Source organism: Pituophis catenifer, unplaced genomic scaffold (assembly GCF_029215685.1).
Source record: "Pituophis catenifer annectens isolate HBS135680 unplaced genomic scaffold, rPitCat1.0.hap2 SCAF_7, whole genome shotgun sequence".
Lineage (NCBI taxonomy): Eukaryota > Metazoa > Chordata > Lepidosauria > Squamata > Colubridae > Pituophis > Pituophis catenifer.
The window spans coordinates 64524590-64812947 of NW_027256887.1; the positions used below are offsets into that span (position 1 = coordinate 64524590).

The 288358-nt window shown below is 40.0% G+C and overlaps 3 protein-coding genes across 8 annotated transcripts; 2 read left to right on the forward strand and 1 right to left on the reverse strand.

The window, feature by feature from the left end:
* The first annotated feature begins 3572 nt into the window (after window positions 1-3572).
* On the forward strand, window positions 3573-225108 carry RBFOX2 (RNA binding fox-1 homolog 2). 6 transcript variants are annotated; one of them, XM_070947652.1, is made up of 14 exons: window positions 3573-3776; window positions 73783-73833; window positions 147037-147261; window positions 171175-171321; window positions 187641-187694; window positions 195492-195584; window positions 198183-198243; window positions 201599-201652; window positions 201776-201868; window positions 202982-203114; window positions 206586-206625; window positions 217478-217566; window positions 219176-219248; window positions 220588-225108. In XM_070947652.1, exons 1-14 carry the CDS (start codon window positions 3603-3605, stop codon window positions 220630-220632), a joined length of 1332 nt encoding a protein of 443 aa, XP_070803753.1. In that variant the 5' UTR covers window positions 3573-3602; the 3' UTR covers window positions 220633-225108. The 6 variants fall into 6 exon arrangements, with proteins under 6 accessions (XP_070803753.1, XP_070803752.1, XP_070803754.1 ...); XM_070947651.1 differs by lacking the exon at window positions 206586-206625 and adding an exon at window positions 208962-209004; XM_070947653.1 differs by having other exon boundaries at window positions 171178-171321.
* Window positions 225109-254676: 29568 nt separating this feature from the next.
* Window positions 254677-255534, reverse strand: LOC139319240 (apolipoprotein L3-like). The gene has a single exon (XM_070947009.1). It carries the CDS (start codon window positions 255532-255534, stop codon window positions 254677-254679), a length of 858 nt encoding a protein of 285 aa, XP_070803110.1.
* A 16525-nt stretch (window positions 255535-272059) lies between these two features.
* MB (myoglobin) lies at window positions 272060-281003 on the forward strand. The gene is made up of 3 exons (XM_070947253.1): window positions 272060-272264; window positions 274594-274816; window positions 280174-281003. The coding sequence occupies exons 1-3, from the start codon at window positions 272170-272172 to the stop codon at window positions 280318-280320; spliced, it is 465 nt and encodes a 154-aa protein (XP_070803354.1). The 5' UTR covers window positions 272060-272169; the 3' UTR covers window positions 280321-281003.
* The last annotated feature ends 7355 nt before the right edge of the window (window positions 281004-288358 follow it).

The window sequence follows — 288358 nt, forward strand, 5'->3', positions numbered from 1 at the left end:
TGCACAAAACAAATGACTTTAAACAAAAGCGCAATAAAAACAGCTCCTAAATTATGTTCTGCAATCAAGTTAATTTCCAACATTATTTTAAAAAGAAAAAGCAACATGCTAAGTAGATCACATATATTAAGTAATGATTCTCTTCCAAAGGGTACGTTTATAATAATTTTTATGACCTGAAGAAACATAACATAGTGATATTCGGGGCAGGAGATGGTAGTAAGGCTCAAAACCAAAACTGAAAGGACTGATTGATGTTAGATGCAAGGGATAAAATTCAAGGATTATGCTCAGGCCCTCCAAAGGGAAATTTAGTCACCCAGAGATCCCTTCTAGAGCTCAATTGGCTGAACAGTTTTTCAAGATTGCTTTTCTTCAATTCTATGAAGACACAACTGAGATTATGCACTGCATCTTGTGGTGAGACATGAAGTTTGATTAAGAGTTGCATGATATAATTGCAACATAAACTTATACTGGCTGATACATACATGTCAGGCTAAAACATAGTTGGTAGTTTGTGATACAGCTTGAAACAGAATGGGAATGGGGAGGAAAAGAATTTAAGTGCTGAGAAAAAGGATGTCTTACTCAGTTTTTGAGAACCCCTGCCTACATAAACTTGGGAAACAAGCTGTAAGGAAAGGACTTTGCTGCACTTATTTATTGTTAATTATTTGATAGTAGTAGCCGTTAGGCAATATACATTAAAAACAAAAAACAAAGTCACTACTTTAAAAAAATACAAATACCATAAATATAAATGTAATTTGAATTCAGAACCAAAAATTGGATAATTTTATTCACCAATCATTGTTTTAGGTTGAACAGTGAAGTGTCTGAAAAATGAAGCTAAGAGTAAGTTGTCTTTGGCATCACTGTCAGTAAAACAGTCTGTCAACTTTTATAAAACAGCTCAGTTTCCTTTCAAAATCTAAAATAAAAATAAATTTACAAAAATTTCCATCTTCTTCAACCATCACACATTGGTTGGGGCTTTAAATTTTATATCAAGAAGTCCACTGAGAATTAAGGAGATGGAAACCGGCAACTCAGTTATCAACAGGCAGACAGCTATCAGATGTCCTCCTTTTGACCACACAGAAACAAAATCCGAACATTATGAGGAAAAGTGAACAGTTTACCAGCAAAACTAAATATGACTGCCAAAGTTTCAAAATTGGAAGCAAAACTATATATTGGGTTGCATTATTTATTCATGCATCAAATAAGTTTCAAAACTGACTTCCAACTACACAGGAATGTTTTTCAACTACACAAAAAATGATAGAAAAGAGACAAATTTTCATGGCTGACGGGAATTCTAGGAGTTGAAATCTCTACATCTTCAAGTGGCCAGCAGTGAGAAACACTTCTAAATATACAAGCTGAGATTGGATTTTACTTTTTTCCGCCAGTTACATGTTTCTTTATCATTCTGCAACCTTTCTATTTATCAGACCTCTAGATCTGAAAAAATTGATTGGGATTGAGTTATGTCATGAAATCTTCCTTAAGACTAAGAACTTCTCTTCTACTGTCTGATTTGTGACATAGGAAGGTTACACAACATTAAATACTCATTACACACACCTACTTCCTGGACATCTCAACTCACTGGGCCGTGTTTTTCAATTTTGGCAACTTAAGATATGCACTTTTAAAGTCCTAGAATTCCCCAGCCACCATGCCAGATATGGAATTCTGGGAATTGAAGTCCATATCTTAAAAGCTGCCAAAGTTGAGAAACACTGCACAACAGTGATAGCTGAAAAGCAAAATCTTTTACCTAACATTGTCAAATATGCTTTTATACAATCTTTTCAATCAAGTTTAACAATGGTTGAAAATGCAGAATTTTTAGCACACCAATAGTATCTACCATATTGTTCCAACACCTAATCTCTGCTATGTTCAAATGGTAAAGCATTAGTAATTAATGATCTCCCTAAAAGTCTTTCTTCTCAAACTTAGAAAGATTTTGGTTCCCGTTGATCACCGGATTTCCTTTTTGACCCTTCTGTATCTAATACAAAGACTTCAGGAGGGCTTGACCAGAGAGAAAGACAAAGTGTATGTAAGTGTGTATACAGAAATACATAATTAAAAGAATAGAATAGAATAGATTTTTTTAATTGGCCAAATGTGGTTGGACACACAAGGAATTTGTCTTGGTGCATATGTTCTCAGTGTACATAAAGGAAAAGATACGTTCATCAAGAATCATAAGGTACAACACTTAACGATAGTCATAGGGTACAAATAAGCAATCAGAAAACAATATCAATATAAATCGTAAGGATACAAGCAACAAAGTTACAGTCATACAATCATAAGTGGAAGGAGATGGGTGATGGGAACGATGAGAAGATTAATAGTAATGCAGACTTAGTAAATAGTTTGACAGTGTTGAGGGAGTTATTTGTTTAGCAGAGTGATGGCGTTCGGGAAAAACCTGTTCTTGTGTCTAGTTCTGGTGTGCAGTGCTCTATAGCGTAGTTTTGAGGGTAGGAGTTGAAACAGTTTATGCCCAGGATGTGAGGGGTCTGTAGATATTTTCACAGCCCTCTTCTTGACTCGTGCAGTATACAGGTCCTCAATGGAAGGCATGAAAGTGCCTTCCAATACGCGGAAAATAACAATCCTAAACCATACTATCTCCAAATTAAATTCCATAAGCTTCGCGGTAAGCTTGCGGGTTTAGTGTTTGAAGTATTTACGGTCGCAAATTGGAATCCCGGGAATGCTCCCCCTTTTAGAAAAAGGGGAGCGATTATAAACGTTTACCGTTTGGCGCTGGCAGCGAAGGAACCGAACTAAGGAATGTGACTGTCTAGCGCGGTTTCTTCGCGTGGGGAGAGAGACAGACAGACAGACATGAGAGGACACTGATTGTTTTATCTATAAAATAGAGACCCAACGATCTTGCACTTCATCTTGCATCGCCTTAGCTGGGGGGGGGAAAAAAAAACGCCGCCCCGAGCGCCTGGCTTCCTCTGCCGCCGCCCGACAAAATCAGCCACCTCCGGCCTTCCCTCCTCTCAACGCGCCCGCCGAACCGCCCTTCCCGGGCGAAGTATCAAGTACCGCCAGTAGCTCCGCCCTTCGCCTCCCCTCCTCCCCCCACCAGCCCTCTTCGCCATTTACGAAGATTGCCGAACGGGAAGGAAGGAGGGGATCGTAGGGCGCCGTAACTCCTTTCCGGCTTTTCCGAAGACAATCGAAGGGCTTCGGCCTCTCTTCCTCCCTCCTCCCTCCCCCCTCCCTCCCTCCACGTCTCTGGCGGCGATTGCTCTTGCTGGGGCCGCCGCGATCTCCTCCGGGGCTTTCAGCGCTGCTCGGCGGGCCCTTGTCCGAGGTGTCTCGCGGCGGGGGCTTCCGCTGGGGCCGTCTGCTCGCAGGGCTCCCCTCGGCGGGGGCAGAGACGTCTTCCAGCCGTGCTCCCGGGGGTCCTGGCTGGACCCGGCGGGCTGGGCCTGAGAACCGCGGCGGAGAAAGAGCGATCGGTGGTCGGCTTGTGGGGACTGTGAAGCGGCGGCGGCGGCGGCGGCGGCTGCAGCGGCTCCCCCTAGGGGAAGCGGGGCGGCCGGGGTCCGGCTCGGATGGCGGAGGGCATCCAGCACCAGCAGCTCGTGCCCGGCGTCGGCGTCCCAGCCCCTCGAGGGCTCAAGCGGGAATCCGAACTGGAGCAGCCCATGTCCGGCGGGGACGGAGCCGAGAGCGGCCAGAGCAAGAGGCTGCGGACGGAGGCGGAGGCGGACGGAGGCGGCATGCAGGTTAGCAGCATTGGCGGCGGTGCCGCCACCCTCGACGGTCCCCCGGTGGCCGTAAAAGGCGCGCTTCCCTCGCCCACGTTCACGCGCAGCGCGGGTGGGCTCAGCGGAGCTCGGGCAGCAGGATGCTAGTCCCGTGGAGGAGCCCGTTCTTGGGGTGTCGAGGGTGGGGGGGTGCAGCCAGGCGAGCAGGCAGGCATTCGCAAATAGGAGAGGCCCAGGAGCCCCCACCGGGCTCGGTCTTGGAGGAGGAGAGCGAAATGCCTCACGGCCTCCCTCCCTGAGGGCTCCCTACAGAGCAGCGCCCTGGCTGGGACACGAGTGGTAGTGGACGTAGAGGTTGCACCTACGTAGACCGGTGTTTTGTTGCACGGCCGCGTGCTGGGAAGCCTCAATCCATTAGGGCATTTTCGAAGGGACTGATGATCAGAATGAGGAAGCCTGGAGTGGAATGAGCACCCGATGGTTTAGGTGGTTGCTCTTTTCATCTGGATTAGATTTCCTCAGTGTGGGTAACCTGAAGGTGTGTTGATTTGCAGCTTTCACCACCTCCAATAAAGGTAGATTGTAGTCCAGGACATAATAAGGATTCGTCTTTGAAGGTAGCTCATCTAGAGTAATAACCCAAACTTTAAGAAAGTTTCTTAGGGCTCCCAATGCCTTCGTTATTTAATTTTGGAAGAACTGTAGCCAGTGTTTTAGGAAGCCACTTTGATCTTGTTTCTTTCTTTTTTTTTTTTTTTGCTTTAATTTATATGCCGCCCTTCTCCAGAGACTCAGGGTGGCTTACAATTTGCTCAGCAATAGCCTTCATCCTTTTGTATATTTTATACAAAGTCAGTTTATTGCCCCCACAACTGGGTCCTCAATTTATGTACCTTGGAAAGGATGGAAGGCTGAGTCAACCTTGAGCCTTGGCGAGATTCGAACCTGCAGTAATTGCAGGCAGCTGGTCTTAATAACTAGCTTAATAACAGGGTGCCTTAGACCACTGCACTACCAAGGCTCTTACTTTCTGTCTTAAGACTGCAGCTAGATAATACTCACCTGGGTGCAAGGATGTAATCTTATCCATACCTTTCTGGAAGTAAGCCTCACGCTGAAGAACTTATTTCTGTAACAGACATTTGTAGCAGTGAACTGTTACTCCTATTGAACCTTGAATAACTTTTTTATGAATGGACATTCCTAGGATTGTATTTCAAATGGAATTACTTTGAATTTATAAAGCTTTATGTGAGTCATAAAGCAGGTGAATCTGTGGGTTCTTTGAAAAAAATAAACATTTGTTCATAATAAAGATAGCAAATAGAGTTCATTCACATTATATGTTGGCCAACTCATCTGGCCAAAGAGCAACTGACATTTCCTACAAAAAGTAAGTACAGATGTGAACCGATTAAAACAAAAAAATAAATAAAGAGCAACTGAAATTCTTTTGGGGGCATGAGCTGTATAGCATTTACCACCTCCCTTTTTCTAAAGGTTTATTTTATCCTCATGTTATGTGAAAAGTTCCAGAAGTTTCAAAAGGGTATATGCTATTTTGCAATCTGGAGTTGACCTGATAGGGCTGTTGCCTCAATATGGATTTTGGATTCAGTATCTCTGTTCAGATATCACCCAGCTTGCCATAAGAATGGCAACCTCAAGCAGAGCAAAGATTTTCTGTGCAAAAGAATCCTGATATATTTTAATACACAATTATATTTTGAATTACGTGTGGCCTTTGTTGCTTTTTGACATACAGGTCTGGATCCATATTTATTTGTTCAACTTTTATGGCACAGATCTCATTGATACAGCAACTCTGGGCAGCTTACAACATGATTAAAAACTAAAAAAGTACCACAAACAATTAAATTAGAAGAATTAAACAGTGCTCTGAATAAATATTCCTGTTAGCTTTAGAAATTTTTATGTCTGCTTACTACAGTTGCTAGCTTGAAACATGTGGCTTGGGTGAAAACGATAGGCAAAGCTACTTAGTTACGATGACCATAGTAGAGGGATTTGTAGAATAGGACATGAGGTTTTATAAGGAAACTGATTCTAGGATAAGTGTTCTTTGACAAGCCTTATTTAAGATTCTACGCTTGGTTTTTTTTAAAAAATTGAAATAAAATTAATAATAGTCAACTGTATATAGCTGTATACTTCAAACAGATTTTCCCATTTCTTCTTATGGAAACAGCGTTAAAGGTTGATAGCATTCTTTGGCTACTACCATCTACAGATGTTACAACAGTGTGAAAGAGCCTAGAGGGTATGGTTCACATCTACCATATTACAAATTGCAAGTAATAAAAATGGCAGAGAGGAACCAGAAAGTTTACCAGAAATTACAGAAAGGATATTGTTTTGGGATAAACTCTAAGCTACATACTGCATCACTTTCATGCAGAAGTTCTTCGTTTAGGGAACCAGTATGATGTAGAGGTAATGCTATTGGAATGGCACTGAGAAAACCTAGATTGTAGTCAGTCCTCATGAATCAGATTCATTCTCTCTCAGCCCAACCTGCCTCAAAAGGTTATTGTAGGGAAAAATAGAAAGAAGGAATGCTATCTATGCTGCCTTGAGCTCCTGAATAAAATACTGCATGTAAATTACAAATAAATTTTGTTTTCCATTAGTTTTTCATTTGAAAGATTCTGATTTAATTAGGAAACAAAGGATTTTGAGGTGAGGATGAAAGAAGAATCTTGAAATGGTCGTATAGAAAGAATGCATTCAAGTTGTAGAACAATATATGAAGGAAGAGTGAATAAGTTGAAAAGAAAAGGAAGAGCGAGAATATTATAGTTAAATGTCATTGATGAGATCTTTAAAAAAGTGAGAAGTTTAAATAATAGACGATCGATCTATGAATTGGTGTATGAGCATGATGGAAGCAAGGATGGTTAGCCCGGTTCCAATAATATGGGGAAATACACTTACATGAAAAACTTTAGATCAAATTGTAAGTTTCACTGAATTCCAAAATGAACAGGTTCTGTTTCAAACTAAAGCTTGAAAAGAGTTTGGATGTTTTGGTAGACAGTAATCTGAATCATGCTATCAAATTAACATTAAATTAACATTAAATTATTTACAACAGCGGCCCCAATCTTTTGGGGTACCAGGGACCGGTACCATGGAGAGAGCTTTCGTGTGCTACAGTGTCTGCATCCTGCGGATGGGGCTTTGCTTGTTTGTGGGGCCCGGTGCCATGAACTGGAGGTTGGGGACCCCTGACCTACAGGAAAGAGGAAAAATGTTTTGGAATGGCCTGTTCAGATCCTGGTGGAATACTGTTGAAAATCTGTGGGGAGATCTCAAACATGCAGTGCCTGCAAGAATCCTGATTATTTCTGAGCTAGAAATTTTTATAAGGAATAGTGAGGAACAATTCTCAAAACAGAAACAAAAAGATTTATCAGTCTAAAGGAAAAAAGCTATTACTTCTGCCAAAGGAAATATTTCAAAACACCTACTATATTCACTCTTTTCTAATTTTGAATCTCCATATAATTTCACATATAATAAGTAGGTGTTTCATGCAGAAGTTGTATCAGTTTTTATTCACTCTAGAGATTTATTGAAACATACAATTTGACTTGGGGATATATGAATTTTTGCACTTCGACTTGATCTAGTTAAATTTTCTTTCCTTTTGTTTTATCTCCTGTCTATTTTCTTTTGTTTACTACTGTTTACTTTTTTGTGCATTCTGCATAACATATCCTGAAGGGAATAGTATGATGGCTGTTATGTTGTATTTGAAAATGTCAGAATTTTTGTATGTTTAGTAACACCTGAACTTATGAAACTGGAGGCTGTACCATCTTTGATAGTTTTAACTGTTTGAAGAGCAGATGAGTTGTTGTGAAACTTCATTATGAACTACAAAGCTAATATGCTCTATACTCAGAAAAATTGCCTAAAACAAAACTATATTTAACAGAAATATAATATGTTGCTAGCTTTCCTTGGGCAAGTAAGTAGGTGGCGTTGGTAGTCATTCTGTTGTTGACACCGACAATACAGTAGTACTACTTTTTAATATTCGCATAATTCTGCATACTTTAAAAAAATTTTTTAGATATTAAGGCTTGCTTACCTTGTAGATTTAGAATTTTTTATTGGCCAAGTGTGATTGGACACACAAGGAATTTGTCTTGGTGCATATGCTCTCAGTGTACATAAAAGAAAAGAAAATTTATGTGTATATTATTAAAACTCTGATGTCTGTTTGCTCATAATTGGTGAAATGAATGATACATCATAGGGCAACAATTTTTGAATCAACATATCTCACATAGGATAACTTACATCCAAAATCCAGGATTCATTACTTCTGTGAAATGAAATTTTGAAAAGTTGGTGTTACGGTGCTGCCACAATCAGCCACAGTCATGTGATCATCATTTCCAACACTCCTGACAACTTCCTGCATGTTCTTCTTGTTGCACATGGCAACTCTTACATACCCCCTGTGCACCTTTCCTGGTCTGCACCCCTATGTGCCTTCCCCAGCTTTCACCGCACCTCTCATGCCTACTATGCACCCATCCCAAGCCTCCACCATATCGCCACGAACCATCCCTAATTCCTGTGACACCCATTATTATTTATTAAATCCACCCATTATTATCTATTAAACTTAAGTCATTAAGCTTCCTTGTGGGAAAAGCCAGTAGGAAGTCTAAACTCAATGTTGCTGGAAGGAAGTCAGAGGAAAGAAAGGGAAGAGAAGGAGGGAGGGAGGAAGGAAGAGTTTGGAGGGAGGGAAGGAAGAAAGAAACTAACAAACAGATGGGAGAGAGGAAAGGAAGGAAGGAACAAGGAGGAAGAAAACAAGGGGAAAAGAATTAAGGAAGGGAGGAACACATGGATGGATGGATGGATGGATGGATGGATGGATGGGAGGAAGGAAGGAAGGAAGGAAGGAAGGAAGGAAGGAAGGAAGGCTTCCAGTGCTTCTTGCCAGCTTTCCACAAGGAAACTGAGTGGGGAAGACATCAGGAGGTTAGAAGTTTTCACTGACTCCCACTGGTCTGTTTCACTGGTTAGGTAAGGAAGTATCTCTGAAACCATGACCCAACTAGGCACGGTCGTCTAGTCTAGAAAATAATAATAATTGGAAGGGGACAAATGGCTGGTTTTTGGGCAGGGTGGATTTGATTTAAATCAAGTTGATTTAAATCAAGCCTCTTTACTAGTGATTTAAATCGTGATTTAAATCACTAGTAAAAAGGCTTGATTTAAATCAACTTGATTTAAATCATAACTTTTAAAGAGCAACTGTCATCTCTGTCCTGCAGCGGCTCCTCCTCTGACCCGCTGTTGACTCACTGACAGTCCCATTCACTTTAAAGGGATGGCTGGTGGTGTGGCAGTGACACAACAAGGTGAGGGACATGGCAGGCAGCAGGTGAATGGATGCCCACTAAAGAAGCACTGCCGTGATGAATCTGAAATGACAGGTGCTCTTTAAATGTAAGGATTCATTCTTCCTGGTAGTTAGAATCTTTAATATTATTATTTGCAAATAAAACTACAGGCTTCAGATGAATGTTGGCAAAACTGAATGGCTTTAGCTTTGGGGGCCTGCTGGTTCTAGAACTACCGTATTTTCCGGCGTATAAGACGACTGGGCGTATAAGACGACCCCCGACTTTTCCTGTTAAAATATAGGGTTTGGGTTATACTCGCCGTATAAGACTACCCCTCTTCCAACGCACACCAAATAAAAATTAAAAAACATCAACTGGCTCACCCACAATGTAAAAGCAGCTGTGCTAGACCCAAAATGGCCCCTGCAACAAGCAGGAACCTCACACAGCCCCAAAAAGCCCCCAAAAACAACTTTCACACTTTACACACACAAAATTCCACATACAGCTTTGTGAGATTTTGTGTGTTTGTGTAGTTAGGGTGAAACACTACAGAAACACACTAAATCTCAGAAAGCTGCACAAATATTATTTTATTTTATTTTTATTTTTATATGAAAACTAAATTTAAAACTTCCTAAACTTTAAATGGCTAGGTCTAAAAAAGAACAACTAAAAAAAACCCCAATTAACTATTTTTTTTAAAGCTCCCAAAGGGGGAAAAAACTTACCCAATAGAACAGGGGTCTCCAACCTTGGGAACTTTAAGACTTGTAGACTTCAACTCCCAGAATTCCTCAGCCAGCTTTGGCTGAGGAATTCTGGGATTTGAAGTCCACAACTCCCTGCCTGTTTGATTGCAGGCAGGGAGTGGCTTGCTGATGGAATGGATTCAGGCAAGCGAAGCAAGGCAAGTGTTGCGACTAGCAGCTAAGGTAAGCAAGCTGGAGGGGAAAACTTTTTTTCTTTTACGTGGCTCTGGCGATCCAAGCTGAGTTGCCTGATTAACAGGCAACGCAGCTGGGATCGTCAGAGCTTGGATCGCTAGAGCCATTTAAGGCTCGTCAGAGCCTTTCGGGCTGGTCTGCTTGGTTACAGGAGAATGACACCCGGCATATAAAACGACCCCTGACTTTTGAGAAGATTTTCATGTGTTAAAAAGTCGTCTTATACGCCGGAAAATACGGTATGCCATCTTTTGTGCTGGAGAGGGTTGCACTGCCCCCTGGCAAACCTGGGGCACAATTTGGGGGTCCTCTTAGATCCATAATTCCTGCTTGAGCAGCAATTGCAATTATGGTTAGGAGGGCCTTTGCACAGCTTCATTTTGTATTTCAGTTGCACTGTTCCTGGATCAGGAGCTCTGTTCACATTTACTTCCTAGCCACCTCCAGATTGAACTACTGCAATGTTCTCTATATGGGACTGTCCTTGAGTATCCACAAGCTTCAACTGCTGCGGAAGGCAATAGGACAGACAGTTATATGTGTTTGTGGAATAGCAATTGTCACACTTCTGCTCCATGAGCTGCATTATTGCCAGCTTGTTTCTGGCTTCAATAGAAGGTGCTGGTTTAACCTTTAAAGACCTTCATGGTATGGGACAGGGATATCTGAGATACCATCTCTTCTCAAATATTTCTGCACATTCCATTAGATTGGGCAGAGAAGGCAAACTTTGGGTCCTGTCTACCAGGAATTTACCACTTGGTGGGTTCTAGAATGCCAGATTCTTGGCTGTGATGCCCACCTTATGGGACATCCTCCCCCCCCTTCTGAAGTGAAGTTAGCTCCATCCCTGTTAATGTTCCATAAATCCTTCAAGACCTGGCTAAATCATCAGATTGGGGGTCCCAGGGTACCAGTGATACTAAATGGCTCCATCTTTGTGCATAATTTACTCTCTCTAGTGGTTTGTATTTGAATAAAGACTGTTTTATATTTTTAAAAAACAATGATTACTTTTATATACTTATTTAATTGTATGCCACCAAAGTTACTTCTTGTGAGATGGTTGGCCATAAAAAGTTGATAGTTAGATAATAGATGGTCCTATTTTCATCCCGTTTGAGATGGGGTACTGGAAGCCACATGTGGCTGTGTAAACAACCTGTGTAAAGTTCTTGGTTTGTCCAAGAAACCATGTTGGGGAAAAAAAATCCATGCTGCTCTAACAGCCTTCCATTTTATGGTTTGGATCCATTTAATTTTTGGTGTATATAGTGGCATGTAACAGATCTTGACTTTTCCAGCAATCTGTTCCTTTCTCAAAGGATCCTTTGGGCATTGGAGAATCTTCTGAATCCCAAGGGTAATGGCATAGAAGCATCAAGAGGGAAGAATTGGATGAAGGCCAGAAATGATTTTTCCCCTACCATGCACTTCTGTCCTATATTCCATATCATTCAGCAAGGTCATCCGGTCCTCATAATCAGTTTCACAAGGGAAGTTTCAGATGTGTTGATCCAAGCCAATATTGCATTGTCCTTTTTGTTTATTATTTTGTCCTTTTTGTTTATTGGAAGAATTTTAACATATTAGTTTTACAAGCATATTTCTTTATTCTTAATAGTAAACATTTCAGTTAGTTATACTACAAATATATAGTTTCTTTACTACTGTTCAGTCCAAATGGAGATAGAACTCTACTGTCAACTTAGGGTTTATTGGTTGTTGTTGTTTTTTGCAGGGTTTTCAGTACAGTAAGCAAAATAATGAACCTATCACACCACAATACAATGAATATTGGTGATAGACCCTTTCTTCCTGATTAATTAGATTTCTTATATGAATTAATACTATCATAAAAAAGTTGAATCTCCTTTAGTGCTTACAGCTGATCACCTTTTAATCAGGGAATTGTATTATAAAAATAGATATGATGACAAATATTATCTTCAGCTATTGGTAATTAATTACCATGATTATATATCACCTATTAGACATGTGAAAATACTGCATTTTTTTTCTTTTTAAGTTACACTTCATTCCTCAGCCTTGTGCTTTATAGATGGATTATACTAAGATTCCCAAAGTTGCTAGCTGGAATTACTAAAATTACAAAAAAATATCTGCTTCAGTGGATTTTGTTGCTGATATTTTTCACATTTCACAATTAAATTGCCATGATATTTCTTCTACATTTCCATTTTTACCTAACTATTAGAAAGTCAGTGGTTTGCATATGCTGCACAAGAATGAATTGAGTTCATAAATCACACCCATAAATAGAAATAGCACTCAGACTTATATATTGCTTTACAGTGCTTTACAGCCCTCTCTAAGCAGTTTACAGAGTCAGCATATTGCCCCCCCCAACAATCTGGGTCCTCATTTGTGTTTTTAAATTGGCTGTACACTGCCCTGAGTCCTTCGGGAGAAGGGCGGTATAGAAATAAAATTATTATTATTATTATTACTATTATTATTATTTTACCCACATCGGAAGGATGGAAGGCTGAGTCAACCTTGAGCCTGGTGAGATTTGAACTGCCAAATTGCAGGCAGCTAGCAGTCAGCAGAAGTAGCCTGTAGTAATGCACTCTAACCACTGCTCCACCATGGCTCATTAAATGATGGGTTACAAGTATAGCCGGATTCTCATAATCAGTTACATAAAAAACAAGCACCTTAATATGATTTAGCAAGATGTGCGAACTTAACCTAGGTTAATACAAGCTATTATTTGTAGTATACAGTTACCAGTTCTGGAGTGCAAAAAACTATAGATCCATAAACTTGGTATTAGTAGATGCAAAAAAACTAGTATAAATTTTTGCACCCCAGATTTGGCAGTTTTCTATTATTGCTACAAACAGATTTAGATTGCAGAGGAGCAAGTAATGGTACAGTAATTCAGTACCTAAGCAGACTTAAACGTCTAGATATAAGCATGCTTCATGTATGATATTTTAAATTCCAGGCCAAAGAGCAGAGCTGGAAACAATATCTTGATACAATATATGGTATCAAGAAGTATGGACACTGTGCCATGCATTTCTTTGTGCCATTCGTGATCCCCTTCAGGAGCAGATAGCTTTATGTAGTTGGGTTTCATTATCTAATCCATCTCTGATCAGCCTGGATAAATCCTGTTTAACCTGCCTTGATCTTGTTAGCAGAGTGGCATAAAGCTGCCTGAGCTGGGATTGGGATAAATCGGATCATGATTGCTGTATGAATCTAGGATTTATTTCCTGTAGAGATGAAATAGCTGCAGCAAAATGTTTGACCTAAGTGGTTTCCTTAAATGGCAGATGTGCTATGTTTATACTAAAAGATTTGGGTGCTTTTATAGAATCTCAGTAATCCTCCTGCTGTATCTCTGTCTCTGATACTAGCAGTGCTTATGTAGTATCTTAATACATTATCTACTTTTCTGCTGATGTACTGCACTTTTGCTAAGCATTACTGTAGATACAAATATACTTGAACTGTATAATAGATAGCATTTAGGGCATTACAAATTGCAAACCAGTTTTGGTCTACAAGTACATAGGAATGAATTTGCAGTGCAATCTGTAGGATTCCTACATGATAGCAGGAGATAAATGCAGAAGTATTAAAATGTTTACGTGTTTAGTTACTGATATCCTATGGCTGCTGGAGAACTTAAAATCCTTGTAGTGTAAGAAATTGCTTAATAGTATTGCTATTAAGGAAAGGAAGCATTTTCCCCAAGATACTTAACATTCTTTACATACCACATACCTTACATCCTCTGTTCATACTGACCCTTATAAGAATTTGCTAGTTGTACCTGATTATATCCTACTTGCAATGCAATCTTGGATTTATTACTTATCTCTTACACTATCTAGCTGCTGAGTCATCTTTACAGCCATAGGAAAATTGATCACCAGAAGTACTTATTTTGTCATGGAATACTCTCCCAATAGCTATTTTGTGTTGAAGGGCTCTCCTAGCATTCAAAATCTTTTTTTTTTTTTTTAAAGTTAAATTGCTTTTTAGTACAGCAGGTCTCTTAATTCAAATGGAAGGGAGAGAAAGAATGAATTTGAATTCTTTCTTGAATTTTACAGGTAGCCCTCGACTTACGATCCCAATTGAACCCAACATTTCTATGGCTATGCAAGGCAGTTAAGTGAGTTTTGTCTCATTTTACAACCTTTCTTGCCACAGTTATTAAATGAATCACTGTAATTGTTAAGTTAGTCGTATAGTTATTAAGTAAATTGGGCTTCCCCATTGATTTTCTTATCAAAAGGTCTCAAAAAGTAATCACATAACCCAGTGATGAAATCTGGCCAGCTCTATCCGGCTTGCGTGAACTGGTAGCGCCGGTGGCAGGAGGCTCCACCCATGCGAGTGCGCAAGCTCACATTCCCGAACCAGTAGTGAAGGTAAGTGCATTTCACCACTGACATAACCCCAGAACACTGCAACTGTCATAAATACGTATCAACAATTCATCCAGTAAGATCAGTTTTAATTTTCTACTTCCATTGCTTTTTTTACATTAAACCTATTTCTGAAAAAGCCACAATCGTATACATAGGAAGTTTATTATTTATTTTACAAATTCATATGCTGCCTCTTTCCAGATGGGTCTAGGCAATTTACAGTATAAAAAGATAAACATTAAAAATCACACATAGTCCTTTAGAAGTCAGCAACATATAAAACATTTAAAAAGCCTGCATGAAAAGGTTGGTTTGGGGCCCCCGAGTAAACTATAAAGAGGAGAGGATATCCCTTATCTCTGACAGCCATTTGTTTCACATTGAACAAATACCAAAACACTTGGAAATATTATTTGCTTGCCAGAATCCATATGGATTGAGGCATCTTATAAAGATTCCGAATAAATGAATGAATATCCTAGTTTTTGTTATAAGACTTTTTACAGTTAAATAGAATAGATAGAATATCTATTTTAATTTTAATTAAAATCAATATAATAAAGATGGTGACATTTCAAAATTATGCAGCAGTTTTTTTTTTTTTTTTTTAATTTGATTTATATGCCGCCCTTCTCCAGAGACTCAGGGCGGCTTACAATGCGTTAAGCAATAGCCTTCATTCTTTTGTATATATTTATACAAAGTCAGCTTATTGCCCCCACAAACTGGGTCCTCAATTTACCCACCTTAGAAAGGATGGAAGGCTGAGTCAACCTTGAGCCTGGTGAGATTCGAACCAGCAGTAATTGTAGGCAGCTGGATGTTAAATGCTGCCTTAGGAGGCATTAGCCTCCTACGCCACTCAGGCTCTTTTTTATTTTATAGTTTTGTTGGCCATTTTCTTTAATTTCTACCTAATGTGGCTATATGGTGCAAAGTTATCCATAATCTGTAAGCAAACCATTAGAAGCCAGATGATTGGTATTTTTTGTTACAGAATAAAACTTTGTGTATAGATTGTGCTGCCTGGCATTTTATGTTTTCCTTTGTAGTCTAAAAGACTGTGACTTGGTAGGGCTTCATTATAACCATGAGTTTATCAATTATAATACAATGAGCAGTAGTTTTTTTAAAATTCTTGTAATGGTGATGACGATGAAATGACAAAAGAATGATGATAGCAATGGAAGAAAAATATAAAAACAACTCCAAAAATTGTAATAGAATTAATTGCTGTCATTTATGCAGAGATATGCCAAAGTTACTATTTCTAATGAATTGTAAAAGTTGATAGGGTTATTGAATGATTATGCAAATTTTCATGAAAGAAATATTTTGAGAGAGTTGGTGCTTGAATTTTTAATACAGGTAGTCCTCAGGTGCCTATTATGATTGCAATGGTCGTAAATGTGACCAACATAATTATACCACACTTTCTGTAACTGTTCTTTGCAAAAGTGACAGTTATTATTGTGAATGCCACAGTTGTTAAGCGAATGTCACGATTGTTAAGTGAGCCCATTGTTCACTATGGTGCGGTTTCCCCAAAACCCGGGAATGCTGGGTTTTGATAAAATCATTGTAAAATGTGGTCACATGACTGGGATGCTGCAAATGGCTGTAAATTTGGTCATACTGCAGAGCACCTAAAATATGCTTACATGATCGCAGTGGGATAACATCAAACTTTGGGTTGTAAGTCCCTCTTTTCAGGTACCGTATTTTTCAGAGTATAAGATGCTCTGGACTATAAAACACACCTACCTTTTTTTGGGAGAAAAACAAGAAAAAAAATCTACCTTGCCTCCCAGCAATTTGCCTCCTTGCAGCAAACAGCCTGTTTCAGTTTCAGTTTCAGCACAGTCTAATTAGCACAAGAAAAAAAATCTGCCTCTGCCTCCCAGCAATTTGCCTCCTTGCGGCAAACAGCCTGCTTCAGTTTCAGCACAGACTGATTAGCACAAGCAGCTGATTGTCGGTTGGATCGGACTCCTGAGGATCAGGTGTTTCAGGCTGCAGGAATTGCTATAGTCCCGTGATGGCGAACCTATGGCATGCGTGCCACAGTTGGCACGCGAAGCCATATTGGTGGGCACGCGAGCATTGCCCTAGCTCAGCTCCAGTACGCATGTTCACGCTGGCCAGCTGATTTTCAGGCCTTCTGGGCCCACCAGAAGTCGGCAAATGGGCTGTTTCCGGCCTCCGGAGGGCCTCTGGGGGGGTGGGGAAAGATTTTTTTTCCTAGAAAGCCTCTGGAGCCTGGGGAGGGCAAAAAACGGGCCTACCAGGCCCACCATGCCATCACATGCCAAAATCGGGGGGACCATGGGAGAGGGAGTCATGCGTGCTTGCGCGGGGGGGGGCAGGGTACATAGAATTATGGGTGTGGGCACGCACGCGCGTGACCACCCCACACTCTCCCTGCTTTTGGCACGTGATGGCAAAAAGGTTAGCCATCACTACTATAGTCTATTGCTGCCTACATGTGTCCCATTTTCGGCCTCCGGATCCCGTTTTCAGCCTCCGTGGGCCTCATTTGCCACTCGTTTTGGGCAGCGGGGATTGGAATGGGTGGAAAATGGGGCACGCAGAGGCTGAAAATGGGATGCGGAGGCCGAAAATGGGGCACACGGAAAGCAACAATAGGTAATGAGAATCCCTGCAGCCTGAAACAGCTGATCCTTGGGAGGCTGATCCAACCGACAATCAGCTGCTTGTGCTAATCAGATTGTGCTGAAACTAAAACAGGCTGTTTGCTGTTTGCTGCAAGGAGGCAAATTACTGGGAGGCAGAAGCCAAAGGATGGGGGCCGGCGGATGAGCTGGGCTACATTTGGTGTATAAGACGCACCCAAATTTTCAGCCTCTTTTTTTTGGGGGGGGGGAAGTGGGTCTTATACTTGAAAAATATGGTAAGTCATAACTTTGAACAGTTATTAAGCATCAGAAGACATCCAAACAACAACACCAGCACTAATTCACATCACACAGTACTTAACAGTACTTAAAACCAAGGACTATGACTCAGCAACTTCAGCCAGCCAATCATACAGTCTGAAATCAAACCAGGACTCAGAAAGATATTTAAAGGCCAGTGCTCCCCCAGACAAGCACAATCCAAAGCACACTGAAGATGTCTCCTCAAATGGGGATGAAATGTTTGCAACCAAATTGCCAAGCAACCAATAATTACTAAGCAATTAGTCATAAGTCAAGGACCACTTGTAAATATTAGCTATGTGTCTGTTTAATCATCTGGTTTGAGTAATTTTATTCAAAATACAGCAGAAGCATCTAGTAGTGAACTGATAGTGAACAACTTAACAATCGTTTGCTTACGGCAGTCACAATAACAACTGTCACTTTTGCTAACAACAGTCAGAAAAAGTGTGGTAAAATCATGTTGGTCACGTTTATGACCATTATAACTTATAACCATAATAGGCAGGCTCTAATATGGTCAGAACCTGAGGGCTACCTGTATTAAAAATTCAAACACTAATTCTCTCAAAATTTTTCTTTCATGCAAATTTGTATAATAATTTAATAACCCTATCAATTTTTTAATTTATTAGAAATTAATAAACTTTGGCAAACCTCTGAAAAACAACATTGCTTAATAAATACATATTTTTGTAAGCAATTTTCCCTGAGGCAATTGTTTGTTTTTTTTAGTAAAGTGTGTATAGTTTTTGTTTGCAGGTTACCATAAACCCCATATACAAGTAGTCCTAGACTTTCAACAGTTCATTTAATGACCACTCAAAGTTACAAAAAGTGACTGATGACCGTTTTTCATACTTATATCCATTGCAGCAGCCCCATGGTCACATGATCAAAATTTGGATACTTGGCAACTGGTTCATATTTATGATAGTTGCAGTGCCCCAAGGTCATGTGATCATTTTTTGCACCCTTCTGACAAGTAAAGTCAATGGGGAAGCGAGATTCACTGAACAATCGTGTTACTAGCTGAACAACTGCAGGGATTCACTTAAGAACTGTGGCAAGAAAAGTCGCAAAATGGGGCAAATGTCTCACTTAGCAACAGAAATTTGGGCTCAAATGTGGTTGTAAGTCAAGGACTACCTGTATATCTCCACTCTCAGCAATAGAAACTCACTAACACTGATCTGATTACCGTCTCTCAGCCCAGCCTGCCTCGCTGGATTCAATCTGTGGGGGACAACAAGGAGGAAAGATTTTTTTTCCTGTAGGAAAGGATGATGGAAGTCTAATGAAAAATAAATAGTGTAGACATCTTTCTTATAATTTAATTGGATACAGTAATTGCTCTTCTAAGTTTGGACAAGAGCAGATTTTTTTTCAAAAAAAAAAGCATATGAATTTTTTATTTTGAAAATGCAAAATTAGATAAATTCACAGTAATGTGTGAACCAGACGTGATGTTACCCTCCATCTGGAAGTAAGATAATTCTAGCAGTGTAGCACATTTGCAATTTTGATAATTATGGCAGAAATGTATTAGAATTTTATATGACAGAAACTGATTTTCTATCCATTCTGACTGGGATAGATTAACATGTGCACATACGTTTTTACTTGGATTTATATGCAGAATGCCTGTGATTCTGATTACTTCAATCAAGTTTGATAGTTGGCTTTCATTGGAAGAAATTCCTGTAAGTTTCTCATACATTAAAAGTGTAGAGAAATTTTCTTTAAAAAAGGAAGTTTCTTCTTATACTGATATCAGTTTCTTCCAGGGGGGCTTGGCTGCAGCAAAGCAAAACTTGCTATGTGATTCTCTGCTATAAAAAGCATAAAAATAGCTGGACTCCATTTCTGTGTCTCTGTAGATGCTCAGATTCCTTTCCACTGCTAACAGCATGAACTAAAAATAAGAAGTCTTATGTAATGTTTGGCTGTAGCATCAACACATTCCCTGTCTCTAGTGGGTCTTGAGGTCCTGAGATCTGGGCTCAGCTCAAGCTCCTCTTTCAAGGCAAAGATGTACAGTAGCCTTCTGGGATGTTTTTGTGGTGTGTGTGTGTTTATGTGTATCTGCTTTTTTATGTAGACTTTGCAGCTAAAATAGTGCCTTTACAAGAAACTAACTATGGTGGAAGGCATATCATTAAATATCAGTGATTGCAGTTTTCTTTTAGTAGAGGGTGGGGTGGAGTTTTGTTATTGTCCATTGCAAATATAGAAACAGAATTGTAGCTTGCATTAGATCATTTAAGTCCTTATTCCCTGACTTCAGTTAGATCAAATGGCTACGTGCAGAATATTTAGTTTATTATTTAGGAGTGTGAGAGAGTGACTGGCCCAAAGTCACCCAGTTGGTTTTTATGGCTAAGGCAGGACTTGAACTCACAATCTCCTGTTTTCTAGCCTGGTCCCTTAATTATTATGTTTGGTTTTTTCCCAAGAATGTCTGTTACCTTTTTAAAAAAATCATACAAAGAAGGAAGAACATTGACTAACAAATTCTGTAGCATCGTTATGTAGAACTGCATACATAGTCATGAAACGCCTTTAGCTTGTTTTAATTTGTTTTTCCATGAAAGTAAAGAAGCCCTGACTTGGCATAATATTACGGTTTTTGAGACTACCAAAGTAGGAAGTGGGTTTGTGTCAACTTGTATGTCTGAAGGGATTGTGCAAAGCATATTAATGTAGTATTTCCTGTGGTTTTCTCTTCCCCTACGGAAATGATTATTATGTCAAGTTGTTTCAGGAAGATGAATGTCTATAAATGAAACATTGAAGTGATCCAGGTTGAGTTATACAATGTACCGTATTTTTCGGAGTATAAGACGCACTGGAGTATAAGACGCACCTACCTTTTTTGGGGAGGAAAAGAAGAAAAAGAAATCTCCTTCTACCTCTGAGCAATTTTGCCTCTTTGCAGCAAACAGCAAACAGTCTGCTTTACTTTCATTTTTGTTTTCAGCATAGCTTGATTAGCACAAGGAAAAAAAAAATCTGCTCCAGCAATTTACCTCTTTGCAGCAGAGGCAAAGCAGCAGAGCCCTGCTCAAAACAGCTGGGAGTAAATCAGCTGAGAGTCGGGAGGCCTATCCAATCAACTTGTGCTAATTAGGCTGTGCTGAAGCTGAAAGGAGCTGTTTTTTCTTGCTCTTTGCTTGAAAGAAGGTAACTGCTGCGAGGCAGAGGCCAAAGGGTGGGGGCCAGTGGGTGGGTGGGGCTACATTCGGTGTATAAGATGCACCTAAATTTTCACCCCCTTTTAGGGGGGAAAAAGGTGCGTCTTATACTCCAAAAAATACGGTAATCCTGGGTGTAAAGTCCTAATGAATTTTGGTATTGGATTAATAATATTTCTCTCTCCCCCTCTTCTTCTCTTCCTCCCTCTTCCTCTCCCTCTCCTTCTCTCTCTCACCATCATCATCATCAATTACCAGCCTTTATTACTTCTATAAATAACGTAAGGCAATAAACATACCTAATGTTGTTTCCTCCTATTTTCTCCACAACAACCGCCTTGTGAAGTGAGTTGGGCTGAGAGAGAGACTGGCCCCAAATCACGCAGACTGCTTTTATACCTAAGGTAGCTCTAGAATTGATGGTCTGGTTTTTAGTTGAGGACATTATCCACTAGACTCGTGTTGGCGAACCTATGGAACACGTGTTGGAAACGACACACAGAACCATCCCGCGAGGAATACGTGGCCTCGCTGGCTCCTCTTCCGCGTTCCTTTGCACACGTGCGCACCGGTCAGCTGGCCGTTGTGCGTGTGGGACCGGCGAAACCTGGAAGAGCGGCGTTCTGTCACACATGCGCAGGCCGGCACCTGAAATTCCGGGTTTACGTCGCACACATGCGCGATGGCCAGCTGTTCGTCAGACGCGCGTCCATGCTGAAAACCGGAAGTTCAGGTGCTGGCTCGTGCATGCACGACAGACCGTTGCTCTTCCAGGTATCGGCGCTCCCGCATGCGCAAAAGCCAGCGGGGCCATAGGGTCCAGGTGAGATGGTTGCACTTGCCATTTCCAGCACGCAGGCCGGCACACGCTGATGTAAAAGGTTAGCCATTATTGCACTAGACCAAACTACCCAATTGTAGACATACTGTACAGGTCTTTGTAGTTTGGATCTAAGAATACAGGTGCTCTTGGTATGTCTACGGTGCAGTATCAGTTGCATCTTTAAGACAGTCTGAAGTTGTAGGGCTGTGTGTGAAAGAAATAAAAGTGCTTCCATTGCCTTGTTCCCACTTTGTGCATATGACAATATTATATGTGTGCAGGCAGCACTTATCTCAAGGTTTGTTTGCATTCAGAGTCGTGTGCTCTTTGCCCTGGATTATGCTCAGCTTCTTTTCAGACTCATAGGTATCATGTATCCTGGAGAACATGGATTATTTATTTGAGTTCTTTATAACTAAAAGAGAAGAACTACAGGCTTTTTTAAAATACTTATTCATACTTCTGAATATGAAAAGAATTACTTGGGGATGAGAATCTAAGATTATATTGGCAGCATCCAAATTTTTAACTATGGCTATAAAAACAAGGTTTTTAGTAATAAATCAATGAGCTAGGGTTTTGAATCTATTGTGTAATATTTATTAAATATTTTATAATGTTTTATATTTAACTCTTTTATCCAATGCCAAGTTAGATTATGTTTGTAACTTGCTGTTTGGTCTTTTGGCCATAAATAAAAATGACTGGTTGATTATTCTTGCATAAGCCTTACTCTGGTTTGTAATATCCTTGTCTAGGGGAGAGATGGTCTTTGTTGAAACGGATTGGACAAGCATTTTTGATGTTTTGATTTGAATTATTAACAGATTAACATCTGCTGCTTGCAATTACTGCAAGTTCAAATCTCACCAGGCTCAAAGTTGACTCAGCCTTCCATCCTTTCAAAGGTAGGTGAAATGAGGACCCAGATTGTGGGAGCAATAAGCTGACTTTGTATATAAATATACAAAAGTATGAAGGCTATTGCTTAACGCATTGTAAGTCGCCCTGAGTCTCCGGAGAAGGGTGGCATATAAATTAAAGCAAAAAAAAAAAAAGAATTCTTGCACTGAATAAGGGCTAGATGGTAGAAATGGCTCATTCCAATTCTATGATTCTGTTCTATTCTTTAGGGATATGCATGGGACAGGAAATGCGTTTATTTTGAGCTTGGGACAAAATAGACCCATTTGAAATGTTCTGTTAGACTGAATATCCGATGAAAGAAAGCTTGGAATGCTTCAGAACAAAACCTGAAGCTACTTGGAATCCTGCAAAGGAACAAACATCTATAGTATAGAAGTTCATGTTGATTTCTATTAATTTGAAAAAGAAAAATTTAAAAATCCCCCTGGCAAACAACAAGAGTAGTGTATTCATTTGGTTGCAAATATTGAGTGGGGGAGAAGGGAGGACAACCAAAACTTCTGAAACAACATGCTCATCAAAACATCAACTGGGCTTTGTTGTGTGTTTGTCTCCATCTTGGAATAAAACCTACAGAACCTACAGTAAATATTTTCTGATTGGAATATTATAAACACCCCTGCTAGTTGCTATAAGAATGCTGCCAAGTATTTTATAAGCCTTTTTTTAATAAATTGAATTATTCCATTGCCTAGTTTCTGTTTATTTTGTAATTACTGTAATGAACAGAATTGCATACATTTGTTGCATTTGTTTGCTCAAGTATCACTTTATTTCCTCCTCTGTTAAAACCATTGGGCTTTAAATGATAGAAAAAGCAATTCTAACTAATTAAACTATTCTTACAGTACATTTATAGTAATCCACCTTCTGCAATAAATTGCGGCATTATCTTCCCTGCATGTTACTAATATATACTTAGTGTTAGTGTAACACATTTTCAAGAGTTATACAGGTAGTCCTTGACTTATGACTGTAATTGGAATTGGAATTTCCAATGTAGGTTCGTGTGATTGTAAAGTGAATCATCATGGGGCTGGACCCAATTTTATAAACATTTTTACCATCATTGTTAAGGGAATCGTATGGCCATTAAATGAATCCAGCTTTTCTAATTGACTTTGCTTGTCAGAAAATGGTTGAGAAGATTGCCAATTATAATCATGTAACCACCAGTCTTCAGCCATTGCAAATGCAAGTTGGTTGCCAAGGGCCCAAAAAGAATGGGTTGTAAGTTACTTTTTCCGAGACCATCATAATTTTGCTGTAGCAGCGAGATAGGTGGCATAGAAAGTTAATAAATAAATAAATAAATTTTGAACTGTTGTTAAATGAATGGTGCTAAGTCAAGGACCACCTTTATATGACCTCGCTTTTAGGGAGAAAGGCTATCCAATTCTTTAGTTTTAAATTGTTTATTATTATTATTTATTAAATTTGTTTGCTGTCCACCTCACCACAAGGTGATTCTGAGTAGCTTACAAGGTTAAAAAGAATAAAACAATACAAAAACATGTATATAATAAAAATAAAACACTATAAAATACAAATCATTAAGTAACTAAAAAATGGGGAGGGAGGGAGGGAGGGAGTAGGATGAGCAGGGCAGGGAGGTGGGATCTGTTATTAATCTATCATCCACCTCCAGTGTGATAGTCCCCCTTTGGAGTCCCAATGGTCTTTAAGCCCTTGTGGAAGATCAGGAGGGTAGGAGCCAACCTGGAGTGGAGGGAGGGGAGATGTTCCAAAGGGCAGGAGTTAGATAGAGAAGGTTCTTCTCTTGGAAAAATTCAGATTTAATGGAGTATAAGAGTAGAAGTCTTGTCTTCAGATGTTTTCAATGAACTGAAGTTCACTTAATATCTTAATCTTCTGGCAGATGTCTGATGTCCAATAAAATAGGCACTCTACATGCCACATGCTGCCAATTCAGTTAGGCAGATAAGGGTAGACTTTGTAGATTCCTGTCAAGATGACCTTTTAAATATATTTTGGGCATGTTGTTATGTGGCATCATTAGAATTTATCACTTGTTTCTAGAATTAATTGATCTGCAAATTTCTTTCTATTCCAAATTGTCTTTTTGCTATTTAATGTTTATTTTTTAATTTATATTTTTTAATAAATTAAAAAATATGTTTATTTTATAATTTATAAACTTTACAGTACAGGTAGTTCTCGATTTATGACCACAATTGTGCCCAAAATTTTTGCTGCTAAGTGAAACATTTATTAAGTGAATTTGCCCCATTTTACGACTTTTTTTGCCAGAATTGTTAAGTGAATCATTGCTTTTGTTAAATTAGTAACATGGTTGTTAAGCGAATCTGGATTCCCACTTGACTTTGCTGATCAGAAGGTCGCAAAAGGGGATCACATGACTTTGAGACACAGCAACCGTCATAAATAGGAACCAGTTGCCAAGCACCTGAATTTTGATCATGTGTTCTGCCCCAGCTACGGACCCCAAAGAATGCAGCACACACAAAGTCCTTTCAAACCTTAGTTTACTGAATAAACCAGTCTTTTACAACAACGGCTGTTAATTAACTTCATTAACAGCCACCAAGAATTCAAAGAATAATAACTGAAAGCTTACTATGGTTGGCAGAATGCCCAGAAGCAATTTGCAGGAAGCTGATAAGATAAGCAAGACAAGACACGGAGGTATGTATGTATGTATGTATTTATTTATTTATTTATTTATTTACTTATTTGATTTATATGCCGCCGTTTTCTGGAGACTCAGGGCGGCTTACAATGCGTTAAGCAATAGCCTTCATACTTTTGTATATATCTGTTAGTAGGGCTATCGGTCCCCCCTAAGCGGTGTTCTTTTTTATAAAGGGAGAGCCTTCTCTGTGGGGGCACCCGCCCTCTGGAATGAGCTACCTCCAGGAATACGACTAATCCCGGACCTCCGGACTTTCCGTCGAGCTTTGAAGACCTTCCTATTTCAGCAAGCTGGGCTGGCTTAAAATTGTAATGGGTTATTCTAAGGGTAATGGGTTTTAATTTTTGGGAAGCAAATTTGATTTAATTCTGCTTTTAAATTATTTTAAATTTTATATTGTATGTATTTTAATTTTGGCTGTTCACCGCCCTGAGTCCTTTGGGAGAAGGGCGGTATACAAATTTAAGTAATAAATAAATAATAAATAATACAAAGTCAGCTTATTGCTCCCACAAACCGGGTCCTCATTTTACCTACCTTGAAAGGATGGAAGGCTGAGTCAACCTTGAGCCTGGTGAGATTTGAACTTGCAGTAATTGCAGGCAGCTGGTGTTACTTAACAGTGCTTTAGTCTGCTGCGCCACCAAGACTCTAGGTATGTGAACTAAGTTGTTCCCTGCAAATTGCTTCAGTCGGCGTTCCTCCTTAAATAGGCTAAGGGAGTGGCCAATTAGCCCTTAAATAGGCTAAGGGAATGGCCAATTAGCCCCAAGCCTTACTCTTGAGGAGACCTCCTCCTGAGGAGCGACTCCTGCCTTTTGGCAGCTCTGCGCACCCGTGCATCGAGAAGAGGCTCCTCCTCTTCACCTCTTCACTTAAGGGAGTTTCTGGAGGTTCTGAAGGCCCTGGCTGAATCCCCGTCTCTGGCACCACATCTTCTCCAGCCTCCTCATTGTCTGACTCGAGTGCCATCTGCACAGGTTGCTGGCGCAGCACTACACCAGCCCCCTCGCTGTCTGAATCAGCTATTAGCTACACAGGCCGCGTACGGGCCACATCATGTGACCATGGGGATGCTACAGCGGTTGTAAGTGTGAAAAACAAAAAACACTCTTTTTTCAGTGCCATTGTAACTTTGAATAGTCACTAAAGGAACTGTTGTAAGTCGAGGACTACCTGTATTCTGAGTGCTTAGTATCAATAAAAATCCATTAAGTTTTTAATGTTACAATCTGGAGATTATAGGAAAGATCCAGTCTTGGATTTAAGTGTGAACTTTAACATATTTCTTTGGGGGAGGAAAACGCCAATTCATTCCAATAAATTTTGAGGTAGAACAGGAACTCCCTCCTCTCCCCCCCCCATATATGTAGGTATGTATGTATATGGCAGTCAGCCAGAAGCTGACTATCCCTCAGCTCAGGTTTCTGTCTTGAACGTTTTAGGACTGTACTAGACAATATAGGAAACTGAAAGATGAGAACATTTAAAAGAAAGTAAAGATTCCCGCGTTCTTTGTGACTGCTTCATATTTAAAAAAAACATTCTGTTCCCATTTTGAATGGCCAGATAGCTTTGTAGTTATTTGTAAAGTAACTTATTGAAGTAACTTTTCAATTTATCTCTGCATTAGTGTAGAATTTCTTTCTGCATTACTATAGAAGATTGTTTGCATGTAATTTCAATTAAAGAGTGCATAAAACTTTAATTTCTGAATTTTGAATAGCAATGTTATTTTGTTTTTATGTGTGTGTGTTGATTTACTGTGACTTGATAGAATCGAATGTTTGTTGTTCTGTTGTCTTTCATATTATTTTTCATTCCTTGTGGAAACATTTTCAGACCTATCTTTTCAGTTTGAGCTGAAAGTGTGTGACTGGCCTAAAGTTATTCAACTGGCTTCTGTGCCTAAGGGAGGATTAGAAGTTGTGTCTCCCTGCTTCTGTTCCTGCCTCTTAAACCACCAGACAGGTAAAAGGTTTATGAAGTGCTGTTTGTGGCCCTAATATTGGCTTCATAGCAGGGGTAAAATCCAGCAGGTATCTGACAGGTTCTGGAGAACCGGTAGCGGAAATTTTGAGCAGTTCGGAGAACTGGCAAATGCCACCTCTGGCTGGCCCCAGAGTGGGGTGGGAATGGAGATTTTGCAATATCCTTCCCCTGCCACACCACGCCTACCAAGCCACGCCCACAGAACCGGTAGTAAAAAAAAATGGATTTCACCACTGCTTCATAGCATTCCATTTCTCCTTCAGAGGTGCTTTTGTGGTTCAGACTTTTTGCTTGCTTTAAAATTTTATCTGGTGAGGATATATATATTTATTTTTTTAAAGTTATAAAATTGGATTAATAGAAAAACTAAATGTATCTAATTTAAACTTTCCCCCTCCAGGGTAGAAAATGTTTGTTATTTTCATGCCCGCCTTGTTGGCCTTTGAATAATAAACCTCTGACCTTGCAGGTTGATGATAGTTTCCCTTCCCCCCTCATGCTATCTAGAATGTTGTCACTGCCAGCATCCATGTGCTGTCCTTGAAAAAGCAGGCTGGATTTATTAAAATCATTGCTAGTTGCTATGGCAGCTGTTTTCACAGTGTACTAATGGGAAAAGGCAATTACTGCCACACATCCAAAAAGCTTTCTGAAAGCGGAGAGATGGAGTATCCTGTGGTGATTAGTGTATGACTGACAGACTGCCTGACTCAGAAAACGCATGTGCAAGAAAGTTGAATATGCCATCTGCTAATAGATTTTGGTTCATAGTATTGTATGTTGATTCTTAGATAAATCCAAATTAGAAAATTCCTTTCTTTCAAGATACTTGCTATTAATTCTAGGTTGGGTTTTCATTATATTCTTCACTTGCTTACTTGATGTGCCCTAGATGGGTTTGATATCCTGTCTCAAAAGATTCATAATCTAAGGTCAATGTTTTAAAGAATCATGCCTGATGGAATAGTTGAGCTGCATCAGTTTGTAGTTTGTGACATACACACACATATTGCCACAAGAATATGCCATAAGCATTCAAGAGCAAAGGGTTAGTTTTCAGTTTTCCCCATAAGCTTGTCATATTGGAATAGAAAATCACAATTTAACAGAATAACAGAGTTGGAGGGGACCTCGGAGGTCTTCTAGTTCAACGCTTGCTTAAGCAGGAGACCATATACCAGTGATGGCTAACCTTTTTGCTGTTGCGTGCCAAAAATGGGGGGAGCGTGGGGGGGTCATGCCACGCCCATAATTCAATGCCCCCCACGCCCTACCCCCCACGCATGTGCACGCAACCCCCCCACGCTTCTCCCACTTTTGGCACGCGACGGCAAAAAGGTTACCAGTGGGCCTGGTAGGCCCGTTTTTTCGCCCTCCCCAGGCTCCAGAGGCTTTCTTGGAGACTGGGGAAGGCGAAAATGACCTTCCCCCCCTCCCCCGGAGGCCCTTCAGAGCCCAGAAACAGCCCATTTCCTGACTTCTGCTGGGCCTGGAAGGCCCGAAAATCAGCTGGCTGGCACATGCATGCACGCTGGAGCTGAGCTAGGGCAACACTTACTTGCCCATAGATATGGCTCCGTGTGCCACCTGTGGCACGTGTGCCATAGGTTCGCCATCATGGCCATATACTATTCCAGACAAGTGGCTGTCCAGCCTCTTCTTAAAAACATAAAAGAAGTTATGAGTGATGAAGCACTCATAACTTCTGACAGCAAACTGTTCCTTTGTTAATGGTTCACGCAGTTAGGAAATTTTTCCTTACTTCTCTTTCCTTACTTCTACATAAATGAACCATTTTCTTATCAGATATGAGTTGCATGTTTTTGGGCCAATAGTGAGGTAGGAGGGGACTTTTGGGTTTTAAGAGCTTTTAAGAGTAAAAAACAAGAAAACCCCACTCCAGAAATAGATCTTACCTTTTCCAGTGACATCACCACTGCTCTGGACTCTGGAAGTTAACAGTTGTATTTAAATATTACTATAACTCCCCCCCCCCCCCCATCCCTCCCTGAATACAGCAGGGATCAAAATTAGTTATAGAAACTGGCTATCCTCGATTAGACTGTCACCAGGCATTTCTTTGATTTTCTGGTTTTTGGGATTCTGCAGTAGCACTGCCGTTCTTAGAGGCTGCTGGGAAAGAAAAGGAACCTGATGTACCATCTCCTGTTATCAGAACAAAGGACAGGTATAAGCTGGGCCTTCCACTCAAGAGAGAAGACCAGGCAGACTGTTATGCCATACAGGCAAGAGAACAAGAACTAAAAGGGTTTGAAGATTTATTCTATAAATAGGTGTTCCTCTGAAACACTGCAGTCATTGGAATTCCTTTGTTATCTCTTTCCTGCTAAAACTCTGGTGTCTGTAGCCTTTAATTGAGAGAAATAATGCATCATATGGCAAACATTTTCAACTAAGGTACCTCAAATAGACTAACTTACTGACTGCCTGGCCCGTTCATTCCATGGGATTGAAATTTTGGAAAGTTCTTGCCATTTCAGCATCATTACCATGCTGCTGTGGTCACATGATCCTTATTTATAACATTCTTTTGACTTTTCTGAGAAGAAAGTCAGTGACAATCGCATGACTGCGGCTGACAGCATGTTTGGGCTTGCTCCTTCCTTCCTTCCTTCCTTCCTTCCTTCCTTCCTTCCTTCCTTCCTTCCTTCCTTCCAATCCTTCCTTCCTTCCTTCCTTCCTTCCTTCCTTCCTTCCTTCCTTCCGTCCTTCCTTCCTTCCTTCCTTCCTTCCTTCCTTCCAATCCTTCCTTCCTTCCTTCCTTCCTTCCTTCCTTCCTTCCTTCCTTCCATCCATCCATCCATCCATCCATCCATCCATGTGTTCCTCCCTTCCTTCCTTCCTTCCTTCCTTCCTTCCTTCCTTCCTTTCAATCCTTCCTTCCTTCCATCCATCCATCCATGTGTTCCTCCCTCCCTTAATTCCTTCCTTCCTTCCTTCCTTCCTTCCTTCCTTCCTTCCTTCCTTCCTTCCTTCCTTCCTTCCTTGTTTGTAGGGAGAAAGTCAGAGGGGAATCTTGCAAGGAAGATCACAAGTTGCTTGGATAAGTCTTATACACACACACACACACACACACACACACACACACACACACACACACATACACACAAACACATTCCACCTATGATCATTCTATTTCTTTTTTTAGGTGAGGAAATATATCTGAAACAATGACCCAATGGGTAATAGGAGGTCTAGTGTTTTTCTAAATTGCCATCCATAAAAATTATTTCAGAAGTTCTGGATATTTGTGCACTTGCTTTCTTGGTTCCTGTTCTACCTACACATAGTCCTCGAGTTATGACCAGAATTGAGACCAAAATGTCTATTGTTAAGCAAGAAAGTTGTTAAACGAATCACTGCAGTTGTTAAGTTAGTAACAGGATCGTTATGTGAATCGGCTTCTGTATTCACTTTGCTTGTCAGAAGATTGCAAAAGGTGATCACATGAACCCAGGATATTGCAACCATCATAAATTCAGTTGCCAAGTGTCTGAATTTGATCTTGTGACTACAGGGATGCTGCAATGATCCAAAGTGTGAAAAACTATCATAAGTCACTTTTTTCAGTGCTGTTGTAACTTTGAATGGTCACTAAATGGTTGTAAATTGAGGACTACCTGCACTATATATGTGGTCTAAAATTTGGGTGGAGGACTCTCTGTGTGTATGTCGGAATTTATTGCCATGACTAGGAGCGGACTCCTCAAAACCAGGCTTGGGTGCAGCTTTTTTCAGTTTCTGTTCTTTCTGTTTTTCTTTCTCTTCTTCATATGATGACCCATTTGTAACATTTAGACATTTGTTTTTGAAAACAGAACATTTCTGTGTCAAATTAATTATTTTGATGTTCTTCCAACTTTTGTGTCTTCTAGCTCCTCTTTGGTTTCTTTTCTGTTTGGCTTCTGTAATGTAGTTGTTAATGAACATTTTTCCTCACTTGTAATGGAATAATAGGTTATGAGAATGAAAACAGAAAAAATATGTTACAGGCCGTTGAGCATATTCCTAGTGCTAATTTTCCTCCTCTGGTAAGCATGGGTACTTTCAACATGAAAGTTGTTGAATGATACCCTCTCCGACTGTATTCATTTGTATAAAAAAGGAAGTTTATAATTTCCTACCTCTCCAGAAAGACACATATTTTCAGTCTGGACAGTAGATAAGTTCCACTGTAACAGATTCATGGATGAAAGGGAATAAGCTAAACATTTTCTGGGGAAAGTTATCTAGGTGTGCTTCATGTTGGTTTTGTGATCCTTATTCAGCGTATTGACATATTAAAACATGATTTACCCATTCTTTCAATTGTAGGTTTAAAGGAGTGTTTGGTAGCAACTCCAGCACCTGTTAGGAGAAGGCAGGCCAGGCCAAGTTGGAGCTATATAGGAAGGGCCAACTACTAATGCTACTGTTGATATATTTAGGCCACGTTTGAGTCAGAATCTATTATATAACTGGACAGATTCATGAGATTGAGAAGGGTCAACAGGAGTTGGTTGGGTTTTTTTTATTTTTTTATTTTTTTGCTTTTTCTCCCTCAGGAGAGTTTGGATAAGGGATTGTTCAAAAAGAGGAGCTGTTCAGAGCTGTACAATATAAAAGAGAGTATAGTCATGAACAAAGCAATTTACAACTAAGGAGAAATTTCATGACGATTAGAACAATTACTCAGTGGAACAACTTGCCTCCAGAGGCATGTTTTTAAGAAGAGATTGGATAACCATTTGTCTGAAGTGGTGTAGGGTTTCCTGCCTAAGCAGGGGGTTGGACTAGAAGACCTCCAAGGTCCCTTCCAATTCTGTTATTTTCCTGTGCGCTGCTACCACTATCCAGGAATGGGTTAATGCTTCAGCCTTTGGCAAACAACTGAGTGTTAAAATACTAAAAATCAAAGGACTTCCCCTTTCCCCTCTGCCTAGCCACACCCCCACTCCCATGATACCCCAGTCTTCGCTCAGTTGCTTGGCAAACGCTGACGTGTTTCTCAGGAGCTCCTGGATTTTTAAGGTATTTGTCTCCTGCTTTCCTCTTTCTTTCCCTGCCATTCAGGGACGCATAGGACTTTTAATTTATTTTTGATTATTCCCTTTCCCCGGGTGTTTCCTTAGCTCTCTAGCCTCTCTTCTGATTTTTTCCTGATTTTTACTTTATCGCCGCTCACAGCGGCAGCGCTGATCAGCTGGGCGTCGGGCTCAGAAAGCCGAGCCGCCCACACAGCGCGCCTCCCTCGCTCGCCGCTGCTGGCGCCAAATTCAAAAGTGCTGCAAGCCCCGGGATCGGACTGCAGCTACCGTGTGGGGCGAAGAGCAGAGCGATCGGCTGGGATTAGAGCCGATCACCTCAGGAAGCAGCGTGCAGCCGCGGTTCGCCCGGCTAGCCCTACAAACCGCCGCTGCGCTATAGAAGCCGCCACGGAGCAACGAGGGACCTAAACTAAGCGGCATTAAGGCACGGCAGCTGGCTGGACCCTCGGGCCTCCAGCATAAGTCCGTCGCTCTCAAAGCTAGGCACCAGCTCAGCACCACGTGGCGCCCGCCATCTTGAAGTCACGCGGGCCGCCATCTTGGGCCTAATTTCGCCATCGCCTATTAGAGGCTCAGCCCAGCCATCCCCAAGTGCGGTGCCTGTTGCAATAAGGGTTAGCTGGTGAGACCTTCGGGCTCTCAGCTGCTCTTATCTCGCCTGGCGGGGCGAAGTGAACAGCCCTCCTCAGAGGCACACAAGAAGAGAGGGGGGGCCTTGATCCCTACAGTCACTATGGCTGATTCCCCCTTCTCATCAGACCCGGACCTGGAACTGAGCCCACCCCGCAAGGGGGGCAAGTCCTCCAAAAAGAGTGCCCGGAAACGATCTGATGCGTCCAGCCACAAGTCCAAATCGGGGACGGGGTTGTCCTTCCAAGACAAAGACGCCCAAAGACGCCACCAGGCGCTCGAGAGGCAGTGCGCCAAAGCCCAAAAGGCACTGGCCATGTCACCCAACAGGGGGCTAAGACCGGAAAGCACAGCTTCGCCCACGCCTAGGGAGTCAGACTCAGCGATGGCCACCTGGACTGACTTAATACAGACCCCGGCGACCCCAGTATTGTCAGAGAAGGGGCCCCAGAGGGACGGGACTCCCGCCCCGACCCGGAGTGAGGCAACACCCGTCTCACCTGCAGCTTCATCACGCAGCCCAGCACCGGGCGCTGGAACACAAGGGGCCCCGCCACCACAAATGGATTTTCAAGCCATGTTCTCCACAGCCCTCTCATCCTTTCTAGCCGCCAGCTGGCAGCAGGCGATGCCTCCAGCACAGGCCCAGGGGTCTCATCATCATCGAGTTCAAAACAAGCCATCTGCCCACCTAGCACGCGAGTCCTCTTCCGAGGAATCAGATCAAGCAGATGACGCTCCAGAGGATATCGAGTTCTCTGAGGACGAAGGGCTAAACCCAGACACCCCCGCTTTCACCGGGCTATTCCGACCGGCACTGTTTCGGTCACTCCTGCACAAGGCACGACTTACAACTAACCTGGGGGTGCCAGGGGACGTGAACCCAGCCCCACCTCCTGCTGCGGGGCCCCACGATGCCCTCTTCAAGTCATCCAAACAGGAAAAGGACAGCATCCCCTGTCCACAACTGTTTTCTGAAGTCTTCCAAAACGCCTGGGGGCAACCGGCTTCTCAGACAACACCGAGCAGCCTGGACAAGAAACTCTACTGCTCAGCCCCGGAGCTAGAGGATCTGTTACTTCTCCCGACGGTAGACCAGCCGGTCGCAGCGCTCTCTTCCCCATCACCAGTTTCCACAGAGGCACTGGACGGGCTCAAAGCGGAGGAGAAGAGGACGGAGTGGGCCTTTCGTAAAACACACCAGGCAGTGGCCTGGGCGATCAGAACAGCCACAGCCACCTCCTTCTTCAATAGAGCGGCCCTCATCTGGTTACGCCAGATGCAAGAAAGACTTCCTCCGGAAGACACAAGGCTGCAACAGGATATCAACAAGATCATTGCGGCCACCGAGTACGCCTCTGATGCCTCCCTGAATTCGGCGAAGTTCGCGTCAAGGGCCTTAGCCTCCACCGTCATGACTAGGAGGCTGTTTTGGCTCAGGCCCTGGAAAGCGGACCTTAAAGCTAAATGGAAGCTGGCCGCAGCTCCCTACAAGGCACCGAATCTGTTTGGAGCAGCCCTGGATCCTGTCCTCGTGGAGGACAAGGACAAGAGGAAGGTACTGCCGTCGGCCTACCGCCGTCAAGAGAGGAGATACTCCCCATATCCAGTTCAACAGCCCTTTCGGCCCGGCCCAGGGCCCAGGGGGGCCTTCTCACACCGCTCCAATTACATGGGAGGCGACAGATCACATGACAGACAGCAGTTCCGAGACCGGGGCAGGAACCAGCATTCCAGAAGACCCTTCCGGGGGGCAGGCTTCAAACCCGCCAGAAGGGGGAAGTGACTCCAAGACCGAGGGGCCCATAGGGGGAAGACTACACTTCTTTCACCAGCAATGGGCCCAGTCGACGTCGGACTCATGGGTAAAGCGCACCATCTCATTGGGATTATCAATAGAATTTGCAGGGCTGCCACCTCAGCGCTTCGTGCGGTGCCCGGTCCCACAGTCTTCCGAGCTACAAGCCCTAATGACCCAAGAACTGAAGCACCTGCAAACGATCAGAGCCATAGAGACAGTACCACCAGCCCACCAAGGCTCGGGGTTCTACTCAAGCCTGTTCTTAGTCCCCAAGAACTCGGGGGGATGGAGGGCCATTCTGAACCTAAAGAAGCTGAACCTGTCTGTATGCTATCACAGGTTCAAAATGCACTCGCTCCAGTCTATCCTAACGGGGGTGAGACGGGGGGACCTTCTCCAGTCAGTCGACCTTCGAGAAGCCTACCTGCATGTCCCTATTCACCCGGACCACAGACAGTACCTGAGGTTCGAATACGGAGGCCAGCACTTTCAGTACCGGGCCATGCCCTTTGGACTATCGTCGGCTCCCCGAACCTTCACCAAACTGGTGGCGGTGGTGGCAGCCAGGCTTCGAACCATCCCAGTCCGAATTCTCTGTTATTTAGACGACATCTTGATACTCTCATCGAACCACGACCAAGCGGCCAGGGACTCACGCCTAGTACTCGAAGCCTTTCGAAACCACGGCTTCACAATCAACCTCGAGAAGAGTCACCTGCAACCGTCCACGAGGATCCTCCACCTAGGCGCAGTAATAGACTCTTCCAAGGGCCAGGTCTTCCTATCCCCGGACAGGGTCCAGAGTCTCCAGCATCTGGCCCTTCAGATTCTGTCAGGAAGGAAGGCCTCCCTCCTGCAACTATCGTGCCTACTGGGGAAGATGGTCTCCTGCTTCGGCATCGTTCCGTGGGCACGCAAACACTCGAGGGCCCTCCAGTGGTTTCTCCTCCCTTTCCAACGCTCAGGGAGGTCCAACTCCAAACGCAAGGTTCACCTCCCCCCCAAGGTGCGTTTTTCCCTCAGATGGTGGACATCCACCTCAATCCTCAAGGGCTCAGAGTTCCTGGAACCAGACAGACTGGTCCTCACCACGGACGCAAGTCTTTGGGGGTGGGGAGCTCACCTGCTCAACGGGGTGGCGCAAGGTCAGTGGTCCACGAGCGAACAACACAACAGCATCAACCTGCTGGAGCTCCGGGCGATCAGATTAGCCCTGCGCCACTTCCAGGCCACGGTTCAGGACAGGCACGTACTGGTCCTGACAGACAACATCTCGGCCAAAGCGCACGTGAACAGAGAGGGAGGCACGAGATCTCGCAGCCTGATGCTAGAATCCGAGGCCCTATTCCAGTGGGCGGAGAGGCATCTACGCTCGATCAAGGCAGACCACATTTCAGGGTCAGCCAATGCGAGAGCAGATTGGCTAAGCCGAACAACGATAGACCAGGCGGAATGGCAGCTCCACCCCCGCCTCTTCAGGAAGCTCGCCTCCAAGTTCGGAAGACCAGTGGTGGACCTGTTCGCGTCGCCAATCAACGCACAACTCCCTCGGTTTGTGACTCGTTACCCGACACCACAAGCAGAGGACCACGACGCCCTCCTCTGCAAGTGGCCGACAGGCCTTCTGTATGCCTTCCCTCCGGTCCCCTTGATCCCTCGCCTGGTTCGAAAGTTACTAGCGGAGAAGGCCGACCTGCTCCTGGTGGCTCCAAACTGGCCCCGAAGACCGTGGTTCGCCGACCTGGTGGCTCTGTCGGTAGAGCAACCGTGGGTGATCCCACCTCATCAGCTCGTACTATGCCAGGGCGAGGTCAACCACCCAGAGCCTCAGTGGCTCCAATTAGCCGTCTGGCACTTGAGCGGGTCATCTTAAAGAAGGACAATCTGCCTGATAGCGTCGTCAGCACTATTCAGGCGGCCAGACGCCCGTCAACAACTCGTATCTACGAGGCTTCCTGGAGGGCCTTCTGCAGCTGGAGTGCCGGACACCACGTGGATCCCACCACGGCGACAATTCAAGACATTCTATTGTTCCTGCAGTCAGGGCTAGACAAGGGGCTGGCCCCAGCGACCCTAAGGCGTCAGACCGCAGCCCTATCGACGGTCGTCTCCTGCGCACCATATCGGACTCTATCACATCATCCACGTATCAGGGAGTTCCTCCACGGGGCAACTAACTTACACCCGCCAACGGTACACCATTACCCATCTTGGGATCTGTCCCTTGTCTTACAGGCCCTGACAGGTCCTCCCTTCGAACCACTAAACTTAGCCACTCTAAAACACCTGACTCTCAAGGTGACTTTCCTCCTAGCGATCACCTCAGCAAGGCGAGTTTCAGAACTAGCAGCACTGTCCGTGCGTAAAGACCTCTGCATTTTCAAAGCTTCCTCGGTGGTCCTCAGGCTGGACCCGACCTTCATCCCAAAAGTGAACTCCTGGTTCCACCGAGCCCAGGAACTCATTCTGCTGGACTTCTGCCCGTCACCAAAGGACCACAGGGAGAAACGCTGGCACACCCTTGATGTCCGTCGGGCGATTCAGTCTTACATACACAGAACGGCGTCCTTCCGTCGCACAGAAGCCCTCCTGGTCTCCTTCAACCCGGCTTCCATGGGCCAGAAGATCTCGGCCCCCACGGTCAGCAGATGGATCAGGGCCTGCATCGAGCTAGCTTACAACTTGAATTCCAGGCCGCTACCGGGCAACATTCTCCCCCACTCAACTAGGAGTGCGGCCACGTCGGCAGCCTGGGCTACCCAGGCCTCTGTTGCTGATATCTGCAGAGCAGCAACCTGGTCCTCCGTGTCACCTTTCGTCCGGCACTACAAGATCGACACTTATGATTCAGCCGAGGCGGCGTTCAGTCGCCGGGTGCTCCAACGGGTCGCGACTGGAGCAGACTCTACGGGCAGTCAGCCCCCCGCCCAGGGGATTTAAGCTTGGGTATATCCCATTCCTGGATAGTGGTAGCAGCGCACAGGAAAATGGACGTTGTCTTACCTGAACGTCCCTTTTCTGGGCGCTGCGTACACTATCCAGTCCCGCCCGTATAGTTGGGCTTCCTGCCCGGTGAAGTTTTTCCCGTTTTACAGTTTGAACATGTTGAATTTTATTGTTAATAAAGTTATGGTTATTACTTCATCATGGTCTTGTCACTGGTTGTTTTTCGCCACACCTTCGCTCAGACTGGGGTATCATGGGAGTGGGGGTGTGGCTAGGCAGAGGAGAAAGGGGAAGTCCTTTGTTTTTTAGTATTTTAACACTCAGTTGTTTGCCAAAGGCTGAAGCATTAACCCATTCCTGGATAGTGTACGCAGCGCCCAGAAAAGGGACGTTCAGGTAAGACAACGTCCATTCTATTCTATTCTATTCTATTCTATTCTATTCTATTCTATTCTATTCTATTCTATTCTATTCTATTCTATTCTACTCTACTCTACTCTACTCTACTCTACTCTACTGTACTGTACTGTACTGTACTGTACTGTACTGTGCAAAGAAGAATCATGAAGATAGGATAAGTTTGGGAGCTAAATCCCAACTTCCCGGAATAATGAATGCTCTATCACTGGTTGGATAACCATTTGTCTGTGATGGTCTGAGGATTATTGCCTTGGGCAAGGGATTGGACTAGAAGACCTCCAAGATTCCTTCCAGATCTATGATTTGATCTATAATGCATTTCTTTTTTGCTTTACACATTTGTTGACTCTAATAATTTAACTCACACTTAAAAACTAACTATCCTACAGTAGCTGAAATTTCTACCTGCTTTGATTTTATTTATTGTTACTGTTATATTAGTTTTCTGTTTTCAACTATGATTTTTTTTTTTTTGGCTTTAATTTATATGCCGCCCTTCTCTGGAGACTCAGGGCGGCTTACAATGCGTTAAGCAATAGCCTTCATACTTTTGTATATTATAAAAAGTCAGCTTATTGCCCCCACAATCTGGGTCCTCATTTCACCTACCCTTGAAAGGATGGAAGGCTGAGTCAACCTTGAGCCTGGTGAGATTTGAACTTGCAGTAATTGCAAGCAGCAGTTGTTAATAACAGTGCTTTAGTCCACTGTACTACAGGCTCTGTAGTACAGTGGACTAAAGACAACAAGACAAAAACGACTTGTTCGTTTTTGTCTTAGAATTACATTTTTTACATACATGGTCCTTAAAATGCATATTGATGGTATAAATGATATATTAAATTAATATTTATCTAAATTTTTAAATTATGTTTTCCTTTGTCTAAACAATCTATTATACATTTAAGGTACGCGGTACAAAAGAGCAGAACTACTTGAAGCAGGTAGGGAAGTTTTCATTTAGTTTTATAAAGATTTATTTGTGGCTGGAGGATAAAATTTTTTACTCCTGTTCCAGTGACCTTTAAATTGGATCAGTTTCAGCCTGTAAATGAATCTTTTTACGTGGTATTATTATGAAGACTGAAAAGATGGGGGAAGGAATTTTTCACTTAGATTTTTTGTTTCTTCTCTCTCTGTCCCCTTTTTATGTCTCATTTCAACAGTGAATCTCTCACCTTACATACTTTAGGAATAAATTATTTTTTTAATGGACCAGCATATTAGACCTTAATAGAAAAATAAATAAGATAGCATATTTCACTGTCTTAAGTTATATGCATTCATCAATGGGTAATTAATTTGAATAATCCACAGTATATGTAATGTCTATGAAGAATTTTCAGCCCAGATATTATAGGGGCTTTCTTATTGGCATTGTGTGAGCATAAGAGGTATTATATTTTATATTTTCTTACACGTGTTTACCTGGGCATATTTTTGTCTTGGCTTGAAAAGCCGTGGTTTTGACATGTTTAAGTGGTGTGCTAGGCATATTAAATAAGATTGCTAGACTGAGAAAATGAAGATGTTTTATTTTTGAATACTTTAGCTATTTTTATCATTACTGAGTGGAGAGAAAAACGTGGAAAGAATGGTGTACTAAAATAGTGTTTTGCATCAGCATATTTCAGTTTGGCGTCATGGATTTTAAAAAATAGTCTATGAAGAGCCACTGAAGATTTGGGTGAGTCATTAAAGCAACCAGAGGACAAGTCTCACATAGAACTGACATTTGCTGTAAAATTAGCTGAATAAGAAATTTGAAGGTAAAAACTTGAATGTGGGAATTCAAGTCGAGACAGTTTATGTAAAAGGTTCATTAGTGAGGGAATCAATTTTAAAGATACCCTGTTTCCCCCAAAATAAGACATCCCCTGATAATAAGCCCAATCGGACTTTTGAGTGCATGGCAATAAGGCCAAGCACTTATTTGAGGGTTCAAAAAAATAAAATAAAAATAAGACAGGGTTTTATTTTCAGGGAAACATGGTAATACACGTTACCTTTATTTTTGAAATGCAACTAAGTAATTTTCATGTCGTGTAGTTAAATGTCTAATTTGTATTGATCAAATACTGGAATATTTGATTCATAGAGACATAAGATTAGGGTCAGTTTATAACTAAAGATGGACATATCACCTTGTTGAATGTTACCCTTTGTAATATATGAACATATAGCTTATACATGTATACAAACACTGTAAATATGTAATCATGTAGTTTTCATTTCTCCTAGTCTCAAATTCTCAAGTCTGAAGTATTCAGGTTACTGGAACTGTTCATTCTTCCAATGTGAAAGTAGTCAATGACTCTTTGAAGAACTTTCTTTTAGGCTAATTTCTATTATATTTTATCATGCTATGAAAGTATGATAAATCAAGTATTAGAACTACAAAAATAATGATAATAATTGCAGGAAGCAAAAGTTTAAACATTTAGGTTTATAGACCTGAATCACTAAGCACATTTTATGGTTTAAAAATAGACATATAATTACACATAAGCTCTCCCTCTTCAGATGGCAAAGTATTCACTATAATCAATTCAATTTTGTTGGCTTACATTTTTTCCATTCTTCCAATCTATTATTGATCAATTACAGATTTCACATTGCAGTGAAAAGCAGAAATACAGATGGATTTTCTTGGAGAAGTGGCATCTTACAGACTCTAAAGACTTCTCCCTGTTATTTCATGTAGATCTTTGATGATTTCCATATGAACAATGTTATTTTCTCAATTCTCTGTCAACCCTGTTTTATTATTTCTAGCCCACTGAAATGCTGGAAAGAAATTATATAAAGTGGGTCTGGATTTTGTCTATCATCAGGATAAATCCCACAAATAGAACAGAGTGGACCAGGCTTTGTGTGCAGGGAAAAATGGACAAAAGAAAGATTGTATTTGAAAATGGACCACATCTGACTGGGGTTTGTAGAGGGGGAAAAAACGTCAGAAAAATTGTCAATACATCCTTATGGAAGAGGTAGTAGGGCAATGGCTTGGAATTTAAACAACTGTTCAATTTTTAAGTCCCTCCCTTCAAATCACATAACTCAGTGGAACTACTATTAAAAACTCCTTTTTTACAACTCTGTAATCTCTTAATTTGGGGTTGAGTTGGGATGACTGGATGTATCTGAGCATTTACTGGCCAGATGCCCTTCCTGACTCCACATGGTGTTCGCAGCAGATATTTTTTTTCTGAGCCTAGGAGAGAAACATCTGCCACTACCTAGGATTGAACTCTCAACCTTCTGAGCGGTGTCTTCACCACTAGGCCACCACGCCGCTCAGAGTGGAGCTGCTATTAAGGGTTTGGAAAGAATTTCAGAAGACACAATCTGCATGCTTTCTACTTTGTTTTACTTTTCAGTATCTAGATAAAAATTTTGTGTCATTTGCTTCCTGTCATATTACTTTGTCATCTCTCTACAATGCAGATGGAGAAAGAATCTTGGGATGCTTTCCCAAAGGATCTTGGGATGTTTGCTCAAAGGAGAAGACAAGTTCTTGCCTCACATTGAAACCCATATTCTAGTTACACACATTAGATTTTTCAAGCAGATATCAATGAGTTGTTTGAAGAAAAAGATTTAGCTGATATGCTCATATGGTAATACATTTTCCTTAATTGGAAAAATTAGGAATGTGTATATGCATATACATACATACATACATACATACATACATACATACATACATACATACATATCATCCAGGTTACGGACTTTTTTCTGACTAAACCATATTTTCCCCAAATATAGTTTCATTATGACTGAAGTAACTGTATATGAAACAAAATATTTTCTTGGGACACTTTTTTCTGCTTTCTAAAACAAGAAACAGGTATTTTGAGGCTGTAATGGGGAGCATCACACTGGAGGTAATTGGAAGATAATAACAGAACCCACCTACCCCAACCCCCCTGCTCATCGTATTCCCTTCCTACCCCCATCTTTTCGTTATAGCTGATAATTTGTATTTTTATAGTGTTTTATTCTTAATATAAATGCATGTTTTTGTATTGTTTTATTCTTTTTACCATTGTAAAATACCCACAGTCACCTTGTAGTAAGATAGGTGGTAAACATATTTTATACATAAACAAACAAATATTCATGGTGTTGGAAATGGTGTTTCACTATTCATGGTGTTCAGTCTTCAGCCATTTATTGACATGGAGTAAATCAATTCTTGATTTTTATTTGACTTAACAATAGCCATATGTGAATTGGAACATTTGAATTATTCAGCTTACTGTTAATATCCAGTTTCAGTTGTGTTGAAGGCGTTTTGCCAGGCTTTGGCATTATCGATTTCATTTGTTCTTTGGGGACAGTGTTTGCTGAACTCTGAGAATGGGGGAAGGTAAAAAGCAAGCTGATCAATTTAACTGCTCCTTTTCTATCCATTAGTTGTTTTAAGCTTTCATATTTTACAAGGGAACATAAAGCAAGCTCTTCAGCACTTTCATGCCAAACTTTGTGTATTTTTACAAAAAGATGAGGCTGAATGTGGGGGGAAAATTCAATAAAACTTGACTCAAAAAAAAAAAAGAAAGAAAGAAAGAAAAAGAAAAGTAATGCTTTGTAAAACACAGGACTAAGAAATAGTAAGCCAAAGAAATTAAAAGCAGGAGCTAAGAAAAAAGAAAAAGGAATTAACTAGATCTAGTGTACGCTGATGTATCACTTGATATATTTTTTGCAGACTTTTCTATTTCGCAAACAGTCCTTGCTTCCAGTGTCTCCATGCTCTGATTCCTACTAGTCCGCCTTTTGTTCTATTGACATTTTACCTGTGCCCTTTTCAGGATCTATCAACTGCAGCCAGCCACGACTTTCTAGCTTTTTCTTTGGTTTTCTAGGAAAAGCTAGAAAGTCGTAGCTGGCTGAAGTTGATATATCGCCTTCTGTCATATATTTCTTCTTTCAAATATTTGTGTCTGTGATTTGATCCTCCTTCATTCTCTTTCTATGATCACGTAATGCACTTCATTTATACTGGTTGTCACCACTGTAGTGCATTCATGTTCATTCAGCCTATGTTCATTGTTGAATCTATTTTTTCTTTCTTTTGTTATGTTCCCCCTCACCTCAATGCTCAATATTTAATTTTACCTACATGTAACTGGGTAAAATAACATTTTGATACACAACTATTTTATTGCTTCTTTTGATGAACATTTATTATTCAGAACAATCACATATTCACTGTTTTAGTGGAAATAATAATACTATTAATAAGAAATAGGTAGAAATTTTACAATCCATTTTCCTGTCTTGACTAAATGTTTTACCAAGTATACATGTTCTTCAATTTGCACTATTATTACCCTTTATTCATAATTGCATAATTGCAGCTGTTCACTGCATGTTCTCCTAATAAAACAAAGCTAATCTGATTTTTGATATATTAATTATGGTTGATGGATTGATTCCTCGCAGTTCTATTATGCTTAGCTCCCAAGATTTTGGGTCGTTTGCAGCCTCCTTTACAGCTCATTGAGTAATCTATCCATGAGATAATAAGTTACTGTGGCCAGGGTATTTTGATTTTGGGGGCCTGTAAGAGGGATGCCAGTTTAAGTTGGGCAAGAAATCTCCTGGCCCCAACCTCTGCCTGCTCTCTGAAAGGAACCATGAGTCCATGAGAATCCCCCAGTTGTGGACTAGCACTTCAGAAGAATGGTACCACATCCAGAGTAATAATCAAATTAAAATTAGAGCACTGGTGTATCTGGATGAACAGCAAAGTCATCTTGATGGAATTTGGTCTGAACTTAACTTGACCAATCCAATCCCTAACAGTATTCAGTCACTGTTTCACTACTTCTGTAGCATCTCCAACAAGTCCTGTGGTGACAATGTTGTAAGAGTTTATGCTCATACAGAGTTACTACAAAGCAACATAATTTATTTTACAGTACTTACACCTTGTCCCAATCCAAATGGACTTTGGGTGTGTACAATAAAATCATAAGAAAAATTACAAATCACATACAGGTACATCATCAGTTGTCATCAGTTAAAATAACCTGAGGGGCAGAATCCGACTGGAACGATACCGTTGTAACTAGCTGTGAAAAAGCTTATAGAAGGAAGGAAACCCCTCACTGACAAAGCCTTTTTTCTGGCCTAGACATCATTAACCTTGTGAGCAGAAGGAACCTGCCATAGGCTATCTCTAGATCAGTGGTTCTCAACCTTCCTAATGCCGCGACCCTTTAATACAGTTCTTCATGTTGTGATGACCCCCAACCATAAAATTATTCCTAAAACCATTGAAAATGTGTTTTCCAATGGTCTTAGGCAACCCCTGTGAAAGGGTCATTCGACCCCCAAAGGGGTCGCGACCCACAGGTTGAGAACCACCGCTCTAGATGAACATACCTGATAAACATTTTCACCAGGCATTGTCTAATATGGCTTAGTTCTGCACGATGAAAGTCTTTGAGGAAATAAGTAATATTTTGAATTGGACCTGGAAACATATTGTCAACAATGCAGTGACTTCCAAAATAGAAGGTATTCTTCTTGCCTGATGGGTTTTATCTATCAGGACTCCAGTGACTGCATTTTCTATCAACTGTATTTTTGAGTGGTTATCATGGCAAGATTTGCTGTTGCCAAGGCATCTTGCTGCAGGTAAAGTTCTACATGGCCAGTCCACCATCATAAATATGAGTCAATTTCCAAAAGTCTGAATTTTGATCAAATTCAGGGAGCCTTGATAGTACAGTGGTTTAATGCACCCTGTTATTAACACAGCTGCCTGCAATTTCTGCTGGTTCGAATCTCTCCAAGGCTCAAGGTTGACTCAGCCTTCCATCCTTTCTAAGGTAGGTGAAATGAGGACCCAGTTTGTGGGGGCAATAAGCTGACTTTGTATAAAATATACAAAAGAATGAAGGCTATTGCTTAATGCATTGTAAGCCGCCCTGAGTCTCCGGAGAAGGGTGGCATATAAATCAAATTAAAAAAAAAAAAAATGACCATGGTGATGCTCCAGTGGTCATAAGTCATTTTTTTCAATGCCATTGTAACTGAACGGTTACTAAATGAATTATTGTAAGATGAGGACTACCTGTAGATGTTAAAAAGAAGCCCACAAAGCAGGGGCTGTGAGCTGGACTTCTTGTTCCCCATCAAGACCATGTGGGAGCAGCTCCAGAGGAAGGAGTGGACCCAACAAAACTACCACCCACCCACAACTTCCTGTGTCGGCTGAAAAGGATATCATGGTTGATGGCATGGAAAGCCACTGATTGATTAAAAAGAGCAAGGATAGATGCGCCATTTCCATCCCGCTCCTGCCAGAGGTCATCCAGTGCTCTTTTGGTCCCATATCTGGGCCTGAAACATGACATGAAAGGGTTCAAATAATCTGCTTCTTCCAGGATCCTCTGGAGGGGCAATGCCACCCTTTTCTCAACCACCTTCCCTGGAAATTGTCCAGAATGGTTGGGTCCAGCGATGGCTTCTTGAAGAGAGGGCATAGTAGCACTTTTTGAAAGAAGTTGGGAACACCTCTTTCCAACAAGGATGAATTGACCATTGCTTGGGCCCACCCACATGACACCTCCTTGGTGGCCTTAACCAGGCAGGGGTGTGGATCCCATGCATAGGTGGTGGAGTTTATATTCCAGAGAACCCTGTCCACTTCCTCAGGTCCAACAGAATCAAACCAGGCCCAGATAACTTAGTAAGTCCAAACACAATACAATGTATCCTGAAGTCTGGTCTAGTTCACTGCAAAAATACAAGACAAATGAGGGCATCTTGTGCATTCCTTGGTATTGCAGCCATACATACACATTTAAAAAATGTAATTATAACCAATGCAATCGGGCCTGAGGTTTATGGAGGTATTAGAGAAATATGGAGAAGTAGCTGGATTAAAAGTAAATAAGGAAAAAACTAAAATGATAGCCAAGAACATGACAAACGAACAAACAAAAAAGATGATTTGACTAAAGGAATAAGTATTCAGTTAGTGAAGAGAGTGAAATATCTAAGAGTCTATTTAACTGCAAGGTGCATAATAACGATTAAGGAGGATAACTATACCAAACTAACAAACCAAATAAAGGCAGACCTGGAGCGATGGAAGAACCTGCAACTTTCCTTTATGGGCAGAATAGTGGCAATAAAAATGAACATCCTGCCAAAGATACTTTTTTTAATTTCAAAACATGCCTATAAAATTAGAGAAAGAATATTTTGGAAACCTGAATAAGATAATGTCGAAATTTATACGGCAAGGAAAGAAACCAAGAATCAAAATGAAATTACTGCAAGAATCAAAAGAAAGAGGAGGGTTTGGTTTGCCCGATTGGGAACTGTACTATCAAGCTGCAACAATTACTTGGGTTAAAGAATGGATAACATTACAGAATAAGAGATTATTAACACTATTTACACATGATATTCAATTAGGGTGACATGCTTTATATGGTATGGAAGACACATGGCACATCAATATTTCCAAAGGCACTATATATGACATGCTTTACTGGTGATATGGAACAAAATTAAACAACAGAATTACATGAAAATACCAGTCTGGCTCTCCACCTTAGAAGTGCTGGTACACCCAAATCTCATCAATTTGGGAAAAATTGTCTCATACAAGGATATACTAAATGAAAAAGGGGAACTGAAAACTAGACTAGAATTAAAAGCACAAAGGATGGAATTGGAGTGGTGGTCATACCTATAAATTCAATCTTGTTATACAAAGGATGAGAAAACATGGGGTATTAATAGAGAACTAGTGACTCTAGATAAATTATTATTGGGGACGGATGAGAAATTGATAATGGTAATTTACAAATATTTACTAGAGTATAAAATGGAAGAAGAACAAGTCAAAGAGACAATGGTGGTATGGGCTAAAAATTTAGGGTATAATATTGAGTTGGAAAAGTGGCAAAAGTTGTGGGAAAGAAATAGGAAATTAATACTGGCCACATAGTACAAGGAGAATTTATATAAAATGTTTTATAGGTGGCACCTTCCACCAGCAAGATTGGCTGAAATGTTTAGTAAAATGCTGTAAAAGCCCCAAAATGCTGGAAATGCAATCAAGTACCAGGCACATACTGCCACATGTGGTGGACATGCAAAAAAGTGAAAGAATTTTGGCGACAGATTCAGATGTGGTTAGAAAAAACAGTTGAACAAAGATTAAAATTTAAACAGAATTGTTTTTATTAGGAATCATAACAGAAGACTATAGTAAAGGGTCAACATATTTAATATTACACATCATAACAGCAGCGAGAATGGTATACACCCAACAATGGAAAAATGAAAATATACCTTTAGAAAGGGAGATAATAAAGAAAATACTGGATTGCGCAAAAATGGATAAATTGATGCTAGAATTAAAAAATAAAGGAGAGACAGAATATCATGATATATGGAATAGATTTTACCAATGGTTGGAAATGAGAAGCAGGAGTTGGAACAGGAATAACTAGGATTTGTAGACCCCGAATGCAGGGGTGAAATCTAAAACTTTTTGCTACCGGTTCTGTGGGCGTGGCTTAATTAGTGGGCGGGGCTTGGTGGTAAGGTGACTGGATGGGTGTGGCCAAGTCAATGTCACTTCTTTGCCCTTTTTTAACCTACAAAACACAACACAACACAACACAACTGGCTCACCCACAATGTAAAAGCAGCTGTGATAGACCCAAAATAGGAGCTCTGGTGGCTCAGCAGACTAAAGCACTGTTATTAACATCCACTTACATCTGCTGCCTGCAATTACTGCAAGTTCAAATCTCACCAGGCTCAAGCTTGACTCAACCTTCCATCCTTTCTAAGGTAGGTAAAATGAGGACCCAGATTATGGGGGCAATAAGATGACGTTATATAAATATACAAAAGTATGAAGGCTATTGCTTAACACATTGTAAGCCGCCCTGAGTCTCCAGAGAAGGGCGGCATATAAATCAATTTTTTTAAAAAAATGGCCCCTGCAACAAGCAGGAACCTCACACAGCCACAAAAAGCCCCCAAAAAACCAACTTTCACACTTTACACACACACAACACAACACAACACAACTGGCTCACCCACAATGTAAAAGCAGCTGTTCTAGACCCAAAATGGACCCTGCAACAAGCAGGAACCTCACACAGCCACAAAAAGCCCCCCAAAAAAATCAACTTTCACACTTCACACACAAAATTCCACATACAGCTTTGTGATATTTTGTGTGTTTGTGTAGTTAAAGTGAAACACTACAGAAACATACTAAATCTCAGAAAGCTGCACAAATATTATTTTATTTTATTTTATTTTATTTTTATATAAAAGCAGCTAAATTTAAAACTTCCTAAACTTTAAATGGCTAGGTCTAAAAAAAGAACAACTAAAAAACCCCCAATTAACTATTTTTTTTAAAGCTCCCAAAGGGGAAAAAAACTTACCCAATAGAACAGGGGTCTCCAACCTTGGCAACTTTAAGACTTGTGGACTTCAACTCCCAGAATTCCTCAGCCAGCTTTGCTGGGAGTTGAAGTCCACAAGTCTGAAAGTTGCCAAGGTTGGAGACCCCTGCAAGGCAGGCAGGAAGGCAGATAGAGCTGCTCACCGATAAGCTTGATTGCAGGCAGGGAGATTCAGTTGCTTGCTGATGCAATGGATTGCAGGTATTGCAGCAAGCGAAGCAAGGCAGACGTTGCGACCAGCAGCTAAGGTAAGCAAGTTGGAGGCTGGGGGTGGGGGGGAGGAGGGATTTTTGCTACCGGTTAGCAGGCAACTCAGCTGGAATCATCAGAGCTTGGCTCGTCAGAGCCATTTAAAAGAAAAAAAAGGCTCTGATGATCGCACGGTTCAGCTGGGCATAGGGGGTGCGGGCAGGGATTTTTGCTACCAGTTCTCTGAACTGCCCGCCGCCATCTCTACCTATTCGCTCGAGCGGTCCGAACTGGGAGCATTTCACCCCTGCCTGAATGTGATGTAATATATGTAAATATAAGTATATTAGGTAGAATAATTATATATAATTAGTAATGTATGAAGAGTACATATATTATTTGTTTCATATTTTAGTGTGTATGGCGGAGATAACGCCAGGATGGTCCCACTGTGTCCAATACTTTAATAAGAAATGAATAAATATTTTTTTAAAAAAATGTAATTATATTATATTATAATTAGAAAATATTATAATTAGAAAATATAATTATAATATATTCCTTATAGTTTATAGGGCTTTTAATGTAGTTCTCCCTATTTTTGTAAAGTGGTATTATTGTCTGACCTGAACTGGTTCTGGAATGCTTTTAGTTATAGTTGTACCAAACTTTTCGTCGGGCCCTGAAAACTCATTTATTTCACCTAGCCGAGCTGGCTTGATCCCATCCGTTTCGGTTTTAATTTGAAATTGATTTTAATTGGGTTGTTTTAAATTGTGGGCCGAAATTATTTAATTACCTTTTAAACTGTTTTTAAATTTTGTATGCTCTGTTTTATCTCGGCTGTTCACCGCCCTGAGTCCTGCTGGAGAAGGGCGGTATACAAATCAAATAATAAATAAATAAATAAATAAATAAATAAATAAAAAACCCAGAATTAACCTATTTTTTGAGTCCCAGAAATACCAGTAAAAGGAAAACCTCTCCCATTTTATAGACAAATAAGAGTAAAGTATTATGGGCTGCATTTTTAACCCTTTGGCTCCAGTAAATCTTGTGATTATTTATTAAAATCACTTAGTAAGAAATTGATTTTTATGTTCATAATAACCGCACACACCAAAGCATTTTTATTGATTGCATGCCATCAAGTTGGTGGTTTTTCTCAAGTTAAATAAAATGCCCGCTTCATGGAGAAAGCTGCAAAATAAGCTTAAGGACAGTGAAGGACTAGTTTGTAATTTTCAAGAGCCCCGTGGTAGAAACTTTTCTGTTAGTTTTTATGGCAAAATCCAAGCAGTGAGATACTTGTTCTTTAAATCATCCTAAGTAATTGTTCAGAGAGCAATTTTAACTCCCACTTTGTTAAAGGCTAGAGGCAGTTAGGATGTCTTGAACAGAATTTACATCAGTGAGCAGTGCTGCTCAAAGGATAGAATGATTTCATTCTCCTGGAAGATATCTCATTTTGCCACAGGAAAATCCCTTGCCATTGAGAGCCTCAGGAAGGAAAAAAATTAACTGCCTCACTCTAGGAGAGGAAAAGTAATGGCCTAGACATAGATAAGATGGTAGATCTGTCTAGTTGTTACTTTTTCTTGCCCCTGTTGTGGGGAGAAAATCATTCCCTAGATAAGGAATTTCCCTAAACCTCTGTAGGATTCAGTTGAAGCCATTTGTTCTGATTCCTGTAACACTTCAGAGCTCCAACTGGGAAGTGTTTTTCAAATATTTTCTATGCACACAGGTAGAAATGAAAGAAAATAACAGTTTGTCTCTGCAAACCCATGCAGAATTGGCAACATCAATACATTCTGAATAGTGGTGACTTGGCAACAAACTCCTGAATGTCAATGTCTCTAATTGATGAAAATGGCTTTTTTTTCTTAGCGCACCTGGTTCCATCACTAATTAACTATGTGAGGTTAATGGAGAGCGAGTTTGACATGATTTAGCTGAGAGCCTGGCTATTGTTGATAAGTCTGGCTTCCTATTTCCTATGTTGTTCATTTTACTTCTGCTTAGGAGATCATGCATATTTCCAACATAAAGAAAACTATGAACAGCATTGTAAACAGACATGGTGTATACAACCCCTTATTTAGAGTGGAGTGAGGTACTACAAGATGAAACAAGGAATTGCATATATAGTTCAAAATGTTCTGTGAAAGCAAATGACTTAAAACATTTTGATACACACAGTATTGGAACAAGAAGTATTTCATGAGGCAGTGTAACAAAAATGAAGAAATTTTAATGCTAACTACCAGGTTCAGCCTGTTTGGGCGAACTGGTAGTTAAATTTCTGCCCCCTCCCATTCCACCCCTTTCAGGAGTCCCCACGCGCCCCATTTTGGCTCCCAGGTAAGTGCAGGGAGGCCTCCTAGGCCCAAAACGGAGCATGTGGAGGGGCCGCACGCACCCTGTGGCCCATTTTGGCTCCCAGGCTTCAGGGAAGCCTCCTAGGCCCAAAATGGGGCATGGGGGGCACATTCCCCCCATGGCTCGGTTTTGCTCCCAGGGGGGTGCAGGAGGCTGAATGCTGCCTGTCACATACCCTGGCCACGCCCACCATGGCTACTCCCACTCAGCCAGTCATTAGAGCAGAGAACCGGTTGCTAAATTATTTGAATCCCACCACTGGCTAATCTGTACATGAAAGTCTGAAATTCTAATACATTGTCACAAAAGCAAACAATACTCAGTTATTTCTTAGTATTTTATTAATTTATTTATGAAATTTATATGGCCATTGCCACTTTAGATTATATTTATATATTTAGCCACTTTATATTGTATTTAAAATGCAAAAGATTACTTTTCTGTGTCCTTAGCTGATTCTGGTAGCTTACTTTCCTCAAAAGGAGAGAACTCTTGTAATTTGTTGCTTTCCTAGCTATGCTAGTTGTTGGAAGATTTTTTTTAAAAAAAATTCTCTCTCTGAAGTCTCTCTGATTTACACTCTTAAGTGTAAAACCACAAATTTTTCCACAGCCTCTTTTCCAAGACTTCATTAAAAAGGATTTGTGAATCTTTGTCATTCTAGAATACATAGAGGGAATTTACTAAGTATATGTAATTGTGTTTAATAAATTAACCCTATCTCCATTAAATATAATATACAATTACAGAGATAAAATATAACTGTAACCTCCCTGGAGTCAAGCAGAACTACTGGTAATTATATGGACATTTCCATACAATGTCTTTGCATCAATGTGTAGGAAACTTGCCACTGTTTTCTAGGATTTGTTTTTACTTCCCATTTTAGCCTACAAATTTAGGGTTTGTTGGTAGTCTTACCATTTGAAGCATGACATTATTAACAGAATTATTGATAGATTTGCTTCCTGGAAATTACACAAGGCTCTTTGTGAATCCATGAAAAACCTGCCTTCTGGATTCTCTGTAACAATCACTCTTGCTATAAATATATGTTATGTTTAAGCAACTTCCTGAATTATACACTGAAAATGTTTGCTGTCTATGAACAGTGGAAGAAACAAACAGTCAAAGTAAAGTTTGGTGCCTTACAGCTTTGAATCAAGCTCTGGGGTATTCCTAAAAATGCAGAATAAATGATTTAAAAGATAATAATGCTGAATATTTGTTCATCATCATCAAGGTGTTGGTTATTACCTTTAAAGTCCTATATGGCTCAAGGCCAGGTTATCTTCGAGACTGCCTTCTACCGCATAGCTCCCAGCAACCGGTAAGATCCCACAGAGTTGGTCTCCTCCGGGTCCCATCAGCTAAACAATGCCGGCTGGCGGGCCTGCGGGGGAGGGCCTTCTCTGTGGCTGCCCCAGCTCTCTGGAATCAGTTACCTCCTGAGGTCCGGACCACCCTCACCCTCTTGGCCTTCCGAAAAGCGGTGAAGACCTGGCTTTTCCAGCAGGCCTGAGGCCGTTGATCTCGCTGTTGCTCTTGTGAATGGGTTTTAATGTTTTAATTTTTAAATGTTTTTATAATGGTTTTTTTAAAATGCATTATAAGCTGCCTTGAGTCTCTGGAGAAAGGCGGCATATAAATTGAACTAATAAATAAATAAATAAATCATATTGGCTCACCACCTCAATTGAGTGTAGTCTGCTACAAAATTCACCAAGGTTGAACACTATGTATTTAGTTACCAACACATGGCAACTAGCCTTGCCCCGAAATCCTCAGAATTTGTTTATTATTTGTGTGACTTTATACTTCTTCAGTTGGTTTCATGTAGTCTCTCTTGTGTTTCTGCCATTATACTATGATCTGCTTTAGAACTGGCCAGTATTCTCTGAGAAAAAAAAAATTGCTATCCCTCACCCTTTCATGATATTTTCATTTGTTTTTGTGTAAAGGCAAAATATCTACATCCCCAAATTGCTTATTGTGTGTGAGTTTATGGCAACTTGAAGCAACTGGGATGATAAGGGAATGGTGGCAAGGTATGATAAAGTTGTTGGGTGCAGGAAAGAATGGGGAAATGATAACAGGACATGTGAGGAAGCAGGAATTTCCACCAGTGGGAAATTCTCTCTTCTGCACTTCAGAGGAAAAATTGCAGACATTTTTGGTAGCACATCCTGGACTAGGAGCTAATTATCCCAAGTTCCATGGCATCATAGAGACACAAGATTCTGGTGCTTTTTGTGCTAGGGAAAAAAGCCTGATCTAATTTATGGAAAAACAGGTGTTTACAATCCTATAAGAAATTTGTAAGTATCTATATATAAAATACAACAAGTTTCCTTTTTCATTGTAGTTGAACAATTCCATAGTAACAGTTCCATAGTAACACATGTTATTTTGAGTTTGGGCAGCTTGTAAATTTGACGCAGGAAACAATACCCTGCACTATAAATACATATTTAGTAGTGCGTCATTATTTTTGTAGAAAACAAGAAAAGAGAAAATGCAAATCAGGTGATACAGTTTACCTATTCTACTGACTGCTTTTGTGATGAGAGGAGAGGAAAGGAAAGCTCTCGTGACAATCCTTGGGAACCGAAGACCATTGAACTACTCCAAAGCAGCGCAGGGTGTGGTTCTCTTATAAAACTCTTTGTTTGAGCTGCAAGGAAAAGCTGCTTTCCAGGAGGGATGGAAAGGGTCAGACACTGTGCTCTTAAAAGAATTAGTGGTTTGGGGGAAGAGCCCAAAAAGCTGTTTGGTTTTTAACTGATTCCAGATGTTGTTGCTAGAGCACAAAGATTGCCAGTGTGTGTCTGGTGGTGCTGACTGAGTGGGCCTCTGGAGTGTTTCCTGTGCAGCCCACAATCAGAGACATTTAATCAAAGCCAGCCGTTGCTGCTGCAGCTCTCATGGAGCTTTCCTTCTTCCTGTTTGGAGGAATACAGTGCTAATTTCTCTACAGTGTTTTAGCTTTTCACCCTTTGTGTGTATGTGTGTTTTAACTCTTAAAATCTAAAAGCCCTTTATTAAAAATGTTAAAAGGACTATTATATATGAAGTAAAGTTGCATGCACATAAGCTATTTGGTCAGTGAGATGAGTCATTAAAATAAATCTAAAATCCCATATACCCTAGAAGCTGCTTATCTGTGACCAGCTGCCACGTAATTTTTAGAGGATTTTAAAGTGAAAGTCGTACAGGCAGGCCAGCCCCAATCGTATGGATCTTTTCTCATGAAATTTGCATTGTACCTTGACGGAGACATTTCTTGCAAGTGATTTGGGCACTTCTGTGTGATTTGTTTAGGTAAGCATTCTATAATGGATGGTAGCTGGTCATATGGCTCCTAGAAGATAGAAAAAAAAACCCCCTAAATTAATATTTTAAGTTAACCCAAGTCAGAAAATCTGTTAGTTGATAAGTGGAAAATATTCCTAATGGATTGTGAACATGATGGGGATCAGAAAAAACTTGGGTAATAGCATTGTTTGACTCCCATGCTTTAATGAAAGTTATCTTGCAAATATAGATTTACACTGTAATAATATTAAAATAAGCCCCCAAACTATGCTTGTTTATTTGCCTCATTTCCTAATATTTTTTTAATCTTACATCATCTTTCATCCTGCAGTTAACTTCTAATTTTGTGAATTTCGGCTTGTAGTTAATCTCCAGTCACAATAATCATTGCAGAGAATTCTGGGAGCTGAGTTCCAAAGATTGATATCTAGTTCATAAAGGCTGCCCACAATCAAAGGCCCCAAACCCTTGAAAGGTTTGGATGGGACCCCACTTTTTCTAGGAAAAGATTTCTCTTTGTATTCCATTCTTGCCAAAAGGAATAGCTTCAGGGTGGATTTGATTTAAATCGAGTTGATTTAAATCAACTCGATTTAAATCATAATTTTTAAAGAGCAACTGTCATCTCTGTCCCGCAGCGGCTCCTCCTCTGACCCAGTATTGATTCACAGACAGTCCCAATATTGCAGAATATACAGCCTCATGCTACATAACTAAGCTCCATTTCATGCTGAATAAACTAAATTATTAATGTATCTTAAACAAAAAACTATCTTTAGATTTTTACTCCAAAAGCATTTTATTAAAATAAATTTGATAAAAAATAAAAAAAAATCTGATTTAAATAAAAAAAATCCAATTATTTGATTTTTTTAAAATGATTTTTATCCACCCTGAATAGCTTGCTTTTTAGTATTAGTAATGTGCCAAACCTCTGTTTACTTAATTGGATGAGAAAGTGCCATATTCTGGCAAATAGGTTGAATTGGTGGGGATGCCAAAGATGACTTCAGGGTTACGTTCAGGAAAGTTACAATTAGTAATTGGTTTGGGGAAATTAACTCCCCATTTTCTTTTAAATTTAAGAAAGTGTAGGATGTGAGATTTTCATATATGCTTGATTAAATATTTTCTCCTCCTTTCTTTCCATTTTTTTTAAAAAAAACTAAAGTACAAACATACATACAAGTGTTGTGTATAGGCTCAAAAGAAAAAATATGATCTTGGGAATCTGTGAGCACATACGTAGCATCATCTGGAATATGTTAGTATAACTCTATGCTACTGGGCTCGTGGTGATGTGCAATAGCAGAAAGCATACTTTGAAGAATTATTTTACATTTGCTGCAAATTATTCACATTCCCAGTCAACATAGGATTGTCTATGTACAAAATTTTATGTACATTCATATCCCCACATAAATGCATCTGTAATATCATACAGGCATTTTCTATACATTTATTCATAGAATATGTTCATTAAACAACTGAAGGGATTCTACATACTTTACCTACCTGTCTTATTCCCCGCTCAGTGCTGAACCATTTGCTAAGCACTATGTTTATTCTGTCATGTGTTCTCCATTGTGGGTGGAGACAGCAGCCAGGATGGGTGTGGTCATCTGTTAGGCCGATAGACTGAGCCCATCAAATTTGCCAAGTCCCGCCCTTGTTACCGGGCAAACCCAGCTTTTGGCTCAGTCTGTCAGCCTAGACAGGCATGTGGGACTGATCCTCTTGATCATTTCTTTCCTTCCTGGCTGTTTTCTTGCCTTTCTGAAGGAGATTTTCGATTGCGTTTATTGGTTTGACTCGGATTGTGACTTGGACTTCTTTGGACTACGATTTCAACACTTCTGTAAGCTAAGGGACAGGTCGTTTCTCCCATTCCCCGGTTGCTGGCCTTGCTGGTGGCTTGGGGGGGGGGAAATTTTTCCCTTCCTTTTCGTTTAAATTTGGGGAATCCCTGGGACCTCCATGGAGTGTCCGCGCTCCCTTTACGCCCACGCCTGGCCGTTTCGGGTCTCCAGAGCCTTTCTAGACGTTTGTGGAGCTTCACGCCCCCTCCCGATTCTCCCGACGGCCATTTTGAATTTCAAAGTGCCCCGTTTTTTTCTCTTTGCCGTTTGGATTGGGCCGGCAGCCTCGGTTGCTTTCTGGCGGAGTTGAACGCTCCCTACGGCATCGAGGGAAGCGGCAAGACCCTTCCCTTTGACCACTGGCCGCCCTTATTACTGGAGCTTGTTTTGGGGCTTTATTTCGCAGCGCAAGACAGCTGGTGGGGTCCATCGGCTTTGGCGCCATTCCCTCCTGAGTCGCTGGTGCGGCGGAGGCCCTTTCTGGCGCGAAAAACCTACTCACCAATTTAAAGAGGCGGCACGCTTTTTCTTGTTACACTGTGCATTTATTCTTAATTAAATTTAATTCGCCTGGCCTTACTTTGGGAGTTGCATTCTGGTGGAGCTTCACGCCCCCCCCTCACCTCCTCCCCCTGGCTGGCCAATTATTGTCTGGGCTAAGGTGCGCTCTGAAGTGGGGCTTTCGCGCCCCCCCTCCCGCCCCTTGTCTCCTTTTACGACCAATTATTGGGGCTTCCTGCGCGTCCCTAGTGCAATCAGGGCTTGCTGGTTCATTGCAGGTGGAGTTCTTTCTACGCTCCCAAGAGTTATATTCTGGAGTTAATCCAAACATTCCTTATCTGCGGTCTCCTTATTAAAACATAAGACCAGGCGTGGGTCAGTTTCTTCCTGTGCACAGCCCTTGGCACTATCTAGTTGTATATAACATTGACTTTCTGTCACCATGCCTAAAGCTTCCCACAAATCCAAGCATGGTCGCAAAGCGGGGAGTTCTGACTCTCACCATCATCGTGGGGACTCCCCTACAGCTAGAGGCACCACCTCGGGATCTTCTTCCAGGCGGGATCCTCCTGACCCTCCTCGCCCTCGCAGCAAGGCGGCTACTTATCTTCTACCTTCTCGGGCGGAAGCTCGCAGGGACAAGGTCCTTCAAAAGATTTGCGCCAAGGCCAGTGGTGTTCAGTTGGCAGACAAGGAGGTTTCATCCGTTTCGCCTCGCACTTCTGTCGGACGTGATTCTGGTGCACAAGGGGACCATCTCTCCCTTCAGGACTGCCCTGCGGTCATTGAGACAACCAATCTGTGGGGCGCTTCTGCGGCTCCTACTGCAGCCCCCTCAACGGAATCACACCCAGTTCCACCTCCTGGGGAAGCTGTGCCTTCTGGGATGCAACATCATTCCTTTCCGTCCCCAGAACAGATACAGCAAATGATTGCTGCAGCGGTTCAAAAGTCGTTGGCATCGCATTTTCAGCCCTCTAGTAGGGCCGGTTCGGTACATTCAATCATCTCTCCTCCTAGGGAGGATAGGGATCAAGATGATGCGTTGTCTATCGATGCTCCGGACTCTCCTGTTTCTTCTATGGCAAGCAGGTCTCCTTCCCATGTGACTGAAGAACATCACGACCTAGAGCTTTCAGAGGATGATGACCTTCCTCCCGAGCAGCCCGCCTTTACGGGCCTCTTTCCCCAGGCTTTGTTTAAATCCCTATTGCATAAGGCCATTGCTACGGCCCAGCTTGGCTCTCCTTCACCGTTGCCAGTCTCTTCTACGGCTCCCAAGAGCACCTTGAGTCCTCTCTTCGCCGAACCATCCAGGACTGTGGATACCATCCCTACTCCCCCCTTGTTTCTTGATGTTATTAAGAAACAGTGGTCTACGCCGGCTGCTGCTCCGTCGCCTACAACAGCGGATCGTCGGAACTTCAGTATTGCTCCGGACCTGGATTCGCTTCTTCAGCTTCCGTCTGTGGACGCACCCGTAGCTGCCCTCCTTCCTCACTCGGCGGTTCCTGGGGACCCTGAGGAAGGGCTTCGTCCGGAGGAGCGTCGCGCTGAACACGTGTTACAACGAGCACACCAAAGCGCCTCATGGGCCATTCGAGCAGCTTCTACGGCCTCCTTTTTTAATCGGACAACTCTTTTATGGCTTCATCAATTGCAAGAGTCGTTGTCTACAGAGGACGTCCGGGTGCGACAAGATCTAAGCAAGATTATTGCCGCCACACAGTTTTCAGCGGACGCGACCTTGAACGCTGCTCGTTTTTCAGCCAAGTCTCTAGCTTCGGCAGTTACCGCACGTCGTTTGGTCTGGCTACGCTACTGGCAGGCCGACGCCAGGCATAAATGGTGCCTGGCGTCTGTCCCTTTCGCGGGTTCCAAATTGTTTGGAGACTCTCTCGATCCTTTCCTCTCTGAGACAAAGGACAAGAAGAAATTCCTTCCGGTTGTTTTCCGTAGGGGGGATTCCAGGTTTCGCCCATATCCGTCTCGCCCCCTATCTCGCCCGTATGAGGGTCCGTCCCTTTCCTCTTCCTTCCCTAGGTCGCAGGGGAACTTTCAGCCTAGACAACGGGGCGGCCAGGACAGACCTTCCAGAGGTAGGACTTTTGCGCCCAAACGGCCCTTTCGAGGGGGAGGAGGTCGTTTCTCCGGTCGCTGTCGTTAAGTGCATCCCGGATCCTCCCATAGGGGGCAGATTGGCTTGTTTTGTCCCCGCTTGGGAAGGTTCCACATCGGATAAATGGGTTTTGGCCACCTTACGATCCGGGTTGGCCATTGAGTTTCTCTCCTCTCCCCCGAGGACCTTTGTCTGCTGTCCGCTTTCTACTGATATACGGAAACGGTCCCTTATGGATTTGGCGGTTCAGCACCTCCTTTCAATTAGGGCTATTCAACCAGTGCCCGTTTTGGAGCGGGGCACTGGGTTCTACTCTCGTGTTTTCCTTGTTCCCAAGTCCTCGGGGGGGTGGAGACCCATTCTGGACCTCAAACGGCTCAACCGGTACGTCCTGTACCGGAAGTTTAAGATGCACTCTCTTAGATCTATTTTGGACGGCGTCAGGAGGGGCGATCTCCTCTCTTCCATAGACCTCACCGAGGCCTATCTCCACATCCCCATTCTCCCTTCCCATAGGAAGTTCCTTAGATTCTGTTACGGGGGCCACCATTATCAGTATCGGGCCATGCCCTTTGGCCTGTCCTCGGCCCCCCGTACTTTCACCAAGGTGCTGGCTGCCCTAGCAGCTTCCCTTAGGGCTCGGTCTATTCGTCTACAATGTTATCTTGACAACATCCTGATTTTGTCCCATACTCCTCAACAAGCTGTTTCTGACTTACAATTCACTCTCCATTCCCTTGCCTCCCACGGTTTTTTTAATTAACAGGGAAAAGAGCCAGTTAGTCCCTTCCACTAGTTTGGTTCACTTAGGGGCCCTGATAGATTCTGTAACAGGAAGAGTCTTCCTCTCGAACGAAAGGCAGGAGAGTTTGAGATCCCTTGTCTCCACGGTTGTACGGACTCCTTCTACCTCTCCCCTAATCCTGTCCCAACTCCTGGGCAAGATGATTTCCGCCATTTCCATAGTCCCTTGGGCCCAATTGCACTCTAGGGAACTTCAATTGTTCCTGCTACCTCTGCAGAAGGCGGGTAGGGGTACTTCTCCCGTGAAGGTTTCTGTCCCTAGGAAGGTGATTAGGTCTCTAAGGTGGTGGCGGTCTCCAGCACTTTCCCGAGGTTGTTTTTTCTTTGATCCACAGAGAGTGGTGGTGACAACGGACGCCAGTCTCCAGGGTTGGGGGGCTCATTGTCGGGGTCACCTGACCCAGGGCGTCTGGACATCCGCCTAGTCCCGTCATTCCATCAACTGGCTGGAACTGCGGGCGATCTTCCTGGCACTTCGGGCCTTTCATCGTCTCGTCTCCAACTCACACGTCTTGGTCCTCACGGACAACATCACAGCGAAGGCCCATGTCAACCGCCAGGGAGGCACGCGGTCTCTCTCTCTGATGTCGGAGGCGTTACGGTTGGGACTCTGGTCGGAGATCCATCTGGCCTCGTTACGGGCAGAACACATCTCCGGTGTCACCAATCTGCAAGCCGACTGGCTCAGCCGTCGTCATCTAGATCATGCAGAGTGGCGTCTCAACCCTCGTCTCTTCCGACAGATCACGACTCGTTTCGGGGTGCCGGTGCTCGACCTATTTGCCACGTCGGACAATGCTCAGCTGCCACGTTTCATCTCACGATTCCCGTCGCCTCAGGCAGAGGCCGTCGATGCTCTCCGCTCCCCGTGGCCACCCGGGCTCCTATATGCCTTTCCGCCGATCTCCCTGATTCCCCGGGTGATTCGCAAGTTGCTGGTGGAACAGGCGGAGATCATTCTTGTGGCCCCACATTGGCCGCGCAGACCTTGGTTTGCGGACCTAGTGTCTTTGTCGATAACCCAGCCGTGGCAGTTACCTCAGCCACAGGACGCTCTAACCCAAGGAACCTTGACTCATCCAGACTTACCGTGGCTCCGTCTGACCGCTTGGCGCTTGAGCGGTATACACTTGGGGAGGTCAACATCCCTCCTGACGTGATCTCCGTCATTCAGGCTTCGAGAAGGCCGTCTACGGACCGGATTTATTCGGCCACTTGGAAGTCCTTTTGTGCCTGGTGTGATAAAGCGGGGGTTCCTCCCCTACAGGCCTCAATAGTCAATATTTTAGTTTTCTTACGGGAAGGCCTTCGCAAAGGATTGTCTCCCAACACGTTACGAAGACAGGTGGCGGCGATCTCATCGGTCCTTACCTTTGGTTCCTTGTCCTCTTTGACACAGCACCCTTTAATCCATCGATTTCTACGAGGGGCTACAAATCTCTGCCCTCCGGTGTTGCACAGGTACCCCACTTGGGATCTCTCCGTCGTCCTTAATTCCCTTACTTCAGCCCCATACGAGCCTTTGCGCACGACTAGCCTTCGTCTTTTGACCTGCAAGGTTTCATTTTTGGTTGCTATCACCTCGGCCCGACGCATTTCCGAACTGGCTGCCCTCTCAATCCGGGAGGACCTCTGTGTGTTCCATACCGACCGTGTGGTTCTCCGTCTGGACCCAACCTTTGTACCTAAAGTTAATACCACCTTTCATCGCATGCAGGAACTTATCCTGCCCAACTTTTGTCCTCGTCCAGCCCACAGGTTGGAACGACGGTGGCACCTTTTGGATGTTCGTCGGGCTCTGCGGATCTACATTAAGCGGACAGCGGATTTCCGCAAGACGGAGTCCCTCTTTGTCTCCTTTCTACTGGTATCCTTGGGCGGCAAGGTCTCTTCATCGACTATTGGTCGTTGGATTCGCCAGACGATAGCCAAGGCATACGAATTACGCTCTCTACCGAGGCCTCCTCGACTGACGGCGCATTCTACCCGAAGCGCCGCTACTTCGGCTGCCTGGGCAACTCAGGCTTCATTGCTTGAAATATGCAGGGCGGCCACGTGGACTTCGCCTTCTCCGTTCATTCAACACTACAAACTTGACAAATTTGCCTCGGCAGATGCCTCCTTTGGTCGCAGAGTGTTGCAGAGAGTTTTTTCCGGGGAGGGTAATGCGGACCAGACTGGTCCCACCCGTTTGTAGGGACGTGAATCTTTGGTATGTCCCATCCTGGCTGCTGTCTCCACCCACAATGGAGAAGGGGCGTTGGTCTTACCTGAGACGCACCTTCTCGTTGGGTGGAGACAGCAGCCAGACCCTCCCTCTCTTTCGCCAGTCTGGCCCTTTTTGATTTCTTACCTGTCTCTCCTCTTTAACTTGTTCTTGGTGTCCCACACGCCGAGCCTGTCTTCTTGCCCTCGCCAAAAGCTGGGTTTGCCCGGTAACAAGGGCGGGACTTGGCAAATTTGATGGGCTCAGTCTATCGGCCTAACAGATGACCACACCCATCCTGGCTGCTGTCTCCACCCAACGAGAAGGTGCGTCTCAGGTAAGACCAACGCCCCTTTTACTTTCATCATAAAACTGTTATTTTCCAGAACGCTGCTACTACACTCCAGCATTGGGAAAATCCTCTTATCTGACAGCAACTGAGAGAACTTTTTTTCACTTATCTTCCACTCTGTGCTCTCTCCACGCCCCCTTTTGCACCCGAATCCCCAGTCTTTCTCTCAGTTGCTGACACACTGGGAGGATTTTCTCTGTGCTCTGAGTGTTGCGTTAGGCCTTTTTGGTTATTTTTGATTAGCCCCCTTTTTTTATTTTTACTTCTCCTTTTTTCGGTTGAGTTAGTTTCTTTGATTCCTGGAGTCAGTCAGCTGATTGCCGGTTTCGTGCCCAGGGAACTGGGTCGTGCCGGCTTTAGCGCATCTGCGCTTGCTGCTGCCGGCTTCTGTCCCTGCGGGGTGGATCCGGTAAGGTATTTCTATCGCCGGGGAGATCGGGGCTGAGCGGATCGATCCCCGACTCCCGTGTGGAACAGCGAGCCGGAACGGAGGTATTTCAAGGGTGGCTACCGGCTCGCTGTGTTTCGTGGCGTAATTCTCCAGCGGCCGTCCCGTCAGGCTTCTGCGGGCGGCGCTGTGACTGGCGGCGGTTCTCTAAGGCCTCGAGGATACAGCCGTAAGTGATCGCTGGGGGGGGGTGTGGCGTGGCTGTCGGGGCTCGCTACCCTCCCGTCATACCTCAGCCGCCCGGTTTCCAGCCCTGATTGGCGTCCGCATGTGAGCGGCGCCAAGGGGAAAGCGCTCCGCCATCCTCCAAAGCTCGGGCGGGCCGTCATTTTACAACTACGCCACCAACTTGCGGCCGCCATTTTGAAGCATTAGGGCGGCCGCCATTTTGAAATCTCCTCGTGGCAGCGCGGACCCTAATTAGAGGGCCGCAGCCTTACTCCGAGGGCTGGCTGGCTGAGCCTCTGTCCCGTGCTGGGCATTGACTCGGAGAAGGAAAGGGGGGGGAGCGTTGCCAGTTTATCGCTCACCCCTTTGTTTGCAGCCTCTAGTGGACGGCTTTCCCTCTACCTGGGCAGAGACAGGGGTGCCCTTGTGATTAGCGTGGCAGGAGTGCCAGCTCTGCTTGTTGGGGCATAGTGCATTGCCCAGGGCAGTAACCAGAATATTAATTCATCTGTCTTTAATCAATTAAGCAATCACTCAATTAATTATTCTCAAGCGGATATCTATTAATTACGCAATCAAAGCAGCCAGTCATTCATTCAACCAATTAATTAATCAAACAAGCATTCATCCAATCAATTAATCAATTAATCAAGTAAAGTGATTTCTGTCAATCAATCAATCATTTATTATTACAACTTCATCTGTCAATCAACTGTTTAATAATTCTATTCTGCTTGGGGCATTCTCACCATGGCGGACTGCTCGTTCTCCTCAGACAGTGATCAGGAGGTCAGTCCTGTCAGATCTAAGTCCCGCAAGAGACAATCGGGCAAACGCTCTGCGTCTGGCGGTCACAAGTCCCGCCACTCTAAGACCTCCTCTGCCGCTGATAAGGATGCTCTCAGGCGTCATAAGGCTTTGGAGAAACGATGCGAGAAGGCCAAGCAGGCGTCAGCTTCTTTAGTCCGTGATGATGCGGGATCCGCCCAACAGTCTGTTCCTGTTCCTGACCTTTCGGAGCAGAGAGTGGTCCAATCCGGTTCCTTGGCTTGGCAGAAGGGCGTGTCCCAGTCGATGCCTGATGTTTCCTCAGCGGGGTTGGAGGCCTTTCCGCCCCCTCGGCGCCAACCTTCGGCCACTTTCACACCTACAGCAGCGGGACTCCGTGAGGTGGACAATCCTCCGCCTCCGTCTCAGTTCGACTTCCAGACGATGTTATCAACAGCGTTGGCCTCTATTATGGCGGCCGGAGCGCAGACTGCGGCCCGGACATCGGCGGCGGGGACTTCAAGCACGTTGGCCTCTTCAAGTTCTCGCAGGGCTCGATCCCCCTCGCCTCGTGAGTCTGTTTCGTCTGAGGACTCGTGCCATGACGAGGAGGGCCCCGACGACCTCGAATTCTCTGAGGATGAAGGTCTGGTGCCTGACACTCCAGCCTTCACGGGCTTGTTTCGTCCCTCACTATTTAAGTCCCTCCTTCACAAGGCTCGCTTGACTACTAATTTGGGTTCGGTGGGAGCACAACCACCGACAACCCCGTCTGAGACCGGGCCTCATGATGCCCTGTTTAAGCAAGTCAAGCAGGAGAAGGACTTTATTCCGTGCCCCCAACTGTTCGCGGATGTTCTACAAGCGCCTTGGGCCCAACCAGGGTCGTCCACTGCGCCAAGCAATTTAGATAAGAAACTGTTCTGTGCGGCGCCCGAACTTGAAGCCATGTTGGATGTGCCCACAGTGGATGCACCGGTGGCGTCTCTCACTTCGCATTCGATGGTCTCATCTGATCCGCTGGAGGGGCTCAAGTCGGAGGACAGGCGCACTGAATTGGCCTTTCGTAGGTCTCATCAAGCCGTGGCCTGGACTGTTAGAACTGCCACGGCTACTTCATTCTTCAATAGGGCCTCTTTGATCTGGTTGCGCCAACTTCAGGAACGGCTCCCTCCAGAGGATACCCGCTTACGCCACGATATTAACAAGATTATTGCAGCCACAGAGTATTCGGCAGATGCTTCGTTGAACTCTGTCAAGTTTGCATCGCGGGCGTTAGCGACTTCTGTCACATCGCGACGCCTTTTCTGGCTACGGCCGTGGAAAGCTGATGTGAAAACCAAATGGAAGTTGGCGGCGGCCCCGAATAAAGCCCCGAACCTGTTTGGCACGGCATTGGAGCCGATTCTCGTGGAGGACAAAGACAAATGCAAAATTATGCCCTCGTCCTTTCGCAGACAAGACAGGCGTTACACTCCTTACACGCAACGTCAGCCATTTCGTTCCTACTCGGGGCAGGGAGGCCCCTCGACTTACCGGCAGTCGTTCCAGACTCCAGAACGCTTCTCTGACAGACAGCGTTTCAGAGAGCGTGGCAGGTCACAGTCCTCCTCCAAGCGCCCCTATCGTGGGTCCACTTCTAGGCCCTTCAGACGGGGCAAATGACTCACCGACTCCGGGGCCAGTGGGAGGACGTCTCCGGGCATTTCGTCATCGGTGGGCCCGGTCCACTCCGGACGAGTGGGTGCGTCGCACTATTTCGGAGGGCCTCGCAATCGAATTCACGGATCGGCCCCCACGACGGTTCATCCAGTGCCCAGTTCCACTGTCCACAGACTCTCGCAGCCTGATGGTGAAAGAGATAGCACACCTGCTGGAGATCCGCGCGATAGAACCAGTTCCGTTGGACCAGCAGGGGACCGGCTTCTATTTGATACTGTTTTTGGTTCCCAAAAGTTCGGGAGGGGTCAGAGGCATTCTCAACCTCAAGGAGTTGAACCGGGCGGTACGTTACCGTCGTTTCAAGATGCATTCTCTTCGGTCCATTTTGGCTTCTATTCGCCAAGGGGACCTGATGCAGTCGGTGGATTTGCGAGAGGCTTACCTGCATGTTCCAGTGCTTCCTTCGCATCGGCAGTTTCTGCGATTCGAGTATGCGGGCAGGCATTACCAGTACTGTGCGATGCCGTTCGGTCTTTCCTCGGCTCCCAGGACTTTCACCAAGCTGGTGGCGGTAGTGGCCGCGTCTCTCAGTACCGTTCCGGTGAGGGTGTTATTTATTTATTTATTTATTTATTTATTTAATTTGTATACCGCCCTTCTCCCAGAAGGGACTCAGGGCGGTGAACAGCCAAAATTAAAAAACATACAAATGCAAAAGTTAAGATAATTAAAAGAATTAAATCATTGGCTACCCAAATTTAAAACCCCAAATCCATAAAATTTAAAATCCCAATTAAAAACCATTTAGGCTAGGCCGGCTTGATGAAATAAAAACGTCTTCAGGGCTTTACGGAAGGTCCGGAGGTCCGGGATCAATCATATTCCAGGAGGCAGCTCATTCCACAGGGCGGGTGCCCCCACAGAGAAGGCTCGCCCCCTGGGGGCCGCCAGCCGACATTGCCTGACCGACGGCACCCCGAGGAGGCCCTCTCTATGAGAGCATATTGGCCGGTGGGAGGTTATCGGTAGCAGCAGGCGGTCTCGCAAATACCCTGGCCCTAAGCCATGGAGCGCTTTAAAGATGAGAACCAACACCTTAAAGCGCACCCGGAAGACCACCGGGAGCCAATGCAGCTCGCGCAGGAGAGGTGTTACGTGGGAGCGCCACGTCGCTCCCATAATCACCCGCGCGGCCGCATTCTGCACCAGCTGGAGCCTCCGGGTGCTCCTCAGGGGGAGCCCCATGTAGAGAGCGTTACAGTAGTCCAGGCGTGACGTAACCAAGGCATGAGTGACTGTGCACAAGGAGTCCCGATCCAGAAAGGGGCGCAACTGGCGTATCAGGCGAACCTGATAAAAAGCCCCCCTGGCCACGGCCGTCATATGCTCTTCTAAAGACAGCCGTGTGTCCAGGAGGACGCCCAAGTTGCGAGCCCCCTCTGTGGGGGTCAGTGACTCGCCCCCAATAGCCAGAGATGGCACCAGCTGGCTATACCGGGACGCCGGCATCCACAGCCACTCGGTCTTGGAAGGGTTAAGCCGAAGCCTGTTCCTGTTATGTTACCTGGACGACATTCTAATCCTGTCCTCGTCCAGGGCACAAGCGGCGCAAGACAGGGTCAGGGTGCTTTCGGCCTTCCGAGAGCACGGATTCTCCATCAACTTGGACAAGAGCCAGCTCGTCCCCACGACCGCGATTCTACACCTCGGGACCCTGATAGACTCCGAGAAGGGTCAGGTTTTCCTGTCTTCAGAGCGGGCGAAAAACATCAAATCGCTTGTGGGCCAAGTACTGACCCGGAGGAAGGCTCCTCTATTGACCCTGTCACGTTTGTTGGGGAAGATGGTCTCGTGCTTCCGCATTGTTCCGTGGGCACGCAGACATTCTCGTCCACTGCAATGGCTTCTTCTTCCGTTCCAGAGAACAGGCAGTTCCAACTCCACAAGGACAGTGTTCGTGCCTCCGCGAGTCAGACTGTCACTGAGTTGGTGGAAGTCGTCGGCCATCCTGCAAGGTTGCAGTTTCCTGGAACTAGACCGGGTCGTGATCACCACCGATGCCAGTCTCCATGGCTGGGGAGCTCACCTGGGGGCCCAGGTGGGCCAAGGACAATGGTCTCCAGAGGAACGTGCACAGAGCATCAACCTATTGGAACTTCGAGCCATTCGCCTCGCCCTTCTGCATTTCCGGACGCTGGTTTGGGGTCGTCATGTCCTGATTCTCACGGACAATACATCTGCCAAAGCGCACATAAACCGGGAAGGGGGGACGAAGTCACAGACGTTGATGCTCGAGTCGACACGTCTGTTCAACTGGGCGGAGAGGAATCTGGAGTCCATCCTCGCAGACCACATTTCCGGGAAAGCCAACACACGAGCGGATTGGCTCTGCAGGGAAGTGATAGACCAGGCCGAATGGCAGCTGCTTCCCAGTCTATTTCAGGAGATTTGTCTTCGCTTCGGACGGCCTCTAGTGGACTTGTTCGCCAGTCCGACCAACGCCCAGCTTTCCCGGTTCATCACTCGGTATCCGACTCCAGCGGCAGAGGACACAAACGCTCTGCGGTGTCGTTGGCCAGCGGGTCTACTGTATGCCTTCCCGCCCGTCACACTGATTCAGCAGGTGGTTCGCAAGATGATAGCGGAGAAGGCGGAGATGTTACTGGTAGCTCCACATTGGCCCCGCAGGCCGTGGTTCGCGGATCTGGTGGAGTTTTCGGTGACGGACCCGTGGGTGATTCCTCCACATCGGATCATGCTGTGTCAGGGGGCCATTCGTCATCCCGAGCCCCAGTGGCTGCAGTTGGCCGTCTGGCATTTGAGCGCGTCATCTTGAAGAAAGGCCGTTTGCCGGATACGGTGATTGGTACGATTCAGTCGGCCCGTCGACCATCCACGATGAGGATCTACGAAGCCTCGTGGAGAGCCTTTTGCCGTTGGTGTGCGACTGCTCATGTGGATCCTACATCTGCAACGGTTCAGGATGTACTCATTTTTCTACAGGCGGGTTTGGAACGGGGTTTGTCTCCCGCCACTCTCAGGCGCCAGGTCGCGGCCCTGGCCACTGTGTTATCCTGTCCACCGTATACTTCCTTGGCTCATCACCCGTGGGTGAAGGGATTCCTTCATGGAGCTACGAACCTGAGACCGCCTACGGTTCATCGTTATCCCTCTTGGGATTTGTCTTTAGTTTTGCAGGCTCTCACCTTGTCTCCGTTTGAGCCGCTGGGTTCCACTTCACTTAAGTTTCTGTCATTTAAAGTTGCTTTTCTCCTGGCGATCACATCGGCTAGACGCATTTCTGAGCTTGCTGCTTTATCTGTCAGGAAGGACTTGTGCATTTTTCATGCTAATACTGTGGTCCTGCGGATGGATCCTGCGTTTTTGCCCAAAGTTAATTCGTGGTTTCACCGGGCGCAGGAATTAGTGCTTCCGGATTTCTGTCCGTCGCCAAGACATCATCGAGAGGTTCTTTGGCACACTCTGGATGTGCGCAGGGCGTTGAGACGTTACATGCGTAGGACGGCCGAGTTTCGGAAGACGGAAGCCCTGTTTGTTTCGTTCCATCCTGCATCCATGGGTCAGAAAGTGTCGTCGACCACAATTGGTCGTTGGGTTAAGGCCTGTATTGCTGCTGCTTATGAGAATCAGCGTCGTCCTGTTCCTGGGAACATTTTGCCTCATTCTACGCGGAGTGCGGCTACTTCAGCAGCCTGGGCTACCCAGGCTTCTGTGTTGGACATCTGTAGGGCGGCTACTTGGACTTCTTTGTCGCCTTTCATAAGACATTACCGGATTGATGCCTATGCTTCGGCTGAGGCGTCTTTTGGGCGACGAGTTTTGCAGGCAGTGGTGTCTGGGTCTTCTGAGTTGGATAGTGTTTTGCCCGGCCCTGAAAGTTAGGCTTGGGTATGTCCCAATGCTGGAGTGTAGTAGCAGCGTTCTGGAAAATGGACATTGACTTACCTGAATGTCCTTTTTCGGAACGCTGCGTATACACTCCATTTCCCTCCCTTTCTTTGGTTGTTTGCTTGTGGTGGTTTTGTGTTAATAAAATTTGTTGTAGTTCACCTGTGGTGTCTTCGTTCAAGACTGGGGATTCGGGTGCAAAAGGGGGCGTGGAGAGAGCACAGAGTGGAAGATAAGTGAAAAAAAGTTCTCTCAGTTGCTGTCAGATAAGAGGATTTTCCCAATGCTGGAGTGTATACGCAGCGTTCCGAAAAAGGACATTCAGGTAAGTCAATGTCCATTACAGCATTCAGTAACCAACCTCCAACTTCATTTTTGTGCAGACCATTCCATGGTTGAATCCATTCATGTTGTAATGCACTTTTATTAAATCAACCATCATATAATAAACTTTTTCACATTCGTGCTTTTCTCGGTGATCTGCTGAAGAGCAAAAATTAGCTTCTTAGTTCTCAACATTTTCAGCAGGGGTGTCAAACTCAAGGCCCACAGGCTGGATGCGGGCCACGGGGTGCTTAAATCCAACCCGCGGGGCCGGCCTGAAAATATCAAAGGACCGGCCTGTGGTGCCTCTGCCGGCCGAAAGCAGGCCGCATGGGGACCCCACATGGTCTGTTTTCAGCCTGTTTTCAGCCTGTTTTGGCCAGCAGGGTTCTGCAGGAGACATCCGTCTCATCTCTCTCCCCCCCCCCCGCCAACCTGCGGAGGAGAAATCCAGTTTGACACCCCTGATTTACAGTATCTCTATATTGCCAGTTCCGTAAGACTTCCCAGGGCATATCTGGACATGTTTAATCAATTTTCTGTGGGAGACATTTGTAGATGAACAAGCCAGATATCATTCTATCTGAAGCAGGCAAGCTTATAGATATCTAGATACCAAGATACTTTATAAGTTAAAACCAGCAGTTTGAACTGAATTCAGAAACCCATTGAAAACTATCTCCCAAACTGATTTTATATGTTGCTGCTGGTTCTTACACAAGAGTGGGCAACTGAGCCAACTGCTGTTTCTGGCAGTTTTCAAATATAGATTAATGTAAAAGTCACTGCAGTAATCAGGCTGAGAAATGGTGAGATATGGGTACCTATTGCCAGGCCTTCATGCTCCAGGAACTGCTGTAACTGATGCACCAGATGAAGCTGAGCAAAGGCCCCTTGGCACAACTTTCAGTTGCTTATCTAGAAATAGATATGAGTCTATGAGGAACCCCAAATTACACTAAAACTCTAAATTTAGTTCTTGTAACTGCTAGAATAATAACTTTCAGATCTTACTTCCTGCTCCCCTCCCCACCCCCAAAAAGGAGGAGCTCAGGTTGCCATAGAAATTAGAGTTGTGTGCCATAGGGAGAGATTAGAATACCAGGAAGGAAGAGTGAGAGATGTCACTAGTTCCCTCTATAGTACTGGGGTATTAGTCAACAGTAGAGCCAATTCATATAATCACAGAGGAAATTGCAAAAATTTCTGAAAAGGTGTTATGGTATATCAGAACAACTGTATGAATATTTTATTTTGTTGTTTTTTTTCCTCTTCTGGAGGCTTATCTTTGGGATTTTAAGTATTGCATCATATAGATCCACACATTTTCAGAACTTAATTTCAGTAGTAGTTTTCCAACTTCTGGAATAGATCCTAAAGCAGCATCACAAGTGTTATCTCCTAGTTCTAGTTTAAGTATGAATTGTTGACCAGTTTTCATCTACTAGTTACATCCATCAGATGTTATGCTGTAGTAAATTTGTAGCCTGGAACATTAACTGAGAGTGATAAAAATGAATAAAAGAAAGTGAATACAAATATAACAATTCTTAAATAGTGTATATGGCTTTGCTTATATTGGGGTATGCATTTCATATGGAAAGTTAGACTATTGGATTTTAATGTTTGGAATGGCTGCTGACAAACTCCTTTGCATGATTAAGGTTTCTGGGGCATGTTGCATAGGGCACCTCTGCCCTATGCAATCACAGTGTTTCTCCATGATACCTCCTTGGTGTTCCTTAAAAAGACCTAGGAACCAATTAAATTGGTTCCTTGGTGGTGTTCCTAGTTCTTATGTATTTAAGGGGAAGTCAGTAAAGCTAGACAAACTGCCTGAGGAACATCTGTGCCCGATTGCAGATTTTCAGAAAACTAAAAATGAAGTTTGAAAACTAATTAACTACTTTTTCTATTTATTAATCAACTTTAGGTGCATGCTGTGCATCAAAATCAGGAATAATTGCATAGCAAATAAGATGTGTAGCTTACTTATCTGTGGGATAAGTTGAATACAGTTTATTGTCCCTATTTTGTTTTCAGGAAATATTTGTTTTCACAGCTAGTCCATCCAGATTGAAAAATACATTCATATATACATTCTTTTAAAATTAGTGTAAGGCAGAAAGATTGCATCCACACCCACATGCAGATTTGGATTATGATTCTAGAAAAATACTCCAAATATTTTCTTTTTTTAAAAAAATATATATATTTCTGCATAAGCAAACACACTTCTGGCTAACCGAGAAGTGTTTGACTATGTAAAAGTACTTTTTAAATACTGTATAATATATAAATCTCATATAAAAAAGTTTTTTGTACAGTATAACATTATGTGTACATGGCAAATTGGAAATACCCTTTTTTCTTACTGTACAGGGAGATTTATATATTCTATATATACATGCATATATACAAGGGGACAACATATATTCATATATATTCAATATACAGGGATACTGTTTAATAGTAAATCTGGTTTTGTTATATTGGTAAGGACTTTCTGAATTAATTGATCTGTCAATGGCTATTTGTCTGCTTTTAATAATCAGGAATTGATTGTAATGAGACAAAGGAATATTAAAATTAGATGTAGTGTCACAAGCTAGAACAATTAAGGTTGGAGATCCATCTGTTCTGGGAAGAAGAAAAAATTGGTGAATGTTACTTTTTTATGTACTGTAAATGCAGTACATAAAACTAAATTATGTCTTGCATAAATTCTTCCACTTTTTATTTGGATCTCTTATTTCCTAACCTCAGTTGTCTCTGTATTTCATATAAAAGATATTAGGCTGTTGTCCTAACTCTTAGTAACAGTTTTTCAGCTTGTGTCCTTGAGTTTTCCATAATAGCAACTCCTGCAGAGAATAATTATTCAATAAGAGACACCAGCAAGATATTGACCTGTAAAATTAGTAGCACCAGTTACCTCCTGGGGAAATGCCAGGGCTGCCCGCAAATTCTCACTCTCTCCATAGAAAGTGAGATTTAATTATTGTTATAGTACAAAGATTGGGAACTATGGGAAAGACATCCATTTATGGAAAACAATGTGGTTTTTACATTATAGTGATACCTTCTTTCTGCTTTTAATTCTTCCTATAAAGATGCACAATGTTTTGTCTTACTTCTAGTCATTTCCTCATCAAGCAAATGTTTGAGCACTTCAGCTCTCTCAAATGGACCATGAAGAAGTATTTTCTTTGCTGCTTCAATATCCAGTGATTACTTGATATTGTCAGTAAACGCAATGTAGATGTCACTGAACATCACATTGTAGTTTACCAAATGGGAATGTACTCGATAATAGAAATTTCCTTTGTATGCATACCCTGTTCCCCCCAAAATAAGACATCCCCTGATAATAAGCCCAATCGGGCTTTTGAGCACATGGCAATAAGGCCAAGTGCTTATTTCAGGGTTCAAAAAAGTATAAGTCAGCATCTTATTTTTGGGGAAACATGGTAGTCTTAAAATAAGTGGTGCCTCTTTGCTATTTTTGCTATTATTATTTTGTGTTAAGAAGTGATTTAGAGATAAATATGGGTATTTGAAAGATTAATAGAGACAACTTCTATAATACTGAGTAATTTATAATTATACTTATTTGTGTTTGTATACTGCTATTTCTTCTAGCAGACCCAGAGCAGTGTAGTTTTATTTCTTGTTCTGCTATTAATGGAGCTACTGTGATAAAATCGTTACATTACAAAAAGAAGAAGAAATAAACCTCTTATGTAAAAAATCAATCTGACGTCTGATTCTATATTTAGCAATATGTGCGCTTATCCCTGCTCACTTCCTGAAATAATTAGACAGCACAAGTTGCCAAAATAAAAACCTTTCATTTTTAAAGAAGAGATTAGAAAAGCACAGTATAAAAAACCCTGTTTTCTCTGTATGACTTTATACATGAAATGTTACTTGAGAGAGCTGACAAGAATGCAGCACGCTTACAGAATCCTCCAGCTCAGATTAAATATTTAAACCTTCACATGACATGTTAATTTTTGTAAAATAATGTTTCAAATTATGAAATTCTTGAATTAAGTAAGGTAATGTATTATGTCTGATAATTTCCTACTTATATTTTATAATTAATTTTTGATGCTTTACCTTGGCAAAATGCCTTATTATTTAAAATTATTCTCTCCAACCCTGCAAGAATCCAGGTAGGGAATAACCATTCTTGCAGAATATTGTGTCACAGATATGAATGTGGAAAAGATATTATCTAGAACCTTTGTAACTAAACCAGGTGTCCTATAAATCAACTATATAATCATTTATTCCTAGGAAAAGATTTACCTCTTTTCACTTCATATTAGAATATTTTTAGGTATTCTGGATAGATAGACTTCTATGGTTTCACAAGTATAATATTTGCTTTATTTCAGAATGAGCCTCTGACATCCAGTTATCATGGATACCCAGGAAGAGATAGTCAGGTAAGAATCATTTTATTAAGTGGATTATTATTAATATCATGATTATGTGATGGCTTCTGTTGTAATAATGTTTTATTGGGATTTGTGATTATCCCACTGTATAGGTTTTAGAACAACTATCTCCCATATGGTGGAAAAAAGAGAAAAGCCGTCCATCTTCCTCTTGGTGGGTTTTTGAATTGCTATAACTAGAAGAGCTATTGGAAGTAGACCATGGCAGGCAGTGCCTCTGCAGAGCTTTCTTTGAGTGAGGGCAAAAAAAGGAAGTCACATGCCAACATGATTGTGGTGATCACAGTGATATAGACTTAGAAAACCCAAGGCATGAATGAGGAAGTGAGTAATTACTCTGTTGCTATGGCAAAGAGGATGTCATCTGTTCCACTTTACAGCCTATTTTGCAGAAAGGTAAAATAAATCAAGAGGCACAAAAAACTGCTAAAGAATATAGTAGGCAGGTGGCCAGCAAGTATTTCTGAGGGAGAAGAATGAGTTCTGTTACTTTTTTGGCCAATGACTGGATGAATATCAGAGGAAGAAAGGTAGACTTAATTTTGGGTGTTATGCACAATACTGAAAACATAGCCCCTCTTACCAGATTTATGTTCAGAATTTTATGTTTCCCAAATGTTTACATTTTAAAACTAAATAGAAGGAAATAAAGGAAATGAATAAAATATAAAGTATAAATTTGTAACCTAAAGTATAATACTAATTGAATAAAATCATTTGCAATTGAGTTTTCTTAGAATAATCTAGGAAGCAAGTTAATAACAGTTTTATTGGCCAAGCGATTGTTAAATGTTTTGCCAATATAATCCATACTTTTTGATGTGAATTTATGAAAAGTAAGCAATCATCATATAATTTATGTTTGTTAAAACATAACAAACATAGTTATAGCTCAAGAATGAACTCTAGTGTGAAAAAGCTTTTGAATGATAATGTACGGTTCTGTTGTCCTTGATTCATCCATATAATCCAGTGAGCTGGATATTAATTAAAAATAAATGGTAAATATTAGCAGAAAAGCTGGGTCGGGATGACAGCAGTAATGCCCCGTTCAGAGATTGAAGAGAATAAGCTGTTTGCCAAGCACACCCACGGTTCCCATCACTAGGCTGCAGCACAACTGTATTGCTTTTGATGTATAAAAAATAGTCAGCAATCACTTGAGCATTCTAAAGGATGAGAAAGTGGTTAGGAAGCAAACTAAAGCTGAATTTATGAAACTGAGTAGTCTTGTCTCTCTCCAGCTGTGATTTCCAACTTAGTGACCTCTTTACTTAGAAGAGACTTGCTAGTTCCAGTTAGCCTATTAAGCAAGAACTATCTGTAGATTTTTTTAAAAAAATCTAATAATCATATGTATTGCAAATTACTGAAACAAGTCGCAAGTTTTGAATTATTGTATAATTTAATTATTGTATAAGCTTTCTGTTTAAGTAACAAGGCTCATATTTGTTGATAGGATGGGCATTCTGAATCTGTTCCAGATTGTTTTTTTTAAAAGGAAAATAAATGTGAAATTTAATCATAAATAAGATTTTACGAATTGTATGGGCACATGTAGAAGATAATTGTATTATTCAATAAATATGAATATTAAGAAATAGCCTTTAAATTCCAATTACCAGGTTGATCTGTTTGATACAGAAATAGTTGTTATGCTTTCTCTCAATCTGATTTTTTATTTTCATTAATAAGATTTCAAAACTTTTAATTAATTTCATTGGGAACTCCTAATATGACTAAGTTCTCTGTAACTATAAAAGAGATCTGATGGGACACAGGCGATTGTGTGTGTGGATGGAGCGTTCTAATGTTGAACATAAATGTGAGTCAAGACAATTATACTTTTGAAAACACCCACTCTTTTCTGTTGCAGATGAATTTACTTTAACAATAATTATATCTTATCATCTAGATTTTCCCATGCCTTATTGAACAAATAATAACATTGAATCTAGCCTTATCTGATTCAGCGTAAGCTGATTTGAATACTTTATAGGCAATGTGAATCAGTATTTGAAGGCTATTTAATCCATATTGAAATGATTTAGACGAGTTTCTGCCTGTATAGATGGCTATGATTAATTAATAGTCTATTCACAATCTGTTGTATTTAAGTGTAAAAAATGTTTTACAGAATATGACTTTTTCAGATTTAATATGTCAACTTGCCATATCCCAGCAATATGCTTCCTTCAGCCTAGTTTTTAATCCTTTTTAATCCATACCATTGAGAAAGTAGATATTTTCACATTATTTAAAAATTGCAACCTAGTATGACTTAGCTTACTTCAATCAATTTTACTGCATTCTCATCAAAAATGCATTGAGGTAGGCAAGATCAGGAAACAGCAAGGATGTCAGGAATTAATTCATTTGTGTTATAGAATATAGTAAAAGAATGTTGAAAACTTTCCAAAATATCCCTCTGCCCTCTCTTGTACCAATCAGAATCAAGGCAGAGTTATTTTGATTTACTTTCTGATTCCTTTTCATTTACCAGGACTGAACTGTTGTTATACTTTCCCAAAAACGGTTGGTGCATTCCTTCCTTCCTTAAGGTTATCTCCATGCTCCTCTACACTTTCCTTAAATTTACTACTATTACAGAATTGCAATGCTGTTCAGATATGCATGACCTGAAGAACATTCTTTTCTATGTTCCATTCTACACAAAAAGATGCAGCACAATAAAAATTTATTTGCAACGGGTATTGTAGAAAAGGTATTATAACATGAGAAATAGCAGTTCAAATTTCAACCAGTTCTCCTTGATTTATATGAATTAAGTGATTGTTTATGATATATTTATGGTAGAAATTGGTCTTAAAGACATTTTTCTAAGTGAATGCACATTATGCCTAAAGTCAATAAAACGGTATTATCTTTGATTATAATCATCGATGTAATTAACTTAAGAAATCTAATAAGGTCTTCAAGTCCTCAGAATTCCCAGCTAGTATGGCCATCTCGACATTCTAGTCCACAGCTTCTAACATCGGGTTAGAGAAGGCTGTCTTCAGATTTCTAAATTAGAAACAAGAGGATTGCTATACTAAAGGTTTGAAATTTCTGCTCTTCCTGCCAGCCCGCCTGCCCACCTGACTGCATTTTAAAAGAAAAGGTGTTTTAGGTTTGCCTTTGAATATATGACCAATAGAACAGAGATAGATGCTTCCTTGGCACCTTTCCTGAAGCACTTTATGAGTGTTGTTTGTTTATGTGCTGCTCCTTCCCATGTAAGCTCTTCTGGGTGACATTGCTTAAACTTTTGCTAACTAAGCACCCTCTAGTGGAGGAATGTCATGTTTCATTACAAAATAAACATTTTTTTCTCTTTCTGCTTGTATATAGGTAGTCCTTGATTTACGACCACAATTGAGTCCAAAAATTCTCTTGCTTGCAAAGTGAGACATTTCTTAAGTGAGTTTTGTCCCATGTTACGATCTTCCTTGCCACAGTTATGAATTCCTGCAGTTCTTAAGTTATTAATGGCCAAACAATGCCGACTGGCGGCCCCCAGGGGGAGAGCCTTCTCTGTGGGGGCACCTACTATCTGGAACGAGCTCCCCCCAGAGATACGGAGGATCCCGGATCTGCGCACCTTCCGCCGCGCCTTAAAGACCTTACTATTTCACCAGGCCGGCCTGGCCTAATTTTCCCCCTCTTTTATAAAAGATTTTTAAAATTTTAAATATCTTTTAGTATTTATATATTCAATTTTAAATTGGTTTTAAAAGTTTGGGGTTTTAAATTTGTCGGGGCCAAAATTATTTAATTTGATTTTATTCTATTTTTTAAATTTTGTATTGTATGTGTTTTTATTGTCTGGCTGTGCACCGCCCTGAGTCCTTCGGGAGTAGGGCGGTATAGAAATCTAATAAATAATAATAATAATAATAATAATAATAATAATTAATAAAGGAGAATATTTGTAGCTCAGGATTGATATGACAATGAAGTTACCTCATTTGGGTAATGAAACATCTGCATGAAAACAAGCAAACTCAGAGAGCACCAAGGAGCCCTCAATTGTTAAGTTGGTAACACGGTTGTTAAGTGAACCTGGCTTCCCCATTGACTTTGCTTGTCAGAAAGTTACAAAAGGTGCCCAGGACACTGCAACGTCGTAAGTATGAGTCAGTTTGCCAAGTGTCCAAATTTTTATCACATGACCATGGAGATGCTGCAATGGTTGTAAGTGTGAAAAACAATCATGTCACTTTTTTCAGTGCTTTTGTAACTTTGAACAGTCACTAAATGATCTTTTGTAAATCAAGGATTACCTGTATTTTTTAATTGTAGCTCTTCTATAGGGCAGAAAGAGAGGTAACCATTATTAACAAAATATCTACAGTTTTTGTCAATATTTGTGATTGTAAAGTGTGTGTGTGTGTATGTGTGTGTGTGTGTGTATGTATATATGCGAAAACCACTCACACCATAATCACGAAATCACCAGAACCATAAAGTCTACAAACTTGAAATTTGCCATGTATGTTCCACTTGGCTTCTAGGTGCTCACTAAAAAAGAATTTTTCGAAATGACCATCAGAGCATTAGTATTTCCTATATTATGGTTAATACACTCTGATGCTAAGGAGTTCTACTCCCACTCCCCACCTGAAAAGAAATCTGTTCAAAATGCAAAACACAAACAGAGGAGAGGAGTCTCACTTTCAGTTTTACTTTCACAGCAGCAAGGCCGAGGGAGAGAAAGGGATAGGATAGGGGAGGCTTCTGTGGGCAAGGCTGAGGGAGAGAAGGGGATAGGATAGGGGAGGCCTGTGGGGCAAGGCTGAGGGGGAGAAGGGGATAGGATAGGGGAGGCTTCTGTGGGGCAAGGCTGAGGGAGAGAAGGGGAGAGGAGAGGCCGATCATAACTACTCATTAATTTTCAAGTTTCGTAGCGAAGCATGGGTATCCAGCTAGTATATATATATATATATACACACATACGTTACATACTTTACATACTTTTCATAAATATAATTTTTCACAGAAACTTTATAAATGAAATATCTGTAACATTTCTCCTATTTGGCCCTCAGAATTTTGTCCTAATAAATCTGCACAATATCAATTGAGCTTTTCTACAAATTAGATATTTATTCAGTGTTTCATATGACAAACTTGACACACATTCATGTATAATATAATCTGCATGGGATCTAACAGAAATCAGAGGAGTATTTCGTTTGCTGTGATAAATGTCCTACTTAAAAATTATTTAGTACAGAGTGTTGTGGGCTGTTGGCTGCCAGCAGAACTAGCAGCAGAGTCAGACAAGGGGGAGGGGAAACCTGGGACAGCTTTGCAGCCTTTGGAAGGCTCCGATGAGGAAACAGATGCAGAGCTGGGGCCTTCTGTCTGCCCCCAGATGGAGAGGTAGCTGTCTTCGGGGCCTGAGCTGAGTGAGGGGGAGGAACAGAAGGGGCCCATCCCAGATGCGTGTATATGTAGGGAGGAAAGGAGAGGAGAGCAACGGAAAGCAATAAGCTGGCTGTCAGAGAAAAGAGGACAAATTTATTTATTGTATTTATTTATTGGTTCAATTTATATGCCGCCCTTCTCCGGAGACTCACGGCGGCTTACAATGCGTTAAGCAATAGCCTTCATACTTTTGTATATACCTGCTTAGTAGGGCTTTCGGACCCCCCTAAGCAAGGGACCCCCCTTGTTCTTTTTTATACAAAGTCAGCTTATTGCCCCCACAATCCGGGTCCTCATTTTACCTACCTCGAAAGGCTGGAAGGCTGAGTCAACCTTGAGCCTGGTGAGATTCGAACTTGCAGTAATTGCAGGCAGCTGGTGTTACTTAATAGCACTTTAGTCTGCTGCGCCACCAAGGCTCTTGCCAGACGCTAGCCAGCCCCTCCCTGGCTGGGAAATAAATAGCAGGGGTTTAGGAGTGGCCGATTGTCACAGACAACCATCCGTTTTCCAGTGGCCATTATTCAAGTTGGATTCCTTTGCCAGAACAAGGTTTGTCGGGCTAATGGCTCTGTATTGAAGGTGCCAAGGGAGTCTCCTTGCTGGGAACTAATAGGCTGGGTCAGAACACAGAGCAAAATAAATATTCCACAGATTATTATCAAAACTACAATTTTATGTTATTATAATGAAATCCTAAAATAAAAATATTTTAATTATAGGTTTCAGTTTTCAAGGTGTATATAATTTTGAAGCTTTGTGGAGGAAATAAATTAAATGAAGAAATCTGCAATGGATAATTTAGAAGGCGAATGTGAAAAGAAAGAATTGAACCCCTTATATACCTTATCCCTTCCATGGCCCATAGTCTTTCCTTCAGATGCATTGTTAAGGGGGAAAAGTAGCCAGTTGAAGATTAATATTTATTAATTTGCACTGTAATTTAATTTAGGCCCTAATTAGGCAAGAATACATGCCAGGATCCCACAGGTTGTCAGTTGCAGGTCCATAGTATGTTCTGCCACTATGTAAATTGCTAGTAAATGCAACTGCTAATATCTATATATGTGTCTTATACGTGTATTGATTCTTTTGTACAGAAATATCATATTTTTCGGACTATAAGATGCTCTCGACTATAAGATGCACCTAGCTTTTGGGGAGGAAAACAAGAAAAAAAATCTGCCTCTGCCGCCCAACAATTTGCCTCCTTGCAAACAGCTTGGTCAACTTCAGCAGAGCCTGATTTAGCACGAGCTGCTGATGTTTACGGGACCGCCTACTACCACAAACAGCCTCCCACCGGCCGGTACGCTCTCATAGAGAGGGGCTCCTCTGGGTGCTGTCAGCCAAACAAATGTCGACTGGCGGCCCCCAGGGGGAGGGCCTTCTCTGTGGGGGCACCCACTATCTGGAACAAGCTCCCCCCAGAGATACGGAGGATCCCGGATCTGCGCACTTTCCGCCGTGCTCTTAAGACCCTCCTATTCCAGCAAGCTGGCCAGGCCTAATTTTCTCCCCTGTTTTATAATTCTTTTAAATCGAAATTTTAATCTGTTTTAAATTATTGGGATTTTTAATTGTCTCGGGCTAAATTATTTAATCTGGTTTTAATTATGTTTCTAACTTTTGTATCTATGTATTTTATTTTGTGCCTGTTCACTGCCCTGAGTCCTTCGGGAGTAGGGCGGTATATAAATTTAATAAAAACAAAACAAAACAAAACAATTGGTGGTTGGATCTGCCTCCCGGAATACCACTATCAGCTGTTCCAGGCTGCGGGGATCGCACCTTCCCATTGCCACTGTCGCCGCCCATCACCACTGCTACCTATCGCCTCCTTTGCGCGCCCCATTTTAGGCCTCCGCATGCCCTATTTTAGACCTATTCCAAGCGGCAGGGATAGGTGGTGGTGGCGATGGGCGGTGGCGATCCCTGCAGCCTGGAACAGCTGATAGGAGGTATTCCGGAAGGCAGGTCCAACCGCCTATCAGCTGTTCGTGCTAAATCAGGCTGTGTTGAAGCTGACCAGGCTGTTTGCTGTTTGCTGCAAGGAGGCAAATTGCTGGGAGGCAGAGGCCAAAGGGTGGGTGGGACTTTGGCAACATTCGCTGTATAAGATGTACAGACATTTCCACCCGCTTTTGGGGAGGGGAAGTGCATCTTATACACCGAAAAATACGGTACTTGTTTTCAGGAAAAAATAAAATGTGTATGTTGATTAAATATATAAAAATACATGGAATATAAAAATAACAAGAACCAGCTGTTGGATAAAAATTTTAATTGATTTAAAGTTTTAGAGTTCTTTAATCATAAAGTCTCAAAGCTCCTATAAATGATACAATGCTGGAGAAAAGACGTGGCTCTTAAAAAGTTGACTGTGCCTTGTAAAGCCAAAAAAAAAAAAGCTCTATTTTTATAGAGAATAAGTTTCAACGTGGCACTTTTGGGGAACAGTTCTTGCGGCTTAGGTTGCTCTTTGCCATAAGAGGGCACTCATTACCCAGAAATTACTGAGTATTATTGGGAACAAATTGAACTCTAGAGCAGTTGTCTATATTGACTAATGTGAAAGAAAAACCAAGCAACCCAAAACCCATGCCACCGTAGTAAAAGCATTCTTCCTGCAGAAGCTATTTCGAAAGCTTATTTTCTGGCTGTTTCCAGGAAGCCTTGAAATATACTAATAAAGTTAGGGGGTTGCTTTTGACTTTCCAGAAGGATGTGGAAAAACCGAGGGTTGGAGAAGGAAGATTCTATTTAGTTCAACTGTTGAATGAGTCTGTCAGAAAAAATGAAGGAAAAAAAGGCTATATGTAGTCAACAAGTCGATGGTAACTAGAACATAGCTGTGTGAAATTTCATTTGTCCTTAATCAGATTGCTTTATCAAACACTATCTGAGAAAAAGCAAAAGGCTTCCAGCAACAACTTTGCTGCTGTTGTAGAATAAATACATGTAGAATAAATATATGTCACTGGTGTCACCGTATCCCTCGACACCCGAAGTGGTAAAAGAGGAAGCAAATAGTGTTGCCATAGTTAATTTCTTCTTCCAGCTGCTCCTGACCAGAACACTCTATATATTTTGTTGAAAACTTTAGCAGGGTATTCTTAAAGCAGTGATGATAGAAACTAACAGTAGTAAAACCTTTCCAGTTTGTATTAGATGGAGGAGAAAATATTGTATATAAGGCTTGTAAAAAAATAGACTCTATAAGTATCTTCAAGACACATTTGAACCAAGGAAACTTGTCTTCAGCAACAGCATAAATTAAAAAAAAAAGGTGAACAGGAAGAACAAAATAATAAACCTAAAAGTTAGCATAAGTACATTGTCATCAAGAAAGTGATTCAGATTTTGGGTTCCACCCAGAGGTTCTGCAACCTTGTGGTAGAACATTCAATAGAAAATTCAACACATTAAAAATTCTCAGTGCTAGATAATTAAATTCTGTCTTACCTGTCATAATAAAACAATATGTTACTTAGATGTTTAATTTTCTGTAGTAGAAGGTCAAGTAAGTACAGAGACTTATAAGAAAAAGGAAATTAATCTTTTATATAATGGTTATCTTCATGCCACTTTAATATAATCTTCCATTTTCTCAAATATTGAAGAGGCTTTTTTTAAAAATAGAATGAACAGGATTGAATTTCGGAAACTTCAAACTGTCAAACATTATTTAAATAAGATGCTTGCATCTTCAATATTTGATCTCATTGAGAATCCAACAGAAGATATTGTATGTGTGTGTGTGTGTAGTCATCAAACTTATTGTCCGACTTCACTTGATGTAACATTGAATCTCTATTCTACAAAACCTGAAACTCAAATTAAAAAATTAGCTAGCAGCAGAAGCTTCAGAGTCCTGATATGGTTAGCTGAATTGCTTTATTACAGACAAGTGTGCTATTCAAAATATATGTAAAGACACTTTTCTGGCTTTGTACTTATCTAAATCTCTAAAAGTAATATTTACTTCTTTCTTTAACAATAATGGCATTCAAGGTAAATAACAGTAATAAAAGACATTATTAAGCATGATTACATCAGAACTAAAATTTACAAATACAATATAATTCTTATTTTTAAAAGAACCCTGAGAAATGGAATTGACTACATTTAATGTGCTATGTTTATTTATGTGTCAATTTTATCCCCCTCTAAAATAGATAGATTTTATTTTTGGTACTCTGTCCCATACCTGGTTTTTCATGTCTTCCAACAGTGCACTTATGATCACCATAACTGAGTCCATTCCTCTTGCTACTGATCATCCTCATTTTTTCTTTATTTCTGCTTTCACCAGCATTAGTTTATTTTGGGTGTGTGTTAAATTTATATCTCAATTTTCCCCCAAGAATTCAAGGTGACTTAAAAGGAGATTTCAATTTTATTCCCACAACAACAATCCTGTGTGGTGGATTGAGCTGAGAGAAAGTGACTGACCTACTGTCATGAAGCAAATTTCCATGGCTAAGTTTGAATTTAGGTGTCTCAAGTTTGCTTTTGGTTTTGTAATAGCAAGAGCACTTAAACTTGTATACCGCTTCACAGTTCTTTACATCCCTTTAAGCCCCCAACAATCTGGGTCCTCATTTTACTGACCTCGGAAGGATGGAAGGCAGAATCAACCTTGAGCTGGTGAGAATTGAATTGCTGGCAGACAACAGAATTAGTCTGCAATACTGCATTCTAACCACTGTGCCACCACCGCTTCTAACCCCTACTGACTGTCAGTAAAACCCACTGAGATCTTTTTGATTGTTCTGTAGACTTAAATGGACATAACCGTAGTTCCAAAAAAAACCAACAACCTACTTACCAAACAACTACAGGATTAAATCTTTGAATATCAAACCAAATGTGAATCTGTATCTATGAATTTAAAAAAATTTTAACCCTCAAAATTTAGAGGGTTTTTTTGGGGGGAGGAGGGGAAGATAACAAGTCGTTGTTATCATGTCTATACATGGTTTGCTTTTAAAACTCAGAGTATGGCTTCAGCACCTACCCTGGTACATGAATCTTCAAACTCTCTTTATTTTCTGCCTAGCCAAATTAATGAAAAAAGGCTGTTTACACAACGTACATTAACTTACACAAAAGGAAATTATAGTTGGCCCCCTGAAGTAGCTTATAGTGGAGTTCCCACTGTTGATAAAAATTCTTATCTGTAGAAATATCTGAAGCAATTAAAAACCAAAGCCAGAATCCTGTAATAAGCTAAAGCATTACCGTATTTTCCGGCGTATAAGATGACTTTTTAACACATGAAAATCTTCTCAAAAGTCGGGGGTCGTCTTATACGCCGGGTGTCGTTCTCCTGTAACCAGGCAGACCAGCCCGAAAGGCTCTGATGAGCCTTAAATGGCTCTGGCGATCCCAGCTCTGACGATCCCAGCTCTGACGATCCCAGCTGAGTTCCCTGCAACTCAGCTGGGATCGCCAGAAACCATGTAAAAGGAAAAAAGTTTTCCCCCTCCAGCTTGCTTACCTCAGCTGCTAGTCGCAACGCTTGCCTTGCTTCCTTGCCTGAATCTATTCCATCAGCAAGCAACTCCCTGCCTGCAATCAAGCAAGCAGGGAGTTGTGGACTTCAACTCCCAGAATTCCTCAGCCAGCAAAGTAAAGCTGGCTGAGGAATTCTGGGAGTTGAAGTCTACAAGTCTTAAAGTTGCCAAGTTTGAAGATCTCTGTTCTATTGGGTAAGTTTTTTTCCCCTTTGGGAGCTTTAAAAAAAATAGTCAATTGGGGTTATACTTGGGGGGTTTTTTAGTTGTTCTTTTTTAGACCTAGCCATTTAAAGTTTAGGAAGTTTTAAACTTAGCTTTCATATAAAAATTAAAATAAAATAAAATAATATTTGTGCAGCTTTCTGAGATTTAGTGTGTTTTTGTAGTGTTTCACTCTAACTACACAAACACACAAAATCTCACAAAGCTGTATGTGGAATTTTGTGTGTGTAAAGTGTGAAAGTTGTTTTTTTGGGCTTTTTGTGGCTGTGTGAGGTTCCTGCTTGTTGCAGGGGCCATTTTGGGTCTAACACAGCTGCTTTTACGTTGTGGGTGAGCCAGTTGTGTTGTGTTGTGTGTGTTTAGAGTGTGAAAGTTTTTTTGGGGGGGCTTTTTGTGGCTGTGTGAGGTTCCTGCTTGTTGCAGGGGCCATTTTGGGTCTAGCATAGCTGCTTTTACATTGTGGGTAAGCCAGTTGTGTTGTGTATGTGTAGAGTGTGAAAGTTTTTTGGGGGGCTTTTTGTGGCTGTGTGAGGTTCCTGCTTGTTGCAGAGGCCATTTTGGGACTAGCACAGCTGCTTTTACATTGTAGGTGAGCCAGTTGATGTTTTTCAATTTTTATTTGGTGTGCATTGGAAGAGGGGTAGTCTTATATGGCGAGTATAGCCCAAACCCTATATTTTAACAGGAAAAGTTGGGGGTCGTCTTATACGCCCAGTTGTCTTATACGCCGGAAAATACGGTATTTATCAATTTACAAGTAAAATAACTAGTACATGAAATCAGAGTGGCTTATATCAAGTAAATTTTAAAATAAAATAATACCTAAATCTAACAAAGTAGACCTACCAAGTCAGTCCAGGTCCAATGTCTGCATTAAAAGCCTGTTGGAATAATACAGTTTTTAAAGCCCTATGACAAGTGAGTGAAATTGGGGGCACCAGAATCTGAGAGCCATGGTTTTCCATGACACAAGGATTGCAACCAAGAAGGTGTAACTCCTGGCTCCATTTTTTTTCTCTTCAGAAGAGTGAGAACTCATATGGTAGCATAGCACTTGGGATATATGCACTGGCCAAGCCAAATCTGAATGGAAGAGATGATCCTGTAACTTTCAGGTTGCCATTTAGAGCTTTACAGGTAATGAGCATTGGCTACTAGTGCAATAGCTGAAGAATAACTTTTCTAAATGTTCTCCTCCATGCTAGGTCATTGCATTTTTGACCAGTTGCAGCAACTAAATCATTTCCAAGGACAAACACTCTATAGATACATTGCAGTGGTCCATATCTGAGATGAGGACATGAGTCACAGTGTTTCTGAACTAGATTTCTCTAACTAAAATACCCATGAGATTCTAACGTGGTTTTCCATACGAAGGATGGGGAATAAAACCTCCATGGACTTATTGTTTGGCAATATCTGCTTATCTCTTGGAATAAGAGATGAACAATATTTCATCTATTCATATGAGCAATGAAGTCAGTCCTGGAAGTCTTCCTCCTAAGAGTCTGACAATTGTGGAATGGATCTGACCCTTTCTTGCAAATGTTTGAGTTGTAAGACAGAAAGGATTTAGTAGTTGACATGTATTTGTCTAGGTGCCTGGCAGCTGGAAGGGCACAGAGATGTCTTCATGACAGCTGTCTTGTTCCATACTGTTCAATGCTTGTTTAATATGAAGCAACATTCACCCTTTCTATGTCTTTTGTGTCTGAAATAAAATTTAACTCCCAACATTTCTTCTTCCATTGTGTGAGTTTCTTTTGTAGCTTTTATTTCCATAAATGTATCTCTCTCTTAATATAGAGAAGTTAGGTTCAGACAATTCTTAAGCTATACTTTGGGGGATGTTAAGAAAAGGGGAAGAATCCATAATGTTACTTGTCGCAACTTTAGCCATTGGAATGCTAAATTAAAATGAAATGGTTTTAAATTCTAAAGTCTTAGAAGCTACAAAATAAATAGAAATGACAATTCTGATCATTTGTATCATGATAGCAGGATTTCAGGCGGTGGCAGCTAAACAATAAAAATGTTCAGAGCAATTGAGAAGATAAATTCAAGATATGAAACTGTTCATCATTCAATATATATTTTTAAAAGTGCCTAGCCTAGCAAAACAGAATTTGGTGGCATTTTGCTGCCAACCTGCTTTAAAATTATACAGATATAAATAATACTGTAGAATTAATATTTCCTCGAATGCTGTAAAGTTATAGAGGAATAACCTGGGGGAGGGAAAGGAAGAGATGCTGCCCTAGGGAACAGTCAGATAAGAGAAGTCAGAGCCTACAGCTACATACTGGGTTGAGGAAGAGGCCTGGAAGGGACTTCCCCTATGGTTTCTGGCTGTAAAGGAGATGTGTACTTTCAGACTTGTAAGATTTTGTTGATATAGCCTTACAATAAAATAGAATTATCTCGTCTACGGGTGTTACCTGTCTGGTCTATCTGGACAAGTAATCTCTAAAAATTATATTATTGAGTTATTTTTAAAGATACATTTACATTTTAAAGATACATTTTATTCCTATTGTACAGATCTCTTAACTTACGTCATGCCAAGCAACCAATATTCATGGTACTATACATTTATAAGACTTTACAGTATGACACAGAGACTCCTGCTTCCTTTATTTGTAAAATAAAATAGCAACAAAACCATTGGTGATGGGGGGGAAAGCTGGATAAATATTACATTTTTAAACATTAAAGATGGGAAACAGGACTAAAAAAATTCTCCAAAGGTTGCACAGAAAATACCATTTGGAGAAGATTAGCTTACTTAAACATGTTCTCATGGCAGCAACACTTGCTACATGGATGTAAATGGCTTGAACAAAATAAAGTAATAAGAAAGAAAAAAGCAATCCAGTAAGAAAGGAGTAAAGGTAAGTTGGAATTTAGAAGAAGGGCTAACATCTGTACGGTTTTGTTGTATTCATGCCAACCAATTGTACACCAGACTCTGAATGTCTTGGCTTCTTCCTCAGGACTCAGAGGTACAGGTTGCAAGAGAGTGAATTTTGGTTAAACATTACAAGAGATTTGGTAGTAAAACCTATTCAGCAGTAGAGCTAATTACCTACAGGAGCTCTCAGTTTCTTGATGATTTTTACAAGAAGCTGGGCCATTAGATATCCTTGACGGAGCAAGGGATTGGACTAGATGGCTTCCTGCCTTTTAGGATTGCACCTTGGTAGTTTTTGCTACTACTAACTTCCCTGAAGTCCTTCCTCTAATCCCAGTGTGTGTATAATGGGAAAAAGGAATAACTTTGAGAAATCAAAATAAGTCAGTTAGAAGAAATTTGAATCTGGGCCAGATTTATAACTCAAGTAAGCATCTCAGACAATACTAGGGGGAATTATATTATTTTCACAAGATTCTGTTACTATAATTTTATAATAAAGATAACATTAGCTTGTGTGACTTTGATTTCCTAGACCAGCCCACCTTGGAGTGCTGATGGTGTGTGAGAGAGACCACAATTAATGCTAACTTACTAGCAATTAAAATTGGAATTAAAAATTACATGAAACAATTTCTATTGTTTCATAGATACATCATTAGAGGATTTGGGTGGATGGGTGGGATGGGGATAGATCAATCTCATAAGAAGTAAACAAAACTTTATTTTTTTTAGAAAATGAAAACACTTAAGAAAAAAGTCTAAATATTTTTTTTAGTGAGACGAAAATTGTCTCTTTCTGGAAGGTCCAGTTTAGTAGAGCGAGATGGATGAGATTGCTTCTAGATTACTTTTTGCATTCTTAGATTTCTGAGTTCATCCTAAAGGACTAACACGTTTTTCTGTCCAAGATTGGAAGAGTTCCTTAGTGACTATAGTAGAAGGAACAGTTATCACTCATGAAGATACTGATTTAGACTCAGATGAAGGCTGGATGGCTGTGAATGTGGGAGTTTGCAAGCTTCATATTCCCTTCAGTGTTAAAATGCTGCAGCTTCTTTTAATGTTGCCTCCTACTGGAGCCCACCATCCATCAATGCTGTATCAATGATGTTTTTTTTAATGTCATTGTACTTGATTTTCACCCATTGAGGTTGTCCAATGAAAATGTATAATGCCTTCCATATTGCTAGTATATTGCCATATGTATTTCATCCACACAATTATATATTCCTCAAAGTTCTAGATTAAACTTTCCACCTGATGTTACTGCTGCTAAAGCAGCTGTTGTCCATCAGTTCTTAACCTCCTGGCAACATTAGTTATTAGGTCATAACACTGTTTTGGAATATATGTAGCACTTAGTCAAGTCAGTAACATTTCCAACATATTACTGTTGTTAAATACTGTTAGTATTGCCATTAATTATTCATGACTGATTATTTAACAAAACTAATATTTTGGCTTAGTATTAAAAAGACCATTATCTAATCCACAACATGATGGATGTGTCTAACATAATGCTTTTCAACCTTAGCAACTTTAAGATGAGTGGACTTCAACTCCCAGAATTCTCCAGCTATGTAAACATTGCTAAGGTTGAGAAACACTGGACAAGTAACTGAGAAACAAAATTATCTATATAATTAAGTATCCCATACTATATTTTCTTATTTTTTTCCAACTCAAAACATCCATATTTATTCAAATCTTTTTTCCTTCTTAGGGAAATAATTTTTCACTAAGTATTATGAATGGGTTGATGATCAGTTGTATTGCTCTAACAGTAATTTATCAAACTTTTCTCTGCTTATCAAGAAGATCAGTTAACAGTTTTCTGGATTTGGATTTGAGAACTCCCCATTTGTATCCCAGCAGAACCAGTCTACTATTTAATCCAAACTATTCCAGCTGTCACCGTATCCTGTCTGGCAGCTTCTTGGCTAATATCTTGGACTCCTCTTAATTAGCTGGACTTGCAGCTAATAATTCTTTTTTTTAAACATGCAGCCTAGCAGATCATTATGTAAAAGTCAAGTTGTAGTTTCTTTTATTGTCACAGCCTCTACTATATTTCAGGGATATAGGGCAGTTTTTGATGTACAGAAAGAATGGGGTTTTTTTTTAATTTCTAGAACCACCTAGTTAGATCAGACTAACTGGAGCTGAATTATGGCAAATGGGAAAGTCCTATACAATAATTGAGTGATTTCTTTTATTATTCCCATTTTGATATCTTTCTGATTGAAGCCGGTGCCCTATCGTACATACCACCCAAGCTCTTTTTCACAGATGAGAAGCCACATTTCTGCTCATAAAGAGTATTTCCTTAAATGTTTTGGTTCTGTTTCACAAGTGTTTGCTTCAAAGAGATACTCTTTTCTTGAAGAAGAAAAATGTAGAGACTCTCTGCTGGCACATGGATAAACATAGAATGAGGCAATACACCAACTCCCCATACCTATTTTGGTGACTCACCTATAGAACATTAATAATGATTTGGTTGTTCTTGGATGAAACAAGCTAGAATTTTTCTCTGCTCATAAAAGAGATCTTATTCTTCGTACAGATCACATCTTTTTGAAAACTTGTATTTGTTTAAAATATAACCTGTTCCTTTTTAGTTGGAAAGTGTTTCTGATTCCACAAATCATTTTGTTATGCTGCTGTAGGGTGAAATGAGTGGGTTTTTATTTCATAGAGGGTGGCCTATAATACTAATGTTATGGGCATCAGAACAGTTTTTCCTTTGTGGCTAATATTAATTGCATGCTGGATTGTGTGATTCAAAAAAGATATAATTAGAGGATAACAGTTCTTTCTAACCAAGGTCAAAGGCTCTTTTCTCTGAGTGCCTGTGATAAAAGAACAGAATCATCTGACAGTCTGAATCAAACCTGAGCAGATGCCATATTGCTATTTACCAAAAAGAGTCTTATGACCTGTATCTTCTCCCTTCCTTTTCAACAGTACATCCAATCATAAGTAAATGACTTTATAGTTTCTGCCACCACCCACACAGAAGATAGCTGTTTTGTTCTTGGTTCAGTTTTATCTGATTTTAACTCTTTGAGACCTGTGCTAGAACTAACTGCTTTTTGTTGTCAGAAGCCCTGTTTCTGATATTTGACAGAATTATTCAAAAGGATGGTGGTTGCTTTCAGGAGCATTATAATAGCAAACTCAAATGTGACAGCCAGGTTATATTGTCTAGCCATCTTTTGTTTCTTTTCCTTAGTAGCATATAAGTTTGAGACACTTCACTTATTTACAGATAACGAGTGGGATAATGAGTGCTTTGTTGCATCCCACATTTAAACATTTTAATGTCCTAAATGTTCAGTTGCTTATTCTGAACAGATATTTCTTCAGAACTGCACTTCAGTTACATTTTCCTATCAGCCGTGTTTTTTGATGAAAAGAAAATAATCTTCGCTGCCCACCCCCTTACACTTTTTCCTCAAACAATGTGGAATTTGGTTGTGCAAGTGTTACAGTTACATGGTGGATTTCTGGGATACAGTTGGTTAAAAGTAGCACAACTCCTCTCTTTCATATCTTGCTGCATTTATATATTTGAAAAGTGAACATATTATTAGTATTGCATTTAAATGATTGAGAGCTTATGCTTTTCTTTTCCAATAGCAAACTATTTATATTTTTTTAATAGTAAATTAAAAATTGTAGTTGATAGGCAGAATTATATTCACATATGTATAAAAAGGGAATGAAAGTAGATACTTTATGTAAGTAGAAAGCCAGAAGAATTGGAATACAGTTAAAAATTACACATATTAGGAACAGAAATAATTGTTTTAAAAAGTGCTTTCAAACTTTTTTCTCAAAATGAAAACACATATTTCTGGCTTAGAGTCCAAAACCTTGCACGGGCCTTAGTGGAGAGACAAACTTGGAGCTAGTGTTTAACTTTAAGTCATACCCCACATTAGCCAAAAATTGCTGATGTCAAAAAGCTAAATAGGATTATGACTGGTTTATACTTGGACGAGAGACCGCTAGAAAATAACAGGGCTGCAGATTACACTACCAAGTTGAAAAAAATGTCTAAGGAGAAAGCTATAGTAAAACGCTTCTATATTGTCATGGTGAAAACTACATGGACATGTCTGGAACTCAACTTGAAGGAGAGTTTATCTTTGAATTGAACTTTATCAAAGACAGAAATGGTGTTAGATAGCTCTAAATATTCTCCTTAATGTAAACATGTAGGCTTGCTGGAAGAAAGAATCCAATAATCATCAATTTTCTATATAAAACCAGTTGTCAAAAATCAAATCTTCCTTCCTTCCTTCCTTCCTTCCTTCCTTCCTTCCTTCCTTCCTTCCTTCCTTCCCTTTCCTTTTCCTTTTCCTTTTCCTTTTCCTTTTCCTTTTCCTTGATAGGAAGTAGAGAAGATAGATAGTCTTTATAGAGGCAAAATTGGAGATTAATATATGCTACCGGTATTAGAAGAAAAACATTGGTAGAATTCAATCATGATAAGATTATTTAGTAGTAAGAAGACAAGCATCCTTCCTCGTCCGAAAAATATGTAACTCCAAAATAGGAAAATAATAATAATAATAAGAAGAAAATAATAATTTCTTATTGCCACATAGATTTTGCTATAAAATGCATAAATTCAAATTTTTCCAAGTCATATAAAAAAAGCAGTAGTTTTGTTTGCTATGAGAAAAATCCCACATGATATATTTTACTTCTTAACTGAAGTGGTATTGTTCAGAATTGTGTGACTTCATTCTGTTGAATATATGCAATGTCTAATATGCAGAACTTGAATTCCATTATTTTGATTTTTTTCTCCTGCCTATGATTCAGTGTTAACTCCTGCAACTGCCTGGACTGAGAGAGTGTGACTGGTTTCATTTCCAAGGCAGGATTGAAATTTGGTTTCTGTCCCAGCACCTTAACCACTACACCAAACTGGCTCTCTAATTTGACAATCTCAAACCTAAATCTTGTGTCCTTTGTTGTTTTGTTTTCTAAGAAATTTTGTAATAAAAATGATTTGTTGTAATTCCTCATGGATCTGGAAATAAGAAATATTATAATGAATTTGTTTTAAATGTGAGTTCAGGGAAAACTGTTTATTTGTATTCCTGTACATGATTCTCAATGAGGAATTAATCCTTGATCATAATGAAATTGCAATATGTTCTCTCTACTGAAATTGTACTTTTTCTCTATAATTTTTCTTCAAGATAAATAATATGTATGTTCTGAAATTTAAATAGAGTCTGGATAATTGAATCCAAAAGTAGTTTTTCTTATAGGGACCATTACTTTCAAAGTGGTAATAAATTCTTCATGCTTTGATCCAACTATGATAGAGTACGGTTAGTCCTCAATTTATAACCATTCGTTTAGTGACCATTTGAAGTTATAACAGCTTGTGGTCATTTTTCACATTTACAACAGTTAACAACATCTCTACAATCACATGATCAAAACTGGGACGCTTGGCAACTGGCATGTGTTTATGATGGGTTGCAGTGTTCTGGGGGTAATATAATCACTTGTTGCAACCTTTTGACAAGCAAATTCAACGTGGAAGCCAGATTCACTTAACAACCGTGCTACTAACTTAACAACTGCAGTGATTCACTTAACAATTGTGGCAAGAAAGGTCGTAAAGTCATTTAATTGTCTTGCTTAGGAGTGGAAATTTTGGGCTCAATTGTGGTCATATGTCAAGGAATATGTGTAAAGGTGGCACTGAAACACCAGGCACTACCTGAAAGAAGATCCTCCTAGAACAGTGTTTCTCAACCTTGGAAGCTTGAAGATGGGTGGACTTCAACTCCCAGAATCCCCCAGCCAGCAGCGCTGGCTGGGGGTTTCTGGGAGTTGAAGTCCACCCATCTTCAAGCTTCCAAGGTTGAGAAACACTGTCCTAGAATGATCTTCATAAGAAGTCACACCTTGTTTGTAAATGAAAGCTTCCCTTGGTGAGATGCCTCCCATTTTTATTACTTTCATTTAATGTAAAGTTGGACCCACGTAGTTTGCTGTATTATAATATTCTGTATTGGTAGCACACTGTCCTACCATCTTTGGGATTAGTGTCCTTGACCATTATGACACTACTTCCTGCCTTGCTATTCCTTTTCTGTTTATTTAAAAGGAACTTTGGGACTGATAATTTTTTAAGAAAATGTATCACATTGAAAAGCATCTTGTCTAGTTTGGTTCACAAATCATATTAAATTTATTTATTTATTTACTAAATTTATATGCCACCCAACTTGCCTAGAGGTATTTTTTTATATTAAGACATAAGGTCATTTATTTCTTTTTGCTTATCGTGCTGTTTGACTCCAGCTATTATGGTTTGTAAACACACATGTAGTGAGTGAAGCTAACCAATTATTTATTCCAGAAATCATAATGAAGCATTATAGCATAGCACAGTGTTTGAACTGGGTCATCTTTTCTCATATTAGTATTCTGTTACATCATACAGGCAAACTCTTGCTGCTCTAAAGAAGGACTTTGGTCAAATACTAAGTGTTTAGATTCTGCGCTGTTTTGCTCTAATATTACTTTTCTACAATCCTATGAGATTTACAGTTGGGAATAAGAAAAAGGTACATAGATACCAGCAAATATATACTTAAATATCCTCAGACATTATTATTTTGGTTGTTCTTTCTCTCTTTGTTATGAAGTTCCTGGGTCCCCTGGATTCCTGGATGTCAAAAAATACAAAATCTCCCATAGCACAAAAGAAGCAAAGCTTAAGTCCTGAATGAAAAGCAAGAAGTAAGGAGGCAGTTTCTAATTCTATGCAAGTTAAAAAGACTAATAAGGTTGTTATGATGCTCAAAAATAATTGTTGGCACAGCTTATGTTGTTCTTTGGGCTCTCTGCTCTAGTTTCAGTAAAGGATTGATCATAGAATGAAAATGGAATTAATTACTGCTTTATTTTAAAAATCGCTTGTCTGTGGAAAGATTGCTTTCCCTCAACTAAATATAGATTTGCACTGTTGGCATTCAGAGATTTTTTCATTGCTAATCCTTGGATTACATGAATTGTGCTTAAACTAGCTACCTAGAAAACTGGGCATAAGGCAGAAGCAATAAGATGTACCGTACTGAGCCTCAGAATCAAACGTGCCTCTTTCTCAAGAGGGAAGCAAACCTGTTTTCCCAGTTTGCTGGAGCACTAGTTGGAAATGGAATTTATGAGATAAGGTGACACTTATCCTTTGGGCAGTGAGGACGGGGCCTGTAGGATCTTGTTTTCCAGACCTGCTCTACAGTTCAAGAATATTTCCTTTGGGAAATTGCCTCTGATGGTACTGCTATTGAAATTGTGGGTTAGGATATGAATTCATATGCTGTTACAAGAGGTATCCCTGTCTTTTTGGCAAGCATGACTCTTGGAACCTGGTGCTTCCTGAAGAATTTACTACCACATCTGCTAGTTTCTAGAAAAAGACTAGCACAAAGTAGAAACTGCATCTCCCCCCCCCCTCTCTTTTTTTTTTTATTGGCAGTAGGGACCTAGTATTACCCCTCTAACCCCCAGCATATTTTACTAACTGTCCTCTTGGTTCTGGCAGTCCTCTGTCTTTCTCTGTACCTTAATCCACTAAGCACTCTATTTACAAATACATATTAAGGGCTAGGTAAAGAGATTTGGTAAGCTGACTAATGCTCTTGATGGCTATAGGCTTTGCTAGGGTTTGGCAAGACTGGTAAATGATGTTCTCAGTGTTCTTTCATGATTGTTGTACAGAAAAGCAAATTTGGAAAGTATTGAAAAGAAGCTTTTGCTTTTCTATCCTGAGAGAGACAGGTTTCTATTCACCTTAAAAAAAGCTTTATTTTAATCATGCTATAGCTTTAGGAATTAGCTTGTGTTTATTGCTGACTCCACCCTGCCGTGCCTGTTGCAAGAATCTGAAGAAGCAATTGTGTTTTTAGAAGCAGAATGACGAGAAATTCCCCAGAGGCAAATGGAGAGTGTGAGCTCTAAGTACACCAATAGAGACGCGCGCGCAGACACACACAAGGGTTGGGAACTCCCAAAGATAGAGAACGAGAAAAAGAGAAAGAGTGGAAGTGTAAACAGGAGAGCCAAACAAAGTGGGAGGTGGGGGAAGAGAGACCACCTTTAACTGTTTAATTTCTATCTTCCCTTCCACGTTTTGGGTAATCACTTTTTAGTCTGGTCTAAATCATTCTGATCATTCTGGGATCAACTCCATCAGGTTCTGGGCTGGAATTGCCCAAACTGACATGATGTACCTCTGGGTGAGTAGAGATTTGTATGAGCCAATACGCTTTGAACAGAGAAGGTGTGGAGAGTTTCTCTCTAAAAGTATACAGTTACTTCTTTTGAACTGTATTCTTTTCAGGATTTCCAATGTACTCGAAAGTTGCCCTTTTGTAAACATATAAAGCTATGCAATTGAATATTAACTCGTTACTGAATTTTTAAAATTTTGTTTCCTGAGACTACACCAGAGAGAGTGCTGTAGTCAGTTTAGAAGCTGTCATTTCCTGATTGCCTGTAGGTAGGAAAAAGAATTCTCTTTTTCTCAAAGGTGTCAGGTAATAAACTCATTATTCTGTGATGGCTATTGTGATATGACTGGAGGACACAACTACAGGAAGGGGAAAGAAATAATCAAGGTGGTGTAATTGTATATACGAAGGCATCTGTCTAATACTTTGCTAAGATTGTCAGAAATAGGTCAGGCAAGGGGTAAGCTTTCTTCAGTGACAGATACTGAGGTTGAGTTACATATACACCTCAAATTGTGGAAAAACTGGAAAGCTTTTGATGTGAGATTGTTTTTGTTTCTAACTGCTACTTTATGTTAAAACCAATGTAATCTACAGGCTTGGAAATAGTCTAATGTTTATATCTGTGTTGTGGAGAGGTTCATCTACTAATTTCTGAAGTTTTAATGAAGTGGAACGCAAGACAAACCCTACTTTATCAAACATGATTACAGCTATGAACCATAGAATTTTAAAAGTTTTAAGTAAAAAAATTAAGTAAAAATGTAAGTCGAAATACCTTATATTTTACAATAGTATTTGGGATATTTTGAATACATAATGAATAAATATACAGAAAAATAAATATCTAATTATCTAATTCTGTTCATTAATGCATTTTTTTTCTAGACAAATGAAATAGATATGTTTTTTTCATGGAAGGGATATGTGAAAGATAAGCATGCCCTGCAGACACCCTTTTGTTTTAGTTTTTTAAAAAAACTATATTGAACCTTCTTTCTCTCAAAATTTATATGGGCATGTAAAATATTATATGCATTAATTATGCAATCTAAATTATACTATAACAGATAATAATCTTTTTTCATATTTTCAAACCACTCTTTGTGGTTTCCACTACATTTCATTATGTCTTTTTCCATCTTTATTAATACTTTACTGTTACTTCCAGATTTGCTTGGGAATTGTTTAGGGAATTTATTTTCTTTGACTAGCATGATAATTTTATTATACTAAAATCTGGTTTTACAATTCTCCTTAACTTGCTTTTAATCTATCTATCTATCTACCTACCTACCTACCTACCTACCTATCTATCTATCTATCTATCTATCTATCTATCTATCTATCTCCCACTTTTATTGTTTTTACAAATAACTCATGGCATCAAACATATCCAACACACCACCTTCCTCCTATTTTCCCCACAACAACATCCCTGGGGTGAGGGATGGGCTGAGAGAGAGTGACTGCCCAAGGTCACCCAGTTGGCTTTCATAGCGAAGGTGAGACTAGAACTCACAGTCTCCCAGTTTAATTTTAATTTCTTAAAACTTGTACCTAAAGAAGAAGAAACAGTTTCAGCAGCACTGGAATTTGATTTGCCTTTTTTGTTTTCATCTATTGTGATTGTACCAGTTTGTAGCCAGTGTTTCACATCTGGAAACATATCCTCATTGCATAAATATTCATTGAACCTAATGAAAACAATCTAATTCACAAATACTGCAGGATGTCTCTATCTAGGGTTTATATGATATATTGTATTTAATATTGTGCGGCTGAAAAATTATGTAGGAAAATCACAATTTGTGATATCACTTAGAATGATTCCCTTATTTAGGGATGCTGATGGCATGGAGTTTTTTTTCGTTATGAATGCCTGCTGAAGCCCCTTAAGCATCCATTTTCCTCTGCCTGTTTGCCTTTGCAAATGTGATTCTCATGTATGTTTTCTCTGGTGGAAATCCACTTCTAGGTGGATTTGATTGCAGCTGAGTTCCTTTCATAATTCCCATACAGCTCAATGGAATTTATTCCTAGGTAGGTGTGCACACTGCACAAGATGTCACCTTAATGATTACTTAGAGCTGCACATACATACATGCAGGTATGGTTTGCAAGATGGAAAATGAAGAGGAAGAGAGAGACTCACCTTGGTTGCTCTTATACTGCTTTGTTAGAAACTCTTTGAAAGTTAACAGTTAAAGTGGAAAATAAAAATGTGAAATACATGTGAATTAACTGAGGGAATTCTCAAGGAAGTATTTAAACGATTTGTACTGAATTCCTAATGGTATGCTGAAATGTGGAATTTAAATGAATGTCATAAAACTTGGACAGCGAGACAAGAGTGTACATATATCAGATTTTTAAAATTTTTCAGTAAATTATTGGGGCCTACATGAAAGAGAAACGAAATTGATCATGTGTTCTCAGATTTAGAGAAAGCATATGATAAGGTGAATTGGTTTGAATTATGGAACATTTTGAATGATTTTTTCTTTTTCTTTTCTATTTTCTTCTTGGTTTTAAAGTAAGATTTTTATAGGCAAGTGTATATATGGAGAGGTGAAATAAAGACGTATTGCTTGACAACATGAATGTGTATGTACTTTTTATGCAGACAATGCAAGAACTAGAATTATTTGCAGTGAATGTTAATTTGTATAATATAGCAAGAAACATTAAAGTGAAAGTGTTGAAGATGGTAGTTCTGTTTGTAGGGAAAATAAAGCAATATAAATGGTAAAAAATTCAGAGCAAATATATGAATGGTAGAATGCTTAATGCTGATGATGCTTTACTAAAGATCAAAAAAGTGATGGAAAGCAATTTAAAGATTTACAAGTGGTGGTAAAAAGATAGTGAGTTTATTGTAATGGATGAATGTTTGCTGAAGAATTAATGACTTCCATGGGAACTATGAGATTCTTCTCCCAGATAATCTCTGATGAAGTAATTTCTTTTCTATTTTTTTTAGACAAGTTTTATTAAAACTTACATATTTTATGAACAGTGTTGACCGGATCACATTTTATACATCTTATACATAATCAAAATGATCATTATAATATACCTTAATCTTCCCATTTTTACTAGTATTCATCTCTTTTGTGTAATCCTTTATCACAAATTTATCATTTTTCTCCATAACTTATTATTTCAACTTCTGCCACATTAATTCCCCCCCCAATATTTTTATCATTTTCAATGTTATATTTGAATAACATCACTTTACACCTTAGATTTCTTCTCAATTACAATTGCTCCTTTTGTTTACAATCTTTCTTCATTTTCGGAAGTGTCTCTCTAATTCCTTCTTCCCAATCATTAACAGTAAAACATTCATCTTAATTTGCATTGTTATCAAAATTAATGATATTATTAAATTACTTATTTTCACCTTTCCATCTGCTGTGGTTTATCACAAACATGTTCTATTTCTTCTTCTTTGCAAAAATAATCACTTTCATGATTTCAACATTGTTATTTTCTATACAATTAGCATTTTAAATGTTCATTTTAATTTACATTGTTATCAAAATTAATATTGTCAAATTACTTATTTTCACATTTCTATCTGTTAAGATTTAATGTAGACAAATTCTATTCATTCATCTTTATCATACAATCACTTATAATCATTTCCACCATATCTTATTTTTTCAACTTCTGCCACGTTTATTCTCACATATTTCTTTATCATTTCATTTTCAATGCTTTCATCTAGCTAATATCAGTGTATACTATACTTCTTCTCTCTTACCACTACTATAACAATTAAAATTTCATTCTAATTTAAAAAGCTACCAAAAACACTATTATTATATTGTCTACTTTCCCATTCCCATTTATTAATCTATTTTATGTATATTTGCTAATGTTTACCTCATCATCTTTCATCTTTAACCATCATCTCTAAATCTTTTTAGCATCCCCTTTTCTAATAGTTTTTTGCACGACCCTTTATCTCACTCTAATTTCTCAATTCTCTCTCTTTTCTTTTTATATATGTTACATTAAATCTTCTGGCTTCCTTTTATTTTTTTTATTTTTTTTTTGTATTGTTTGAACATCCCTCACCAAAGTTTCCCTTGTTTCTTTCAAATATTCCCCTTTTTCCCTTATGTCTGTTTCTTTTTTAGGGGGGAATTTCCCTCTTTCCTCTCTGCTCTTTTGACATTCCCAAACATTTCTGTAATATTTTCTATCTGATTTCTATTTTTTGATACTTTCTCTTCAACATTGTTAATATCTTGTTTCTCATTTAAGTTTCACTCTTCCAACTCCTCTTCCTTTTCTTTTTCTGTATTTTTAAATGAATTTTTTTGCCTATTAAAAATTCACGCATGCTTTTAAACATCAAAAGTAACTCTTCATACATCTGCAACTCCATTTTATAACAATTTAAAAGGTTACTAATACCTCCCCAATTATATCTCTATGCACTTGACCAGAATTTAAAGTCTATATTTTTTTCTTGTATCTCTGCTTCTTTTCTTCTTTCCTTCTTCAATTATTCCTTTTGTTCTTTAAAATTAAAATGTTCTTCTTAATTATTAATTATTATCCAAATTCAGCAACAGTCAAATCCAGTTATGAAACTATCTTCCAGAAGAGAAGGGAAATGAAACAACCACCCAGATGTAAAACACAGTCACTCCTTAAATGTTCTCACAATGTCCAACTTACCTTCTTCTATATGGCCAAGGTCGAAATTTCCAGCTGCTATTTCTTTTGTTTTGTCTATTTGAATAGAATATTACAGCACTTTTTTTTTCTCCAGCAGATGGCACTCTCCGTTTCTACTCCGTTACCAAATAGTCTATTTAATCCAATTGTTTATCCAGTAATTTTTTAATGTTCTCTTGTAAATTATTGTTATCTTCCGAAAATCATTTTTTTCCCTTTTAAAATCTTTTGCTTTTCCCAATTTTCTAAATCCAAGACTTCCTCTTAGATTCTTTATATTACAGTTCACACTTTCTCTTTGTTCCGCACGTGTGATTTCCCCCCCCTCCCCAATGCCAGATAGCTGCTTGTCCCAACTTCAAGGTGGCCACTGCCCTCACTGCCGCTTCGGGAGAGCTGTTTCTGTTCCAGCGAGGAAATTTCCAACTCCTCGCAGTCCACGAAATACCTCTCCTTTCTTCATCATCCCTACAGGACCGCTATGGCTCAAAAGCCTCCTGGCAGCGATTCGTCTGGCTGGATTTTGCATGACTCATTAGAGCCCGCTATTTTTCAGTCTGTTCCCGCTGCGATGTCAACCAGAAGTCATTATGAAGTAATTTCTGAAGGTGGTCATATACTAGGCTTCATAAATTGCTTATTGACTGATTGTTCAGCAACTATTTGAAGTTACGATGGTCCTCAGACTTATGGCACTTAACCTTGTGGCACTTAAGATAAAGATAAAGAGTAAGACATAATAGTATAAGGTAAAATAGAATGCAAAGGTGTAACATAGAATGAATGTTAAAGTTCAGAAACTGTGTGTGTTCAAATAAATTCATCACCTTTGCATTGAATCCCAATGTGTTCTTGCTTAAAGCAGTAAGCAAAAGCAAAGTGCCACTTTTTCTCCCTTATTGTCTCAGCAGACTAGCAGCTGGCAATCTTGCTTATTTCCCTCCTCAAGATGGATGAGTCTGGCCAGGGTAACCTTTTTACTCAGCATATTGCTCACAAAGTTATTCATATTGCCTAAAGTCCTGAGTTCTTTTCTGGGCAGAATTTGAGGTGGTGACTGAGCATTCTCAAGTTTTGTAATATTGGACTCCCTTTGATTTGTAGATTCTGACGAGGATAGGGTGCTCTCAAGTATGACCTGAGCTTGATCCTTGACGTTTGGAAGATAGTAATGGAAGAAGACTTGAAGAAGTCGGTAGTGCACTCCTTCCTTAAGAGAGCCTCCTTGATGTTTGACATTATTGAGTTGGTGCTGGAGATTTAGAGTAATCTGAAGGAAATGGATTAAATGGATTATTTCCACTCAGGGTTCAGTCTTAGGCATGAGAGGCAGAATTGGTTTTAGTGGATAATTTTTGTTGGAGGCTTGGTTCAGATAGCGTATCTATCTTGGTAGACTCCTGAGCAGGTTTTAGTATCATCAATCATGTGTATGTGGGAATGATCTTCGGGGATGAAGTGAATGTCAGGACCTCAGACAGCACCCAGGAGGTCAGGGAGCTGGTTGAGGTTTTAAAGCAGATTCGGGTTAATGTTAGGGTTCCAAATAACACCCCCAATGAAAGTAGGCTCCGAGCCTAGTAGTTCCTCAAAGTTTCATTTTATTAGAGATGTCATATTGGCACTAAAACATCCATAGATAAACTAAAATCAATCATATAGTTATGTTTAAAACCTACATGATACATACACAGAAGAAAAATAACAAACCAGATAATAGCAAAATAATAATAAATTTTAAGTAATACAATTTATACTGTCTCAACTGCTTGTAAAACCAAACCTACTTCTACCACTCTCCAGAAAATCTCCAGCCATCTTAACTGATTTTCTTATATTTAATACAAGCAGAGCTTCTGAAGAAGATGATCACTTCACAGATTTAAAACCATGGAAGAGAAACAAAGCCTCCAGCCCTCAGCTCTCAAAATTTAAATGGAGTGAGAGACAATTAGAATTTCTTCTAGGATGCTTGCATTGGTGGGTTGATTTTAGCTAGAGGAGGCATCAGGGTAAAGGCTCCTATGTGCCAAATTATTTAGAGTGTTATAGGTGAAAACTAGTACTTTAACTTGTGCTTGATACCTGCTAGCAATCATTTCGGGGTCCAAGTCCACATGCAATATGCTAGTGGTAACAATCCCCAGTAAATAGGTCAAGGCACAACTGGATATCGTACTGAGGATATCATGTCTGAAACCATTAGATGATCTTTTCTAGAAGCTTCATGAGGATGGTGAATAGTAATGGGGAAAAGACCAATCCTTACACCATCCTATAGTGTATATATTGTGTATGAAGCTAGCTCAATGTTGAACTGCTTTGGAGAAGCTACAGTATTTTCTGTCGTGTTGCTCTGAGTCTCTGAGCACATCATCACTGCTACTCTGGGGATTAAAAAGACAAGCCTGAGTCTTAGCAACATGCTCTCACTCCTTGTGCTGTTTCATTTGGCCTTTTGTAGAAATGAAGTGAAATGAGTAAATGATTATAGGGAAGTGTTTACAGAGTGCCGTATGTAACTATCTGTGTTTTTAAACTTTGTACAGACTATTTCATGGGATATGAAGCTCAAAAAATTAAAGAGGATAACGGAATGATGTAGTAACATAGGTGATATCCGGGGAAGAATATAATTTATCTCTTTTCAATAAGTGTTTAAAAATAGGATGGGCATATTCCTATTATATGCCAAAACCAAAAAGAAAGAAATGGGACTGTTTCCATATTTGGCAGGAGCGTTATTGTACATGCTTTATATCAGTGGTCCCCAACCTTTCCGGCTCTGTGAATTGGTTGTGGCAGCAATGGTGGTGGTGGGGAAGAGAGGGGATGGTTCCGCACAAGCAGTGGGCAAGTACACGAAGCTCCATTTGCACAAGCAGCAAGCATGTGTGTTCGCCGCTTGCGTAAATGGAGCTTCATGTATGAGCGCACATGCCCGCAGCTTGTGCAAATGGAGTTTTGCTTGCTCTCCCATTTCTTGCACAGCTTGGGGGTTGGGAAACCCTGATTTATATTATCTATCAAACCAAGAACACTCTGTTACTAAAGCAGTGGTTCCCAACTTTATTTTTCTTTTGCAAAACATTCTCATCATGAAAATCTATTAGTCAACGAAGATCAACATGTCAAGAATTGGCTACATGGCACCAATAGGCATTATGGCCAGGGGTGGGTTCTATTTACCTTTACTACTGATTTGCATCGCGCCCATGCGTACTCTTCTGCACATGTGCAGATCACCTATGATGACATCTGGGTCAGTGGGCAGAACCTCCTGCCGGTTTTACTACCGGTTCTTGTGAACAGGTCCAAACCGGGGGCAACCCACTACTGATTATGGCCCATTACAACTGAAGGTGCAGGACTTACTTCAGAAGCTGAAATTCCATTTAGAAAAATCCAAGATTAAGGAATCAGCTGTATGTACAGGTAATCCTTGATTTATGACTGGTGGCTTAGTGACCATTTGATTTACAACAAACCCTCCAAAGTTACTTGTGACCTGTTTCTAAAGTTACAATGACCTCTTCTTACCCCATGACCGCATGTGCGCTCAGCATGTGCGCTCAGCATGTACACTCAGCAACTGTCCCGTATTCATGGCCATTTCCCGCCTGCTGCAGTCACATGACTGTTTTACGATGTTTTCGCTGAAAAATAGCATTTACTTCTGATTTTTGGCAGAAATGGTCCATAGCAAAGAGGGTTTGCTTTATGAGCATAGTGGTCGCTTAATGACACCTGCTGAAAAGATAACAAAAATGGGTCTGGTCACATGATAACCTGCTTTATGACTATCATGACTTACAACTGTAATGGACAGGCTCCATTATGATCATAGTTCAAGAGCTACCTGGAGTCCTGTACAAATTCTGCCTACATTCAGGAAGTTAGATCCAGGGCTGGAAACGCCTATAAAACTCTGCATGTGTGAGGGCTGACAAGCTTTTTCAGCCTGTGCTCTGAATCAAGTTGCCTCAGCCAGCTGCATTGCAAGAGGTGGCTAATTACTTGACTGCTCCAAAGCTGCAGGTTCATTTACTAATAGATCCTACTATTCTGACCCTCGTCTGTAGATGTTTGAGAGCTTGCTGGCTTCTGAGTTACAGGATCAGAACCTGTCAAGCTCTGTTGATCTAGTTCAGACTGACTCATCAGACAGGCCAATAACATTACTTTCTATAGATCTCAGATTAATTTTCTGAAAATCAATCAATCAATCAAAATGTTGTTATTTCCTGGATTGTTAAATGAAAGCACCTAAGTGTGAGATTTGGTAATCTTCTGAGCTATTGGATATTTTAAAAATAAATCTACCTATTGACTTACTTACCTATCTTTTGGTAGTTCCCAGATCACATTTCATTTAAAAGAGGGGTGTCTAGCCTTATGGCAGTTGTTAACATTTGTTTGTTTGCTTCTTAAACTATTAACCTTTTGCCATATTCACTGAATTGCTGGTTTGCTTATTATTTTTATTGCTTTTATTTTGAAAACATATGAAGATTTTTTGCTGTTCTTAGCAAGAATTGCTCATTCTGACTTTCTATACAGTATTATTTTGTATATTCTATTATACATCCCAGCTAGAAATTATGGCACTTTTTTTTTTTTTTTTTTTTTTTTTTTACTATTTAACGACGTTGCTGGTAATACAAAAACAAAGCTGCTCTCACTTTAATCCTATTAAAGGATGTTGATCTGAGGACTGCTGGACTTTTAGTAGGATTTTGGCTTTAATCCAGTAAGGATCAATCTTTCCCTGATTTTAAATCTCTCTTTAATCTGGTTAATTGTGCCAAGCTTTTTTTTTTCGTACATTAACCGAAACTGTCCTCTTTTTTCCCCCACTTTGAAATAAATTAGGTTTTTATGGAATCTATAGTGGTAATCCACTGATGAGCAATTTTCCCAGTTTTTATTTCAAAATACTTAGTTGTTGCAAAAGCAGATCATGCGAGACAAATCTTACTTTATTCTTTGACAAAATGACTAAATTAGTGGATCAGCGAAATGCGGACATAGTATATTTGGATTTAAGTGAGGCATTTGACAAAGTAGACTACAACATACTTCTTGTACCAGATGGATTTATAATTGGCTGACCAACTGCACTCAACATATAGTCCTCAACATGGAGGGAAGCATGCAGTGGGGTATCCCAATGTTCTGTTTTAGGCCTATAATCTTCAACATCTTCATAAATGATTTAGATGAGGGGATGGAAGGGGAACTCATCAAATTTGCAGATGCCAAGCTGAGGGGAACAGCCAACACTTTAGAAGACAGGCTCAAGATGCCGGAGGATCTTGACAGATCCTCTGGGGAGGAGCACTGGGTCCTATCTAATAAAATGAAATGAAATGGTGAGAAAAGTAAGATTTTAAACTTAGGCAAGAAAAACCAAATGCACAGTTATAGAATCAGTGATACCTGGCTCAACAGCAGTAACTGTGAAAGGAATCTAGTAGTTCTAATGGACCACCACTTAAGTATGAGCCAGCAGTGTGCTGCAGCTGCCAACAAAGCCAATGCAATCCTAGGCTACATCAACAGAGGGATAGTATCAAAATCACATGAAGTGTTAGTACCACTTTATACTGTTTTGGTAAGACTACGTCCCAAATACTGAGTCCAGTTTTGGTCACCACGATACAAAAAAGATATTGAATCTCTAAAAAGAGTGCACAGGAGAACAATAAAGATGATTAGGCAGGTAGAGACTAAAACATACAATGAATGGTTGCAGGAGCTGGGTATGTCTAGTCTAACAAAGAGAAGGAATAAGGGTGACATGATAGCAATTCCAGTATTTGAAGGATTGTTACAAAAAGGGAGTCACCTTTCCAAAGCACCTGAGAGCAGGACAAGAAATAATGGATGGAGACAACCAGCCTAGAACTAAGGAGAAATTTCCTGATAGCCAAAACAATTAATCAGTGAAGCAGCTTGCCTTCTGAAGTTGTGAGTGCTCCATCACTGGAGATTTTTAAGATTGGACAGCCATTTGTCCAAAATGATATAAGGATCTTCTTGAACAGGGGTTTGAACCAGAAGACCTCCAAATCTGTGATTCTGTTATTTTTTTTAGAAATACCCTGCAGCTTAATCAAGATACAGAAAAGGTAGGATTATTTATCTCTCAGGTTATTTTCATGCTTGGAGAAAGGAATGACCTTGGAATATTAAAGCTTTTTGGGTAAACATTGACTTGATAAAAGGTAGCAGTGAAGAAAAAGAAGCTACAGATGAGATAATAAGAAGTTTCTTGTATTGGTATTGGCAAAGAACAGGGTTCCTAGAACAAAATTGCCCTGAACTAAGGCAAAAATTTCCTTAAATCAGTATCTTTATATGGACATGCATTTAGCAGCTTAAGGTAACCTTGAAAATAATAGCAGATGTGCATTCAAACTTTATGTTCTTTATTTTCTATTAGTATTGTCTGTCAACCACAAAAGCTTTCTTTTATGTACTATTATATGGAACTTTTTTTTTTTTGACAGCTGGCTTCTGGCACAAGAAATAAAAGAACCAGATAAGACTTAACATATTTATCTTAGTTAATAAAAATAGGAGTGAAAGTGCTTAAAAGTATCCAAAGTGCATAGAACAAGGATTTTTGTAAATCAGTAAGAAATGATCAATTCTAACACCAACGTGTTCTTGGACCCGCATAATTCCTCCAAACTAAATTCTTCTAGCTAAAGATGCACTCATTTTAAAAATAAAATAAATCTGACTTTCTGAGTCACTAATGGACTGTATTGGTGATTTTTAATCCCCCATTAAACAGTGTCTAGAATGAGAGTGAACAATATTGTGCACGTTTGATTAAAAAGAAGAAACCTTGTTTTGGGATTGCAGAAGATTTTCTTCTGGTTGCACCAATGTTTTCTTTGTCCTGAATCTTTAGGAATCGGGCTTTATTTCTTAGGGGAAAGATTACTATCTATAGTAGCTTTCTGAGATCACAGCAATTCCTGAATTTGGGGAATTGCAATTTGGGCCACAAAGTGACTATTCCAGTCCTTTTTGTCTTGCCCAGAGAAAGAGGTGTAGAAAAACTTTGATTTCTAATCCGCTTTATAAGAAGCTCCATATCAGGGCTGCACAGAAACATTCACTCAAGCAGTTTCTTTATCATAAAGGGGATTTTAATTAAAACTGTTCTCGCATCATGAGTGGAGTGAATATCCATGCCAACCAGCCTTGTATTGGACATTTATCTCCTTCAAACCATATTACCAATAATTGTTACATTAATTCAGAGTCAGAGAGATTAGGGGTCTGAAGTGGGCAGACTGCTGTTACTAGAATAGGGAGCTCCATACTGCTGTGTTGCTGATATGAGGTCCCTTCGTTTTGAGTAGGAATGAAAAACAACTGCTGTAGACCTCAGGTGAATTTAATTCTCTTTTGTATAGGACGGTAGAGTGTGTCATAATCCTGCAAACTAATAGGCAGAGTCACATATCTGAACATGCGTCTGATCCTACATTTTGTTTACTTGTCTGCTGAGGTTTACATATAACACATACAAGTTGGGGTACTGAGAAGATAGAGGGAAGAGTCAAATAATGTTTTAAAAAGTCATGCAGTAATGCAGAATTTAAAATTGGAATGGTTACTTCTGGGTCCATGGGTAGAGTGGTTTGGGGAGAAAGAGATTAAGTTTTTCTAAAGCAGCGGTCACCAACTGGTGGTCCGTGGACCACTGGTGGTCTGTGAGAAAATTTTGGTGGTTCGCAGAAAAATTATTTGCATTTTTTATATTGCACTAAATCAGGGGTCCTCAAACTATGGCCCCTAGGATGGATACGTGCAGTGAACATTTGTGTTGCTGCAGAGAGTCTCCCCCTTCGGAGTCTTTTTGTGTGGGTCAGAGGGGGACAGAAATTCCGACTTGGGCTCTGCTTCGGCATCCTGGTGCTGGAGTTTGGGCAAAGGCTGGAGGGAAGTGCTGCTGGTGGCGAAGAGCCGGAGGGCGTTGTTCCAGTGGGATTGCATTATGACCTGGAACTGGCTGACCATCTCAGCCCGCTAAGTCTCCAGGTGCTGGTACCTGCCCTTGCACTCCCACAGGTCTTCCCTCTGCTTGGAAAGCCTATGCTTGTAGTCCTCAGTGAGGTGCTTCTACTGAGCCTCCTTCTCAGTCAGATCCAATTTGAACTGAGCTGTTTTGCCAACTCTTTCTCATGGTGGCTGCTTAGCTCCAACAACTGCTTCCTGTTGGGGCCTTAAGGGGCCTGGGTGGGGAGATAAGAAGTGGCTGGGAGGAGAGGGGTAAGTATAGGCCGGTGAAGCACCCCTTAACAAGAGTGACATTGAGTTGGCCACACCCACCCAGTCACATGACCACCTAGTCACGGCCACCCAGCCAGTCATTAGGCAGATTATATTAGTTTTCACAGGATTTAAAATTATAAATTGAGTGGTCCTTGAGATCCGAAAGGTTGGTGACCCCTGTTCTAAAGCTATGTATGAAAGTTTCAGAGACAGTGGAGTTGGAGAGTATGTACCTCATGATTCTCATCCCTGACCCATTTTTTCCCCTTCTAGAATCCTTGAGCTGTTTCACTTTGTTCCCTAGGAAATAAAATTTGTAGAGGGGTGCATAGAGAGTAAGTAACATTGTGGCTAGTTTTATTAGTGTGATTTAGGTAGGATTGTGGTGTGGCCAAATAAAAACCAACAACATTCTAATGTACGTAGGGCGATGCTGATACCACCCTTCCCTCTTACACATTCACTTCTTCCTTTTCTCCCATCATATCAGTGTCAAGACTTTTCTGTTTCTTGTGGACACTGGTGTGTATCATTGGTAGGTTCAAAAATTCTCCATATAGTAAGCACAATTTGTATATCTGCCCCAATGAAGAAGAGTCAAAACAGAAGGAGGAAATTTCATTTTCAGACAATGGAATGATTTACGTACCGTATTTTCCAGCATATAAAATGACTTTTTAACGCATGAAAATCTTCTCAAAAGTCAGGGGTCGTCTTATACGCCGGGTGTCGTTCTCCTGTAACCAGGCAGACCCCGAAAGGCTCTGACGAGCCTTAAATGGCTCTGGCGATCCAAGCTCTGACGATCTGCTAATCAGGCAACTCAGCTGGGATCGCCAGAGCCATGGAGAAGGAAAAAACTTTTCTCCTTTCACATGGCTCTGGCGATCCAAGCTCTGACGATCTGCTAATCAGGCAACTCAGCTGGGATCGCCAGAGCCATGGAGAAGAAAAAAAGTTTTCCCCCTCCAGCTTGCTTACCTTAGCTGCTAGTCGCAACGCTTGCCTTGCTTCGCTTGCCTGAATCCATTCCATCAGCAAGCAACTCCCTGCCTGCAATCAAGCAGGCAGGGAGTTGTGGACTTCAACTCCCAGAATTCCTCAGCCAGCAAAACAAAGCTGGCTGAGGAATTCTGGGAGTTGAAGTCTACAAGTCTTAAAGTTGCCAAGGTAGGAGACCCCTGTTCTATTGGGTAAGTTTTTTCCCCCTTTGGGATCTTTAAAAAAAATAGTTAATTGGGTTTTTTTTTAGTTGTTCTTTTTTAGACCTAGCCATTTAAAGTTTAGGAAGTTTTAAATTTAGCTTTCATATAAAAATAAAATAAAATAATATTTGTGCAGTTTTCTGAGATTTAGTGTGTTTTTTTAGTGTTTCACTCTAACTACACAAACACACAAAATCTCACAAAGCTGTATGTGGAATTTTGTGTGTGTAAAGTGTGAAAGTTGGGTTTTGGGCTTTTTGTGGCTGTGTGAGGTTCCTGCTTGTTGCAGAGACCATTTTGGGTCTAGCACAGCTGCTTTTACATTGTGGGTGAGCCTGTTGTGTTGTGTTGTGTTGTGTTGTGTGTGTGTAAAGTGTGAAAGTTGTTTTTTTGGGCTTTTTGTGGCTATGTGAGGTTCCTGCTTGTTGCAGGGGCCATTTTGGGTCTAGACAGCTGCTTTTACATTGTGGGTGAGCCAGTTGATGTTTTTTAATTTTTATTTGGTATGCGTTGGAAGAGGGGTAGTTTTATACGGTGAGTATAGCCCAAACCCTGTATTTTAACAGGAAAATTCAGGGGTCGTTTTATACGCCCAGTCGTCTTATACACTGGAAAATACGGCATTTCTTATCTTTTTAGGTTCAGCTGTCATTAAAATGGGCTCCAGATGTGCTTTGGAGACACACAGATTCTTGTCAGATGTTTTAGAATCTTAATTATTTTCTTTTTTCTTCTCTATCTGTGAAGTCATTTCAGAATAAAAAAAAAAAGTATTACCTGTCAAATTTTACTCTGCTCAAAACTTGTACCAGAAAGCCAAGAGCTGGAGATTCAGGAATACAGTTCTGTTAAGATACTTTTATTGCAGTTATTAGAAAGAATAATAAAAAGAAGCCACATATTATATACTCCAGTGTTCAAATACTATCTATAGAAATCCATGGCTTAAAATCTTGTCTTTCCCCCCTATTTTTACATCATAACTGAGTGAAAGCTGTCAATTTCTTAGTAGAACAGCTGGTTGCTTTTGACCTCACCAACACGAGCCCTCAAACCAACTTATTTCTGAATGACATCCAGCCCCAAAATTGCCTTCTTGTTAAGATTGGTTTTCAAATGATAGTAGAATATTAAAAAGTTGCAATTAAATCTAATTAACTGTGTATTCATATTTTATCATAATTCATTTCCTGCCATCTGCCTTGTCTTGTTCTGGCCCTCTGAGACAGAGGAATACATTCTTTAATCTGTAGTTTTTACTGCCAAATCCTGTTCATTAATGTCTTTCCATTCTTAAATATTAGCTTTTGAAAAGGGCTTAAACATTGAATACAGGAAGTACCTGTGTACCTTGAGTCTTTTTGATGTAGTGTAATGAACTGGATTTGTTAAGTGCTTTGAACATTTTGTAGAAATACTGAAATATGAGCTTAATTGTAAAGCAATGTTAGAATTTCATCATGATAAAACATTCAAGAGTGAAGCAAAGCTTTATTTTAAATCTTTCTCTCTCTTGTTCCTCCCTCCCTCCCTCACACACACACACACACACACACATTTTCTTGTTATTTGTTAAAAGAATTTATTCTATGATTTATGCACCAAGGATTTTTTTTTTTTATTTTATTTTTTTGTAGTTTGAGAGGTTAGTCGTTGGCTGCTACTTTGTTTTGGCCAGGTTTTGTACTCTGATTGCTGCTTGTGACAATATTGTGTAAACTAGATTTTTTTAAAAAAAATAGATGGCTGTGGTGCATTGTATTTGTGCTTGCATTATATTATAATCAGTAGGATAACAGTCAATGAAATTTACAGTTCGTAAATATGAAAATATTTCTGGTTGTTATGAAAAGTGTCTCTTCCCGTAATAAATCTGGAAAAAAAAATGAAATGCCAACCTCCTGTCTCATAGGGATGAATTTATTTTGCCTGATCCTATGTTGGACTCTGGTCCAAAAATGTATGATTAAAATCATACATTTCATTTCCAATATTTTCACTAATTAATGGCAAAATTACCCATTTGGAGATTTTTTAATACTACTTAATATATTTTGAATACATAGGACAGTTGATTTTCTGATAATCCTGGAAAACTTTGACCCGTTTTGACCCATTACAGCCTTGATCCTTGATTTGAAATCTGGCTTGGTTTATCATTGTTATAATTTGATGAAAATTATCTAAATTGATATCCTATCTCCCTCTCTCATAGTTAAAACTCATAATTTTTCTTAGGAATATTGTTTAGTTTATAATCTAATCTATTTAAATTGGCATTGATTTAGATGCATATTCAACGTATTTCTGATTTTTAAAAATGTGACATTTTTTTAATTTGAGTAAGCATAATTTATGCTTCAGCCTAGTCTGCAAAATGAGATAGTTCATTTAATATTTGCATGCTTGCTGGCCATGCTGCAGTGAAGTCTTCCCTGGCATAAAACGGACTTGACTTTTATATTTCTTGGAGGCCTGTAATAAAAGAAACCCGTCTCCAGTTGTTCACTCACAAGCTTAGGAAGATACTGTCTATGAATCACATAACTATTAAAACTAGCAGCTATTGAGAGTTATGTTTCATAGATTTATCTGAATCCTAGATTTTTTTTCTCTTGCTTTCTCTATTTGACTCGGTCACATTTATCTCAAAATGTTGCTTCAAGTAGAGATTTCTCCCTTCTGCCTTCTGCAGTGAAAATTAATGTTACATTATTATGCAGCATCTTTACAGATTTTTTTTTCTGCTACTGGAAATAGTTTTGGGCTTTTCATGTTAATGTTTCCAATCAGTGGCTTTTATAGTGCTAGATTAATTGGGACCATTACTGTAATCAACTTAAAATGTTTTAATGGACCCTTATTATTGCATCGTATTAAGATGTCTTAAGACCTGATCTCTTATTCCCCACTTCATCTTGAGTTCTCTTTCACACAGGAAGTCAGACTGTCAAACGATACCTCAGAAATGTTTGAACTGGACCTCTGCTTATATATTTTGCAGCACAATACTTACTGCATCTAGTTAACAGATAGATAATCAATGAAGAATGGAATTACCGTACAGAGAAGAAACAGTCAGTGTGCGAACTTCGTATAACGCTTCCTATATGATATGCCCATTCCATATGATTGAGTTATGATGGTGTAATTGGCCAGAATTTCTTTTATTAAGCAATGTGTAGTTACCATGTAGCAAGATGGCTGGCTAATAAATTTTACAAATAAAATAATAAATAAATCTCACGCTGGAAGTCACCATTGTTATCGTTAGCCACATCCCGCTGATCGTTAGGGGAGGACCCTCCTGATCCAAGCATTCCCAGCCCCAGGCCTCAGTAAGGTAAGGGTCCTGCCACCTTTGACTCCACTTCAACTCCCCCCCCCCCTGCTGCCTCTCTCGCCTTTCTTCCCCCCACCCTCCCTTTTGGCTGCCCTGCACTGCAGGGCCTCTGCTGGCTTTGCCACATGCAAATCAAACAGCTGCATATGGCATCAGAAAGAAGGCTGGCAGGGCCAGCAGGTGCCTCGCAAAGGGCCAGACTGGCTATGCCTTGTCAGTGGGAGGGAGAGGATGATGAAACTTAACTGGGGTGGCAAATCTGGCAGAGACAGTTGAGCACTGCAGTAATTTCAAATGGTCGCCGAATGAGTGGTTTTTCAGCAAGTACTCCCTGCAATGTACAAGTGCAAGAGGGAATGTAATTGTTTTTTCTTTCTTTGCTGTCAAGGATACAAAGGGTCTGTATTATGCTATGTACAACGAGAGAGAAAAGTATTAATCAGCTCAATCATGTAATATTTTGTTACCTTTTTTTTTTTTTTTTTTGCTATTTAGGCTTTAAAACTGATTGGCCACATTTCTTTAAATATAGCTTTGTGTAATCACTACTGTTTAAAAGTCTGGGCTGCTTCCTTTGGAATTCAGCATTATTTTTTTCTATGCATGTGTTAGTTGACCATGAAGATTAAAATCATAATTATAAGTAGTGTGTTTGTGTATATATGCACATGTAAACATTGCATTTAAAAATAAAGATTACCTTTTTTGGTTGCTTAGAACATACTCTTAATTGTACTGATTACAATCATGAACATTACTCTAGTATTTTAATATGTTTTTAAAACTCAGTTATGTAGAAAAACTATCTGTAGAAATAGCTATTGAGGACGTTCTTTTCATTTTTTAAAAGCTATCAGATTTTTTTATTCAATTCAAATACAGTCACAGACCAGCACAAATTTTATTATTTATGAAATAACACTTATATATATGTTTAACAAGTGGGACTTTTACTGGTATATTATTGGCATAAATTGGGACTTACGAAACACACACAAAAAAAGGAAACAATTCCCCCTACCTAGAATGAATATTAAAACATTATTCAACTATGTCTTAAAAAGCACTGTTTATTCATATATACTAGTATCAGCAAATTAACGTATGTTGCCTGCTAGTGACTGTTCATTTTTCAACAAGATAGCCTAAAAATTATTTGTACCTGTTATATTGGTATTCGTAGCCAATGAGAAGAACAAGGCACAATAATGGGCAAATGAATCATTTTGCTTCTACCTGCTTCAAAGATTTTAATTAGCCCAAATGTTTGGAGAAAAGCTCCACAATGCTCCACATATTTTTCCATGGAATTTTAATGTTACCCAGAACTGCCAAGTATTTCTCTCTTTTTTTTTTAAAGTAATTTTTTAATGCAAGTTGTTATTGCTGATGTATGTACCTCACTATTTCCTTCAAACCGTTTTCAGCCATCTAAGAAGCCCTGGCCTGATCTCAGGTTACAAACAGCACACATGACATCCAGGGCTCTAAATGCATCTCCTGAACCTGCGGGCCTTTCTGTGATTAAGACAGCAGCTGTTTCTGTCTGTTAGAATTCCAACATCCCATGGTAGGAATCTATATGCATTTGGAATGGTGCAAGGAAGTTTTCTAAAAAGGGAAGAGCAGCTGGCTTTTCCAATCCTAGCTGCCTTCCTCACTCTCTCCTGTTTCCCCCCTGCTGACAGTCAGAATTAATCCTCCTAAGTTTGACTGGAACAGCTGAGAGCTTGCCTCGCACATAGCTCAAGGTTTCACAGTGGATTCAGATTGCCTTCTTCCCCTTCTTTTTCTTTCCCCTTTCAGTTCTGATTCAGCTGTCTTTGCCTGGGTTAAATACCAAGAGAGAGGTGTTAAATGATATGAGCTTATATTTGGTTATGTTGTTTAAAAAAAAAAAAAAACCTTCACTGCACTTATCAATGTAGCTTTTCTCTCTCCCCTCCCTCTGTATCGCCAAAAGGATTTGCTATACTAATCCCAGCACCTGTCTCTGCCTGGGACAGTTTTTTTTTTAAGGGTCAGGAATAGTGGAGGGTGAAATAGTCCTGTATGTTTTTTGCTGTCCTAGATGAGAATGGTTCCTCAAGGCACCTAATGCCAGGAACACACATCTTTTTTTGGCTTCTCTGTGCTGGCTACTTCCTCCCTTTATGCCCATTACTGTGTTCTCTTCTTCCTGACTGTCACTCTGTCCCTTCTGAGAACTGCAAGAGAGTTGTTTTCAGCTGGGCGTCCTAATTTTGGAACTTCTGGCATTCCATGTGCAACTAGGTTCAGCAGTGCAGAAAATACTGGGGAAGGGTGACCCAAACCCAGTCAAGCAGCCTATGTGTATGTTAAATTGAGCACTCTATGTATGTATATCTCTAGAGGCCTGAACCAAGTGTTGTGTAGGATAACTAGAAACGTGTGTTTAAGACTGTAAGAGGGAAGAACAGAGTTGCCAGTTCGTTTGCTTTGTGTAAAGCTGAAGAAGCCCTTGGCTATGTATGGTGTATATTGTATGGATTACCAATACCCAGTTGTCCAGGTAAGTAGAAAACAATTGCAAATTATTACCTCTTTACAGTTACATTCATAGAACGTTGTATGTTTTGTGGTACTTCAGTTCTTTTCATGTGATACAGATTTAATTTTCTCCCCCAAAGTGACATGACAAGGCTTACTTTTAGTTGAAGTTGGGATTTAGGTAGAAAGTCTGAGGAAAAAGTTCTCTGGGAAGACTTTGCATTTTAAGAAATGCATCTCTTTTCAAGTTTTTAAGTGGTAAAAATAGCTCTGTCATTGCTAAATTCATATGAAATTCCTTAAGGCGCACCTGTTGGTTAATGGAAGCTTCAAAAGTAAGAAATGTGTGACTTTAATATAACTTTTGTCTAGCTCCAGCTATTAGAATTGACTTCTCATCTAGAGTTCATTCTGCAAGTTCTTATATCCAAAATATTCTGAGCTATTCAGTGCTTCTAATGCCCAAGATCAGTGTTAATCTCCTAACAGCAAAATACAGGAAAGCCTTAAATGCTAAAATCTGTATTAAATTTTAGCATACTATTCAGGGGAAGAGGATGTGCATTAAACACAAATATTTCTTAAATCCAAATAAATGTTATTTGTATCAGTGTATGTTATTTGTATAGTTTAATATGATAGATGTCAAGTGAAAAATAGTACATTTTATTCAAAGTAATTCTGTCCATTAAATTTCAACAAGTGATTTAAATTATTTAAAGAATATACAATAATAAAGCTAGAGAGTACTTGGTGTCAATACTCATTTATTTTACTTTTTCTTTCAGTATAGGGATGGAGGCATATCCTCCAAAGCCATCCAGTCTTAGGGCTCTCCAGAATTGGGCTGTTAAAAACTGCTGAGAAAAAAAAAATCCAACCTCTATCACAGCAAGTGACCTCTCTCATTGCAATGACAGCCCCGCTCCAACCTGCACTACAGTCCTCAGCATAGAGATAGATAGATAGATAGATAGATAGATAGATAGATAGATAGATAGATAGATAGATAGATAGGATTGTGGCACTTGTACACCAAAATTTGCATGTTTCAGGTTTATAATCCAACAAGGGTTAACCTTCTAATCCTTAGAAAAGTTTAGCAAGTGTGCTCCTTCGTGGATTTGGAAAGTTATTTTAGATTATTTCATGAATTATCCTGAGTTTGCCAGTGGCTAAGTGCATAACATATAAAATTATTAGCTTTGTTTCAGTGTTATATTATAGGAATTATTTTATTATAGTACACAAACCATGTATTGTTACTTAAGTAACCAAGTAAATTGTGGCTTGGTCAACAAATCATAGTTAAAACAAGCTTTATACTGAAGTGGTAATGAATTATTTTTTTGCAATCAAAACAGATTCAATCACCACACATCCTTTTGTTTTCAGGTTAATCTTATTTCCAGATTTATTTATTTATGTTTTATATGTTTTATTGTTATTGGTAGTACATAAATAGTAGTGATAAAACTTAATTTTTGTTTTACATGTGTTTAATCATTTTCATGATATATTTCCTTAAAGTTTTCTGAAATATCAATATGATTTTACATTTCTGGCATTATCTAAATAATGCTTTAATTTTTCCATGTTTCATCTTTTTATTTTGCAAATATTGGAGCTGTTTGTGAGTATTTGGTTGAATGGGAAGTCAGGCTACAAAGTAAGAAGTATAAAATAAGATAATTGAATTAAAGAGTCAGGTTTTGAACAGCATTACACTTATTACTTGAAGAATTAAATGATAAGATGTCCTGGAGGACTTTGGAAGTTTGAATTTTTGATATTGGTTTTTTATTTTTTACAAATAACCAGTTGATGTTACTGGATTTCTTAAAATTCTCACCAAGACCCAGAAAATTTCATACCCTTCTTAGTAGGTTAATTGCAATTGTACACACTCTTGGAAGAGAGACTTCATAATTACTTCTCTTTTGATATCGGAGTTCATTCCAGAAATCATGCAGCCTTGTTCTTCAGATTTGAAGTTTGCATTAGGAACCCTAAAACTATATCTCAAGATGAGAAAAGTTAATGGAAAAGTTCCATTAACTTCTAGTAGAAGTCCCCCTAATGATATTGGTCAATCAATAATATGAAGAGGACATTCATTTTAGATGACTCAAAAAAAGTATGCCTTTATTCAGAAGATAAGTAAAAATATTATGATATACTTTATACATTAAGTGTGTAACTGGCTTGTTATTAATTTTGATGATATTTCTTCAGAGTTCATCAAATTGAACCAGTATAATTCAGATAATAAATTAATATCTAGACCTTAGTGTGAAATGTATTATTTCAGTACTTCTGCCAAAGATTTTTGATATGAGTAAGACAATTAGTTTCAAAAACAATTAAAACATTTCATTAGTCTAAATATTTTAGATATAATTTTGAATAACAGAAAAATACACTATTTAAGGTGTGCTATAGCTGCCCGTATACTGTCAACTGTATGATAGTAACAATGTCTTCTTTTCCCTCTCAATAATCTCAAAGAAGTAAGATAAATGGGTTGCTGAGTTTGGGGAGATCTATTATCTGCTTACACATATTCTGGTAGGATGCCTCATAGGCCAGTGAACTTTCACTAGTGGACTATGCATATTTCTTTATTTAAAGATACATGTATAGCTTTTCCCTCTTCAATCATGTCTGACTCTAGGGGTTAGTACTCATCTCAGGTTCTTAGCCAAGGGAGCCAGTGTTGTCTGAAGAAATTTCCATGGTCACGTGGCCACCATGACTATACACTGAGGCACACACTGTTACCTTCCCCCCGAAGTGGTACCTATTTCTCTTCTCACATCTGCATGCTTTTGTAGTACTAGTTGGACAGGAGTTGGGGCAAGTATTGGGACCTCACCCCATCGTGCAACACGCAGATCTTGAACCCGGGCTGTCAGCTTTCCAGATGACAAACTCAGGGTCTTTAACTTCTAAGTCATCACACACCCCATTTGTTTATTTGTAGACTACCAGTTATAAATATTAATTAATTGATAATTTTTGCTGTTAAATGCATCTCCTGCTCAACAAAGAGTTGTACATCCTTATTCAATATTCTAAATATATTGTTATAGCCTAGCAGTTTAAAGACTACATTCTCTAAAGCCTAGAGTCATCAAACCATGAATCTTCAAGGGCAGTCACTTGATGATGAGATGAACAGCATATAAATTTAATAAATAAGTCAAGAAGTTCTTAGATCTCTGTCATGAAAATAAAATATATTCATCAAGTTCGAAAACCCATTTGTAATATGGCTGGCAAGGATCATCTTCTGATGGTCTTTGTGCTGCCATCACTACTATTCCTGGGTTCTCTTCTCTAATATTTGGCTAAGTATGTTGCAACTGTCATTGTAATTATCTTCGGTGCCATTGTTTCCAACAATGAAAACTTCCTAGTATTCACTGGGAGAACTATTGCTATTGTCATATTAGTAAATCTATGTGAGCGTCTCCTCAGTGTGTAGAAATATATGATGAGAAACAGCCTGACAATATATGCAGCCACAGATCTGTCTTTCAAGACTATTTGAAAGATTACAATTAGTTACAGTATATTAACAAGTTGCTGCACTTATGGATTTGATTTGTACCTACAGGTCAGAGGACTCTTAGCTATTAGCTGCACCTTTCATTCCTCAGTCATTTTGTCATTGTTTAGATCTCTTTGGCAAATGCAGGGTCTAAGACTATGACTAGATTCATAAGTTGCTGTAAGCCAATTGACTGTTTTGCGCAAAATGCAGATGTAAAGCTAGTCATTCTACCTTGTAATTGAAACAATTTATTGGTTAACATTATACTGGTATCATGGTATAATGGTGGTGGGTTGCTACCGGTTCGCCCCAGATCTGGCAAACTGGTAGCGGTGGCAGGAGGCTTCACCCACCCGCCCGGACGTCTCTGCGTACAGAAGCTTCTGCGCATGCACAGAAGCATTGTGCATGTGCACCCACGAGCAAACTGGTAGCGACGGGATTTGAAACCCACTACTGACTGGTATGTATGTGTCAGCTTAGCTAGATTTTACCAAGTTTGGCATTCCAGATGTGAAATTATATTTCCTATCTAGCGGTTCCAGTAACAATGGAAGTTATAGCTTAACAACACCTTGGAACTAAAACATTATAAAACGTTGTCTAGGCTCAGGTGCACTGGACAGTTCTTGTTTTTAAATTGAGTGATAACCTTGAAGGTTCCAAACTGGGTACATTGAACCAAAGATGGAAAATGACACTTGTTCTCTTTTTTTCTTCCTATTTCCCTTTCTACTTGCTTTTCTTTCTCATAGCTACTATAATATGCTTTGTGTGTGTGGGGGGGGGGGGGGAGATTATACCAGAGGTATGAATGATCTGTTACAAAAGGACTTTGATGTTGCGCCAAAAGCTACATGAAATAGTGCTCGTAAGATTGCAGGCTATTATTCTGTGGTCTAAGGAAGAGAGAGAGACTAGTAGGAGAGTGGTAACTCTGTGGAATAGGAACCGGAGAGGATATATGGGTAAGCTGGTCTGTAATTTTTACTGCATGCTGGAAATTTTTATTATAGAATTTGCACAAAAGGGAATGGACTTGAACATCTCAATCTACATAAACTGAAAACAAAGTCTAAATTTTTTTAGTCAATTTGTTTTGTTCTTTTACCTGCTACCCTATTTGTATTTGTCTATATTTGTGTAATTCTTGTGTGGCATTCTCCTTCCAACAGTATTGAGTTCAATATGTTAAATATTAACTTCTTCAGAGTAGGACATACAACAAAATTATACTGAAATGCCTACCTTTGATTGTTGTACAGTGATGAATCAAATGTGTGCAATAGCCATGATAGAACAAACATTATATGCAAAAATGCCTCTAAACTATGCTGAGCATTTCAGATATTTAGTTGCGATTCATCAGAGAACAAATGGACAAAGATATGGAAGGGGTATGTGAATTAATCCTGAGGTGTATCATAGGTGGTGGCAATTCTAGCAGGCTCACTTGAGGTGTAGTCATGTGGACAAAAACATGGCTTACTTGAGGTCTTGACTACTTGATCCATTTAACCTGTAGAATTGTGAACAGGACTGTAGCCTGAGAAAACCTGATACATCATGTTATATACACAAGGTTGGAAATCATGTCTGAAGAAACATTGTGTGATGTAGCCAAACAGCATTATGTATATTGTAATCATTTGGGATTAAAATTTGAAAAAGAACTAAATATACTCAATTAATTGACCAGAACACTGCAAAAGTGAGAGGGAAATAGAATTTATTATTCAGAAGAGGAGATCTTTGACCAGTTAAAATATTGAAGACAAATTGAAACATCTATTGCTTAGAAATTAGAAATTGCTTAATTATTAGAAATTACCCATTCATTTGAATAGGCAATAAATGTATTTTGGTTAGTCAGAAGCTACACTGCTTCCAAAAATTAAAAAAAAAAAGATCCAAGGTTTATCAGATGTATAAAGGCGAGTGAATTTGGTTTGCAGTGGAGCTGTTCTTTTGCTGTCTTACAGCTGTACATCTCTTCATTCCCCAAAAGAATAATCATTTGAATAAAAGAAGGTTGATATTTCATAAACAAGTACCTGATGATATATCTGTGTGAATGGTTCTAGAAAAGTGGTATCAGAGATCTGTAAAGTCTTCTCTATTTTATTCCACTGATACTAAAATTTGAAGTCATTTTGCATCTTTTATTCCTTTTATTACATTGAAAAAGCAAAAGTGTGATATAGCTCTGTTTTAATGCTAGTCATTCCATTAGGTGGACTTTTTCATGTTGTCTGTTGGGTTCTGTTCTTTTACTCTGCACTTATCTCAGAAAGCTAAACAGAATGAGACCTAGTTAATGTTGGGATGGGGAGACCACCATGAAATCCTATAGTGTATGCTGGACTTGATGTAAACACATCCGAAATAAGGCCCTAGAAAGCTTCTTCTCCCCCATATTGTTGTCTAGAACAGGGATCGCCAACCTTTTCGACCTCAGGGACCACTAAATTCATAATTTTAAATCCCGCGGATCACTAATATGATTTGCCTAATGACCGGGTGGGTGGGCGGGGCTAGGTGATCATGTGACTGGGTGGGTGTGGCCAACTTGGTGTCACTCACATCGAGGGGCGCCTCGCCAGCCTCTACTCACCCCTCCCTTCCCAGCCACTCCTCTCCTCCCCGCCCAGTCTCCTTAGGGCCCCAACAGGAAGCAGTTGTTGGAGCTAAGCAGCCACCATGAGAAAGAGTTGGCAAAACAGCTGAGTTCAAATTGGATCTGACCGAGGAGGCTCAGTAGAAGCACCTCACTGAGGACTACGAGCATAGGTTTTCCAAGCAGAGGGAAGACCTGTGGGAGTGCAAGGCCAGGTACAGATGCCTGGAGGCTCATTGGGGTGAGATGGTCAGCCAGTTCCAAGCCATGATGCAGTCCCACCGGAACAAGGTCCTCCGACTCTTTGCCACCAGAAGCACTTCCCTCCAGCCTTTGCCCAAAGCCCCGCACCAGGAAGCCAAAGCAGACCCCAAGTTGGAATTTCTGTCCCCCTCCAACCCACACAAAAAGACCCGGAAGGGGAGACTCTCTGCAGCAACACAAACGTTCATTGCACGTATCTTGTCCCAGGGGCTGTAGTTTGAGGACCCCTGATTTAGTGCAATATAAAAAATGGTGCTGGAGAAGACTCCTGCGAGTCCCTTGGACTGCAAGGGGATCAATCTTGTTAATCCTAGAGGAGATCAACCCTGAAGGCCAGATCCTGAAGATGAAACTCAAATATTTTGGCCACCTAATAAGAAGGAAGGACTCACTGGAGAAGAGCTTAATGCTGGGAAAGATGAGGGCAAAAGAAGAAGGGGACGACAGAGAATGAGGTGGCTGGATGGAGTCACTGAAGCAGTCGGCGTGAGCGTAAATAGACTCCAGAGGATGGTAGAGGACAGGAAGGCCTGGAGAAACATTGTCCATGGGGTCGTGATGGGTCGGATATGACTTTGCAACTAACAACAACAAAAATGCAAATAATTTTTCTGTGGACCACCAAAATTTTCTTGTGAATCACCAGTGGTCCATGGACCACCAGTTGGTGACCGCTGGTCTAGAAAACTGTGTATGTGTCCATGACATAACTAGAAGTCAAGCACAAAAAAGAGACTGTATACATTTTTTTAAAATGCAGACATCAAAATTCCTTCTGAGGATGCCATTGTTCCATAGGTCACTTGAGTAACTTGTACTTTTGAATTTAAACATGAATATTTTTGCTACGATTTAATGTTCAGTATTTTCATGGTCAAGTAAGTGCAGAAAAGTATTAAGTGCATAAGCTATATAATGGTCACTCCATATCATCATCACCAGAGGTAGTTGGAAACACACACACACACACAGAGAGAGAGAGAGAGAGAGCTTGGAATCTACCAGGCTCACATAAGTAAGCTATCAAGATACAGGAGGCAATTCCAGCAGAGAACTGGATTTAAATTAAAATGACCCCAAACCCATCCTTAAGCACGGTATAGATTCTTCAGGATTCTTTCCTTAAAAAACCTTCACACTGCCGGTGTTCTTTGCTCATTGGATGGTTCGTGTCAGTAGACTGGAAACTCAGCCCTTGAAAGATGCGGGGTTTGGGGAGGGGAAAAAAATGCCTTCCTCGTAGACTCTCAGTGAGGCCAGGGTTACAGTAGATAGCTCAGCGTCCCCGACGAGGGAGAAACGAGGCGTTTGGCAGGAGGCGGAGATGCTAGCGCAGGTAGTCCTTTTGTGCAGGGAAGAGCAAACGGGCTTAGGAAGGCGAAGAGAGCCCCTTTTGTTCGAGGCGTGCTACCGGCGCCCGTCTCCCCACCCCTCTCGGGGTTTTGGCTTCCAGCCCTTCTCCCACTCCGAGGCGAGGAAACCAATCCTCGCCTCTGCGCGCACAGCCCGGGAAGAAGATGCCAGCAGCCTCCCAGCAGCCCCTCTGTTTGACTCCGAACTGGCTCTGCACCCGTCCAGGCGGGGACGGAGAGGGAGGAGGAGGGCCTTGGCTCTGATTAATTACCTTAGGCATTCGGGGGTGGAGCTTCCCTCAGCCATCTGGCTGAGATATGGGAGGGAGCTGCGGAGAAGGCGGGCGGGGGAGAGACGGAGAGAGGAAGAGAAAAGAAAGGAAGAAACACGAGCGAAAGGAAGGCAAGAGAAATCACGATCCAGGGGAACTCCCCCTCCCTCTCTCGGTTGCCACTCGGAGACGGGGCGCGGAGGTTTTGCCACAGCCCCACCTGGCGGAAGGGATTTTCTTCCCCTCTCCTCCACGCCCTCCCGCTTTGGTTTATGGAGAAAAAGAAAATGGTCACTCAGGTAAGGCTGTGCGTGGCTGCTACCCTGCGCTCCTCTTCCATTCCCGCGCAGTGCTGGAAACGAGACTCGGGGCGTGTGCGCGTGGCTTTCTGCCTCCTGGAGAAAGAGAGCCGCGGCGAGAAGGCCACTCTGCCGCTCCTCGATGGAAGGAGAGGGCTTCGGGCGTCCTTGCCTGAGCTTGCAGGGGGATAGCTGTAGGTGGAGCGTGGATGCGCAGCCATCCCTTCTCGCTCTGCTCCACAGATTCCTGTTTCCTGTGCTGTGCAGCTGCAGCTCAGGAAAGACCCTGCGGGGATTTGTCCACCTCTTTGTCTTCATGTGGAGGCAGGCAGGCGGGAGGGAGGGAGGAACTGCAGAGGTAGAGAAGGCTAGCAGTTCTGCCTTGCCACCAAATGATCTTGGCACAAGGGGTTTCCTTCTTGTGGCGACCCTTCCGGAGAATCGATTGGTTCCGATCCAACTGATCCTCATGCCCGCATTCATTTCCTTCCTCGATCGAATCCTAGAATTCTGGAGGATGGTAAATTGTTCCTTCTGGCTGCTTTACGGTTTCCTTAGAGAAAAAGATAATGAGATGGAATTCGATAATGTCATATCCGATGGTGGTAATGATGTGAGGATCCTTGCAGATCCTGGTATTCTACCCAGGCTTCTCTTAGGCACCCTTCTGCATACCACAGCCTCTGGATGGGCTTCCATGCAGGTTTAGCTGAATCTGCATTTCAATTACTTTCTTTGCTACAAAGGTAATTCCCCCCTCCCCCATTTTTACAGGTGCCTTGTCTGTGCATGAATGCCCATTGAGCACAGGGCTCATTGCAACTATACATAGACACATGAAAGCAGCTGCTTATCATTTCCCAGAGAAGCAGCACTTGGGCTGAATGCAAGGGATGATTTCTCGAGCTTACCCACAACTGAGAAACAGTTATTTTTCCTCACTTGCTTGTCTTTTATTTTTTAAAAATATGGAAACCGCCTAGTTGACATGGAGGGGGAGGGGAGTCAGTTAAATAGACAAGGTCAGGAAACAATATCATTACAGCCAGGTAGTCTTTACTGTTAGTAGTTACATAATGGTCTGCAGTGCCATACATGGATAGATATCTCAGAGAGAGAGAGAGAGAGAGAGAGAGAGAGGGGAGAAAGGAAATATTTTAAAGGGGAAAAATAATGGGAATTTTTTTGTCATTTAATTAAAAATTTAAAAGACCTCTATCATTTCACATAATTTTTACAATGTTGCACAAGTGTAATTTTTAGTGGTAAGAGGCATCATATACTCCTCTCTTAAGGGGCAAAATGAATGTCCTAGGAAATGATTGTTATAAGTAGTGGCAGCAGTTTGACTTCCTTAGTCAGCAGACTTGCAGTGAATTCAGTGGCTCAGAGGCAGGGAGGTCTCTATCCATTAATGCAAATTGCAGATTTCCCTCCTCTGCTGATCACATTCATTATTTATATATTTCCTTTTTATCTTCGATGTGTGTCTTGAGACTGCTGGGGCTTCTTTCTGCCATCTACATGTGAAAGCTTTAAAAGTAATTTTGTAAGCAATTTCCCCCCTCCTTTTAACATATTTTCTGTAATTATGAGTAACCTTTCTGTACACTTCTGTCCCATTATATGGTGTACGGTATTGTCCAAAGCTGTTTTCCTATATATAAATTTAATAACATGGTATAAACTGATAGTTCATAGATGATCTAGCTAAGAAACGCCCACCACATAAAGATGGCATATTTGAGGGAAAGTGAACATTCTTGTACTTCAGATGAAAAATGAAAAGGCTATTTGCTTATCAAGGAAGATTGGAGGACTGCATAGATTACTGTATAGAGAATGAAGAAAGTTTTTGCATGACTCTCGAAAAGAAAGAGTTGATATTATTCAAAAATGATTAACTGACTGTGACCTTCATGTGTGGTTTCTAATATATGTATTGAGTATGTATGTCATTTTTATATTTGACACAGAAAATGTAATATATATATATATATGAGAGAATAATTTGAAATATCACATCAGGAAATTAGAATTTCAGTTGAGTAAGTTAATATGACTATAGTCGACACAAGAACTAGGAAGTTTCAGTTTATCCTTAGTGTTCTTATTTCTCTATGGTGGTCTTTGATATAATATTTTACCAAAATACATTCATTTTTCTATTTTGGATTTGAGCATTCTGGTCAGAATTGCAAGTCATGTGTCAATAAGACTTTGTACTGGATTTATAACAGGTGATTATTTAGGGTCAGCACTTTAATACGGTTAAGATTCTCTTCTTTCAGAGCATGTATAAGTGGGCAAACAATATAATAACAGCAGTTACACTGATCAGTGGAAGTCTCTTGGTTTCCAAAAACATCCATGTAGAAATCTTTGGTGACAAGAAAATACTACCATGAATGCAATGTAATAATACTATATGACACTATATGACACTATATAGCACTATTATGAAGAGCATTATTAAGAAATAATTGATTTTGAAAGGTAATTTATCATATGTTAAATGGAATAGCTTCGCCCCTTTCAGGGCGGAGTGTTTTTCATTTTTTCTATATTCCTGGATTTATAGTAGTCCTCAATTTATGACCACAATTGGGACCAAAATTTTTGTTCTTAAGCAAGGCAGTTGTTAATGAGTCACACCCTATTTTACAACCTCCTTTTGCCAAGGTTGTTAAGTAAATCGCTTGATTGTTAAGCAAATCTGGCTTCTCCCATTGACTTACCTTGTCAGAAGCCAGCTGGGAAGATCGCAAATGGAAGTCACATGACCCCAGATGCGGCAGCCCTCATAAATACATGATGGTTGCCAACTGCCCTAATTTTGATGACGTGACTGTGGGGATTCTGCCATAGTTGTAAGTATGGGGACTAGTTGTAAATCACTGCCTTTGTAACTTTGAACATTTATAAATCAAGGACGACCTGTACCAATAATCAGAGATTTCCCATTCCTTGTTCCATTCAGTTTTTGTCCTCATATAAATGTGAACTGATTCAGAAAGAATAGAAAAGTATTAAAGACTTGCAGTTTGGATTCTATTGTATTACTGCATGTCTGGTGTGCTAGAGGAATATGTTTAAATATATATGACAATTCTTTATCAGTAAGCTATCACTATAATAGGTTTGGGAAGGGTGCCAAAATAGTATTTGGTTCTTGGAAATCTTTTGAACAAGAAATCCACATTTATAATTATTTAGGAAACTTCCATTGTGTTAGACAAAATGTTGCTCTAATTTGATTCTCTTATGCTTAATGTGGTAAATGGAAGAAAAACTGAGTTTCTGAGCAGGGGGACGGGGATGAGAATATCTGTTAAGGGAATGTGTTTTTGGCTATGCTGTAAAATTGCTACCTTCTGGAGGAGCAAAAAGCACAAGTTCTTTCTTTTTTTTTCTTTCTTTTTTTCTTTCTTTCTTTCTTGGACAGTGCAGTGCTTTGCTGGCGTTTTATTCAGGATCTGTTTCCAATCAGTGCTGAGACTGTGGGGGAAGGCACTAAGCTTTCACAGAATGGGGAAAAAAAGTGTGCTTCCCCTTTAAGCTGTTCAGCAAGTCCATGTGGCAGTCCTGGAGTGTGTTCCTGTGCAGTGAATCACCCCTTCCATTGTCCCGCTCCCCTTGCTTGGAGGAATGAAGCCCTTCACCTGGGCTGCTGCCTGCTTACAGTTTGTACTTTTAGATAGGGGAGGGGAATGTTTGCTGTAATCAAAAGCCAGGGAGGGAGCTGTTCCTTTCTAAGAGGTTGTGCTCCTCCGAAGCGTTGTTCTTCTCTGGCTGGGGGGGGGGGGGGTGGCGCTCGAGCCTTTCCTGGTAGAGTATAGGTAATAGCGTTGCAGGAGAGTGGGCTATGAAGGGTGGAGCAGCTGGCATTCCCTTTTGTGGAAATTCAGAATAATCTTGCAAGATTATTCATCTCCATTTTGTAAGCCCTCCCAAAGTGACTGGACTCCATTCTGTCAGCACGGCCTTCTTCTCCCCACCCCCCTCTTTTTTCTTCTCAAGGGTTCCAGCTACTAGCATTTATGTTGGCATCTGCTTGACTTGCTGAACTGTGCCCAGAACTCAGAGAGGTGTTGGCTTTATGAATTCAAGACTTGCTAGGGTAGGGTTTTTTTTTTTTAAATAAAAAAAAAAAGATTCAGCAGCTGCTTCATATTTTCCAACAGCTTTTCTTCTATGATAACCCATTCCTTGCCAGGCTCCTCCGCCAGTTTGTGACAAACAACTGTAGCCAGACATGGCAATCTCAGCCTGCTTCTTATGAAAGCTCAAATGCAGGAGTTCCTTAAATGGAGATTTGATTTAAATCAGAGCAACATTCTGCTTGGCAGTGTTTGTTCTGACTCATTGGAGACTCTGTGTGCTGATCCCATCCCCCCATCTTCTTTGCTGCCCATATCTGTGTTCTGATCTTTCCCTGCTCACTTCTCAGTAAAGCCCAGACCAGATAAATATATCTTTATTAACCTTGTAATAGGATTAGTGCAGGTACAATACTAGACACAGACTGGGGGGAATTGCAAGGGGATTGGAAAAAAATATAATGAACACATTCTACAACATGAAACATTCTTTGTTTATGCTCAAAAAATGCACAGGAAAGATCGACATGCCCCCTCCATTTACCATATGTAACAAGATCACCTCTGTGCCCCCCTCAGCAACACATTATTAATTTTTGGTTACTTTTATTCTTTCAAAGACTAACCACCAAGAGTATCAAGGATGTCACCATTTTATAAGTTTATGGTTGTCACCTGCAAATAACACAAGTTTGATGTGTTTCTCATTTCTCACTCCTCTTTTGATTCAAGCTTCTCCGATTATGTAGTCTTCTCTTTGTTTTTGTCAACTAATTCAGTTGTCTGAATTGACCTTCAAGTGCCTTTGCAATACATCCATGGGGCTTTTCATAGAAGTTAATTGTTGTTTTTTTAGCCAGGACATATAGTATTTTGATTCATTTGTTGGTAAACTCTTTCCATTTCCTGCAGGACTCTGTGGGATAGGATGATATTGATACTCTATTCTCTCTCTGTGTCGCAATAGTTCACCTTGACTATCACATTACTGTGACCTGTTAGAAATATTAGGTCTGGTAGTCTAGGTTTCAGTGCAGGTGGCAAGTTATTAAATGAAATTCAGCTAATTAATTGATCCATCAGGTAGACATTAAGGCCACTAGAAAGAATTATACTTCTGAAGAAAACTAACTGACTTCCTTGGAATTCTATTGTAGAGTGTGGTCCTCCACAGTGTTTATTATGATGATATTCCTGAACCCTAGGAATATATTAAAGCTTTCTAAGCTGAATTTTAAAAAAATATATGCAAAAACGAACAAGATATGGCTAGTAAATATCTCAATTAACCCAATAAATCCTTATTGGGTTAATTGCACCAAATTTGGGGAAATATCTTTAGGTGCTTCACTACCTTTTGTACTAGAGCTTCCTTTTAATGAAAGTAAAAGGTACAGCAAGTGCCATTTGCTGAAATTCATGACCCAAGGTGTAGCAATTTCATATATTTCTTGTTGAGGAGATAAGGTGACTTTATGGATAGAGCATAGGGTTGAAATAAGGAGCACTTTTATCTTGCTTACTAGGAAAGTAAGTTGCAATTGCTAGATTAACTGTATTGTAAAAATACAAAGAATTGGTTCAGTATTATTTGAAGAAGGATCCCTACATGATTATTTATTATTATTATTATTATTATTATTATTATTATTATTATTATTTTAATTTGATTTATATGCCGCCCTTCTCCGGAGACTCAGGGCGGCTTACAATGCGTTAAGCAATAGCCTTCATACTTTTTGTATATTTTTACAAAGTCAGCTTATTGCCCCCACAAACTGGGTCCTCAATTTACCTACCTTTGAAAGGATGGAAGGCTGAGTCAACCTTGAGCCTGGCGGGATTCGATCTTACTTTAATTGCAGACAGCTGGTCTTAAATTACAGAGCTCTGTCTGTTGAGCTATCCAGGCTCCAATTTAATTGATTATTGGCCATTAACTGATATGGAAACATTAAGGGCTGCCTGTAGACCTTATTCTGCCTATGCTGATAACAGCATGAGTTCTATATGATGGCTAAAGTTCCTGAGAATTAATACCTGTGTCTTCTAATTAAGAAATCTGGCTTGTTTGTGATAGCAATTTGAAGGCTTGGTATTTCTCTGGGCATTTCTGACTAATTGGAAGCTAGTCTATATAACCAACTGCTTTTGGTTCTGTTTCCAACTTTTTATTGATTATGCATGGACTGACCTTATAAATATATATATATATATATATATATATTTTGCACCTTAATATAATATACAAAGTAAGAAAATGTAGACTATTGCAGCCTCATTCTCAAAAATCCTGTCTCCTTCCAGGCTATTGAGATGTTATTGCATATATCCATTGACATTGTCATGATCTTTGTGTCTACATCTTTGAAACATGCTTTTTAATGAATGTCATCTTTCTTAAGATGTTAAATATATATTGCTATTTTGAATGGAATGAAAGTAAAATCAGAAGGATATATACTGTATGTTTATGTTCAGGAAAGCATTGTTCACCAATATATCAATAATCCTTCAAAATACTTTTTAAGGCAAAGTCCATTTTGAACAATTACAGGCAAACATTTCCCCTCCTCCTCAATGTTAACCTGTGCCTAAGGTATACTTCATTTTGTTTAGCTAAGCCGTGCAAATACGATTCTTGATTATAGGAGCAGTGAATGGGGAACAGAGTTATTAACTCTTTACTATGAGTGGCCTGAATTGTCATTATGTGAACTGTGAGAAAAAGAATATCTAACTCTTCCTTGCTTACTTTTGTGATGTTTTCTCCTCCCCCACCCCCCATGCCTTTCCCCAGGGATTTTTCCTTAGGGATTTTTATTACATCATCTCTCCTCCAATTGATCTAGTTAGTGTCATGTTTGCAGCTAAATTTATTATTACTGATTATTTTAGTTCTGATTTGGGGAAGCTTGTTCTGTCAGTTTTAGAATACTAAATTGCCCTAGATAAACTTGGATTAATAATTCCTGTACAATGTTTCATTATATGGTAATTCTCAAATACAATCCTGGCTGCAGCATAAGAAAGTTTTGTGTTAGGCTGTCCATAAAATTATACTATGAAGTATATACAGAAACTGGTCAATTGTTTTGGGTTTCTGTTCCCATTCTAGGGATAGATTGAATGCACTTCATTTTAATAACATTAAAGTTAATTAGCTTTTATTAATTGAGCATATTAGGCTTTTGAATTCTTTCAAGGGCTTCTGACAAACCAGGTTAAAAATCAATTATATCTAAAGAAAATACTTAAGTTGCCCAAGAAGGGATCAATAATCTATCAGAGAGTGATGTTTCTTGTTTCAGAGGAGCCATAAAACACAGATGTAAAGCTAATACATTATTCCTTGTTGCAGTTAGTATTGGAGCAAACAATTCAGAAATATTTCATTAAAATAATTCGATTTATTGGTAAGGATGTCACATTATTGACTATTAAAATATTTTGATTGATCAAAAAGGTGTTCTATTACTTAAAAGCATATGTTTGCCAATTTTAATAATGTATTTAAAAAAGTGTAGTTAATAAGCATTGCGTCATTTTTGAGGTTGTACTTCTACCGTGTCTGTTGTGTAATTGTTTCATTTAAAAGTATGCTTTTTTCTTAGAGTTAATATAATATTTATCAACCGGAATTTATTTTAGTTCTGATTTGGGGAAGCTTGTTCTGTCAATGGCAGCCCAGTTATTTTGTTAGACATACATACCATACATACATACACACATATCCTGTCTTTATTATTTTTATAAATAATGCAAGGCAGCATACATACCTAATACTCCTCCCTCCATCTATTTTCCCTACAACAACTTTATGAGGTGAATTGGCCTGAGAGTATGACTGATAAAAAGTCACCCAACTAGCTTTCATGCCTAAGACAGGACTAGAATTTACAGTTTCCTGATTTCTAGCCTGGTACCTTAACCACTAGACTAAATTTTTGCTACTTAAATTGTGATAATGCTAAAATGGATTAAACTTGTATGCACCCCATCTTCCAATGACTCTGGATGGCTCACAACAATCATTTTTTTTAAAAAAAATAGAATCAATAAAAGATGGTAAGCACAAGGGGCCAGACTGAATGAATCAAGTGATCTAACTCTCCCTCACCAAAGGCCAGGGTGAAGAGACAGGTCTTCACCGCTGTTCTGAAAAACAGCAGAGTGGGGTCCATTGGAATCTTGTGAGGAACCTCATTCCAAAGAGCAGGCAGTGCTACAGAGAAGTCATAGTTCTGGGGTCCTAATAGATATACATTGTTTAATCTAAGGAACACGCCAACCATCAAGTTCAAATCGGTTGGGCATGGGCAGATACTATGGGAAAAAGTCCTTCCAGTACCTAGACCCCATGCCATGAAGTGCTTTATAGGCAACAACTGAATCACACTCAGAAGCAAAGTAGCAATCAGTGCTTCTCCTGAAGCAGAGGTGTTAAATGGGCATGTTACTGAGGGGTATGCCCTTCACTACTTGTACTGCAACATTCTGAATCAGTTGAAGCTTCCAGGGCAGTCCCATGTAAAGCATGTTGCAGTAGTCATGCTGTGAGATGATGAGGATAAGAATGATTATCGGAAGAGTCTATGAAATGATACAGCTGGTATACAGGTAGTCCTTGACTTACAACCATTTGTTTACTGACCATTCAAAGTTACAATGGCACTGAAAAAAAGTGACATGTTTATTTTTCAGAGTTACGATTGCTGCAGCATCCCCACGCTCACATGATCAAAATTTGGATGCTTGGCAACTGGCTCATTTATTTATGCAGTGTTCCAGGGTCATGTGATTACATTTTGCAACCTTTTGACGAGTAAAGTCAGTGGAGAAGCCAGATTCACGTTACAACTGTATTACAACTGCAGTGATTTGCTTAATGACTGTGGCAAGAAGATCCTAAAATGTGGCAAAATTCAACAACTGTCTCGCTTAGCAATAGAAATTTTGGGCTCAATTGCGGTCATAAGTTGAGGACTACCTGTACCAGATGAAATTGTACAAAGACTTCCTAGCCACAGCTGCCACCTGATTTTCACCCTCAGATTGCACATTAACCTTGAAGAGGAAAGTTATATCCCATCCAAGGTCAAAGATGGAGTATTCTAAGAAAAGTGGATTAAATAATGCCTGGGCAAATTATATATATAATTTATTATATAGGCTTATTCACTATTTGCAAAACTTATTTATGATATTTTGTGTCCAGTAGAATTAAAACAGCATGCATTTACCCTGACTTAATATTTCCTAGTTTAGTATAAAGCATCATTTATACTTTTATATGTATGTTGATTCTTGAATGCCACCTAATAATAATCACTTAATAATAATAATCACTTTCATATTTGAAATCACATATTAGGGCTTGGTACACTTCAGATTTGCAGGCAAAAAGTTATTTTGGGCCAATGCACAAATTTGTTGCATTTTCCCCCTTGAATTGTAACCAGCTGCCCTCCTTAGGTACAGTATCATCTTAGAAAAGGACACGATCAAAGGAAGATAGTATTTGGTTGAAAGAACTGCATACAGGAGTTATGTGAAGGATCTTTTTGCCTTCACAACCAGAGTGCCATTCAACCCTATTGGATATTGCTGAAAAATGCATCCAATATAAATATGGAATTATCTGGCTGACCAATGATAGTTAAGCTCAACTATTGGTAATTTCATGAATGTATCCGGATAGTTTTCATGTCAGCGGTACTCAAGGAACATAGGGATCATGTGTTTCTCCAAGTTCAGGGTATTCAGCTACTCTTGTTTCTTCTGCATCTGATGTTAGAAGAAAGCCAGCTCATGATACTGTATTCCCTCCCCCATTTGAAATCCAGGGAGTGAATTATTCATCTGAGTTGGGCCCTTTGATTTTGTAATGGCGTTGCAGTCATTACATGGATATAAAATTACATATTATGCCCCTTTCATCCTTATTTATTATTTAGGATTTATATGCATGGAGTAAAATTATATATAATTTTACAAAAGGAAAACACAGTGTTACTATTCTGAGCTTTAGGGAGTGACAGACAACAGACAAGGAAATCAAATGGTTTGTAGTGAACGTGTAGGTAACCTTATTTCATCTTTCTTTTATATTTGAAACATGTTAGACTTTTAGGAGACTAAAAAATAATTTATAGTGTGTTATCAATAGTAATATAAATGATTTATTGAATTTGACATTAAATGTCAAATTTAATGACATTTAATGTAAAGTATTTTTGGTTTAAGTTGGGCATCTAATGTTTTCCAGCTCTGTTTCAAATTCAAAAATGACTTTTAAATAGTATGTGTAGCATTGAGTAAATACTCTTTTTGTGTTTGCATTCTCCACCCCACATTCTTCCCCTCCCCCACAAACACATGCATATACACATTGTGTGTTCACTAAAGTTCCTTGGATGTAAATTCCTTTATTTTTCTTGTAGGTTATTTTTTTAATGTTTCAAGTTCTAATTTCAATTTTGGAGTTGAATGGGAAACCCTATTAGTTTGAAATATTTTTTTAAGGTTTTTAATTTTTTTTTAACTCAGTCAAATATGGTTCTGTAATTTCTGTGAAAATTAAATTGAAGGGTGTCATTTAAAGTTTTAAAAGGCAAACTATAGTTGCTACTTGTATCTTGAAGGGAATCTGCAACCCATATACCAGCAAGAGCTTTTGGTTGTCTTAAATTCCTTTTAAATTTAATTTGAAAATCATCTAAAGAATAAGGAACATGGAATATTTCTTTTTCCTTTTAAAATATTGTTGATATCTTTATTTTAGTTTTGTATCTTGCTCTCAGGTAATTCAAAGGTAATTCAGATAGCATTACTATCTGTTAAGATGCAACTATACACGATACCTCAAGGAGACTTACAATAAGGGACCATTATAGGACTATATAAAATAAATAAAAGAGAGGGAGGGAGGGAGAGATAAAGAGATTATTTGGTCAGTCTGGGCAAAATGTATTATTGAGTTAAATATATAGTATTTTAAATTCATGTGTAGTTCTACACCAATAATAGCTACTATTGTGGAAACTGCATAGGTAACATGAAGATAAAAAGAATTTGATGTCAAATTGCTGTTGTTGCTTGCATCTCATATGAAGTATAGCAACTAGCTTTATCATGACACAAATTGAGAAGATAAAACATTGCTCAGAGGCTTTCTTGGGAAGAGGAATCATAAAAGCAATATGTTTTATCTATTTACTTCAGTCTCACATCTCTATTTTGTTTTTCTCAGATCCCTGTAAGTATAATATAAATAAAGCCTAAATGAGAGTCAGCTCCTTCTATAAACCTTGGCACTATCCAAAAAGACCAATACTTAGTCACTTTTCTATTTTATTTTGTTGTGCTTTGATTTTGTTTTTACACGTACTGTATATGCACATACATGCATAAACACACACAGAGACAAATACCCTGAGACATATAGACAGTCTCTTCTGTCTAATATGCAATTTGTTTGGCAAACTATAGATCTTTCACTTTTCATCATTGTTGTTTGTGTGATTGTAGAAAGAAATTTCTTCTGGTAATAAACCTTATACAAGTTAACAGTCTAAATGCAAGCATTTTGTTTTTCTGGAATTTATATTATGCTGCACCTGCATTCTCACAGTTACCTCAGGTTACCTGTCAAAAATGTTAAAAGTAGCCAGTTAGAAACAGAGAAATGAAATGTGGATTCCAGTGGTGAAAGCAGACATACTTTGGTGTGAATAGATCTTTCAGCATGCATTATGATTTTAGCCTGTAATCTGCCTCCCACCTCTCTGCCCTCCTACCAAACATGTTCCAAAAGGCTTGTATCTGCTAAGAGTAAATCTGAGAGTAATTGGGCTATGGGAATACAGCCAAGAGGGAGCCTTCTGGAATCAGCAGTTCTGCAAAACTTTAGGAGAAGCCTATTTAGAAATCTATTTTAGTTTTTTTTTTTAAAGAAATGAGTGTAGTTTATTTTTTTAATCATTGAAGAGGTTAGCATGAGAATGTTATCCCGCATGAGAAAGAGCATTGATGTCAGTTGATTCACATGGAACATCACAACAGTTAGAGAATTGTGGCTATTTATTAAATGTATATGCCACCCATCTGAATCTGCAAACAACTGTCAGGGCTAAATATCCATTGCTTGAGGATGTTGATTACAACAAAATTGCATTCAGTGTGTTATGCTATTAAAATTAAGCTAATTTGGTACCAAGCCCAAGCTGCTTCAGTCTTCCTTCTGTACATTGTTTTGTTGCTTGGAAGATAATTGAAGCAATCACATTTATAAATTGCTGGATTTTTGAGGTGACCAGTGGAAGTTTCAGGTAAAAAGGATTGCACAAGAAAAAATTCCTAAGAGAATTTTTATTGGGCTGACTAAATTCAGAAATATTTATTGATCTATTTAAATATTAAATGCCATGAAGATTGTACAGCAGGGTGATAATTCTGATGGGATGGTAGCTGGTACATTTTTTTCAAATGATACTGCTGTTTTGCTATTTTTCTTTAGTTCACCAACCAAGTAATATCTTTCCCTCAATATTTAACTATACCATCTGCAAATGTGAATGATAGCTAATTTTGCTTTTGAGTTCTATTCTCTGTCTAAATTTATTTTATAAGGTTATTTTAATAAGAAATTCTGGGAGTTATGTCAAAATATATAGAGGGGTCTAAGCTAAGATTGGGTTTTATAGAAGAATTGGGAAAAGGGGAGGGGAAGGGAGAAGGATACTGCATCTCAAAATCAGGATGCTTGTCCTACAGATGTAGGCATCTGTAAAGGTATTAGTAATTGGGTGCGGGCTTCTGTTTCTTTCATTGCTTATGCTTTCTCATTTAATCTTTAATCACATTCATAAGCAATATGTTTGCTTATGATTTATATTACAATGATAGGGCCTTAAAGCACCCTATTGTATCCCAGTATCCCACAGATGTGTTGGGTTCTATAATCTTTCAACCAGCATGTTGAAATGAAAGTCAAATATATCCTCTGGAAAAGATGGGAAAAGTTCATTTAAAAACTCCCTTGGAAACAATATTCAGTGTTTTTCAAAATCTTGTATCTGCCTTGGTTAAAAACAAATTAATCTGCAAGAGTAATAAACCTCCTATAAAACTAATATTATGTCTCAATTTGGAAGGTGTTTTTAAAGTTTATTTATGTTTATTAGAGTTATTCAAAGCAATATAGCAATTTTCTTCATCATCCATTTCACCTATTTTTATGCATTTTCTTGTTATTAAAGAAAAGCATTCCCCATCCCTTCCATCTGCCCTTTCTTGCTTTGCTTCACCCAGGAAAATTCATGAAATATTATTTCCAGTTGTTGGCACGGTAGGCCATAGTTTATTGTCTCGTCTTACTTTGTATGAGTCAGTCAGCTGTATGTTGCATTTTTGCTATGCTAGAACTGATCTGTACATTACAAATGCCTCTGTATACGTAGCCTGAAGCATCCATCACTGGAATGAAAGATTTAGAGCACAAAATGAAGCTTCCAGAAGAGAAAAGATTTTACATGAAATATGTTACATTGCATGCCCTTCCTCCACAAAGGAAATGGAGCAGCGTCTGGCTTACTACTCTTTCAAGCTCTGCAATCTCTTTCAAGACATTTCACCCTCCCACCAATTGATTCCATATGTTTTCCATCCTCCCCTACAGCATTCTTTCCTTTCACCATCTCCTGTTTTAGCTGGCTGCTGAGCCTGCAGGTTTCTGCTCACTCTCCTTGGGTTCCCCTCCCCTCCCCACTTCTGGAATCAATGGCTTTCAAAACTGAATAAAGATTGTATGCATGAAAATACACAAATGGCTCTGCATTACATAAGACCAAACTCAAAAAGATTTAACCAGAAATTTGGGGGTTAGGTATTTGTAGCCTCTCTTCTCCCAAAAGATGGAAAGAATTGCATGACATCTCAGTGCTGCTGGTTGTGCATCTTGGGAACTGAATTCTGAATCCACAGTAATCAAATATGCTGCTGTTACAGTAAACTGGACACAGCTTGAATTGGGCAATTTAGATTAGAAAGCCTGCAAACTGATGACAATACATAATGTATTGCATGCACAAAGTGATGTTGATCGACTATACTTAGCATGAAAAATTGGAGGCTGTGGTTTACTGCAGGTAAAGAGACAGTTGTAGAAGAAAAACACAGATTAAATGATTACTTCAAGGCAAGCAAAGGGAAAATGCTGATAGTGGTTTGTAAAGAAAACACATTGAAAGTAGCAGAAGCAAAAAAAAAAAAGGATAAAAATAAATTATTGGAAAACTTCCAATAATTTGAGAAGAAAATTTGAGAAGTAAAATGTTACATGGCTAAGTCATAAAAGAAACTGGTGTCAAAGTGGAAAAGACCAGAAATTCTCACTGGGTACAAGCAGACACCCATCAAGAAAGAAAGGGAAGAATTAATTTTTCAGCTCAAGAATAAGCATTATAAAGAACTATGGCAAAATCAGGGATTTAACCTGTATCAAAGATCAGCAAATGCACACTTTGAAAAAAAAAAAGATCAGTTGATGGATTACAGAATTAGTGGGTGCAGCCAAATTGCTCATAATGATTATAATCAACACCATCATAGAATAGCCACTATGATCAGTTAGCATCTGTGAAAACTTGAAATTTCTGAGTATCCCCATTATAGTATAAGATGAAATGAAAAATTGTTGAAAATGTTTAAAAGTTATAAGATGTTTATAAGAGCATATGAACTCATTGCTATCTAGAACACATAACAAAACAAACATTGAAAAGAGTTGTTTTTGTAGATGAGGTAATACCCAGGAACAGCAGAATTGGAAAAAAAATTGGAAAAGTTATAAAATACAGAAACCTAATTATTTAAAATGGGTTTATGGAGAAGATCTTGTGACGTTGTCCTATAGTTACTGATGTATTAGGTGGAACAACAAAGAGATTAAACAGATTTTTACAAGAACTGTGTAATTCAGCTATATTTACAATAGATTTACAAACAATCCCCCCTACCTCCTTTGCAGGATACATATTATATCTTATAATGCTATTTGGATAATTCCTTTGTTCCTGAAAGAGATTTGAATTTCCAATGAAAAAAATAATCTGATTCTTTTTATTTGTTCTTTGTGTTATTCCTTGATGAATAAAAGAACAATAACAATACCTCACATTTACTTTATATAGATGATCTGAAGTTTTATGGAACAGCAAAAATTGAAAATGAAACATTGACAAATACTGTAAGAATTTTTAGTATGGATATAGTAATGGAATTTGGCCTAGAGAAATTTGCTGCAGTAGCAATACATTGAAAATCACAAACAGTAATAGAATGCCCAAACCATCAGGAACCATCAGAACAAAGCTTATAAGAATCCAAGTTGGATAACATCAAGCAGACAATGTGATTAGTAAAGAATACATCCAAAGAGTGCAGAAATTGCTAACTTAATACAGCCTTGTACCACGGATGAAATCCAGCAGGTTCTGACAGGTTCTGGAGAACCGGTGGCGGAAATTTTGAGTAGTTCAGAGAACCGGCAAATACCACCTATGGCTGGTCTCAGAGTCGGGTGGGAATGGAGATTTTGCAATATCCTTCCCCCAGGAGTGGGGAGGGAATGGAGATTTTGCAGTATCCTTCCCCTGGAGTGGGGTGGAATGGAGATTTTGCAGTATCCTTCCCCTCCCATGCCCACCAAGCCACACCCACCAAGCCACGCCCACAGAACTGGTAGTAAAAAAATTTGAATTTCACCACTCCTTGTAACCATAATAAAGATTTGACTTGATTAAACCTTGTTTCCTTTTTCTTAGTCCAACCCTTCCACTACAACTCACTGGCTGTGATATTGTGATAGTTTTTCTTTGTCAGTCTTTCCTTCAATTAAGGAAACCTAAAATTAGTAATATTAAACAATATATGAAATAAAGTAAGTTTTGCTAGGAACATAAGTACTTCTAAAATTATTTGTCATAATTTGATTTCCTAGTAGCTTCCTTAGCTTTGAAACTAAAACTATGAATACATGTAATTAAATAAGTAAGCCCATATATATTTCAAGAGATCGGGAATAAGGAGATGAAGTCACTAAACCTTCCGTGCTATCCACCATTTTCCTATACAGTGCAGAAATTAGATAAACCATGTTGTGGTCTTCCAAAATTCTCCAGGATGTGTTAGTAGTTCTAATATTGCCTATTTTTTTCATACTTGATTTAATATCAAATTATTCTTGGTACACCAACACCATTCTTTTTCTTGCTTTTCCCTTGTTTGCCCAACCCTTTCCCTAAATTTATTTTTTGTTTTGTCTTGGGTTTCACCATTTAAAATTTTGTACCAAGTATTGTATCCAATATAAAAAAAATAAAATTAGAATAAGTTTTGTGTAAGTGTAGCTTTGTAATATTCTACACAAATGTTGCAAATGATTACACTTGTCCTTTTAATAGTATAAATGTACAATAAATCAAGATACTGTTTGATTGCATGGAGTTAATATTCCAATGATAGTATTTTTGAATTGTGCATTCACTTTTAAATTAATAGTCACATTTTCTATGCATGTCATTAGCCATTTCCTCTCATCATGGCACCTAAATGCTGATCTGAACTTTCAAAATATATTATTCCTCTCTGTCAGTTCTTTAGTATTCCTATATTGACCTGCAAAAAAAATCTCTTTATTTTCCCTATTCAATTCCCTATTCCCTATTAATTTCTTCTATCATGCCATTATACACAATATTTTGTGCTTTGTTTCCCTGTTTACTTTTTATATTTTCATCCTTTCCTTGATAACACAGCTAGATCTTTATCTGCATGCTAGGAATTATTTTTATAAATTATAGTACAAAGCTTTAAAGATAGGCAACATTGTAGAAGAGAGAAAAATACAAGGCTTAAAATATCAAGAGAAGCTACAACACCAAGTCAAGATTAACAGGTTGAAAATAAGTAGAAGTTGGTTTTATAGTGAGACAATTTACTATTGCAATACTTTTGGTTTGCTATATGTTTTCTTCAAGTCCTAATTTTTTATAAATATACTAAAACAAGATCTATTCTAGAGTAGAAAGAGCCATTTTGGTCCAGTGATTATGGCAGTAGGCTAGAAATGAGGAAACTGTGATTCCAGTCCTGCCTTAGGCATGAAAGCTGACTGGGTGACTTTGGGCCCGTCATTCTACCTCAGCCCAACCCACTTCACAGGGTAATTGTGGGGAAAATAGGAGGAGGAAGGAGTATTATGGCATGTTCTCTGCCTCGAGTTACATATAAAATAATATGGATAGAATAAAAAATGAATAAACAAATACAGGACTACAAATCTTAAATTGAATAAATTATAGATGTTTCAAACCATAGTTCATTTAGTAGTTAGCATACCTGATTTTTATATATATAACATGAATGCATTAGACTTAAGTGGAGAGAGAGCCAGTGTGAAAGTTCTCACAATGTCAACAGACAGTAGCATGATAGCGAATAGGGCACTTACAAAATTTCATAACCAGTGGAAGCAAGCCAATCTGCTCAAATGAAGGGTCCAAATAGTCAGATAAGTACGATAGAAAAGAGAAAAGTAACAAAATGTTTTATATATTGTTTCTCCCTATAAAACATGTTCTTGAAACACAACAATTGCTGGAAGTATTTCGTTATGGCTTTCTATTTTTTTTCACTCAATATTATATATCTTATATTTTTGGGTTTACTGTGAGCTGGCCTGTAGAGCAAAGCTTGGGAATGGAAGGTATCTGGATAATTTGGAACCACTCACTCATACTCTGCTCAACCTAGCTCATAGGGTTGCTTGTGTAGGGATAAAATGGAGAACATTACTTAAATAGTCTTGGAATTTGAGAGGACAATTGACATAAATAAATCTAATATTAGTAAATGCTAAAAGCGGCATACATGCAATGGTTTGATCTTCTCCTTGAATTTGTAGTCCAATGAGAAATGATATTTACAAGGCAATCCTGACATTAGAGGCTCTGAATTATCTTATGCCATCTAGTAGCAGGCTGGCAATTTGCAGCTGCTTATGGCTTTGTGGCTATAATTTCTTCTCTGCAAGGACGATAAGAAACCAGAGATGTGGGCATCTGTAAAGGTATTAGTAATTGGATGCATGCTTCTGTTTCTTTCATTGCTTATGCTTTCTCATTTAATCTTTAATCACACCCATTTCTTTGCAAAAAGAACTCCAATGTATGCTGGCTGCATATATACTTAACATTATTAAATAATATTTACAATATTGAACTGTAGTAGCAAATGTAGTGACAAATGCCAGTACATAGAACTGGAACATTATATTGGATAATAAAAAGGGTTCATAAATTTCTGGAATTGTTTTTATCTAATGAAACTTTCTAATGAAAATTTCTATAGTTAGAAATTGATTATAGAAAGAAAAATCCACTATAATAAAGTGCAGTTGTGTTGACTGGTTAGCACATTGAACTAAAAAATAGAAACCAATTCCTTTTCAACGTTTTGGTTATTGTAGGATCAGTCGTTTTTAAATTCAGGGGAAATCCAAATCCTTGAATGCTTGCTTTATAATTGAGTTAAAAACGGGGGGGGGGATTATATTTTGTGCTACCTGGAATAGAATATTATTGTGTGCTTCTCCGTCTATGTCTGAATTATTTTTTGAAGCATGTGTAATTAAGAAGTAGGGGAGGGAGATTCTGATCTGGTTGTATAACACCGTATACTATTAGAACTGAGCATTACAAAACAATGCTTTTTGTGTAGACATGTAGAAACAGCATCTTTAAGAGTAGTAATCATTATGTGTTCGCTTGTAATATTTGGAATTCCGGAAATAAATTGTTGCCGCCGTTCTTTCATCTCCCAGCATGTATCTACTGTATATATCACCCTCTCATTGCTCTGGTATAGACATATGTAATCCTAGGAGACACTGTCCACATAGGCTAGTATCAAAACAAATTTAGGACGCAGCTAATATCGGAACAATTAGTTAGAAGTGTTCTTCAATTCAATTCAACATTTTATTTGCCAAAAATGAGAGTTGAAGGCCTATTGATAAAGGATTGGAAACAGTTATTTAATCTGTTTCAAGATTTCATTTTCAGATTTAATTTTCTTTTTTAGATATTTAACTACTTCCTTATGTCAAAGCACTGTTTCTTTAAGTATTTTCTGATAGACATGAGTTTGTATCAGCTGGTGAGAAGATCCAGAAGAAATTGTTTTGCAGACTTGGATACATTCAGTTTCATTACCCCAAAGTATAGCCTATCTATGAATCAAGATGGTCTCTTGAAAAAGAATTTTCAGACAAAAACCTTTGTCTGAAAATTCATGAAGTATATAAGCTTTTTAATGAAAAAGGTTTCAAAGTCCCACTACCTTTTCCTTTAATTTTTTCCAAGGGGATTTTCAGCACTCTTTATACCAAAGATCCAGTATTGAAAGAATGTTATACAGATATTTTCTATAACAAATCTTGCTTCAGACATTGTTGAAATATGCTATCAATGTCCATCACATGCATTCCATTAAGATTCAGATTCAGTAAGTATATTAAACATGTAGGAAAATGAAGAGCATTTTTAAAATACATTTTTATTTTAGCATATTTTTTTCTTTTTCGATCATTAAAAAGTCATCAATGTTCAGTAGACTTGGAAAAAAATGAAGAAATACTGTGTCTAAAATACTGATTTAACATGCTTTAAATATACTAGTATGACAACATAACATATTTAATGCTGATATGTAGGCATTTATTTTGCATCTCCCTTAAGATTATTTTATTTTATTTATTTTAATATACCTGAAAAGGCAGGAAGATAACATATGCAAATTTATTTACATTGTAGGTAAGAATGAGGGAATTTATATGTTAGTTCCCTCATTCCTTTTCCTTGGATTATTAGGAATTCATCTCGATTGCTTCATTGAGAGACTGAAAATTTTGGATTAACTGGATTGCTATATATGGAAAAGGGAGGATAATTTAGAATGCTTCCAGACCTTACAAGTTGTAAAAGAGGCCTTTTTGAAGATGACACCCATCCCCCCAGTGTCAGAGGTCTGTTTAATGAATGTAGGGAACAGAGGCTGTTCCTGGTTGCTGTGTCAGGAATTTAATTTGGCCTTCATTTTCCCTATCTTTTAAAAAGTAGCTAAGATGTAAATCTTTACCTGGACTTTTAAATGCAGAAGGTTTAGTAATTGTATTAATTGCCTTTTGCTTTTGTATTTTATATTTATAAATTGCTCTTATTCTTTTCTTAAATTTTATCTTTCTAGACATCTTCAGTTTTTAATTTGAAGTACTTTAGACCAGGGGTCCCTAACCCTGGGCTGCAGCCCACTACCCGTCCGTGGCCTATTTACAACTGGGCTGTGAGGGCTGGCGCACATGCATGCCTGCGTAGCTCAACTTGCATGAATGGCAGGCTGGCACACATGCATGCACAGGTCAACTTGCACAAGTCAAGCTGCATGCGCATGTGCACATGTGGTGGCCTGCTGCTTGCACAAGTTGAGCTGTGCATTTTCATGTGTGCCAGCCCACTGCTTGCCACAAAGTTTGGGGACTGCTGCTTTAGACATGTATTAGTTCTCTACCTATGTCATTAGTGGAATAGATTCAGAAGACTGTGTGTGTCTGTGTGTAATCCAAATATATGTTTACTGTCTTTATTTTGTACTTTCATGCATGGGCTTATATTCTCCTTATACATAATTCATTCTGTCATTCTGATACTTACTAGTTATTTATCATAAACAGAGGAAACATAATTTTAATTTGTGTTCCTTCAGTTTTTTTTGGTGTATAAAACTTTAATATAATTATTATGTGAAACATGATTTGTATTCTCCTACAAGCAATAAAATAAGATAAAGCTTGAGTGGTCTCACTACTGTAAGGACAAAATCCAAAATCCATTTTGTTCTTCTTTAGAAAGATAGATCAGGTATCCCTTTGGTCTGTCTGATTATGGTCACTTCTTTCTGTAGTCAATGAGTATATTAAACTTGTTTTTAAATACACATATTTGCTTAGGACATCTTTTTCATTCAAAGACTAACTTAAATGCAGAGAAGGAATTAAACTTAGATTCCAAATTCTTTGATGATGTATCAGAACAATCCTTTCTGAAAAGATGAATACAGAAAATGAAACAGCACCTGTACTGAGCTGTTTTACTTTAAACATTTTAAAGGTGTTCTGTGTAGCATAGAATTAAACTCTCATCCATAGTTCTTATTTTGATAGCAAGTATTCTGTCTTTTAAACAGAAGCTTCTGTAATATCACTTAGAGGCTCATTTCTTCTATATGGGTAACTTCGGTAAATACTTTCAGCATGCAGTGAAAATTACAGGGCTGTGGAGTCGGGAGATAAATGTTCCGACTCCGACTCCTCAGTTTTTTGTACTTCCGACTCCAGGTACCCAAAAATTTCCTCCGACTCCTCGACTCCGACTCCACAGCACTGTCAGGGCTATGGAGTCGGGAGATAAATGTTTCGACTCCGACTCCTCAGGGTTTTTTTACTTCCGACTCCGACTCCAGGTACCCAAAATTTCCTCCGACTCCGACTCCACAGCACTGGAGAAATATTCTGGAATAGAACACTTTTAGGATTAATCCCTGAGAAGTATAATCACATGGTTGGAACAGAGGAAATGACTTGTCCAGATACTGAGTCCTGGGCATCGCAGTACAGGTGCTGTTTCATTTTCTGTATTCTTTTGAAAAAAAGATTGTTCCAATACATATATCATCAAAGAATTTGGAATCTAAGTTTGATTTCTTCTCTGCATTTAAGTAAATAGGATTCTAAGTGCCTTTAACTTGGAACCTTTATTTGAACATTTGTGTCTTATGCTAAGTGTGCTTTTCCGCTAAACATGCTAAAGAAAAGTATATGGATGGTTTCTAGGAGACAAGAGATTTTGCTGCTGAACAGTGGGTGAGATAACCCATCTGTAGTGGAGAGAGAGAAAAAAAAGAGGCAAACAACATTGGAGGGAGGGAAGGAGGAAGGAAGGAAGGAAGGAAGGAAGGAAGGAAGGAAGGAATATATTCTGTCAACAAGGGACAGTTGGTGTTTAGGGATAAAAATAATAAAATTAGCCTGAATCAAAACACTGCAGGATGACGGACTCAGTTTATGGGCTGTTAATCTACCACATTGGTCCAATGCAAGTTGATGGACATGTTTTCTGACTTCCCAATTTAGGACTGGGAGACAGTCACTGGTTTCTGTGGCTTAGAAGTAATGCATTCTCCCTTGTTCTTTTTCTCCAGGGTAACCAGGAGCCAACAGCTACTCCTGACACAATGGTCCAGCCATTCACCACAATCCCATTCCCACCTCCCCCACAGAATGGGATCCCCACAGAGTATGGTGTTCCCCACACTCAGGACTATGCAGGCCAGACCAGCGAGCACAATCTGACAATCTATGGAAGTGGACAAACGCATGGAGAACAGAATACAAATACAGCCACCACGCAGAATGGATCTCTTACGGTATGTTCAGCACCATTTAAAGCTGAGAATTTATTTGGTTATTTGGTATTTATATTTTTAAAATGGTATAGGTAAATATTACTCATCCAAAGTTGCAGTTTCAGATTTCCTCTTATTTCTTGGGCAAAAACTAAGACAAAAGAAAATAATTCCCAATTACTGCAAAAAGAAATGGAACAGTCAGATTCATCTGAATGAGGCTGTTTATTATTAAAACGGGTGCTAGTGAACTAACTTAGGATGCTATGAATATCTAATCATATTTTCTTCATTTTGTGTGTGCAGTGTGCTCTTGGACCGTGCTATGTTAAGTGTTTCTTTCTGTGTGGGTCAGGTTATTTTTTTACTTCCTATGATTTAACTAACTTGCATCAGGCAGAATATCAGTTACATCAGGCCCTTGTCCTTTCCAGATTTGTAAATATCATGGGATGTTGATCTACAATCATCTTGGGCGTATTAATCATATATAAAGATACTGGGGCATATCTGTCTTATGCTGAAGGTTGCATAAAAGGCATAGAATCAAAGAGTGGAAGTGATCATCTGATCTAAACCATTGCTCAGTTCAGGACCTGCTAGTATCTTTGACAATGACCATTTAGTCCATTTTAAGATTTCTAGAAATGTAAACTCACCACATCTTGTGATAACCTATTCTACTAACAGCTCATATGGGCAATAGTTTCTCCAATTACTTCTGGTCCTTTAATAGGACAGGGGACAGCTTGAACAGAAGATTGTACTAGAAGACCTCCAACTCTGTCATTCTGTTAATAGAAAATAAGTCCACTCCTCCATCTGGTTAACAACCTATATAATATAGTTAAGTCTCTTTATTTTTAAATTTATAATCCACCCAGAGTTGCTATAGTAGTGTCAGGCAATAACAGTAATATCTTGCTTGTATTTTACCATATCATGGAGCACTTAGTCAAAGACTTTACTGAGTTCCAATCACATTTTGTCTGTGGCATTGCTCTGATCTATTAAATTAGTTATTCTATCAAGAAAGAATGTAAGGTTAGTCTAGCATGATTTGTGTCCAGTAAATCCATGCTGGATCCTCTTGCTTGTAAAATGCCTCCCCAATAGTTCACAAGCATGCTACTTGAACAGTTTGCCCAGTATAAACGCTAAAAATGACAAGTCTAACAGTTTCCCAGGTATTCCTTAAGAAGGAGATGACCATTCTTTAGGAATTCTCAGAGATTACCAAAAGTGATTCTATGATCTCCTGCACTTGTTCTTTCAGTAGGGAAATAATCCATCTGGCTCTTGAGAGATAAATTCATTTGAATTAGTTACAGTTTCTCTTATAGTCTCCTTAAATATTGTAAACTGCAATTTTCTTCTCCCACTGGTATAATCATGATGCAGCTAAGGCTCCATTTTCCGCCTGAGAGAAGATAAACTCAAAATAGGAATTTAAAAAGTCCCATCATCCAGTACTGCTTCACCGCTCTCTCCTGTCACATGGATTGCAGTCTCTTTTGCTGTCCTTTTATCTTTATCATGCAAGAATAGCTTTTTGGTTATTTTTTCCCCCATCTCTTAACAACCCTCAATATATTTTGAGCTTTAGCTTTTTTTGACAAAGTTCCTGCAGTTAACGGAGATAACCTGTATTCTTTGGTTGTTTCCCTTTTTCCCTTTTGTATAAATGTCACATTTTCTCTTTAGTATTTTAATTCTGCATTAAGATTCTCCTATTTTTGCATCTTTTATGGAGTGTTTGGACCTTCAGTATTTCCTTTCATAAAATTTCTTATGCTTCCTGAATACTTTTTCCTTCATTTCCAACCGTTGGATCCATTGTGCAAATGTTTGACTTCCTCCTTCTCTGGATCTCACTGATGGACGAGCATGGATTAGAACAATATCTTCATTGTATTCCAGGAAGTGGTAGCTTTATAAGATAGCTGGCAGTTTCTGTGCAAGTTCAGGAGAGCTAGCTGATCTGAATTCTGAGCAAATTTAGAAATTGTAGCCAGTCAGATCTAAAACTTTCTCATGCTTTTTTGCATCATAACCCTTTTAGAAGGAGAAAACTTGTCTTTTCTCTTATTTTTAGCCCTTCAATCTCTCAGTTACAAATCTTTGTTTACAGTCCCTGTAAAGATAATTTATTGACCAGGGCTTTTATCTTCCTCCTCCCAGCATAGCTTATTCTTAACTATCATGAATCTTTTTCTCTTTAAAATTATAAGAATATTTTTATGCTTTAGTTTTCTGATGTACTGAATCTGTTCCTTATACTGATTTTACATTCTGATTATTTGTTTTCAAATCAGTTCTTGCTGGCACTCCTCCTCTTTAATTTTCTAATTTTAACCCATATATTTCACTTCAATAATTCATGGTCTTATTTCAGAATTGCACTAAGAAGCATTGTGGCTGACCAAACTGCACTCCTCCGCCTTTTGGTTTCTGTAATGTAGCCCTAATGGCTGTTTTTAAAGTATGTATTTCTTTTGTTTGAAGAAGTTATTAACAATAAACAAAGATTCTCCCCCCCCCCCCCAAAGTCTGCTAACCTATTTCTTGGATTGTCATGCTCACCCAATCTAAATCATGCTGCAGTTCCTCCATATCTCCAATTTTCTCATTCCGAGTATACAGTATATCAGTATTACTGCACCCTTTTTATTTGTTGCATTGATTCCTGCAATTTGCATGGAATTGTCAGCTTTCTCCTCAGTCCAAACATTAGAGAACACACAGTCCTTTTGGTCCATTGTTATATTCTTGTTAAGATTACTCAATATGGGATTTCCAGTTAGTGCTTCAAGTCCTATCTAAGTTCTATTTGATCCCCTGCACTCACCATCCTTAGAGTATGTAATTTGGAAATTGACACTCCTAATATCTGTAAACATCATCTAAAAAAACGTGAGAGGGTTCTCGTCCAAGATCTGCAGCATCCAGATATCTTTTCGTTGCATGTAGGTCTATTTTTTTAAAAACAAATGAACCCAGAATTCCAAAGTAGACATAAGGCAGGTTGTCAAGATCTGCTCAAGTAGAATATGTATTCAGAGCCTCCAATAGCATTTTTGTATCCTTCCAGAAGCCTAACATAGGGTGCAAATCTAGATTAACTGTCACAGTCAAAATGAACTAAGGCATGTATCAAACTAGAATACAAAGCACAGAGCTTCTCCTTAATGCACATCCTACTAGGAACCTTCGCTACCTCTGACACTTAACACCTCCTGAGGGACAATTGTACTGTTTCCATGTGGCCCTCCATCAGGCATTGACTTATGTGTTCAGCTAAATTGTCTTTTGGTAGGAAGGTTCTACAGAATTTGTCCTCAACAAAAAAATTAGCAACTCCTGCTTGTGAAAAGATCATATATCCAGGGCTAGGTCTGATATGTTCCACTCATAGATGTGCTTGCTCTGTTGTACAAAAAAGACTTACCCAGCAAGTCCAATACTTCCTTATCCTATAACTGAAATAGGGACTTCTAACCTGACACCCAAATTTGTTTACCTTTATGCAGTTTTCTTATCAACAATATGGAAGTGGTTTGGCATTGCCTTCTTCTAAGCTTAATTTTGAGCTAACTTCTCATAAGTGGATTGGCTTTCCTCGTGCTTACAGAAATCCACCTTCCCTCATCCCTATTGTGAATTTTCCTTAGCTTTACTTCTCCCATTTTGACTTTAAAGTTGTTGATTCTATCAGAAGCTTATGCTGCCATCAGCATCACTCTCAGAATCATTCAAGCTACTCCTACCCCATCTGGGGTGCTGATTCTCTCGAAAATATAGCCAGACGTATACAGTTCTGTAAAGATAAACCTGGATTTTAAAACAACTTTTTCTCTGAAGACTTGAGTTGCAGGGGATCTAATTAAGAATATGTTCTTCTTAGTTGACATTGTTTTACAGTCTCAAATTGGGCAACATGCTGACAGATTATCAAACTGAAAGCTTTATCTATCTGTTAAGCTGTTGTTAACTCTTAACTTCCTAATAAAGAACATTATAGTAAGAGCACATGGTGGATTTAATCTTTTAATGCTTTCAGGTTGTTGTTTTTTAAAAAAATGATACTTTCCTTCTATACGGAGTACTGTGATTTTGATTTCATAAACCTGAATGTGAATTCAAAAAATAAGGATCTTTAGCATCATGCAGTTTTGTCTGTAAAAACAGCTGGCTTCATGAATTAGGAGGACTTTTAAAAAAACATGACAGCAAGTAAAATGACGTGACTGACATTCAGAAACAGGGAACAGTCATAAAATGATAAAAAAGACAGTGTATCACCTCATATAGTCCAATGTTTGAGGCCAGTATCACAAGCCAAATATAGTAATAGCAAAGCAACATGTCATTGGTAGGTATAAAAAGTCCTATGAAATAATATGCAGAACAGTAATATCAATTCCAGGAACATGGTTTAAGTTTTTTTGGCATAGGAATACGTGAGAGCTGTCACTCAAGAATAAAAGAGGCAAATCCTGGAAATGAAACTGGATCTTTTCTATGGCAGTGCTAAGCTGCATATATGTATATTTTAAAGTTGGTTTCATCTTCATCCAGGCTTGTTTTATTTAATAAAATGAGGAGAGGATGAATAATATGAGCCTTGACTTTAGTTACCAGCTGCTGCCAAGCCTCCCTTTCTTCTTCCATATTAGGAGATATCTTCAAGTATACTTCATAAAAGAGCACTGTTTTTCATCAGCTAATAGGACTGTAATATGAAGAGGAACTTCATATGTCACTTATAAAATGAGTTAGAAGATTGCCTATTCATTGCCCAACTTACATATTGGAAATAAATTGGAAGTCAGTTTGCTACATGCCCATAAAGAGATAGATGGAGACGGACACACACACACACACACACACACACACACACACACACACACACACATTTCACTGATAAATCAGTAAATATCCCCAAGGTATCACAGAAGGTAAAGTTTGGAAAGGTTGTTGGAGAACATCTAATCTATATCCTGCCTATGCAGGAAGGCAAAACTATAATATCCCTGACAGTTGGCCACCCCGGCCACAGTTAAGGTGCACCTACCACTCAAGACAGACTGTTCCATTATTGAACAGCTGTTAGGATTTTTTTTCTTATGCTCATCTTAGATCTCATTCCTTGTAATTTAAACCTATTGTTTATTTTTTCTGAACAATTCAGACCAATTCTGCTTCATCTTGTACACATCTATCTGCCTGTCATATGCTGCAATCTTTTCTTCTCCAGGCTAAACATCCAACACTTTCAACTGTTTCTCATACAGTAGCTTTTCCTGCCAGCTTCTTTATTAACTTGGTTGTTGTCCTCTAGTCATGATCTTGTCTATTTATCTATCAGATTTACATCCCACCTTTTGGGAGCAGCCCAGGGTGGTGCATATAGTACTCCCTGTGTACTTTTCCTTGCAACAGCAAACTTGTGAGGTAGATTTGGCTGAAAGAAGGTGGCTAACCCAAAGTCACCCAGTGACCTTTCATGGCTGACTAAAAACTGCCCCCACCAGTCATAATCAAATATCTTAACCATTGTGTCTCACTCTGCTCAGTGCCCTTCCTAACATGCTATACTCAGAACCATACATAATGTACTTGGTACAGACAGATGGATACACAATAGGGACAAACCTGTCTTAATCTTGACATTATACTTCTGCTAATGTGGTATAGTACTGCATTTGCTTTATTTTGCAACTGCATTGTACTGTTGGCTTAGATTTGGCTTGTGATTCGTCCAGATTCTTTTCACTTGTATTGCTGTCCAATTTGGAAAAACAAAGCCCTGAGATACATTCCTTGGCACTTTCCTCTAGCCCAGGGATCCTCAAACTTCTTAAACAGGGAGCCAATTCACAGTCCCTCAGACTGTTGGGGGGCCGGACCAGCTGGGTGGGCATAGCTAAGTCTTCATGTGGCTGGGTGGGCATGGTCAATTTAGCAGTTCATTAAACAATATACAGCAGCCCCCTTTTCTATTCTTTTTAATACTGCATTGAAGTTTTTGCTCTAGGGTTTTTTTTTTTTTTTTACCGGGGGGAGTGGTTGGCAATGCCTGGGGAAGGAAAGGCATGCTTTCCACAGGTCTCATGGGTATATTTAAAGGGCCAGCTAATGCCATTGGTGTTGGGAGATTCATTAGTGAGGTGATAGTGACTGTGCGATGTTCACTGGTGCAGTAACTGGAGTTGGTAAATTGACAGGTGTGGTGAGTGTTAACTGAGTGTTAACAGAGAACTCATTAGGCTGGAGATGTTAACCATGCTCAAAACATTGGCTGGGGGAATTCTCTAGGGAAGCAGCTGTGTCCCAAGTGTGTCACAGGTCCACCGCTTGTTCTGCCCCCCCAGGCCAATGCCCCTCCCCTGCATCACCCGCCTCCAGGACTTGCACCAGGGTGGGCAGGCATGCCGGTGGCGCTGAAGATGATGATTTTTTTGCAGGCTGCGGCAGCCAGGCCTCCGGTCGCATGGCTTCCCTTCATGCTGTTGCCGTTGCCTCCTCACCATTCCAGCCTAGGGCCAAAGCAAGCCCTTCCGCCTGGAGCTCTGCCCAGGGATGCAGGGCCAGCGGAAAGCAGCATTTCGTCGGTTCGGTTCCCCTGGTGGACAGACCGCCTGTGAGGCGCAGCCAAGGCCAGTCGTTCAGGGTCTCAGCAGAATGAGCAACCAAAGCCCATCTCCACCGGCACGCCTGTCTCTCTCCCCCCTTTCTCAGAAGAGCCACTCGCCAGGCCTGGGTGCCCGAGAGAAGTGCCGGTTGGCTATTTTGAAAGGGACAGGAGCGGTTTATGCAAGCTGCAGGATACAGCCTGAGCCTCCTCGATTGGGGTGCATTCCTGGGAATTGCTGCCTGGCCCGGCCTGGGTGTTTAGAAAAACAGTACACTGCGGGAAGGGGAGAGGAGGAGGGGCCTTACCCAGAGGCCAGCCGGCAGATAAAAGCTGCAAGGCTCTGCCGTAGTTCTTTTGGGAGAGCCGTCCCTGTGTGGCACTTAGGTCCCTGCCCAAACTGGCCAGGAAGTGGCACGTCACCTTGCGCCTGTCCTTGTCCTCCCGTCCACCCACCTATTCCTTGACGTGAGCAGAGACTGCTGGTTGAAGCGAGGGGAACCACAGTGCTGGGCTCCCACAGCTGCGAGTGCCAAGGCATAGCTAGAATTGGAAGAAAGGCTGTGCGGCTGTGGCGGAAAGAACCAGAGCAACACCAGCAGTTTGGATGAGAAGGCATGAGCGAGGCGGTGGCTGCTCTCACTGGTAGCTGAGCCTGCAAATTTCTCCTTTGTTGGTCATCCGTTAACAGCCATGTCCATGGCTTTTTCACTACCCCTTTCCCCCAAGCCACAATTGAATAGAACAAAATAGCAATAGCACTTATATAGACATATATACTGCTTCATAATGCTTTACAGCACTCTATAAGTGGTTTATAGCTTCAACATCTTGCCTCCAACAATTTGGATCCTCATTTTACCGATCTCAGAAGAATGGAAGGCTGAATCAAGCTTGAGCTGGTCAAGATTGAATTCCAGGCTATTGGCAGACTTAGCCTGCAATACTGCATTCTAACCACTGCCCCACCACAGCTCTAGCCCTATCTGATTCAATGCATTGACAAAAACATCTGAATCACAAGTGTTTTGGTTCAGGAATTCACCATCAAAACTATTCTGTGAGTGGAACAATTCATGGACCAAATCCTTTACGTATCTATAACTATTCTATACCTTTTTCCAGTGATGCTTGTGGCATCGTCCAGACATGGGTTGCTTCAGTCGGATCTGCTGTTGGCTGAGTCATAGTTTTTTGACTATGCCCTTTGCTCCTCCCTTTCAGGCTCAGTTTCGACTCAGTCGGCCTGAGAGAAACATCTCTTGCAGATCTGGCTCTCAGCCCAGGTCTGTTCGATTCCTTTATTTTATTCTAAGTTTTTTGACCTTTTATTTTTATTTTTCTCTTTTTACTTTTTCAAGGGTACCGGTCTACTAGGCTATTTAATTAATTGAGCCTACCAGTCTACCCAGCCTTTTTTGGAGCATCCTGGTCTACCAGGCCTCTTTGCTCCTGGCGGCCGCCATTTTGGGCGGCTCCCTTCACACGGCCGTTTTTACTCTTTTTGGTGACATTGAGCCCTATACCACCAACGAAATGGCGCACAGGGCTCAGAACGCTGTACCACCAATTTAAACAGCAATTCCTGGCAACAGCTCCAGGATCGCTTATTTCGGCCGCCACCGCCCTCAGCACCATTGAAACACCGACGATCAGCCCTTTGGAGCGCCGCGGCATTTTAAACTGCATCTTTTTGCTGCTTTGCCACCAACGAGCTTGAGAGAGAGGTTTGGAAGCAATTCCTCGATCCCTCATACCATCAACGAGGTTTTCTTCTAGTGGAGAGTTGCAAAGTTACTCCTTTCTCTCTCCCTGTGGCATATTCCAGCCATCAGTTCTTGGAATCATGGCTGTGGGTGCTAGATAGTGACTGCCTCTAGGCCACCTGGACAGTCACTCTTGAGCAGAATACTTCCTGCTTATGTGTGTGCTGGCTGACATTGGTCTTCTCCGACATAGCCGCCACCGTTTATTCCTCCACATGGCAAAAGTGAAACTACTACTTCTCTAGCCGACATCTTGGTCGCAGTGAGTATAAATTCAACATGGTGGATCGCTCTTCCCAAGGGGAGGGAGCTGGCAAGTCCACGGGAAAGAAAGCCACTTGCAAACACAAGCACATTTCTAAAGCGGAGGAAAAGGATTTGGAAAAAAGGCACAAATCCATAGAGAAGCAGATAACCAAGGCTGTTACAAATGTGCCTGATACAGAGGTTTCTAATCTTCCCACCACTCCTTCCCTCCCTATTCCTGCAGTTAACCAGGCTTGGTCATCAAAAGGGACCAATGATGATCATGATGAAGAAGGCACAATTCAAAATCCTTTTGCATGCCAATTGATTAACCCTACGACTCCTGAATCTGGTAGGATTTTTACAACAACAGCCTCTGCAAGGGATTCTCCCTTACCAGAAAAAACCCCAGAGGACCCATTTAAAAATTTACTGGAAGGATTGCACATCCTTATTGATCAGGCCATTGCCTCTTGCATGGCCGCAGCTTTACAGGGTCATCACTCTAGATCAATAATTTCAAAACATTCCTCTCAAATAAGAGGTTCTCCTGCAGCTAGCCTTACTGGCTCTCATTCTCCTGCAGCTTCCAGAGCAAGCGAGGCATTTGCCTTTGATGAAGAACGTCATTCTGACTTATCAGATGATGAAGGGGTGATTCCAGACACACCTGCATTTACAGGTTTATGTCCCCCAAATAGATTCAAATCCTTATTGTATAAGGCACGAATCACTGCTGCATTAAAAGAGGATGCTTACCTCAAAGAAGCTCAGGAAGTTCAACAGGGACAACCACAGGGTCTTTTCTCTGAACCTCTTCCTGAACAGTGTTTTATTCCAACCCCACAACTGTTCATAGATGTGGGCAAAAAGCAATGGTCCAGTCCTGCAACCCTATCCTCTGCACATGGTAGAGATAAAAAGTATTATGCTGTAGCACCTAGGTTTGTCCAACTATTGCAGGTTCCCCCAGTGGAGAGTCCTGTAGCAGCTCTTTGCTCTTCCTCTTCATATGTGGCAGGGGATAAATCTGAAGATCTACGACCGGAGGATAAGAAATTTGATATTCTTTTTAAAAAGAACCATCAAGCTGCAGCATGGGCAATTCAAACGGCTTCCTCGGCCTCCTTTTTCAATAGAACCACTATTTTGTGGCCTCAGCAGTTGCAGGCCAGGGTACCCCCTAGTGAGGCTTGCCTCCATCAGGATATCAACAAGATTATTACTGCCACTCAATTTTCAGCTGATGCTACTTTAAATTCAGCTAAATATGCATTTAGAGCTCTATCCTCTACAGTGTCAGCCCGCAGGCTGCTCTGGCTTCACCAGTGGCCAGCAGATTTTAAGGCAAAATGGCGTTTGGCTGCAGCTCCATATTCAGCAGAGAAACTGTTCGGTGAGTCACTTGAGCCGCTTCTCATTGAAACACTTGACAAGTGAAAAATTCTGCCTTCAGTGACTAGACGCGCTGCTAGAAGGCCCTCCCCATTCTACAGGAAGACGTCCTTTTGTGCCTATTCCCAGGGAAGCCCCTCCCATCAAGTTTACCTGCAGGGGTCTAACCGACCATCGGACAGTCAATCATTTCGGGACAGGACCAAACAATTCCCGCAGTCTAAGCAGTCCTTTCACAGCTCTGGCTACCGTCAATCCCACGGTTGTAAATGACTCACCGCCCACTCCTCCAATTGGAGGCTGCCTGGCCCTCTTTGGGGACAGGTGGGGAAGCTCAACACCAGATCTTTGGGTCCTCTCAGTAGTAAAATTCGGCCTTCCTCTAGAATTTCTCTCCCAGCCTCCAAACCACTTCATTCAGTGCTCTCCTTTAAATAGCAAGACCAGAAGACAGCTGATGGAACAAGCTATTCAACACCTCCTTCAAATTCACGTTATAGAGGAGGTTCCTCAAAGACAGTGGAAGCTGGGCTATTACTCCATCTTTTTTGTAGTTCTGAAGCATTCAGGGTGGTGGAGAACGATTCTAGATCTGAAGTTCCTCAATTCATACATAGTCTATTGCAGATTCAAAATGTGCTCACTAATCTCTATCCTTCAAGGGATTCGTCCCAATGATTTTCTAGTTTCTATAGATCTCATGGAGGCTTACCTTCACATTCCCATTCTGTCAGCACATCGAAAATACCTGCGCTTCAGTTATGCAGGCAAACATCTGTAATACTGGGCTCTTCCCTTTGGACTGGCCTCGGCCCCAAGGTGTTTCACAAAGGTCTGGAGGTCGTAGCTGCCCACCTACGGCTGAAACCGGTCAGATTCCAGGCATATCTGGATGACATTCTAATTCAGGCTCATTCTTATGACCAAGCCTTAAAAGATATGGACCTCACAATTCGGACCTTGAACGACCACGGGTTCCTGGTCAACTACAAGAAAAGCCAGTTAGTTCTGGTCACCAGAATTGTCCATCTTGGCGCCATCATCGATTTGATGCAGGGAGCAGCCTACCTGCCCTTGGAACGAAGGTCCAACATATGGGAATTGGTGACCCAAATTCACCAAACCTCGTCAGTTCCCTTGGCCACTTTGTCCAAACTCCTAGGCAAGATGGTCTCATGTGTTCAGATCGTTCCCTGGGCACGCCTTCACGCTCAACATGTACAGTGGTTCCTGCTTCCCTTCCAGCAAAAGCGTCAGGCTCACACCATGACCATGGTCAGAGTCCCCCTCTCAGTCAGGCGATCGCTACATTGCTGGACATTGCCTTCTCTAGACAAGGGATGTCTCTTTGCAGATCACAACAGACTCGTTCTCACTATAGACGCCAGCCTGTCTGACTGAGGAGCCCATCTTGAATCACAGGTAGCGCAAGGCCGTTGGTCAGACAAAGATCTGTCCAACTCTATCAATTGGTTAGAGTTGAAGGCCATTCGCCTAGCCCTCAGACATTTTCAACGGACTGTACAAAACCGCCATGTCCTGATATTGACAGACAACATTTCCACAAAGGCACATGTCACCCACATGAGGGGGGACTCATTTGAGGTGACTCATGGAGGAATTGTTTCGACTTGGCAAGTGGGCCGAGTAACATCTCCTATCCATTCGAGTGGACCACATAGCAGGGACAGAGAACATCCAAGCGGATTTTCTCAGCAGGACTCAAGTGGACAACGCCAAGTGGCAGCTCCATCCAGACATATTCCAAAAGATATGCAACAGGTTCGGGACTCCGACCATCGACCTATTCGCAACGAACCTGAACAACCAACTTCCTCAATTCTTCTCAAGGTTCCCGACACCGAGGGTGGAAGGGGTCAACGGTCTCTGACTCAAAGGGCCACCTGGAGTTCACTATGCCTTTCCTCCGCTACCCCTAATTCAGGCCCTGCTTCGGAAAGTCATCACCAACAGGAGATTATCCTCGTGGCTCCCCATTGGTCATGTCGCCCATGTTTTGCGGACCTGGTCAGTCTCTCCATATCACAACCTTGGATGATTCCATCAGATCCAACTGACAGCTCCAACTGACTGCCTGGCACTTGAAAGGGTCCTTCTAAGACAGGACAATTATTCTGATAGGGTTATCCACACCGTGCAAGCCTGCAGATATAGATCCACAGTAAGGCTTTACAGTGCCACCTGGCTAACCTTTTATAGGTGGTGTAAATCCCGCCAGATCAACCCACTTTCAGCCTTCGCTCCTCAGATACTTGAATTCCTTCAGGATGACTTAGACTGCAGTCTGGCCCATAGCACCCTTAGAAGACATGTGGCAGCCATATCTACGGCCTTGTCCGGTGCCACTTGGGTGCCCCTTACTCATTACCCAGTTATTTAAAAAATTTCTAAGAGGAGCCAGTCTCTTACGGCCCTCTTCCATACATAGATACTCCACTTGGGATTTGCCCAAGGTACTTAAGACATTAACTGGGGTCCCTTTTGAGCCTCTCCAAACTGTCCACCTCTGTTTCCTCATTCTCAAAGTAGCCTTTCTAGTGGCCATAATGTCAGCTCAACGCATATCTGAGCTGGCAGCCCTTTCTGTTAGAGAAGATCTCTGTGTTTTCCGACCAGACACTATTGTCTTACGCCTGGACCCCTCCTTTATCCCAAAAGTAAATTCCCCTTTTCACAGGGCTCAGGAGGTTGTTCTCCCTAAATTTTGTCCAAGGCCATCTCATGACTTGGGAGTGGAGGTGGCACACTTTAGATGTGCGGAGGGCTCTCAAAATCTACATTAAGTGGCCTTATTTGTTTTGTTTTTACCAAATTCATTAGGGTATAAATTCATATAGGAAATATATGTTAACATGTAATGGTCCTAGCGTGACAATTGGTCACTGGATCAGAGCTTGCATTGCCTCGGCATATCAAGCCTAGGCGCTTCCTCTTCCCGGTCGCATTACTGCTCACTCCACGTGGAGCGCAGCTACCTCAGCGGCCTGGGCTACCCAAGCCTCCCTTGAGGTGGTCTGCAGGATGGCCACCTGGTCCACTCCTTCACCATTTATTCACCATTATAAATTAGATGTTTTCGCTTCAGCTGAAGCATCATTTGGTAGGAGGGTATTACAACAGGTGCATCAAGCTGGGGTCTCTTCGGCATCCCGCCCTTAGGACTGCCAAAACTTTGGTCTGGACGATGCCACAGCCATCACTGGAAAATAGGCATTGGTCTTACCTTGAATGCCGATTTTCAGAGACACTGTGGCATCGTCCAGCCCCTCCCTCTGTCTCAGGGCCTGTTCTTGACTTTTTCTTATGTCTAAGGAGTTTATTTTTCCAGTTGCCGCATTGGACCGGTCCCTATCTCTAACAGTGTTGGTTCCTGTTGGAGATCTTTCTTGGGGCCATCTTCGCCGAAACTGAGCTTGAAAGGGAGGAACAAAGGGTGTGGTCAAAAAACTATGACTCAGCCAACAGCAGATCTGACTGAAGCAACCCATGTCTGGACAATGCCACAGCGTCTCTGAAAATCAGCATTCAAGGTAAAACCAATGCCTATTCTCTCTTCACCCTCAGACTATAGCTATGCTAGAAAATTAAAGACAGAGAAATCCAATATAATATTTGCGAATGATAAATATTACCTTATAATCTGCCAATATTTTTCTTAAGTACTAAATCAAGACTGGAGAAAGAATATTGCTAGGACCATTATATGTTAGCATGTTCCTACACTTGACACACCAAACTAGTTTACAAATGACAGAAGAGAAAATTGGGTAAGCAAAATCCTTCTAGCTGTATGCCGTTTGAAAAAGGCAGGTTTGCTATTTAACAATTTTATGGCTAAATTGAAGAACAAACGTACCAAACGTACCAACTCATGTTGCATCCTTCCTCATCTTCAGAGTATTTTGGGCAAACAATACGAAGATATTCATAATAAACCTTATAAGTTTTTTGGCAGTTGCAGCTTGTACTAGCAAATCCTCTTCTATAAAGCCAGATATGAGTTATTTTAGTAGAAAGATAAGGAGATTAATAGGGATATATGATGATAACTTACAACTACTTGAATCTTGCATAGATTAAGAGCTAAATCCATATTGTCCTCCAAAAGGATAGTTTATATGCACATTTAAATTTTATTCACTGTAAGCAAAGCAGAACATAATGTGGTTTTCTCAGTTCATCCTTCTAAGCCTTGATATAGGGTTGAGGCTTTAAAATGTAATGCCTTCTCAACATTATTTTTTAAAAAATATCTTATGCTTAGATTTAGATTCTTTTAAGAATGTGCAGAAAGTTTTTATTTATTTATTTATTTTATTTATTAATCAAATTTCTATACCGCCCTACTCCCAGAGGACTCAGGGCGGTGAATAGCCAAGATAAAATACAGATAGTACAAATATTAAAAGTCCCTTAAAATTATTAAATATTTTGGCCGAAACACAGATTAAAACACCCAATTTATAAAATCAAATGAATTAAAAAATTTAAAAGAGGAGAGTTAGGCCAGGCCAGCCTGCTGAAATAAAAAAGTTTTGAGAGCACAACGAAACGTGCGCAGATCCGGGATCCTCCGTATCTCTGGAGGCAGCTCGTTCCAGATGGTAGGTGCCCCCACAGAGAAGGCTCTCCCCCTGGGGGCCGCCAGTCGACACTGTTTGGCCGACGGCACCCTGAGAAGCCCCTCTCTATGGGACCGTACTGGTCGGTGAGAGGCTATTAGTAGCAGAAGGCGGTCTCGTAAATACCCCGGTCCGATGCCATGGTGCGCTCTAAAGGTGGTAACCAAAACCTTGAAACGCACCCGGAAGACCACCGGGAGCCAGTGCAGCTCGCGCAGGAGGGGGGTCACATGGGAGCACCACGCCGCTCCCATAACCACCCGCGCGGCTGCATTCTGGACCAGCTGGAGCCTCCGGGTGCTCCTCAAGGGGAGCCCCATGTAGAGAGCATTGCAGTAGTCCAGGCGGGAAGTAATGAGAGCATGAGTGACCGTATTTAACGAGTCCTAATCCAGAAAGGGACGCAACTGGCGAATCAGGTGAACCTGATAAAAAGTCCCCCAAGTTACACACTGATAGAGTAAACTTTGAATTATTACATCCTGATTTCCTCTGTAAAGTTGAAAAATCATGAAAAGAAAATAACTTGTTTTAGCAATCAGCAATGCATTTTCCAAATCTTGGGAATAAGTTTAAATATCCCAAAAATCATTGCAAGAAAGAATGCTCTTGGTTTAAAAATTAACTTGGGATTCTGTGACACATCAATGGCCGTTTAAACTTGGGGACCTTAACACAGATTTAGAAAATCGGATGAATTGTCCAGTAGTTTCTTTGATTATCCATTGAAGCCCTAAGCCCGTGATGGCGAACCTATGGCACGCGTGCCACAGGTGGCACGCGGAGCCATATTAGTGGGCACGCCAGCTCAGCTCTGGGGCACATGCGCGCGCCGGCCAGCTGATTTTCAGGCCTTCTGGGCCCACCAGAAGTAGGGAAACAGGCTGTTTCCTGCCTCTGGAGGGCCTGGGGGCGGGTGGGGAAGGCCCGTTTTTTTTTTCTTACCTGGCTCCAGATCCTCTCTGTGTATCTGGGAACGGCGAAAACGCTTTCCCACTTCCTTGGAGGCCCTATGGAGGCTCAAAGGGCCCATTTCCCCACTCCCGGTGGGACAGGAAGTGACGTTTTTTTCCTGTCCCCAGCCTCCAGAGACTCCTAGAGAGGCTCCTACAGACTCCTAGAGAGGCTCCTACAGACTCTTAGAGAGGTTCTGGAGGCTGGGGGCAGCAAAAAATGTCACTTCCTGTCCCACCGGGAGTTGGGAAATGGGCTTTTTCAGCCTCCGTAGGGCCTCCAAGGGAGTGGGAAAGGCTGTTTTCGCCGTTCCCAGATACACAGAGAAGATCTGGAACCAGGTAAAAAAGAAAAACGGGCGTACCAGGCCATCATGTGCCAGGAGCGGGGGGGGGAGGGGGAGGGGGTTGCGCACACATGCGCGTGGGCACGTGCGCGCGTGACCCTCCCCCGCCCCCCCCCCTCTCCTGGCACGCGATGGCAAAAAGGTTAGCCATCACTGCCCTAAGCCATCCAGCCCTGAAGAACTAGGACTGCTAAAAGTGGTTGTTGTCTCCTAGTAACAGTCACTGTGCCTGTATAATTTCTGTTCCCCACCCCCCCAGTAGTAGTTAATTTGGTATATAAAAACATGTTTGGCAGAGAGCTGAATATGGTAACATTAATGTCTGCTGAAATGCAAGTTCCATCCTTAATATTATTATCAGCAAAGCATCTTATTTTGGCCGTAGCTGTCACATTTAATTCCAGTATTTTAATAACCATTAAATATCATTTCTTTCATTATAAGCATACATCATTACTGGAGTGTATATTTGCTGCTAAGATAAGCCTGTTGGGGGAAACTTTTGGGAATCCCAAAAAATCCTTTAAAACGTTGGTCACATTCTCTATCACCGCATCACCAGTTTATTGATTGTAATGAAAACAAAAATTAGTACAATTTCTGTTGATTAGAATCTTGGACTAAACCAGAACTGTTGTTATAACCCTCTTTAATTATTACAACAAAGATCTATTGATCTCTAATGTGTATAAATGTTCATTGTAAAATTGTATGTGCACTATAATTATTTTGGAGGTTCATGTACCAGAAAACCAAACATAATAAACTACTTATTTTGTATCAGAATCAGCCAACATAGAACTGTTCATTCACATACAAATAGAACTACCGTATTTTCCGGCGTATAAGATGACTGGGCGTATAAGACGACCCCTGAATTTTCCTGTTAAAATATAGGGTTTGGGCTATACTCGCTGTATAGGACTACCCCTCTTCCAACGCACACCAAATAAAAATTAAAAAACATCAACTGGCTCACCCACAATATAAAAGCAGCTGTGCTAAACCCAAAATGGCCCCTGAAACAAGCAGGAACCACACACAGCCACAACCCCCCCCCCAAAAAAAACAACTTTCGCATTTTACACACACACAACACAACACAACACAACACAACTGGCTCACCCACAATGTAAAAGCAGCTGTGCTAGACCCCAAATGGCCCCTGCAACAAGCAGGAACCTCACACAGCCACAAAAAGCCCAAAAACCCAACTTTCACACTTTACACACACAAAATTCCACATACAGCTTTGTGAGATTTTGTGTGTTTGTGTAGTTAGAGTGAAACACTACAGAAACACACTAAATCTCAGAAAGCTGCACAAATATTATTTTATTTTATTTTATTTTTATTTTTATATGAAAGCTAAATTTAAAACTTCCTAAACTTTAAATGGCTAGGTCTAAAAAAGAACAATTAAAAAAAAAACCCAATTAACTATTTTTTTAAAGCTCCCAAAGTGGAAAAAAAACTTACCCAATAGAACAGGGGTCTCCAACCTTGGCAACTTTAAGACTTGTAGACTTCAACTCCCAGAATTCCTTAGCCAGCTTTGTTTTGCTGGCTGAGGAATTCTGGGAGTTGAAGTCCACAACTCCCTGCCTGCTTCATTGCAGGCAGGGAGTTGCTTGCTGATGGAATGGATTCAGGCAAGCGAAGCAAGGCAAGCAGCTAAAGTGAGCAAGCTGGAGGGGGAAAACTTTTTTCCTTCTCCATGGCTCTGGTGATCCCAGCTGAGTTGCCTGATTAGCAGATCGTCAGAGCTTGGATCGCCAGAGCCATGTGAAAGGAGAAAACTTTTTTCCTTCTCCATGGCTCTGGCGATCCCAGCTGCGTTGCCTGATTAGCAGATCGTCAGAGCTTGGATCGCCAGAGCCATTTAAGGCTCGTCAGAGCCTTTCAGGCTGGTCTGCCTGGTTACAGGAGAACGACACCCGGCGTATAAGATGACCCCCGACTTTTGAGAAGATTTTCATGTGTTAAAAAGTCGTCTTATACGCCGGAAAATACGGTAAACTTTATTCCCCCATGTGCCTGTTGTAATTCAGAAAGTTTCTGATGTTCTTCATGTGAATGAGAAAGTTGCAGGTATATCTTAAATGGAATGATACCTGAATAATTGAAAAAGAGAGTTGGGGATTTCACTTAGAACTATGAGTTAGATAGCATGACTTGTGAGGGGCTTCTGAATTCTAGGTAAGATATGCAGAAAATTACAATCCAGTTACAATTGTAATGTAATCACAATTTCGTTCTATAAACAAAACAAAATTTGGTATTAGGGAATAATTAAATTCATTTGTTGCAATTAAGTATATTATGCAAATTGCACATATTTATTTCTAAAAATTCTCACTAATTTTAGTAAATGAGTAAATAGTTTATTTAATAAATCTCCAGACTTAATCTCCAAGAATACTGAACAATGAAGTTTAAAGAATTGAATCAAAAATTTGGAACCCAACTTGTTTCTTACTTTTATTTACAGATTCCTTCTGTTGTACATCTTGTCTATACATCAAAATTCGAGTTAATTTACAGAAAGTCCACCACACAAACCATAAGAGAGGGTTGAGGAACGTTGGTCTTGTCATAATTGTTTTTTAAAATCTTTTGGATTTTTTTTAGCTGATGTCCAGAACAGCTAAGCAAAATGTTCCAGGTTTTAGTTCTGCCAAATTGAGTCTGAGCCAGAAGAATTTGGTAAATGTTTTGAGACACAGTGCACATTCCTAGCCAGTGGAAATTTGGCTGTTCTCTTCCTTAAGATTGGGAAATGTCTGTTTACATATAGTGTCTAGCTGAGAGCTGTTGGTTCTTGCCTAAACAGCTTCAGTTCTAACAATAATCCATCTCAATCCTTGTAGGCAAACCTGATTTTGACTGTACATATTTGATTCCTTTCCAGTTATCATAATAAGCCAGAGGGGACAGAATCTCTGCTTTCCAGTCTAATTTGAAGTTGTATTTTATCTGAATTGAGCTGTTGCTCTGATGCTAGAAATTCAAGATTAGCTATGGACATTTTTCTATTCTCAACGGTTATCTATTACATGAATAATTTCCCCTTTAATAAACTTTCTACTCTGGCCTATCTGTGACTAATTTTTTTTCAGTAAAGCTCATTTACATATATATTTCTGTAATTTAACATAAAAGATCTCAGGAGAACAAGATCTGGCCGTGGATGTAATATTCTCTTACTAGTTTGTTAGGATTATGAATTGTGCAGATGTCATGAAGACACCTGATCTAGACATTCATCTTTGTTTGAGCCAGCTATATTCAGTCTCCATCAGTTGCTCTGTTGATTTATCTTCCGAGAACAAAGAGAAGCCAGAAAATAAAATTGTATTCTCAACCCAATATTGGAAATGAATTATATAAAAAACCTTGCAGCTCTTTTTATCTGTTAGCAGGATAACACTTTGAATACAGAATGGAATGGGGCCAAATATGATGTGGTAGGAGAAGCTGGCAGTTAAAAATGGGCTGAATCCTGAGAGGAAAAAAAATTCAAAATTCTCCCCTCAAATATCATTGGGGGATGGGCTGTAATTAAGAATTCTAGTAGCTGATCCATTTTAAGCCCATTTTCTCCCTCCTTTTGCCTGGCCTACAGAGTCTTTATGCTTTTTCTACCTTATTTAGTACAAGATATTCCTTTAGTACAAAAAAGCCATGAGCCAAAGAAAACCTCAATGTTTTTGTTTTGCTAGGTATACTTTCAAGGAGAGATAGATTTTCTGGTCCCATTATTCCTCTTTGCCAGTGCAATAATATCCCAGGCCTAATAAATACTGTTTGTTTTAAATTCTGTGAAGAAATTATGTTGAATTATACAGGGAGCAGACTTAATATGCAAAATTTAATTGGTGATATATAGTGATATGTTATAAGGGATCTTTATTCACAGTATATTTATTTTGCTTCTTTCAACCTTATTCTTTCCTTTCATATTTGTATATTATGCAGTGAACGTAGAATGTAGATATATTTTCTGTGTAGGAAGATTATAAAGATCAAAACAGCACTTATATAAAAGTCAAAATTTTGTATTGGAGAGTGGCTTCTTGAGGCAGAACTATACCTTATCTTTCATATTATATACACTTAGATGTTAATATCACCACTTTTTAATTTTAATTTTCCCCTCTAATTAAAAAGAAGAAGGGAACAGGAAAGGGGAAAATACATTCTCTCTCCCATTTTTTTTGATACCTTTCCTCATATTTTCTATGAAGTCATTTAAATGTCTCAAATATTACAGGGACCTTGCAAAAGTGAATCAATTTGTAAGAGATGATAACAATGCCAATTGCTCATGAAATATAAACACAATTATGTTTGTGTTTCTAATTCACTGATAGTTAGCACATTATTACTTGATGCCACTACCAAGATTTTAGGAGTGTAATTAGATGAAGAAAAACAGCAACTTAAGTTTTATTGGGCAAAGAAAAATAAAATAATAAAATAAAATTATTACGGTAGTTAATAAAAAAAGAAATCCTAGTGTTTTCTTCTTTAAACAGAACACTTTTCTAGTTTTATAGTATTTTTTATTCAGGGTTTGTTTTTGTTTTTTGCTGACATAATTTTGATATAGCAGATAACTTTTTCAGAAATGACACACATATGGTAGGCATAACTTTTGCCTTGGAAAGAGCTTTTGTTTCTTAGATTTCAATAAGGAGGCATGTTTTAAATGCTTTTCCAAATTTTATTCCCAGTAGTTCACTGAACCAAAAAAACTTGAGAGGTCTATCATTTCAAGGGAAAAATGTCATTTCATTGCAGATTTATATATTATCTGATAGACTACATGAAACAGAATATATATATAAAAATCCTGAAAGATACATGTTTACTCATATTCAAATTTACAGGGAAGGTAAATTCAGGAAGGTCCTATTCTTGCTATTTCCAGTAAGAGCCTCCTGTAGTAAAGCTGTTTTCTCTACCATATGAAGGAGCATTTACTCAAATGTCTCTCAAACATCTCTTAGATTTCAGATTCTACAATTTATTTGTGGTTTTATTTTTTATTGGTTGCAACTGATAGAGGTCTGTTCTTTATAAATAAAGATAATATTACAAAATAATATTTTGTAATATTACCCACAAAAAAGTGGATGAGACTTTTTGCTAATAACTCTTTTTCAGTCATGAAGCCAGGTAAGCAGTTAGATGAAACAGGCAACACCAGAAAGTCAAATTTACTGCCTATTTATTTTTTTGGGGGGGGAATGTCAGTTTACTCTTGTTTTCATGTCAGAAAATGTCTAACATAGCTAAAAATCCAAAAGAAATTTCAATAATTAATAATCCTTATACATCAGTAAAAACAAGAGAATTACAAGAATCATGCACAATTTGCATGATTTTGAGGAGTAGCTATTGAATGAAGATCTGCCTGGCACCATAAAGATGCCTGTGGAAGAGGTCAAGAGGAGCAGACACATCCCTGGCAATTATTCATACTACCCTAGGGAAACCTGTTATCCTGAACACCATCAGTTTTTACATTTTCCCAGTTCCCTCCCTCTATCTGCTCCATTTGTGACCAAGAATGAGGATGATGGGCAGAATGTCCGAAGCCATCTGGAAGGCTGTATCAGCTTGCCAATTTTACCATCTGTTGCAAAGAGCTCACAATTTGGAAATTTGCATTAGCCATGCTTCAGAGTGTGGAAAAAAAAGCATTTTGAGGAGAGAGACTCCTTGGACTACAAAAGTTAAATAACATCCATGGGTTGTTTTGGGAAACTATTTACTAGTTATTATCTGCCCAGATGATGGATGAGATGTCATGCATTCTGTCCTTCCCGGTGGATAATTTTACCCTGGAGAATAGAGGACTCTGACAGAGTTATAAAAATAAAACTGCCAAGCAATATGATGTCATTTAATCACAAGCCAGCCTCATTGATTCTCCCTTTAGGATGCAGCGCGCATTTGTTTGGTGATAATTTTGTCAGTGTTATGAGGAGGGAAGTGGAAAGCAGCTGTAAATAGTATCTTTGAGATGTGATCAGATGTACCTTTGTCAGGAAACTTTTACGTGTTTTGTATTTGAGGCTGATTGAAATTGATTCTTGATTGAATGGAATTAGTTTATCCCAGCTGTTTGGTGTCTTGTTTTGCATTGCGTGGCTACAGATGGTAAGACAGAGTTAGTGTTACATTCATTGCTTGATTGAAGCAAAGCCAAAAGCCACTCTTGCTGCGCTCAGCACACTGCCTTATGAATGTTGCTGCTGAAGGGTTTTTGTGAGTTCTGAAAAGCTCATGGACAAGTCCAAGGTCATGTCTAGAAGAGAGAAAGTAGGAGAAAAGAGCCTAGTGCTAATTACAGTATCTGGAGAAACCTTTTCCTCCCTCGTAGATATTTTTTAGTCCCTTATATGCAATGTCTTTAAATTAAATCAAGGAAAAACATCAGTTTGCCGTTTCATTGAACAGAATTCTTAATTGTTAGAACAAATATAAATATGTTGCTGTGTCAGGTTATTTCAGCTAGATAGATATTAAAATAGAATTTGTCTCAAAAAATAAATTTTCCATTTTGTATTTTTTCCTTACTTGAGATAGCAGACTATATACAGTATAACAATCCCCTGCGCTTTTGGGAAAAAATCCTTCTAGCAATGTTGTGATATAGGTAGACTGATAAACCTTAGATTTGCAAGCACAGCAGGGACTTTGAATTCTGTGCTCCCTAGTTTAAGTCCACTATAAAGTACAGCTCTTTTAAAATCAGTCAGTATTAATTATTTAAAATACATTTAACTAAAACAGTTAATCATGTAAATTAATTGGAATGGCTAAACTACATTCTTGAATTAATATTAGAATATTAAGAAGTAGGAATCATTTCATTGTGCTTTCCTTTGTTATAACTGCTTTGAAGACTGATGTGGTTCTAAATGGATATATTTTTCAGATCTTACCAAAACTAGATTTCTTAATACAGTTGATTTGGTTTGGTGCTTGTTTGCTTGTTGGACTCTGACATTAGTGGCACCCCAATTCCAAATGTAGTAGCATTTTTCCTGCTGAAATACAGATCTATAATTAGTTTGATTTCCACCACCCTTCTGCCTCCTGGGTTGTGTAGGTGGGGGAATAATGGGAAGAATCAAATAGGTTTTGTGGTGATGACATAACAGTTGTTTTGGGGAATCATATATTAGAAATAATGGGGGGCTAAGTAGGTATTTTGTGTGATTTCACAGACTGCTTCCCAGTCCATAAAATTGCCGTACAGCATTTGTGTATGACAGCATTGGGTTAAAGACGTATTTAATTATATCTGGTTATAATTGTACGTTATGACAGGAGTTATTTATGAAACAGTGACAGGATCTCATTGCTATCATAGATGTAGGCAGACCAAATTGTCACAGCTTTAGCCTCATTTTTAATTTACAAATAAAATGGCCTACACTATATAGGGTGACTAGTATTGCAACAAGATAAGGCCAGTGAAATCTTTTAAATACACTAAAATGCCAAGTAATAACTATTAACAATTGAAAACTTTTAGCACTGGAATATTAAAAGCTGAAAAATAATGGAAGCATGCCAGTAGGCTTTTAAATTTAAGAAATCAGGACAAGGTTAATTTCACAATAGGCCAATTTATTTAAACTGGTAGAAGCTGAATATATCATTTTAAGAAAAAAGTGTTGAGTTTAATTTACTAATTTACATGAAATGCATTGAGAGTCCTAGATATTGCCTTATGGAAATTTTCTTACTATTTGTTATATCCATCTTTCACATCAACAAAAGATTGCCTTTTATTTGAACTGTTTTTATGAAAATTTACTCAGTTGCTAAATTGATGTAGATATTTTAATGTGCAAAACATGAATTGATTAACAAATGAATCACGGCTGATTTTTGTGATTATCTTTTTCTTCTTTTTTAAAAAAATGGCAGCAGACAGAAGGAGGGGCACAGACAGATGGCCAGCAGTCGCAGACACAAAGCAGTGAGAATGCTGAGAGCAAGTCTACCCCAAAGCGGCTCCATGTGTCCAATATTCCTTTCCGTTTTCGGGATCCTGACCTCCGGCAGATGTTTGGGGTATGTTAGCAATATCCACAGCTAGAAATCTAATATTGATTGATTATCCCACTTTATTAATTTTACAAATCTCAAGGTGGTGAACTTATCCAACACACCTGTTCTCCCCCACAACAACAAACCTATCAGCTGAGTTGAGCTGAGAGAGAGTGACTGGCCCAGAGTCAAGGCAGGATTTGAACTCATACTCTCCTGCATTCTAGTCTGGTGCCTTAACCACTAGACCAGTCAAACACACTGCAGGCCCTGCCCATCCCGGCCCCACAAAGGCAAAAACATCCTGATACATCCCGATATGGCCCGCAATGCGATCAAGTTTGACACCCCTGCACTAGATCAAACTTCCAAAGCTTCAAATAAAGAGTTATTACATGTTGCCCTGTGTCCAATGCTTCTGGATGGTCTTCTCAGGACTGCAGATGTTTTCCCACAATAGCAGTGAAATGCACATATTCATTTGTATTCCACCAATGAATAAAGGTTTCCTTGTACACATTTCTTTCATCTCCAAGCTGTGGATCTAGGTGCTAATGTATGAGTGGGAATTAATTATTCCTTAATGGTACAGGTAATCCTCGATTCTCCAACGAGAGGGAAAAACGTCAGTCATACTGGGGATACGTCCCGTCCAGCCAATGACCGAGACCTTTGAAAGCCAAGGCACCGCCCCTTTGAGGCCGCCCCAGTTCTTCGTCTCGGTCTTCGCCTGACAGGACGTGATCCTCTCCTGACGAACATTTTTTTCCCTCAATTCTAGCGTTTTTCAGCGATCTTCTCCTATCGGCAAGTAATTCGAGCGGCAGGCTGAGCGCCTGTCAGCTGGAGGCTCCCTTTGGCTCTAATTGTTGCTGCGTTTAAACGGCATTTGCCAAGCAGCTTTTCCCCGCCGTCGGAGGCTTCCCGCCACTGCCTGAGTCGCTCCTGTAACCTGAGGGCTAGCGACTAATTTCTGCCTCCTTTTATCTCAGACGGCACAACGGGGGGCGATCTTTAGCGTATCGGCTGGAACGGAGGTCAGCCGAGTTTCCAGCAGTCGCTTTTAGCCGGAGGGCTTGCGACCTTGCAGACTGCCTGTGGAGCGGAGCTTTGGCCGTTAAAGGAGTTGCCTGGCCTCTGTTTGTTTTTGGCGCCATTCTTGTCCGTACTAATTGATTTAAGATGGCGGCCGCAAGGCAAAGTTCGGAGGGGCATTCCTCATCTTCTCGCAGGCGCCACCCCAGCGATCCCCTCGAGGGATCATCTTCCTCAATGCCCCCCCCAAGTAAGAAATCACGATCTAAAAAGAATAATAATCAATTGGCTACAGCCGGGGCTTCTCGTGAGGAGCAGCGCAGGCACAAAGCAATGGAGAAGGCGTTTTTGAAGGCCCAGAATCAGGCCTTGTATTCTGAGCCTCCCTCTGCTCGCCCTCCTCCTGGATCACTCTCTCCCCGATCTGTGAGAGATTTATCACCTGACATTCTAGGAGATGTTCAAACTATTTCTCCTTCTGAGCCTCAGAGACTTTTTCAAACTATGCCTGACCCTGGTCATGCTTCAGCCCTTCCGGCAGCTCCTCCTCCCCCTCCTCCTCCTTCTCTGCCTCCCACTCCTATGGCTGATTCCTTGGAGGCAATGATTTCTAGAGCTATCCGCCAGACTATTTCTGAATGCCTTAACCAGACTCCAGTTGTTCCTGCAGTTACAACCACCTCTCAACCTGGGGCAAGGGTTCAACAGAGTGCCTTACTTGACAATGAGCATCCTGACATTCTGGCCTCTCCGGATCAGGCCTCGGTTTCAGAAGGGGAGGATTATCTAGACCAGGCCTGGTCAGATGATGAAGGATTGGGGCCTGACCAACCGGCCTTTATTGGACTTTTCAAACCACATCTCTTTCGTTCTCTGTTGTTTAAAGCTATTGCGGTCACTCGCTTGGGAGCCTCTCCCCCTACTGTTGCTCCTTCATCCTCGACTGATCCAGCCGCTGCCATGTTTGCTGAACCTACCAGTGAGCCCGAGACCATCCCGGCTCCTAAATTGTTTCTTGATGTGCTCCAGCGTCAGTGGGCTTTGCCAGGGGCTGGTCCTAGCCCAAATGGTTTGGATAAACGCCTCTATAATTCGGCTCCTCCTCTGTCAGATATTCTCCAGGCTCCGACTGTGGATCCTCCCATTGTGGCCTTAACGGATTCTCCTCATCCCACTGGTCCCCCTGAAGAATCTCTTCGACCCGAGGACAAGAGAGCAGAAAAAACCCTCCTGAAGGGGCACCAGGCTACGGCTTGGTCCATTCGGGCTTCGACATCAGCATCCTTCTTTAACAGAGCGGCCTTGCTATGGCTTAAACAATTACAAGCCAGACTTCCTCTTTCTGACGCAAGATCACACCAGGATCTGAATAAGATCGCAGCGGCTCTCGAATATTCAGCTGATGCCACACTGAATTCTACTCGTTTTTCGGCCAGGGCTTTAGGTTCCAATGTTACTTCCCGCCGTCTCCTGTGGCTCAGGAACTGGCAGGCCGATATGCGCAGTAAATGGCAACTTGCTTCGGCCCCTTATTCTAGTGGGCCACTTTTTGGTTCTGCTTTAGAGCCCTTACTTGTTGAGACCAAGGATCGGCGCAAAATCCTTCCTCCTGCCTCTCGTCGGGCCGACTCTCGTTTTTCGTCCTCAAGATATCAATCCTTTCGTGCCTTTGGTCCCTCATCCTTCCAACCTCGGACCCAGCGATCCTTTCCTTCCAGACCTCCGCCGGAGTCCCAGGTTAGACAGGGAGCTAGACCCCTCCCCAGGAGGGGGTATCGGGGAGGCAGGGGAGGTCGTTGGGCTCGTAGGGCTCGATAAACAAGTTTTTCTATCTCCTATTGGAGGTCGTCTCTCCTTGTTTCAGGAGTGTTGGGCGGCCTCCATTTCTGACACTTGGGTGCTTAACACCATTTCATTCGGTTTAACCTTAGAGTTTTCTTCTTCCCCTCCTTCTCGTTTTCTTCCTTGTCCTGTTTCACGAGATCCTGTGAAATCGAGTTTAGTTTCGGAGGCTATTGATCATCTTTTACAGATTGCTGCCATTGAACGAGTCCCCGCTTCTCAGCAAGGCCATGGTTTTTACTCCCGTCTCTTTCTTGTCCAGAAGGCTTCAGGGGGATGGCGGCCCATTTTAGATTTGAAGTCTTTGAACCGGCACATTAAATACCGCCGGTTCAAAATGCAATCTCTCTCGTCTATCCTTGAGTCTATCCGGCCTTCTGATTTTCTTTCTTCTATTGATTTGCAAGAGGCCTATCTTCATGTCCCCATTTTACCTGCTCATCGTCAATTCCTCCGTTTTGCCTTTAAAGGAGCTCACTATCAATATAGGGCTTTGCCCTTTGGGCTGTCTTCGGCCCCTAGGGTATTTACCAAGATTATGGCCTCCTTGATAGGACACATCCGTTCTCACCCGGTTCGCCTCCAGTTTTATTTGGATGACATTTTGATTATGTCCTCTTCCCGTTGGACAGCCTTAGTGGACTTGTCTCTGGTTCTCACCTCTCTTCAAGAACATGGTTTTTCGATCAATTGGTCCAAGAGCCAATTGTCTCCCTCAACTAGGATCCTTCATTTAGGGGCTTTGATCGACACAGTTTCGTCCACAGTCTGTTTATCTCCGGACCGTCAATCCAACCTGCGTGCCCTGGTTTTTAAATGTCTATCTGCGGGCACTGCAACGGTGTTAGTTCTTTCCCGCCTGTTGGGCATGATGGTCTCCTCCTTCGGCATCACTCCTTGGTCTCGCCTGCACAGTAGGGAGCTTCAATGGCTCTTGTTGCCCTTTCAACGGGCTAACCTAGAGGCATCTTCCCGGCGTATTCGGATTCCAGAATTGGTGCTCCGTTCCCTACGCTGGTGGATTTCTCCGTCCTTGTCCCGAGGATCTTTTTTCAGGGAACCTCAGAGACTCCAGCTTACTACTGATGCGAGTCTATCCGGATGGGGGGCCCACATTCTTCATCGTATGGCTCAAGGTCGGTGGTCTCCTCCGGAAGTCCTTCTCAATATCAATTTATTGGAATTGCGGGCCATTCGCCTCGCTCTATTGCATTTCCAGGATCTCGTGGAAGGTCATCATATCTTAGTCCTTACTGATAACACGACAGCCAAGGCCCACGTTAACAAACTAGGGGGTACTAGATCACGCGCCTTAATGGACGAGGCTCTTCTTTTGGGCAGGTGGGCTGAAGAGCACCTAGCTTCCATCAGAGCTGATTTCATCTCTGGCTCTGACAACACCCAGGCCGATTCCCTCAGCAGGGCGCAGGTGGACCAGGGCGAGTGGTCGATCTCCCAGGACCTTTTCCAGGACATCATTTCGAAATTTGGTTGCCCTGTTTTGGATTTATTTGCTTCTCGTTCAAATCATCTTCTACCCCGTTATTTTTCCAGGTTCCTGGACCTTCAGGCGGAAGCTACAGATGCCCTCCGCAGCCCCTGGCCTTCCGGCCTGCTATATGCTTTTCCCCCTCTCCCTGTGATTCCCAGGGTTATAAGGAAACTACTGGAGGAGAGAGCCCAACTTCTTCTGGTAGCCCCTTTCTGGCCAATGAGACCATGGTTTGCGGACTTGATGAACCTCTCAGTGGTCCCTCCCTGGAAGATCCCTGCCTCCAAGGTCGTCTTGTCCCAGGGCCCGCTCTTTCACCCGGACCCGGACTGGCTTTGCTTGACCGTCTGGCGGTTGAGCGGCTCCTCCTAGCGACGGCTAAGGTTCCGTTGGACATCATTCCCACGATTCAGGCAGCTCGCCGTCCTTCTACGCTCCGAATTTATGAAGCCACGTGGAGGTCCTTTGCTTCTTGGTGTTCGACCGTTCCGGTGTTGCCCACGTCAGCCTCAATCCTCCATGTTTTGAGATTTCTTCAGGCTGGTTTTCGTAAGGGACTGCGACCCAATACCTTACGTCGTCAAGTTGCCGCCATTGCCTCAATTTTGTCTTGCGGCTCGAAGGATTCCATCTCCCATCATCCGGTTATCACTGCCTTCCTTCGCGGAGCTACTAATTTGCGACCTCCGACAGTACATCGTTTTCCTACATGGAACCTAAATAAAGTTCTTACGGCTCTCATGTCCCCTCCTTTCGAGCCTCTCCGTTCTATTTCCTTGCGTTTTTTGTCCTTGAAAGTTATCTTTTTAGTAGCAATCACTTCCTCCCGTAGGATTTCAGAGCTGGCAGCCCTTTCCGTGCGGTCGGATTTATGTATCTTCCATACCAATAGGGTGGTGCTCCGGTTGGACCCCTCGTTTGTGCCCAAAGTAAACTCGCCCTTTCACAGGGCGCAGGAACTCGTCCTTCCGGATTTTTGTCCTCGCCCTTCTCATCGGCTAGAGAGGTCTTGGCACACACTGGATGTCCGCCGGGCACTGAAGATTTATATCGCACGGACTGCTGGTCATCGTAAGACAGAAGCTCTTTTTGTGGCTTTCCATCCTTCCTCACTTGGGACCCGCGTCTCAAGTACGACTTTAGGGCGCTGGATACGGGCAGTGATAGCCCTAGCCTACCGTCAATCTGATTCTCCGATTCCTCCTTCCATCACTGCGCACTCAACGCGGAGCGCCTCTACGTCAGCCGCCTGGGCAACTCAGGCTTCCCTCGAGGAAGTGTGTCGAGCGGCCACATGGACGACTATCAGTCCTTTCATAAGGCATTACAAGGTTGATTCCTTCGCCTCCTCGGATGCTGCATTCGGCAGACGGGTTCTCCAGTCGGTGCATCTCGCTTGACGGATTCCGGACCCGTACCTTCCCTCCCGGGGCAACATCAAACTTTGGTATGTCCCCAGTATGACTGACGTTTTTCCCTCTCGTTGGAGAATGGACGTTGGTCTTACCTGATACGTCCGTTCTCGACATGGGGAAAAACGTCAGTCATCCCCACCCTGGGGTACGTTCCGGTGGTGGTCGGGGGGGGTGATATTAATTTTTTGTCATTTCAGGAGGACACGTCCATCGAGTCCTTTGCTTCGCCTCAACGAAGAACTGGGGCGGCCTCAAAGGGGCGGTGCCTTGGCTTTCAAAGGTCTCGGTCATTGGCTGGACGGGACGTATCCCCAGTATGACTGACGTTTTTCCCCATGTCGAGAACGGACGTATCAGGTAAGACCAACGTCCATTTACAACTGTTCACTTAGTGACCATTCGAAGTTACAACAGCACTGAAAAAGTGACTTACGACCATTTTTTTACATTTATGACCATTGCAGCATCCCCATGGTCACGTGATTTATATTTGGATGCTTGACAACTGACTCACATTTATGATGGTTACAGTGTCCTGGGATCATATGATCCCCTTTTGTGACCTTCTGACCAGCAAAGTCAATGGGGAAGCCAGATTCACTTAACAACCATGTTACTAATTTAACAACTGCAGTGATTCACTTAGCAAATGTGTCAAGAAAAGTCGTAAAATGGGGCAAAACTCACATAAGTTTTGAACCGCGGTGGTGCAGTGGTTAGAGTGTAGTACTGCAGGCTACTTCTGCTGATCACCAGCTGCCAGCAGTTTGGCAGATTGAATCTCACCAGGCTCAAGGTTGACTCAGCCTTCCATCCTTCGGAAGTCGGTAAAATGAGGACCCGGATTGTTTGGGCAATACGCTGACTCTGTAAACCGCTTAGAGAGGGCTGTAAAGCACTGTGAAGTGGTATATAAGTCTAAGTGATATTGCAAAGCGCTATTAACAAATTTCTCACTTTGCAACATAAATTTTGGGCTCAATTCTGGTTGTAAGTCAAGGACTACCTGTATTTATTTCCTGAAAATTGTGTTGGTCTTTAAGATGTTCTTAAAGCTACTTAAAAAAGTGTCACTGTATTTTATTTTTCCATCAGACATTCACACTTTAAGCATGTTTCAATTCTATCTGTTTTAAGCTGCCTATTTTTATCATTGGCCAAAGCGAATAGATAATGTTTTTTAAGAAACAGCAAGTGCATAACATACTCTCTGAAAAGATTTCCTTGAGTTATATCTCATACTTGGATTTTCATAGCTTTTCAATAAATTTAAATAAAGGTTCTTGGCAAACAGAGAAGTTAGCAGGTATGATGGGCACAAATTATCAAATTATAGTCACTTTTTATTTGTTCTTAGTTTTTAATAATTTTATTTATTTTGTTAATTGCATTATTCACTGCTTTCTGAGTGTATAGTTATGTGAACCTGCATTTTGCCATTCCTAGTCCAATACCTATTGATGTACCACACTGCCTCTCATTTAAAAATTAGAAGAAAATAAGCTGCGAAAATGATTGGTTCTTGATCCTGGAGTGTTGTTTAGTGACTCCATAGTGAGTAACCTTATTTCTGAATTAAGGAAAATGACACACAGACTTGATGAAACTCAGCACAGTTGAGTCAGAGCAAAAATCTGTCTTGTTATTGAGTTTAATAAACAAAGCACAATGATTTAGCAATCTGGTTTTAGTCCATATAATTTTATATTTGGGTGTGTTTTGTTTTTAACCCACTAATGCTGAGGAGATATTGACTGGAAAATATTGTGTTTGCCTCTGCCAAGAATAATAGAAAAGTAATATATTTAACTGCTGTGTTTCTGTAATCCCATGATATGCTCCTCTCTTCTGCCCCATGGCTAGGACTTTACAATCTGGCAGTTGGAGCTTCTGGGATATATCTACAGCTATCAGTTGCAGCCAGATCTATAAAAAGGATCCTAATCCATTCCATTCCCTCTTGTTTGGACCATCAGGGATGTAGAATAGTAGATGTTTGCAGCTTTGCAGCTTATTTTCCAACTATCTGATTTGGTTTGTGACCATTGATTAAATGTTTCTGTAAAATCAAATAACAGTGTAATAAACTAAAATGTTAAAAGATATGGAACACTTTTTCACAGCATAATCCCAGAGTTTCCTTACAGTGATCATGACTAAACAGTATTTTGCTGCCATTTTAAAACATTTTCTATGGCGTTAATCAGGTAATAGTTTGGCAGCTGATAATACAAGATAGTCCTTGACTTACAGCCATTCATTTAATGACTATTCGAAGGTAAAGCAGCACTGGAAAAGGTGACTTATAACTGTTTTTTACATGACCATTGCAGCAAGCCCATGGCCATGTGATCAAAATACGGACACTTGGCAACTGCCATGTATTTATGATGGTTGCACTGTCCCATGGTCATATCATGACCTTTTGCGACTTTCTGATAAGCAGAGTCAATGGAGAAGCCACATTCACTTAACAATCATGTTACTAACTTAACAACTGCAGTGTTTCACTTAACAACAAGAAAGAAAGTTGTAAAATGGGACAAAATTCACTTAACAACAGTCTTGTTTAGCAACATAAATTTTGGGCTGAAGTGTGATTGTAGGTACTCTCTTCTGTGGTACAATTGGAGTGTTTTTCAAGGAGTAGTAATGATAATTCCGAGTACTATATATGCAATGTACAACCACAGAACATATGTTGATTCAACAACACTTTCTATGTAGGGACAAATTCACTCCTAAAAGGCAAGTTTGCTGTAACTTCTTTCCAGAAGCACTGAGAGCAAGGCAATGAACCTGCGGGAATAAAATAAAAGCTCTTCTGTGAGGGACAGAGAGAATATTATATAAATATTTTCCTTTATTAAGTCATTCAGGAGAATCTGTAATATACCCGGTATATGGTTTAGTTTTTGCCCTTAGTATTAACAAGTTGTTTTGGTTTTCTGCTTCTGATATCACCTGAAGAGCTACTGCCTGCCAGAATGCTTTTATTTTGGAGACATTCATGCAAGACCATAAGCCATTTTAAGGCTTAAAATAGCCCCGTTATGGCGAACCTATGGCATGTGTGCCGGAAGTGTCACACAGAGCCATGTCACCCGGCACGTGTGGCGTCGCCCATTCCTCTTTCAGGTTTCCAGGGCACACATGCACATCAGCCAGCTAGTCTGCTGGTTACTGGTGTGCATGCGTGTGCGATGATTAGCTGGCCTTAATGTCTTAGCATGTGTGCGCACCGGCTATGCCGTCATCACCCACATGCAATCCCGGGATATCCACCGCTTGCCAGCCTGGAGCACTGCCACCAGTCGCTTCCCTGCGCCCGGCTGCCTGCCTGCCTCATCACTGCCACTGCGAGGAAAGTCCCCGAAGCTGCACTGCCTGGGATTCACGTGGGTTGCTGCAGGGGGAGGCCAGTTATGGCTGGCTGGACGCTGCCCAGAGCGCAAAGCTGGCAGGAGGAGGAGCTACCGCTGCCTCTTAGCCAGCGTGAACAGCCTGCTGCCGCAGCCTGCCACCGCTCTCTCTCCCCCACCAGCTGCTCCTGCCATTGCCAGGGAAGTGGCAATGCGAGAACCACCGCCGCCAGAGGCGAGGGGGCGGCGGCAAGGATGGGCAGTCTGGGGCTTCCCTGTTTCTCTGCCTGAGTGGGCTTCTGGCATGGCCCAAGATCTGCTGAGGAAGGGATAGAAGCTGTGGCCCGCTGCTCCTGGCACCGCCAGGGAAGGGCAGCATGAGAACTACCGGGTGCGAGGGAGCGGTGGCAAGGATGGGCGGTCCAGGGCTTCCCTGTCTCCCCACCAGAGTGCACTTCTGGTGCAGTCCCAGGCCTCTGGAGGGAGAGATTAAAGCTCTGGCCCACTGTTTCTGGTACTGCCAGGGAAGTGGCTGTGCAAGAACGGCCACCGCCGGGGACGCGGGGCCGGTGACAAGGATGGGCGGTCCAAGGATTCCCTGTCTCCCTGCCTGAGCAGGCTTCTGGCACAGCCTCAGGCCTGCGGGGGAGGGATTGAAGCCCCGGCCTGCTGCTGCTGGCACCGCCACCCCCTCACCTCCGGCAACAGCAGTTCTTGCGCTACCGTTTCCCCAGCACCACCAGGAGCAAGACTTTCTGCGTTTTGAAAACCTGAATGAACACCTTGACTGCACTGTCCTCATTCTCTCTCCTTCCAAAATGTCTTGAAGAAGCATTCAAGACCTCGACAAACAATATTTTTAATGATATCCAGCCTCCAAAAGAGCACAAGGTGGCCTGGAAGGCTTCCCAACCTGTGCAACCCAAGACAGCACCAGCTCTCACTTTAGGTGTTACTGTTGTTGCAACTGCACTGCCTGCCTCGCCTCGCCCCACATCCCCATCATCTGCCTACGTAGCGAAGCTGGCCCATGGCTGCCGTTCGCTTTTCTACCCCTCAGTCGCCCAGTTGCCCACGTACTCAGGGTATGCCAAGCTGCGGCGTTTTTTTCCCCCTTTGCCCCGTGACGCATGGACAATGGGGGCGGACGCTGCCCGGAGCGCGAGGTGGGCAGGCCATTCACTCCAGCAAAGGTTGGTGCAACCCTCATGACCGCTACCTGGCTGGTATGCTTCTTACCGCTTACTATGACCACTTCCCCGCCAGTGGGTCTCCATGAGTGAGGAGCTGCACTCACTTCCGGTCCTGCTGGGGCAGCTCGCCTCTCCCCCGGCGGCTTCTCCTGGCTACTCCAGGAGCAGCCTCTGTCTCTTAGCCAGCTTGAACGGCCTGCAGCCGCAGCCTGCCACCACCCTCTCTGCCCCGCCAGCTGCTCCTGGTGCTGTTGGGGAAACGGCAGCATGAGAACCGCTGTTGCCAGGGTGCGAGGGGGTGGCAGTGGCAGAAGCAGCAGGCCAGGGCTTCCCTTCCCCCCAGGGGCCTGGGGCTATGTCAGAAGCCCGCTTGGATGAGGAGACAGGAAACCCCGGGCCGCCCATCCTTGCCGCCGCCGCTCCCTTGCCCCCAATCAATCTGATCCTTTTGGAAATTTGCTTTTCTTCCAACACCAAGACTTGGATCCAGAGGACTGCAAACTGCCTCTGAGCACATGCAGAGTGGAAGACTCTGCTACCCTTCAGGGCTGAATGCAAAAAAAGTTACCCCAAGGCAAGGGCTGAGTGACAGGAAGAAGCTGCTGCCGGCTCCGGACCTGGTGGCCCACAGGCTCAGCCCAAGCTTTACAAGCTGCTGTGGTAACCGCACAGCTTCGCCAGCTACCAGAAAGCTCACCGCGTACAAATACAGCAAGAATCGGTTGGGCCAAACAGCTCTGCCTTGGAATAACGACTTTCCAGGCCCAAAACGGGGTGCAGGGAGGGGGAAGCACATGTGCAGGGCCGCGCATGCGCAATGCGGGGCACATGCACGGGGGAGCATGTGGGGGTCATGTGCGCATGTGGGGGTGGGTTCGTATTGCATTATGGCTGCTCGCGCATGTGCTTTTGTGTGCGCGCACACACACACTTCCGGCACACAACAAGAAAAAGGTTCGCCATCACTGAGATAGCCTAAAGGGTAGAACAAAGAAGCGATCAATAATCCAGATCTTAATTCTGCCAGTACAGAATTTTAGTACAGGGTAATTTCAGTTTGACACTATAATATTTGGATAAAGTATTTACTCAAATACATACTAGCATTTTGTTTTTAACAAGAAAGCTTTCCTTTGGATGAATCACATGAAATCACCTTCCTTGTTGCTATACGACTACCATACAAAATAAAACACAAGTGAAAAATAGTAATAATAAATATGGTGGGGTATTACAGACTATACCAAGTTGGTGAAGGTCTGTCTAAACATACCGGTACATATGCTAAAAAATTGGATTTAGGAACCTTTATCAACATACTGAATAAATGCTTTACTTTATTTAAAAGAATGAGTTATCTTATTTTTAAAATCTAAAAGTATACAGTATACAATAATTTATTATTCTGCACACTATGTTAATCATAAGACATACCATACCAGTCCTTCATCCTTTGAATCAGCGATTCTCAACCTGGGGGTCGCGACCCCTTTGGGGGTCGAACGGCCATTTCACAGGGGTCGCCAAAGCCCTCTCTCGCCCCCCCCACGCCTTCACTCACCCTCACCCTCTGCCTCTGTTGGATCGCCGGCCGTTCGCTTACCCCGCCCACTCTCAATCTGTTGCTACCTCCTGAGTCCCAGCAGATGGCTAGAGGAAAAAAAACTGTTTAAATTCTGCGGGGCTTCAAAGGGCCGCCCTATAGCCAGTGGTGCAGCCGAACCGTTTGTTAAATTGCTGGCTTGCCCCGCCCCTCCGCACCACTATTTATTGCCAATAAATAGTGGTGGGCGAGGGGCGGGTGAGGCAGCAATTTAACAAATGGTTCGGTGTTTTTTTGTAATTTTATTGGCCCGCGGAGCTTCAGCATAGGCTAATTAGCCCTTGATTAGATCGGCTCCCGACTCTCAGCTGATTTGCTCTCAGCTGTTTTGCTCAGGGGTCTGCTGCTTGCTTGCAAAGAGTGCAGATTTTTTTCCCCCTAGCTATGCTGAAAAAGGAAACTGAAAGTAAAGCAGGCTGTTGGCTTTGCTGTTGCTACAACGTTGGAAAATTAGGCAGGCAGATTTCTTTTCTTTTTCCTCACCAAAAAAGGTAGGTGCAAACAATGGGAAATTTAGGGAAAAAGAGGAGAGTTCAAGATTTTAAAACACAAAAGAAAAAAAGCTCTATTTAACTAGGGAATTGTAATAATTGAGATACTATTAATTGTATATTGTGTTGAAAGCAGAAATGGTTAAGTTGTGGTTTGGAGGAATATATGGGGGAAATTATTTGATTTATTATTGGTAAATATAATTAATTGATTTGTAAGAAATTGGATTGCATGGAAATAATTGGAATATTCATGTTCATATTGATTAATATACAAAAAAGGTAGTTATATAACTAATTGATTTATATTAAAATGTTGAATTTATATTAAACAACTGTAATATTACATAATTAACCAGTGTGAGGATGGATATAAAAATAGATGACAATGGGAAGGGGTATAATATAGAATAGAAGGGAAAAACTGAATTTGATTAAGATTAGAGATGAGGATGAAGGGTAATATTGGTTTTTTACAAAAATAGATGAGGAATAAATATGGCAAAAAGGAAATATAGAAATTGTAAATTTAATTGAAATGACTAAACACTGTTTAAATTTATGAACCAGCCAAATACTCTGTTCAAAGAAAATACATTGTATGTTGGTATGTGTGTTTCTAATTATTGTTATTTATTCATATTTGTTCTCTTTTATTCTTTAAAGTTTAACAATTCATTCTTTATCTTAATATCTTTATATTTGTTTGGGGTTGGCTTTCTTCCCTTTCATCTTTTTTATTGTACAGCAATCTTTCTCCTCAAACCTACCACCTCTCTTTCCTTATTACTTTCTCTTCCCCCCTCTTCTTCTTCTCCCTACTTCCTCTTCCTTTCCCCTTCTCCTCCTCTCTTCCTCCCTCTCTTACCCTCACTCCTACTCTAATTTCCCTTCCCTTCCTTCATCCCTCTCTATTGCTGTATCCTTTAATGCATATGGACTACTCAGAGGGCTGAAAAAGTTATTTCTGACTGGTCCTCGCACTTTTGACCAGTCCTCGAACTTACAACTGTCCTCACATTTTACATTTTTGCCCTATCTTGTCACCATGGTGAAGAGAAGCAGTTGTGAAATGAGTGACACGGTTGTTAAGAATGCTACAATGGGCATAAATGATGATCAGTCATAAGTGCGAAGACCGGTCAAAAGTGTGAGGACCTGTCAGAAATCACTTTTTTCAGCCCTCTGGGTAGTCATTTTGTGCACAGGGACTACTCAGAGGGCTGAAAAAGTTATTTTTGACTGGTCCTCGCACTTTTGACCAGATCTCGAATTTACGACTATCCTCACATTTTACGTTTTTTGCCCTATCTTATCACCATGGTGAAAAGAAGCATTTGTGAAATGAGTGACATGGTTGTTAAGAATGCTGCATGGGCATAAATGTGAGGATGGTCATAAGTGTGAGGACCAGTCAAAAGTGCGAGGACCTATCAGAAATGACTTTTTTCAGCCCTCTGAGTAGTCCCTATACACATAGCCATGGCCACCTGGTCACATGACCAGCTAGCCACACCCACCCAGTCACATGACCTCTAAGCCACACCCACAAAATAAGCCACGCCCACAGAACCGTAGTAAAAAAAATTTAGAACCTGGTTGGGGGTCACCACAATATGAGGAACTGTATTAAAGGGTCGCGGCATTAGGAAGGTTGAGAACCACTGCTTTGAATTGTATAGGTTTCATTTTTAAAATTCCTTTCCAGTTTTTTGTCATCCTTGCCAATTGTATTTTTGGTATTTTAAAAAAATTGTTTTAATGTTTTTACATTGTTCATTTTGCAAAGATAATATTAGGTTTAATACAATATTATTAAACAATATCTATCAATTCTATGTTCTTGGGAAGGACTTGATAAGTGGACATAAATGCCAAACTCAGTCCTAACATGTGATTATAATAATAATAATAGCAACAATAATAATGCCTTATTTGATATCCTCAGTGAAAAATAATATTGGTGGTTTTAAAAAAGTATGATGTATAGTTGTATCATACAGTGATTTCATGGAAAGTACAATGTTTGGAGTTTAACAATGAAGTAGACTAGAAATGGCACAGTTAAATAAAAGAGCTTCTGATGGCAGGGATGCCTATCATAACATGTAAATACTTTGTAGTAATCTGTATGGGAATCTGCTAAGGAATTCCCTGCTATATGGCAGTGATTAATTAACTTATTTCTAAATTTTTATTCACCGTATTAATATGCATTCCAGGATAATGAAAGGGATTGGAGGGGCATTTGATTACAAATCATTTAAAACATATAATAAATGTAGGAAATTAAGAAATAAAACCACCAACATGAAATCAGGCAAAGGAGATTCTAACCGCTAAACCCAAAGCAGTATTTCTTAGTTCACTAATTAGCTTGAGCCACTTGTCAGGTTAATCTATTTAAAAGTTTGTTGTAAGGGTAAAAGTATGCTTGTATTTAAACCTAAATAAAATAATGCAAATAATTTAAGAAGTATTAAAGATTTTAAGATGGAAAAGCTTTGGGAAATAAAAGAACTATGCAGTATATTTACCTCCAGAGAATGGCATTCTAAAACCGAACTTCTGTTTAAAAGGTTAACTGTTTTAAAACCCCATTTGATAGAGATGGGGGGAAAAAAAAGAGTTCAGTAAATGATCTTGTAGAATGTATATATATAAAAGAAAAAGTAATGTTTTGGATCATATAGTTTTACGTCATTAAGAACTTCAAAGTGAAAGGCTGATATGTACATTTCGCTGTAGTATGTACTTGGTTGAGCACATATAATTAAAATCAGAAATATTCCTTTCCCTAAAGGAACTTCTTGGTCATAAATTATTCATATCAATGTAACTTTGTTCGCTGAATGCTGTTTATTTAGCCAAAACAAGCAACTAGTGAACTATTGAGTGATGTGAGTTGATTCTGGGTGTGTAAAAGCAGAGAAAAGTACCTTGTGGGAAGGGAGTGGTGGAAGGATAGTCCTATGATGGCTGAGTGAAGAAAGAATCTCTTTCCCAAATTTTGAAGTGGGGAGTAGAACAGAATGGCTGGAAAAGGACAATAGTAGAAATTATACTTAGGTACTTGAAAAGGTGGCTTCTGGTCCACTTACTTCATTGACAACCAATGCATTCACTATATATAGCTTTAGTTATGTAATCAGATTTGACTACCATGAACAAGAGAGAAGAATCAGTAAACTTGCAGAAACCTTACAGTTTTCAGATTATCAATAATTAGAAAAGGTTAAAGAGGTGTACAAAACCCAGGAGAACAGCTTGAAGAAGACTGAATATGAGAATACCAAGTGGCTGTGGAAGATGGCTAGTATGTTAAAACTGTGTATATAGGGAATGGCATGGAGGAGATGCCGGCTGGAACACTCCACCGGTAAAAAAAAAGAAAAGAAAGAATTTTGGAATGATATATTTATAAACCAGCCACCATTCCTTATTGCAATTGTGAATAGTCTTTTGTTATATAATAGAAGATAATATATGAAGAGACAGAAGTTCTCTGAAGATGGGCTACACGATGACCAACCGAGATTGGATCCTGCAAAATTATCCTGGGATACGTATATCCACCTTCATTCGTAATATATGAAGAGAATATATATAGTGCCCCGATGTTATCGAAACCTCTGCAAACAAATAATCAAACTCAGAGAACACCAAGGATTGTACTTTTGTTACTTTATATTATACCTAAAATAAAATATCACAGACTCTGATATATATATCACAGACTATGAGGCTTATAAACCTGACAATCAGGAGAAATTCAACAAATAAATAACAAATATTAAGTCTGAATTCATTTTAAAATATTTTCAACTGTGCATTCAAAAGCATTTCTTTCTCAGTCATGAAAGATAAAAGATGCTGAATTAACAAACCAAAATAAATCTTTTTTTTATAGCAATTTGGTAAAATCCTTGATGTAGAGATAATCTTCAATGAACGTGGGTCCAAGGTAAGTTTTGTTTCTTTATCTACCCTCTACCTATTTCTCTCCTTTACCAGTCTACTCCAGTTGTCAAGATAAAGCAGCTTCCTTCCTAGATATTCTGTATAGACAGAAAAGGAACTAGGCACTGGGTTACCTAGAGCTGCTATTCCATATAATTATAGGTGTTGCATATAATCGATAAGTATCTTCAATAATAATTTCATAATTTTCCCTTTGAAATAATCAGATTTCTCCAAACTTCTGAAAATAAAAAGAGTCACTGAAGCTATGGGAGTCAAATTTTGTATTAATTTTTTGTTAATTTAAAATGTTTGTGAAAGAAATGCTATTTAAAAATTTAGAAGTATTTTATATATGGGATAAGAGTTATCTTGTGCGAAAGAAAAATTAAATGCCCACCTGATGTTACAATAATCCTGCAGTGTTGCAAAGTTGTTGGCCCATCCTCTTACAATGTTTGCAAAAGCTTGCAGCTTTTTAGAAAGGTGTAGTTATTCAAAATACAAGCTGTTCAGAATGATGTAAGATTTTTTTTTTTTAGAGTTAACTTTCAGGAGAGCCAATGGCAAACTTTATAGTCCTGAGTGTAGCCATTTTAAGTGTTGCTTGTCCTAACCGGTTCTCATCATGAAACCAATGTCCCCTCATTGAAGAATTGATGTGATTCTCTCTCTGCCCAGTAGGTCCAGCACTGGAATAGCAGGGAGTGTTTCAGGTCAGGAGCAAGGCGCATTGGCAGAGCTCTGTGGGGGAAGCTTGCACAGTGCATGTCTCTACTATGCTTGACTTAATCAATGCTAAGTTTTCCACTTTTTATTAAAAATGAACATCTGTCCCCCACCCTCACTCCATCACATCATAGTGATAAGGCATAGCTAGGATTATATTTGTATATCCTGTTTTTGAGATTCATAATCTACACAGAGTAGCTCCATCTGGATGTTTATATACAAGATTATGTTGTTAGCATATCAGATTTCCTATGTATTATCTGAAAACCAGAAAAGAAGTGATATTTATTACTTGTACATTATACAGTACATACAATACATACATTTACTATTGGAACTAATTTATCTCATATCTTAGTTTATAAAGATGTAGAGTAAAATTGATGCAGCACATAATTATTTTAATTTGTGAAAAGCTGCAAACGGCACTGAACCACATATTTTCTATTACTCATGTATCCACTATATATGTTTGAATGATGAAGTGAAAAGTGTATTATGTTTGACCATTACACTTCACTACACACTTCAGTATACCTAGGCTCTTGGAAATGGCTGTATAAGGAAGTAAGCCAGAGATGAAAAACATTTTTTGGATTAACAGGAGACTGATTAGAGTGCCATAGGCTGGCTATTTGAACTATGCAACCATTAACAGGTTCAGGATCTTACATTTATTGTCTTTCACAGAATGGAAGCAATCTGCTGTTATTTAATCTCTAAATAACATGCTATTCTCTGTACCGTTTAGATCAGTGTTTTTCAATTCTGGCTACTTTAAACCATATGGACTTCAACTCTCAGAATTCCCCAGCCAGCATACTGGAAAAAATATTTTTGTCTGCACTCATATACATCTACAATTTTATGCTGTGTACATTGGGTTTATATGTCCTTATTTTAATACACACTCAGGTATATTGGGCTGCTTCATGTTTTATTTTTAGTGAAGGATTAGCAGCAGACTAGTGCATGCTTCTGAGATCACACTGACTAACTGCTCTGATGAGTAAGGAAGGATACCAAATTATATAAACCCAGTCTATGGCTTGTTTAGCATGTTGTACAAGAGACTTCAGGTCAAAAGGAGTCAGAAAGCTAAAACAAAACATGTATTTTCCCAGTCCTAAGCAAACTATGGACAGTCTTGCTTGTTAATTCATTATTTATAGTTGCTCTCAGGAGGAGCTTGTGTATATGATCTGCGTAGCATGCTGTTTGTTCACTGAGAAGCCATAATAAGCCATAAGGCTATTCGGTCCTTATGTTTGGAATCTTCCACAAATTATAATATTCTAATAACTATTGAACTGCAAGTAAATAAACCAAACTTCTGGTTTTCAGATAATACAAAACCTGCTAAGATTAAATGATAGCTGTTTGCCCCTTTTCTTTCATCTAGATGTAATATTTAGCTCATAAAGACATTGATCAAGTTCTTTTCTATTTGGTGGTAGAATTTCAAACACTTGCCTCTCAAATTCACACCAATTCAAAGATTCAAATGAGACTGTTTTAAACACGGTGAATAGTATAAGCAGGATTCCCAAAGAGTGTTTGTGTTTATGGCAATTTTTAAAATTGAATTGGAACATTTTAAAAGAAGCTTAGGTTCCCAGTGGAGAAGCACAATTCTTTCTAGGGACCCTTCACTTATCACTCACTTCTTCTGCAAAAAAAAAAGTATGCCAAAACTTGAATGCTTGTATCCTACCCTGTGGTTTCTGTTCTAACCTAATGATATGAAACCTTTCTCCTCCTCCTCTTTCTTGGGAATCGGAAAGCAGATGCTCCCCGCTGCCTGCCTTGTGCTGTGTTCTCAGTATTACCCTTCCCCTTCCTGGGTTTCTCAAGGGTATATTCTTCAATATGTGAATGTTTAAAAGGTGAAAATGTAAAATCCAAATTGCTCTGGGTATGCCTACACCCATTCCCTCTATGGAATGAGCAGATCTTTATCCTTTCATAACTGTGGCAAAGGCCCTCTGCCAGATATGTCCAGTGTTGGAAAATTTGAGCATTTCAAATTACCCTTTAGTCCATCTGAGATGAGATGATATATTTTCATCCTGTTTTTGAATGTCAAATATATTTGTGCACATTGGCTGTATTTGATTTTTTTGTAAAAATCATTTGGAATGAATGAAAAAGTTATGAATAAAGGTTTTTGGTTATTCTTCAGATTTATTAATAAATGTTAATGCTTTTATAAGCATCTCAGCTTTGAATATTAGGCACAATTTTGGATAACTAGCATCATATTAGGAAAACTAAAAAAAAAGGTGTTTGAGCATTTACATAACAATCTCAGTTATGTTCAGACTTCTGTTTGTTTAATTTTCATTAATTTTTCTTGTTTCATTAGCAGTGCCTAGTGAAAGGAGCTGTTAATATGATGGTTGCTTCCAGTTTGGTTTCCGTTCAGATACCAGTTTAAGCTCGTATAGTATTTATATCAGTGGCATTCAAATTTTAACAAACAAGTCTAGTTTTCAATAGAACAATGATTGAACCAAGCCTTGAAGTCACAGTTGTGGTAATTATTATTATTTCTTCTACTTGTGTGCTGCCTTTCATCCAAATGTTTAAGGCAGTGTACATAGTGGCCCTTCTTCTGATTTTATCCTGACAAAGCAACAGCTCTAGACGATAATGAATAGCTCCAAATTACCATTGAACTTCCATGACTGAATATCGACTAAAATCTGGGTCTCTGCAGTCTTAGTCCCATGGATTAACCACTACATTATGCCAACTCATTCACCCATATTTAATAGAAAGCTTGTTCTGGTGATACTTCCCTTCCTTTATAGATAGGTTGGGTGGAGCAATGTGGCAGATAGATTTATAAATGAGTTTTCCCCCCTCCTATTGGTGGGATCTTGTAGAATTCTTTAGGGACCACTCAGGTAAACAGACTTAATAGTTACCTTGAGAAAGAGACTCCTTTATTCAATTTTATTCTCTGTTAAAATACTAATAAGCAGCAGGAAAACAATGGCCTTGAATGTCTGTATTCCAATGTCCAATGGAAGGGATTTTCCTCCCAGTGAGGCTGAGGTTTCTATTGCAATTAACAGTGGGAAAACAGTAGTGATTTCACTACCTAGTTGATGCAGTGAGGAAAAGTAGAGAAGTTCCTAAAGCTTTTTAGAGAACTAGTAAGGACCATATACTCAACTATAAAATCCAGTCATTTTATAGATAAGTGATTTTAAGAAATGAGAGATTGTATGCTCAGCTTAATTTAACTGATCTAGTAACAACATCCTATTTTATCACTCTAAATTTCATTTAATGTTGATTACTCTGTTCTCTTAACAGATGCAATGGTATCCTATTTTATATGTCCTCACTTTTTTAAAACAAATATTTTGGACAGCAAAAATACTTTTCTCTTAGGTTGAAAAATATTTTTCTTTACTTTTTTCCATAGTCTTAAACAATTTCGTTTTAAATTCCAGCATATGTACATAAACTTGCTTTGATCAATCCAGTTAAATAGCTAGAAAATATGCACCCTGGTTCAACCTATGCAAAATAATTCTAGGCAAAAATTCCACAACTGTTTTTTTGCAGAGCTTAAAGAATAGTGTCCTTACTTTAAATAGTACTAGGATATTTTTTGTGGAACTTATTTTAATCACTCATCTCAGATGGATTATTGTATATTGACTTTGAAAGCAAATAACCTGAAAGCCTGGATTTTTAAGTTTATTTCTTTCTTTATTTTTGTTGTTGTTCCATTTGTCCAGGCTTCTGGCTGTTGACTGAGTTTTTTTTTTAAAAAAACTGCCTCTTTGTATATGCGTGTATACATATATATATATATTAACAATTGAAATTATGGAAAGTCTTTCCCAACACCTTGAGATAAAGATGCTGCTTCTGAAGTCAATGTTCTAAACACAGTGGGGGAAAAAAGTGTTAACAATGCATGGATTTCAAGGGGCTCCTTTTAGTTTCCTTTGAATTTATTTCATTTACTTGGTTTTCTTTTTTCTTTTTTTGGTTTTTTTTTATGATTATTTTTTTCCCTTAATTTCTGTGTTCTGGCCACACCCAGGAGAATCGTCTGCTTTTGATTTCTCCCTTTACGGTTACATGGTAAATTTTCTTTCTCATTCTTCAGAGATGGAAACATTTTATAAAAAACTCTGTACAATTATTATTTTACACTGCTCATCCTGTTGCTTGTTATTTATTGCAGAATCTGAGGCCAGACTAAAAAGGTGACAGTTACTCGGTGCCCTTGGGCTGCAGGTTGTTCTGAATGTTTTTGAGGATTTAGTACAGTTAGAAGTTAAATGATCTGGGTATTGTTTTTAAACTGAAATGAAAGTTGCATAGTAAAATCAGTTCAGTCTCAAAACTACCAGCAAATTGAATTATAACAGGTTAGTGGGACTAATGATAAAAGTATGTATCCTTCTTGAACTAGTTACTTTCCTTTTTTCTTTCTGAACTGTGAGATATTGAAAATTTTAATCCAGTATTAAAATACTGCTTTGGTATGATGGGGCTATGTTTAGGGAGGATAAAATCGAATTTATCTTTAAAGGAAAGTATTTATTCTGTATGACATACACTCTTTTACTGATACTAGAAATTCTTTGTAGCTTAGAGATGAATTGTTGGGGTTTTGGCATTTTCTGGACTTGGTTGTTATCCTGCACATTTTTGGAGAACACCAACAAATCAATACTTGCTTTTATACTTGAGACTTTCTCCAAGGATTAAGTAAAATTCAAAGGAATTCAATAACTTTTTGGTCAAAAGTTCTATGTCATGTGTTTAGGGTGAAGATGTAAAAATGTTTAGAAGTGTAGTAAAATAATATTAAGTAAAATGTGTACTCATGTAATATATATATATATATATATATATATATTCATAACAACCCTGTAAAACAAATTGCACGAAAAGTTTTTTGCACTCTGTGTTTGATTTTTGGCTGCAGTGATAATACTGGAATCATGTCCATTAAGACAAATCTTCATGTTATTCACAGATTTGTAACACCTAATGCAAAATGTAATGTGCTTGAAAAATATAGAGGTGTTAAAGATATAGCTCACTTTGCAATTACCATTCATAATCTATGTAGAGCTGGGAAAAGGGAACTTTTAAGGCATTTATTTCATTTTGCAGATAATACATACTTGCTAAATTCTTGGAGTATTGAGTCAATCAGTTCTAATAAATTCACATTTTCCTAATCATGACATAGCAAAAATTTATAAAATTCCCCAATAAGCATAATTTTAATCCAATTAATGTAATAGGGAGATTTACATTAGTGGAAGGTGGCATTTTTCACCCTGCTCATCCAAAGAATATAAAAGTCTACATTTGAGGAACAAAACGGGGTGAAATGTTATAGTGGCCAATAGGAGTAAATTCTTTATCCTATTCCTTGAACGTTGATTCTACAGCAATGAACTTCAGAAATATAAACAGCTTATCATAGGAGACCCAACTGAAAATTCAGTATATGTAGCACTATTGTTAACGGTGAATATTGGGCCCGAACAAGTTCTTGTTACAATACCTTCAATTTTTTAAAATCAATTTAAAAATCATGAACTACTTACTACTTTTTCCTCTATCTGAAAATATTTATCCAGCTACAGCATATTTTTATTACATGAAGCATACATGCTTCCGTTTCTTGAAAATAAATATAGGGTTAGGTCTTAAATGTCCTACGGTAGTATGATTATGCGAGTCTGTTAATAAATCCAATTGAATATATTTGTACTTTGTAAAAAAGGCTTATATATTGATTAAATAAATGTTTCTGTCTTAATAGTGATAATATTAGCAATTATCAAAATTAACTGATTATGTTTCATAACTAGTGGAATTTTACCTTGGCATTTATTAAGGTAAATCTATATATTTTTATGACTGAGGCAGTTACATTTAAAGCATTTTAAAAGTTAAATAGGAGTGGGTTATTTATTGCCTAGATGTAGAAACCATCTGGATCCTTAACTAAATCCTAAACTTTCAAAAACAAGATGAACAAAGAAGCAATCATTCCATCTTTATATTCAGTCATTAGACTATGTTTTATGATGTCCTTTAATTAATTTTGTTCTTTTCCATTAGAAAGTTTTGTTCAACCTCATTAAAGTACTAATTCTAGAATGTACAACTTCAACAATCTGTGAAAAACAATGCTTCACTTAGTGTTTTCTGAGTGAAGAAGCCAAGCATTTATTAGGCATTTATTTTATTAGGTACAAACAGCTATGCTTTCCTCTGTTGAAATAGAAAATAGATTAAGGATTGTTTTTTTTCTCCAGTGAGCCAAGGTATCTATTCCTAGCCATATATTATAGTATTATTAATATCTACTTTTAATACCCTAGGGATTAAGATAACCAGTGTGACCTTGCATTAAAAAAAAGCATATTTTAAAGAATACCTTTACTCTAAAAAAATTAACAAGGAACAGAAGCAAAGATGCCCAGGACATTGTCAAAATTTTATACATAATGACACAAACAAATACACACACACCCACGTTTTTGTCCCTCATATATTTATTCATTGTTAAAAATACATATATTAATACTATTCATGAAAATAATAAGAAAAGTTAGAACTATCACACGTATCATACTTCCTTTTGCTAGGTTTTATTCAGAGCATCTTCCTGTGCCTATCCTTGTCATATGAAAGGAAGTTATTGAGAATGCTACAAAAGAGAACATATGAGTGGTCATTTATGGCAAGATTTCTTTCCAGGTTTTAATACATTGCATTTGATCAATCTTGGAGCTAGTTTACTTTTTAGAATGTGTCTCGAGTAACTATGCTTTTTTTGGTCTGGCCTCAATTGCTTTTATGTTTTATTATTTTCAATCTGATTAAAGTTATTTTTTTAATTGAAATTCTTTCATGAAACATGCATGAACCAAAAATGTGACTCTAGGAGAGTATTGCTAAGTTGTGCTGATGTCAATTTCATACTGTGATATTTTTTTCTCTATTTATCTAGATATCAGTATTTCAATATATAACGATGTGCATGTTTTCCCCCTTCTCCCGCTGCATGCAGGGATTCGGGTTCGTAACTTTCGAGAATAGTGCTGATGCAGACAGGGCCAGGGAGAAATTACACGGCACCGTGGTAGAGGGCCGTAAAATCGAGGTGCATGTCTTCAGTAATTCAATTTCTTCTTTATATTTCTTCTTTGGTTTCCTTTTTGTGTCTTGCCTCACTGATTTCACATTGGGATTCCTGTCCAGTGCGTGTGTGTGTGTTTGTGTCCTGTGTTTTTCACTCCCGTCCCCTGCACTGAAGGGTATAAAATAACCTCCCAATATATATATATATCTATATATTTTTGTTATTTTTGTTATTTTTCTTTGTCTTTGTTTTCCTTTCTCTTAAGTTTGTTTCCAACACACTCCAAATTTTTTGCCCTTCTGCTATCTTGATTTTCCTTTGCTTCAGTTAATGAGGCTCCGACTTTCAATTTCCAAGCCAGATCAAAAACTAACAAAATGAGCACAGTCCCACTTGTCACTTGGTATCTAACAAGAAAGAAGGGGTGGGCAGCCAATATCTGCCCTTGATTCAGAGGCCAGTTCTCCTCCATATGAGTGTGAAACTAATGTATTGGGAAGGGGTGAATGGAGAAATCAGGAAAAACTTGAGCCATTGAAATATCTATGTAAATGTATTTCAAATTAAGAAATATGCACTCCATAATTATTTCCAATGAGTGTAGCCTGTGATAAGCACAAGATACTTGTGTTACCTAGATGAGAGGTAACTTCTTAGTGATGAATTTGCTGTTCTCTCATATAGAAGGCTAACTGGCCCCTTTTTGTTCTTTCTTTTTAAAGAAAAAAATTACTAAATATAAGGAAAAATTAAAGCCGCCGTTTTGAGTAAGATGTCTGCATATTTTGCTTTTTTGTTTTGTTTTGTTTTGTTTTGTTTTGTTTTTTGTTTTGTTTTATTTCCCTTTTTAATGGTTTAGTGTTTAGGGCCCTTCACTTGACTCACTCTTTCCATGGTAACTATACACAATGCTGGCGATGGTACGAGTTGGCGGTAAGTGAAATCAAAGTGCTAGAGGAGAAGCTTACTTCTTTTCTTTTCTTTTATGCAAAACAAAAAAATTAAGAAAGAAAAAATCCATCCGCCATTTCACATTAACACTACAAAATGTGATTTGACTTGTTGTCCCTCTCCCCCCCCCTTTTTCCTTTTCCTTCTCTCCCACCCTTTTATTTTCAATGCTGTTGAGTAATGCCACCTGGATTTTGGATGTACATACCATTTTGTTTAAGTCTGAGCTGTTTGATTACTGACTTTCCAGTAATTTTCCTTGCACATCTTATTCAGAGTTACCAAACTCCAGTTTTGGCTGGTTTTATTAATGCACCCATACACTTTTTCATTTTTGCCTATCCATCTCTTCCCTCCGCCACTTCTTTTCTGCACTTCCTCTCTTTGGACCTCTGATTGTTCTCCTCTCCTCACTTGCCATTTTCCTTTACTTAATTAAATACAGCTGTTGGTCTTTGCTGATTGGTGGTTTCTGATTGGTTTTGCCCATTTTTCCTTTAAGTGCTTGTATGCATTCTGCTGTAGCAGTTGATTTTCAGGCACTTGCTCCATCTTAATGATTGTCTGTGAGACCTCTCTTCCTATCCCCATTAATCAATTGTTGTTGTTGTTTTCTTTTTTATGTGTGTTTTAACAGCATGCTTTCAGTCTCATTGTTGTTGTTTCCCATTCTTTTTTTTTTAAATGTGTAATGTTTATATGGGAGGGTGGTGGTAGTCAGGAGGGCTAAAAATAGAGCGATGAGATTCCAGGCTCCCTTCTTCCCTGCCCAAAGCTCACTTTTGTTTTAAAGTTCAGAGGGCCTTTGAACCATCCTTTTCTTGATCTTGAAGTTTGCATGAGGCTTTTTCTTCCATTGGGACTAGGATTTTGAAAAGTTACTGATTCTACCTCTACCTTCATCTCTGCAAGACTCTGTGCCTATGTTTGACACAGGGTTGCCATTGTTTGGCTTTATTCACCCCACCAGTGTTTTACTAGCATCATCTGTGCTGCAACATTCATTTGCTGCAGTGTTTAGAAAGTTTGAGCAATGAGCAGCTCAGTAGGGACAGTGAAGGAGACTAAAAATCAGGAGACACTTCATACATTTCTAATAGTGTTCATTTTTCTCCTGACAAGGCAGCAACTAGGGAAGATTGGGGTTGATGGCCTCTCAAGATACAGTACTCCAAAATTGAGATACAGGCCAAGCAGTGCTGCTCTGGAATGCAAACTCCCTTAGAAGAAAAGCAGCTTAATCCCAGACACCTGGGAATAGTTCTTCTGCCCAAATTGCAGCAGGTTTTTTTTTTTTTTTTTGGTAATATTAGTAGACCACTGCAGTTCAGTGAAAGGCTACTAATGGATCAGACAAGATTATTTTTGTTTCTGTAACTGGACACAAAAAGATAGCAATGGAAGAGTTTTTGCCCCTGAACCAGTGAGCATCAAATAGTGAAGTCAAAGCTGGCAGGGACGCCTGAGAAAATCTGCTCTTTTTAGCCTTTTCTTTGATGCATAATTAAAATTCAAAAAATTAGATATGTTTATAATTATAATATATAAAGAGAATCTGTAAAAGTAAATTTCATTGTGCTGATTTTTTAAAAACATTTAGATTTCTATCATTTTCTCTAAAGCATTGTGCTTCCTTCCCTCTCTTCCCCTTTCCCTTTTAATTTTTAGGTTAATAATGCCACTGCACGAGTAATGACTAATAAGAAGATGGTCACACCATATGCAAACGGTAAGACAAAGAATGGAGGAACCTTTTTAGGCATAAGAATTAAGTTTTCTCTTTGGTATTTCAGAATAATTTGAGAAACTTGTTTCTTTATAGGTATAGATAATTGAAATACCTAACAAGAGATAGACAAGAGTTCTTGGAAATATCTTGAGAAAGAGGGCACTTATTTGAGCCCACAAATACAGATGAAATACTTTGGCTTTAGGAAATCACTTTAAATATTCGGTTTTATAACTTGCTAATGAATTGGTGAGAAGTGATGTCTTCACTATTATTGATATATAGTAACTGTGCTGATATGTATGCACAAGTGAGGTTTTTTTGAGTGCGTTTAAAATTGGAAGTGATTAACAGAGATAGACAGAGGATGCATTTATATTCATTTACATTTATCTTGAATTTTTAGGGAGGCTGCCTCCTACCCCATGAATCATAGGAAAAAGAATAGTCAACTTGTGACTAAAAAAAAAAAAGCTACAGGTAGTCCTTGACTTACACAATAGTCTTTGACTATTGTGATGGGAACTCAGTTGTTGAGTGAAGTGTCATTAAGTGAGATGCCCATATCACTACTTTGTTCAATGACTGTGATCCCAGCTTTCTCAGTTTTGATGGTTAAGTGGATGGATCAAAGAAGTGTGAGGACAGGAACTCATTCTTTGGGCTGGAGAGACAAAGTTGGGATCCTGAAGATCTGAGCTTTAAGTGGTGGACCATAAAGCATTCTTTCCAAGTTATGGTAACTTTGAACAATCGTTAAACAATTGGTCACAAGGACTACTGAGGACTACCTGTATCTGCATAATTTGCTTTTGCCTATATATAGGCACATCTATCGTACTATTCTCTTTTAGGATAGCAACATCATATAAAATACATAAAAAGAAGAAAGGCAAAATAATTCTATGCGGGAAGATAATTGTAAAAGGAAATTAATTAAATCTACATTATACAAACACCATTCATAGTATTCCTCCATATCTTTCTATATTTGCAAACTATCTTGCTTCCATCATGTCCATTCACCAATTCATGTAATGCCTCTGTTTCTTTCATTTCTCACCTATACCTTTTTGGACATTCTTTTTGACAACTTCCAATCATGTCTTTCTTCAATTTCCACTTCCTCTCAACAAATTAATTCTTCTTTCATATATTTGTTTTATGATCCAGTCTTTATTCATTCTCTCAGTAAGGTCAAATTACCTCAGAGTTCTTTTTTTCTTTTTGCACTATCTGCTCACTTTTGTACTCATTCCACATTAATTCATTACTTGTTCATTCTTGACTGACTGCTACACTACAGAGTTTATTGCACATATTTTCTAAGTAATCCTTTCCCACTGTATTCAATTTAATTTGTTTCTCCTCATATACTCAATTCTCATTTCTACATAACAAATGTGCAGAAGATTACTCCCACACACAGCCATTTTCACTTACTTGTATTTCATTCCTTTCAGCAGACCATGTGCTTTCTACCATCTGTCTGTCAGCATTTGTACATCTTAAAAAATTTCTCCAACCATTTCCACATCTTTACAAAACATTCTTCCAAGGAGCATTCATTCCTCTACTTGCTATATTTTTTGTAATTACTCATTCATTTTCCTCGTTAAACAGAGCTCCTTTGTTCATTTATTCACTTCTCTGCCTCATACATTTGATCTAACATTTATTGCAAATCGTTTCAGTTCTTAACTAATATGGCATTATCTGCATACCGCACACATTCATATCCCCAATCAGCCCAACATCATAAGTGTACATTACCCGTGAAAACATTAAACAACCAAGGAGATGGTTTATATACTATTTGATGATGAACCGTTTGCTAAGCAATTCATTTATTTTCAGGCATGCTAGTATTTCATTGTATACCATTCTTACTTTATTAATCAACCAATCTTCTAATTCATGACACAAACTGTTATTTAAGTCTATTCACTTTGTCATATGCTTTCTTTAAATTACTAAATATATTTTTTTTTCACATTCATACATTTCTAAATTACCTTTTGAAGAGCAAAAATTTAGTGCACATACTACCTGCCCAACATAAAGTCACAGTACTAATTTTGTTCCTTGTCAGCTCTAGTTCCCTTTCAGTGAGAATTCTGCTAAGCAGTTTTTTCATTCCAAGACACATTTAACAAACATTTGTGTGTGTGTGTGTGTGTGTTTTTGTTATTGACTCTTCTTATCTTTTCATTTGTATAGGGGAACAATAATCACATTGGCTTAATTGTCAGGTGTTGATGTGATCTTCACCAATGCATTAAAACAACTTACACTGCCACTTCATAAATAAGCCACATCCACATTTTAACATTTGTTCATTTTCACACTTGCACTTTTACCATTTTTAAATAATATCATACTATATGTGATTTTCTTTTCATTATGTTTTGGCAATAACATTTATAGCATTCATTTCAGTGCTATTAGAGACTCATATAAGTCTCTAAAATATTCTTTCTACTATTCATTTGCCTCTGTTGAAGTTCAAATTACTTCATCACTTATTTTTAACTCTATTCACTTTGCAGAAGACTCTTTGTTGAGTCTCAACTTGATTAGCTACTGTTTTTTATAGGTTTCATTGTCTTAAAGAGAAAGTAATAGGAAGTGTCTCTTGATTAGCATATGCATTTGCATTATCAAGGTCAAATAAGATAAGATAACCTTTATTGTCACTTTTCTGTGTACACAGTGGCACATATTAAAATGAAATTCTGACACCCCCATCAAAGAAGAAAAATATATGCAATCTGGGTAAATCCTAAGAATCGTACAACATTAATTTTATAATATGTTCCTTGGTTTGGCCCTTTCCCATTTGGGTTGAAGTATGATATATGATGACTTCAAAGGCAAGCATTCCTCTCAGTCCCTTCAAATGCTCACCAGTGTCCTTAGTATTGTAGAACCTTTCCTTAATTGATGTTCAAAGATCAGTTCAAAGATCTGAATTTTAATTTTATAAATAACACAATCATTTCTGTGTGGCTTCAAATTTTTCATTTGATCTTTCACTACAACCACAGCCTTTAAAAATAAAAATAAGAAAAACACAATGCAGTGTGAGCTTTCATTTTCAGACTGCAGGAAGGATTTGCCAGAAAGCATTAGTGATTTGTATTTTCTCCTCCATTTATGTCCAGAACCCAAGAAATCTGGAAAATGTAGCCTGTTTTTATGCCTAGGAACAATCTGTATGGAAGTGAGGTAATAATTACTAAAAGATAGAACATAGTTACTAGAAGATAGACAATATCTGTACTGATATATTTGTTTATTTGCTTCCTCACTGACGGAAGGTCTAGCTGCTCACATCTGTCTTTATTTTTTTCAGGTTGGAAATTGAGTCCTGTAGTTGGAGCTGTATATGGACCTGAATTATATGCAGGTAGAAATTAATACTGATTCTTCCATTTCTGCCATTTGACTGCAGTGGTGATTGTTTATGTTCTCAATCTGCTGTTTCTTTATAACCTTTTTACATTTTTTATTCTTTTTAAAATTAAATTAGCATCCAGTTTTCAAGCAGATGTCTCGCTGGGCAATGACGCTGCAGTGCCCCTGTCAGGAAGGGGGGGTATTAACACTTACATTCCTTTAATCAGTAAGTAGCCCCTATTGGCCCCTGTATTGTTACTGTGCTTGAGTAAACAGTGATCTGTTCGCCCTCTTCTTTCCGGTTTGTATAATATGTACTTGAAAGGATGGGCCTTGGCAGAAAGAAATGCTACTTCTTTGGGCAGTGGGAGTGATTCATCCCTTCTTGCAATGCATTTTACAAGATTGTTTATGGATAGGGTTTCTCAGGGCGATCAGGCTGTTATAAATTAGTATGGGAGGGAGTGGAAGTGGAGGGTCCAATTGTCTTGGCTTTAGCAATGTTAACAGGCCCTACTCCAAAGTACATGTTATTCATGCTACTAAACTGTGAGTCCACTGCAAGCCCCCTTGTGGCATGCTCCTAGAAGCACCTTGGGTTCATTTTGCCTTGTGACTGACTGGTGCCGTCTAAGTATCCCTTTATTACATTGTGTTCCCAGCCACCTTCTGAGGTTTCAATATCATTTTGCCCTGGGCCAGTTTACTCTAGCATGATGTGTAATAAAACAGGGCCCAATATAGATGGAACCACTTAATGGTCACCTTTGCCAGAAGGTAGGCTCTTGGTAAACTTGGTAAACCTCATCATTAATTATGGCTGCCTTCATTAGGATGTTTTGATCATTTTATATTTAAACGACATGTGATGGAAAAGACTGAGTTGGAAGGAGAAATACACATACACACACATGCTCTTAATTCACAAGTTTAATGCTTATGAAAAAAGCATTTTAAGCATTCCCATTCCAAGTAAATGGAAGAGTTATTACCTGCCTGTATTAGTAGTGACTCTATGTGCTTCTCAGACTTTCTAACCAGACTGCATGGCATTATCAAAATGGGGTGGAGGACAAGTTTGTGGTGAAGAAGGCATGACACAACATTAATCCCTTGCATGCCAGGCCTCTCTGCAACCCTACCTTTCCTTCAGGATCATGTCACAGCAAGAGATATGGGAGGGTTTCAGAGCTCTAAGCATGCTCCTTCGCAGGACAGGTGCAGAACATTCCACCTCTCTGGAGTTGGGCATAAGCCTAGTTAAATATGATTGTAATTGACTGGGCAGAGGAACTGATTCTTCTCATATTTTTCCTTGTCTGTCTGTCTGTCTTCACAGTACCCAGCTTCCCTTACCCAACTGCAGCCACCACAGCGGCAGCATTTAGGGGAGCCCATCTGAGAGGACGAGGAAGAACAGTGTACGGTGCAGTACGAGCAGTACCTCCAACAGCCATCCCAGCTTACCCAGGGTAAGAATGGAAAACCATCCAGCAGTGATCTTCAGAATAGGACATTCAATGGATTGAAAATAGGGACAGGAGGTGCCAACACTATAATGCTCTGCACTCCGTTATACTTGGGAAAGGCAATCTAAAACTTACATTTATGATCAGAAAGAAAGTTTCATTAAATTGGCAACCCAGCAGTGGGAAAAAAAAGTGTTCAAAAACACTGTGCCAATTGTTCTAGCTTGTAACAATATTTTGGCAGCCCAAAATAATCTGGAAAAAAATGAAGAAATAATCTTATATAAAGAGTTACCTAAAAGGTGTAAAGTCTGTGGAGTGAGGCTACTTCTTGTTCTCTGAAGTCCAATTTCATTGAATTACCCAGACTGATAAGCATTGTTTGTTAGCTTCATTATACATTGTAAATTGGTCAGAACAGAACAGAATAGTTACCCACAATGGATTTGCTTTCTTGATTAGAGATGTTTTGAGAAGGGTTAAACAAAGATTGAGCAGACATGTAATGAAGAATAGTTTTGTTTAAACTAGATTTAAAAACCCAACCAGAATAAGCAATGTGTTGCTTCCTTAGATTTTAATAGTTTCAGTAACATAACAGTTTAGCAGTAAGCTGCTCTTATCATTTCAAAGCGTTGGTTGTTTTACTATTTTAAGTATGTTTTCAAGACTGACAACATTCCAGTATCTCTGTTGCCAGTTTTAGTTCTAACATTTCATTTGCATTAAAAATGAAAGACTAGGTTCCAAACTTTCTTGGAACAAATCTAAGTAGAAAAGAAAATACCAAGAGACAGTTGGATACTGATCTCTTCTCTTTTAATTAGAATTATACATTAATTGGGGGGATTATTTGCTGAAATATTTCAGATTATGCTAGGTCTGTTATAAAATCTTAGTAACCAAATAGCCTAGCATTTCAGGCTACAAACACTGTGCAGTTACTGGATAATTATTTTCTGTATTCCCGCTTTTTCCATGGTTTATGTAAATATATTTTATGGTTCTACCATATTAAGTAACATGTATCTGCATTCAGCATCCTTCATGATTTATATAGATAGAAATGCTGTGATAGCTTCCATGAATCACATAGCATTCATGGGATACCATTTAATACCTAATTGTTGATACAAAGAAATAGAAAGTTATAAACTTCCAACTAAAATTGTTAGTTGTGATTATGCCTAATAATAACAGCTAAAGTATTCCTAGAAAAGAAAACTAATTTACTGGAGTTGTTTTTTTTAAAAAATCCCAATGGGATTTAAATTTAATATTTCAGTTGAAGACAGTTTAATAATCTCCTCAAAAATAATCTTCAGGATAACACTTTATCCTTTTTAACTCTTTTCAGGATTTGTATTTTTATTTAATTTATTAATAAGTATTTTTTATTTTCTTTATTAAATTTCTTTGTTGCCCATCTCATAACAAAATGACCGTATGGCTTACAGCATTAAACATTAAAATTGTAATATATAAATATCTCTGAAACAATAAAAATAGAAGTTCAAATCCAGATAAAAGTAAAATAGAATTTATAATATTTATAATAATATTTATTATTAAAATATGTGTAATAAAATTATTACTAAGGGAAGTCCCAATCCAGATCAAATTAAAAGATGAGGAGGAATGGAATAGAATTCCTTGTAGTCTAGTACCAGTTTGGTTTGGTGGTTTCGTACTTTTTTGGTATATGATAAAGGGGAAGATTCTTTGCAAAGCAGCTCAATACAAGTAAATATTTTATATCTTCTCCATGTAATTAACAGTAAGAAAGGTTTTTTTAAGATTTTGTAAGCTGCAAAACCTGAAATTCATCTTACAAACTTACTAATTTTACAATACAGGATTTATAAACTCAAAGCATCCCAATAAAAAAGGTACCCATTTTTGCCTCTCCAGTGTAATCAATATTATATATCAATATTATAAACAGCACACTCTCCCTGCTGAATTGACATCACTTTCCTACAGTAAATTTTCATCAAGTATATTTATGCTGATCAGCTATGTTTTTGTAGTTTAAAATTTGAAGTGGGGTGCAATGCTGCATGATTAGTTTAATAACTTAAGCTTGCATCACTGTAGAAATCTGATGATTATAAAGCAAATTTATAGCCAAGCTATCCTAGCCTTGTTGTTTGTAACTTCCTATAGGTGGGTGTGTTCTGATCAGTGTGAGAGAAGCTTGGCATCATTTTTCACTCCAGTTGGCATATGGAAAAAAATTACAAGTAATATTGTCTCCTAGCCTGTGATAACATTAACTGGTAAGCCAGATACATATACACAAGGCTCTCATATATGGGGAACTAATGCTTTTTAATATGAGTGATTTAGCATTCATCTATCAAATGATTAAAGTTACAGAAAGCTGTGCAAAGCATGCATTCATAACCAGGGCTGTGGCAAACTCTTCTCTTACTTTCTTATCTTTCCCTGATCTTTTGCCCTATCAACACAAAGCACATTATTCTATGAAATGTTCTAATAAGTTGTAGTAATTTCACAGTTCATTTCTTTCTGGATGTGCTAGAACAAACTATTTAGTAGCTGTTAGATTCGAAATGAGGGAGCTAGGTACATTCCGTAGAATGTATCATTGCTATCTACCCAGGGATTCCCCTTTCTTATTTTTCCAGTTCTGCAGCCTTGGATCAGTTACCTAACCCTTTTAGCTCATGATCTCTGCTTCTGAAAGCAATGCATTGTGGGTATTTTTATTACATTTATTTTTCCTTACTTTGATCAGAATTTAATGATTCGGGGTTTTTTACTCTGAGGATAAATCAGTATTTTTAGATGCTAAATAATCATAATTTGCATGCTTGTGTGATCGGCCAAAACTTATTGCATGTCTAATGTAAACAAAAACAAAAACAAAAACGAAATAGGTGATGTATGGATATCAGAAGTGATCACACAAGGCTGCAAGATGCAGATGAGTACACAACTTTTGGTGTGTTTTTGATCTAGGTGGACCCCAGCACTGGATGAACTACTCCCAATGACCTTGCTTGTTCTACTTGGAGCCCGTTACATGAAAGCAGTTGATTCATTTATTTAGAGAGTTAATTAAAGCCTTTCCAGGTTAATAACTAAAGTCGAGGTTTCTCAAGTTGTATTTTTCTTTTTCAAAGCATTGAAATCTTAAAACAACAACACTCTATTGTACAGCATAAAGGTTGTTTTCTTCCCGTCCCCCCTTTGCATACTGTCTGCCCTTCTGCCCTGCCCGCCTGCATGCCATGGAAGATGACATGGAGCTGTCTAGCGTGCGTGCGCAAACACAAACTCTGCTGATTTGCTCCTGCCCGATAGCCCAGGTTATGGATTCATACATCACCTGCCTGTGTAAAATGCATGTGCATGCTGCCGTCCTCAATAACCGGAATGTGTTTTCTGTTCTTTTTGTTTTTGTTTTGTTTTTTTGTTTTGTTTTGTTTTTGTGTGAATTTTCTGCAGTGTGGTTTACCAGGACGGATTTTACGGTGCTGACCTCTATGTAAGTACATATACTTGGAGCCTTCTCATCTCCAACCCATAACAAGCCAGCCTTTTTTAAAAAAATATTATTATTGTTGTCACTGTTTTTCTTGTTGATGATGATGTTTTTGGTTTAGTTATGTGTTTCAGAATATAATTTTCTTTAATTTTCTTCTTCCCTGTATATACATATATATATATGTATGTACATATTATATATTAAAGAATGCAAGCATGTTTCTTATTATTGCACTTGACCTTCAGTGCAAACCTGAGCTGAGGTTTTTGACCATTGCCAGGTTCAATATACTGAATATTCTTCTCACAAAGGTATGGTGTAGTTCTAATCAGCCTAAAATACAATTAGCAAATGAAAATTTCCACCATTGCTCTTTTAATTGGCATAACTTGGTTACCCAAAATAAAAAGGTTAAACTTGCCTCAGACCCTTCCTTTTGTTTATCCATTTCCTTTCTTCTCTTACGATCTTTGAAAATTTATGTAGGGATTGGAGACTAAGGGAACTCAAGGTCCACAAATGTTTATAGGTGAATGTGTGGGCCTTTTGCAACATGTTAAATATTATACCCAAGTGTAAATAAACAAATAAATAGTAAATGTTTTGGTTAGCATTTTGACACTATCCCCTAAAGGTGATCATGATATATCATGTCCTTACTTTGTTCCCCTGGGTCAAAAAATTAACTTTAAAAAAGTATTTTCTTGGATCTCCTCAATCAGCTGGTCTAGTTCACAGCTGTCCTTATATCAGGCTTCCTCTATTTGATGCCTTCCAGATTACACTGACTTTCACCATGCCCATGCTGGCTCAGATTTATAGGAACTGCAATCCAATACATAAGGAAGTTACCAAATTCGTTAGAAGTTAACAATGTAGCCTCTAAAACAGCATAGAGGCAACTAAAAACTATTTATTTACTAACTAGAAATCTGCAGCTATTTTCTGGTCAAAAGGACAATAAATAAAGAATACTTTATGCATTGGTTAGATAAGCTAAAATACCAGCTGGCAATAAAACTTTTTACTAAATTAATTTAAAGTATAATTCTGATTGCAATGTTAGTGGAAGAGAACACATGGGAACTTTGTGATGATATAATGAATGTAATATGCTTTTTATTGAAGCTATTTCATTTTAAAAGACATATCATATAGAAAATATGTGGAACAATCTTCTCTTGCTTCTGGAATCTAGCCTATCAGTTTTTATGAGTTTAAAAAAAAGATATTTCCCTTGCAGAACCTGAGTTAGGGAGATATTCTGCCTAATAATCTGCCAGAATTATTACAATTCTATTTCAAGTTGTTGTAGGCATTGTTTGTGCACTTTTCTACCTTGTTTGGATTTCATTATGTCATTTTTGTAGGGGAAACAAAATAGTCGTTCTTCCCCCTTCCCCCAGCACTGCTGAATTGTTATCTCATACAGAGGAATTCAGTGAAAATATAACCAAATGAAGGCCATCCTCTGAGTTGTGCTTTAATGCAATATAATAAGAAGCATCCAGCTGGGTAATTCCCCAACTCCAGCACAATGTCCCCTATTGCAAAGTAGCCTTGATATTTACTTAAGGTTTAAAATTATATTTTTTTTAAATATTCAGATATTTCATTCTTTGAGACTAGTGAGAATAAATACATCTCTCAAGGTGGATGAACAAACTTTCTCCATTGCTTTTCATTGCTAACTGAAGTGAACGATAATAGTAACATCCCGGTCAATAACTCTAAGCCATCTGCTTTCTGCTGTTTTAATTGGCATGAATCAAATGGGTGCTGTTTCTCCATAATAATTCACCAGCAATTCATTTTCTTGCCTCTGTGGGGAAGCCACTGTTGTGGGAGGAATGAAGAAAGCATTTCTTAAAAGCAGGAATGAAGGAAGGTTTAAACAAAATTGTTCCCATGAAATTCAGTTTAATAGCAAGATATGGAACTGAGATGATATGAAAGAGAAAATAGTGGTTTCTGCTTAGATCTTTTGCTTTTCTATCGTTTTCTTATCCGTGTCTTCCTTTTCTTTTCTGGGGCAAATATTCCTAACTACTTTATTTCCAATCTAAAGATTTATTGCTCCCTGGCATTAAAAATGCAGGCCCAGGGTGCACAGGGTAGGTGTGGGAAGTAACAGCTTTGATCACAGCTTCCACTAGTGTGGTTTATTTATTTCACAAAAGCAGTCATCCTAAAGGACCAAACCTTTTGGTGAAACATGTGCTTGCATCCTAAGGAAAGAAAAGGCTGGTAAGCCCTTTGCTGGGGTTTTTTTTTGTGTCTGATTGTTTCCCTCCACAGCTGTGTTTTTGAATTGCTCTTCCTGTGTTCTGTTATAGAATAGTCTTACAGGAACCAATCATTAGCGCTAAAATACCTCAGGTAGGAGTGCCAGTGTGACCTGCCAACCAATCAGATTGTGGATTGCAGTGGGATAAAGAAAAAAAAAATTGAATTAATACTAACAGTTCCAATTAGAGATGGGAACAGAGTCTTTTTAAAAATAAAAATAAAAGGCCAAATATGTTTGTGAGCATATGATTAAAACTCTCATTTGTCTCAGTGCTGCACAAATCCCATAACATATAGGAAGGTTTTTCCAAACATATGTAGGTAGCAAACTAGGAGAACTTTTTGTGTATGTGACAAGCATAATACAAGCATGTGGGGTTTTTTTTCTTTTGTGTTTCTTATCTATAGTTAGAAGCATATATGCTAGCCTTCTTGAAAGAAAGCTTGGGAATGCTAGTTCTATGCTTTGTGCTTTTAAAAATAAATAAACTATTGTAGAGAAGCACAGAAGTGAACACATTAATTGCAGGGTATTTAAAAAAAACACTGAAATCATTGGCTCTCGACTATTTTCTGAAATACAGTAACTCTCAATAATAAGCGGTGTCAAGATACCACCTTCTAAACAAGAGGCAGAATGTAGAGTGTCATGATAATGTTTCATGGGTGTCACAGAACAAAAGTAGAGCTTTTTGCAAGTTAAACTTTTAAAGTGTAGACTCTGCAGATCCTGGACCTCAGCCTTGAATGGAGAACTCTTGACTCTGGATCCATTTTTGTCCCCAGCTTGCAAGTCCAGCTATTTCTGAGTTTGAGAGCGTCCAGCATAAAAAGCGCCTAACGGAAATCAGCTAATGTATGGAGGAGCTTAGTTTTGTAAGATTGCAAGCCATGCTTTCCCCAACTCTCCATCATATCATCAAACCAAGGGGAAAATGTAGACCGCAGCTAGGCTTTTCCCAATCTCCCCTATCACTACCTTGCTTGCTATAGAATAAAAACTGTCAATATTTGTGCTCTCTGAGCTTGACTGTTTATTTGCAGATGTTTCATTAGCCAACTCTACCAAATCAGAATTACCAAGGAGAAAACAATACCCCCACCAACTCTGGCAGAAGAAGCTACTATATATAAACAGGAAGCAAACCCTACATTCACTAGCACTCACGATGTTTATGATAAATGTATTTTTACAATGATTATTATCATGATTTATCACTTATTGCTTGTATGCACACTGACAGCTTATACACCGGAGACAAATTCCTTGTGTGTCCAATTACACTTGGCCAATAAAGAATTCAATTCTGTTCTGTTCTGTTCTGTTCTGTTCTGTTCTGTTCTGTTCTGTTCTGTTCTAGTCTAGTCTAGTCTAGTCTAGACTAGACTAGACTAGACTAGACTAGACTAGACTAGACTAGAAATGTCTGCAAACTCAGGGAATGAAATGTCTGCAAACTCAGGGAGCACCAAGGATTCCATAGTTCAACCTTGAGTTCCATATATTCTCTTCTATTGGAACAACTAGGTCATCTCCCCTATTTCATTTTCCATCTGCTAAGCTCTAGGCACTACAGTGGTGAACATTTTGGAGTGTTTTCACAACACGATAAGAGTGCTCTGCCAATTTTTACATACTTACTCTGTGGCAGAATATTTTGCATCCCAAAAGTCATTCTTTGGCGGGGGGCAACTCTCTTAAATTTAATCTCCTGGGAGAGTTTAAATCTTGCATCTGACTATGGCTTAAGCTAGTTCTCTCAGAACATTTTCTGTGTGACCTAGTCTTCCCTGGATAAATGCTGGCAGATCAGAAACATGGTCAGTAGTGATTATTATGACCACAGAGTAATTTTCTAGTTGCTACAATAAGAGGAATTCTTGCTATTATTTATAGATATAAAATATATTCTTCAGTGTATTCTGAAAGGTTTTACTATTAGGTTTGTCTATTATTAGAATAGATGGGATCCTCTTTTTTATTTTTTTGTTTTCTTTTCAACATTTGAATCTACTATCCCAAACCCTCAAATTTGATGGTATCCTTAAAAATTCCTAAGCACGTGTTTTATGGTGTTAAAAGTATTTATTTAGGATTAGTGTTTACTTAGTACTTTGAGGGAAAAGCTTCCAAACATATGAGAATTTGTAATAGTTTTTTAACATGCATACATTGATGCAGAAATGAGTTTATGAATCAGCTCCTGCAAATATTAAATGAAGTAGAAATTCATCCATTCCAGCATTATATATTTGTCACACAGGAGCAAATGTTCTGGCAAAGTTGTGACTACATGTATGAAAAGTAAGCATATTTTGTCTAACTTGCATCTTGGAAAGAAACTTTGTCCGTTATTTGAGAGCAAAAAGAGAAACTTCAAGCAATGTCCTATTTTCAACTCCCCTCATTTCCTGCTGTATTGTGAGATCAGAGGAGGTAATCAGAGGAAAAGGACAATTCCTTAGCTGTCTAGCCCCTGAATCACAGAGTTTTATGTGTGACAACCAACACCTTGAATTATATCTAGATGTCAACTGATAACCAGTGCAGTTGATGAAATAGAGCTGTCATATAGGCAAAACAGTTTATATACCACCTTCTGGATCAACCTTTGTTTTCAAATAATCTTCAAAAGCAGCTCCATGTATAACTCATTGCAATAGTTCAGATTAGAGATGACTAAGAGAAAGACTTTTCAACCCAGAAAAGGATGAAATTGGCACACTAGATAAATCTGCAAAGTCCGTCAATGCCATAGCTGCCATTTGCTCCTTGAGCAAAACCTATGATTCCAGGAGATCCTTAATATATATTCACTAATTCTTGGGAAAATGCAATTATATCTGGAGCTAACCATGGTCATTCCCTGGAAATGGAGGGTCCCTGAATTCACAGCCATCCTCTTCTTCCTCTCCATAGAGAGAGACAACCTTGACAATATCTCATTATTAGACTGGGGCGAGCTATGCAACTGAATATCAACTTAACCACCCAAAGTTATCCTGTGGTAGGATGGACAGCCAATAAATGATAGATAGATGATAGATAGATAGATAGATAGATAGATAGATAGATAGATAGATAGATAGATAGATAGATAGATGACAGACGATAGACAGGTCTACATATTAATGGTGGCTGACTCCTGTCACATGATCTGGCCCATTAACATTTTTTTTTTAAATATACTTTATTGAATTTTAAAAAAAGGTTTAAAAAGAAAATATAAAATCTCAGGTAACATCTGAGGTATCGTGCAATTACATATATACAATATATACACAACAAGTATCTTCAGATCTATCTATCATTATTAGAGATAGGCATATCCTTATAGTCATGTTCTATTATTCCACCATATATACCACCTTTGCCATACTGCCTTAAATTTTGAATTCTCCTCATCTTTAAGCATACTGGTTAATTTCGCCATTTCTGCACATTCCAAAATTTTATTTATTAACATTTTTAACTTGTGCGTTATTGAAAAAATATTTAAGCCATTTATTAATATTTATCCATTTATTGGAATATATAAAATCAGATGTGTTTGGTGTATTTTTGTTTATAGTTTACCTTGATACCTGCTATTTTCATTGACTTACAAGACCTATGAAGAGCAGTAGATTTCATTTCAGTACTTGTCTAACATTGTGCTGAGAATACAAATAGGAAAGCTGTTGCATATTGTAGATCTCTTCAAGTCTACATATGATGGGAGAAAGGTTAATAAAAAATGCTTATAGCAGCACTTGAGACATATCAAGCTTAAATGAATTCCAGACAAAATGAATGAAACTAATCTCCATCTTCTCCTGTGACTAAAGCAGCACTTGGACAGTCCTTGTTCTAATTTATTGCCCCACATTGAAATAAACAGCTGTGCAGTGAAGGGCTTTTCCCTTTATCTGGCTATTTCTGATAATTTGATCACTGTCATGTTATAGCAACCTCTTCCTCCTTTCTATTTGCCACAGAGCCTCAGGGTTGCCTTACCTATAGGACAAAAGAATCTATCATCACATGCCTAATGATGCCTTCTTGAGAAGGTATTCCACTCAAGGTGAAAAATGAAAAACTCAAGTCTAAATAATTAAAAATTTGGGACACCTGTCACAAAGATTATATGATTTGAAACGGGTTTTTATTGTCCAGATACAGATAAATATGAAACAACTAGTCCTAGTCTCTGTCTTTTACTGATTAACAGAAACTGGCTAAATTCTAGAATATTCTGTAGTGAATTAAATAAATTAATTAATTAAATAATATTTGATTGGGTGCAGAGAAATATAAAGCAGATGGAAGGCAGGGAAGGGAGGAAAAAAATGTGAGTTAGTATACAAGTCTCTTCTGCCAAAGCGGCAGGAACTGGATATTATAAGTAGCTTGGACTTATTCCATGGAGTTTTAAATAAATTGACAGGGCAAATTAGGAGTCCCTAAAATTTCACATTTCAAAAATCTTTTCTGGAGTAAGCTTATGCCAGAATTTATATATCTGTTTCATATACATCTAAAATTCTTGTAAATTGGGGGGAAATGTGTACACATTATGCTTTTTCTTATCCTAGCTGAAGTTGATCTAATTTTTCAAGCAGGCATCGTCTACTGATATAATTAAATGTCCATGTTCATTTGTCAGGAATGTGTTTTGATTCTATTTCTTGATTTTATGTAATGTAGAACTAATGAACATGTTCAGATGACATCATGCTGATGTCAGCTGTTCCCTATGGTTAATTGACTAATCCCATGTGCCAGGAACACATAATTGCTGATGAGTAAGAGTGGTCATTTTATGTTTCCTTAACCACCTCATATTACATGCTCCTGTCTTTCTGTCACATACACACAGAGAGGGGTGGGGGAGGAATAGGATAGGATCTTATTCTATTCCAGTCTATTTCTGCTCCCTTTGCATCCCTGTGTGGTTGTGGGGGCCAAACAGAAAAAAGATAAAGTGGGATGCATAGAAAAAGAAGGAATAGGTGACCCAGCTGCCTTGATTGTTTTCAATTAGTTTAGCTTCAGGCTTAAATCTAACTATTTTAACTAACTGTGGAATTCATTTCCACAGTTAGTTAAGATATTTCTACACTCCTCTTTGACCCAGTTAAATGTCTTGTGCATACAGATCCAAAAAACACACAAGTTTCATCACATAGATATGATCGTTCATTTACATACAACATCCATTTTTCTAAATAATTTCACATCTGTATCAGTGCCTGCTTACCCCAAAATACACATCAGCTATTTTTAGCTTCCTTTTTCCAATGAATTATATTTTTTTTTTCTTTTTTGTTGTTGTTTATTGTGCAGTCAGCTGAGAAATGTTAACATCTTGCTCGAAATCTCTCAGTGGAGTCTCTGTTCCCTTCTCTGATATAACAGATGGGTTACTGCTTGTTATAATTATTAACATTCGTGGTGTGGGACAGGGCTAGGGTGGGAGGATTCTTTTTTATTTTGGGGTACATGGGAATTGTTTAAGATTTGGAATGTTAACTCCAGTGGTGACTGACTGTTTATGTAATAGCAGGTCATTGTGGCTGCACGCTCTAGTAATTGAGGCTGTGTACTTCACTGAGCTTGTGGTAGAGCCTAGGGCAAAACTGCTGTCCCAAGAGAATGCTGGGATAGATAGAACTAGCCAATATGAGTCTGAACGTGGTGACTTTGCTGGTTGTTTTTTTAGTTCCAAATGTCAGCATGCTTAGTTTTATTTTCATTTTCATTTAATTAATAAATGTTATACCATTTCCCACCCTAATTCCAGTCCTTTTTTTCTTTGTAAGAAATGCAAGTTAAAATGATTTAAATTGGAAAAAAAAACATATTTAGTTTCAAACTGCATCTTGTCCTCATATTCACAGTTGGGTTGAACTCAGCTGATTATCTCAAATGTCAAATTTAAAAAATTATGTTGGGAATAGAGCACACCAGGCACATTATGAGACAAGCTGCTCAGCAATCAGTGTTGCCAAAGACCAAGATGAATACATCTGAGCATGCCTGAATATCAGATGTGTTGAAAATTGTACGATCTGGATTTAAAAAAAAAAAAATCAAGAAAAGGGATGCCAGTATGTCTGAAGCTTTGTTTTATCAAAGATCCTTGGAATAAAATTCTTCTTCAGCTACTATCACTCAATAGAATGAAATTAATAAAGAGCTAAACAAAGCCAGAATAGAGACTGTTATGAGAAGCACTAGAACAGTTGTTCATTTTGTGGCAGGAGGAGATTTGAAGTGGTGGTTAATTTCAGATCCTTATAAGTTACTATTGCCCTTTTTCCAAAAAAGCTCTAAAGAATAGACATTTTAAGATCGCTATTCTTTTTGAAAAAGAGGAACCTCAATATTCTATAGTAATTGTTATAGATTCCCCGTTACTATATTATTATTTTTCTTTTTTAATTTTCTTTCTGCATTTATTGTTTTTAATTTATTTTTTGGTTTGTATTAGTAATGTTTTAATAATATTACTGTATAAAAAAGTATTCCCTGTAATAGCTGGATAGAGAGAAGATAACACTCATTTGTACTTCGTTTACATTCATGAAAAATTTTGTTTCATACCATGAACACTTACGAATTTTCATTCCCAATTCCTCCTCCTCTACATTCAGAACTCAGTAAAATTAATTAAACCAGGCACTTGGAATAGTAATTACAATTACTTGATACAACAACTATTAATGGTTGATACAACTATTAAGGAAGGGAAAAATTACTTCTCTGGATTGTATACCCTTGAGGTTGATTCCTGTGCTTGATAATTCCATGTGAGCCTGAAATAATAGAAAAACGGTATATTGCAATGAGCCAATTTAGATTGGCTTGCTGAATATGAGGGGTTTTGTGGGGGTTTTTTGAGTTTCAGAGGAATCTATTCAGTTTTACAGGTTTTGTATTTTTTGCTAATGTTAAAACATCCAATCTTCTAAAGTTTAACACTGTTCTTTAAACCTAATTGTTAATTGATATAATTTCAAGACTATAAATTATTGGCTGCCTTGACATTTGGTCTTTGAAGGCCTCTTATATGTTAAATGAGATGAGATTTCTAGGCACAGGATTTTTACAGTTTGAAGCTTGTTATTGTTGCATTGGTTTATCTTAAATACAGTATTTCTGCCCTGAAATTACAATGAAATGTGCAGGTATCTGCTTTCTTTTCAGAAAGATTGCACTGGTTAATTCTTTAAGCAACAGTATGATAGATATAGCACCAAAACAAGATTGTTTCATAAATTCATTCTTCCGGCATCCAGCTAAACTACAAATTAAAAGGAAACAAGTTTTCGGATATTAATGATAAAATAGCTAAAACATGCTGGTTATTCTGTAATATGAATAACTGAACACAGCCCTTTCTTTAAAAAATTATGTTTAAGGCAGATCCACTAAAGTTAGTTCTGTGCCAGACTGATGAAAAGGGCACATTGTAATTTTGAGAACTTGTCTAGTCTCACAAAATGACTGTTTTGAAAGCTTGCCCATTTACTAAATGGCTGCCAAAGTAAACATGAGCCAAGTAAATAAGAAAGTTTACAACTCATACATATATGCACATTTATGTTTATCTGAAGAAAAATCCCTCAGTAGGCACCCATCATTTCTGGTTTCTTACATAATTCCTTTTAAGCCCGGATGCATTCTTAAAAAGACAGATCCTGTTGTTTTGTACCACACTAGCTTCCTATTTAAAAATAAATGATAGATAGGAAATAATTAAAACTGGAAGGAGCATCAGGCAGCTTCCGTCGTTGTAGGAAATGTAAGAAACAAAGAGGATTGACTTTTACTGAGACAGGATTATGATGTCCCAGGCATAGGACAAAAATAAAAGGAAGGCCATATGTAGCTAAACGAAGACTCTTAAAGGTTAAGCATTACAATCTGATGTACAAAATCAGACAAGAGCTATTACAGAGATTTTGGCAAGAAAAAAAAGATCATGATGTAGCAGTAAATTTAAATCCATTAAATTCTAAATTAAGTGAAGGAATTGGCAAGAAAGAGACTGCAGGACAGAAGATACAGGAAGGAAGATGGTACTTAGATTATTGGAGACATAAAGAACTTGTTATGGAAAGTTCATTTTTATGTGCCTTCCATATATAGAATTCATTTCCTAAACATTAGCTTGTGTGGGTGTTTGATTTGAATTTATAGCCCTGGAAACCTCTTAGAAGATTTATTATAGACAACTCTAGTGGGTAACAATGTTTTCCTCCAATAGACTTTTTTTTATATTGATTATGATCAAAGTGGACTAAAGAGATGTATTAGCATCTTTATTTTTGATATTCTTGTTCATAAATTGACCTACAAGTATTACGATAGTATAGGCTTTTTCCATTTGATTTCATCAGGTAATGCATTGGGGAGATAGCAAAATATATGAGGATCAGGGAATGCTTTCATAATTAAATGTGACATGGGAGTTGATGCAGTTTGAAACATTTCCTCTGTACTTGTGTTGTGTAGATCAGTCCACTTTGTTTTAAGGAGAAAGATATCTATAAAGTCAGTTCTTTTTTTCCCCTGCAGGGTGGATATGCAGCCTACAGATATGCGCAGCCCGCTACTGCAACAGCAGCCACTGCTGCTGCAGCTGCTGCAGCAGCTTACAGTGATGGGTATGTAAGGAAAGGCGTGGTTTTCATGTCTCTGGAGAGTACGCCGTTTTAAAAGTACAGTACATTTCCTCATATTCCTCAGTATGTGTCCTAGCTGCAAATGCCAAAAGCATGACCTCCAGATTTATGGCTAGGAAACATTGAGTAAAAACAGTTGTTATATGACTAAGGTTTATCTGTTTCCAAAAGAGATAGCAGCATGCATCAGGATCAGCATTCAACCTTGTTCTTGTTTGTAGACAAAACAGAGTAGTTTGCCTTTAGGATAGCAATAAATAATCCTGCTGGCATTTTTAAGTGAATTTGTGCTGTTTTCAAGCACAACCAATAATCCCCAATCGGGTTTTCCCTCCCCTCCAGTGCCCTGCCCAGGGAAAATGGCTAAAATTGTGAGAAATGAATTCACTGAAGATGAATTACACTATGCTTCATATTTTGCCAATAATCTATGGACACACAAATAAGACATCATTGACTTGTACATACAATTGTTTCTGGGAGTTATTGTGTAGCTTAGCATAATTGTTCTCTAGAATCGCAACCATTAGAACATAGAATAATAAAGTTGGAAGGGACTTCGGAGGTCTTCTAGTCCAACCCCCTGCTGATGCAGAAGACCATAAACTATTCCAGATAAATGGTTGTCCAGTCTCTTTTTGAAAGCATCCAGTGATGAAGCACCCACAATTTCTGAAGGCAAGCTATTCCATTGGTTGATTGCTCTCACCATTACAAAATTCCTCCTCAGTTCTAGGTTGCTTGTGTCCTTAGTTAGTTTCCCTTCATTGTTTCTTGTCTTGCCTTTTGGTGCTTTGGTCATTAAGCTAAGATAAGAGAGAATGAAACCCTTTTTGTACCTGTGAACTGGCTATGTGCACTGGCTAAGCAACTAAAACACTTTCTATGACAAGCCTTATATCTAAGGACAGATAGACGTCATAAGTAGGAATGGCATAATAAAGCCTTGTATGAAAGTACGGTACATTTTACTTTCATTCTTGTACTGCTTTTCATCTTCAAACACCTTCCAGTGTCTTCTTTGGTGTTATTGCCACAACGATAAAAGATAAATTCTGAAGTTGCACCTAAAAGGACTTGGTATACTGTCTGAGCACTTTTTCAAATGGAAAGCCTGATCGGTGCCTCATTTTCCTGCAAGAATTACTCACACTTATTTCCCAAGGATGATCAATTTCAGCTGTCTCAATTTTAATATAAATCGTATAGATTTATATGTTTTTCAATCTAAGATTGTGAAATTTTATTATGCAAAAGATACCTTTCCAGGATAAAACTCAACACACATTTATGATAGGCCAACCTTCCCACACCCAAGCACCACCACCATAATGGGAAACGTGCTTCTTTTAAAATGAGGCCTTTTTGTTTCAAAGAATTAAGTTACAAGTACTTGGGGTTAGCCCAATTGAATATCGATGCAATAGTTCCGTTAGATTTAAAAAAGTCCTTTAGATATGGAAGAAAAGTAATTAGAAATGAGGTGGAGCCAGGAAGGTTATAGATTTCCATTTCTTCTGATGAGAAAAGCCTTTATCAACGTGACTTTTTTTCTTGCTATCCCCCCCCCCCCTTTTTTTTTTTTTTTTAGTTACGGCAGGGTGTACACAGCAGACCCTTACCATGCTCTTGCCCCTGCAGCTAGCTATGGAGTTGGCGCTGTGGTAAGTGTGGCTTTTTCTCTTCCTTGGTGACTTTTACCTTTTGTACTTTTATGAAGAAGCACAGGCAGTCCTTAATGCTGCTAATTGGGACTGGAAAATCTGTCATTAAGCAACATGGTTATAAGTAAAAAAAAAACAAAAAACACGTTGCTATGTCACTTATGAAAGGTAGTTCCGGCAGTCGCTGTTAACATTGTTAACCAAGGACTTCACTTGACTATGACTTGCAGTTTCCTGCCAGCTTGCCCAACGACTTTGTCAGAAGCTGGCAGGGAAGGTTGCAAGTTGTGATCACATGACCCCAGTAAACTGCAATGGCTGTAAGAATAAGGACCAGTTTTAACTACTTGTTCAGTATTATCTTAAGCTTCAGCAATCACTGAATGAATGGTCATTAAATGAGGATCACTTATATTGTCTACACTAGTATGTGTGGTTGAATAGTCTCAGAAGTTCTATAATAAAAAGTGTATTCAGCATACTGGTTAATTGCTAAACTATGCTAGGATGAATAGGAGGATAATAATAGAAAAGTAAGACAAGGATATGAGAAAGTTAATGCCACCATCCCACCAACCACCAGTCCCACTGTAAAGGGAATGGTGTTGTCAAATCACCAAATGGGAAGTGAAATCTGCACATATTATTATTCCCAGGCTTGATCTCAAATACAGTCAGAGATTTATTACCATATTCCAGTCATGTACATTGGCATTCTAACATCAAAGGGGATAATTTATTCTTTTGTTTGTATCCAGAGCTGTTCTGGTTTCTGTTTTAATGAAGAATTACAAATTAAACTAATGAAGCCAATAATTGATTTTAATCTTGGTAATGAGTATACTGGTGCTGAAGAACTTGGAGTTCATTAATCCCATTGATTTTGTTAGCAAGCTGAGCAATAAGTCTTGGACCTGGCTACTTTACTTTTGAAAGTTAAATGTTCTCAAATGCTATCATCATCATAGAGCAGTCTGCCTGCAGATCTTCTGGTTTGCATTTTAAAAAAATCTGAGGATAACTTGCAGGAGGTTCATGTTTTTAAATTTGAAGAAATTGGCTAGGAAGAAGAACAGTAAAAGAATCTGCAGAGCCAGGGACAAAGAGAAATTCAGTTCAAGGAAAACATGGAGAAAAGTTGCTAGAGATAATCTAGAATTAATGTTCTTGATCCAGAAGACAAATGTGGCACCAGGCTTTCAGCCACCCAAACTTGAGGTCAATTGAAGTCCAAGAAAAGCTTCTTAAATCACACAGGGGTTACATGGGAAAACAGTCTTACATGCATTGTTCTTTTTTTTAAAATTCTAAATTTCCTCTTTTTTATCAACTTTTGCAGGCAAGTTTATACCGAGGTGGCTACAGCCGATTTGCCCCTTACTGAAGTGACATGAGCCCCCCCCTGCAAGTGGGACAGCTCCCTCCCCCCAGTTCATGAGGCCTGGCTATTGCAATATTTACTAGTAGAGGAACTCTATAGCAAGAAGAGGAGGAAAACAAAAGAAAAAAACAAGAGAAATACTTTTTTATACCTCACTATGTTCTTTAAATATGTATTTTCCTTTAAATTTCTGCCTTTAATTCTTTTGTTCCAAAGATTGTGCATTTTTTGATCTTTTTTTTCAATTGTTTGTTTTTAACTGTGGTAAACATAATGCATTTTGTGTCTATATATGCATAGTTTATCCTACCAATCACACAAAAAGAGATAAATAGTGCTAAGGAGGGTTAGGATTCAATATCATGGAAGGTAGTCAGGAATATGTAGATATTTTTGCTGGGTCTGATGCCCAAAAGCCAGAATAGTGAGGAAGAGCTCCCTCTACTGGGGGAATGGGGGAAATGTTGATTGCCTGCAGCTGGAACCTGCATGCTCCTTGGAAACACAAAGACCCTTCTCTTTTATCACCAGCTGGCACTTATATGGGCTCAGGACTGCTCCAGCAGCATCAAGATTTTTTATAATTTTCAAGACAAAACTGCTCAAAGCTGCCCAAAGACTTCATCTAATAATGGTTTTTAGAGGACAAGGCATGTAACGAATACATAACTCCTATCTTTAATTCTTATGATCTACCATGGCTTTACTTTAATCATTCCGTTGCTTTGGTTTTCTTCTCTTCCCACTCTTCCCTCTTTTCTGATGGAATAGCATGTTTGGGACAATAACTGTTGAATTTGGATCCATGATGGAAATATTTTTTTTCTTTAGAAAAACCAAGAGTTTAGTTGCAAAGATCTACATATTCTGAGGTTCTGGACTGGTGATTATGGGAAAAGCTTGCACCAGGGCTACTCTGATACACCACTGTACAAGATCCTCCTTTTTCACCCTGAGGTAGTTAGCTTTGCTGCAAGTATGTTATAAAAAAAATTGCATGAAAAGAAAAAAAATGCATTCTGGACCAGAAAAGTAAGGCAAGCAGTGGGGGTTGGGGGGGATTTTTTTCTTCCTTTTGTCATAACACTAATTTGGAAACCATGCTTGTATTAGCATTGGTCTCTGGAAATGAACTATTTTCAAAAATAATATAAAGGCATAATTAATGTTTACTCTGATTTGTAACCAGAGTCTTTTAACGATTGCCCGTCTGAAGACAAACTGCTTAATTGAGTCAATACTGCCAGTTTGGAATTGAAAAAGGGCTTCAAGAAAACTCTTAAGCCTGAAGATTGTCCCATTCTGGAATATCTTCCTGGAATACTCTTTCTTCTACTACAGTCGGAAGTCTTGTAAATTGATAACGCATGCAATTGGATGACAAGCAAATCAAGGCTGTCAAATATTTTACCACTAATTATAGATATTAGAATAGCATAAGGGATCCTTTTTTATTCTTGTACTCTTCCATTATTTTTTTTTCAACACCTCCTGCAGATGCCCCACAGATTTGACTTAAAGTCCATCATCTCAGACTTTTGGCTATGATTAAGTGTACCATCTTGTGTAGTATAACTTTAAAGCCATATCCATTACAAAAGCACAATTCCCTGTTTCTTCATCATACTAAAATAGTATCAGCATCATTTCACCTAGAAATAGGCAGTTGGATAGATGAAACCCTATTATCTTTTGCTCCACAACAATGTCAAAACTCGCAAGGAGATTTGAAAACCTTCAGTGATATCACATAAGTGCACTGTTCCAGTCATATACAACTCATGCATCTTTAGTTCCACTGCCATTGTGTTCTCTTGTGGCTTACAAGAGATTTGTGTGGATTGCTAAAGAGGAGATCTTCATGAAAGAGTCAATTTATCTGAGCAAAAGGGCACTAAACTATTAGACTGTTGGCCACTTTTTTAAAAGATAGGCTACTGTAACAGTTACTAAGTTTGTTTTGTATATCCAGCTTAAAATGAGAAGAGAATAGGAATATTACAGCTATCACAAAATTGTGGAAATGAAGAAGGAAGAACAGATTTTCCAGCTACTTTCATCTCAAGGAGGATGTTATTTTACTTCTGCCTGTTGAATAAGACACATCAGAGTTCCGCAGTGAATTACAACTCTGAAAAAAGAATCTTGTATTGACATAGAAAAAGATACAATCTGCAGAGCTCTAACATAATTCTTGGACTAAATGTTTTTTTGTTTTTGTTTTTTTTACAATTGGAAGGTTGAATACTGAATCTTGATAAATCCTCCAAGTTGCATACTTTTATTAATTTTTTCTCCTAAAAGACAAAGGTGGAGTCCTTTTACAGATTATTCCTGGAATGACACTCAAGTCACCCTGGCTGTCACCTGAGTAATATCACTGGCCCTGCAAGGCATCTTTAGTCAAGAAATGTCTCTAGTCTAATTCCTTAGTTATAAAACGAAAGAACAAAGCACTCGCCTCTTTGTGAAACACAAATATGTGATGAAGTACACTATTCCTATAAATACCTTATCTCTTGATTTTTCCAAAGCCTGAACTAACTTTGCAACAAAGCAAAAATTTAGCAAGATAATGTTTACCCTCTGATTTCTAGAACAATTGAAACATCTTCATAGATGGTAGTATAAATTCAAGGCTTTACAAATCCTCTTCTAACCACCTCCATTTACAGATGTCTAGTAGATATATAGCAGGACATTTCAGCTTTCAAGACCAGATTGGGATGGATGTGTCTTGTGCTGCAAAAGAGTGTGCAGGCAGCCTGGGAAATAGAATGCATGTCATTCTCCAGCATGCTAGCATCTGAGGAATCCATTGCAGTGGGGAGTGGGGTGGGGTGGGGTGGAGAAGAGGCTTAGGAGTGTATTGACTGTCTGAATGGGTTTTACAATAGGAAGGCAAAATTGCTAATGGACAAGGTGAATAACCAATGTAACATTGTGTGTGTTTTTATTCTGATTTTCTCCTGATAATTTCAAACATGATTGTAGTATACGCCAGTATACTTGATTTTTGTTATTGTTGTTGCATTGTTGCATAAAACACTATTTGGGTAATGTCATTGTTATTGTCAACCCAACCTTTTCTGCTCCATTTCCTATTCACCCACCCTATTTTAAGGTTTTTATTTGCAGTCTAATGAAATTAAATCTCCAATTAATGAGGCAAACTATCTTCTGGTAGTCAGAGTTAAACTATTAATATTTTTACGGTATTTCGTCAGTGTGCTGTTTTCCCTACCTATTTGGTTATATAACGACAAGATTTGGACTGTATCCCTGGCACCTCTTCTGAGAAGCAAATTCTCATAAGTGCTCAATTTGCAGAACTTACTGCCATGAAGGTGGAGAAACAATCCAACACTGTAGTCCTCTGCAGTTATTTAGTTCAGATGATACTTCAAGCCTTGGACAATTAGAAGCTTCTTGTGAGGTTTTCTAGATATGTAGAACCTAAACACTGCCTGATAACAAGAATGAAAATTGAGTAATGGCCCGCTCCTTAGCAATAGATTTGCTGCCGCTTTATTTTTTCTTAAAGCCGTCCACTGAAGTATTCATTATGACTTGTAGTCTGCCTCACGTCAATTAATTATTGACTTCTTTAAAGGAAAATCAGAAGCCTCGTACTTGGTTTTCTCTCTTTTAGAGCAGAATATTCAAGTGCATTTTGCAGTTGCTTTGAGAAGCAGCTGTGAAGGAATTTAGTCTATATATTCAGTAGAGTGATGTGTCACCGTTTTGGCAGCTCTTTTTTGCCTGGAATTCAATAAGTGATAAAAGTAATCTTACTGGGTTTTAATTTGGTGTTTTTGTTTTGTTTTTGTTTTGTTTTGAGTTCTGTTTGTAAATACCTGGGGCATGACCCTGGCATGATGACAAAAGTTGAGGCAGAACTGTAGGGCAGTCCCAAGATGACAGAGTTTACTGACCACCCAAGCTGACTTGGTAATACTTGGAGTTTGTCAGAAGAAGATCTAATATGCCCTGAACTGGCTTGGTGAAGTGTCTGTTGCACTTTTTCCTTGCCAGGCACTTTTGGGACATAGGATGCATTGTAATTAGATGCTCCCCTCTCCTTTGATCATTCCCCAGGATGCCCAGGATGCTTGACCAGGTTCCTGTTTCCTGACTGACTCTGGAAAAGTAGTAGCTGCATCCCAGGACTTTGTGGCAATCTCTAACATCCCTATTCCCTCCCCTTCCCCCTGTTCAAGTATCATTGTACAGTAGCTTTCAAACCATACAGTATTCATTGGGTTACTCTTATTATTATCAAGTAGCTGGAATTGTGAAGGTCAGAGTAGTTAGCTCTTTAGCTTTTATTCTTTTTTTTTTTTTTTTTGTATTATCCATGTGTATAAATTATTGATCATGTTGCTGGCTTTTATAAACTCTAAGCAAGGGAGGTGGAGTCTTTCTTCATCCTTTGCAAATGGTAATGAAGCACTGTTTTTAAATAAAAGAGAAACACCATCTACTGGGTTCTGTGTTTTTATTCAAGACTGTAAAAGATGGATGGATGGATGGATGGATGGATGGAATACTGTAATTCTGTTTTATTATGAGAAACAAGTCTAATAGACTTAAGACATACAGTAATTGTATGATGGAGAAAACCACCCCAGCATAGATGGTTAAGATTTTGTTGTACTCAAAGTTTAAGCAAAAGAATGAGTTATATCAGTGATGGCTAACCTTTTCCAGACCAAGTGCCCAAAGTGCATGCCCAAACCCCCCAAATCGGAAGTGTGTGTGCCCCCTACGCATGCCCCCATACATGCGCTCCCCCGCATGCCCCCTGCACATGTGCAGCCCCCTGCATGTGCTCCATCCCCTGTGCATGCACCTGCAGCCCACACTATAGCCCCTGCGCATGCCCCCCATGCTTGCCCCCCGCATGCTTCCTGCATATATGCAGCCTCCCTGCATGTGCCCTGCGCTTTCGTGGCAGAGATCCGATAACCAGCTGGCCGGTGGGAAGTCTGCTGGCATGCGCATCAGAGCTGAACTGGGGTGACGGCTCGCGTGCCCAGAGAGAGGGAGCTGCGTGCCACCTGTGGCACACGTGCCATAGCTTCGCCATCACGGAGTTATATAATCCTATAAAAGTTCAAGACAAACTATTAGATAGGCAGATGATAGAGAAGATAGGCAAGTCCAGTATTTGAAAGAGATTCCAGCCCAGGTCAAGGAGTATAGTAAAATGGTTCTCTGATGCCTGCTAACTGATAATCTCCCCACCCTAGCCATCAGGTTTAATCAACATACCATAGATGTTTGAAAAGGAAGAGTCTGACACTGCATGGAAACTTTTGCATACAGAGCTTTTACATAGACTTTCCTTTTTTCAGGAGCCCAAGGCTTAATCCCAGAGATATGCAGTGGGTGAGGCTTCCTTTCCATTAATTAGATGGGACAACCACCTATATTTTAAGGTTGTCCAGAGACATTAGATTGAAGCTCTCATCACTCCATGCCAGCAAGGCAATTGCCTAAGTGCTGGCTGGGGATGTTGGGAAGTGCAGTTCAATATACCTGTTTGGCTTTAGGTTGAGGAAAGCTGTGTGGAATCTTATTGCAGATGTGTAAACTCTTAAGGACATTTGCTGTATTAATTTGTGGATTTTTTTATTTGGGGTTTGCCAGATTCTTGCTGTTTGATAGATGAATAATCTTGTGATCTTAATTGATCATAGGCAGCAGAATTGGGTTAGTATTATGAAAGGCCTGTCTCTGACTGAGACCTTGTGTAGCTACTTGTAGTCTAAGTAGATGTTATGGGGGTCACACAAAACGGGGTCGGTAGTTTCCAACACTTCCTTTGGCAGAAATAACAGCTTCTAAATATTTCCTGTACCTCAGAAATTAGCCATGAAGTACATACAGGGCAGAGGTGGGTTTCAACAGGTTCTGACCAGTTCTGGAGAACTGGTAGTGGAAATTTTGAGTAGTTCGGAGAACTGGTACTAAAAATTCTGACTGGCCCCGCTCCCATCTATTCTCTGCCTCCTGAGTCCCAGCTGATCAGGAGGAAATGGGAATTTTGCAGTAAACTTCCCCTGGAGTGGGGAGGGAATTGAGATTTTACAGTATCCTTCTCCTGCCACGCTCACCAAGCCATGCCATACCCACCAAGCCACACCCACAGAACCAGTAGTAAAAAAAATTGAAACCCACCACTGATACGGGGGAAAAATACAAATGGTTTTACAGTTGTCAGATTAGCATATTATTGAGAAACTGCGGAATGCAAGGTGAACTAAGAAATATTCTTGAGTGGAAAGACTGCTTAGACGGTGGTAATGGTGAATTCCAGAAGCAAGGAATAGAAAAACCCCTAGCTAACTAAGACAATATTTAAAAGTCATTTTTGCTAAAGGAAGTTAGACTGAAAGAATGTCTGTTTTGTACGTGGCATATTCAGTGTTTTGATCTCTTGAATCTGTTAACAATTGTTAATAGTAAGTATATATTGAAATCTTTAATGTTATACTATAGAATTTGTATCAGCATTTGATCACTTGTTTCAACTGTTGCATGTAGTTGTATGTTCGATTTATATGCTGCCCTTCTCCAGAGACTCAGGGCAGCTTACAATGCGTTAAGCAATAGCCTTCATACTTTTGTATATACCTGCTTAGTAGTTTCCCCCCCCCCCCAAGCGGTGTTCTTTTTATACAAAGTCAGCTTTTTGCCCCCACAATCCGGGTCCTCAATTTACCTACCTCGGAAGGATGGAAGGCTGAGTCAACCTTGAGCCTGGTGAGATTTGAACTTGCAGTAATTGCAGGCAGCTGGTGCTACTTAACAGCACTTTAGTCTGCTGCGCCACCAAGGCTCCACCATATGTCCTTGAAATAAAGTAGGTGGGGATTGCTTTTGCTTCTAAAGTTTTAGTAACTGAATTTTTCAAGTAGATGGACTCAGTAACTGATAATTAGAGCAACCTACAGTAGTGGCCAAAATTGTGGAAACCTTTTGGGAAAAGTGTATTTTCTAAAACTAGCTAATAACACCACTTTTTTGGGGAGTAGTACCATAAAATTATATATCAATGGAAAGATAATTTAATCAAGAATGTAATGCAATAACTTGAAGGATTTGCTATTAGAATAGCAGTTACAGTATAAAGAAGAAAAGTGAAACACGAAGGAAAAAATGAGATATACAAAAATTATCACATCAGTTAATACTTATTTGGGTAACCTTTAGCATGAATTAAGCAAATTACAACGTCTTCCCATGGAATGAACCAAGTCTTTTAATTTTGCAGCTATTATAATGTGAAACCAAGATTGAATGATTGCTTCTATTAACTGGGTTTTATTGCTGGGTCGCTTCTGACTAACAAGTTTCTTCAATCGGCTCCATAGATTTTCAATTGGGTTAAGGTCTGGCTATTCCCAGGCCATTCCAACAGTGAAATATGATTATCTTGAAACTCCCCCCAAAAAGTGGTGTTATTAGCCATCAAACCTCAAAAATATACTTTTCCCAAAATTTTGGCCACTACTGTAGTAGTGGCATGTAGTAGTTGATTAGATGTAAATATAATACCGCTCTTCAGTTAATAATTCAAGGGGAGAAAAGGGAGTGTGACAAAGTTAGGATAGAAGAATCATTCATTAATATCTCTGATTTCTATTGTTGGAGATAAATATGCACTTCAAGTGTAAAGCATATATCTAATGACATTTACATTATTTATTTCAAGGACCTTATGAGTGCTGCCTGTGATCTTCCTGTAAATTTCATATTTACAGCAGATCTGTGAAGTATATTAAGCTAAGAGAGCTGTTTATCTAATGTTATCTTGGAAAAAGTTACTTATTTAAAAAAAAACACCAATGTGTGTATTTGTCTTATGTAAAGTCTAGCACTCTGTCCAGAAACAAACTATTTTACTGAGGCACAGAAGTCTGCTAAAGATTCTTCTCTGATGCATCCTCATTAAGATAATTATCAAGACTTTGTATGTTGAAGGAGCTGCAATGTGCATCTCTTACAGGGCAGGAAAATGTATATATAATTAAAATCTAGTATGAATTTATTGAATCTTGGTCCATTTTTACGACATTGTCTTCATTGTTGCCGAACTTATGAATATTGTTGTTGTGACTTCAGCCTCATTTCAGGATACTTCAGGGTACTTTCATATCCATAAGGTCCAAGTTCAAATCCTTGTCCAAATCCAAATCCTAAGTGAAAGATGCTCATAGGTGCTAGAATAACAATGTTGGAAGGCACTTTGGGGGTCTAGTCCAACCCCCTGCTTAAGCAGACCTTATACCATCCCAGACAAATGGTTGTCCAATCATTTTCTAAAAACCTCCAGTGATAGAGCGCTCACATTTTTTGGAGGCAAGCCATTCTTAATTGTTCTCATTTCACTGTCAGGAAATTTCTCCTCAGTTCTTGATTTGGTCTCTCTTTAGTCATCCTTCATCCATTACTTTTTGTCCTGACCTCAGGGGCTTTGGATAATAGGTCGACCCCCTATTCTCTGTGAAGTCTACTGGAAGACTGCTATCATATCACTTCTAGTGAGGAGGGAACTATCATCCAGTCTCCAACCTTCGCTTTGTGGCAAAGGTTGTTGAGAGTGTGGTGGTGTGACAACTCCCCCAGTACCTGGATGAAGCTGTCTATCTAGATCCGTCAGGCTTCAGGCCGGGGTAGAGCATGGAAACAGCATTGGTTGATGATCTCTGGAGGGCTCGGGACAGGGGTTGTTCCTCTGTCCTGTTCCTATTAGGTCTCTCAGCGGCTTTTGATACCATCGACCATGTTATCATGCTGCGCCGGTTGGAGGGGTTAGGAGTGGGGGGCACCGTTTTGCGGTGGTTCTCTTCCTTCCTCTCTGACCGCACACAGTCTGTGTTGGCAGGGGGACAGAGGTCGACCCTGAGGCACCTTGTTTGTGGGGTGCCACAAGGGTTGGTCCTCTCGCCTCAACATTTATGTGAAGCCGCTGAGTGAGATCATCCATGGTTTTGGGGTGAAGTTCCATCAGTACACTGATGATACTCAGCTGTACATCTCCACCCCGGACCACCCAATGATGCCCTAGATGTGATGTCCCGATGCCTGGAGCCCGTGCAGATCTGGATGGGGAGAAACAAGCTCAGACTCAACCCATCCAAGACTGAGTGGCTGTGGTTTCCAGCGTCCCGGTATAGCCAGCTGGTTCCATCGCTGACTATTGGGGGTGAGATCTTAGCCCCCTCAGAGAGGGCTCGCAACTTGGGTTTCCTCCTGGATGCACGGCTGTCTCTAGAAGATCATGTAATGGCTGTGGCCAGAGGGGCTTTTTATCAGGTTCGCCTGATTCACCAGTTGCGTCCCTTTCTGGATCAGGACTCCTTGCGCATGGTCACTCATGCCCTCGTCACTTCCCATCTGGACTACTGTAATGCTCTCTACATGGGGCTCCCCTTGAAGAGCACTCGGAGGCTTCAACTGGTCCAGAATGCGGCCGCGCAGGTGATTATGGGAGCAACACGGTGCACCCATGTAACACCTCTCCTGCGCAAGCTACACTGGCTCCTGGTGATCTTCCAGGTGCGATTCAAGGTGTTGGTTACCATCTTTAAAGTGCTCCATGGCTTAGGACTTGGGTATTTACGAGATCACCTTCTGCTATTGATAGCCTCCCACCAATACACTCCCACAGAGAGGGACTCCTCAGGATGCTGTCGGTCAAACAATGTTGACTGGCGACCCCCAGGAGGAGAGCCTTCTCTGTGGGGGCACCTGCCCTCTGGAATGAATTGCCCCCAGATATACGGATGATCCCTGACCTACGCACCTTTCGCCGTGCCCTCAAGATGTTATTGTTTCAACAAGCTGGGCTGGCCTAAACATGAATTTTAATGGTTGTCTTAGTTTTTTTTTTAATAATATTGGGGCCAAATTATTTAATATATTTTAAATTGTTTTTAAATTTTATGTATATGTGTGTTTTATTGCTGGCTGTGCACCGCCCTGAGACCCTCGGGAGAAGGGCGGTATAAAAATTTAAATAATAAATAATAAATAGTCCTTGTCTTTATTAGACTAGTCATACCTAGTTCTTTCAACCATTCATTGTACAGTTTAGCCTCCAGAACGTTGTCATTTTTGTTGCTTTTCTCTATACTCTTTCTAGAATCTCAGCATCTTTTCTGTATCATGGTGACCAGAATTAAATACAGTATCCCAAGTGTGGTCTCACCAATGCAGTAGCACTATCACTTCATGTGATCTTGATACTATCCTTTTGTTGATACAGCCTAGGACTGCATTGGCTTTTTGGCAACTGTAGCACACTGCTAGCTCATACTTAAGTGATGGTCATCTAGGACTCCTAGGTCCCTCACAATTACTGCTCTTGAGCCAGATACTACCTATACTATACCTATGCATTTGGTTATTCTTGCTTATGTGTAGGGCCTTACTTTTTTCATCACTGAACTGCATCTTATTGCATAGGCCCATTACTCTAGTTTGTCAAAATCCTTCTGAATCTTCAGTTTGTCTTCCAAAGTGTTAGCTATTCCCCCTAGCTTGGTATCGTCTGCAAATTTAATGAGTTTCTCTTCTCATCTAGATCATTTATGAAAATGTTGAGTACTGGGCCTAAGATAGAACCTTGAAGTACCCCACTGCATGCTTCCCTCCATGTAAATGTAGTTCTATTAAGGACTACATGCTGAGTGTGATTAGCCAATTGTGAATCCATCTGGTGGTAGTACTGTCTATCCCACATTGTTCTATCTTACTAAGAAGTAGACAGTTGTCTATTTTGTCAAATGCCTTACTGAAGTCTTTGAAAACTATGTCCACAGCATTTCCCTGATCCACTGATTTAGTTACGTTGTCAAAGAAGGCAATAAGATTTGAAAGATTCTGTTCAGTAGTTCCAAGATCACATCTGTTAGCTCCTTCAAAATCCTGGGATGTAATCCATCTGGTCCTGAAGATTTGTACCTTTCTAGAGCAGATGGATGTTTTATTACCAGTTCTTAACTATTTTGGCTTGCATTCCTGTTCTGTCTCCTACAGTGCAGCTTTTGATAGTTGGATTATTTTTCTTCTTTTGCCTAAAGACACATGCAAAGAATGAGTTAAACAGTTCCACTTTCTCCTTGCTGCCTGTCACTTCCTTGCCATCTTCTCCCATTAGTGGACTGATTGTTTCCTTGATTTTTTTCTTGCTTCTTACATATTGAAATAATTATTATTATTATTATTATTATTATTATTATTATTATTATTATTATTATTATTATTATTTCTTTTGTTCATTCAACATGAAACTCAGTCAACCGAACATTTAAAGATGTGTCATAAATATCATTGACTGGTACTAATGATTGATATGGGTTGCTGCCAGCATCCTAGGTATCAACCAAGTATCTTCTTAAAATTATTAAAATTATTATTATTTCTTAGTTCATTCTGAGCCTTAGCTTTCCTGACTCCATCCTTGCAGATTTGGACTTTTTATTGGTATTCTGCTTTGGTTATGTGTCCTTTTTCCATTTTTTATACTTGTCCTTCTGCCCCTCAGTTTATCAGAGTTATTTATGCAGCCATAGCCAAAGTCTTTGTCTAGTAGGGTCTCTTGTTTTTGTTCCTCTCTGGTATTGTGTTATATTGTGTTTTTATAATCTTTCATGAAGTGTATTTTGTGAAACCAGCTTCTCTCCTTGCACATAAACGTCCCCAAGTTTGGTGTACTCTGCATGGTTGCAAATTGTTCAGAGCCCGGTGTCGCCAGTTCTGTTTGTCTGAGTTACTCTTAATTTCCCAGCCCAACACTGTCTGCTGCTTTCTCCATGGGGACTAAGAGAAGATGTATTGTGTTGCTATAGAAGCACAATGAAGTTGCCTAACTCCTAAAGAAACTAGGAGAGCTGCTTTATTTCTTGCCAAATTGATGGAGAATCCTATTTCTCTTTTGCCCTGAGCGCCACTGCCAGTTTCTCAATCTGTATCGTACCAGAAGGCAGAATTCAACCTTTCCCTGTGAGAGCCCCCAGTGAGAGTTGGCTCCCTGGCTGCTGAGAGCAACTCATGCCTGAAATCATTGGGAGCGTGTCTTCCTCCCAGTGGGAGCCAAGACCGGCTGTCCTGTTCAGTGTCACTTTCTCTCATACCACCACTTTATCTAATTTGCTTAAGGGCAGGGCTGTGCCATGATAGATGCAATCAGTGTAGTGATGGGTTAAAAGTCTGTCAAATCCACTTTGTTCTTTTCTTAAGAAACAGCTAGTTAAATGTAAATCTAGATCTTACAGCATCGATCAAGTGCTTTAAGTACATGAACACAATTGTGTTTTAAAATATCCAGTAGCAGTAAAAGTAGTTACTGTATATTGTACTCTATATGGTGCAGTGTTTATTTGAAAAAAAATTGTACCCCGAGTTATGAGTTAATACCATTTAAAAGGAGCTACGACAACTAAAAGCAGCTAATTTATAGACATGAAAATGAAAAAGTATCCACCATGTAAATGTCAAACGAAGCATGTTAAAGTAACCTATTGACAGACTGTATGAATGAAATAGCCTTCATCTAGAAACTTGTCTAGAAACTAAGAAAACTGATGCCAGGAGACTGTCCTTGAGAAAGGCATCCAATAGACAAGAATCTGCTAGAGCAAAGCCCATATATTGCCTTTTGTTCTTTAAACCTACCACGTGTCTGAGAATCTCACCCACTCCATCTCAATTTCATTTCCCGGTCTATCCCTTGCTCTCAACTTAATTCACTATTCCTTTGTGAATCCATTCTCTCTCTGGGGATAAAATGCCTTAGATTAGGATGCTCAGCCCCAGTAGCATACTATTAATTACATTCATTTTATAAATGTGCATGTCTTTTTTTTATTGTTTCATTATTTACCCTCTGTTTAACACAGCAAAGGTGCCCAGGGTCTTATGAAATCCTTGCAAGAGTTTACTGCCTTTTCCAACCAGTTGCTCATCTTCACATTTTTCCACTCACCCATTGGACAAACGCACCCCCCCCCCTGGTTTCTGGCCTCAGATGTTCCAGGGGAGATGTGCTATCTCTATTGGATGGTGCCAGTGGTGGGATCCAACTAATTTAACAACCGGTTCTTCCTAAAGACCAGGTAGGTGCGGCTGGGAGGGCTCATGTGACTAAGTGGGCGTGGCCAACTCAATGTCACTCACAGCAAGGTGGGGTGGCGCAGGCGGGCCGAAGCGGTGATGGCCGGAGCTTAGACTTACCTTTGTGCAGCAACAGCAACAGTGATTCTCCGATGCGTCATCTCTTGCTGGGTCTCGCTGCCCAACAGTCAGGGTTGTTAAAAAGGTTTTTGCATCAGGAAATGGCAGGTGGCTACTTCCAGCCTTTGTTGGTGCAGCTGGGCACACGACCCCACCCCGAGACACTGGCCTGCAGCCGACGCCCCTTTTTCAGCACAAGAAGCCTGCGCAAGCCACCTCTTTTTCAGTGCAAGAAGCCTGTAGCCGCCGGTCTTTTTCAGAGTGAGAAGCCTGCAGCAGCTGCATCTTTTTCAACACAAGAAGCCTACAGCAGCCACCTCTTTGCTGGCCGGAACTGAGGCAGCAGCGATGGCTGGAGGCTTTTTGTGCTGGCAAAGACCCATGGCTGCAGGCTTCTCACACCAACAAAGAGCAGCAGCTGCAGGCTTCTTGCGCCAGCAAAGAGGTGGCAGCTGCAAGCTTTTTTGGGGGGGGGGGACACGGCGAGGCTTGACCACCTTTCGGGCCCTGCTCTGGGCTGCTGCCTGCTCGACCTCCGCTCTGTTTTGGGTCCCACATCCAGCCTGCGACAAGGGGACATGCTGCTTCCAGCCCAGCCCAGCCAGCAGATGGCCGATTGGGTGGCCCTCGGAGGAGGCATTTTCTCTCAGGCCTCCCACCTGGAAGGCCCTGCGGAAGTTAAAGCTGGTCCTGAAAGGCAGCCAAGCCTTGCTGTGTCCTCCCCCCCATCGAGGCGGTCTTTTGGCTGAAGCAGCAAGCCCAGAGCGGATCTTCCTTCCCCACCATCAGCCTTACCTTCTAGCCCATGGGGCTCACACTATTCTCAACAGCAGCCCGGCATGCGGACGGAGGCCTTGGGGAAGGTCAGAGCCAGGGACTGGCGCATCCCCTGGGCCCTGACCTGAGGCAAAGAGCAGGCAGCATGCAGGCAGAAGGATGGCAAGAGCCAGGCTGGAAAGGTGGCTGAGCCTCATCATGTGTTCCCCGAGGCGGCCCTTCGGCTGAGCGCCTTACCTTTGTGGACAGCCATGGTGAGCAGAGTGGGCAAGGCACAGAGATCAGCTGGGTCACGTGGCCAGTGTGGTAGGCCGCAGCGAAGGCAGGCAAGCAGGTGAGGCACGGAGATCAGCTGGACCACGTGGTCTGGGCAAGCGAGCCAGAGAGTAGCTGGGCACGGGCATGACTAGCCACTGGCCAAGGCGGGTGAGGTGAGATAGAGCGGGGTCGAGCGGGGCAGGATGGGTGGGGCCAGCCAATGGTGGGATTTGCCGGTTCACCGAACTGCACTGAATCATAACAACTGGTTCACCTGAACCGGTCCGAACTGGCAGCAGCCCACCTCTGGATGGTGCTCGTTCCAACTCCTCCTCATTCTCCTCATCCTCCTCCGGGATCCAATGGGGCCAATGACACATTGGCTATTTTTTGCATATATTCAAAACCTTTTGTACTTTCGTTTAATGATAATTATTCAACTGTTCAGGCAAGGTTGGACAAGTTATCAATCATGTCAGCTGCTACCCCTTGACCAAAGCCAGAGGCCAAAGCCACTCCAGCAATAGTCAACACACCAGCAAAAATCCCTGCTGAGCCGACAGTAATTTTGGCAATTGTACAGTCCTTACAGGTCTTGTCAATGTCATGGACTATTTCCTGGAGAATTCAGATGCTTGCTTCAAATCTCTTTCAGGGAAGAAAATTATTTCAGAAACTTTGCAAAGTTGCAACTTCCTCTTCCTTTCCGTGAAAAATGAAAGCAACATATAGTTTAAGATTTGAATTAATAGGTAATAGATTTGAAGTGGGAAGAAACCTTATAGAAACTGGAAATAATGAATAAATCTGTGTGACACATATAGAATCAAAGATATTCAAAATACATGGTCCAAAGCATGTAAACAGAACAATTTTTGTAGGTGGTGTGATATGGCTTGAGTCACCCTGATGTTTACAAAATACTTCTGAATTCTGATTGGCTTGAAGTTTAGTGGTTTCTACATTCTTTTTCATGCTACTGCCATGTACTCTGGCATAGTAAAGTAACCGATTTTCTTTGCAAACTAGGCAAGCAATGAATTGAGACCAAGCTTTCATCTGCTGTCCTCTTGATTAACTGCCCAGATGAGTCATTTCATTATGACAATGATTCCATTGCCTAGTGAACCTAACAACTCTATTGGCCATCACACAGTCATCGCTATATACCCATTGTATGGTACTTACCTGAGAGTGATTCACTAAGGAATATCTGAGGGTGATGATTATAATGCAAGCACAAGGCTAGGACAGGAGAATAAGTCTTGGCCGTGCCATTACCAAGCAGGGAGTTTAATATGAAAGAGTGATGTAAAGGCTGGGGGAAAGCATGATGGACAGGTACTATGGTTTCTTAGACTGCCACTCCCTCAGAGATTATTTATTTTGGGAGTGGGGATGGACATGGCCTCTGCTGTCATGGAGGTAAGTTCAGGTGGGGTGAGCAGCTGCACAGTAATTGGGTTCACACAATGTACTTAATCCTAAACTGAGTTAAAATAAAGTCTCCTTCAGTATTTAGTGGTCTATTGTTGTTTTGTGGGGTGTTCTGCTGCCACAATTCTTATGATCCAACTCCTAGGCCCAACTGTGAATTATCAGAAGACCTTGAGCCTCTCATGCAAGTAATAATAATGTGACTTGTGATGTAAAGCATTTTAGTTGTGTAGATACACACATAGAAGGGATAATGCCACATTCGAGGCAGGTACCAGGAGGAACTTGGAAATAAAAACAGGGAGACATCTGTAAAAAACCCAACATCTTCAGCTTTACCTTGTTTTTACCTTTTTACCTTTTTCTCAAGGTAAATGCAGGAAAATATAAGCTGCTGATAAACCTGAAGCCAATTAATTCAACTACCCTATTTATTGACACCCTATTTAGATAAAAGGTAAAAGCTCCCCTCACAAATATGTGCTAGTCGTTCCCAACTCTAGGGGGCGGTGCTCATCTCCATTTCAAAGCTGAAGAGCCAGCGCTGTCTGAAGACGTCTCTGTGGTCATGTTGCCGACATGACTAAGGCTCACGGAACGCTGTTACCTTTCCACCAAAGGTGGTCCCTATTTTTCTACTTGCATTTTTTACGTGCTTTCGAACTGCTAGGTTGGCAGAAGCTGGGACAAGTAACGGGAGCTCACCCCATCATGCGGCACTAGGGATTTGAACTGCTGAACTGCCGACTTTCAATCGACAAGCTCAGTGTCTTAGCCACTGAGCCACCATGTCACTATTTAGATAGAGCCATATTTATGGGATTTGAGAGGGTACTTGTTATGTATTGATACTTTTCAGCGGGAGTTTCAAACCGCCTGAGTTTCTGATTGGCTGACAGTCCCTCCAGGATTGTATATAAGGAGGGCTGCAGCCTCTGAGTTTTTGCTGAAGTCTCACTGTATATTAAAGAGCTGTTGTCACTAGCCTGCTTGTGCCTCTCGTTATTCCCGAACCACTTCATTGGTGACGAAGGTTGGATTGAGGCCACAAGAGGTGAACCAGTGAGACCACGAGCTTCAGCTAGGCGACAAGGCGAACCACAGGAGGCATACCGAACATGTCTCCCTACGTTCCGCCCAAGCCTTTTGATCCGACCCGCGAAAAATGGGTCTCGTACCTAACGAGGTTTGAATGCTCGCTCGAAGCCAGCAACATGCAAGGGCTCTCCGCTAATCGGAAGAGAGCCCTCTTCCTAAGCCACTGCGGACCGGACGTGTTCGAGATGGCAGAGTCACTTTGTGAGCCAACGCTGGTCCAGACCGTTTCCTGGGACACCCTGATGGCAACTCTCTGGGCTCACTACGCTTCCGTGCCCTCCAAGTTCGTGCAACGATACCAACTCAGACAGCGCGTACAACGAGAGGGAGAACCAGTCAGCGCGTACATGGTGAGCCTGCGAAAAGCCGCAACCCACTGCGACTATAGGGACTTGGACGATGCGTTGCTTGAGCAACTAATCTGTGGGGTTCGAGATATAAGGCTACAAAGGCGTCTACTCGCCAAGCCTGACTTAACGCTTGCTGGAGCCCTAGACGAGGCCAGGGCTCATGAAGCTTCAACAAAAGCCGCAGAAACGCTGCAGCGTCTGCTGACCAGCAAAGACAGCCCCAAGTCCACACCAATGCACAGGGAAGACGCCAGATCCAGCTCGGAGTCCGAGTCTGATGAGGACGTCTTCCGAACAGAGCACCACAGAAAAGATGCAGGCAGCCCTTGGCGAAATTGCCCCAGCTGTGGCGGGCACCATGATAGACTGTCCTGCAAATACAGAGAGGCTATTTGCAGGCGTTGCGAGAAAAAAGGGCACTTGGCGCGAGTCTGTAGAGCCATTCTGCCCAGAAAACACCAACCATGTGAGCGCCGTAGCCAACCAGAATCAACGCGTCAGAAGCATCCAATGAGAGAAGGCGGCGCGAAGAAATGGCGCGAATTTGAACTGTGAGATGGCCGCAGCGTACACATAGACCAGGCCAGCACGGCAATCGAGGACAAAGTCAGCACGGTGGTCGAAATCAAAGGCAAGCCATGCTCGATGGAGATCGACATTGGATCAGCTCTCTCCATAATGTCGTGGGCAACCCTGAAGACCCTCCTGCCATCGTTCCGGAAGGATCAGCTATCCAAGCAAAGACTACGCATCCTAGACTACCAGGGGAACCGGGTCCCCCTCGAAGGTGTGGGCACGTTCCGAGTCACCTACGGAGACTATGAAAAAGACCTGCCGCTGACCATCGTGTCAAAGCAGCTACCCAGTCTTCTAGGCATGGGGTGGTTCCGAGCCCTTGGCATGGGTTTCACCGGCGTCCACCGAATGTCCGAGCCGTCACTGAAGGTCAGCCTCCTGAACGAGTTCCAAGACGTCTTCAGGGACACGTTGGGCAAGTATGTGGGGACCCCTATCTCCCTAAACCTAGACCCCAACGTAGCCCAAATAAGACTTAAAGTCAGACGGGTGCCTTTCGCATTAAAACCAAAGATCGATGCGGAACTGGACAAATTAATTAAACAAGGGATGTTGGTCCCCGTTGACCACGCGAAATGGGAGACCCCCATAGTGACCCCAGTTAAATCTGACGGCTCAATCAGAGTTTGCGCCGACTATAAGTGCACGATCAACAAGGCTTTGCAGCCGAGCGCCTATCCGGTGCCGATCGTGCATCATCTACTACACTCCCTGGGGCCCGGCAAAATTTTTGCGAAATTAGACCTAGCTCAGGCCTACCAACAATTACCAGTTGACGACGCCACGGCAGAGGCACAGACAATTGTAACTCATAGGGGTGCATTCAAATGCACCAGGCTTCAGTTTGGGGTGAGCGTTGCACCCGGCCTTTTTCAAAGCACCATGGAGCGCCTCTTGCAAGGGCTCCCGGGGGTGGTGCCCTATTTTGACGACGTTTTAATCAGCGCTCAGGATGAACGTCAACTAGGGGACAGAGTGAGGAATGTCCTATCCAGATTTAGGGAAGCGGGACTTAAATTAAAGAAAAATAAATGCATGATTGCTGTCCCCTCCGTCAAATTTTTAGGGTACAGGGTGGATGGCACAGGCATCCACCCCACCGAAAGTAAAGTGAGAGCAATCAAAAACGCACCAGCCCCCAAAACCAAAGCAGAGCTCCAAGCCTTCCTTGGACTGCTCAATTTTTATTCAATGTTTTTGAAGGACAAGGCCACAGTTGCAGATCCCTTACACAAACTTTTAGGTAAAAATGTACCTTGGGTTTGGGGAAAAGCCCAAGCAGCCGCTTTCGAGGCTGTAAAGAGACTTCTATCCGAAGATAGCTTCTTAATACAATACAACGCGGCGCTACCACTTGTATTGGTTTGTGACGCCTCCCCCGTAGGAGTTGGTGCCGTCCTAGGCCATAGACTACCAAACAGCCTAGAGGCGCCTATTGCATTTTACTCTCGCACCCTGTCAAGCGCAGAGCGGAACTATAGTCAGTTGGACAGAGAGGCTCTGGCTGCAATTGCGGGGGTTAAAAAATTCCATGAATATCTCTACGGCCGCCAATTCGAACTTGTGACTGACCACCGGCCCCTGCTTGGACTCTTGGCCGGTGACAAGCCCACCCCCGCCGCCCTGTCCCCACAGTTGACCAGGTGGGCCATTTTCCTGTCGGCCTATTCATACCAGCTTGTCCATCGATCCGGACGGACCTTGGGCCACGCAGATGCCCTCAGCCGCTACCCCCTCCCCGACTTACTGGTCAACCCCACACCGGAGACCCCCATTCTACTGATCGACACCATGACTTTGGGACCTATCTCCTCTTGAGAGGTGGCGAAAGCCTCTGCTAGGAACCCTGTAATTCGTACTGTAATGGGTTGGGTCCTTAAGGGGTGGCCGGTCAAGGCGGTCGGTGGGGAGTACCAGGGCTATGTTAACAAACGTAACGAATTGTTTATGCAAGGGGGTTGTTTGTTGTGGGGTGATAGGGTGGTAATACCAACGAGACTGAGAACGAGGGTCTCGGAGTTACTGCACGAGGGGCATCCAGGGATTGTCCGAATGAAAAGTTTAGCCCGCAGTTATGTCTGGTGGCCCAACATGGACCAAGTCATATCCGAGTGGGTGGGAAAGTGCAGACCCTGTCAGGAGTCTCGGCCCAATCCCCCGATAGCGCCCATCCGAGAGTGGGAGAAACCAAAAGGACCATGGGGGAGGATCCATATTGATTTTGCCGGCCCCTTCCATGGGCAAACATTTTTAATCGTAGTCGATGCTTTTTCGAAATGGCTCGAAATAATACTAATGCCCTCTACCACAGCCGAGGCAGTCATCAAAGTCCTTCGCAAACTATTTGCCACACATGGCCTACCGGATACTCTGGTATCTGACAACGGCCCTCAATTCACAGCGATCCTGTTTGAAGGCTACCTGGCCGGGCTGGGCATCCGCCATGCCCTATCGGCCCCGTTCCATCCGGCTTCTAATGGCTTGGCTGAACGTTTTGTAAGAACGGCCAAAGAAGCATTGTCCAGGCTAGATAATGGGGACTGGCAGGCCAGGATAGACCAATTTCTAGCCGTCCAGCATGCCACACCATGCACAGCCACGGGGAGAAGCCCAGCCGAACTCCTCATGGGCAGGAAGCTTCGGTGCGTATTAGACAGCTTCACCCCAATTACACACACGAGAATTTCAAGGGAGAGACCACCGGACTAAGACAGTTCCAGGTGGGGTCCCCGGTGTTCGCTCGCAATTATGCTAGCGGACCTCTATGGGTTGCAGGAACCATAGTGGGCATAACGGGCCCAAAATCATACACCGTAGACGTAGGGGTGGACAGGCTCTGGAAACGCCACATAGACCAACTTAGAAAAAGAATAGTCGGCGAAGCAAACATCAATTTAGACATCTCCGAACCTAACCTAACTTTCCCAAAACAGCTAACTCAAGCCCGGGTTCGAGAGAATACTTAGCTGACAAGCCCTGGTTCCAGCACTGCCCCAGCGAGTCGCCACTCCCAACCGGGGATAACCACGCCCCAGACAAAATCCAGGTGGTTCCATTGGCGGAGCCGGGAGAGACAGAAAGTCCCTCTGACCAGCTCGACACCCCACCAAACACTGAACTGCGCAGGTCAACTAGGACGAGAACTCGGCCAGGGCACCTGCGAGATTTTGTGTGTACTTATGTAAATATTTGAGTGTTAGTGCCTTCTGGGAAGGGAGGGGTGTTATGTATTGATACTTTTCAGCGGGAGTTTCAAACCACCTGAGTTTCTGATTGGCTGACAGTCCCTCCAGGATTGTATATAAGGAGAGCTGCAGCCTCTGAGTTTTTGCTGAAGTCTCACTGTATATTAAAGAGCTGTTGTCACTAGCCTGCTTGTGCCTCTCGTTATTCCCGAACCACTTCAGTACTGCTGTTGAAAATGGAAAGCTTTGGGTTAGACTAGTCTCTGAATACTGCTTGGTTAAGTTGAGTAGCTTAATGAAGTTGCTTCCCAGCTGTCTCTCTTCCTTCATGCCACCTGCTCTTGATTAAAAAGCAGGAGGCTCGTGCCAGTTGGTTCAACTATCCGTAATCTGTGGCAGTTGCATATATGGTCAAGGGTACGACTTTGCTACTAAAAAAGGAAGAGTCATGTTGAATTCTTCTGAGTTGACTTAGCCAGCTGCGTGCCTTGCCTGTCTCAGTTTCTTCATTTCTCATCTCTTGCTGTCTATATACTGTAAATAAGTCAAGGGAAAGAATGACCTATTCACACCAAACTCAACTGCTCCTTCTTAACTGGCAATTGACTTCACTGCCTTGCTGGCTATGCCAAGAACGATATATAAGTAACTCTGAAAATCAGCATTATTGGAACAAATGTGATATCTACTATTATATGCAGGGCCTGGGGATGCAAAATCTTATAAGGGTTTCCTTACAACATCTACAAAGCATTTGGAAGCATTTTCATTTCCAAGAATGCTTTGCATATTAGAGACAGTTAAAAATTTCAAAAATGGATGGTTGGCAGCAGGGGTGAAATCTACTTACCTTCCTTACCAGTTCGGAAGTACATGTGCCATGCATGAGCATGCTTGGCGTGTGCATGCAACACATGCACACACAGACCCTCTGCGCATGCGCAAAACCTTCGGCACATGCGCAGAGGGTAAAAAACACATTACTTCCTGGTTAAAACCAGGAAGTAACAACACCTGGCCAGGTGGGCGGAGCCTTGCACTGCCATCGCTACCGGTTCTCCGATCCACCTACCACAATCACTACCGGATTGCCTTATCCGGTCCGAACTGGGAGCATTTCACCCCTGGTTGGCAGAGAAATAAATTGGGGAATGGGACAACTCACCATGGCCAACTCATTGTGGCCAGATCACTGTGGCCAATTTGCCATGTCCAACTGGGCCAAGGGACAATTTGTCATAGGATTCATTTAGTTCCTTTTATTTTTGTTGACCACATTTTCATCCAAAATATTTTATATCGTGAATCAAAGGAAATCATTCCTATGATCACAGCTTTTGTAGTGCTTTGATGAATAATAAAAGGAACTAATCCCTCACTGAATTGTCCCATGATAAGTTGCCTTGTGGCGAGTGGGCCGTGGCTAGTTATCCCACAGTGAGTTGGCTGCAGTGAGTAGACCATGGCATGTTGGCCAGGGCACATTGGCCACAAAGAATTGGCCACAATGAATTATCATAGACCTTCCAGATTGCAATCTCAGATGAGAAGAAGGGAAAATCTGCAAACATGCAAACTGGATGTTATCTACCTGCCGAGAAAAAGAAGCATGCAAATAATTTTTGGCAATGTAAAATATTTGATACTCCCATCTTTATCACCTTTCACAGAGAAGCACACCATTTCCCACTGTATAATCCAGTTGTAAATAGGGTCCTGAACTCTATAGGTTATTAAATAGCAATAGCACTTAGACTTATATACTGCTTCATAGTGCTTTACAGCACTCTCTAGGTCAGGGGTCTCCAATCCCGGCAACTTTAAGACTTGTGGACTTCAACTCCTAGAGTTCTCAGCAAAGCTGGCTGAGGAACTCTGGGAATTTAAATCCACAATCTTAAAGTTGCCAAGGTTGGAGACCCCTGCTCTAGGTGGTTTACAGCATCAGCATATTACTCTCAACAATCTGGGCCCTCATTTTACTGATCTCAGAAGGATGGAAAGTTGAGCCAGTCAGGATCGAACTCCTGGCAGTGGAATGCAGAATTAGCCTGTATGCTGCATTCAACCCAGTGTGCCACTACGGCTCTTAAATAAGCTTATAAATTGCAGAAGTCCCAAAATGAAAAAATAAGTAATATAATTAATTTTTTTCCAGAAGAATGTAATATGGTTAATCAAATAATGAGTTTTCAATTTAGGGTCAATATAGCACAAAAAATATTTAAAGTCACTATGCAAACTATCAAATAAAGAGCAATAATCTGAGAATTCAGCACATTCAGTTCTGCTCAGCAAAGCAAGGGGTTCAGAGAGCAGAGTATTCAATTCAGTGAGAGGAAGATAAAGCAGGAATTGAGAGAGTAGCAGAGGGAGACATTCACTTCACTCAGGGTTTAATTATAAGCGAGAGCAGAAAGAAAATAGGCACTTGCCACAACAAAGAAAGCCAGAATTGTGTGGAGATTTCCTGCCACACCAAAGAAGGAGAGACATACAGAACACACGGACACATAAATAGTGCTAAGAAGGAACATCTTTTACATATTCTTTCTTTGTGAATGGAGTATAAAATAGGAAAATATTTCTGAGAGGAAGAGAGGGAGAATGAGTCATCATCACTTTGCAGCTTGTGCAGAGTTCTTGTCCTTGAAGGACGATTTCAGATGGATGCTATAACAGTTCGATAGGGCAGAAGGTAGGGGAGCCTGGAGTAGCTACCAAAAGTATTTTTGTCAGGAATCTTTGGTTAGGTTTTCTCAATCTGCTTCTTGGATTCCTGAAATCACAGGTCTTCTGGAGCCAGGGCATCAGACTCAAAGACTAGCTATTGATATACTGCGTCTTTGATCTGATTTTGGATGTCTGATTCTTAATTACGATCATCTGAAGCCCACTAGATCTTCCAGGCTGTGAAAACCAATGCAGCATAGCTGAATTGGGAAACTGGAAGATGGTGTTTCTAAAGTCTTAAGAAGGGAACATACCAGAAAAGTGTTGTTGTTGGTTTTTTTTACTTCCAGGCATTTTCCTGGGGCTGCACCACAAGGCCAAACCAGTGAAGGATATTGACAGGCCTCAGATTGTTTGATGATAACAAGGGGAGGCTGACGGGTGAAATGCTACCGGTTCGCTCCGGTTTGGGCCAACCAATAGTGATAAAAACTACTGGTTCGATCAAACCTACTAGTTTGGTCAAACCGGTAGTTAAAAAAGCTAATGGTTCGGGTGAACCGGTAGTTTAAAAAAGGTACTAGTTTCTCTGAACCGGTATTTCCGATGATCAGCTGTGCCGCGTGGTTTAGCTATGCTAGAAAGCAGGAAATCCTGCTTTCTAGCTAAGCTAAATCACGCGGCACAGCTGATCCTCCCCCCTCGCTGTTCTACTTACCTTCCCAAGCCTCTTTTTGGCACATACAGCACATGTGCGCATTTGGTGTGCACTGCACATGCGCATGCAGCACATGTTTGCGTGCACAGTGCATGCGTGCACACAGTGCACACTTGGCACTCAGCACACAGGCACAGCCAGCAAACTGGTAACAAATCGGTTCAGATTTCACCACTAGAGGCTGAAATCCAGAGTTCAAAATGTTTTTTTTCTCTGGGCTAAGCTAGAAACTGGCAAGTGAGAAGGTAAATTCAAGACTGATGCAGTTCTTCTGAGTGACTTCAGTTATGGATGGAGACCCAGTCTGGTGTAGTGGTTAAGGTGCTGGCCTGAGAACCAAGAGACTGTAAGTTCTAGTTCTGCCTTAGAGAATGAAAGCCAGCGAGGCAATTTTGGGCTGACCATTCTCTCTCTGCACAACTCAGAGGGTTGTTTTTAGGGAGGGGGAAAGAGAGGAGCATTATGTATGTTTCCTATCTTACATTGGCCAATATAAAAGTCGGATAGAAATCTAATAAATATAAAAATGGGAACATGAGGTGGGTTTTTCCGTCTGCTTTTACAGAAATGCCCACCCCGAGGCAATCAATTTGCCAGTAGCTATAAAAAAATGTAGAACAAAAGAAGGCGTTGAGATTTCTTGTTAAGAAGACATAAAAATGAGAAAAGATTGGGCCAGGTGACCCATATTGGGTTAATAGCTTTTTTCCCCCTGATTCAATAAAGATTTTGAAATTGGATGAATCTGAAAAAAATTCTCCAGACTCCCTTTTATTATCAAAACAGATTTCAAGGAATAGCGATGAATCACTGAAAAACGTAGGCCTCTGACTAACGAAAAGAATGTTCCAGAGAATTCATGTTTCTGGTAATATTATCTTGTGAAAGTGTTGTTTTGCTACACCTACCTCTGCTTTACCAAGATCCAATCAATGCTGCTGATTGGAAGAGTTTAGGATTATGTCTGCTTAATCTTGGTTTGGAAAGGTCAGAGCAATTAGCATTCTCCGTAGCTGTTAGAACTGAACATAGGAGTCCTGGAAGGGGCTCTTCTCTTACACCCTGCTTTCTGCAAACTGGAGTCCTTCTCCTAATCAGGTTTCTTGTCCAACAGAGACCCCATATCCAGGCAAAGAACTTAAGGGTGAGGGTGGAAGCTGTCATCCTATCTTACACTCTGCAGGCGACATAAAAAGATGTGGCTTTCTTCTCAGCAGCATTCTTTACAATAAAAGAAAAAACAGCAGTCTAAGGAGCTGAATACTGTTCTGCCTCTGACAGTAGGCCTGCCCTCAAAGAGAAGGAAAAACCCATCCAGGAGGTAGTTAAGAAGAAAATGTGCATCTATGCTTAATATTGTGTCCATATATCATAACCTTTACCCAACCCTTTGGAAAATTACAACTTCTTCCTACATTTCCCTAATATATTCTGAGCTAGGCTTCACCAAACCACGAAGCAGACTCCTTGTCCTGACAAAAACCCCTTTTATTTAATTTACAGTGAATTCCTCTCCAGCAAAGGAGAAGAATTTCTTCTCCCAGTCTTTCAAGATAGTTCACAATTACTGACTTTTATCAGGCTTGGAGACTGGCCAGATTGATACCTTTCAGATGCCACAATACTTGGCAAGAATGCAGTAATGAACTATTTGTCTCCTGCAAACTCCACTCCCCTTTCGCTCCTCTTTTATTCCCTATGAGAGGGGCCCTTCATCGTTCACCTGTGGCCTTACTTCCAAGCCTTGTTCTTTAGCTGTTCCCTTCATCTGGCAACACTGCGCATGCGCACACTGGGAACAGTCTCCAGCTGTTTGTCTGCCTCACTGACGTCGACACAGAGCCCTCGTCAGAGCCTTCCCCAGACTCCAGGACTGGCCTATGTTCCTCCCCAACCTCCTCACTGTCTGAATCTGCTGCCAGCTCCGCTGGCCGCTGGTGGGCCACAACACCTAAACATTCTTTACATACTAGTAGCCTGGGTGATAACACTGGGTGATAACTGCAGGGTTATTCTGCAAGTCTTTTTTCTCAGTCTTGGGTTAAATGGCAGATTCAATATCCTGCCATCATTGGCTTGTTTTTTTGCCACAAACATAAAAGAATCATGTATTTAATGCATTGGCACAACAGCATTTTTAAATTTATTTATTTATTTATTTATTTATTTATTTATTTATTTATTTATTTATTTATTTATTTATTTATTTATTAGTTCAATTTATATGCCGCCCTTCTCTGTAGACTCAAGGCGGCTTACAATACATTATAGCAATAGCCTGCATACTTTTTTGTATATACCTGCTTATTAGGGCTTTCGCCCCCCCCCCAAGCGGTGTTGTTCTATACAAAGTTGGCTTATTGCCCCCACAATCCGGGTCCTCAATTTACCTACCTCGAAAGGATGGAAGGCTGAGTCAACCTTGAGCCTGGTGAGATTCGAACTTGCACTAATTGCAGGCAGCTGGCAGCTAAGTGCTAGCACTTAACAACACTTTAGTCCACTGCACCACCGAGTTTACAACTCTAGAGAAACTGCTAATTATTTACAGGAAAGACCGCATTGGAAATACGATTAGTATTAATAAAGGAGAAATATTATAACTGGTATCTTTAGTCCCCAATTATAGCTTTATTAAAACCCTGATGTTGGCACAAGTTTATGCTGTGAGTTACCCAATCGACTCTTCTGAGTTTGAAGAACCATCCATGAACCATGAATGAACCACACAGACTGGGTTCACAGAAAATATCTGCTAAAAAGTAGTTTGCTAATTTGTGGTTCAAATTTGAATTTGTGGTTCAAACATGCAGATCCAAACGATATGCCTATCTGTCTATCATAGGCTTCCACAGGAGCTTGCTGCTTCTTTTGTCAAAATGACAAATGCCGTGTTGCATCATAAGCTTCATCCTTTTCATATGTGTGCATATTATGACACATGTGCAACAGGGATAGAGGTTTTGTTATTGTGCTGCACTTCTGCACCTGGAGAAAGGATTGACAAAAGTCGAAGCAAGAATCTGTATAGCGTCCTTAAAACTCTGGCTAAACTTAACTTCTTCCCGCAAGATCTTGCTCCATTAATCCTCCAAGAAAAATTCTCCTCATCATGGATCAAGGCTGTTGAGTCCAACCTTGCCAAACTCGGCTTCTCCCCAGCTTTAATACTCAAGATGGACTATGATCTAGCAAGACAAACCTTGCGACAAAGGGTGGAGGACATGGAGAGGCAGGTGGACATAGGGAAAGCTTCGCTGTTTCTGGCTCCAGATGCCATTAGATGTGTTATTGCTCCTGCCAGCTATCAAAGTCAGTTGGAGTCAGCAAACCACCAGAAAGCATTTGCACTCGCACGGTGCCATGCGTTTCCATCGGCTGTCCTGTATGGCAAGTATAAAAGGATATCATTCACGGAAAGACTCTGTCCCTGTGGCTCAGGAGAGGTGGAGACTGTGGGTCACATGCTCCTTAGATGTTCCTTTTATACGGAGATTAGGAAAAAACATATTCTGCCAATAACTGCTAGGTATCCTAGCTGTTTCGACACTACCTATCTTCAGTGGCTGCTTAAGGATGAACAGTCCATAACTACAGCACAGGTGGCTAGATTCTGTGCAGCAGCACTGGGGATTCGTCGCAGACACGTGTCTTCTCCACCATAGCGATGTTATATAACAATTGTGGCAAACCCTTTGCACTGCTTAGTCCTTTCCCTTTTAGTGTTGAACCTACAACGGGCCACATAGTTTAGGGATGGCAACTATCGTAAAGTCAGACCATGTATAATTGACACTGGATTTTATTATAGATTTTAGTTGTTATTTATTATTTTATACTAGAAGTATTAAGTGTATACATACTGAGTGCTTTTATTTGTTCTGGTCTAAGACTGTAGTAATAAATTGTTGCTGTTGTTGTTATTGTGCACTACCACCACTCCACCCCATCCTTACGGAAACCTTCACTATCAATTGTTGCTAGAACTGTTGCTTCTGTAGAGGTTAAAACATTCTCTGTATAGCAACATTCTTGATAGCAGGCATCTGACCTAAGCAATGTTTAGTGATGCAGGTTTGAGAATTATAGTAGAAAAGAGAATTATTTACAGGCATACTGTAAACACCTAGACAAAGGCTAGCACCTAGCTAACTACAATTCTAGATTCAAGGAGAACATGCTCTCTGTGTATGTGCCTAGAAAGAAAGGCAGAAGTATATGACTTCAGATTTCCAGTCTCTCAAACAAAGAGAAGGAAGATTGCCAAATGACAGACACGGAGTAAATCCTTTGTTTCCAATCAACACCCTACTGCCCCCTTGTGATCAGGAAATCAAGCGGTGCGGAAGAATACTACTATTGGATTTGGATCTCCAGCATTAACTAAATTAATTTAGTTAATTAAAAAGATAATCCTAAATATATTTCAATACGTCCAAAAGAAAAAAAATGTACCTCTCATTCAATATATATTGTATAATATTTATGAATAAGAGAACTAATCTATTTTCATTATTGTGTTCTGGGCAAATCTCAGGTGAATCTCCTGTATTAATGTTTTTTTTTTATGTAAAACATTTCTTTTCAGGTAAACAGAGTATAGTTTTGCTTCACATTTTGACTTTTAGAAGGGCTGGGGACTATTCTTTTTTAAATGAAATGTGGGAATTTCAGAACTCACTCCCATTTTGCAAGTGCCCATAATAGTGTCTCTTTTTCCAAAGCATACATATATTTAAAAATAGGCCTAGATATACAATTCCTAGTTGTGTATCTTCTTTATCCTCATTAACTTCCCTAGCCATTATCAAGGAGTTGCAGTTAAAATAAGAAGCATTATATTGAATTCTGAAGAGCAGATTTAGCCGTCATGCTGTCTTGTTCTCCATCTCTTATCCATGTCAATGGTTCCTATTGAATAGGAGCAAAGAACACAAGACAGTGTACCTAAAAGCCATAGAAGTAATGCCCTGTATCATATCCACTTCAACCTTTACATGGCTATGGCTTTCTATTAGCAATTCATTTTCATGCTAATTAGATTAGTTAGATTACTTTAATGTACTTGTGTCATGTACAGAATTAGCTTTACTGAGCAGGTACAAATTCCATGTTTGGTTTTGTTGTGGTGTGTGTCTCTTGCTCCCTCTGTGTGCTTGTTTAGAAAACATCTTGATTAGACCAATAAGACTATGAAAATATAATGATTAAATCAGTAAAATCTAAGAAAAATGAGGCGATATAGCTGTTATTAGGCTAAATCCATTTTAAGATTCAGTCAGATTAATCAAATAATATGGCCCTATTTCTTCACCAGGACATTCTCCCATAAAGAACAGCAAGGAGCCTCTGTTTTCTGAGAAGAAACAAATAAATAATTGTAGTCCTCTATAATTTTTAAAGAAAATCTGTTGAATATAAATGATTTTATTCTTTGAGATATAAGGGCCCCTTGGTAAGTACAAGACAGAAATGTTTTCTACAATAACCAGTTCCGTATTTTTCAAAAGCACTAAGAGATCTTAGAGATGCTCTTCTATACTCTCTATTTTCTAAAAGTGCCCATTTCTGGATCTTTCCTTCTTGGGAAAATCAATTTAATGAGCTGGCCTTTTCTACAAACCACTTCCCATTTCATCATCATCATCTCAAGGGAAATCTCACATCTGTTTGCTTTGTGTTGGTTTGGTGAGAGCAAGCTGTCTAAAATCTCCAGTGCTTTTTATTCAAAAGCTCCAGTGCTTTTTAAAAGTTCACTTTTTATTGGGCCTGCCTTTCTGTGTTCTACTTGCTTTACTAGCTTCCGCAATGACAAACTTGTCCGGGAACACAGAGACATCTTTCTTGTTCACATATAGTCTTCAGGCTGGGTGGATGGGTGGGGGAACCCTGGAAATAAATTGCTTTCTGGAGGAAATAAATTGTTCATCAGAAGCTATTAATCCAATGTTATAAAATCATTGTCCAAAAGTGCACAATAGAGCAAAGTAAGAGGCTAGCACCTGTTCCAACAGTTTAAATCTCACAGTGCAACCATACATCTCACCAAGATTTTGTATGAGATTCTACTGAAATTTCATGCAATTTTGACTCATAAAATGTCGATAGTCCTGCATAAAATCTTGGAAATGACAAGATTTGGGTAATTTTTTTATTTGACAGTGAGAAGGATTTCTGGGAGAGTCATGTTGTTGGTGATGCGCATTGATTAGCAAAATGTTATGGGATGACCAGTGGTTGGATTAAGCTGGTTCGGGCCAGTTCGGGGTAATCGGTAGTTAAATTGCTGGCTGGCCCCACCCCTCCCCACCCCTTCTAGGAGTCCCCACACACTCCATTTTGGCTCTCAGGTAAGTGCAGGGAGTCCTGCTGGGCCCAAAATGGGGCACGGGGGTGATGCTCCCCCTGCAGCCCATTTTCACTCCCAGGAGGCTTCAGGGAGGCCTCCTAGGCCCAAAACGGGGCGTTTTGTGTGTGTGTGTGGTGTGGCCCCCTTGCGGCCTGTTTTTGCTCCCAGGAGGCTGCAGGGAAGCCTACTAGGCCCAAAACGGGGCGTGAGGGGGGGTTGACGCATGCCCCCCCGTGGCCAATTTTTCCTTCCAGGGGGGTGCAGGAGGCCATGTGTTTCCTATCACACCCCCTGGCCACGCCCACCATGGCCATGCCCACCCAGCCTATCATTAGGGCAGAGAACCGGTTGTTAAATTATTTGAATCCCACCACTGGGAATGACTCCAAAAGACCTCTTTTTAAAAATATTTTTCAATTGTTAAGATTTATATCAAATCTAGAATCAGAACTTTAGTCCAAAGATGGTTGATTGTTCGCAAATCTTCAAAATAAGGCAAGTTTCTTTCAGAATTATTTTTGTAAGATGGTAATATCAGGACCTGTCAAAAGCCCAACTTCACAGGTTTGAGAACTTTTGAATTATTCAGAACAGAAAGTAATTAATTCAACTATTTCTACTTATTGCATTTGAACATATTTATTCATTTTACATCTTACATTTCCAACAGAACAGCCTTTGAACAGCAACTGTCACCCAGGAATGACAGGAATAAAAGAATGGCAGTTATGCAAGGAAAGTTTAGCTTTTGCAGCAATCGAATTATATCAACTAACAACAAGAAATGAAAATGATTTGAAAAAATCAAACTGATATGATTCATAATCCTTATAGTGTAAACCAGTGGTGAAATGTAAAATTTGTTGCTACCGGTTCTGTGGGCGTGGCTTGGTGGAGGGTGGCTTGGTGGGGTCATGTGACTGGGCGGGCATGGCCAACTTTTTTTTTTTACTTTTTTAAAGCATTTTTTTACTACCGGTTTGGGCGAATAGGTAGTAAAAAAATGCTTTAAAAAAGTAAAAAAAGGTTCTGACAGTCACAGCTGTGCTGTGCAATTGTCGGAACCTTTTTTTTTTTTTTTACTTTTTTAAAGCATTTTTTTTACTACTGGTTTGCCTGAACCGGTAGTTTTTATCACTACCGGTTTGCCCGAACCGGAACGAACCAGTAGCATTTCACCCCTGGTGTAAACCTATGTTAAAACCAATATCTTGCTGACACATTGATTTGAATGGGGCTATCTCCCAAGCAAATGAATCCAGCTTAAGTGATAAAACGAATAAATGAAAGAAACACAAACTTAGATAACAGAACATAGCTTAGTGGTTTAGAAACCACATAACAACACTGGGCAACAGTACCTTGGGAAGAGTGAGTTTCAATAGTGGAGGGTGGGGCAAAACAGTAAGAACTAGCTAACTTTAAGCAATTTAGGACCTTTGTCCCCAGTGGCACTCCAATTTCAAGAAGCAAAAGGCAGTTTTCAACAGTTGTATACGTTTATTGATGCACAAGTCCATATAATTGTCCCCTTAATAGACTTCTTAATTCCAGCATAAGCTAGATAGAGCTGTCCAAAACTGCCTTATCACTAAGGTAAATAGAGAGATACTATTTGTTACTTACATAGTTTCTAAAGTAAATTTGACCCATGGCTCCTCATTCGCAGATATATTCATGTCTTCAAATCAGCAGAAAAGAATGGTAAAACAAGAGCGAAAGAAAAGACAGAAATGTATTCAACTGAGTGGAACAAAGAAAACTGAATTAATCAACCTTTTTCCCTTTTCCTTTTAGTTTACTTTAGTTTAGTTTAGTTTATTGGATTTATATACTGCCCTACTCCCGAAGGACTCAGGATGGTGAACAGCCACAAAGTAAAATACATATATACAAAATTTAAAAGCTTTTCTTAATACTATCTGGCAAAACAATGTTGGATTCCGACCAGCAATTTTCAATCAATGCAGTTCTAGAGAATATTGTGTTACTCCCCTTTTAGATGGTAGATATCGAGATAAATTTTCTTCTGATCTCTGGAATATGATTGTATCCTAATATGCCATAATTTATCCCTCAAAATGAGCACTTTGGTTTTTGATCCTACATCTTATGATTTGGGTTTTGGTCTCATTTCTCCCAATCATCCCATGACCACTTTTGATAAAATATCCCTGACCTGGAAGGAATAACTTCCTGGTCATTTTGCCATGACTTTTCGCCCATCATTCATGAAGCAAATAATTATGGTATTAAATACTGTATATTCACATGAGTTACTGATTGCAACATGAAGTATTTTGGGAGTTGTTTAAGTTATATTGTCACATATTGTCTAGACCCATCATAGTGAATGGGAAAGAAGTGCTTAGCGATACTTAGCCATTGAATTTAGGAGTATCTGAAGAAAAGCCACTAATGGTGAACAGGAAGCAGGCTGGTACATTTGGTGCAAAGCTGCTTTTCGATAATCCAAGTCCCAGATGATTTACAACAGAAATATACATACAGGTCAAGAGATTTAGAAGGGACCTTGGAGGTCTTCTAATCCAATCCCTAGCTCAGGCAGGGAACCCTATACCATTTCAGACAAATAGTTGTCCATATGATGAACTCAGATCTAATGATGCCCCTTCAAACCTTGGGGAACACTTTTCAATTTCCCTTGTTACTTTAGTTCAGAACTTAATCACTTACCTATTAATTACCAAATGGGTCTGGAAGTATTCAAAGCTTGAGAAGACAATCCCAGTTTATCCTAATTTGGACCCAAAACTTGCAAATATTTCAGAGGAGTTATACATTTACTTTTTGAGACCAAAGCAATTATAGTCCAAAAACAAGCAGAAATATATGTTAAAATAAAGGTTGAATAATAGTTAAAAATCTGGTAAATTAAAACCATCACCATGATGATCATCATAGGACCTCCATTTGGCTGTTCCCCAAAAAGAGACAGAGAAAGAGGAAAGCTGATCTTTAGCTTTCCACACAAATACAGTATTTTCAATAGTTTACATTTGTGTAAAATATCTAATGGGATTTAACAGAATCCCTCCTAAAATATATTTTATTCTAGATGCAATATGATGAAAGATATGTATGAAAATGCATATTGATTTTCACAAAGAAATTTCTGTTGATATGATTTTATGGGGCAAAACAAGCCTAATCAGGAAACAAAAACAGTAAAATATTAACCTATGGCTACATCTATATGTAAGTCATATACTACTTGCTAAATAAAAGTTTGAAGTGGCCTTTAGATTATTATAAGCAAAACCAAAATGTAGTCCTCATGATTGTCAGCCCCCAAAAGTACTGTAGACTAAGTAAATGCTGTATTTGCTATATATATGAAGTGGTTCTTGGCTCTTAAGTTTACTCCAAGTCTTTCAGTTCATTGTAGAGTTTGCTGAGATTCTGCAGTTCCTCTTCAAGTAAGCTTGCCTTTTTTCTTATCTCTGAAGCCAGTTCTGCTTTGCCTCCCTTCATCAAATGTTTAGCATCCTGGACAAGGCCATAGGCATCAACCAGGAGAAACACTCCAGCTGATACAGTATTTAACATCCTAGCTCCTTTGGTCATTGCAAGGGTAGGTCCACTGAAAGCTTTTTTAATATCTCTTGAGTTCTTAAACCTACTCCAGGAGCTCCTTCCTGCATTAGCTGCTTGCTTTGCTAAAGTCTTCAGGTGTGTTTGAGCAATCTTCCATGCCTTTACATTTGTTTTAATCTTCTTTGCAGCCATTTCCATGTCAGGAACCTGACGAGAAATGTTAGAGACAAGGTGTCTGACATTCTTCCCCATTACTCCATTATTTGGGGTCAGCTCAGTTCTGGAATATATTGTAAGAGGTTGGACTGATTTTCTTAGGCTCTTTTCACATTCATTCATGAGACCTTCAGCTCTCTTCCTTTCTTTTGAATTGATAATATTCTCATATAAAGCTGCAGAAAGGCTGATCATTGTGGCTCCTGCTCCCAAGCCAATCCCAGCGGCTGTTAGGATTAAGCTCCCACCTGCTGTGATAGGAGCCAAGGTCAACCCCAGAATGGTCAAGATGCCAGAAGTGGCACTTGTGGAACAGGAAACAAGGCTGGCAGTGGTGCAGCCCTTGTGGATCCTGTCAATGTGGTTTGTCACTTCCTGAAGGCAACTGAAGCACTTTTCAATCTCTTTTTTCTGGATAGGAAATTCTTTCACAAAATATTCTCTAGCTGTTTCTTCCCAAGGCATCTTTCTTTCTTTTCTGTAAAAAAATTATCAAAGTAATATATTTGGTTTTTTTTAAAAAAAACACATTAAAATATGATATACTTTGCCATGTTTTTCTAAATCAAGACTCATATCCAAGACCTGAGTTAAAAAAATTGAAAGCAAAACAATCTTTTGACTGTATTTCTTTCCCCCCCAAAAAATTAGAAATCTGACTTTTGTGACAGTTTCTCAGTCATTAGAGTGACCAAAACCCAAATCATAAGATGTAGGACATCATTTTCAGAGCATTCCAAAGAACAGGTAAGATTGGTGTTTGTTGTCCTTGCATTTTAATCCAGGGAAATTACCTCAGACAAGCTCTCCAACTCAAATATACTATCTTCAACAAACTAATTTAGTTAGCATTAAATAACTTATACAACACATCTTACTCCTATCGATATTTAACTAATATCTAAGAAAACAGATATTTAAGAAAAAAGACATGAAACTAAAGAGGGAGGAGAGAATGAAAAAGTGGAAGGAGGAATGCAACTGCTGAATAATCACTTTAAATCAGACCTGGAAAAAAACCCCATCAAACACTTTCATCTTGTCTTTCAATTAATTAAACACTAATTTGTATATTTTTGCTAAGTTATGTAATGAAGGGTTGTCTGAAACAGATGTATTTTTAAAAATCAGAATTGTGCTTTTTGATATTAAATTTTGAGGGAACTTCCTATTGAAATAATGTTTGGTCTATAATAAAGTTAATTAGTTTGTAGCCCAGCCCAAGCAATTATGAAAACTGTATATATGGCCTGGACTACAGAGGCTGCTAAAGGCCCACCTTCCATAAAGTGATCATTGGAGATGATGAGGTATTTCAAAGATACTACAAACTGGGATGGTTAACAGTGCACTATGGAATATACATAAAGGATTGTATTCTGGAGGAATCCTTATCATTGAGAAATTGCAGTTAGTTCACAGGACGTCTTTAAAGCCCTACATGGCTTGGAACTGGTTTATTGGAAGGTTTGCCATTTTCCAAGGGTTTTTACCCAACCAATCCAATCTAGCAGAATGGGCCTGCTGCAGATCCTGTCAGCTGGTGGGGACTAGATTCCGCAGTGAATCCTGCTCTATAGAAAATTCTCTTTTTGGAGGTCAGAAGCTGTTAGCTTTTTGTAAGACCCTAAAAACCTGGCTAGGTTCCCAGAGTAGTTCCTGGAGTGCTGAATAAGTCAAGGATCCCATTTCCTGGTTATATTGCTAACTGGCCAACTATCTTGGCTGCTATGTATATTTATTTGGGATGTTTTTATTGTCTTAAATGTTTGTGTCTTAATTGTAGTATATTTTTTTAAATTACTGAATTGTAAGCCTCCCAGAGTCATTGATTGAGATGAGCAGCTATACAAATTTAATGAATAAAGAAATAAGTCAAAATTCAAAGCTATATACAGGGAAATTAATCAGCTGATATTGAGATTCTAAGTAGGGTATCCTCTAAAATCTGCTTTAAAATCTTTAAATTAAACCTTGATTATAATCACCTGTGTCTTCTTAATCTCTTCAATCATTGATTTTCCAAAATTCTGTGAACTAAATGGCTCTTGCCAGGTTGGGCAAGTTTAATCTTTTGGATTGGGGTGTCTGCAGGCTGGATGGTCATGCACTGACCACGCCTACCCCCAGTTTAGCAAAGGGGGAGAAAGTTGTGATACGTCACGTGATGACAATGTGTTGTCGCAAGTTTGACACCCCTGTTTTCGATAGATCCCTTTTCATACATTCTTGCATACATTTTAATCCACATGTCAGTAGACTGTATTAGAAAATGGACTAATACATTACACTAATCTACCCATTACACTTATGTATTGATGCAAGTAGTTTTCCTTCTCACAAATGAAGGTGAATTATAGGTGTCCCAGGATAATGTTGCAGGATCCAGTCTGGGTGCTGTTCAGAACACTCTGCTAGAGAGAAGTTCCCTAAAGATGGGCTTCAGCATAATTCCAAAAGTTCAGAAGACAAAATCTCTGCTCCTGATGACTGACCCAGACTGAATCCTGCAGCTTTCCTTCTTTCCAACATTTTATTTATTAAAGTTGACGCTTATAAGAAATAGGTGACTTTTTTTTTAAACCTCTGAAGTTAAGTATCTTACTATTTGTTTGACTAACCAATTGAAATTCCTGTTGCAGAATGTCAGTCTCTCTCTTTGCCTGCAGAACAAACTGGAAGATTTGAGGCATGCTTTTTTTTTAAAATCATAACAGTCATTTACATGCAGCCATTATCTGTTTACCGCTTAAACCTTCCCTTTGGCGGTTCTTTAATGTACATTTTCTATTAGTGGAAATTAATGGCTGTGCTCCAGGGGAAAAACAGCTAATTTGGGGGCAGTCAAAATTAAGATGCAGAGCAAATGGATAGTAAATGTTATATATTCACTTGGAACAGTGCCAAATTGAAGTGCCTGCATAGAACTCTGGCTAGCTCTTGTAAACTTTCTACAACTTTGTAGTTTGAATTGTTAAAGCTGCTATGTCATGAACAGATGTGTTTGTTTTAAAGTGTCACATTCATGATTTGCCACGTATGTACAACATCCATAGCATTTCTTCTGAGCCATTTTCAGAGAATACACAGCTGTTCTCTTTTATGTATATGTTTGAAAAGAATGATTGTCAGCTGTTTTGTTTGATTATTAAAATGAGATGTGTTCCTGCTGCTCTATTAAAGGTAATCATTCTAAATGCAATAGCAATAATTATATGTTTTATTTCCCCTCTCCTTGCCTCCTTCCACCCCACCCCCCTTTAAGACCACTGAGAACAGTACATCCATAATGCATATTTTTTTAAAAGACTCCTATGGCAGTGATTGTTGCTGAATTGGTTGGTGTGACTCAACTTCTCTTTCTTGCTAAGACTGTTAACATTCATCCACCCTCCCTCTATAGCTTCTGTTCCTTGAAAAAAGTATGATAGAGGAAAAAATGGTGGCGTTTGGAATCTCTCAGGCAGATCCATGAGTAAACAGTCTGCATTCAGGAATATAATAAGGAAGGACATGCTGGCAAAATTGTTATATTCACTAAACCCCCACTAATAGCATTTAAAAGAGAAGTTAAAGCCACATAGCTGATTTTAGTTGGGGGAAAAAAAACATAAGAAAATACTTGCTGCTGCTATAGCAAAATATGGTTTTCCTTTATTTTTTTTCCCCTCTTGGAATGGAGGTCAACAAGGATCAAATTTATTTTTAAATAACATTTAGAGAGCAGTAGCATCTTTCTCCTGATTGCTATTTTTTCTGTTTTGCATATAACATGCATATATTCTTAGTTGATCAGAAATTAATTCTATAATCCTTTCTGGTTAACAATATAATAGGTCAAAGTACATACAGTATGAGAAGGTAATAAACACAAAATGTGATATAGGTTCTGGGTACTACCAAGAAGTATGGCCTTCCTCCAAAACCCACATGAAGAGGTTTTGCTGATTACATTTTTGAGGCCTTTGGACCAAACTGAAAGGGAGGAGAGGGAAAGAAAGTAACTGAATATTGTCTTCTGGGCACTCAAACATTCAAAGAAACACTGTACATGCAGGAAAACAGATGATGAAGCTGAGCATTTGTCTTTGGCTACAACCCTCAAATATATAGAAACTGAAATAGAGCCTTGATAGTATAGTGGTTTAGTGCACCCTGTCATTAACACAGCTGCCTGCAATTTCTGCTGGTTCGAATCTCTCCAAGGCTCAAGGTTGACTCAGCCTTCCATCCTTTCTAAGGTAGGTGAAATGAGGACCCAGTTTGTGGGGGCAATAAGCTGACTTTGTATAAAATATACAAAAGAATGAAGGCTATTGCTTAACGCATTGTAAGCCGCCCTGAGTCTCCGGAGAAGGGCGGCATATAAATAAAATTTAAATAAATAAATAAATAAATAATTTTGAGCCACTTATCCAAACCCAGAAATATGCTTTAGATAAATATGCTGTAGGACTTGCAGAGGTGACTTAAAGGGAAGTTAGACGATCTGAAGATGTCTTATATTTGAAGGGTAGTCTATTTCAAGATAAAGTTCTCTGACTCCCTTGAATGGGTCCCAGAAATTGCCCATCAGCAGTGAAGACTATACAGCAGATTAAGCAGGCAATAAACAGATTAAGCAGGGGAACAAATTTGGTATATATTAATTTTATAACCTTATTTATTTTTTAAATGTTTTATGCTCTTCATTTAATTCAATATCATAAGCCACCTAGAGTTGCCTTTGGCAAGATAGGCAGCATACAAGTTTCATAAATAACTAAATATATAGTATGGCAATGGCATAAGATATTGAAGCTCATTATTAGTTTCAGAGGTTTTTTTAAAATTTGTAAGTTGGTAGATAATACTGTTTCTGCACATTGAAACTAAGTTTGCAAGTTGTCAAGGAACAATGGAGTCCATTTTCCTAGGAAACTTGCTTAGAGAATAAATATATACGTACAATAAATCCTTCCTTTTCTTCATTTCAGTGGATGGGATCCATTATACTTATAATATTTGAAAGAAACAGCAAATGACACACTTTGCCCCACACCTTTATGGCAAATTTTAAAACAACTAGTTTAATTGAGTCTAATTAGTTCTAAAATTGCAGACAAATAAATTAAAAAAGCTCTTATGGAGAAAAATCTGAAAGTTATTTGAATTGTTGTGGTGATTGAATCAATAACTAGAATGAGAGAAATTGAGATCATTTGTAGAGTGCCCTGTGTCCTCTATAATGCCTGAATGATACCTCCAAGAATTCCTTGGCTGATTGGATTAGGATTCCTTGGCTGATTTAGGATTGTAAAATCTAGTAAAACTTCTGCAGGGTATCAGATTGGAGAAGGCATCCCAATAAAATGGGATACAAAAATTGTTACACACCTAATTATAATGGTCTACACAATTTCAATACTAGATTGAAAGATGGATATACACCAGGGGTGAAATGCTCCCGGTTCGAACTGGATCGCCCGATCCGGTAGCGATGGTGGCGGGTGGTTCGGAGAACCGGTAGCAAAAATCCCTGCGCCCCCCCCCATGCACAGCTGAGCCGCACGATCATCAGAGGCTTTTTTTTTTTACTTTTAAAAGCATTTTTTCTACAACCTCTTCCAAAGAAAAAATGCTTTTAAAAGTAAAAAAAAAAGCCTCTGATGATCGCGCAGCTCAGCTGGGATCATCAGAGGCTTTTCAAAGCATTTTTTTCTGCAACCTCTTGGCCGAAGAGGTGGTAAAAAAAATGCTTTGAAAAGTCTCTGGCGATCCGAGCTGAGTTGCCTGATCGGCAGAAAGGTATTTTTTAAAATGCCTCTCTGACGATCCCAGCTGAGTTGCTTGATCAGCAGAGGCTTTTCAAAGCATTAAAAAAAATGCTTTGAAAAGTTAAAAAAAAAAAGTTGGCCATGCCCACCTAGTCACATTAACCCCCCCACCAAGCCACGCCCACAGAACCGGTAGTAACAAATTTTACATTTCACCCCTGATATACACATGATATACACCTAATATGTAACAGCAAATCCTGTGAAATAGTGTGAAAAGTAAACTCTGCCTCCGTTTCATTCTCTTTCCAATAATGGCTACTTGACCTAAAGAAGCTATTGTTTAGCGCGATAAATGTAGGCAAGACTGCTTCTTAAATTACATGCTGGAAATCTCCTCTCCATTTCATGGCTGGGAATAGTCAGAGTTTATCTCCTTGTGTAGTTATTTCGATTAAATGTAGTTATTTCTATTAAATGTAGTTATTTCTGTTCTATCAGTGATGGCCCACGATTAACACCTTGAACAATAGCAAGAAGAATGATTATTTAAGAAGTCTTATCTTGGTTACCTTGCAAATTCAATTGTATTTTGTAGACCTAGCTGCTGTTGAGAGTTTGGTTTGTCCACCATAATCTCTGTGATTCCCAGTATGCCATCGTTCTCTAATTCTAAATCGGGACAAAACAAACATCTTGTTATACATCTTGTTGTCTTAATTCTTGATAAGAGGATACAAAGATTAACAATAATGCTTTGAGTTTGCAGTGTTTTAAACTTGGCTCAGCCATGAATTCTCAAGATAGGTGCAGGGATATGAATCAACAATTACAAGTGTGTCACTGAACATGGCAAAAACATTTCCATCACCATGATTAATCCACCCACATGAAATAACTGGGATAAAAACATACAGATCCTTGCTTTTAGGTAGTCTTAGCTAAAGAAACAAAAATCTACAACAGTTAATATGACGGCCATTATATTGTTGAACCAGTGGTGGGTTGCCCCCGGTTTGAACCGGTTCTATAGAACCGGTAGTAAAACCGGTGGGAGGCTCCGCCCACTGACCCTGATGTCATCAGAAGCCTCTGCACATGTTTGTTTGTTTATGTTTTATTAAATTTGTATACCGCCCTACTCCCGAAGGACTCAGGGCAGTGAACAGGCACAGGATAAAATACAGAAATACAAAAGTTAGAAACAATTTAAAACCAAATTAAATAATTTAGCTCACGACAATTTAAAATCCCAATAATTTAAAACAAATGAAAATTTCAGTTTAAAAATTTAAAAGAAAGGGGAGAAAAATTAGGCCAGACCGGCTTGCTGAAATAAGAGGGTTTTAAGAGCACGGCGGAAAGTGCGCAGATCCAGGATCCTCCGTATCTCCGGGGGGAGCTCGTTCCAGATAGTGGGTGCCCCCACAGAGAAGGCCCTCCCCCTGGGGGCCGCCAGCCGACACTGCTTGGCCAACGGCACCTGGAGGAGCCCCTCTCTATGAAAGCGTACCAGCCGGTGGGAGGCTGTTTGTGGTAGTAGGCGGTCCCGTAAGTAACCAGGTCCTAAGCCATGGAGCGCTCTAAAGGTGGTAACCAAAACCTTGAAGCGCACATGGAAGACCACCGGGAGCCAGAGCAGCTCGTGCAGGAGAGGTGTCACACGGGAGCACCATGTTGCTCCCATAACCACCCACGCAGCCACGCTCTGCGCCAGTTGGAGCCTCCGGGTACTCCTCAAGGGGAGCCCCATGTAGAGAGCATTACAATAGTCCAGACGGGAGGTGAGAGCATGAGTGACTGTGTGTAGGAAGTCCCGATCCAGAAAGGGATGCAACTGGCGAATCAGGCGAACCTGATGAAAAATCCTCCCGGTCACGGCCGTCAAGTGCTCTTCTAAAGACTGCCGTGAATCCAGGAGGACGCTCAAGTTGCGAGCCCTCTCTGTGGGGGCCAGCGATTCGCCCCCAATAGTCAGCGATGGCGTCAACTGACTATATCGGGACATCGGAAACCACAGCCACTTGGTCTTGAATGGGTTGAGCCTGAGCCTGTTCCTCCCCATCCAGATCCGCACGGCCTCCAGACACCGGGACATCACTTCAAGGGCATCGTTGGGGTGGAGATGTACAACTGAATATCATCAGCGTACTGATGGTATTTCACCCTGAAACCACGGATGATCTCGCCCAGTGGCTTTACATAAATGTTGAACAGAAGGGGCGAGAGGACCGATCCTTGTGGCACCCCACATATGAGGGGCCTCGGGGTCGACCTCTGCCCCCCTGCCAACACAGACTGCAACTGGTCGGAGAGAAAGGAGGAGAACCACCATAGTACAGTGCCCCCCACCTCTAACTCTTCCAGCCGGTGCAGCATGATACCATGGTCGATGGAATCAAAAGCCACTGAGAGATCTAATAGGACCAGGACAGAGGAGCAACCCCTGTCCCGAGCCCTCCAGAGATCATCGACCAATGCGACCAATGCCGTTTCCATGCTGTACTCAGGCCTGAAGCCCGACTGGAACGGATCCAGATACGTCGTTTCATCCAGGTACTGGGGGAGCTGTCGCGCAACCACACTCTCAACAACCTTCGCCACAAAACGAAGGTTGGAGACCGGACGATAATTAGCCAACACTGCTGGGTCCAGGGAAGGCTTCTTGAGGAGAGGCCTCACCACCGCCTCTTTCAAGGTGGCAGGGAAGTCACCCTCACCCAACAAAGCATTTATAATCCCCTGGAGCCAGCCTCGCGTCACCTCCCGGGAAGCCAGCACTAACCAGGAGGGGCACGGGTCCAATAAACAAGTGGTCGCATTCAGTCTACCCAGAATCCTGTCCACGTCTTCAGGGGTCACAGGATCAAACTCATCCCAGATAACATTCTCAAGACCTGCCCCAGTCCCCCTGAGACTACCCAGTCGGAGTCCAAATCTTCCCGGATCTGAATGATTTTGTCATGCAGATACTGAACAAAATCCTCGGCTCTACCCTCCAAGGGGTCCTCCTGTGCAGAAGCAAGGCGCATGCACAAGTAAAGTGAGCGCGCGCACGCGATCCCATTGTGAACCAGTAATAAAGGTAAGTAGAACCCAACCCTGTGTTGAACATGTAGTTTGGAAAGTGGCAAATAGAAACATCTGGACAAATGAATGGAGGAGAAATGGAAAAGGAAAAATTGACTGGACCTTGAAAGAGAGTTGGGGGGGGAGGGACAAAGAGGAAAGAATGTGTTACTTTGAAGCTAGAAGTTAGAAAACTAAGTGAAGGAAAACTAAAAGAAGGACTTTTAGAAGAATTAAAAGACTGTGACAGAGTTGGACAATAATGCGTAGTAAGAAGGTTGGATAGAAGAAAAAGGCAGTTAAGAAGAAATGACCGAAAGATTGTTGAAAGGACCTGTTGAGTCTGTAATTGCTAGCCTATTAGCTAACCTTGTTAATAGGATCTTCTCCTTCATAGTTTGGTGTTGAAATTAACAAGTCTTGGCTGGATGAGGATAAACGGGTTCTTTAATATAAAATTTGCAATGGCAGGGAAAGGGAGGTGGCACTGATATTCTGCGAGGATCTGTTGGTAACTAGATGATGTTTGTAAATAACCAGATGGGATGACTTGTTTGTGAAGTTGGGCACTAGTGAAAAATTGGGAAGTTTGCTGGTGTGTGTCCCCTCTGTTGCACAGATAAATTTCTCCCAGAATTCTTATCAATGGGCTAATGATGAACTGCCCAGATTTGTGTGTTCGGGGATATCAGTGTTAATTTGGCCTTACTGTTTCATAATTATTAAATTGTGACTGACAAAGAATGATTTGCATTTATATTTTGATGGATGCTTATAAAGAAGCTATTTTTATCATTTTAAGAGTTAGCTCTTGAAACATGTTTGGTTTTAGTTTGGACTAAGGAATGTATACACTATATTTCTTTTCCATCTGTTTAGTTTGGCATATATCCCTCTGTTTGCCTTCTACAGAATGTCAGAAAAAACCTGATATTTTCTCCAACTCTTAGTCAGTAGCTGAAATTAAATAGGTGATATCATACATTCAACAATGGATTTTCCCATTTAAATCAAATGGGGAGACAAATTCCTTGTGTCAAATCACACTTGGCTAATAATTCTATTCTATTCTGTTCTGTTCTGTACTATTCAGTTCAGTTCAGTTCAGTTCCATTCTGTTCCATTCCATTCCATGCATTTCGTAAAATTATGACTCTAAAAGCTCACCTGCATAAATCTGATTTTCTTCTGAGGCCATTGTCAACAGCACCGTCTTGAAAATTCTTCTCAAATTCTTCTAACATTTGATCACTGGAAAAGAAATGGAATGCAGAAAATTGCAGTGCAGTAAAAGCCTTATTGGTTAAATTGTCATGAATTTAATGGTTACCACTTTTTAATCATCATGACCATTTTCTGCAAGAGGGAAGCTTGCACAAATGTAATTATATTGCATTATCTCTTACATATATGTTTTACAATAGCAGCAACAGTTTATGTTTAGCCATATCATAATACAAAAAATTGAATAAAAGTATCCATGACAAATATCTAAAAATACTAAACTCGGATATGCTTTTTAGTCTTAGATTTAGCCCAATCAGATCTACTTATGTGGTCCTCAATTGCTCTGTTTCATTCAAAAAGAAGGACAATTTAAAAGTAATATTTGTGCCCTTACTAGACATAAAATATATTGTTTTAACATGGGTTTCAGTGAGCCATTTTTGTTCAAGATATATATATACACAAATGGCACTTAAATATGTGCTATATTTTCAATCTCTGGTACAATTTTTAGATAAATAATATCCCACCAATAATTATATCCCCTAATTTTTGCGTGTCTATTAAATAGATATATTCTCAATCCGTTCTAATGGCAGCAGCTGTTATCTGTGCCCAGTGTACTCAAGTGACACGATTGACATGTTTAAACCCCATACTTTATCCCCCTATAAAGGTACGAATGTAACTTTAGCTTTGTACATCTCGATAATAGATGACAATGATTTACTAATTTTAATAGTGAGTTTCATAAGTACCATTGCTCTAAGTGAGCTCCTACCCTGATGACCCAGCCTCAGAAAAGGTTACCTCCAATTAAGGAAAGATATTAACTTACACTATTGGTGTACATGGTGGCATCCATGTCTGCTATGTCTTTTTCCAAAAATGTTTAGAGTTTTTGACTTAGACTTATTCATCATCAGAGAATTATCATGACAATAGAGCCAAATCTACTTATTAATCAGTGCAGCCAATTTGCAAATGTTCTTGACTTCAGTGTTAAGTTCAGGCAATAGAATATGTATAGCAGTCCTAATAACTACTGGATAATTAATACAAATAGATGTCACAACAGACAATAGCCAAAGATACCCATGTCACGGGCAAGTAATGATGGAGGGAAAAAAGTAGCCTAATAAGGGTAAGTCTGCCTGAATGATGCAGAGAGAACGAGACCATATTGCAGAACTGTCATTTTTTTATCAGGAGTCTCATGTCAAATTTCACATCTAGCCTCACCTTCTATTGAATGGGGCATTTCTAAGCAAGAGCTGGATAAATGTTTGTTGCCTTCAAGAGGAGATTTGGAATATCTCCAAAGCAAGCAGCAATGTTCCTGCAATCCGTTTGGAGTATACTTATTCACTTCTCTTTTGGGACTCAAATATTGACATGGTGACATTCATGACAGTTTAGAAACAATGGTGTATTAAAAGATCTTTAAGAAATACTATTTGACTGACATAAGAACAAAGTAGACAAAACAGAACAGAAGCTAAAGTACCCTGGAACTTTAGAATTCCAACAGATAAGCACTTGTCACATAACATTCTGGACTTTACAACTGTCTATAACAGTGTGGGAGAACCTTTTCAGCACTGAGTGCCGAAACGGGTGGGTGCGTGCGGGCGCGTGCCAGAAACCAGAATAGCAGCCACCCAGTGCACATGTGCGTGCAGGGTGGCTGCTCTTCCAGTTTCTGACACATGCATGCACACCGGTCACCTGGTCTTCCGGTTTCTGCCACACATGCACATGTAAAGACCAGCTGGCTGGTGCGCATGTGCATGCTGGAAACCAGAAGAGCAACCGCCCGGTACGCACATGCGCGCTGAGTGGCTGCTCTTCCGGTTTCTGATGCTCCTGCATACGTAAAGACCAGCTGGCTAGTGTGCCAGAACCCAGAAAAGCAATGGGTTTTCAGAGAGATGGCTCTGTGTGCCACTTCCGGCACGCATGCCATTGGTTCGCCATCACGGGTCTATAAGAAAGTTCAAAAAGTTTGGATGGTGGATGTGGCAGTGCTTGGAGACAGCAGAATAGAAGAGAAAGAACTGGATAAAAATCACAAAATAAAAAGACCTGCAGATAAAAATAGAATGGCTGTGGCAAAAAGAGAACAAGGGGCGTACCAATAATAATAGGCACTTTGAATGCAATCCCAAAACAACTGGAGCACCACTTGAATACCATCTGCATTGACAAAATCAACTGCCAAAGGCAGCTTTACCTGGAACAGCTTACATCCTGTGATGATACCTGTAACACCATCAAAAAACATCTGTCTATTCCAGGTCCATAAAATTGCCAAATCCAACTTAAACATCTGGCTGACTCTATTTCATTGAAGGTACTTAAATGGGGAAAATTTGTTATAAGAAATAAATTTGTGTACTTGCAAAAAATTGATATTTTAAGGTCCCTTCCGACTCACTATTTTAAGATTATAAATGCATGATATTTTTTGTTGAGAGATTCTGTATATTTTTTGTTTTGTTTTGTTTTCAGTCTAAGATCAAGACTATTAAATGACTATAATGTTTACTAGGGCTTTACAGGCTACTCAAACTCTTACACACTTATATTGTCCCCCATTTCTCTGTTCCTTACGGTAGGTTAACAATCCGGAATACATTTATTTATGAGTCAGCCCTGCAGAGCTTGTAAAAAATTACTTCTCAATAGAAAAGAATTACATGATTATTTCCCTTGTTTTAATTTTTTAAATCTAAACCCCCTCCCTTTACTCAGAGTCAGAACCCTGATAATTTTGGGCACTGTTTTCTTATTTTATATTTAGAAAATAAAAATAAACTCCATATTTCTTTATTGACATCTAGTTTGTCAAAATGAAAAGGATCAATCAAAATTTGAATGCTTACCTTTCTAACGTGCCTAGATGGTGACCCTCTAAAATGCATTGAGAAGCTTTTCTGGGAGTGGCTGGAATTTCTGATGAATGATTAAAACAGGGAATAGAAGCTGGTTTGTAAAGAGATTCCAGGTTTGCTCAAGCAACAAACAAGCCCATTGTGTCATCTCATTTGTTCTTCCCTGCCCTTCTCAATACAGAACTCTCAAATTCCAATTGGTTAAGAAATACCTAAGGATTGCAGGACTACAGCTCCCAATCAGGGGTGGGTTCTACTTACCTTTACTACCAGTTTGCAATGGGGCTGCGCGCGCTTGCTTGCTTTGCTCATGCACGTGCTCTCTTCTGCGCATGTGCAGAAGCATTTTGGTGACATCGGGGTCGGTGGGCGGGGCCTCCCACCGGTTTTACTACCGGTTCTATAGAACCAGTGCGAACCGGGGGCAACCCATCACTGCTCCCAGTTGCCCCAGCCAGTGTGGCTAATGTAGAGGAATCTTGGGAGTTTGGAGAGCTTCTCTGAGCCACAAATCTCTGGTTATTTTTATTTATATAGTATGTAGTCCCCTTAGGAAAATGCATAGGAATTCTGTAATAAGTAGTGTGGATTTAGCTACACTTATTTGCTTATTTCTAGCCCACTTTTAGAACCTCTAGGGCTCTTTAAGAGGAACATTTTTTTAAGAAAAAGAAGCAAAATTGTTGTCAACCTCAGAAAAGCTTATCCATTTTATTTACCTATTCCCCCAACCCCGCACTAGACAGGGCACCCTTTAAAGGTGATAGACTTCAGCGCTGAATTCAGACAATAGAAAATATGCAGCAGTCCTAATAACTACTGGATACCGGTAATTCATGCAAATAGGTGTCACAGTAGCCCAAAGTCAAAGTTCCTTTGTGCAGGCTGCCCCTGTAATAACAGAAATCTTATCACTTTTATGAATAAGTTCAGAAGGCTTAATGCGGTTAAATCAGAGCAGTAAAAATAGCTACCATTTACTTTTAATTGCTCCCTGTGTGTACCAACCTGGGTGAAGGTCTCCACACCCCCATCTCATTTGACATGCATACAGTTTGCTCATGGGTAATTGAGGTTCAAGGTGATAGCAATTCCGATCCTGTTAATCAAATGTTAATTAGTCCACCTGCCACCTTCTTCTTGTTGACTTTCTGAAAATTGAGACAACTTTGCCCTTCTTAGCCCATAGAAGCAGATGAAAAAAAGATCCATCTCCTTTCATTTCATTACATGGCACAACATTATAATAGAGTCATAAATTATTCCTGAATAATTTTGCAATGAACATGATAAAGCTTCATTTGCTGTTCTTTTCCTTTACAACCACTAGATGGCATTGCTTATGTACAAGAGATCCAAAGCTGGGTGTAGCAGCACTAAAATAATAGTTGATGCATTCTTGTGTTATCAGACAGCATGTTTTTGTCTTCTTTATGGGATAGGGTTGCACGGGATCAGAGGTGGGTTTCAGAAGGTTCTGACCAGTTCTGGAGAACCGGTAGCAGAAATTTTGAGTAGTTCGGAGAACCGGTAGTAAAAATTCTGACTGGACCCACCCCATCTATTCTCTGCCTCCCAAGTCCCAGCTGATTGGGAGGAAATGGGGATTTTTCAGTAACCTTCCCCTGCCACGTGCACCAAGCCACACCCACCAAGCCATGCCACGCCCACTAAGCCACACCCACAGAACCTGTAGTAAAAAATTTTGAAACCTACCACTGCACGGGATATATCACAATGATATTAACTGGGGAGGCTGGTGTTTGAATTCATCTCCTGAAAAACAAACCTTTCAGGAGGGTGGAATTGAGGTTTTCACCCTCAATTTTTTTTTGAGGGTGAAAACCTCAAAAAAAGTTTTTTTTAAAATGATACACTTATCATTTTAAAGTTTTTTTTTTTTAAATGATACACTTATTTTAGTCCTTGGGAATAAAGGCACATAAAAATTTGTTGGTTTGCCACCAGATTTTGGCAATACGCTCTTGCAATGGTGGAGTTCAATTATTCAAATTCCCATAATAGTTGACCCCAATACCAAGTACACATTGAAAAGATTAGTGAAAGAACTGGCATATCATGTACACAGTCTGCTTTTCAACTCCAAGGGGGTTTGACTAGAGGTTATATTGTAAACAATTCTTTGAGGGTACACAATGCCAACAAATAACAAGGCTGTAACGGGAGAGGGATAAAAGTAGATTTTGGCTCTAGAAGCGCGTTAGAGACACGAAACCTCGGAAACATCCAAATATATAGGAGTATCAGGGGTGTCTAAGTGGTCAAAATGTCAAGATGGCAACACTATGGCCTATTAAAATGGGCAAAGCTTCAAACACAGTATTATGGCTGCCATCTTGATTTTTTGATCATACCCTGAAGGCGGGTCTAGGACAACTCACCATCATTGGCTCGCCCCGTTTGCCTCACCCCCTCCTCAATGCAGGGCACCTCACTGTGGGACAACTTCTTTTATTAGTTACATATGTAATAATAATGGGAGAATGCTGGAGGTGAGTGGAACCTCCTCTGCCTCGTCTGCCTCCTCCGCAGCTCAGACTAGGGATGGGTGGGCAATCATGAGAACAAAGGGGGGTGAGGAAGAAGGACTTTTCCCTGACCAGACAAAGAGATCACTTGGGAGAGAGTCACACACTTTTCCATGCACAGAAATTTCTGCCACAGAGTTCAATGGGTATTGGTGGGACTGGGAGGAGATAAGCAGGATCTAGGAGAGAGGAGGAGGAGGAGGAGAAGGAGAAGGAGGTTCTCCTTACATTTGGTATTCTCCTGTGATCATTTGTCCTGCAGTGAGTTGCCCTGGATGAGCCGACAGTGGCAACCCAGCTGCAGCAAGTTGTCCCATTCCGCCTGCAGACAGCTTTGGGATAATTGTCTACTGGTTTTCCATTGTCTTGTTTTAAAAGAGGTAAGATTTGGTGGGTTAGTATGAAAATCAATGTATGTGAGCTAAGCACAAAGCAAAGTACCCTTCACCTCCATGAATGAACACTCACAACAACATCCTGTGGTTTTGAATCCGGTGTAGTTGCCATTTTCAGTTTACTGATTCCACTATCTGCAGTTATTGTAAGTTTTAAATCCCAGTTTCTATAAACCCCAGATAGCAGATTCTCCAAGTCTGAGCAATAAGATAAGCCATGTTAATAAGACATATGTGACAAAAGGTAAGATGAAAACTTTTCGGCTTAATGTGTCTTCTAAACTCTAGGGCAGGGGTCTCCAACCTTGCCAACTTTAAGATTGTGGACTTCAACTCTGGGAGTTGAAGTCCACAAGTCTTAAAGTTGCCAAGGTTGGAGACCCCTGCTCTAGGGCATTGGCTGAAAGTGAATAAGATCAGACATAACTGAGCATAAAACTGAATTGGAGTCTGTTGATTAATATGAGATGGGACCCCTTGATTCTGTCACTCTGAAGGTTAGATTGCACATCTCCTGGAGGTCCAAGATTAACGTGATTTTTAATTTTAATTAAGGGAACCGGGAGAAAGGGTCTGCACATTTTATCAGCCCTGAGAGATGGGAGTATCTAATTGCATTCCCTCCCTAGTCACCTTCCTTCCTTCTGAAGGAACTATTTTCAGCTACTCCTAATGTTTTTTAAAAAATTATCTGTATTTTCCTTCCCCTTATCCACCGTGGTCTACTTAAGAGACAGGTCAGGCTCAGAAAATGGTGGGGCTGAGTATTGTGGAGGGATTCAGTTTATTATGTGTTCCATAGTGCTATTGATCACTGATCTCCATTGCCATGTGTTTTTTGGCTGTCAAAGATAAAATGAAAAATTGGAACGTCTTCTCTGTTCTTGGGTGCTGAATACCAAATTCCTGGCACTGATGCTTGGCAATGTCCTTTCTGTGGGACTTAGGACCTGTGCCAGTCTGATACCAGAGTCAGCAATTATTTCATCTGGGTCTGCCACAATAGCACTGGACTCAAAATAGCTTTCCACTAAGAGGGAGTTTGACCAGAGTGACCTAATGTAGAGTTGTCAAGTGATAGGTGTCAATCTATAGTCAGCTTATTAAACCAACAGGTCTCTCTGTTCAACCTTCACTCAAGGAAGAACCCCCAGGCTGTCTGTATCTCTTTAGCTAAAACACTTTTTATTGTTTTTGCTGTTGTAATATTATGGGGCTCACCGAGCAAGAATGGCAGAAGGTCATGGACATCTGGGACAAAGTGGAACCAGATCTCTCTTTGCACGGACAGGAAGTTATCATCAGGTAAGCAGAAATTAGGAATGGAAATCTGAGCAGCAACATTCCCGAGAAGCTGGCATGGTGGTGCTTTAAGGATCTGCTTCGCATGTGGTTCAGAACTAAACATTACAGAAGAGAAAGAGATGCAAACTTGCTGATAAACTGGAGACTATTTTAATTTTATTGTCCTCAATTTTCATTGACTTCTTTATTAGATAAGCCCTTGGGGGAAAAAAAGGGTTTCCAAAGGAGTTTAATCTGTGGCTGAGTGAATGATTAATAATAATAATAGAAAGGGTAAGTGCTTTTTCTCCTTGCTGATTTAAAATGCTGCCCATCCATCCTTGAGTGGGCATAGAACTATGCTAACATAGTTCTATGCATCTTGTGCCTCTAGAGCCACATCTTATATTGCCGTTTCTTTTGAGTTCCTGCCAAATGGTGCTTGGCTGATTTGTGCATCACTCATTATAGGTAAGATGGGAAAACTAACAAATAAGTAAGAAATGCCCAGTTAACATGATTATTCTCTGGACAATGCAATGAAACAAAAATCAGGGTGCCCCATCTAAAGGAAAATATATATTTCAAAATACTGTTAGCAGAAATTAACAAATGTTAACAATGTTAGGATTATGCTAACAACCGCACCTCCTCTTTTTCCCCAAATAAGACACTAGAACTCTGTTCTGTATCTTCTCCAGTAGTGGGTTTCAATTTCAGCCACTACTGGTTCGCTCGTGGATACGCGCGTGCTTACGCTCACGCAGAAGCTTCTGTGCATGTGGAGAGACAACTGGGTGGGTGGGCAGAGCCTCCTGCCGCCATCACTACCGGTTCGCCCCGGATCGGGCAAACCGGTAGCAACCTACCACTGATCATCTCCATCTGTCGGGAAACCTGGATAGATGTTGGGGGTCAAAAATAAGGAAGGTAGTAAATGATGGGGATGAAAGGAACTTAGGAAACATACAAAATGCTAACAGAGGAAGACTTGGAAAAGAAACGATTGCACTTTGAAACTTGATCACTGATGCACTTTGTGATCAGTTTGGAGTGTGCATGGCCATGATTTTTAATATTTGCAAGGCACACCTCTGCTAAACTGGTCTCACTGTCAGATTCATGAGTAGGTTCATGAAAGAAGATTCATCTTCACACACCATCTTCTGTATAATTTGGAACAGTAGGAGCAGGGCAGATAGGCAATATTTGGGCAATGGCAATGACAGTTGGAGGAAATTGGTAGCAGTGAGGAATAGTACAAAAAAGGTCACTAAAGATAATACCAGGCCTGTGTGTTTTCTACCGTCTGGCTTAAGTAGCAGAAGACAGGGAGAATAGAATAGGATATGGAATATGTTTGTCTTTTCCGTTGATGGATGTATCCCAAATCATCAAACTTATCTGATCTTTCACCAGCTCTAAATTTGGCCATGTCGTTGTACATAGTTGACCCATATCAACATTCCATTAGACTATCAACTTGCTTAGCTGCTTTCCATTTGTTGATTTCTCATTTCCGCCTCTTTCCTGATCTTTGGTCATCCACTGAGCCATAGGAAGTTAATATCTGAAATTTAGATATTTAAATATTATTTGTAAGATGGCTTAGCTACAGTGACAATGCAGCTAACTATCTGCCTAGGAGATCATTGTATCATTTTAATAATAAGAAATACTGGAAAGAGAAAAATAGAAGACAGATACACGAGGCCATGAAAAATTACTAGCATGATACAACATGGTACAATATGTAGGGCACTTTTCCCTAATCTGAGTGATCTCCAGACTTCAATACTTCAATACCCTAAACAATAAACTCTGACTAGAGCATTTTTTTCCAAGTGGCAACAGAGTGTTATGAATACGTATCTATGTAATCTAACATATTTAAGCATGACCACCGCTATTGAGTTTGATAGTCTCAAGCACGCCTAACATTATAGCTTTAATCAAAATTATGTGCAAAATTTCCTTTCTGTTGTGATCCATAATCCTATTGAAATTGCCTTTCGAATCTACGCAGCTGCTCTTTTTTGATGTTTGTTGAAGTCTGAAATGAAAGGTGAGCATTTCTTTTTTTAATACTCAAGGGGTGAGATAGGTTGCAAGAGAGTCACATAACTATGAATGAGTTTCTAAAAATAGAAATCCCACTCTCTAAGGATCCAGTGACAGGGCAACTCATAATTCATCAATTTACTATACCACCTAAGAAACTTATGTAAACAGGGTCTATATGAGTATCTAAAATGAGCTTGTAGGCTTAACTGATATAGGTAGCTACAGGTGACTGAGGACTCAGAATCACTGACTTGCTTCTTCATAAGTTTCTCTATATAATTGACAGGATGTTCCAGAACCACCCTGAGACTCAAGAGCGCTTTGTCAAATTCAAAAATTTAAAGACTCTGGATGAGATGAAGAACTCGGAAGAAGTAAAGAAACATGGAACCACTGTCCTCAGTGCTTTGGGTAAAATTCTGAAACAGAAGGGGTCCCACGAAGCAGAACTGGCACCACTGGCACAGACTCATGCCAACAAGCATAAAATTCCAGTCAAATATTTAGAAGTAAGTACGTACATGGCGATGATGGTGCTGCAGTTATGTATACCCGAAGAGCTAATTATTAAGCAGAAAAAGGAAAGGTTTGTATTCTGAGCATGTGTAGGCCTGCTTACTAAATTTTAGAATGGATATCGGAAGTTTTGGTGAAATAATAAAAGGGCAATTTAGAAGCATAATGTTGACAAAAATACTCTTTCAAGGGAAAAATTATTTATTTTTCATAAGGCGATGACATTACAGTCTGATGGCATCTTTTTGACCTCCTCAAACAAAACAAGCTCCTACTGAGTTAACTACTAAATGGAGCAGCTCCAGAAAATCCCAGTTTAGATTGGGAAGTCCAAGAAGAAGGCAGAGATAAATAGTTTCTGCATCACTGCCATTCAAGAACACTATACGAACATATCTATAAAGTCAATAGGAGTCAAAAAGAACTTTACTTTCTAAAATGTTGAAGGTCCAGGTTTACTGCTAAGACAAAGAATCTGGGCCTTATTTGCAGTTAGAGTTTTTGACGATTGATGCTAGCCCAGCTAAAACAGGGAGTTGGACTAGAACATCTCCAAGGTCCCGTATTCTATGTTCTAAATGCCATAGAAAGAGAAGTAAATATATCAAGCCAGCTGCCACACCATCTAATTTAGAAGTGGCTGCCCATACAATGAAGTCTTGCCCTAGGAAGATAAAATTAATATTGAATTTGTTGAGAAATCATCAGAAATCATCATACTATGCCAGTAGTTATTGCCAAATAAATGCCAACTATGGATTACCCAAGTAGAAACTGGACAATGCAGTCCCTAAAGGAGAATATTTGTAGTTCAGGATTGAATTGAGGGATTCTTGGTGCTCTCTGTGCTTGTCTGTTTTCTTGCAGATGTTTCATTAACCAAACTGAGTAATATTATCAGTGCTAGTCACTACCCTGATGATGTTACATAGTAGGGGTAATACAACGCCTGCAAGAAAACAACCAAGTCAGAAAGCACCAAGGATCCCTCAGTGCAGCCCCTCTTATTTGATTGAATTTGCTATCCTTTGATTAATAAAAGCAAAAATGAAAAAAAAGAGAAAGGAAGGGATACACAGCTGCAGTTTCTAGTAGCTGAAGAGCAGACTAATGTCCATTCTGGTTTAACAGTAGTTCTAATTTGTTGCAGGTTTCATTTGACTAAATCAGCTCAATATACATTATTGAGGGTTCAGTTAGCATGGCATAACGATTACTGTTAAGTATTGGATTATAATCAAGGGGACTTGGGTTCAAGGCCATTATAAACAATAGAAGCTCAATTTTGGAGGGAGAAATAGATTGCCTTTTGCTAGTGGGGAAAAAAACAGGATTTAAATCTAACAAGTGAATAAATAAATATAGGACGATACTAATTGAAAGATGCAGTTCAATAGTGAATATATAAAATAGTTTATCCATGGTTAAATAGTCCAACTTTATATTTCTCCTTTCTGCTTGGCACAGTCTTGACCTTTAAATCATCCCTAAGGCATCACGGGCCTTGATCTTTCGTTACTCTTTGGCATTTAGAAGGCGTCTTCAAAGTTTTCACCAGCTTACTTTGTAAGCCCCAGAAGGAAACATTGTCTGGGATGTCTTGCTGGAGATGTTCCATGTCCTTGATTAGTCTTTTGTATTCCTATTTTGGTAATCTCAATTTTGTTTTCCTTCATGCCTTCAAACCAGGGGTGAAATGCTCCTGGTTTGGACCGGATCGCCCGATCTGGTAGCGATGGAGGTGGGTGGTTCGGAGAACCGGTTGCAAAAATCCCTGCCCCCCACCCAGGCCCAGCTGAGCCGCACAATCATCAGAGGCTTGTTTTTTACTTTTAAAAGCATTTTTTCTACAACCTCTTCGGCCGAAAAAATGCTTTTAAAAGTAAAAAAAAAAAAGCCTCTGACGATCAGGCGGCTCAGCTGGGATCGTCAAAGGCTTTTAAAAGAAAAAAAACCCCTTTTTTTCTTTTAAATGCCTCTGACAATCCAAGCTGAGTTGCCTGATCGGCAGAGACTTTTTTTCTTTTAAATGCCTCTAACGATCAGGCAACTCAGCTGGGATTGTCAGAGCCTTTTGAAAGCATTTTTTTACAACCTCTTCGCCAAAGAGGTTGTAGAAAAAATGGTTTTAAAAGTAAAAAAAAAAAATTGGCCACGCCCACCCAGTCACATTACCCCCCTCACCAAGCCACGCCCACAGAATCAGTAGTAACAAATTTTAGATTTCACCACTGCTTCAAACTCCACGTCAGGTAAACGTTTTTTTTTTAAAAAGTTTTAATCGTTATCTTCTAAAAGTTTATCCATTGAAATCTGTATCCTTTTAGAGACACTAGTTACAGGTAGTACTCGACTTACGACCACTTGAGCCCGGAATTTATGTTGCAAAGTGAGAAATTTGTTAAGTGAATTTTGTTCCATTTTACGACTTTTCTTGCCGCATTTGTGAAGTGCATCACTGCAGTTGTTAAATTAGTAACATGGTTGTTAAGTGAATCTGGCTTCCCAGTTGACTTGGCTTGTCAGAAGGTTGCCAAAGATGGTCATGTGACCCTGGGACACCACAACCGTCATAAATATGAACCCGTTGTCAAGCATTCGTGTGTCAATCATATGACCATGGGAATGCTGCAAAGGTTATAAGTATGAAAACTGGTCATAAGTTACTTTTTTCAGTGACATTGTAACTTTGAATAGTCACTAAACAAATTGTTGTAAATCGAGAACTACCTGGATTATTATTTCAATCAATGTTTGAAATTCCTTAAGATAAGACAATATTATAGTCAACCTATCCATTTTAACTCTTTTCTGTTTGATCATTTAATTCCCTTTAATGTCCATTTGCAAACTTCATCACGCTTCAGTTCCTAATATGGATTTAGTTCCATTTCAGTTGTTTCTAATGGATATATTATTCAATTGTATTCTGTTTTTTTAGAGTCAAAATAACCAAATACCAAATCTCTCTGGTCTTCAAATCCATTTTAAACTTTCTTAAATTAATAACAGGGTTTTTTTTTTTTTTGCTTTTTGCTATATTATTTCTTAAATCCACAGAAGGTAAAACTTACCAAGCGTCAAATTTTCCATTTTGAAGGTCTGCAATATTTATAAAATGGCTAAACTGACATTTCTGAATGTGATTAGGAAGGGAGTTTGGTTGGCTTAGCCTCCTTATGAAAGGCTCTGCCGCTGCTGAGAACAAAGATGTCATCCCTTTGTCATCTCTTTTGGCTCCTGGTGCTTAAACCTGTGGGAGACCGCAGATTTATGTGAGGAGTTGTAATACAGGGCACTCTTGAGCTATCTCCTGATCTCTTGCTCTCTGGAGAGATTTAAAGGACCGGTCTACTTGCCTGCCTTTCGTTCTTCACAGTGGTTGTCTCTGCTAATTCGCAGAAGTGTGAGATGACTCACTTTGGAAGCCCAGCTTCTTGTTTCTTTTCAACAGAATATGTAAAATATTAATATATGTGTAAAACCTAAAATGCACATTTAAAATCACCATAAAACTGCTAAAATGTAGTGAACACTTACTCCTATGTTTCTTTCCCATACGTGGCTATGTAAAACCCAATAGGAAGGTTTGCAATCTTTTGGAAACTTGTTCCAAAAGATAATAAAATATGAAAACCTTTATTTTTATTTTTATTTGACAAGGTTCATCATGTACTTCTTAGCTGCCAGATTAGAAAGAAAGATCAGAGAGAGGAGGAATGTATGGCTCAGGCAGATGATTTATTTTACAAAGCTCACTTAACTTCAAGAATGAAATAAATCACAATTCTAGTTAAGGAGAAAAACGTTGCAGAAGTACTATTTCCTATATTGTTTCCACTACAGAGAAAGGAAGAAGATATAAATCTATTATTCTGCTTGAAAAACATTTTTAAAGTGTTTGAGTACCTGGTACAAATAATAAACAAATTTCTTCTAGCTTTGCAAATTTTCAAATATCCAAGAAGTTCCAAAGAAGCAGGTATAAAGCAGAATGGTTCATGTACGCCAGGGATCTGTGCCTGGACAGCTTTAGAATAAAATTACAGCTCAACTTCAACCCCAGGGTCTGAATAAAGAAATGTTTTAACTAGGGGTGGCATAATAGCAGTATTCCAGTATTTGAGAGATTGCCACAAAGAGGAAGGGGTCACCTTATTTTCCAAAGCACCCAAAGGCAGGACAAGAAACAATGGATGGAAACTAATCAAGGAGAGAAGCAATCTGGAACTAAGGAGAAATGTCCTAACAGTGAGGACAATTAACCAATGGAACAGTTGGTTCCAGAAGTTGTAAGTGCTTCATCACTGGAGGTTTTTAAGAAGAGACTGGACAGTCACTTGTCTGGAATGGAATAGGGTCTTCTGCCTGAGCAGAGGGTTGGACTAGAAGACCTCCAAGGTCCCTTCCACCTCTATTCTGGTTGATTGTTTCAAGCTTCAGTTTACATCAGTGTTTCTCAATCTTAGCAACTTGAAAATGGTGGGCTTCAGTTTCCAGAATTCCCCAGCCAGCTATGATAGTAATGCAAGATACTATATGCTGCCTTAAATATGAATTATGTCACAACTTCTCAACTCAAGAGTAATAATATTATTAGTGCATGTATTAGTCCATTAATTCAATTATGTAATAATACCAAGAGGGTACATTAATTGTCCTGGGGAAAGGATATTCTGTTCTTGGCAACCAAGAGGAGGCTGTGAAGCTGCAATAACGTCACCCTTGATCACAGGGTATGCAGTAGAAAGAAATGCATATTTCTTCATTCTTTCCCATGAAAAAGAAATAACTTTTCCCTTTACTAGTGGCCCTGGACAGCAGTAATATGGATGGCTATTGATCATTGAAGCAAAGCCTTCCAATCTACTGAACCTCTTTAGAGATCATTTCATTCAACCACAAAGAATGCATGAGGTTACAATATGCATCTCTTCAGTTGTCAGTTGACTACAATTCCCAGCATCTTTCATATCTGTTGGGAATTGTAGTTTAGCACATCCTTCACTCTGATAGCCAAGAGTAAAAGAGCTGTAATGCTGCAATATCTAGAGAACCTTGTACCTCTGTCCCACCAGTAGAGATATGGATGAGCCAACCTTTGACTTACCTTAGGTCTGAGACACTTACATGTTAAGAGAAAAATGTTAAATATATATTATTTACCGGTATATTTTCTCGTTTCTTGTCCTGACCAAAGTTAATGTAAAACTATCATTTTTGCTGCTTTAATGTTTGACATTTATTTGACATTTTTAGCACGCTCTCACTTTCTGTCTCTTCCCCCCCAACCCTTTTTTCTTATCCCTGCCCTTATTTCTCTATGCCACCATCAATTCTTCTTATATAGTTTATTTCTGAAATCATCATTGGTGTCATTGCTGAAAAACATTCTGCAGAATTTGGGGCTGATGGTCAAGAGGCAATGAGGAAAGCCTTGGAGCTGTTCCGGAATGATATGGCCAGCAAATACAAGGAACTTGGATTCCAGGGCTAGTAAGGAAAGAAGATGTCACCATCGAGAAGACTTAGTGTGTGGTCAGTTTAGGAGAATATTTTCATGTCAGCACAGGAAAATAGCTTGAATAAATTGAATAGTGTTAATGCTACACTTGAAGGTGGTAAGCAAGGTATGTTGTTCAAAATCTCTAACATCTGCTAAGGCCATTTTGGCTGAGACATAAGGGAATAAAACCAATACATTTGTAGGATATCTAATAAGATCAAGAGGGAGGTTTAACGAGCTAGAAAGATGGAGGTGATAAAACTGGATATGTTTTTTTAGTTCAGTGGAATGGTCCTCAAATTCACCACCTACAACCAGGTTCTGATGACAGACAAATAGGGAGGGAAAATTGGGGAGCAGATGCCATGAGTCACTGATTTAAATGAGATCTGCCTTGGGATGGATAATCATCTGCTCCACTGTTCTGTATGTAATTAATGGAATTAAAATTGTATTAAATTTTAATTAAAAGTTGCCCACTTTTCTATGAGTATGATTCTGATACTGCTTAAAGATGAAACACATCCCTTTGTCTAAAAACAATTTTATGCTGCTGCTGCCACTTTAAGTGTGATGGAAAGCTTGCCAACTTCATGTGTGGCTTGGGTTATCAACTGCGGATGCTTTTGATCTTCAGCACTTCTTAATAAAATATTAATTATGTGTAATAAAAACAGCTGCATGTACTCTTTACATATTGCCTAGTTCACGACTGGCTCTATGATGATATATTAGTATTCAGAAACAGGAAAAGTGAAAAAGTTATTCAGGAAGGTGAATGAAGATAAGGTTTCTAGTTCATGACTGGAATATAGCATAACTTGCTATTTAAATTGACTTGAATGGAAAGTCCTACCTGATTATTGCTCTGTATATTGTACAAGATTTTCCTCTCACCAGTACAAGCGAAGGGGCGGAGGGTAGGGGTGGGAAGACATATAAGTATTTCTACTGGCTAGGGCCAAGGTAAAACTACAAAAAATCAAAAGCTAGGAAATCCATAAATCAATGACTTTCAAATTGTGGTTTATGGAGTCTGTAGAAGTGATCCATCAAATGACCCATAACATAACTTCATAACATAACTTCATTTTCAACCACAACATTACACGAGCGCACAATAGATACAAACATATGGTAAACCGCTCCAAACTTGATTGCAGAAAATATGACTTCAGCAACAGAGTGGTCAATGCCTGGAATGCACTACCTGACTGTGGTTTCATCCCCAAACCCCCACAAACAGCTGATGTTGGGGCTTCCGCCTGCAGGGAACCAGTCCTTGGCGTGGATGACGAGCCGAGTGAAACAAACTCTGAATTGTAATATCGACTAGCTGGGGATGTGAGCGGAACTCGTGATAGGGGTGGAGCTGCAGGGTGGAGTCACGGGGTGGAAGCAGGAGGCTTAAAATGGCAGTGGGGAGCATTGCGCGATAGTGCTGACAATACTTCACTTTGCATGGGTGATTGTCGGATTGTGCCGGAGCGCAAGATAAAGAATTCTGTACACCGAAGACCTTAGTTGTTTGGAGTCTTATTTCACTGAGCCATTCCAGAAGCTGACACATACATTAAAATGAAATTTCATTGCATACAGCTCTCAAAGGGTCACCACCTCCAATAGACATTACATAAACATGACAAAATAAATAAATAAATACAAAATTATGCATATACCCACATATATTATATGACACGGAGAAACAACACAGTCTAGTTCAGATGTATACATGTACATGGCAAGAAAAATGAATCTTGCAAGTTTACCAGACAGATAGCATAGGGAACAAAGCTGGTACAGAACCTGGTAGTCTTGCTAGAAATACTTTGAAACCTCCTCTCAGAGGGGAGCAACCAAAACACACCGTGAAGTGCAGGGGAGGGTTCTACTTATCTTTACTACCAGTTCTCAGTGGGGCCGTGCATGTGCGCTCACTTCGTTCATGCGCGCGCTCTTCTGCACATGTGGAATGACATCAGGGTCAGTGGGCGGAGCTTTCCACCGGTTTTAGTACCGGTTCTATAGAACTGGTGTGAACCAGGGGCAACCCACCACTGGTGAAGTGGGTGTGGGGTCCATAACAATGTTTTGAGCTCTAAGCACATAATGCTTATAAGCAGTATCCTGAATAACAGGAAGCGAGCTTCCTATAATCTTCTTGGCTGTCCTTACCACTCTCTGTATGGACTTTCTATCTGAGGCAGTACTACTATGAAGATGCTGGTTTGCACACTTCACTAAGGATGATGTGTGGAGAGACCAGTTCAGATTGTTAGTTATCTGCACCCCCAGATACTTAATACTGGTTAAAAAGCACTGGGGCTAGAATACAGACCTCTCCAACACAATTATAGATAGGCATATTCTTGGTTAGAAAAGCATTTACACAATGCAGACTTTCAAATGGATGTTTGAGTAGTAGAGGGTCTTAATCAACAAGTTTAAATTTGCAAATTTCACAAAATGTTTCTGTTTATAGAATCAATAGCTGTATTGAAATCTATAAAGGTGGTAAACAGTTTCTGGCCATTAGTTAGTTGTTTTGTTATGTGTAAAATAAAACAATTGCCTATTGTGTAATGTTCTTGTCTAAATCGAGCTTGTTATTCCATTAAGGGACTTCTTAACCCAGTCTTCTATTTTGCTCAAAATATGTTTTGCATGCATTTTAGCCACAATTCCAATCAGGCTTATTGGTCTATAATTTTGGGGGTCAGCTTTGTCTCCCCTTTTTATATATGGGAATCATAATGGCAACTTATTTATATAGATGGGGAAAAAACCCTGCTAACAATGGGGCCCACCAATCAATATATGTCTTAAAGAATTCTGGGGGGTAGAACTTCTTCTCCAGGTGCTTTATTAGACTTCAGCAGTTGAGTAATACATTTGATTTTGAATTCTTTTATTGACACTGGAGGCCAGGGAGGAAGGTTTTCAAAGGATAGAGCATCAGCAACTTGCATATATGGGAGGCCCTGGTTAGTAGTAAGCAAATTCATAAAATCTTCCCAAACTGAAGCTGGAATAGAAATAATGAATTGGAATTTATGTTTTTTTCAGTATATCTGATACAATATCCCAAAAGAAAATTAACTTTGTCCATTTCACTGAAAATTCCAGATCCAGCTTTAACTGTTCTGTGACAGTTTCCCAGCCAATCTCACAATTCTTTACTCCATCCCACACTCAGCAATACTAACCAGGGCCTCCCATATATGCAAGTTACGTGCTTGCTGGGAAGGGAAGGTTTTGAAATCTCTCTGAATTCTTTCATTCTGGAACAGTTTACATTGGTTAAATTTTATAGTTTACCTTTGATCACCACATTTGTTCAAAGTATAGTTGATTATTCTAGTTTTCTATGACTGCTGAGAAATTATAGGGTTTTACCTCCATCCTAGGTTGTATGTGTTTCTTGAGTTGCTAGAGAAACAGTGTGTTACATAAATTCTCACTACGGTCTGTCCAATATAATACTGTTCTCTGCACAAAAGGACAACTGCTGCCATGGAAGCAGGACCGGGTTTGTGAGCGAGCTAAATTCTGCATCAGCAGCAGATGCTCATGTCAGTCTCAGCTGAATAGTAGCTGTGTATAGAAAGGATATTAAGACTACTTTATATTATTAAAGGCAGTTTGCTTTTGGATTCCTTGTTGTATAATATGGAGATTGGCAGCTGGTTAGTCAATTCTTTGGCACTCCTACTTGCAAGCCCAAGGATGAATAAACATTATATTATTTTAGGCTATTTTTTTTCAGGCCATCTGACAATTTTTGGATAGATGAAGACCAGAAAGGGAGTCTGGCTGGATCACACGTGTCTATGGGGCTAGAAGTTTCAATGTTTTCCCCTTCTGAGCTTGAAGAGAGCCTTAGTATTTTATTTGTTTTTAAAAATGTGCTATGCTTGGTTGAAGGTAGTTTTTGGGTTTTTCCTACCTCTAAATTTGGAGGCACCATGTAGACCTGGAACTACTGTTTGTCTAGCAGGGATAGAAGTACTCAAATACTCATAGGTCTTGAATATATGACCAGCTTGTGTCATTTTCATAGTACTTGTTAGCATTAGAATTGTCCATTGACAATTGGCAAAATGTGATCCAAGCAATTCTATAAATAAATAGCTGCAACTTTTATAGGTAAAGGTAAAGATTCCCCTCACACATATGTGCTAGTCGTTCCCGACTCTAGAGGGCAGTGCTCATCTCTGTTTCAAAGCCGAAAAGACAGCGCTTTCTGAAGACATTTCGGTGGTTATGTGGCTGGCATGACTAAACACCAAAGGTACATGGAACGCTGTTACCTTCCCACCAAAGGTGGTCCCTATTTTTCTACTTGCATTTTTTACATGCTTTCAAACTGCTAGGTTGGCAGAAGCTGGGACAAGTAACAGGAGCTCACCCCTTGATGCGGCACTAGGGATTTGAACCGTTGAACTGCCAACCTTTTGATCGACAAGCTCAGCATCTTAGCCACTGAGCCACTGCATCCCTTTTATATAATCATATAAATTTTTATATAATTTTTATATATAATTTATATATAATTATATATATAATATAAATTTTATATAATTTATATAATTATATACATTTTTATATAATTATAAAACTTTTATATAATTATATAAAACATGGAGCTGTAAGAGTATTAAACTTTCCAGCGGGAAAAGATAGAAGTGTTAAAATCCTGCCCACATACTACTATTCAATTCCAAATCTCCCACTCACTCCCAGTTACTACTTAATCTTTTGATAAATAAATAAGATATTAAATTCATTCATAAATGTATTACCTCAGTTGGGCTGGAGGGATTTAATGGCCTTCTCCTTGCTGTCTTCCAAGAGGTGAGGGAGGTTGTAACATCCCTTGGAATCTGAGCTTGAGGAGGGTTAGGATCAAATAAATGCCTCATTCCAAAATCTCTTCCCTCTCCCCCTCTATAGAATAGAAAGTTGTTACTGTTTTGGCAGTAACCATATGTAAAGCAGGAGTTTGAGATGAAAGATTAGTGATCAGTTCCATTGTGGGAACACCAGACTTCTCTGTGTGATAAGTAAATGCAGCATATGAAACTTTTCTGGCATGCAATAGATATGGAGGCTTATAGCAGGTTGAGTCCATTGAGGAATGAGATGCTGTGCCCAGTGTATCAATACTTTAAGTAAAAAGTATAGGTGAAGGATGTTCCCGAGGGAGCAAGAGAGCCCTGAGGGGAATCACAAAAGTCAGAATGATGATTTCAACTGCAAGGTTGCAGTTGCCATCTTGACAGCTCTCCATGCCCAGCCCTCAAGAGCCAGTGGAGAATTGACTGTCTCTTGATGAAGAATCAACAACCTGCTTTCCCCTCAGATACTGTATGCTGGAACTACACTGAATTTCTAATCAGCATGGCTGTTGGCTTTTTCTGTTGGGAATTCTGGGAATTATACTTCCAATATATCTTAAAAACATCAGGATTGGGATATTTATAACATTGTTGTCTGCTGTCTCATGATTATTGAGGGGAAATTTCACATGTTCAATACATTATAAGATCTGACTGTCTTGAGAATTCTCTGAATGCTGGGAAAGCAGCGAGGTGGATGATGGGTGTACCGCTGGAAAACCTAAAGGATCATATTGAGGACAATCATCCTGAAGAAAATCTATTTATGTGGTCATTTAAAGTTGACACTGAATTGATGGATCATCATCATCATTATCACTATCATGCATATTGCTAGTTCATCAGTTTAAAATACTGTAGTCATCCTAAATACTGTAATTGATCGGCATACAGCCATATTATGAGATTATGAAAAAGTAAAAAATTACTTACTTAGATGATTTATCTGGCTGCCTGGACTGCAATTCTGAGCCACTGACACAAATTTTAAATCAGGAACAAAATACAAATGAAAAACAGAATACCACTGAGGTCAAACCATAATCATATCCATATTCCCAAAATGTTTCAAGTCTGATACTCTGGGGCAGGGGTGAAATCTACTTACCTTCCCTACCAGTTCAGAAGTGTGCGTGCCATCATCACATCTGATTTTTGACCCTCTGAGTATGCGCAGAGGGTAAAAAACAGGTTACTTCCGGTTCCTGGTTAAAACTGGTGGGTGGGTGGAGCCTCGCGCTGCCACCACTACCAGTTCGCCAAACCATGCACCGCTGCTGCTACTGGTTCGCGCGAGCTAGACAGAACCGGCAGGATTTCACCACTGCTCTGGGGCAATGGGGAGGGGAAGAATCCAGTTCAAGGCCTTATGGAAATCGTAACAGGTTTGGGGCCATCCAAATCTCAGTGGGATACTATTTCAAAAGGCAAGTGCCACACAATAAACAGTTCTGTCTCCGCTTCAGTTGTGTTTTACAATGTGATCACTTGTCGAAGACTGAAGGGCTAAAGAGCCTGGTTTCACAAGGTCTATGGATTTGAAGTCTTGCGCAAATCTCAAAGCCTGAAAGGTCAGCCTCTAATAGAATTCATCAAAAACAGAGGCTCACAGATACCTAAGTATTGGCACTTAATTTGATGACTATTCTATGCCCTTGATGTTGTTTTGGTGCTGCAAAATAACCACTTCCCTTTTACAGCTTTGTTCAGTGTTTGTTCTGAACTGATTCATCCTATTTATGATCAGTTCGTAGGAATAAAAGTAATGAGTGAATTGGGTAACTCTGATGTTATCTCATAGTTGCAAAAAAGGGTGGAGTGCATCAATGAGGGTTATATTGTATGTGGCCTGTGAATGGAGTTGACAATGGATGCAATTATAAAGACCAATATTTTTATATCATGGCTGGGCCCTTTAATGAAGAAAAAATGTGTATGAGTCACTGCTCTTAATCTCTGGATTACATTGTCAAGTGACCACTGTTCTAAATTTATACTCCCTAGTGGTTAGTGCTGTGTGTGAAGGGCAATCAGAAGACCATGCTGTACTCCAACTTTCTCTAAATTTGCTGCTCCCCAGCTGCATGGATTTATTTTCCCAGAATTCTAAGTAATGGCCAGGCTGATTAATTTGAATTAAGAGAGGGTTGTACTGTTTTAACCTTCCTCCCCAGGCAGCCCCTGGGGTGGACTGGATCACAAGAGGAAAAAGAAATACGTATTAACTCTGGGCGGTGAATTCACTCTTTCACAATATAGGTAGTCCTCAACTTATGACTACAACTGAGCCCATCAACAGAGTGTTCAATGCCTGATTTGTCACGAGTGTTTTCAGAATTGCTGTAGCTACTTGATCAGTTACAAACAGTATGGATTCAATCAAGCCATCTCCTGTTTGCAATTAACTGCAAGCCTTCCCCGCCCTAGTTAATTGCAGGTTAACTCCCCATATAAGCACGGACCTTTCTGCTTGCTATTTGGGCCTAGACGCTGTTTAGGCCTAGATGCAGAGCCAATGCTGAAGCACCTGGACGCAGAGCCCAGAGCAGAGCTGCAGAAGGGAGGAGAACTCAGCTAAGGAGTCCTGATGGCTGCAGCAGAGATAGCAGCAGAAAAGGAGCTGAAGAGCTGTGTAAAGATACTCCCACGGAGCTAGCTGCAACTGTGAGTTGAGATAGCTGGGAGCCTTTTGAAGTCTCCAATTTCAGCTTGCCTTTTGCTGAGTTGAAGCACGCAAGCCAACATCTGAACTGTTGCTGCTGTTGGAGCTACGATTGGAGGTAGAGCTGGACAATTTCCCTCCCAGGAGCTTCAAGCCACGTTTGCTGATTGAATTGTTTTTCACAGGTGACTTTTAGCTGTGAAGCTTACGCTGCTGCCCTTCTATCACCTCGATGATGTATCGACACCGAAGCTGCTTAATGTCATGTTAGTTTTTTCTTATGGACTGTTTCGGTATTGTGGAGAGGAATTTAGGGAGATGGCCTGGCTTCATTTAACCAAGGTAAGACTTTGTTGTTAATGTGCCTTTTTTAAAGATATAGTGTTTTTTAAACGTTTTCAAGTAAAGTATATTTTTATACAAGACTCCTCTGCTAGTTTTATTTCAGTCCTAGTGTGTTTGCTTGTGA

What these genes read in the sequence shown, in the direction of transcription:
- RBFOX2 (XM_070947651.1), top strand. Translation starts at nt 3,603, where the DNA reads ATGGCGGAGGGCATCCAGCACCAGCAGCTCGTGCCCGGCGTCGGCGTC. An exon ending in ACCTCCGGCAGATGTTTGGG is followed by an intron (nt 171,322 to 187,640) that starts GTATGTTAGCAA and finishes TTTTTTTTATAG; the next exon opens with CAATTTGGTAAAATCCTTGA. An exon ending in GGTCACACCATATGCAAACG is followed by an intron (nt 198,244 to 201,598) that starts GTAAGACAAAGA and finishes TATTTTTTTCAG; the next exon opens with GTTGGAAATTGAGTCCTGTA.
- LOC139319240 (XM_070947009.1), bottom strand. Translation starts at nt 255,534, where the DNA reads ATGCCTTGGGAAGAAACAGCTAGAGAATATTTTGTGAAAGAATTTCCT.
- MB (XM_070947253.1), top strand. Translation starts at nt 272,170, where the DNA reads ATGGGGCTCACCGAGCAAGAATGGCAGAAGGTCATGGACATCTGGGAC. An exon ending in GGACAGGAAGTTATCATCAG is followed by an intron (nt 272,265 to 274,593) that starts GTAAGCAGAAAT and finishes TATAATTGACAG; the next exon opens with GATGTTCCAGAACCACCCTG. An exon ending in TTCCAGTCAAATATTTAGAA is followed by an intron (nt 274,817 to 280,173) that starts GTAAGTACGTAC and finishes CTTCTTATATAG; the next exon opens with TTTATTTCTGAAATCATCAT.